The 288,358-nt window shown below is 36.5% G+C and overlaps 4 protein-coding genes across 8 annotated transcripts in view; 2 read left to right on the plus strand and 2 right to left on the minus strand.

Moving 5' to 3' along the window:
• The first annotated feature begins 18,977 nt into the window (after positions 1–18,977).
• Positions 18,978–159,683, plus strand: LOC149959833 (uncharacterized). Its single transcript, XM_090166538.1, has 3 exons — positions 18,978–19,733; positions 125,864–126,049; positions 157,124–159,683. Exons 1-3 carry the CDS (start codon positions 19,097–19,099, stop codon positions 157,339–157,341), a joined length of 1,041 nt encoding a protein of 346 aa, XP_090022664.1. The 5' UTR covers positions 18,978–19,096; the 3' UTR covers positions 157,342–159,683.
• Positions 159,684–171,981: 12,298 nt separating this feature from the next.
• LOC149959834 (uncharacterized) lies at positions 171,982–176,724 on the plus strand. Its single transcript, XM_090167396.1, has 2 exons — positions 171,982–172,523; positions 176,641–176,724. The coding sequence occupies exons 1-2, from the start codon at positions 172,098–172,100 to the stop codon at positions 176,722–176,724; spliced, it is 510 nt and encodes a 169-aa protein (XP_090023522.1). The 5' UTR covers positions 171,982–172,097.
• Positions 176,725–232,191: 55,467 nt separating this feature from the next.
• Positions 232,192–240,466, minus strand: LOC149959835 (uncharacterized). 5 transcript variants are annotated; one of them, XM_090166543.1, is made up of 6 exons: positions 239,737–239,859; positions 239,449–239,671; positions 235,666–237,533; positions 234,493–234,663; positions 233,653–233,694; positions 232,192–232,989 (listed from the first exon to the last, which is right to left on the minus strand). In XM_090166543.1, exons 3-6 carry the CDS (start codon positions 237,500–237,502, stop codon positions 232,289–232,291), a joined length of 2,751 nt encoding a protein of 916 aa, XP_090022669.1. In that variant the 5' UTR covers positions 237,503–237,533; positions 239,449–239,671; positions 239,737–239,859; the 3' UTR covers positions 232,192–232,288. The 5 variants fall into 5 exon arrangements, with proteins under 5 accessions (XP_090022669.1, XP_090022666.1, XP_090022665.1 ...); XM_090166540.1 differs by having other exon boundaries at positions 232,192–233,694; positions 239,449–239,666; XM_090166539.1 differs by having other exon boundaries at positions 232,192–233,694.
• Positions 240,467–272,062: 31,596 nt separating this feature from the next.
• Positions 272,063–288,358, minus strand: part of LOC149959836 (cytochrome P450 3A6-like) — a 17,688-nt gene continuing 1,392 nt past the window's right edge. The window contains exons 2-14 of the mRNA XM_090166544.1: positions 286,631–286,727; positions 286,515–286,567; positions 285,657–285,753; positions 285,463–285,591; positions 283,219–283,456; positions 281,900–282,042; positions 281,691–281,814; positions 280,188–280,269; positions 279,090–279,198; positions 278,331–278,419; positions 276,779–276,919; positions 276,548–276,713; positions 272,063–272,268 (exon numbers count right to left, since the gene is read on the minus strand). Coding sequence (XP_090022670.1) covers positions 272,191–272,268; positions 276,548–276,713; positions 276,779–276,919; positions 278,331–278,419; positions 279,090–279,198; positions 280,188–280,269; positions 281,691–281,814; positions 281,900–282,042; positions 283,219–283,456; positions 285,463–285,591; positions 285,657–285,753; positions 286,515–286,567; positions 286,631–286,727 — 1,546 coding nt within the window. The 3' untranslated portion in view covers positions 272,063–272,190. The remainder of the gene's footprint in view (positions 272,269–276,547; positions 276,714–276,778; positions 276,920–278,330; positions 278,420–279,089; positions 279,199–280,187; positions 280,270–281,690; positions 281,815–281,899; positions 282,043–283,218; positions 283,457–285,462; positions 285,592–285,656; positions 285,754–286,514; positions 286,568–286,630; positions 286,728–288,358) is intronic.

Below are 288,358 nucleotides of genomic sequence, written 5' to 3' on the forward strand. Positions count from 1 at the left end.
GCTATTTCAGTTAGATAGCGGTTTCTGCACTCTGCAACCCCGTTCTGCTGTGGAGTGGACGGAACGGTGCGTTGATGCTCGATTCCATTCTGCTTGAAGTATTCTTCGAGATCTCGGCCAATATACTCTCCGAACGTATCTTTTTGGGCTTCCGTTCGAACTTGTTGCTTACCACAGCGGTGGACTCTTTGGCCACACGAGTAACTTCGTCTTTCGTTTTTAAAAGATACGTATGTGCGAATCTTGAGTGATCGTCGATAAATGTAAGTAAGTACCGATTCCCGCTAGGTGTGGCTGTTGGCATCAGATCGCCGAGCGGCATAGACCGGTGTGGATTAAATTCAAAGGCTTCGCGGTTTTCGATGTTGACTTCGGGAAGGACTTTGATGCCATTTTCCCCTTTAGACAGCTCTCTCAGATTACTTCACGTTCGCATAGGGATAACTTGATACCATCTGCCAGACCTTTAGTTACAAGTGACTTGACCACTACTTCATCTCGATGACCGAATCCCCTGTGCCAAAGATGCAGGCATTCTTTCGAGTGTCCGCCAGCCGAAATTATTGCGCTATGCTTAGTATGGAGTCGATAAAGGGAACCATCCATTGTAGCCAATGCAGCGACTTGCTGATCCTCCACTTGTATAATCTTGCATGCGTCATCTTCAAAAACACCTTGTGAACAGTTCTGGTAAGACGGTTGACAGAAAGCAGACTTCCTCCCAATTCTGGTACGTAGAGGACATTGGTAATAGCTATACGTCGCGTGTCTCCTTCCGGTCCAACACACTCAGGAACTCCATCGCCGATTCCCTTCGCCGTGTCGACTGATTCATCTGCTAGGTATATCTTCGCTGAAGATGGGCTCATGGATGAGAAGAAGCTTTGATCGTTGGACATATGGCTTGTCGCCCCGGAGTCGACGTACCATAGATCCGATGATCCATTGGACGCCTTGAATAGTGTGTATTCTGTGGTCGATCCCTCTTTGGTGCTTTTAATCTTCTGCTTACGAGACGCTACAATCCCCTGGTCTTGTGATTCTTTATACGACCTGCAATCATTGATCATATAGCCGGGTTTCTGGCAATGAAAGCAAACCCCCTTATTTGAACGACGCTTGAAGTGTCGTTTAGAACTGCCACCTTTTTCTGTCGTAGCCAATGCTTTGTCAGTCTTTTTTAATGACTCGGTGCAAGCGCTTTTCTCTTGCCGACGCGATGGTTGAGCTCGTCGATGATCCTGGCTTTCACGAACTCCAGCGTCAGATGAGCTTCTGGTCGTACTTCAAGCCGAGGGGCTAACCACTCTTAGAAAGTCTGTACACCAGATTACTCCTAGATTACCACTGCCAAAGGCAGGGACTTCAAAGCTTACGCTTAAACCCATAAGTGCAGTCAAAGGTACGGCTCTGTACACCGATTACGCGGAGTGATCAGCCCCTCGCTTCAAGCACGGTGACCAACGCCGTGTACGATTCTGGTAAACTACAGAGTAGCATTACAGCAATATAAGAGTCTGCCATATGCTCACCAACTCCTCGCAGTGTTTCTACGAGCTCCAACATGGCTGTGATGTGGTCTTGAATGCTCTGATGGCCCTCTTTAAATCGCATCTGGTACATTCATCGTAGTCAAAACAACTTGCTTGTTATGTTTGACTGCTCATGTAGCTTTTGAAGAGCTATCCACATTGTACGGGCAGTAGTCTCACGGAGGATATGAACGAGTTGATCATCCTCTAGTGACAGGCTGATTGCGGCTTGGGCTTGCCGATCCCTCTCGTCCCAATCGGAAGGTACATCTGCAGTCGGTTTCGCCGTATCCACCACTTCCCATAGATTGTCGCGGGACAGCAACATCTTCATTTTAAATTTCCATAGCTGTTAATTCGAGTTGTTGAGATTCGTCACTAGGACCCTGGAGTCTGAGGCTGCAATCCTTGAGCGTTTGAAACGACGTGACGACGACTTGAAACTAGCTAAGCTAAACTGTTACTCAACTAAAAAAACTGAAGATGAAGCTGCGCGTTGCTAGGACCCATAACCTGTAGGATTGCATCCTATGGTATAGCGGTGGAAGAACTGACAGTGGCGCCGATCGCTTTTTTTCCCAATGGGGGCCGAAACTCACTAATAAACTTTGAATGAGGTTGCTGGCAACACTTTCTTGCTACGGATGCTTAAAAGTAAATAGCCTTTAACATCGGCGGTCTTACCAATGGGGGCAGAGCCCCCATTGATTTTTCCCAATAGGGGCTTCGGCCCCGCCGCCCCCATGGGATCGGCGCCACTGAGAACTGAGACATGTTATGTTAAAACAGGAACAAAATTAATGGCGAACGCAAAGCACAACTGGAATGGATATTATTACATAGTTCGCTTTGTATAGCGGAATAAAATCGGGTAAAAATAAACAAAATAAATTGATAACAACGGCAATGTAAATAAAATAGATAAAGAAGATAGCTGTCGTATTATTCCAACACCCCTTCTCGACGGATATCGGAGAGTCCAATTTTGGACATTAGGTAGTGGTGTTTGTCGCGTGGTAAGGGTAAGTATATCCGTTACCATATCTTCGGTTGGACAATAGCTGAGGTTGATAATGCCTTTTTCTCTGAGGTCCCATTGTATTATTCCAACAGTTTGTCCCCCTTAGAATACTTATGAGGGTTGCCTTCCTCAGGATACTTACGTGCCACCCTCAGACTACTAATGAAGTTTCCCCCTCAGACTACTTTTAAAGTTTGCCCCTCAGACTACTAACGAAGATTGCAACCCTCAGACTACTAACGAAGTTTGACCCCTCAGATTACTTATGAAGTTTGCCCCCTCAGACTACGTACAAAGTTTGCCCCCCTTTAATTATTTACTTAGTTTCCCACCCTTAGACTACTTATGAAGTTTGTTATCCTCAGACTACTTACGAAGGATGCCCACCTCAGACGTCTAATAAAGTGTGCCTTCCTCAGACTTCTTTCGAAGGTTGCCTCCGACCCACTACTTACGAAGGTTGCAACCCTCAGACTACTAATGAAGTTTGAACCCTCAGACTAATTAAGAAGGCTGTAACCGTCACACTACTAATGAAGTTTGCCCCCTAAGACTTTTTACGAAGGTTGTTTCCCGCAGAATACTAACAAAGGTTGCCACCCCCCGACTTCTAATAAAGTTTGCCCCTCAGACTATTTACGAGGGTTTCAACCCCCAGACTACTAATGAAGTTTGACCCCCACAGACTACTTACGAAAGTTGCCGCCGTCAGACTACTAATGAAGTTTGGCCCCCTCAGACTACTTATGAAGGTTTGCCACCCTCAGGATACTAATAAGTTTTCCCCTCAGACTACTAATGAAGTTGGCCCCCTCAGACTACTTATGAAGGTTGCAACCTGTATTGTTTTCCAATAGCAGTTATTTAGAAAGAAATGAATAACAGATATAACTTTTATTGCGTCTGGTCTGGATAACGGTTACATAAAAAAAGCCTTTTCCGGTTTTTTAAGAAAACCCCCTCCAGCATTCTGCGCGTGGTCATATTTTTATTCTTCCAAGCGCGTGCGCGTTAATTTTGAAGTTTAAAATAGTAATCGGTTATTATAAAGGATATTACATCTCCCCAATTTAAGAATTTTTTTGTACAAAATATGAATTATTAAAACAAGTATGGAGTATTATTTTGGTGGTTGTACTTTGCGTGTGGATTGGCACTGGGTTTGTGTAGAATTGGCAACCCTTTCGGTGAAGTGGAGTTGTTGCGGGTTCTTCGGAGAGTTTGAGATCGTTTTGGTGATCTTCCACGACTATTTGTTGGTGTTGGTAGCGACTTGTTTTGGGGGTAGTGATGTCGTTGGGAGTGTGGATTTACTTGTCTTGGTTGGTGAACATTTTTTGGTGATGTTGGCTTGATGCAGAATAGTCGCGTGGCGGGATTGGTAATGGTTTGAGGAGTCCATGGAGGTTTGTGTACAAAATCTTGGTGGTACATGTTTTGATAAATGTCTTTGTAACCGAATGTATAACGCGATAAATAAGCTTTGATTGGTTTTAGCATCGAGCTGTTACGGTTTAATTGGTTTCCGTGAGCATTTTGGATGATAATTACGTTTGATCCATTAACTTTTGTAACAGTCCAAGGGTTGGTGTCATAGTACAATTGAAATTTTGTTCTTTCGATGATTTTAGGGAGAACAGTGTCTCCTTGTTTGAGAGTGTGGTGTGAATGGTGTTTGTTGTCAGCGTGCTCTTTCATCGTTGCTTTCTGTTGAGTGTCTCTTTCTCGTGTTGTCGCGTCGAACGGAGAAATGGGAATGATTGCCGGCAACCGAGTGTTTATTGGACGATTGAAAAACCAGACCGCTGGTGATTGGCCGGTAGTGGGATGAGTCGTTGCGCGGTAGTTTAGTAGGTTATATGATAAAGCTGTGGTCCACGATCGTTGGTCAATCATCGCAGTTCGAATTACTTTACCTAGAATAGTGTGACCATCGGGGAGTGATCCTTTGATGGTCGAAACCAAATTCTTTGGTGAATTGAGCGAAGTCTCTACTGTTAAAAGGAGGACCGTTGTCACTTTTCATGTTGAGAGGAACTCCAAACAAAGAAAAAATGTTTTTCAAAGTTTGGATAGTTGGGGTGGCTGCTGTTGATTTTTGAGTATATGTTATTGGGAAGCGGCTATATGAGTCTGCGATCACGAGTATGTGTTCTCCTGTAGTTGTGGGTCCGAAAAAGTCGATTGAGACCGAATGCCATGGATGTTTTGGTAGAGTGGACATGGAGAGTGGTTGGTACTGTTTGTTGGGCGTGTTAGCTTGACACGGGATGCAAGTGTCGATTATTGACTTGTCTATCAGCGTTTGTTTTGTACACTCTTAAAACAAAGGGTGTTTTAATGGTATATTAAGGGTGTAATATCTGTAAAAAACACTCTTTAATGTTAATTTAAACGATCTAAAGGGATTTTTATTGTCCCAAATTAAAAACTTGAAAAGGTGTATAAAGGGTGTTATATTACCCGTAGTTATCGATCTTTTGATGTTTCGGTTTGGACTTCGGAGAGCGATGAAATAGACACGTAATCCATGGGATTAGTTTTGCCCGGGTGATATACTACAGTGAATATGTATTGCTGGAGGCGTAAAATCCACCTTTGCATACGGCTTGACGCTGGAGAACGAGGATTGTTAAAGATAGGGACGAGTGGTTTGTGGTCAGTTATGACCTTGAAATTGGATCCAGCAAGGTAAAGATGAAATTTTTCGCACCCGAAGGTAATACCTAGCGCTTCTCTCTCAATTTAAGAGTAGCGCTGTTCTGTTGGGGTAAGAGCTCGACTGTCGAATTCAATTACAGTGTCATTACCATTTTTATCAGTTTGAATAATCATGGCGGCTAATCCAACTGGGCAAGCGTCTACAATCACTGTTGATGATTTTGCGCTATCGAAGTATTGTAAATTAGTATATACGTTTGGTTATCTGCTGTTTAATTTGATTCATTGACTCCTGGTGAGTTGAGGTCCAGATCCAATCCACGTCTTTCCTCGTGAGATTACGTAGAGGTTCCGTGATCGTCGCGTAATTGGGAATGAAACGAGCGCGGTAGTTTGTTAAACCCAGGAGGCTTCGGTGGTGGTAGCATGGCGATCGCTTCGACTTTCTTGGGATCGGGTTTTATACCATCTTTTGAGAAAACTAATCCGAAAAATGTAATCTCGGATTTAGCAAATTCACATTTAGTTCCGTTGGGTGTCAAACCCGAATCTACAATTCATTTTAAGATAACGTCTAGTTTGTGGACGCGATCTTTGTTGTTTTTTTTTTGCCTATTAAGATATCGTCAGAGGTGTTGACAGTATTTTGTACGTTTGTAAGGACGATTTCAATAGCTTTTTGAAATACTTCTGATGCGGAATTAACTCCAAAGATTAAAATCGTTTGTAGCGGTAAAGCCCTAGATGGGTGGAGAAGGTGGTGATATCCCTCTATTCGTCATCGAGTTCGAGTTGGTGGTATCCCCGATTTAGGTCGAGTTTAGTGAATACAGTCATACCGCTCATGGCGTTAATAAAATCAGGGGTTGTTGGACCAGGATGACGTACCCGTTTGATGGCCTTGTTGGGCTCACGCGTGTCAACGCAAATGCGTACTTGATCATTATGTTTCGGGATTATGACGGGAGGGGAGAGCCACGAAGCTGGTCCGAGTGCGGGCTCAATAATGTCGTTTGCAATTAGGTGATCCAATTCCGTTTTCACTTTTCCCACGAAGGTGAAAAGGAATACAATGGTGTTTTATTGCTTCAGGAGGCATCGAGTGATTGGTGTAAAGGTGAACTTGAAAATAGTTAAATTTTCCGATGATATTGAAGATAGCTGGAAAATTCTTTAAAATAAGCTGCTAGTTGCTCGTGTCATTTACGGGTTTTGAAGTTGAGAGTATTGTGGCAATGTCTTTTAATAGTCCAAGATGGTGAAGAGTAGGGGCACCGACAATGTTAAAAGCGTTCACGTTTTTCATCAATACGTGAAATGTTGTGGTGATGTTGATATCGTTGTAAGATAGATGACTTTTAAATTATCCAAGAAACGGCAAGGGAGTTGTCGAAGCAAACGGATACACCTGTATGGTCGATTGTTGTATTTCAGGCTGCGGTTGTAGAGTAGAAAATGTCGTATAGTCCAGTATATTGACGCACTCTCCGGAGTCGAGAAGAGCAGTGAATGGTTCCCCGTTGCTGGAAAAGGGCTTTGTTAGCTGAAAGTAAGGTGATTTCGTAAACTTGTCTAATAATACCCCGATTAATGAAGGTTCGTCAGCGGGCAGTTCTTCAACAATGTAAGGGTCATTGGATTCCTAATCGTATTGGTCTTTGTTTTCCATGGGGACGAGTGTCGCAACACGAGGACGCGCATTTATGTTTTGAGTTTGTCGTCGTTACAACGAATTACAAACTTGTCGAAAATGTCCGAGTTTTCCATAGTAAGTACACACAGCATTTCGCGCTGGACATTGAGCACGACCCATTGAATGAAGAAATGGTCCACCACAGTTAAAACAGAAAAGCGGTTGATTCGTCACGTGTATTTGTGAGTTAGTTGGATAGCGTTGATATAATTGTGGGTTTGCATACCAGGACGTACCTCGGGTTATTGGATTGAAAGTATGATTTTGCGTCCGTTGAAAGGGTGGAAATCGATGGGGGATTTGGTAGGCTTGGCCTGTGTATGTTTGATGTACAGGTGGAGGGATAGTGGTTGCTGTTGCAGAATTCGAGTGGTTAGTAACAGCATTGAGATCCACGACGGAAGATTGATTCATTTTCATTTCAATTACATTCGCCCGCTTCTCTGATTCCTCATAGCACTTAGCCAAGGTTAAAAATTCGTCTAGCGTAATTGCGGGATTGCGAAGACCTTTACAGCGTAGTGCGTTAGAAAGACACGTGTGTATTAAATGTCGTAATATCTCTTGGTCTGGATTGACGAAATCGCAGGTTAGAGAGAGAACTCGTAGGCGAGTTTGATATTCATCGATCGTTTCGGCTTGATATTGAGATGCAGCGACTCCCAGGGCAGCAGGCTGAGGAGCAGGTGGTGGCAAAGTGTCGTGTAAATCCTGAATTTCATCACCATCGTAGTGCAAGAGTAATAATCGTTTACGAGGAGGATCAGTAACGTTGAGAGCATCTAGAAAAATTTCCAATTTGCGAATCCGCTTTTCCCACCGAGGTCCGATGTTTTCGCGAGATTCCGAAATCAAAAATGGGGGAAAATTGGTAACGAAGTCATCATACCTTATTGAATGTTTGTAGGATTATGAAAGTTCGGTGAATTTAATACTGAACTATTAGTAATTAATTCACTAAATGTTGGAACAAACCATCTCCGTCGCCATGGTAATGTCTTCCAATAGCAGTTATTTAGAAAGAAATGAATAACAGAGATAACTTTTATTGCGTCTGGTCGGGATAACGGTTACATAAAAAAAAAGCCTTTTCCGGTTTTTTAAGAAAACCCCCTCCCGCATTCTGCGCGTGGTCATATTTTTATTCTTCCAAGCGCGTGCGCGTTAATTTTGAAGTTTAAAATAGTAATCGGTTATTGTAAAGGATATTACATCTCAGACTATTTACGAGGGTTGCAACCCCCAGACTACTAATGAAGTTTGCCCCCTAAGACTTCTTACGAAGGTTGCATCCCGCAGAATACTAACGAGGGTTGCAACCCCCAGACTACTAATGAAGTTTGCCCCCTAAGGGCCTGGTGCAGAGACGTTTTGCGATTCCTGTTAATTTTAACAGGATCGCAATTTTGCGATTCAGATTTAGCGAGCTGTTTATTTTGCGCAGAGACGTTTTAGCCATTCCTGTTAATCGGCGACGCTGTTATTTTTACGAATTTTTTTACCCAAGTCACGGACCAATAGGAGAGCTCGATTTTTGACGCAAAAAGGTATCACGTGGTTATGGTTGGCTTGCATTTTGACGATGAAATGATGGCTCTTCTAATTAATAATTTTCTTACTGTAATTATATTATTAGGTTTTATAATTTTTATAGTTAAATCCGTTATTTTAATAAAATATATTTATATAATATAGCCACGAAGGGAAAGCAAATCAGTTTCTGAAGAATGAGAGGTTATCCAAAATTTTTTTAAGCTATAAAATAGTGCATGAAAATTGGTTCCTTCTGATTATATAATTTTCTTACTCTTATTATTTATTAGATTGGTTGCATTTACTACACAGTTTAATGGTTTTGTCATTTTAAAAATATATTTTTATAATGTGGTTGGTAGACCAATAAAATAACGAATGAAAATAAGATTAATTACTATTATAACTTTATAAGCCAACATTTTCCGAAAATGATTCTCTGTTAGAAAATGAGCCGTATCATTTGGTTTTTAGGAAAATATTTATTTCAAAACTTAGCTGATAGGAATTAAAATAAATCTAGTTATAACATAAATCAATAAATAAAAAACAGCAATTTCATGAGTGTACAAAAATTGGTAATTGTCTAAAGCAATTTCTAGCGAAATATCCTATATTGGTCACACGTAAAACAATGGTCCTGCTCTTAGATATAAGTTGTTATTCTACTTAATTACCTGGCATTTACATAGCCTAGTCCAGGTATAAATTGTAACAAATGATATAAGCGTGTAGAATTAACTGACAAACGCTTTTAAGGTAATACCGAGGGGTCGGACATTTAACAAAATCCCGTACTTTGTCTCAAATCGCAAAATCTTTTAACTCTCTATGGTGAATTAACATTGAAATCCCAAAAGCACTTCAAAATGTAATGATAAAATCGCCAAAATCTCTACAAAATCCTGTACAAAATAATGGCAAGTGTCCGATCAAATTGGCTCGGTAAGCTCTTGATGCATGCCAAATAAACTTGAAATTCCAATACATCATTTATCGCAACTCCTAGTCTACCTGAGGAAAGGTTTCTTATCGGTAGAGGAATTGGTATAAACGCTGGTTGATAGTTAAAGATCTTTGATACACTGAACAAATTCACCAAGTCATTACTGACTCATTAGTTAAAACCCACTGCATACACTACCAGCAAATAAGGATCTATAAATAAACCAAGGCTTAGAATACACCCAAAGTAGTAATGTATAAAATTCCCTATTATAATTTATTCTTACCTGTAAAATTGCTAAGAGTGGCTGGCTTATGTTTCGTAAATCATGATTGTGGTTAGGCCTTGGCTCTGACAATAATTTGACAAAAACATTTTTCGGAAAGCGATAATGAGCTAGAAACTCAAATTTTAATAATTTAAAAGATTCTGACCTACCGTGTTGTATTATTTATCTTATTAAAGTAGGTAAATAGCGTTTACTTCTCAATTTATTTCCCGAGCTCTTTGCGTACCACAATCCGCCATTGTTTTAGCGGCTAGAGATTGCCGTAGACCACTCGCAAAATAAACAGAACGTATTCCTGTTTATTTTGCGATCGCGATGTCTCTGCACACCGATTTGGCGCGAAGCTCGCGATTTTCCGAAACCACGCCCCCTTTCTGTTAATTTGGCGATGAATCGCAATTTGGCGATTCTTAAAAACGTCTCTGCACCGGGCCCATAGACTACTAATGAAGGTTGCCCCCTCCGAATACTTTTGAAGTTTGACCCTCTCAGAACTACTTACGAAGGCTGCCACCCTTAGAATACTAATAAAGTTTGCCCCCCTCAGACTACTAATGACGTTTGTCCAACTCAGTCTACCAATGAATTTTGTCTCCTAAGACAAACTAAGAAGTTTGCTCTCCTCAGACTTATTAAAAAGTTTACTCCATTCAGACTACCAATGAAGTTTGTCGCCTATAGACTACTAATGAATTTGCACCCTCAGACTACTAATGAAGGTAGCCGTCATCCTACTACTTATAAAATTTGCCCCCTCAGACTACTTACTAAGGTTTCTACACAGAAAAAACAATGTTTAAATTCTAGACGTTTTTCTAAACGGGAAAATGCAACGCTCTCACAGACATATACTATACCAACACGCGTTGAGTAGAAGAAACGTTAAGTCTTTTTGCGCGTCGAATTACAAAACGTTTTCGGTTAAAGCATGTTAAGTTCTAGAAATGATTGTTTTATGCGTGTTGAGGTCTTGTAGTGCTTAAAATGTAAACTCGTCAATTTGACGAAACGTTTAATTTTCAAACGCGTCGAGTTCTTGACACGTGTAATATTCAAACGCGTCGAGTTCTCCAATCGTTTAAGTTTCAAACGCGTCGAAATCTGGAAGCGTTTAAGTTTCAAACGCGTCGAGTTGTCGCAACGTTTAAGTTTCAAACGCGTCGAAATCTGGAAGCGTTTAAGTTTCAAACGCGTTGAGTTCTCCAATCATTTAAGTTTCAAACGCGTTGAAATCTGGAAGCGTTTAAGTTTCAAACGCGTCGAGTTGTCGCAACGTTTAAGTTTCAAACGCGTCGAGTTGTCGAATCGTTTAAGATTCAAACGCGTTGAGTTCTTGAAACGTGTAAGATTCAAACGCGTCGAGTTGTCGAATCGTTTAAGTTTCAAACGCGTCGAGTACTTGAAACGTTTAACATTCAAACGAGTCGAGTTCTTGAAACGTTTAAGATTCAAACGCGTCGAGTTCTTGAAACGTTTAAGATTCAAACGCGGCAAGTTCCCGCAACATTAGAATCCCAAACGTATCGAGTTCTTGAGACATTTAGGATTATTCAAAGAAAAAATTGATTCTAAAGAAAATTTTTATTTGCAAAAAATATTTTATTGATTATCAAACATTTTATATCAATATGATGTTCTTCCACAAATTTTAAATATTTGGTGGTTTTAACAAATGACGATTTTGGGGACCGATTATTAAGTACGTACTCTTGCTCTGCTCCGCAGCGCTCCCCAGTGGCCAAGAGGAAATATGTAAAGTGAAGTAGAGCTCATAAAGAAGCTTTTGAGCTGCGTGGACAATATTTAGTAAGTTGTGTGTCTACAACGAAAGTTGCCCAAGAATCATTTAGACGATAAATTTGCGTGTTTACATATAACACTTTAGATTCGTAGCGCCAAGTATACGATTTCGTTCTGTGACGTAAATAGAGGTTTTGGCGCCCTGGGCTAACATTCAATTTGGCCGGCAGTTATAATACCAACATACAGGGCCGTTCATAAGGGGGGGGCGAGCAGGACGGTCGCCCAGGGCCTCTAAACTTTTACCATAGGGATGTATATACCGGAGGGCCTCTACACTCAGTTTCGCCCATGCATTTCGCCCGGGGCCACGAGCGCTCTAAGAACGGTCCTGTACCAACGCAAAATACGTTGAAAATGACATTGCCTCACGTTAAAAATGCAGCCCAGATCAAACCGCCCCCTCCGCAATGGTACTGACTTTATTTATTACCACCATCGGTTTTTCGACAATAGGAGTCAGGTGGTCAAGTTAGTAAGAATTTTGTCTAAACCACATTGCATGCATTCATGAGTTCTACTTCACTTCAATAATATCAATTTGCCAATAATTATATTCTAAGCTTAATTTCTAGACTAACCTCTTCCTACTTTTAACCTCTTCGCTAGTTTAACTTTACCTCCAGCATTTATAATTATTGTCTTCCCTAAATTGTAATAACATTGTTGAATTTCATATTAATTTTTTGATCGAATTAATAATTAGCTTAGAACTAAAATGTTTAAGTTTTTATTTACTAATCGTTTAGCTATAGATTTCATTAGGCCGACTAGCACTGGTATTCATGATAATAGTACAATACTACATCCAAGCTTAACTTAGGCCTAAATTTTTGTTACGCAGATATTTGGAATTACATTAATATACAAGAAGAAGCAACTCTTCTATTTTGCAAGTAATTGTTAATCAGAAATAAAATCATCTCTCACGTAGACTTACTTTCAAAGAAAAACGTGATTAGCTCGGAATCGTCTTGAAATGGAAGTCAAGCATAATGCATAAATAACGCGACTATGCGAATATTTCTAAGGAACAGCGTTGCCAGATGTTCAAAACATATTAAACGTAACTAAAGCTCAGTTCACACTATACAGTTAATTGGCCACTTAATTGTATCCAACTAATTGTAAGCAAGAAAATTGTATAGTGTGAGCCGAATAATTGTAAGAATTGTCCCCACTTTTTCTGTTTATACTATATGTCACCACTTTTTCTGTTCACACTGTACAATGTTCTTGCTTACAATTAGTTGGATACAATTAAGTGGCCCAATTAATTGTATAGTGTGAACTGGGCTTAAGTAGTAAAATTTGTAACACATCAGACTATCAGTAACGATAGATTTCGCTGTCATCTAGGGTAGGAAGACAGCGTTTAAGAAACAGCTTAAAAAATATTTTTTAATTTAATATGAGGGCCCTGGTGGCCCGCTACCCCCGTTCAATTGATTTATTTTAAGGGGCCCCTGATTTTTTTAAGGGCCATTGGCCCCAGGACTACCGCTGTTTCCAAGTCTTCTAGCAACTATAATAATCAGGAGCCATGCAGACATCAGAGCCGCACCCATTAATTATATTTTGTAAATGTAGGGAATATTAAAAAAGAGCACCTTGTGATGATGAAGGAATTAGTTATTCAGATAGGTTAATTTTTATTCCTTGGCCTAAGACCTTGGCCATTGGAATATTGAAGTTAATTAAACTATTTAAAATACATGACAGCGATGATAATCTAGTGATATTTACTAATTTAAGTCATTAGAATGATATACAGGAAAGTAATGTATAGAGTAATGGCAGTGTGACGTCACGGCACGTCACCCATGCTTTTTCCTATAGATAAAAAATCGCGACCAAAATGGCGACCATGGTCAAAACTACGGAGTGCCGGCCATTACTCTATTGTCAGAAATCACAAATCATTTATAAAACATATATAAACTTAGCAGACGACTTGACTATTTTGGCGGGTAAAATTCCGTATATTTGTTTAAAAACCGAACGATAGATGGCGTTAAGAACTAAGTAGTTTCCGAATTGAATCACCAAATTTCAAGCCGCGGGACGCGGGGGTGGCTTGTAAACGAACGTTTTTCACGAGAGGTATAATAAAATATACGACTGCAAACCGTCCCTATAGCTCAACGGCAAAATTCGCCCCAACTTGCAATTTGGCCTACTTTAAGGATGATGAGTCCGCAGCGATGCGGGGTGGCGAACATAGTTTTTGGGGGGTGGGGAAAGTAGGCAATAGGGGGCAGTTGGCCCCGAAATTTGCTTTCAACGAATTGGACCGCGTTTGGTGTTGTGCCCGATGATAATTTTAACGCTGAGTCGAATGAGACCAACCACAGGTCTTTACGATGAACTGTTTCCGAGTAATTTGTACTGAATTACGTGGTCGTTTTTCAAACCTTTCAAATTTAGAACTCTGGTCGAGTTGGGTATCGTTCTGTAGTATGTGTTAACGCGGGTCGCTAGTACTAATAGTTTCCGAGTTATGACCAAAAGTACACTCAAAAACGTGATTTTCTCGAAATTTCACTAAATATTGGACAAGACCAACCATACTTTCGGATGTTACGTATTGTTTAGTGCCGAATTTCACCGACCGCAAATCCGTAGGATAACTCGTTTACGAAGTATAACTAAATCTGTGAGGAACATTAGAATTTGAAAGAAGCCAAATAAACGGTTACATCGGCGCAGTCGGATCTAACGCGTTATTAGCGGAAACTTTGGCTTTTATAACAGAAGCCGTTTCAAATCTATATCCCAGAGGAACCATTTTGAACACTTTAAAACACAGGTGTTTAGGTTTATGCTTATTTTGTTAATCGTCTAGGTTTCAAACGTGTTTCTATAGATTTTCGATTTCTTCTCGTGTTTAGTTGTTTAGCCATTTGGTCCGTTTACATCTATAACGCGTTACATTGCAATTCAAGTGTTTAAAAGTTAAACGTTGTTTTTTCTGAGTGGATCCGTTTTGAACACTTTAAAACACAGATGTTTAGGTTTATGTTGATTTTGTTAAACGCCTAGGTTTTTTACGCGTTTTTATAGATTTTCGCTTGCTCCTCGTGTTTAGTCGTTTAGCCATTTTGGATTTAAACACTTTGGTGTTTAGTGAATCAACGGCAAAAGTATCCATTTACATTTATAACGCGTTAAATTGCAATTCAAATGTTGAAAAGCTAAACGTTGTTTTTTCTGTGTACCCTAAGACTACTAGTAAAGTTAGTCCCCCTTAGACTACTTATGAAGCTTGTCCTCCTCAGACTACTAATAAATCCCCCCTCAGACTAATTACGAATGTTGCCACCTCCAGACTACTGATAAAGTTTGACCACCTCAGACTACTTAAGAAGGTTGCCGCCCTCAGATTACTATTGAAGTTTAACCCCCTCAGATTACTTTGGAAGGTTGCCACCATCAAACTACCAATTAGGTTTGCCCCCTCAGACTACTTATGTTGTTTGCCCCCCCTCAGACTTCTTACGAAGGTTGCCGCCCTTAGACTATTAATAAAATTTGCCACCCTCAGACTACTAATAAAGTTTCCCGTCTTAATCTACTTCTAAAGTTTTCCCCCCTCAGACTACTTACAAAGGTTGCCACCCTCAAACTACTGATAAATTCCCCCCTTCAGACTACTAATAAAGTTTGCCCCCTCAGACTACTATTAAAGTTTGCGACCCTCAGACTACTTACGAAGGTTGCTTCCCTCAGAATACTTACGAAGGTTGCCGCCCTCAGACTACTTACGAAGGTTGCTTCCTCAGACGTCTTACGAAGGTTCCTTCCATCAGACTACTAATGAAGTTTACCCCCTCAGATTAAATTTAAAGTTTGCCCCCTCAGACTGCTTACGAGGGTTGCCACCCTCAAACTAATAATGAAGTTGGCCCCCTCGGACTACTTATGAAGTTTCCCCCCTCAAACTACTTATAAAGGCTGCCACCCTTAGAATACTAACAAAGTTTGCCCCAACTCAGACTACTAATGAAGTTTGCCCCAACTCAGACTACTAATTAAGTTTGCCCAACTCAGACTACTTATGAAGTTTTCCCCAACTCTGACTACTAATGAAGTTTGCCCCAACTCAGACTACTAATGAAGTTTGCCCAACTCAGACTACTAATGAATTTTGTCCCCTCAAACTAACTAAGAAGTTTGCTCTCCTCAGAATAATTAAAAAGTTTACTGCCTTCAGACTACTAATGAAGTTGGTCCCCCTAAGATTACTTATGAAGTTTGCCCCCTCAGACTACTTAAGAAGTTTCGCCCCCTCAGACTACCGAAGACGTTTGCTCCTCTCAGACTTCTTATGAAGTTTACCCTCTCAGACTACCGAAGACGTTTGCTCCTCTCAGACTTCTTATGAAGTTTACCACCTCAGACTACTTATAAATTTTGCCCCCTCCGACTACTTACTAAGGTTGTCCCCCCCCCCCCGAGTTTTTAATAATTTTGCTCCTCAGACTACTTATGAAGGTTCCTTCCCTCAGACTACTTATAAAATTTGCCCACCTCAGACTACTTACTTAGGTTTCTACCCTCAGACTACTAATAAAGTTGGTCCCCCTAAGATTACTTATGAAGTTTGCCCCCTCAGACTACTTACGAAGTTTGGCCCCCTCATACTACCGAAGACGTTTGCTCCTCTCAGACTTCTTATGAAGTTTACCCGCTCAGACTACTTATAAAGTTTGCTCCCCGCAGACTACTTACTAAGGTTTCCACCCCCCGAGTATTTAATAATTATGCTCCTCACATTACTTATGAAGGTTCCTTCCGTCAGACTACTTATGAAGTTTGCCCCCCTCAGACTACTTACTTAGGTTTCTACCCTCAGACTACTAATAAAGTTGGTCCCCCTAAGATTACTTATGAAGTTTGCCCCCTCAGACTACTTACTTAGGTTTCTACCCTCAGACTACTAATAAAGTTGGTCCCCCTAAGATTACTTATGAAGTTTGCCCCCCTCAGACTACTTACTTAGGTTTATACCCTCAGACTACTAATAAAGTTGGTCCCCCTAAGATTACTTATGAAGTTTGCCCCCTCAGACTACTTTAGAAGTTTGGCCCCCTCAGACTACTTAAGAAGTTTGGCCCCCTCAGACTACTGAAGACGTTTGCTCCTCTCAGACTACTTATGAAGTTTACCCCCTCAGACTGCTTATGAAGTTGCGCCTTAGAGTACTTATGAAGTTTGTTTCCCCTCAGGCGCTTTGAAAAATTCTTGCGGGCGCCCATGGATGCGTTCTTTAACGACCGGATAATCTTCGCTTCTCTTGGCCAATTTTATTTACCAAAGCTTAGAAACGAATTTGTAATGAAGACGAGTTTTCACAGCGTTTAATTTAATTTCTTCTCTGAACCACTAAATTTAAAATATCAGACCAGTGTTTCTTTATTTTACTGCTTTTATTTAATTTTCATATCACAGAAATGGAAATATTGTTGGACATATTTAATTAACTAAAAAAAGACCATAAGATATGTGGTTCTCAAATGGTTTGTCGACATATTATTATTAATACTGTGTAATATATCTTTTAAGGGATAATATTTATCTCCCTTTACTTATTTGCTCGCAACGTTTTTTCAAAACCGGCCAAATATTACTTATAATTAAGTAATAATCATTAGGCGGATTAAGATTTTTAATCAGTGTTCATAAATTTAACACCATTGAAAAGTACCTTTTATCTTCATCTCCTTTCAGCGATGAATTATAAGCTTCTGCTATTATTGATTTTATTGTTCTTTAGAATCTTAGCTCTAACAGTTTTAAATCTTTTAATAAATAAGAGTGAAATTTAATATATTAAGCCGCGTTTAAATAGCGCTTTTTTATTATTTATAAAAGTATTTACTTCTATAACAAGTAACATAATATCCATAAGTATGACACCGAACCATTTTTGGTAAGTGATAGTCGCGGAGGGATTTCGTAATCGGAAACTCGTCACAGCCGACTCTCTTCGTTAGCCAAATTACCGCGAGGCTAGTGTGATGGTGGTAAATAAGAGGAAAACGCGTTTTGGTCTCATATTTCAAAATAACGACCTTCTCAAACGAATGTAATTTTTATGTTTATATTCAATAAGCCTCAGTACGTAGTCCCATTATGATTTATATGGTCATTGGTGTAACAGGCTATCATGAAAAACATTCACATGTGTAGAATAGGAAGTTGCATAACTTGCATACTTATGGTTATTAGTTTACTTATGCCCTCTAAAAGTAGCGTAATTAGTAACACAATAAACATAATTATAATAATTAGCAAACATAAGCTATACGAATAGATTTCCAGAGTTATTTTGCAAACAAGGTTTAGTTCAGCACTGAGCCTCCAATTGTCTAAATAAGCCGAAGCCGAAAAATACTACTACCAAGCACGAGCATATTCGCGAACGAAACGAGTCTAGGTGGCGCTGCAGCGCCATGATCTAGGCATCGTAGTGCTTATGATCTAGGCATCTAGCGTTTGCTAGTTAATGACTTAATGTATGGAGCTGTTGGCTCGCGTGGCATGAAGGGCTTGCCACCACCCTCCTACGCATTGTAACCCAGTTACCTGAATTTAAGGCATTATAAGTCGCTAGATGACTTGGGCCTAAGGTGGTGCCAAGGGTATTAGCCTAGCTGATTATTATTAAAATTATTATTATTATTTACCATGGATAAAACGCCAAATGGTGTGAAATTAATTTTAGAAAAAGCCCATAGGCTCCATTCTATTCAGTTCTGTCGCGAGGAGCAACAAACACAGCACCACACAAAAGGAGAACGTAACCCGTCAAAAGTCATGCATTTTCATTGGTTAGACGCTTTAGCGCCTGCTGCTGTCGGAAGGGGAAAATCCGGAAATTGTCTTCCCCCTTTCCGTAAAACGTTCAGCGTAAAGGCTCGTCCAATGAAATTTGTACACAGTACTGCCTTAGCGTGTTTAAAGGCTAGCTGCGTTCTCCGTGTGTCTGTATCAGTGTCAAAAAAGATTGGGTAAGAAAATTAGCATTAAAACAATATTAAATGTCATACTTATAGTTTATTACGTTACTTATGCTATTACACATTCGCCAAATTGAAGCCGAGACAATCGCTTAAAATTGAGTAATTAGTTTTAATAAATGCCACTCGGGCGACAGTGGAAATGAGAGATTTGTAGCAATAGCGAGACGGCGCAGCGAGAAAGCGACGAGGGCTCGGAACAGAGCCGGGGTTCCCCGTCCCTCTCTCCCTCTCCATCGGCGACTGTTGCCATGTGCGAGTTCCTTCTCTTCTGTTTTCAATGTCAAAACGCGGAAGCGCTCGCCAGACTGGAGAGAAAGGCTTTCCCCGTCGACGGCGTCGCCAGACAACGCGTTCCTCTTTTTTCGCTAGAGGTCATTTCCCACGTGCTGCTACGTACGAGCGCAGCGCCGTCGGCGGAGGAAATCTTCGACACGAGAGAAACTCGTTCGTCACAACGTTACTTCGTTTTCCCCGAATCAGATGCGCTCGAGGTATCGAGTGCGATAGAGAAAGTGTTAAGCCCGTAGGCCTTGGTCGAAAAAAGCAGCCTACGACGGTGCTCGTCGACGGCGCGTCCGTAAAAATTTTCTCGTAGCATGAGTCGAGATTCTACTTGCTCCTCCGGGCCCTTATCGTTGGTGATAGGGCCGAAAAACGGGTCGTCCGCTTCAGCCGGCGAAGCCTCCGGTTCGAAGAGAGCCGCTTCCGGCGCAGTCACGACGAACAGCCGCTCGCCTAAATGCGCCCGTTGCCGAAATCACGGCATGAAAACCGCCGTCAAGGGACACAAGAGATTTTGCCCCAAAGCGGATTGCCGTTGCGAAAAGTGCGAATTAATCGTCGAGCGACAGCGTGTGATGGCCATGCAAGTCGCCCTGAAAAGGCAACAAGCGGCCAACGAGGCCAGGGAAAAACAAATAGCTCTTAACCCTGACAGGGTAAACGGCCTGACGTCCGTCAGACCACCTCTTGTTTCTGCAGTGCCGACGGCATTTAGAAGAGTCCCGCACGGGGACTCGACCGAACTGATTCCTTATCATCAGCAGCGGTTGGCGGTGCCCAGGCCCAGCTCCGCCACGATTTGGGCTCCGCACGGCGGACATTCTAGCTCCAGTACTACTAGTAGCACTAGAGATCTAGTTATTCCCGCCAATAACCAAGAACTGTGTTTTCAAAAACCTAGCAGCAAATCGTTGCCACGCTCCGGACCTTCGGCGTTTAGGAGTATCTCGCGTAAGTTCACTTTTACCTTTTTTCTGTTTTCGCTTCCTTTGGAATCTCGCGCTGTAAATTGTACTTTGTAGACGATTAAGGAAGTAGTCCAAAGCTACATTTAGAATTGTATTTAGGATAGTAAAACGCTTTTAATTGCTCAGACAGTTTAGGAAGTAGTCTGAAGATAAATTTTAAAATATAATTAGGCTAGTAAAACGGTTTCAAATGCTCAGACAGTTTAGGAAGTAGTCTGAAGATAAATTTTAAAATATAATTAGGCTAGTAAAACGGTTTCAAATGCTCAGACAGTTTAGGAAGTAGTCTGAAGATAAATTTTAAAATATATTTAGGGAAGTAAAACGGTTTCAAATGCTCAGACAGTTTAGTAAGTAGTCTGAAGATAAATTTTAAAATATAATTAGGCTAGTTAAACGGTTTCAAATGCTCAGACAGTTTAGGAAGTAGTCTGAAGATAAATTTTAAAATATAATTAGGCTAGTAGAACGGTTTCAAATGCTCAGACAGTTTAGTAAGTAGTCTGAAGGTAAATTTTAAAATATATTTAGGCTAGTAAAACGGTTTCAAATGCTCAGACAGTTTAGGAAGTAGTCTGAAGGTAAATTTTAAATTATATTTAGGGAAGTAAAACGGTTTCAAATATCAAGACAGTTTCATACTTCAAATTGATCGATCTTAAAGTGACGCGTTTTAGGCATAGGATATAGGGACTAAGTCATTTTTCAAAAGCAAAATAGTGTTGTACTATTACTATGGATGAAATACTTTCACTTACAAGAATTTCAGCGATATTTAATATTGGCGAAGGTCAATATCTAGATTATCGAAATGGAAATTCTAAAAAATTACCATTTAGAGTTCAAACAGTAGTATAATGACATTTTAACACGCACCTTCCATTTTCTGTTATTTTGCACAAGTAATTTCTCGTGCGTCACTGTTTGGGGAGGGGGAACGTACTGTAGTATAATGAAGTAGCATTCTGTAACCGCCATTTGGGGGGTAAATGTTTTCTCTATGGGGAAAATAGCTTTGAGTAAAACACTATTAAGCACAGGGTAAGGAACTTATAATTTACAATCTTCCGTTACCGGTTGATAGTTTAATAATAGTCCACTACACTATTATTATTATTAAGTAGACCTGAAAATATTTCTTTTGTCTGTTTATGTGCACGATTAACATAAAAATTAAACATTTATGTGTAAATACTCAGCTTTAAAATATTTTATTTTGCACTAATTAGTTGACTTCGAATAAAATGTTTCTTTGATATTAAATTTAAACCGCATCCATAATTAAAATTGGATCGACCTATATGAGATATATCCTTGTGGTCCTCCAAGGCAGGACTGCCCCGTGTGGCTCTAAAGCTCGTTGTACCCTCGTCCGGGCTCTAAGGCCTAAAATAAGCGCTTAGTCCCCTGGTCCAATAAATCCTATGAAATCGTATATTTTTAAGCATCCCCTTTTGGTTACCTACTGCCATCAACAATCAAACAACAAAGTTTTGTAATAATTATTACTTTTTAAAGCTGAAATTTGTTTATAATATCCTTATCATATGGTTATGCAAAAATTTAAAGAGTTGTAGAGGGTTAGTTGAGAAGTATGCCTGTTTTTAAGATTTTTCTACGATAAGTTAAAAGAGCGCCAGAGAGCTTCAAAGAGAGGCCTACCAGCTGCAACAAGCAGCAGAGATTTTAAATACTGTTTAAGTTTACCTTTTTACGCTGGTTAATTCGATTTATTTACAAAGTTCTTTTCACCTATCACACGAGCCCAAACCTTAATGCTCGCGTTTCCCTGCTGCTTGGCTTTGGGGTTGTTGTAGCCTACTTCCAGGGGTAGTAGGCCACACTTTGAAGCTCTCGGGCGCTCTTTTAACGATGTTATTTTAAACTTTTAATATTTTTTATGTTACTTCATACCATACGATTTTCAAACTTATTGATTTGCATATCGTCGTATACGAAATATTGTAAAATCCTTATCAAGAATACTTTGAGAGAAACAATTACAATGTAGACATTTTATCGACTGTCATCCGTTGTACTCCGGCCAGTATTTCTTTTTTTGTATTCGGGATTGTAACGCGTGGGACAATTCAGTCCGCTCGTCCATCTGATTAATCAGGGCGTGATATGTGTAACCGCCACGCCAACAGGGTGAATCGTGGGGACAGGGGTGGGACACCCGTAGCGGAAGTATTCCGACCACCCGTTGGGGGATTGGTGGTCGTCCTCACACGGCCATCCACAAACTCTGCCTCCCGGACTCTTGGGATTATAGGAGTGAGCCACTACTCTCGGCTACTCCGGAAAGTAGACGCGAAAAATGTACGCCTTCAAGCTGCGCGAGTAGGCGGTTGCTCCGGTTTTCTATGAAAGCGTTGTCTACATGTTTTTCTAACTATTTCGACAGGCCTACTTTTAAGCAGTGATGGGCATTTTTTGAAAATTCAATCTCAGCTCACAAGCCGCTCATACTAACCTATAATATATTCTTATCTTACGCTCTTTTCAAGAACAGTTTAGATAGTGTATCTCTCTCATATCCGCTCATATCAAACGCGTTTTCTGATAGCTCATTTTCAAATTGAATACCAGTAAAGCTCTCTCGCGCTCAGCTCAAAGAAAATGTTATAAATAAAGCTCGTCTCATCAAACAGGTCAACGAACGTAGAAAACTCCATCAGTTCTTTAAAAACCACTGAAAACCTGAACTAATCCCATCATGTTACTTACATAATCAACAAATATCAATCCCAGAGCTACCAAAGTAATATACAATTCAGAAAAAAATCTACTTAAAAACGTAGATATTTTAGCCCAAAATAGACGCTTTTAGGCTAATTGTCATTCGCTCGTCTCAGTTTGTCGTGATTTTAAGTTTGAAAGGTGTAGCTCGGGTACTCTCCTTGTACAGGGTTCATACAAACATGGAAATCAGTGAAAACCTGGAAATATCAGTGAAATTTATTTTCAGCAAAAACGTCAGGGAAAATGAAAAATTTCCTGAAAAATCCGGGAAATCAGGGAAAATAATTATGAGAACTCCAAATTATGTGCAATTTGTTTTAGTATTACTGAAATTATTACTTAGTATTGAATTCATAGGTTCAATCTTGACTATATTATATTAGAAAGTGTAACAGTATTGCTTTTAACATTTTAGAGACCCGTATTGTTTTAAAAAGTACGCCTGGAAAATATTCAAAACTACTTTGGAAAACCTGGAAATATCAGGGAAAATGGTTTTTGAAATATTTTATGAACCGTGTTGTAAGTGCAATGCTCAATCTATGTCTTAGTGCAGCGCTCATCTGTAAGGTCCGCTCACCTTTCGGTCGAAATAGACACTCCTCTCTTCCTCTCATTTAATCCAGCTCGAATTATGGTTCTCGATCGTCTTACTCATTAATAATTAAATATAGAGACAGCTCCGCTCTTCTGCTCTCAATTATTTGAAAGTTATCGCTCCTTCCAACTCCAATCGCAACAAAAAACTCTAAAATGAGGGGAGCTCGCCCATCAATGCTTTTTAGACGATTATATATATATAATAATAATAATCGGCTCAGGGTTGGCTGATTTAAATCAACTTGATTATAATAATGATTTAAATCAATAATTTTTTTCAAAAAAATCATTGATTTAAATACATTTTTATATAGTATTTTTGAAAAAGAAAAAACCTCGCCAATTGCTATAATTTAGGTTTAAATATAATCTTTCTTGTACTTCCCCCTAATGTTGCATTGGATTCTACCTGTGGCTGGGGATTACGCTGAATTTATTTTGTGAAGTACCAAAATAGGTTTTAAAAAATAAACTTCTATATGATTATTAGCTTAAATTTAATAAATTCATTATACATATTAGTCTTTAAAAATTAAAAACATATTTGTTTTAGGTAAAATTATGATACTAAATTATTTAAATCTTTGAAATTTTAATTAAAATCAAATAAATCCAAAAAAATCAATAAAAATCCGATTTAGATAAAAAAAAAACGATTTATTTGATTTTTTTTAATAAAAAAATTGCCAACCCTGAATCAGCTAGGCTAATACCCTTGGCAGCACCTTAGGCCTAAGTCATCAAGCGACATTTAAAGCCATTAGTTCAGGTGGCCGGGTTACAACGCGTAGGAGGGTGCTGGTGTTTATAATATAGTCGTACTCTCCAAGCAAAAACAAATGGTCGTTTTCATACAGTTTTGGTTGAACTTAGCTTTTCCCCAACCCAAGGCTAAATATTCTAACCAATGAGAGACCGAGCAGACCGGGCGAATGCAACATCACACCACATGTTTCTAGAGTACATTTTTAAGAAGTAAACATTTCGGAATTTTCCATGGCCTTCATTTGATGGCTTGGCAATCTAGAAAAACAAACGGTAATTCGAATTATCGACTATTTGATCACAAAAAACGAAAAATGGTGAACATATTTCAAGTATATTTGTTTCGACTTTCAACTAACTACACTGATTTTTAGTAAACTACGAATTGAATGTTTTCTATAAATTCCTAGCTAAACAGGCCAAACACTTACTTTAGTAAAACTTGTGAACTATTTTTATTTTGGTTTTAAAATTGCTGTTTATGCTTATTCCTATTTGATGGGTATTGATCGGAAGCTTCACCCATGAAGTCTATTTTCAAAATATGGCGATAGTATATTCCAAAATATAGTAAGTTCATAACTGAACCATTTACAAAGTCAATGAGGTATTTAATTAACTATTTATAATGGTTTGTATCAAACAATAACCGTTAAATGAGTAGAATTTTAATCAAAAATCCCCTATTTATCCAGACAACTTGGTTGGCAGATTTGCCAGATAATACTTTTTTGAGCATCCCTGGTACATGTAAAATTGGGCTATAGACTCTTAAACGCACCTCCCCAATAGATCGCCATTACCTTGCAGTCTACGGGGAGGGTGATGAAAAAACCGGTTTCGGGGGGATGAAATTTCTGCGGTAGAGGGCTGGCTCGTCGGTTGCCTGTACGATAATGGCGGCGCCCAGTAAACGTTTCTAAAAAGAGTGTATACACAAAAGTAAATAACCACCTAAGTAGTAACTATTTAGTTTTATCTGCAATTGTTCAAATTATAATCTGGATAATTTGTGCCGTATTCATTCTCCTAGGGATATTTTATTTTTTATAAATCCAATTTTATCTTTCTAATATTGCTTTATTATGTTAGTCTTTCACCGATTAAGCAGAGTGCTTTAACTTGGACATCATCTCGCAAAAGCGCGAGTAGGATCTGATCTCTGTCTTCCAAGGCCCCATCTATTGGGAGTCCCTGCGATTGTTGCAACGATCAATAATAATATTTTTAATCGCATCTTTTTTTATTTCGTTAATATTTTATTTCCAGCGAAGCGTATGGAGATTCTTCCATTGGTCAGTCACATTTCTTTTCGGCGCGCCACGCCGCCACCGACGTTTCTTCGGCGCGACACCGTACTATTTTCCTATTTTCTAATAAAATCCAAGGGCTCTTACTCTAGTCATTATAATTATTGTTCAATGAATGATTTCTAGCAGAAATTCTGTGAAAGAGTAAAAGAAATATATTTTAGTTTCTGGTCTCTCTTGGTGTATTTACTGTATTATATTTTTTTACATTGTTTGTGGGCCTTTTTAATGATTTCGCTGCAGTGGTGGATACAGAAAAACTCCAAGGGGGTGCTAAATGACCTTTTGAGATACGAGTGTAATAACATAAAATCAAATCACATACAAATCTTAAGTCTAAGTTGACACGAAGTACGCTGAAGCTACGCGAAGAGTACACCGAGAAGACACCAAGAGAACGCCGAATTAAGTCAGTTAGTTTTTAACGGGTAAACTGCTGGTTGATAGTAGACATCGGAGGAGGCTATTTGACGGGCGATCTAGTAACTAGGAAAACGTTATGTTTTCGGGTGCCAAAATGTCTCTCCGAAAGACTATCGTCTTAAAACAAAAGTGAGGCAGGCGGTGAATTTCAAAGCATTTTGCTTCAGTTTTCAAAGATTCGCCAAAATGATAACAGTTCTACGAAATTACTCTAGAAATAAACTTTTCTTTACACGTCACATTTTTGAAAAAATATTGATTCGTGAAGCTACAGCAAAGTGGAGGCAGGCGAATATTTGTGATAATAGACAACAGTTTCGCCGATGGTTTCAGAATTTAAATAACTCTTTAAAGCGAGAACCACGTTTCGAATGGCCACCAGATCAGCTAATTCAGTTCTTAAATCACAGATATCTAAAAAAATCTGTTAGTCAGATTAGATTTTTTTATTCCCAACAATCGGAAATCTAATTTCAAATTGTATTGGCCATTTAGGATTTTTACACTTATTTAAAACTTAATTATTAAATTATATATATAATATACATTATATTATTAAATTATATATATAATATACATTATATTATTAAATTATATATAATATACATTATATTATAAAATTAAATACAATATACATTATATTATTAAATTACATATAATTTACATTATATTATTAAATTACATTATATTATTACATTATATATATAATATACATTATATTATTAAATTATATATAATATACATTATATTATTAAATTATATATAATTTACATTATATTATTAAATTATATATATAATATACATTATGTTATTAAATTATATATAATATACATTATATTATTAAATTATATATAATATACATTATATTATTAAATTATATATAAAATATACGTAATTATATCATAAGATATAATATGTTAGTGGTTATTTACTCTTTGGATGATTGCGGCATTGCGATTCGGTTATTTTTAAGGATTCCCATTAACTTATTTATGTCTTAACATTTCAACGTATAAATTATAAATGAAAAATAGTAACATCACAAAGCGTAAGAAGACTCTATCAAACCTTTTCGGTTATCCTATAATTCCTTTATTTTCCTGATATTTTGAAACATAAAATCCTAACATTCCATTTTTGGTCCCACATTTCCGGTATTTTTTGCATTTTGGTTAAATAGATATTTATTTCGGTATTTGCGTCTCGAGGTGGTTTCTTACGAGATTCGCTGACTAGTCAAAGAAACCAACTACAATCCATACTCAAGTCAAACCAAGTAAACTATAGGTTCGACATTATTTCCTTGTTTTAATTTTTCCAAATGCAAAAACAGCGAGATGGCGAGCGTTGACGCAAAATTTAAAAAAAATTCGGTTAGGCCTAAATCAACTCGTCCTTGTCGACGAAAAAATCTATGTTAGCCCTAACCACCTCCAACTTTGATGTCTCGCGCATCTCTCGCGCTACAGTGGCCATCTCATTCGTTGACGTTTCTGTGTTAACCTATGAGCAAAAGATGTGTATGACGTGAGCGCCCCTAGCGGATTATTATTTTTAGTATAGTTTTTACATTGAAGACAATATAACAACCGAGCGTGGCGCTGAACTCCTACACATTATAATACAGTTTATAGGGGGAAAATCCTTGCTCGCGGAATTTCGACGAATGTGTTGGCCGCTGTAGGGCGAACATCGCGTGATCAAAGTTGGCCGTGCCCTAACGAAAGTACTGACCGTCTTTTGCAAAGCTGCAAACCAGCCCTTTACAAGGACCATGTAATTAGTATCTTGCTCGTCCAGGCTCCATGTACTGTAATTTTGCTATTTTTATCATGATATGATTACAAAACGTCAATTACACCCCAAATTTGAAATAACGCTACAAGCTGCAACGCCATATGGTTTTTTGAAATTACGCTGTTGTCTAGGCAACGGGGTCCAGATCAAGATGATTTTTTTCAAAATGCAAAATACTTTCTCCATAACTCAAAATACCAAATGCATTTTGAAAATTGGTTTTTCACTTTTTCTAAATGCAAAATGGATTTTGCAGCTCAAAATAAAATACAAAATGAATTCCAAATGCAAAATGTTTTTACCATAGAAATCTCATAGGTAACTAGAATGCTGCCGCCTACGGCCGAGCTTGACGCCAGTTCGCCTTGAACCTTCAGCCAATGAGAGGCCGTAGAGTGGTTCCGCCGAGGAGGATAATAATCCTCCTTGGATCCGCTACTATAGCGGGAGATAGGTGACGTCATTCTCTCTGGTGACATTAAATTCTTGGCAGAACCACTCTTTGAGCTCTGATTGGCTGAGATCTGGCTATCGTCTGCCACGGCGTTTGGCCCATTCGCCAGTTACACGGCAGCATTCTAGTTACCTATGAGATTTCTATGGTTTTTACAAATGCACTCTGTTTACTTTTAATTATTTATATTTTAACAATTAATTACTATTATTATTAATCAGTAATTAATAATAATTACGTCGAGATTTCAAAACCATCCTCGAAGCCAGTGTGTGAAATAAAGCGGAGGCACTGTACGAATGTTCGTCTGCTTCTGAGTGAGTGAGTAACTGAGTATCGCCATCTATGATTACTTGGGAGCAAATAGCAGACGAATTTTCTCTGCATGAGCCGCGATGATGGTAGCAGAGTAAAAAAAATTTCAAAATGTTTTTCCACATATCAAACCCACAAAATGAAAAATGGAAAATAGTTTCCTAGAATCTCAAAATGTAAAACCATTTTGCATTTTCAAAATACATTTTGAACAACCCTAAAATGCCAGATATAGTTTCAAGAAATTTAGGTTGCACGGGCCTCTATTATTACGTAAGCAACGATTTGAATGTAAATGTTAAATCAGCGAGGACTTTTTCCTGCCTGGTTAAATCTCGTACGAAATAGCGTGCACATCCCACACTACCCCGGATATGAAACTTCACCGTATGGCGTCGGCGCTGAGGGAACCCTGATGTTTAAATATGCTGAATTAATATCTACATTTACAGTTACCGCCGCCAGAAAGTAGTTTAGGAGGAGCTTATTGTAAGAGCATTCGGGGGATTGGGATCAACACTAAAAAATCGCCTCAAAAGTAATTCTGAATACATACATTATATTATGCTCAAACCGAAGCCAAAATTCAGTCCTCCGCTAAACAATCTTTAAAATTGGCGTCGAAATCCGGTTTGCCACCGAATTATAAATGGACCATTCAGGGTTTTAAGTAAGTAAGTAATCGGCTAGGCTAATACCCAAGGCACCACCTTAGGCCTAAGTCATCAAGCGACTTTTGAAGCCATTAATTCAGGTGGTCGGGTTAACCGATAAGTAGAAGTTACATTCGGGGACGCATCTTATCGCCATTGCCGGAACTAACCGGCCTTTTTATAAAGCCGAAAGCCAGGCTAATTTTAGCCGAGTTGCTAAATATTTAGTTTCTTGGTTAAATCTCTCTCGAATAATTTAGGCGCGCTCAAGAACGCTTCCATCGCGGCCGTCGACGACGAGAGGTACCGCTTGCTTTTTGCCGTGGAATGCGCTGCCTTGGACGGTAGCCATCTTCGTAACCAACTCTTCTCGCTCTTTCTTTCTTGTTCCAAAGTTCGGCGATTTTTGTTTTGACCGCTCTCGTCACCTGAAATAGATCCGCCCGGAGACAACGAGAGCTTTTCAATTTGGCCTACTGCTTAGGCGATCGTTATTTTATGACACGTTTGATTGGATCGCGTCCAATTTGTCCGGGATTTTCCCCTCCGTTGTTTCCTTTCACAACGTATCCGTTTTAAATCCTATTTGCATGAGTCCACATTTTTCGAAAATTTTATTCGTTAAATTCGCAACCAGTGTTGCCAGATTGTTGGAAATTTCCCATATTGTGTAAATTTTTGCGGTCCATTTTTGGTTCTGTGGGGAAAAAAGGTATTTTTTTTTCAAAAACGTTGATTTTGTAAGAATTTTACTAGATCAGTGTATTTTCGTGAAACTTGGGTTTTATTAATAATATGAGCGAGTGCCCCCTAATACTACAATCAAATCAATGCATAAGCCTAACAACCAAAATGTTTAAACATTGTAATCTCAATAAAATTAATTTTAAAAAGTTAATTTTTCAAACATTTTTAAAATTATGGCATGTTTTCCGTTGAGTTTTCGTTGGGGGCGTGGCTAAATAGGGCTGTGGGAATTTGTGGGAAATTTACTATCCAGCAATGGGAATTTCAACTTTCAAACATTGGCAACACTAAACGCAACGAACATGTCCTACGAAATTCCGCGCGTAAATCGTACAAAGAAATTACTCGTCATTGTTAAAAAAAACAACTTACCTACTACAATAATGTACGTCAATTTACGTTAATAAAGGTATTTCGTATGAATATTGTCATTTAGTTTCGTCTAATCTATAGAATTTATACGAAAATTGTTAGATTTAAATATTTAAAGCTAAGCCTCGGTCACAAAAACTAGCCGTTCTTCAAAACGTATTCGCGACCGAAACGAGTCGAGGTGGTGTAACGCCGCTAGCTTCTCCGGGGTTGCCCTACAGACTAATTTAAAATTCATAAGAACATTTATTCTTAAATAAACTCATAAAAAAAATAAGCAAGCGATGCAAAAATTATATTAAAATGCAAGTATCATTATTTATAAAGTCAAATTTTAGAATAACGATGAGGAAAAACTAATAGCGTCTGCTTTAGCCGCTACCTATCTACGTTTCAATGGTGAACCAAAGAGGGCGTAGTGATAGTTTTCGCTCGCGAATAGCCAACAAAATCCTTTTGCGTCTAACACATTATCCATTAACACGGAGCAATTTGGTTTGTGAGTATTGCGACCTGTGTTTACCAAAAATGTTTTGCTTGTGTGACTTAACCTTTAGTATATAACTTAAGCGTCAATTTGGTGTTATCGTTCTGCTTAATGGAAGACTTTATAATGATGATAAACCGGGTTGGCTGGTTTAAACCAGTGTGGGTTAAACTATGGTTTAAACCAAGTGATTTTTTTTAAAACCAATGGTTTTTTTAATAATTTGGTTTTTTTAGTCAACTAAAAATTATTCCAAAATGTTTGTTCATTTTCTTACCGAAATGATTACATATCTAAAACATTTACAAATTGACAATATTCCGTATATTTTCAATACCTTCCTATAAATTCGTGAAGTGTTTCTCCTGTAGTATATATCCCGAAAACATTCCGTCGTCGTGTAACCTTCTTCATACCAGGGGCGTAGGAACGTTCTAGAAGTTGGAGGGGCAAAGAGAAACGAAAAGGAGTCTGGAGAATGGTTTTGAGTTTTTAATGGAGTGTAGCTTCTCCCAATGCATGTGTACTTTTTGTAAAGTAAATTGGCGGGAAAAGACTGAAATTTAAACACAGTTAAGGTTCTTTATATGCTTTTAAAATGAGAATTTGAGCCTTTTGAATATTTCAACTCACCAAAATGTTGGAGGGAACAATAACATTAGTTGCCCTTCCCAGAAAAATTCTAGGGAGGGGTATTGCCCCCACCCCTGCCCCTCCCGGTTCCTACGCCCCTGCTTCATCCTATATTTCACTTTATTTTATCTACTGTTTTTCGATAAGAATCCTTATTTTTGGCTTTAAAGCTTTTTTTCTTGATAAATTGATTATTATATTGAGTTCAGCGGTAATGTAAGCTTAATCTTCATTAAATTAAATTATTAATTAAAAATTAAATTAAATTGAGTTTGCTCTGAATTGATATTGCTAGAGAACCTACGCTCATAAATTTTCATAAATACAATGAAGTAAAATAGAGGTTTTAAATCAATAATATTAAACAAAATAACTCGAGTTAAATCAGACAATTGCAATAATCAGGATTTCTAAGTCAAGAACTCTGTCCAGTTGAAATTTCTTGATCAGATTTCGATAATCCGGAATCGAGGGGTCGGACACTTGCCATAACTTTGTACGGGATTTCGTAGAGATTTTGGCGATTTTATCATTATTTTTTGAAGTGATTTTGGGATTTCAATGTTAATTTACCATAGATAGAGTTAAAAGATTTTGCGATTTTAGACAAAGTGTACGGGATTTTGGTAAATGTCCGACCCCTCGTCCGGAATTCCATGTCACCTTGATTGAACAATCCATATTCCAAAGTCTAAAATTTCCACATATTCGATTCCTGCCTGAGGGGTTATAAATCTTCGGTTTGAAACGCATTCACCATTCCTTGAGAATAAATTATTTTTCCCTGAGTGGAAGTTTACAGGGAAATGATTTATTTGCCGGCCAAATCGGTGGATACTTAATGATGAAATAAACGTTTTTGGTAATGTAATACCAGTTTTTCATATTCTCAGTTACTCTCCCAAGATCTCAAAACAAATCGCGAGTAATTATGTAAATTACGCTGTCTAACTGACGCTTTTGCAAAATTGAGCGTTTTCATTTGGAAAGAAACCAAAACGAATAGTTTTTAGACCTTGAAAATAATATAGAATATCCACGCGTATTCCGTATTTGGCGTAATTATGATAATTAGGGGTATCGGTATTTCGTCTAATAAATCAACTATACTTGCCAAATACTTTATATCCTAACTAATTATAATATTACTGATTGTCGGTAGAGTTAGATAATTTAAAATAAACAAAATTTCCAAGGTAGCTTTCTCCATAGTTTAAGTTCTGGTTACTATTCTTACTAAAGAATTGAAACTTTTGTTTACTAATATAACAGATACTAAATAGTAACCAACCAAATTCCTCCTCTGTGAGCACTTGAATTCAATTGCTAGTTTAATTCTTCCCTTATAACATCCAAGGCCTATCTTTATATTTTACAAGAGCCCCAAATCCTATACTAAATAAAAGTTAGCGAAAAGTTTAGGGGATAACTTTAAAATGCCTCAACACTCTACTGAAACTTATCAGAAGGATCAGTTGCAACTGAGAGGGAGCCTATAAATTTAACATTTGCGGAGTTAACACTATTTTTGAGATTTAAGGAAATGAGAAGACCCCTAAAATCATCGCTACCACTAAGCCAACACCGTTTTGAGATTTGAGGAAATGAAAAGACCCGTAAAATCATCGCTACCACTAGGCCAACACCGTTTTGAGATTTGAGGGAATAAAAAGACCCCTAAAATCATCGCTACCACTAAGCCAACACCGTTTTGAGATTTGAGGGAATAAAAAGACCCCTAAAATCATCGCTACCACTAGGCCAACACCGTTTTGAGATTTGAGGGAATAAAAAGACCCCTTAAATCTGTAACGACAAATATTAGCCCTTTCATAATAAGTGTACTATTAACTTTTGGTGGCATTGATTCTGGGAATTCCAAGTACCTTCTTGGCGGGCGCGCTGGTCGCGTAGGCCTTGAGGAGATATGGCGTTCCCATTGTCAATGCCAGTGTTGACGTTTCGCAAGGGTCAGGACCCCCTGGCCAGAGCCCGGCCCTCGTGTTTCGTTTATTTTTGAGGATGCTCGCTTCTCTTTCCTTGGGATTAGTGGGTTTTTCCTAATCGTTTTAAAAACTTCCAATATAGTGGTTTCCCCTTCACCCTTTTTTTCTAAGAATCCAAAAAAGGAGGGTTGCCATGATTGTACTTGCAAAATATTTTATCACGTGCGCGTATGGTGCTCGGTAAATTTCCGATGTTTTTGGTGCGCGCATTCTGGAGGGTACTATGACGTAGGTCAGGACCGTTGGCAGAAATAATACGGTCGAGTTTTAAAAAAAAGGAAGGCAGAAGTTGACGAGATCGGGATACGCGAGTCACGCTCTATGAAACGCTCTATGAAACGCTCTATGAAACGACTTCGCAATTAAAAACGTTAAGCCCGAGTGTATGCGGCAACGAGACCGGCGGTGATCCGGTCGTCAACGACATCAACCGAGGGAACCGAGCCACCGAGCCGAGGGAGCCCACCCATCAAGCCCAGGCAACCAGGAAGCATGGCCTTCGGGATGACCAACGATGCTACATTGGATTTCCAGACTATTTAAGTATCGAACTTTCATTTAATCATCCTGTCGTTAGATTCTACCCTCACGCGTAATGGCCATAAGGTCAGGTAATTATTGTTACCGAACATTAATTGCGTAATGCATTTTAGAATGTTAAGACTCGAGATATGCCTCGTTCTATAATTTTTAATTCAAAGTTAGTTATTTTGTTAATCATTTAGTGGTGGCCACCTATTTCTCTTTTATTTTCAAGTGTGTTATAATTCTCATGATTTCATTAAACGTACTCTACTTTGGCAACCTTCTAAACTCTGGTTTTTCTTATTATTTTTAATCCGTTAATAATTCCCCTAGACAACGATTTCCTTTAATTTTAATACCGCTAACCCCGAAAGTTAAGCGAGCAAGCCCGGAACCATTATTTTAAATGTGGAGGTCAAGATACGCGAATAAGCTTATTGAGCCTAACGTGCTCTCTTTTACATACCCGTCTTATTGGGCCTAATGCCCACCTTTTACGGACCGAATAGGCTTATTCATGTTGTTAAGTTAGAATAATTAATAATTCCTCTACAAATCATCGCTACCACTAAGCCAACACCGTTTCGAGATTTGAGGGAATAAAAAGACCCCTAAAATCATCGCTACCACTAAGCCAACACCGTTTTGAGATTTGAGGGAATAAAAAGACCCCTAAAATCATCGCTACCACTAGGCCAACACCGTTTTGAGATTTGAGGGAATAAAAAGACCCCTTAAATCATCGCTACCACTAGGCCAACACCGTTTTGAGATTTGAGGGAATAAAAAGACCCCTTAAATCATCGCTACCACTAGGCCAACACCGTTTTGAGATTTGAGGGAATAAAAAGACCCCTAAAATCATCGCTACCACTAAGCCAACACCGTTTTGAGATTTGAGGGAATAAAAAGACCCCTTAAATCATCGCTACCACTAGGCCAACACCGTTTTGAGATTTGAGGGAATAAAAAGACCCCTAAAATCATCGCTACCACTAGGCCAACACCGTTTTGAGATTTGAGGGAATAAAAAGACCCCTAAAATCATCGCTACCACTAGGCCATTACCGTTTTGAGATTTGAGGGAATAAAAAGACCCCTTAAATCATCGCTACCACTAGGCCAACACCGTTTTGAGATTTGAGGGAATAAAAAGACCCCTAAAATCATCGCTACCACTAAGCCAACACCGTTTTGAGATTTGAGGGAATAAAAAGACCCCTTAAATCATCGCTACCACTAGGCCAACACCGTTTTGAGATTTGAGGGAATAAAAAGACCCCTAAAATCATCGCTACCACTAGGCCATTACCGTTTTGAGATTTGAGGGAATAAAAAGACCCCTTAAATCATCGCTACCACTAGGCCAACACCGTTTTGAGATTTGAGGGAATAAAAAGACCCCTAAAATCATCGCTACCACTAGGCCAACACCGTTTTGAGATTTGAGGGAATAAAAAGACCCCTAAAATCATCGCTACCACTAGGCCAACACCGTTTTGAGATTTGAGGGAATAAAAAGACCCCTAAAATCATCGCTACCACTAGGCCAACACCGTTTTGAGATTTGAGGGAATAAAAAGACCCCTAAAATCATCGCTACCACTAAGCCAACACCGTTTTGAGATTTGAGGGAATAAAAAGACCCCTTAAATCATCGCTACCACTAGGCCAACACCGTTTTGAGATTTGAGGGAATAAAAAGACCCCTAAAATCATCGCTACCACTAAGCCAACACCGTTTTGAGATTTGAGGGAATAAAAAGACCCCTAAAATCATCGCTACCACTAGGCCATTACCGTTTTGAGATTTGAGGGAATAAAAAGACCCCTAAAATCATCGCTACCACTAGGCCAACACCGTTTTGAGATTTGAGGGAATAAAAAGACCCCTAAAATCATCGCTACCACTAAGCCAACACCGTTTTGAGATTTGAGGGAATAAAAAGACCCCTAAAATCATCGCTACCACTAGGCCAACACCGTTTTGAGATTTGAGGGAATAAAAAGACCCCTAAAATCATCGCTACCACTAAGCCAACACCGTTTTGAGATTTGAGGGAATAAAAAGACCCCTTAAATCATCGCTACCACTAGGCCAACACCGTTTTGAGATTTGAGGGAATAAAAAGACCCCTAAAATCATCGCTACCACTAGGCCAACACCGTTTTGAGATTTGAGGGAATAAAAAGACCCCTAAAATCATCGCTACCACTAGGCCAACACCGTTTTGAGATTTGAGGGAATAAAAAGACCCCTAAAATCATCGCTACCACTAAGCCAACACCGTTTTGAGATTTGAGGGAATAAAAAGACCCCTTAAATCATCGCTACCACTAGGCCAACACCGTTTTGAGATTTGAGGGAATAAAAAGACCCCTAAAATCATCGCTACCACTAGGCCAACACCGTTTTGAGATTTGAGGGAATAAAAAGACCCCTAAAATCATCGCTACCACTAGGCCATTACCGTTTTGAGATTTGAGGGAATAAAAAGACCCCTTAAATCATCGCTACCACTAGGCCAACACCGTTTTGAGATTTGAGGGAATAAAAAGACCCCTAAAATCATCGCTACCACTAAGCCAACACCGTTTTGAGATTTGAGGGAATAAAAAGACCCCTAAAATCATCGCTACCACTAGGCCAACACCGTTTTGAGATTTGAGGGAATAAAAAGACCCCTAAAATCATCGCTACCACTAAGCCAACACCGTTTTGAGATTTGAGGGAATAAAAAGACCCCTTAAATCATCGCTACCACTAGGCCAACACCGTTTTGAGATTTGAGGGAATAAAAAGACCCCTAAAATCATCGCTACCACTAGGCCAACACCGTTTTGAGATTTGAGGGAATAAAAAGACCCCTTAAATCATCGCTACCACTAGGCCAACACCGTTTTGAGATTTGAGGAAATGAAAAGACCCCTAAAATCATCGCTACCACTAGGACAACACCGTTTTGAGATTTGAGGGAATAAAAAGACCCCTAAAATCATCGCTACCACTAGGCCAACACCGTTTTGAGATTTGAGGGAATAAAAAGACCCCTAAAATCATCGCTACCACTAGGCCAACACCGTTTTGAGATTTGAGGGAATGAAAAGACCCCTAAAATCATCGCTACCACTAGGACAACACCGTTTTGAGATTTGAGGGAATAAAAAGACCCCTAAAATCATCGCTACCACTAGGCCAACACCGTTTTTGAGATTTGACGGAATAAAAAGACCCCTAAAATCATCGCTACCACTAGGCCAACACCGTTTTGAGATTTGAGGAAATGAAAAGACCCCTAAAATCATCGCTACCACTAGGACAACACCGTTTTGAGATTTGAGGAAATGAAAAGACCCGTAAAATCATGCTACCACTAGGCCAAACCGTTTTGAGATTTGAGGGAATAAAAAGACCCCTAAAATCATCGCTACCACTAGGCCAACACCGTTTTGAGATTTGAGGAAATGAAAAGACCCCTAAAATCATCGCTACCACTAGGCGAACACCGTTTTGAGATTTGAGGAAATGAAAAGACCCCTAAAATCATCGCTACCACTAGGCGAACACCGTTTTGAGATTTGAGGAAATGAAAAGACCCCTAAAATCATCGCTACCACTAGGCCAACACCGTTTTGAGATTTGAGGGAATAAAAAGACCCCTAAAATCATCGCTACCACTAGGCGAACACCGTTTTGAGATTTAAGGAAATGAGAAGACCACTGAAATCATCGCTACCACTAGGCCAACACCGTTTTGAGATTTGAGGAAATGAAAAGACCCCTAAAATCATCGCTACCACTAGGCCAACACCGTTTTGAGATTTGAGGAAATGAAAAGACCCCTAAAATCATCGCTACCACTAGGACAACACCGTTTTGAGATTTGAGGAAATGAAAAGACCCGTAAAATCATCGCTACCACTAGGCGAACACCGTTTTGAGATTTGAGGAAATGAAAAGACCCGTAAAATCATCGCTACCACTAGGACAACACCGTTTTGAGATTTGAGGGAATAAAAAGACCCCTAAAATCATCGCTACCACTAGGCGAACACCGTTTTGAGATTGAAGGAAATGAGAAGACCCCTGAAATCATCGCTACCACTAGGCGAACACCGTTTTTGAGATTTGAGGAAATGAAAAGACCCCTAAAATCATCGCTACCACTAGGCGAACACCGTTTTGAGATTTGAGGAAATGAAAAGACCCGTAAAATCATCGCTACCACTAGGCCAACACCGTTTTGAGATTTGAGGGAATAAAAAGACCCCTAAAATCATCGCTACCACTAGGCGAACACCGTTTTGAGATTTAAGGAAATGAGAAGACCACTGAAATCATCGCTACCACTAGGCCAACACCGTTTTGAGATTTGAGGAAATGAAAAGACCCCTAAAATCATCGCTACCACTAGGCAAACACCGTTTTGAGATTTGAGGAAATGAAAAGACCCCTAAAATCATCGCTACCACTAGGCGAACACCGTTTTTGAGATTTGAAAAATTGAAAACATTTCTTTAATGTGTTTTGTCAAACTTTAGTTCCTTATATATAAACCTTTTATACTGCTATTTTGGTTTAAACAGTAATACTTTTTTTCCGTGAGACCACCGTAAAGTACTGCAGTTATTTGTTTTATTATTATCCCTCTATCACGAGTGCATCGTTACAAAACATTATTTATCTTTCATTTCACGAAATAACCTTGGGGAAAAACTGTGAAAACCTAAAGTAGTATGTGTTACGGAATATCTTTATTTCTCATTACCCAAATGTTTTATTAGCTAAGGCTTAATAAGTGAATAGGTGTGGAGTTGGTGGGGTGGCGGAGTGGTTAGCACTTTCGCCTCGCAGCATGAGGAGCCGGAAACGATTCCAGCTTTTGGCACTGGATGAAAACCCGGAACCACTCCTTCTCCCCCCACTAGCTGAAGGGGCTTTACCCCGAGGTCTTCGGTTTCCCCTTTCCATAAAAACTTGTTGAGGTTAAAGGTAATAGTTAGTTTAGGGAGCTGTTGGTTCGCGTGGCTTGAAGGGCTTGCCACCACCCTCCGACGTATGGTAACCAGGGCTGGACAAAATCATATTTTTTTTAGTAGTCAGCCTGACTAGTGAGCCTCCTTCATTAATTAATTTTAGTAGTCACTGACTAGTGGGGGTAAAAAGGGGGGCATAAAAACGAGAAACTTGTACATTCAACATTTTTCTTTATCCGTCAGAATTAAAATAAGAGTTTAGTATCACTTGAGTTACATGATGTGATTTTTTTAAATAAAATGTTATTGATGAATTATTTATGAATATTTAGGTAAATTTTTCACTAGTCAAGTTGACTAGTGAGTCCCCAGATTTCTATTAATTTTAGTAGTCACTAGTCAGAGGATTTATTTTAGTAGTCAAATGCCGTGACTAGTCCAACCCTGATGATAACCCGGCCACCTGTTAAAGTCGAAAGATGACTTGGGCCTAAGGTGGTGCCTTGTTTATTAGCCTAGCCAAGAATGTATTTATTTATACTCAGGGAGAATGAACATGTTGAGATTATTTTTAGCGTTTCTCCAATTCCACCCGTTGGGCCCCCCGGTATGCTCTTCCTATTTAATAAAATCAAATAATACTGCAATCTCATTGGTTCTTAAAAATTACGTTTTTCGACGCGATTAACGCTGCATGCTGCGAAGACGCAAAAAATAAGACCGCCTCCCCCCCCCCCTTAGCGTGACGGGGTTAGAGCCTCAACGTGACCGTCGATTGTCTCGACATATTAATTCTCCCTGAGTATAAATAAATACATTCTTGGCCTAGCTGATTATTATAATTCTTAGCTCTGGTGAAAACTATCTCTAGTCTAAATGAAAAAAGTTAAATTGTCCAATTCGTCCATAAAAACATGATAAACATATTCAGTCGCCTCAACAGGCTTTTTGAAGCAAAGGGTGTTCACTCTCGAATCGAAGTTCCTTCATTTTTCTCCCACGTCAGTGGTATGGCCTAAAAGTGCGGTTTTTACAAACAATCAATACGGATTTGTGTGTATTAGTTTCACGTACTGTGTTTATTTCTCGTACTGTGTTTATTTCTCGTACTGTGTTTATTTCTCGTACGGTGTTTATTTTCAAAACTTTCAGCTAGGAGCAACAAACACAACACCCCACACAAGGAGAACGCAACCCGTCAAAAGTCATGCATTTTCTTGCAAACAATTTTCATTGGCTAGACGCTTTAGCGCCTGCTGCCGTCGGAAGGGAAAAATCAGAAATTGTCTTCCCCACCGCCCGTAAAACGTTCAGCGTAAAGGCTCGTGACGCTCGTCCAATGAAATTCGTACACAACCCTTCGTTAGCGTGTTTAAAGGCTAGCTGCGTTCTCCTTGTGTTTGTTGCTCCCTGTTGCGGATAATAACCCGTTCATGAAAAAATGGACAACCATAATTTTACTTAGCACAACTAGCACAAGCTCAATTTTATTTTCAAAAGCACAACTTAAAATTATTTTTACTCAGCACATAAATTATCACTCCGCTCAGTTCAAGCTCCTTTCTTCAACTGGGATTTCATTGCAATGATAAAAGGGGTGATTAACTTAACAAGTTTTTATGGAAGGGGAAACCGAAGAACTCGGGTGAAAACCCCTTTAACCAGTGGGGAGATAACTCGCAAACTCAACGCGGAAAGAGTGGTTCCGAGTTTTCACCCAGTGCCAAAAGCTGGGACCGAACGCGGCTCCTCTAGCTGCGAGGCGAAAGTGCTAACCACTCGGCCACCCCAATTAGTAATAATTTTAAAATACAATTTACGTGATTTTTTAATTAACGCTATTTTGAAACTTTTATATTAAGTTGAACAAGTATTTTCATTTCTTCTTAACCGACGAAAATGGAAATAGATATGTCAAAGACCTCCACTTCGGTGTACATAGCTTTTGATATATTCATTCAATGAGCAATAAGAATTCACGCTCACCTTGCTAGTTAGCGGAATGCCGGAGAAACAGTTGCCAAGAGAGCGGCGCGGCGTTCAAAGAAATACAGTCGCCTTATTGTCTCCGCCGTTTGCTCCGATGGGCCGATGACTGTTTTTGGCAGCTGGTTCTATTCGTGGGGCTCCATTTGAGTTTGTTTTTCACCCATTTAAATATTGGGAAAATTCATTTACGTATGTTGCCGTACACCGTTAATAGATATAGGCAGATATCATTCGATTAGTGCTACGCAAATTACGTCAGAAGATTATCGAAGATGAAGTTAGAAGATTATCGAAGATGACGTCAGAAGATTATCAAAGATGACGTCAGAAGATTATCGAAGATGACGTCATAAGATTATCGAAGATGACGTCAGAAGATTATCAAAGATGACGTCAGAAGATTATCGAAGATGACGTCAGAAGATTATCGAATATGAAGTTAGAAGATTATCGAAGATGACGTCATAAGATTATCGAAGATGACGTCAGAAGATTATCGAAGATGACGTCAGAAGATTATCAAAGATGAAGTTAGAAGATTATCGAAGATGACGTCAGAAGATTATCGAAGATGAAGTTAGAAGATTATCGAAGATGACGTCAGAAGATCATCGAAGATGACGTCAGAAGATTATCGAAGATGACGTCAGAAGATCATCGAATATGACGTCAGAAGATTATCGAATATGACGTCAGAAGATTATCGAATATGACGTCAGAAGATTATCGAATATGACGTCAGAAGATTATCGAATATGACGTCAGAAAATTATCGAAGATGAAGTTAGAAGATTATCAAAGATGAAGTTAGAAGATTATCGACGATGAAGCTAGAAGATTATCGACGATGACGTTAGAAGATTATCGACGATGACGTTAGAAGATTATCGAAAATGAAGTTCGAAGATTATCGAAAATGAAGTTCGAAGATTATCGAAGATGAAGTTAGAAGATTATCGAAGATGAAGTTAGAAGATTATCGAAGATGAAGTTAGAAGATTATCGAAGATGAAGTTAGAAGATTATCGAAGATGAAGTTAGAAGATTGTCGAAGATGACGTCAGAAATTCACACAAAATCCTGTAAAACAAATTTACACAAAATCCTGTAAAACAAATTTACACCAAATGCTGTAAAACAAATTTACACAAAATTCCTATAAAACAAATGTACACAAAATCCTGTATAAATTACATAACATTCTTGGCTACTCGGTGTTCAGAAAAATACTCTAATTTCTACCAAATATTTATCTCTCACAAGGAGACATCCCGAGTTGTTTCTCCCCGAAATGTTTCAAACTCGGGGGTTGAGTAGATCTTCATGTACATTGAAAGTCCCTAAATGGAAAAGTTTCAATGGCCATTCTTTTTGCCATGGCATCCAAATCACGGATTGTATTTAATTAATATAACCCAATTTTATCGATTTTTTTAATTTTTTTAATTTGGCAAAGAGGGGACCCTTACAATCTGTGATTTTCCCATACTATTTTACGTAGAGAATGTTTAAGTTTGAGTTGTGAAAAACATTTTTGGTTTCCATGGCAACGAATGGCCATTGAAACTTTTCCCTTTAGAAGCTTTCAAGGTACACGAAGGTATTCTTAAACGCACTCTCGCCAGCTGAATTTTCTCACATAGGTAGCTTTTAGTTCTTTGATGAAAAAGAGATGGCGATGGAGTCTATCGCGACTCATGCTACGAGCTATTCCAATCTCACTTCAATCTTTATTGTGAAAGTCGAACCTTAGAGTAAAAGTATATGTGGGAAGGAATGAACTATATGCCCCAAAGAGTAAGAAATCAGTCACTCCAGGGGGCTGAAAATCCTCTCTCCGCTACCTTTGGCTGTACAGCGTAGTTAGAGACACCTCCGCTACTCTCATTGCCGCTACTATCTAATGGGAAAATTGAAAGAAAATAAGTAGTCCCGAACTCGACGCTAACACCAATTTTGAGCTTGCGAGAGTGCGTTTAAAACACCTCGGGATGTCTCCTTGTCAGTACTCGGTATAGTATGACCATTAACATTGGAAGGCGGCAAGGCGCAGCTGCCGAGAGATAAGAATTTACAGCCTTTCGCGCCGTCATAATATTTCTTTCGGTAAAGACAGCAGCGATCATCGACCTTTTGTCAAGGTCAAACGTTCTAACCCTTCCCGCGCACATTGGTCCTGGTGTCTGTGTTTATTTAAGAGGCTGACGAGTCTTCTCCGGAGACGGGTCGTGTTACGCCATTGAATCTGTTGCAAAACGAGGCAGACTTTCTCCTACGTGGTTAGGACTACTCCCTGGAACGCGAGGCATCGGATTTCAAGCCATCGACTCCACTCGCTTTGAGTAAACCAAGAATCTTTTACTTAAAGAGAATTATTTTGCTGAGACGATCGGTGGCCGTCATGATCTAATAAATTACCTGCACGCGGGGGGGGGGGTCTAATTTACTATATTTCAATCGCGTTAGGAAATACCGGGCTAATTTGATTACTTTAAGGGGGTGGGGCTTACTCTTCGAGCCTGATAGGGATTGAGATCAACGCTAATAATTATCTCATCATTCTCGATGAGTAAAATCGTGAAATAACAGGTCGATCAGAGTTTCTTAAAGGCCTAGGATTTCCTCAGTCTGTTTTCCTGTAAGTTTACTTCCCGCCGCGCAAATATCCTGGTGGTAGGCCAACCGCAGAACACGTTGGCCTACCACCAGGATATTTGCGCGGCGGGAAGTAAACTTACAGGAAAACCGGCAGAATAAATCCTAGGTCTTTAAGGCTCAAACTTTTGATTTTAAGACACGTGATCATCAAATATTTCATAAAATCAATATATCTAAATAGACGCAATTTTTAATTGTCTGGAAGGCTATTCTGTAAAAATAAAAAATTACCAAATATCTCGATCCGTCAAAAATAGCAATGCGCACGTGGAGAAGGGTATAATATAATATAATGGAATGGATGAATTGCATTACATTATAATATATATTATATTATATTATATTTTATTTTATTTTATTATATTATACATATCTATATAATTAGTTATAATTATAATAAATAATTAATGATCTATAACCGATATAAATCACACAATACTTTTGCTTAATGGAATATTTGAGTAAACATGATCAGGGTAGCAGCTGCCTCGACCCTGATAGGATTGGAAATTTGGTCGGTAGTGTGTTCGGATAACACGTGTCGCTTCATCTGAAGGTATCTCAATCACAAAGCCATAATTACGCGAGAGGACTCCGAGGATACGAAATAGCGCTTGATAGTGTGCCAATAAAATGTTGCAGTTGATCACTCTCCTGTTAATGATTAGTTTTTATAATGTTTTAAAATCCCTCGAGTTACAAATGAATATTTCATTTCGTAGTACGCGACAATTCAATGGTATTTATTTTGGCACACTGCTAATTTATTACATATTACAACATTTCTAAATATACAGGGTGTTTCAAATGTTATGGAAATGTTTGAAGGAGTTGTAGGGTTGAGTTGAGAAGAATGCCTGTTTTTCCCCCATTTTTCTACGATGAGTTAAAAGAGCGCCCGAGAGCTTCAAAGTGTGGCCTACTAGCCACTGGAAGTAGGCTGCAACAAGCGCAAATCCAAGCAGCGGGGAAACGCGAACATGAAGGTTTGGGTTCGTGTGATCGGTAACATAGGGCTTTTTACACAAAACGAGGTAAATTCATCGTACCCCTGAAATTGCAATTATCTGCCGCTTGGTTTCGGGCTTGTTGCAGCCTACTTCCAGGGGCTAGTAGGCCGCACTCTCTGCAAAATACCGGCCACCTTGACTAATTAACGCCATCTATTAGCAGCGGCTATTCGGTTTTAGTTGTGGATTTCAAATTTTACACTAGCCTGGACCATTGTTACTTCAGAGTTAATCGACTTTCACAGGGTCCATTCCGACCTGGAAAACCTCTAAAACCTGGAAATATCAGAAAACTTGGGGAAATTCCAATTTGTTTTGTAAAAATCAAGTAAATCAGGAAAATGTATCTTGCTCTAATGAATACCAATTAGAGATCGGCGGAGCAGATAAATTAACTGGCAAAATTTCAATTAATCATAAAAATCGCGGTTAACCGTTTATCCATGGATATTATCCATGGACAAAAACGATTTAATATGGGAAAAAGCCAAAAATAACTGATTATTTTTTTGGATAATTTTTGTTAATGGATATTATCCAAACAAACGATTAATTGTTAACCAAACGCCGACCTCTAATACCAATTAACCAAGTTTTTATTATTGAAGATTTGAGTCTTTTACTTGTTTTATATGATAATATTAAAGCAATTTAACTTCTAATGACAATCATGAAATGAGTTACTCTGTAAATCTTAGTTTTATTTTATCTTGCACCTGGAAAAATCAGGGAAATATTTGTGGGAAAACCTGAAAAATCAGGGAAATATTTGTGGGAAAACCTGGAAATATCAGGGAAATATTTGTGGGAAAACCTGCAAATATCAGGGAAATATTTGTGGGAAAACCTGGCAATATCAGGGAAATATTCGTGGGAAAACCTGGAAATATCAGGGAAATATTTGTGGGAAAACCTGGAAATATCAGGGAAATATTCGTGGGAAAACCTGGAAATATCAGGGAAATATTTGTGGGGAAAACTGGAAATATCAGGGAAATATTTGTGTGAAAACCTGGAAATATCAGGGAAATATTTGTGGGGAAAACTGGAAATATCGGGGAAATATTTGTGGGGAAACCTGGAAATATCAGGGAAATCGTGTTTACAATTGCTGTATGAACCCTGTTTCAAAAGATAATTTCTACAACAAAAAATTATCTTATGATAAACGATTCGAAACGGCAGCCACTTTCCTCACTAATCAACAAAGCCACAAAAATTAGGTTCTATTAATGAAATTAAGCCAAAAATGCATTTAATTAGGGTTATTGTTAGGGCTGTGTAAGAACTAGGCCTTTTTTGAGGTATTGAACTCAACCTCGAATAAAAAAAAATTGCATAGTCGGGTACCCGATTAATCGAATAAGCTTCTCTCTAAACTCGTCGAGTATTTGTTTTTTCTATCCTCGTGGCTTCAAAGATCAAAGAGGGGTTTTTACCACTTTTTGGGGGGCAATAAACGGTACCTACAAGTTGTGGAAACTGTGGTTCATTTAAATTAAAGGAATATTTTTCAGCATTGAAAGTTACATTATACTCCTTTTAAATTTAATTTAATAATTACTTGAATAAAACCAGTTCCTAATCAAGTACTCGATAACCCGACTCGTTAAAAATATTACTCGAAGTTTTTTTTAGTTTCTCGACTCGAATAAGAGAAAGTTTCGTCTTAATCAAGTACTCGATTACTCGACTCGACTTCAATATTACTCGACTCGACTTCAATATTACTCGACTCGACTTCAATATTAATCGACTCGACTTCAATATTACTCGACTCAAATACTCGATCGCACAGCCCTACTGCGAACGCTCAAAGCTCTGTAGTCATTGATTACATTTTACAAAAATCTCAATAAATATCATTAATTTAAATATAATAATAATAATAATGAAATAATTTATTCCAAATAATGTTCGTTTTTAACAGCAAATATTATACAAACCAAAAATCGGTGTTTCACTGAAATCTGGTGTTGGTGATTCGGTGTAGCATGTGTGCTCATTTGTAACCCAACCTAAACCTATGACGACACCTACTACACTTATTACCCGCTCATAGACTTGTAAAAGTAAGAGACGGTGACAACAAAAAGGTCGCCGTACTGTACAGAATGATCTATTAGTGAAAACTATTAGCTGGTTTTCCGTCAAGTGTTGCAAGTTACTCAATCCCTTAAGCTTGAACGAACTATCATTAAAGAATACATATGATTATACAGGGTGTTAACTAAAAAACGATACAGAGCCAATTACTCAAAATGTGTTTTATGTAAGAAATTTTTAAATTTGCAGGTTTCATAGAGGGTTCCGGGGGACAAATGTCAATGAAAATTTCAATGACCTTGAACCAGGTCTTCAAGGTCATTCAAATTTTATCTCGAGAACCGTTAAGATTAGAAGAATGGTTCCAATTAGAAATGTGTTCTACGTTTAATATTAAGTCTAAACAGCTTTGACTCGATCTAATTTGACCTATGGGAAGCCGAGAAATGTTAGACCGAAAACCATAAGGTCGTGTGTGGTATTCTAATTAAGACACGACATTTAAGGGCTTATAAATCTAAAACTACCAGATCTAATGGATCAAAATTGTCGTGAAACTCTAAACTGAGTGGGGGAGTTTGAAATTTGAAGACCTGGTTCAAGGTCATTGAAATTTTCATTGTAATTTGTCCCCTTGCACTCTCTATGTAACCTGGAAATTTCAAATTCTTACATAAAACACATTTTGAGTAATTGGCTCTGTATCGTTTTTCAGTTAACACCCTGTATAATGGCTAGGCGGATTTTTAAAACGTTAAAATGGAATTTGTTAATATTGTAAGAATACAAAGCACGTGAAAGTTTGTCGATATTTTGGGTTGGTTTTATTGACGAAAATGTGTTCTCCGACTATGAAGAAGATGGCGCTACGCAGCACTTTCCCACTTTTAGTTTACAAGATCGCGCGACGCCCGTTCGGTGGCTCGTTCCAATTACCACGTGACACCGAGCGTGCGTTGCGCGCCGTTCTGAAATCGGAGCGGGCAAGTCCCCTAGTGTTACGTAGCGCCATCTTCAGTATAGCCAGAATACATTTTTCCTTATTTGTTATAAATTTATTAAATTTATGAAATATTTATTAACCAACGAATTGATCAAAAAAGCAATCGTGTAGTGAAATTAAGCTGCCTGCTGTTTCTTTAAAAAAATATAAATTTTGGAAATATTCCAAATGATAAACTTAACCAATCTAGGATTGGATGTTTGGTGGGAATTGTTTTGTAATTATTCCGGGAAATTTGCTGATTTACATCACGATCAAATCGCTGGCAAAGAGATCGAAAAAAAGAAACGTAATTATAGTTTGAATTATTAAACCTGGAAAAGTCAGGGAATTTGAAAATGTTTCCCAAAGGTCTGGGAAAAGTCAGGGAATTTGAAAATGTTTCCATCGGGTCAGGGAATTTGAAAGTGATTCCAAAGTGTCAGGGAATTTTAAAATGACCCCAAAAAAAATCAGGCAAATAAATTTTTGAAATAAAATATTTTTTAAGATTTTTACCTCAAACCATTCATTTATTCTACAAAAATGGTCAGTTTGGCAATTTGGTCAGTGAAACCCTGTAAATTTCAGGGAATTTAATTCCGGAAATTTTGTACGAACCCTGTTAAATGTGTCTCTGATTTCGCCTAAATTATACAAGTCTTAGGAGCATTTCAATTTAAACCAGTATTTACGATGACTAAAACGCACGTCGCTAGAAAAGGAACAACCTACCTTAATTATATCTCGATTTGTTGAGCAGGAAAATTGTAATAAACAGTATTTTTATTTAAATGCTACAGATATTATATTACGTGTCACATTATCTCGACAGAAATATAGCTTCGTCTTCGAGTTCTAAAAGGTTCTGACTCCGAAGTATAAACTCGAAAAGAAAACTGTGATCTCGTGTTTCTCGACGTTGCCGTTCAAACTTCTAGAGCATTCTGCTTAAACTCTCTATTAATTTCGAGTGAACGGGGGAAAATTAGTTTTGGAAGAACGGTTTTTAATATGATTTTGTTACGCTGTCAACCGCGTTATTTAGCCAACAAATAAATGTATTTTATTGGTATAAGAAAATTTAATATATCGGCCGTAGTCTGACGCATCCCACGACCACAAAAACCCTCGACGCCTACCGTCAGCCTGGCAGACAGAGGCTAGACGCAACGCTGAATATTTCTGATCCTTGAATTTATTTTGTAGACTAATTAGCCATAGTATCATAAACATTTTAATCGATTTTAATGATAATTATAATTGCACTTGACGCCTACTTTTCACATCTATCGTCCGTCACGCACTCGTGCTCAGTGGCGGTGCCAGGGGGTACGCGAGGTATGACATGGTAAGTTAAGAGGAACCACCTATGAACTGCTTTGCCGTTTGCTCGAGCTATTTGTAGGTATATTCCCATTCGATCGAAATCCCATTCGACCGAATTCAATATGTTTCCGAAATATAGCCCAAAAGGCGGATTCGGTTCATTGGGACCTTTTGTTTTGTTTTTTACTTTTGCCCCGAGATATAGCAGGGTACGCAAAAAACGTTAAACCTACCCTTACCAAAATTATGTTTCGAAAATAAAACCTTAAAAAAGACTTATTCAAAGCCCATAATAAATCCCGAATAAGTCTCCCACAGTCCAAAACTCAGACTAAAAATATACTTAAATCTAGATACAATCAAGTTTTATTTAGGTTTCTTTAAAATAGCCTTAAAGATGACTCGTTTTTAGCTCTATTTAAGATCCCGCTATGAGACCTAATTTAGATTTGTTTTTTTTTGCGATTTGTTTGAGACTTGATTTAAGCCCCCTTTTCCGTGATTTCTGGGAGATTTGATTTAAACCCAAATTTTTTATTTGTAGTGACCCAATTTAGTCCCGCGTTTTACTATTTGTAGGAGACTTAATTTAAACTTGTTTTTTGCGATTTGTTTGAGATTTAAACACTATTTCCGTGATTTCTAGGAAATTCGGTTTAAACCCAAATTTTTAATTTTTAGGAAACCCAATTTAGACCTTTTTTTGCGATTTGAAAGACACTGCATTAAACTTCGCTTTCTGTGATTTGTTGGAGATTCCTTTTAAGTTCATGATTTTTTATTTGTAGGAGCCTCAATTAAGACCTGTATTTTACTATTTGTAGAAGACTCTATTTATACCCGCGTTTTACTATTTGTAGGAGACTCTACTAAGACTGTTCTATCGCGATTTTTAGGAGAATCGATTTAAACTAGGCTTTAGAGGTTTGAAGCAGCTACATACGATTTTTGGGAATTTGTCAGACATAATAGAAGTAGAAACCGTTGAAGCTATATCAATAAACATAATTCCAGTCAAAGATTTCAACAGCAAACCGATCTCATCCTCTTAGGGTTCATCAGAACCGTTTAGGAACTATGGATATACTGGTAAATCTGCCGATATGAGTAAAACTAATATACAACCAGGGTGCCCTATATGTGAGCAGTCCACTGTAATTTATAGTTAAATTCTTCACCAGTTATTGCATGGCGGTCGCTATACAGCAGACCACTTTCACTGTCGGGCGTCCGTTGAAATCCAACGTTAAGATAATTATTAAACACTGAATCAAAAATGACTACTATGTTCAGCTGCCATGCTGGATTGCAAGTTCTAAAATCTCCAGACTTCATGGCTGGCTCTAGATGCTGGCTACTTTTAACTCAGCTCAGTTTATTTACACACTCATACGGAATAAATTTTACTTGAAAGGAAATATCCTAGTTTAAAAATTTATATATATTTATATTATTTAGTATACTTAAAATTTTTAAACTGTTATTTTATTACAAAAATTTTAATTCTAAGTATGAGAGGGTTTCAAGTGAGTTGAGCTTAACCAAAATTAGCCAGCCCATCCCTTATGAACATTTTGTAACCAAGCTTCAAGATTCAAGTTGCAATCCATCATGGCAGTTGAACAATAAGCTTTTAATAACCTGTTTAATATCAAACTTAAGCGGCCATTATATTTACGATTACTTTTATTTTAACTTCAAATTGTAACCGCTACGAAACTCTCAATTAGGTCTCTTTCGAGTCCCCAGAAATGAATCTCCCAATATGAGACTAAAGTGAAGTTTAAATAACCCTTATTCTAATCTAATATTGTAACCCATAATCAACTCTCATTTAAGAATTTTTCAAGTCCCCAAAATTGAGTCTCCCAGTATGAGACTTAAATGAAGTCTAAATAACCCTTATTCTAATCTAATATTGTAACCTCTTAGCAACTCTAAATTAAGTCTCTTTCAAGTACTTAAAAATGAATCTTCCCGTATGAGACTAAAGTGAAGTGTTAAATGACTCTTATTTTAATCTAAAATTGTAACTCATAAACAACTTTCAAATGAGCCTCTTTCAAGTCCCCAAAAATGGGTCTCCCAATATGGGACTAAAGTGAAGTCTTAAATAACTCTTATTCTAATCTAATATTGTAACCCACAATCAACTCTCAATTAAGCTTCTCTCAAGTCTCCAGAATTGGGCCTTCCCAAATGAGACTATAATGAGTTTCATTTAAATATAATATTAATAAAACTCTTTTAGTGAGACTAAAATAGATTTTATTTAGGACCAAAAATTCGGGTCTCAGTTTTTTATGCTTACATAATACTTAAAAATCCTTGATCCTTCATTGAGACTAATTAGCGACTAAAGTAAGACTCACATTTTGGTAAGGGTAAACAAAATTGCTACAGGTGTACTAACGGTTAGGTTAGGTTAGGTTAGGTTAGGTTAGTCTCTCACTTCCCTAGGGTGGCGCGCTTTTATAAATATATTTATAATAACTAGATTTATTTACCGTGAGTTATTTTCTCCATTTTAGCTAACTGGCTCCAATAAGACTATCAACACTTATTTATATAAGAAGTAAACCTATTTAAAAAACGTCTCATAAAAACGAAATTTGATGTACTATAAAAAATAATATAAACGTGCAAAATTGGGCTGTAAACCGCACAATTGGGGTATTTTCGATCGATTGGGACTCAATGTTAAATCGTTTTCGAACGAATGGGATTTCGGTCGAATGGGACCAAAGCTATTTGTAAGTTTTTTACTGTTTTTAGGGTTTAGCTTTTTTATTATGGACTACTCTAAGGTATGATATGGCTGACTTTGATATTTTAAAGGGCTCCACCAATTTTAACAAAGCTACTCATAAATTCAATAAGGGGTTCACTTTTAAATTCTTTAAAATTTTACAGAAAATAATTACAGGGAGCGTATTATGTGAAATTTTGAGCATGTATTACCATATTTTGGTAGCTTTAGGAACTAATCAAGGGACACTTTAATCCTTCTAAGGGTTATAAAAAATAAAAATTGGGTGCACCCACTTATAGGCCTGCTTAATCATTGATTATTTTCTTGCTAAAATTGAAAAGAATTCGTAGCTTCTGACTCTAAATTTTAAAATAGGCCCAAACGTCAGGGATTTTTAAAATAGGCCAAAAGGTAAGGAAATTTTCAAATAGGCCAAAAAGTAAGGGATTTTTAAAATGTACCAAAAAGTCAGGGATTTTTAAAAATAAGCTAAACAGTCAGGAATTTTTAAAATACGTCAAAAAGTCAGGGTTTTTTAAAATAGACCAAAAAGTCAGGAATTTTTAAAATACGTCAAAAAGTCAGGGTTTTTTAAAATAGACCAAAAAGTCAGGAATTTTTAAAATACGTCAAAAAGTCAGGGTTTTTTTAAAATAGACCAAAAGTCAGGAAATTTTAAAATACGTCAAAAAGTCAGGGTTTTTTAAAATAGACCAAAAGTCAGGAAATTTTAAAATACGTCAAAAAGTCAGGGTTTTTTAAAATAGACCAAAAAGTCAGGAATTTTTAAAATACGTCAAAAAGTCAGGGTTTTTTAAAATAGACCAAAAAGTCAGGAATTTTTAAAATACGTCAAAAAGTCAGGGTTTTTTAAAATAGACCAAAAAGTCAGGAATTTTTAAAATACGTCAAAAAGTCAGGGTTTTTTTAAAATAGACCAAAAGTCAGGAAATTTTAAAATACGTCAAAAAGTCAGGGTTTTTTAAAAAGACCAAAAGTCAGGAAATTTTAAAATACGTCAAAAAGTCAGGGTTTTTTAAAATAGACCAAAAAGTCAGGAATTTTTAAAATACGTCAAAAAGTCAGGGTTTTTTTAAAATAGACCAAAAAGTCAGGAATTTTTAAAATACGTCAAAAAGTCAGGGTTTTTTAAAATAGACCAAAAGTCAGGAAATTTTAAAATAGGCACATAATTCCGGAAGTAAAAAGGCAGTTAAACGTTAGGGAATTTAAATTTTAGTTAATAAAATTCTGTGATAAATTCTGGAATTATTTTTAGTGTCTTTAAAATTGTTATTCCGAAGATACTAATATATCAGTTGGGATCAAATTCATTAACTTTTGATAAAAGTAAATAGAAAGTTCAAAATTGTTTAATTTTTACCTTGAAAAGGTCAGGGCATTAAATTTACGCACCACACTGAAAGACTTATTTATGGAAATTTTAAAAAATGTTTCTGTAAAAAGTGCCAATTGAAGAAAAAAGAGAACGTGGTTTTGAGGTCATCACCCTTTGTCATAACGCTGTTATCACGGTGATGCGTTAAAACTGTTTTACATGTCGAATAGTGGAAATTATTCCAAAAAGTGTAAAATAGTGGAAATTATGTCAATAAGTGTAAAATATTAGAAATTATGCCAAAAAGTGTAAAATAGTGGAAATTGTGCCAAAAAGTGTAAAATAGTGGAAATTATTCCAAAAAGTGTAAAATAGTGGAAATTATGTCAATAAGTGTAAAATATTAGAAATTATGCCAAAAAGTGTAAAATAGTGGAAATTGTGCCAAAACGTGTAAAATAGTGGAAATTGTGCCAAAAAGTGTAAAATAGTAGAAATTATGCCAAAAAGTGTAAAATAGTGGAAATTATGTCAATAAGTGTAAAATAGTTGAGATCATGCCAAAAAGTGTAAAATAGTAGAAATTATGGCAAAAAGTGTAAAATAGTGGAAATTATGCCAAAAAGTGTAAAATATTACTAATTAGATGCCAAAACGTGTAAAATAGTAGAAATTGTGCCAAAAAGTGTAAAATAGTTGAGATTATGCCAAAAAGTGTAAAATGGTGGAGATTATGCCAAAAAGTGTAAAATGGTGGAGATTATGCCAAAAAGTGTAAAATAGTGGAGATTATGCCAAAAAGTGTAAAATAGTTGAGATTATGCCAAAAAGGGTAAAATGGTGGAGATTATGCCAAAAAGTGTAAAATAGTGGAGATTATGAAAAAAGTGTAAAATAGTGGAAATTATGCCAAAAAGTGTAAAATAGTGGAAATTATGTCAATAAATGTAAAATAGTTGAGATTATGCCAAAAAGTGTGAAATAGTGGAGATTATGCCAAAAAGTGTAAAATAGTGGAAATTATGTCAATAAGTGTAAAGTATTAGAAATTATGCCAAAAAGTGTAAAATAGTGGAAATTGTGCCAAAAAGTGTAAAATAGTAGAAATTATGCCAAAAAGTGTAAAATAGTGGAAATTAGGTCAATAAGTGTAAAATAGTGGAAATTAGGTCAATAAGTGTAAATAGTAGAAATTATGTCAATAAGTGTAAAATAGTGGAAAATTGTGCCCAAAAAGTGTAAAATAGTGGAAATTATGTCAATAAGTGTGAAATAGTGGAGATTATGCCAAAAAGTGTAAAATAGTGGAAATTATGTCAATAAGTGTGAAATAGTGGAGATTATGCCAAAAAGTGTAAAATAGTGGAGATTATGCCAAAAAGTGTAAAATAGGGGAGATTATGCCAAAAAGTGTTAAAAAAAACGAGATTATGCCAATAAGTGTAAAATAGTGGAAATTACGATGACGTCACTCCGTTACTAGCTCAAAGTAAAATATTCCCCAAAGTGAAACTTGAATATTTACTTATGGCTATACTCAAGCTGATTTAAACCACTTCAAACCTTAAAAAAAACTGATTGATTTATTATTATTTCCGTAGGTTTTTACCTTCAACATATAGTTGACACCGTTCATGAAATCTATCCGTTAATTCTTCTCGAGTTTGTACCTAACTTAGCTCCCCAATTATCGGTGTATTAGAAGATTGTCTAGTTTCGTAAATCAAAGGGGCAAAAAATTGCCACCACGAATGGAAACTTAACCAGTTACCTACGCTCGGAGACCCGCTTATCAGAAATGGCATATCGGGTGCGACCCTTTCGGGAAAATATACTTTCTTTTTATAAATCTCTATACAGTCTCCTAAATTAAATTTTATTTTTCCGTTGCTTAACACTTAATCGTAGAGAAGATCTAAGCCAGTTAGGTCGAGTTCCAGAATGGCAGCAATGTATCTAGTTTTAATGCTTTCTGGTTTTGTCGACCTCCTCCTGGCAGACTTAAACCTGTTTGTTTGTTTGTTTTTTTTTCCTCCGCGTTCGACGTGTCAGATACCTTTACTCGACTCCAGCCTGTTTAGACGCGGACACTTCTCTCGCCTGCTATCTTCTCTTTCAATCCAGAATCGTTGTTTTTAAAACCACCGAAAATCTATCTATTTGTAAACTTCGTGAGAATGACTAACAACTTGTAAGTGGATACAATTTCGAGCCTAGCTCCAAATCGCTCTCCTCCCAATTAAAAATCAAATCAACCCGGCATTGTAACCCGGCCACCTTAAACGCACTCTCGCAAGCTCAAAATTGGTGTTAGCGTCGAGTTCGGGACTACTTATTTTCTTTCAATTTTTTCCATTAGATAGTAGCGGCAATGAGAGTAGCGGAGGTGTCTCTAACTACGCTGTACAGCCAAAGGTAGCGGAGAGAGGATTTTCAGCCCCCTGGAGTGACTGATTTCTAACTCTTCGGGGCATATAGTTCATTCCTTCCCACATATACTTTGACTCTAAGGTTAAACTTTCGCAATAAAGATTGAAGTGAGATTGGAATAGCTCGTAGCATGAGTCGCGATAGACTCCATCGCCATCTCTTTTTCATCAAAGAACTAAAAGCTACCTATGTGAGAAAATTCAGCTGGCGAGAGTGCGTTTAATTAATGGCTTCAAAAGTTGCTTGATGACTTAGGCCTAGGGTGGTGCCTTGGGTATTAGCCTAGCTGATTATTATTATTATTATTATCTCATTGGTTCCTCTAAAACTGGCGTGTTCCTTCACCCATTATCGTGCCGGGGGAAACTTGGACCAGCTCAACGTAGTCACAGTATGGTGACCGGGGAAACATCGACCCATTCTCCTCAAGAAATGTATAAATTCTTGAAACAACATTGTAGAAAAACAACAAACTCCAGAAACTAGTTCTGGGAAAGAAACCAATAAGTTAAATTTTCCTTTTCCGAATTCCAATCGTGGGATTATATTTATTTTTGTGGAAACTTTGCAATTTAATTACGGCTGATGACGCACCGAATAAGTTTATTTTATTTTTTATGCTCGCGTTGTGCCGGAATAACCAAACGTTATTTATTAATTATAGACCTTGTATTACTTCCTCATTTTGCGTGTGGACACAGCTTATCGTGTACCCGACAAAGGCTTACAAGCCCCGTAGAGAAACGGAACTGAAAGAATTGTTGCTCTCATACAATCGCCTTCAAAATTAAATTAAAAGTTTGTGTTACCGCAACTGGCAGCATGCTCAGCAAGGAGGGAGTTTTTATGGAAAAAAAATTTCTTCACGGGTGGCGGAGTGGTTAGCACTTTCGCCTCGCAGCAAGAGGAGCCGGGTTCGATCCCAGCTTGTGGCACTAGGTGAAAACTCGGAACAACTCCTTCCGCGTTGAGTTTGCAAGTTCTCTCCCCACTAGTTTAAGGGGTTTTCCCCCGAGTTCTTCGGTTTCCCCTTCCATAAAAACTTGTCTAGGTTAACGGTAATAGTTAGTGTAGGTAGCTGTTGGCTCGATCTCGTGGCATGCAGGGCTTGCCACCACCCTCATACGCAGTGTAACCCGGCCACCTGAATTAAGGGCTTCAAAAGTCGCGTGACGACTTAGGCCCGAGGGGCTGATCACTCCACGTAATCGGTGTACAGAGCCGTACCTTTGATTGTACTAATGGGATTACGCGTAATCTTTGAAGTCCCTGCCTTTGGCAGTGCTAATCTAGGCGTAACCCGGTGTACAGACTTTCTAAGAGTGGTTAGCCCCTCGCTTAGGCCTAAGGTGGTGCCTTATTATTAAAAAAAATAATAATAATTTGGATTTAATTTTTATCATTTTATTTCGCTTATTTAAAATTAGCTAGAATTTCTTGCGCAATTAATATACTTTAAAATTAGTTTATTAATTAATTAAATTTTTAAATATTAAACTTTTAATCACTTGAGCACTTGAACATTTCGTTGTGTTCTTATTTTAAAGTACATTTCCAATCGCTACTAAATTGCTCACAGCGAAAGAAACGTTTCCTGGTAAGCCATAAGAGGTTCGAGTTTAATGTTTTTTATTTATACTAGATGGCGCTAAACCTTTTGGGCGGTAATGCATACCTGCTGATTTATTACGAAAATAAATTTATTTAACTTCTTTAAGGTTTAAAGTAAAGTGGGCTAATAGTTCTACGTCACCCGAAGACACCCATGCTTTTTCCTATTGAAAACAAATCTACCCAACATGGCGGCCACAGCCAAAGCTACGGAGTGTTAGTTCCCTATAGCTAAAAAAATCGTCATTAAAAGCAACTTAAAATTTTTAAGATTCAGACTGTTGGCGCCATCTGGCAAGACTTTGGGTATTTACAAAACGTCCTCTAATGGCGTTACCCCTGGAAAAGCATCTTCTCCCTTAATGTGTCAATTGCAGTCGTAGATTTAATTCCTTTGGAAATCATAATATTTTTATGGATATATTTGATTCCGCTAATCATATATTTGGGTATAAAATAACCGGTTTCTAACTCCCAGTCAGTTTAATTTAATTAAAAAAAAATAGTCACGTAAAATTTAATTTGATAAACTTGTTTTCTAACATTCCGTAGAAGTTCGCTACCTTCATGCCATTTTCCTTGGCATCAAACATTCTTTAGATTATTTTATATTCAAATTTCGCACCTTCGGGGGGGGGGGGGGAGCACATTGAACGTCTGGGACAACATTTTCACCATTTAAAGGAAAAACAAATAATAATTGTAAAAAGTGTAATGAAATGAGTTTTTATTTGTTTACTTGTTGTATTAAAACTCGATTTTAGTAATAAAATATAATATAACATAGTATAATATAATATAATATAATATAACATAGTATAATATAATATAATATAACATAGTATAATATAATATAATATAACATAATATAATATAATAAACAAAAATATAATATAACATAGTATAATATAAAATAACATAACATAGTATAATATAATATAATATAATATAACATAGTATAATATAATATAACATAGTATAATATAATATAATATAATATAACATAGTATAATATAATATAACATAGTATAATATAAAATAACATAACATAGTATAATATAAAATACATATTAAATTATATTATATTATAATACAAAAAATAATAATATATTATATTATATTATATTATAATAGAAAAAATAATAACATATTATATTATATTATAATAAAAAATAATAATATATTACATTATAATAGAATATAAAATATTATATTATATTATATTATACTACAATAGAATATAAAAATAATATTTATATAACTATATTAAAAATAAAATCAAATTCAATTTTTTACGATAAAAATTATAATTCTAACCTTAACACTTTTAACTTTTAATCTAACTTTAAAACTAACTTGATGGTCATTATCTAATAATAATTTTAATACATTATTTAAAAAAAATTACTAGAACAATAATTGCGTGTTTTTTTAATTATTGAAAAGAATTCAAAATTAAAATTGATGGTTTTGCTTCTGCGTGAAAATTACAACGCCTTTAGACATCTATATTTCAAGAGTTCAAACCGAAAGATCAAATTATTTCGACGTAATTTTTAATGTTTCGTTAAGTAGTATTTAGGCTACGTTTTTTTGGGCGTGTGAAAGCTAATGTTGAACGTTTTCACTCGTACATTCTGAGCACGTGTTTCCACGAGTTTTTTCGAGATTAATTCCGCGAATAAAAAGCTTCTGTGTTTTCGGTAAGAAAATATTATTCATTTTCTTCCACGATACTTGATCTCTTTCGAATGAATAATGATTTTTGAAAAAGGGACGCTGCAATATTGTAACTCTTCCCTTCTTAAGGTTCAACCTATTCCGTACTGCAAAAACTAATTGAAATGGAACCCGTTTATTCCCGCCAGTCGTTCAAGGCCTTGGCGCGAATGTCTGGGGACGGGGGTGAGATTCACCACCCCCTGCCGCGAGGAAGAACCTTTTATGCCTGGCAGAATAGCGGTTTTATACTTAGTATCCATTTTCTTAATGTTCGTCTCACGCCAATTGGAGCTCCTTAGAAATTTTTAGATATCAGCCACGTAATTTAGGGTTCAGCCTGGGTTACCTGAAATTAACAAAGCGACTCGCTTAATTATTAATATCATAAGTATCATAGTTAGTTAGTGTAGGGAGCTCCACCCTCCTACGCATTGTAACCCGGCCACCTGAATTAAAGGCTTCAAAAGTCGCTTGATGATGACTTAGGCCTAAGGTGGTGCCTTGGGTATTAGCCTAGCTGATTATTATTATTATTATTGATTATTAAGAATAAGTATGACAATTAGCGAGATTTACAACCAAACTGATTTTCGTAGTTATTGCGTAATCAAGATGTTTTCTCAACACAGAGCCCTCTAGTGTCTAAAATACGCGAAATATCTGGTTTCCGATAGATAGGCGGAATATTAGGCTATAATGATAAAAATTAAAAAAGTTTTTCTCGGCGCCACGAGCTCGTGTTTTTTATCACGCGTGATTCGCACGCGGGCTTCGAAACAAAGCCAAAGCACCTCGCGACTCCAGAACGTGCTCTCCGATATTAGACTTAAATTTTTATCAAAACGTAGTCATCAAAGTCGCGAGTCCAAGTTACAGCTTGAAGAGAGTATCAGTGCTGAAAAAAGTTCGGTTAGAAAATTAGCATTAAAGCAATAGGAAGTGTCATACTTATTGTTATTATGTTACTTATGGATAGACCAATAAGAAACTGCTATATCGTTATACCGAAAACACGCAACCACGCGAGACAGGAAATTCGTCTCCATAAAAATACAAATTTCGCAGGGTGGGTCGACAATTTTAGCCACCTTTTAATATAGGCGTATAGTAATTTTACCTGGTCCAACTTACATTTATAAAAAAAAACGTTTTAATTTGGTCCTATTGAAAATATTCTTAACTGAAACAATAAAAACTAATATTAAAAGTGACACTTTCAACCGGTTTTCCGCTAAATTATCGTAAATGGCGCACTTTATAATCTCGTGTTGGAATAATGGTACAGCCAGAAAATTGCCTGGAAATTATCGACAAATACTATAATTATCGTATATACGCCTCGTAAGTAACACTCACAAGGTCAGTGAGACGATTTTTACATAATGATTAATCAATCAGATCGTTCCGGTCTTTGTCTTTAAGTGTAAATAATTAAATACTTTCTTACAAGCGTATAAGAGGTGTTTCTATAACAGGGTTGCCACATGTCATTGAATTCAAAAATTGGCACAAAACGTCAGGGAAAGGTCAGGGAAGTTTAAGAATTTGTTGAACGTCAGGGAATTCAAAAATTGGAATAAACCGTTAGGGAAAGGTCAGGGAATTTTAAGAATTTGTTGAACGTCAGGGAATTAAAAAATTGGCATGAAATGTCAGGGAATTTTAAGAATTTGTTGAACGTCAGGGAATTCAAAAATTGGCATGAAATGTCAGGGAATTTTAAGAATTTGTTGAACGTCAGGGAATTCAAAAATTGGCATAAAATGTCTAGGACAGGTCAGGGAATTTTAAGAATTTGTTGAAGGTCAGGGAATTCAAAAATTGGCATAAAATGTCAGGGAATTTTAAGAATTGGTTGAACGTCAGGGAATTCAAAAATTGGCATAAAATGTCTGGGAAAGGTCAGGGAATTTTAAGAATTTGTTGAACGTCAGGGAATTCAAAAATTGGCATAAAATGTCTAGGACAGGTCAGGGAATTTTAAGAATTTGTTGAAGGTCAGGGAATTCAAAAATTGGCATAAAATGTCAGGGAATTTTAAGAATTGGTTGAACGTCAGAGAATTCAAAAATTGGCATAAAATGTCTGGGAAAGGTCAGGGAATTTTAAGAATTTGTTGAACGTCAGGGAATTCAAAAATTGGCATAAAATGTCTGGGAAAGGTCAGGGAATTTTAAGAATTTGTTGAACGTCAGGGAATTTTAAGAATTTGTTGAACGTCAGGGAATTAAAAAATTGGCATGAAATGTCAGGGAATTAGGGTTCGTACGGGGACCCCGACCCCGACCCCGACTGTCGCAAATCAAGTCGGGGTTTTCCATTTTTCGGGGTTATGTTTTCGTAGTGTAATTTTAAATTTTCGCGCCGACGCACCCCGCTAAAATCCTAAAAATATAAAATATATAGGTTCCTTCTCTCCCTTTTTTCGTGGGCGACAATAGAATGATCCGAATGACCTTCGGCTGATGCCGCTGACGTAGCTCTTGCTTGACGCTTGCCTCCGACTTGAGTCGCTTTTTTAAGTTTTAGTTTCATGATTGCCGTTGTTTCGACTTTCGGGCTCTCTCAGTCTCAGCTAAGGAGTGTGGAGTTACAACGTTTCAACGTTTGGAAATTACTTGTGAATTTATAAAACAACTTATTTAAACAATTACAATGGATAAGCTATAGACCTATTTTAAAATCTACCTATCTTATCTATTTTTACTATAGTCCTAGTCGATAATTCAAAATAACAGTCAAAAATGCCGCCGATCAGTTTTGTAAAATATTTTCGGCGGCGTAATCGTCGGCCATTTTCGGTATGGAGATACAGGCCGGAAGGCAGGCAAGGCTGCCAGATTTCGATAGATTGAAAACGGCCAACTCTGAAATTTTTTCGTTTTCAAAACGAAAATTTTGCGGCGTAGCTATCGACTAAGACTATTACTAATAGTCCCTAGGCTCAGAGGCTGGCTTACACAAGATACACTATCTAATCTTAACCAGTAAAATTGGGGTATTTTTATAATTTTTCTATTCTTAATAAATACAAAGAATTTTCCATCCCCGACCCCGACCCCGACTTGTTTTTCGCGGGGTTAGACCCACCCCGACCCCGACCCCGACCCCGACTTAATTTTGACCCCGTACGAACACTACAGGGAATTTTAAGAATTTGTTGAACGTCAGGGAATTCAAAAATTGGCATAAAACGTCAGGGAATTTTAAGAATTTGCTGAACGTCAGGGAATTTTAAGAATTTGTTGAACGTCAGGGAATTCAAAAATTGGCATAAAATGTCTGGGAAAGGTCAGGGAATTTTAAGAATTTGTTGAACGTCAGGGAATTCAAAAATTGGCATAAAACGTCAGCGAAAGGTCAGGGAGTTTTAAGAATTTGTTAAACATCAGGGAAAAGTCAGGGAATTCAATTTTCTCTTGACACTTTGAAGGTAATTTTACTCTAGATCTATTATTATTGTTATTATGAATTCCACAATTTTTCCCACCGGGTCCCCTGATGAACAAGCGCGTTGCCGCGTTTCAGCATATTGTTGTCACCTGACGGGTTTAAAAATAACTATATTTGCAAATGAAATCTGAAATTGACGTTGCTATTTTAGAAATCAAAAGCTAAGCCTAATCGACGTGCATGATCACATCTTCCATCTCTCATGCGTTGGATACAAGCCAGACAATATTGAAACTATCTTATTTTGTTGACAAGAAACTGTTGGGACTGTAACAGCGATAGGAGTAAACGGGCCCCATAACACGAAAAAAACCTTTTATATTAATTAATATTATGATAAAATAATTAATATTATGATAAAATAATTAATATTATATTATATAGTAATTAATATTATGATAAAATAATTAATATTATATTATATAGTAATTAATATTATGATAAAATAATTAATATTATATTATATAGTAATTAATATTATGATAAAATAATTAATATTATATAGTAATTAATATTATGATAAAATAATTATTATATAGTAATTAATATTATGATAAAATAATTATTATATAGTAATTAATATTATGATAAAATAATTATTATATAGTAATTAATATTATGATAATATAATTAATATTATATTATATAGTAATTAATATATTGATAAAATAATTAATATTATATAGTAATTAATATTATGATAAAATAATTTATATTATATAGTAATTAATATTATGATAAAATAATTAATATTATATAGTAATTAATATTATATATTAATTAATATTATATAGTAATTAATATTATATAGTAATTAATATTATGATAAAATAATTAATATTATATAGTAATTAATATTATGATAAAATAATTAATATTATATAGTAATTAATATTATGATAAGATAATATTATATAGTAATTAATATTATGATAAAATAATTAATATTATATAGTAATTAATATTATGATAAAATAATTAATATTATATAGTAATTAATATTATGATAAAATAATTAATATTATATAGTAATTAATATTATATAGTAATTAATATTATGATATAATAATTAATATTATATAGTAATTAATATTATGATATAATAATTAATATTATATAGCAATTAATATTATATAGTAATTAATATTATATAGCAATTAATATTACTTAATAGTAATTAATATTACTATATAATAATTGTAATTAATATTATGATGTATTAATTAATAATTGTAATTAGTATTATGATTTAGTAATCAATAATTGTAAATAGGATTATGATTTAGTAATCGATAATTGTTATTAGTATTATAATTTAGAAATTAATATTATAGAATGATAGCTCTTTCTATAATATAATGTATCGTAAAACATGTATAAAAGTGGTAATTTGTTGACACGCGCTGTTCGATTCTTTAATTTAAGTTGTCTCGCGCAATTTGGCACGCGGTTTCTAAAATTAGAAAATATCACGCGCTCTTATCTTTAATAGTACAATAAGACTGTTGGTGACGTCATTTAGGGTTTGTATTTTGCAATTGTTATTCCTCGTTACGAGGGGTCGATTTATTATTTATCGTAGTATTACCAGTTTTATCATAAGTGTATAATATTGTTTTAATGAGAGCTATTCACAAAACAGACTGCATTACGGGCTTCGTCGCCGTTTTGCGTGCGCTCGCTAACGCGTCAAACGGAGCCTTTGACAACGCCTCGCTAGGGGGAGATTTTTTTCTGGTGATGACGTCACTCCGTTACTAGCTCTCGTTAAAATATTCCCCAAAGTGACAAACTAATGGAACAATATTATAGACTTATGGATTTATATACCCTCAAAAAGGGTAATTGCGTCACCTTCAACACCCGAGTCTAAATGACTTTATTCACGGAATGTTGGTAAGATAAAATAAATTTCGTCGTTATATTAAAATTAAAAGCAACAAAGTTAATGGCATCTGTTTGAATCGTGCCTGAACACGTCAGTTCGAAGGGAACCAATGAGATTCCTTGCTGATCAAGGTGCGTGTGGGGGATGGCAAGCGCCACTCAAAATCGTCTTAACATGGTCATTCGACTCATTCTCCCCAAGCGCAGGAATCCATACCTCTACTTGGAATGCTTATCACGGCCGATTCTCGTCTCGATGTGGCTGACGGTTTTCTTGACGTCACTATGTTAACTTAACAAACAAAAACGTGAGAGGGGAGCGCGCTCAGAGGGGATTTTTTCTTTCGTAGGCGGGGCCAAAGCCGTCAGAGTGAACTTACCATACGCGATACGGCAGGATAAGCATTTCAAGTAGAGGTATGGATTCGTGCCAAGCATAAATAAATACATTATTATTAGAATATTAACGTTGTCCATTTACGAATCCGACCGTCCAGAGCGAAATGAGAATACCGGCTTTCGTGACACAGTCGCATTTAGAGACATTGTCTGTCTGGCTAGTTATGATTCAATCCGTTGCAGCTACGGGCAGTAACCCTTTGCAAAACAAACGCGTAATCTCCCCTTCTCCAAAAGATACAAAGTAATATTTCCAGCCCCCATTAAGTACTCTCTCTCTCTCGTACGAGGGGACGTTTCAAGCAGACGCCAACGCGGAGGGGGGAAGGAACGGGGGAGAAACCGTCGGCATACTTTTTTTTATTATTATTCGAGACCTTGAATGCTGGGTATTTTTTTCGCGTCTGCGACGATTTTTTTCAATATCGCGCCACTGGTTGGTTAACCCTTTCTAGACGAAATATTCGAGACACGCGTAACTTAGGACTCGGAATCCCGCCTTTTTAAGTCTGCGATTTATTAGTTTTTTGTAAGACGTCTAGCTTCGCTTTGGGAGTCGCGAAAACGTCTGGTTCCTAAATTATAGGTTTCTGACGGGGATTTTCTGTCAAAATCAATACGCCTTGACGCGACGGAGGGAGGGAGCGCTCTGACTCTGAAAACCCGGCAAATATATAATAAATAGATAAAAGTGTACATCCATTTTCAGGTAAGAATCGTACATTTGATCTGGGAGTCTCCTTTTAATTTAACGAGATTGGAGCGCGTAATTAATGACTGGATTCTTCCGTCCTTGAAAGTGGCGAGGCCTATTCGCACGGGTCGAGCATTTCCGTAAAGTGTTAGACAAATAAACGATTATCCAGGACAGCAATCCCTTACTTAAAAACTTGCTGAGGTTCAGGGGCGGATTAACCCTTTCGGCGCCTTAAGGCACAGAAAAATTTGGTGCCCCTTGGCATTGGTCAGCTAAGAAGGGGTGTATCGGTTTTTAATAAATAAATAAATATATTTTAGTTTCCCCAAACATTTTTGGCGTTATTTTGAGTAGGGACAAGCCAAGTACAAGGACGGTGGGGCCCCTGGAAAAATGGCGCCCTAGGCACGTGCCTACTTTGCCTCATGGTTAATACGCCCCTGCTGAAGTTAACGGTAATAGTTAGTGTAGGGAGCTGTTGGCTCGCGTGGCGTGAAGGGCTTGCCACCACCCTTGAGGACTTAGGCCTAAGGTGGTGCCTTGGGTATTAGCCTAGCTGATTATTATTTTTTTACTAAAATTGTCGTCTCCTCGCACTTAATTGGGCGTGGTAAACCGATAAATATATGAAATAGTATAGATACAGGATTGGACATAAGGAATTTTTTTAATTAGTCAACCTGACTAGTGAGCCTCCTATCTTAATTTATTTTAGTAGTCACTGACTAGTGGGGGTATAAAAACCAGAAGGACACCCAACATTTTACCCGTAAGAATTAAAATAGAAGTTTATTATCACTTGAGTTACATGACTTTGACCGTGACTAGTGTCTTATGTCCAACCCTGTATAGATCCACAATTCTTAGAAGTACTGATACGGAAGTGACAGCTAGCAGACAACGCGTATCTACTGGAGGCGCTGCGTTATAGCGCCATCTTTCCACCAAAAGAAAAAGCAAATTACACGTGACTTCTACTCCACGTTACTCTAGGGCTATCAACATTATTGGGCCAAATCTACCGCGTTCATTTGTTCCAAATACAAATTTTGAACACCCATAGATGGCGCTATTACGTAGCGTATCTAGAAATATTTTCCAAACACTATTTTTTGTCACAGATAGATGGCACTACTGCGTAGCGCATTCGGAAAATATTTTCCAAACACTAATTTTAGTCACCGATAGATGGCACTATTACGTAGCGCACCCAGAAGATATTTTCCAAATATTAATTTTGGTTACCGATAGATGGTACTATTACGTAGCGCATCCAGAAAATATGAGTCTTCTGCTATCTGTCTCTACCGTGATCTTCCCACGCAGACTTGGAAATACAGGGTTCGTACAGAACCTGGATATCCTGGAACACCTGGATAAGTCAGGGATCTGTAAATTGGAGGAAAAATGTCAGGGATTTGAAAAAATTCGAAGAAAGTCAGGGATTACCACACATTAACAAAGAATGTTTGACCTAAAATAAAAAAAATGTCCAAAAATATAACCAAAAAGGTGAGGAATATTGGCAAAAATTGGTCAGGGATAGATAATCTGGAAGTCATCGATGTTAGATCAGAACCCTGAAATAGTGATATTTTTAACGGGGGCCCTACGGTCTCCCCCCCCCCCCACCTTAAGTTTATTTTATTGAGGGCCACTGGCCTAGGGGGTTGTAATGGGGAAAAAATTTCAAATTAGGGAGGGGAAATACGAGAATAAAAATTGGTTACGTTACTTAGGCAAACATTTATTGAATTTAGAACGTTAACTTTAACGCTAGATTTCGTTATCGACTAGGGTAGGAAAACAGCGTTTCTGAGACGGCGAAAAAAATATTTTCCGAAAATTTGTTTTATAGATATTTGTTTTAAATTTGGGGGCCCCGGTGGCCCGTAACCCCCTTTTAAATGATTTATTTTAAGGGCCCCCTGATTTTTTGAAAGAGCCATTGTCTCCAGGACTCCCGCTATTTCCAAGTCTATTCCCACGGGCCCGTGTCCAGCGTGAGGTATCTATGGCCGCACAAACATTTTTGATGGTGTCTAAGGACTTCGGACGACACCATTTTCGGTAAAAACAAAAAAATAAACCTATTTGTTTGCGAACCCTCGTGGCCAACTCATATAGGCGCCAGCACGCCGCCGACGCCGATCGTTTTATTGCGCCGCGTCCACCGCCGTCGGTTTATAATATTTTTTAACAGAGCTACCAGATTTTCGGTTGATATCAGTCTCTTTGCAGCTGCAACAAAAATGTAGTTCTTTTTTATCACATCCCAATTATTACTTTGGTAGTGCGAGTAAAAGACAGTTTATTTGCTACAAATTTCATATAAACGCCGCGCCACGCCGACGCCGCCGTTAAATTTTGGTTCTACGCCTCCGCCGACGCACGCCGATCGCGCCGCCGCCGTAGAAAATCACCGGATCGTCGCCGCCGGTCAAAATTTCGCGGCGTCGGGGCAGTGGCGTAGACAAGGGGGGGGGTGTTTCCGGGACCAGACCCCCCCTTGGGCCTACCTTTGACTGTACTAAATTTCCACCCCCTTCTCGACCCCCCTCTTAACATTCACATAATTCGACCCCCCTTGACGAATTTCTTGCTACGCCACTGCGTCGGGGTCTACTCTGTACCCTAGATTCGAATTCAGAGCGCTTTCCGATTGACGGTTTTCTAACGAAGCGATTACCCACTTACAGCACGTGACCCCCGAAAATTCCGCCTCCATTGGAGCTAATTTTTTCGGAGCTCCGGCAGGAAGTGAGTAAACGCTATCGACTAAGCGCAAATAAGCAGTGATTTCGAACCTAGAGTACGAAGTGTATATTATCTACCCCCTAACGAACGCCCGTTTTTTTGTGACCAAGGCTTATCTCCAAATGTTACAAATTGAATAATAATAATATTAATATAAAATACTTTTTATTGATTTAAATTAATATAATTCGTACTAGGTATTTTAGTAAAGAATTACTATTTAATTCCTTTTGTTGGTTAAGGTTTTGCCCGGAAATCTGGACAACCTTTAGTGTGACGCGTGAAGAAAACAACGGTCGCTCACAAACAAAGTTGTCCAAAAATGTACCGTGTGAATAGGGCTTCAGTAGTTTAATGGCGGGAAATGGGCGAGCGCGTAGTCGTCTCTCTCGGTAAAGCGCGATTCGCTACAAGGTTTCTTTTCGGCGGGGAATCAATTTCCGCAGTTGGCCTTGGATACAACGGATCCGTTAGAGGGAGCTGGCGTCTTCTTTTTCCCTCCCTCCTGGAAACGTTCTCCCCCTCGTACGTGTTGGGAAGGCGAATGAATGTCAAGGTCGCCCAACTAGGAAGTGTTTCGCCGAACCCCCCGTTTCGTTGCCCCATTGCCCTTGTAAGAAGCCTTTACACTTCGCGGCGAATATAAGCCTATCTACGTTTTTTCCCCCGCGCTTAAACGCTTAAAACAGTTGGCGAATTCGTAAGAATGATTTATTCCCCAACAAGTATTTATAATTGTCTATATTAAAAGGTTGTTGTTCGTTCGGGAAATTGTCCCTAACTGGTTTTGTTTGTTTTCCTCTTTCGCAATCGTCACTTAATGATCCGCTGAATCTACATATATCATTTTAGCATAAGTCTATTATATTAAACTATAAGTATTACCCGTGGCGGCGGATAAAATATTTGGTGGCAGAAAATTATGTATTTGTATGGCATATTTGCTAGAGATTTTCGAGGGGCAGGTCACTTCCTTGATTAACGACGCACCCCTCAAAAGATTAAATCCGATTTAATCGTGATTATTTTGATTAAATTCAATTTAATCATGATTAAGTTGATTAAACCACGTTTAATCATGATTAAATGATTAAATATGATTAAAATGATTAAATATGTTTAAAATGATTAAATCCTGATTAAAATGATTAAATCCTGATTAAAGTAATTATATCGTGATTAGTATGATTAAATCGTACTTTAGTTTTGATTTTAATGATAAATTCCCGATTATATTGATTAAATCTAATTAAAATGATTAAATCTAATTAAAATGATTAAATATAATTAAAAATGATTAAATCTAATTAAAATGATTAAATCTAATTCAAAAGATTAGATCATGATTATAATGATTAGATCATGATTAGAATGATTAGATCATGATTAGAATGATTAGATCATGATTAGAATGATTAGATCATGATTAGAATGATTATATCATGATTAGAATGATTAAATCTCGTTTGAATGATTAAATCCTGATTAAAAAGATTAGATCATGATTAGAATGATTAAATCTCGTTTAAATCGTCATTAGATTTACTAATCTTGATTACCCTGATTTAATCACGATTACACCGATTTAATCATTTTACTATGATTAAGACGCACCCAAAATGGAAGTGACCTGCCCCTCGGGGATTTTCACGACGACAGAGCGGTATTTAGCAAATAAGATTTCTAATTCAGTATTTAATTACATCACACCATTTATATAATTATATTAATATATCATATCATGTATTATTATAATTATTATTTCTGAGGGCTTTGGAAAATTATTGACCGAAACATGATTTATGAAATTTTTGGAAAGACAATTTGTGGTGTACAAATACATTGATTATACCCCCGCCTGAAATCTACGAGGGTACAATGTACCCCTGTACCCCCCACCCTATTCCGTTTATCAGTAAATATTTACACAATGACATACTTACGGAATAGTATTCAGGGTTGCCACACGTCAGGGAAAAAAGGGAAATCAGGGAAAAGTCAGGGAATTTAAAAATGGGCCTAAAAAGTCAGGGAAATGTCAGGGAATTTTAAAAATTGGTAAAATTTCAGGGAAAAGTCAGGGAATTCAATTTTATCTGGGCACTTTTTTAAGGTAATTTAACTCTAGATCTATGACAAATTCCACGATTATCATTTATTTCCTTGAAAGTTTGGCTAATTTTTTCAACATTGCAATAACCTTTTTACGGAAATATAAGTCCATATAAATTTATTAACTTCTGATAAAAGTAAAATATAAAAGAAAAAATTTGGCATTAATAAGTCAGGGAAAATCTCTTAAAATGGTCAGGGAAAACAGGGAATAGTCAGGGAATTTGAATCTGAAAATTTTGTGGCAACCCTGGTATTGTATACTTATGGTTTTATATGTTACAATTCGTTACAATTTATCTATTTTATACTGATACTCCGGAATGTATAATTTTGAGTTGTTTAATAGAACGTTGTTTTCAGAAAGCGCGGAAACTTAGTGTAGACGTAACTACAAGTTTCACGTACACGTTTTCGACGTTTGACTAACCCGTCAATTAAAGAAGGGTTATGGTTCGATGCAATTCTTCGACCGCAACTAACTGCAACAACAGCGCTCACCCTAGAGCCAAGATCCAAGAGGGCTATTTTGTGGGAAAATCGACCGTGTCACGAGTAACAATAAATTTAAGGTCGTAACAGTATGTATATTTATTTTACAGATCCCATATTTCGATTTCCTTGGGACCAACGTTACCAGACAATTATCGTACAAGTCGATAATTTCGACTACATTTTTGGGTCTACTTGAGATTACGATAACGTACGATATTTCTAGAATTTGCAAAAAAAAACGTTTCAAATTGTAACTTTTAATATTAATGGTTTTTGGCAAGGATATTTCATTAGACGGAACTGGATTTAAAAGTTCTTAAAATTTATTATTTCTCATATGCGTAAATTCAAGGTCCATATTCCGAAAAAAAAAATTAAATTGTGCCCACATTTTAGGTGTACGATTTTTTTTTCTGAAACCGATAATTTTTTAACCTTTTACGATAGTGTTTTTCGGAAATCGATATTTTTATAGCCCATTTATGATCAGGTGTACAATAATTTATTTCCGAAATCGATAATTGTGTAGCCTTTTTGCAATAAGGTATACGATAATTGTTTTGGGAAATCGATAATTTTCTACCTTTTTTACGATAAAGTGAACGATAATTTTTTCGGAAATCGAGAATTTTCTACCTTTTTTACGATAAAGTGCGCGATATTTTTTTCAGAAATCGATACTTTCATAAACCTTTTTACGATAAAGTTACAATAATTTTTTTCTGAAATCGATAATTTTATAGTCATTTGTACGATATTTTTTTCCGAAATCGATACTCTCATAAACCTTTTTACGATAATGTTTTCTGAAATCGATAATTTTTTAGTCATTTATACGATAATTTTTTCAGAAATCGATACTCCCCTAAACCTTTTTACGATAAGGTTACGATAATTTTTTTTCTGAAATCGATAATTTTCTAGTCATTTGTACGATAATTTTTTCCGAAATCGATACTTCCATAAACCTTTTTACGATAAGGTTACAATAATTTTTTTCTGAAATCGATAATTTTCTAGTCATTTGTACGATAATTTTTACAGAAATCGATACTTCCCTAAACCTTTTTACGATAAGGTTACGATAATTGTTTTCTGAAATCGATAATTTTCTAGTCATTTGTACGATAATTTTTACAGAAATCGATACTTTCCTAAACCTTTTTACGATAAGGTTACGATAATTTTTTTCTGAAATCGATAATTTCAAAAACCTTTTTACGATAAGGTTACAATAATTTTTTCAGAAATCGATACTTGCATAAACCTTTTACGATAAGGTTACGATAATTTTTTTCTGAAATCGATAATTTTCTAGCCATTTTTGCGACAATTATTTCTGAAATGGACATTTTTCTAGCCTTTGTACGAAAATTTGATTTACATCGGACCTAGTTTTAGGACTTCCCTCGACCTGCCTTAGAGCAGAGCCGGGCAACGGTTATCCGGCTTCGGCGCATTATAAACTTCTCAGTAGCAGCGGCCGCTCTTGGATGTCTTCGACCTTGGCGATATTCCCAGAATAGATTTCGCGTTCCCTTTCGAATCCCACTTTCTCATTTATTTCTTGTCGCCGCTAAATCATCTGGCCTTTTTTCATACGGAAATACGTCGATGCCGTTTGTACACGTTCGAGAAAATGTTAAAAGCTAGCTAAATAAATATAAACGCGGACATTGGTAAAGATTGAGGAAATATTTCTTTTTACAAAGACAAGGCTACGAGCGCGCGCTAATCGAAAAAGAAATGTTGTTTTTTCTAGCGCGCGTGAAAATCGCCCGCGCGAAGAATATTCTAATAAAGCTGCTGGGTCTTGTGACGTCAGAGCAACATTTTAACAAGCTGAGCAAGAACATTTTTTTTATAAAATCAACTATGGAAATAAAGTTATATACTACCAGAACTTAAAGCAACTGTCGGCTCTATCATTGCCAACTGTATTATGAAAAGGCCCCTGTTATTAGAGACGGCCATGATTTTATGCGATTCTTCGAAAATAATGACTTTCGTGGAGAGCGTGGAGCCATCTATTAATGGGAACGGAAGCTAAAATTCAAAATAGCGAAACAATAACGTCGTCAGAGAGCCATTATAGAGTATTATATTTAGACCACTTTTACTCTACTTAGAGAACTTTAACCTAAATTATATATCCCATATATTAAATTAATAAAAATACGATTTTTAATTTGTTAATATTATTTATTTTTAAACATTAAATGCCTCTTCATCTTGACAATGTTATTCGACTGCATGCGAGCAGCGGAAATAATGTTTTAATTCGATAAGACTAATCATACTTAAATACCCTTACACGATGGCATACTTAGGATTTTGGTTCGGGGAATCATTGTTCAAAAAATAAACACTTTTACACGTACGACCATAAGTTTCGGGGGAGGGGGGGCATGTGCCCCATATGCCCCTTCCCTTGGCTACGCCACTGACCTGACACTAAAATTAACCAATTGTCCCAAACAACAACATAGATATGAATTCAAATAGAAACCAAAATAAATACATTTAAATTTTTAAATAAAAATAGATTTCAGGGAAAAGTCAGGGAATTCAATTTTATCTTGACACTTTTAGAAGGTAATTTTACTCAGATCTATGGCATATTCTATGATTATCATTTATTTCCTTGAAATTTTGGCAAATTTTTTCAACATTGCAATAACCTTTTTACTGAAATATAAGTTCATTTAAATTTATTATCTCCTGATAAAAGTGAAATATATCAAAAAAAAATTTGGCCTTTAAAAGTCAGGGAATTTAAATCGGAAAATTTGGTGGTAACCCTGTTGGCGTCACATCTAGGGCCACGTTACTGACAAGGCAGTATAAACAATTCCCATGAAAGGCCCGGAATCAAACGGCAGATCTCTTGACAGTTACGACCCACCTATTTTAACCCGGTCACCTGATTTAAAGGCTTTAAAAGTCGCTAGATGACTTAGGCCTAAGGTGGTGCCTTGGGTATTAGCCTAGCTAATTATTATTAATTATTATAAAATGCTATTTTTGGGTAAGAAGATATTTCCTAGGGCCTGGATTTATTTTATGCTAATAATCAAAGTAGTGGCAGTTCTCGTGCTATAAATAAGTGTAAACCGTTTCAAAAAGAACGTTTGAACCGAAAACTGCCAACAATTACATAATTCAGTACTTCTGGATACTTTCTATATATATTTATATAAAAACAATTGGAGATTGTAGCTAGCAGGAAAAGGGGAAGTTTTGGAGTATTTCCAGCATCCTCGACATTGAAACGAACGGCGATAGAATCTATCTTTCCTTTTCCGCCATCATTGGCGTAGAAAGTGTAATGGTTTCGACCCTGAGAACGAGCAACGTGCGCGCTCTTGAAAGGACCCTGACACAAAATAATCTTTGTAATACGTATTTAATCATTTCTCGCTCCATTTGAATATTTATTATTTATTTCTTGTCAGAATTTTTATATCCTGGTGTATTGTAATCATTTGATAAATTAACTATTTTCAACACGTGTCATTTATTGGGATGTTTCCAATAAATTCTATTCGTAGTAGTATTACACTTTCCCTTCGATTTCACTATTTAACAACTATCAGGCTTTTAAATTTCTACCAAGAATGTATTTATTTGTACTCGGGGAGAATGAATATGTCGAGATTATTTTTAGCGTTTCTCCAATTCCAGCCGTTGGGGCCCCCGGTAAGCTCCTCCGCTTTAATAAAATCAAATAGTACTGCGCAATCTCATTGGTTCTTAAAAATTACGTTTTCGACGCGATTAACGCTGCTGCGAGGACGAAAAAAATAAGACCGCCTCATTTTTCCCTCCCCCCCCCCCCCCCGCATTAGCGTGACGGGGTTAAGGCCTCAACGTGTCCGTCGATAGTCTCGACATATTCATTCTCCCTGAGTATAAATAAATACATTCGCATTGGGCTCCCAGAGTTCCTATAATTCCTATAATTTCCTATTTTCTCAAAATTGTTCCTATAAATTCTTATTTTTTCGAAATTTTCTAGTTTTTCTATAGCTATATCCAGAAATTCCTATAATTTTAAAAATAATGTATTAGAAAACAGCCTTAACGTTTGGGAAAAATTTGCCTTCTAAATAGAGCTTAGCAGTCATCAACGGTTGGGCTCCCAGAGTTCCTATCAATTCCTATAATTTCAATATACTCCTATAATTTCCTATTTTTTCACAATTGTTTGTATAAATGCCTATTTTTTGGCTAAAAATGTTCCTATAAATTCCTATATTTTCTATGAAATTTCCTATAATTCCTATAAATTTAAAAAAAAATCGCCGGGAGCCCGGCATTCGTGCCTACACTCAAGAGAAAAATGATTTTAGAAATCTTGATATAAATTGAAAAATCCCGAAATTTGGGCGAAAATCCAAAATCTAAAAATCAGCGTAAACAACAAGAAGATCAACACGAAAATCATGTTCTGAAATCCCAAAATCAGTTTCTGATTTCTGAAATCCCTTTGAGGTTCAAAATCCCGTCAAATGATCATCAATTTGAAGGTGAAGATGATCATTTTCAAAATCGAAATCGCGTGCTAAACCAATTACCTACCTGCTGTTAATTATATTTGGCACAGTTTTTAACTAATTGAACTTGTCAGTCAATGGACTCAAAAAACCAGCTGTTCAGTTCCGGATATTTTCCATAATCACGAATAAAATATTTTAATCGTGATTACTTTTTGATTTAAAAACACTTAATCCTTTTGTTTAATATGCCTCTATAAAATAAGCCACATTCAGTTTATGCTTAAAAACAGGGTGCCTCGTCGAATTTACTCTTATGTCCAGGGCTTTTCGTAGTATAACGTCATCGATACGTCACCCGTGACGCAGCAGCAACGTCAAAACAAGAAGTCCAATGTTACTTTATAGAAATGCCTATTTAAATGGATATTTTTAATTTTATTGAATTTATTAATTCTTATACAACTAATCGCCCTGTATAATTAACGGGCATTTACTGTTATCAGTTATTTAATCTGGAATTAAATAAAATCTTAATTAAATTTAACTACTATTTAATATTTCAGTTTGCTCAGATTTTCTATGTATTTTGTTTTTTTAAGAACCAATTTTTTGCCATTTTGTAATCCTCCATTGAAATACATTGTGTGATTTAAATCAACTATCGCGGAAATAATTTGAAAATACTCTAACGTCACAACCAAAATAATGTATTTAAATGAATTACTGGCTAACGCGACCCAACAATTACGTCAGCAAGGCCACCGCGTAAACGTAATGACATAATTGAACAATCTGGCAAAGCACCGTGATATCGGCGGAGGTGTGGGGATGTCAATTTGAATAATTTCCAGGGCAGATGTATTTGGTGACAGATGAGAAACCTGGGACACAATATTTTTCGCTTCAATTATAAATGCGCGAAATCCGCAGACAGATGTTCACTAACGCCCTGTAATTATTGTTTCTGGTTTTTTAACGACATCGTAAACGTATTCGAAGCTCGAACAAGATTTTCTTTGCGACACTGAAAGCTCAGTCGTAACATTGAAAGAGTTTGTAAAAAACCATTCGTCAAAAAAAATAACGCGACTATTGTAAAGGTTGGAAAAGTTTCTGTCAAGTGCAGAGTAGAAAACGGAGTAGGTGTGAGCGCGCTCCTCTCATTTTGAGCGGAATTGAGCGGTAAAAGATATTTATAAGAGCGCAAAACGGAAGAGAGGAGCGAAAAGTTATGAGCGAAAATTTCACCGCTCAAAAAAGAGCGATAATTTTGCCACTCAAAGAAGAGCGAAAAGATATGAGCGAAAATTTCACCGCTCAAAAAAGAGCAAGAATTTTTCCACTCAAAGAAGAGCGAAAAGATATTAGCGAAAATTTCACCGCTCAAAAAAAGAGGCTAAAGAGCGATAATTTCACCGCTCAAAAAAGAACAAGAATTTTTCCACTCAAAGAAGAGCGAAAATTTCACCGCTCAAAAAAACAGCGATTATTTTACCACTCAAAGAAGAGCGAAAATTTCCCTGCTCATAAAAAGAGGCTAGAGAGCGAAAATTTCACCGCTCAAAAAAACAGCGATTATTTTACCACTCAAAGAAGAGCGAAAATTTCCCCGCTCAAAAAAGAGCTATAATTTGGCCACTCAAAGAAGAGCGAAAAGATATGAGGGAAAATTTCCCTGCTCATAAAAAGAGCGTTAATTTTTCCACTCAAAGAAGAGCGAAACTTTCCCCGCTTGAAAAAGAGTGAAAAGAGATCGAAAAACGAATATTTCACCGCTCAAAAAAGAGCGGATATCACACGAACGCGCGTGATCGATGCGCAATTAAAATGAGCCATTTTAGACCAACACATTCGAAACAGGAAACTAATTATGTATATATTTAAAAGACATTCAATTACATATTTCGGAAAATTTAAGGAAGGTAAAACGTTAAAGTAGATGTTATAATCACGGACCTTCTTTGTAAAAGGACCAGGAAGAGTTACCAAAGCTTATTGTACCCTAAATTTACAATGAAATTTGCGCGGGTAAAGGTTGTTGGTGTAAAACGAACTATAAGCAACAATGAGGCTTGGGGGATTCAAAGTTAACGGTTTTTTGGTAGTATAATAATCAGCCAGGCTAGCTGATTATTATTATTATTATTATCCTTTATCTCTTTATTTTACTTTAAAGAGGCCCCAAAAATAAAAAATTTGGTCCCCCTCCTAAACTTGCCCTGCCTATCCCAAAAATCTTGGCGCCATCACTGCTCTTTGCCCAAGGTGGGGACTGTGCTAAACAATTGATACTGGCAAAAGTAAATCTTGAGATCAAGTCTAATAGTGCCTTCAGATTTGACCTTCCACTCATGCTTGACATCCTTTTTAAAGAGCTATCTATCACGTGTTTTTTTCCACCAACAGAAAAGCACTTTATTCGACATATTTTCCCGCGAAAAGTAGTGCATTCCGGGGAATTTTGGGATACATTGTTTCGGTTCTCGCTTTCGAAGTCTCGAATCGTCCGCTTCTGTTACAGAAACGCTAGCCTAGTATTTTACTTCGCGCTCGGTTTTGTTTGGACCTCGTTTAAAGATTTTAATTAAGTGATTTGTTTAATACAGTGAATAAAAATGCCACGTAAGCAACCTTTGCCGCCGATTGCAGTTTGAAACGCCCCGAAAGTTCAATCTACACAGTGTAATTTTTATTTGAGGGATGAATTTGAAATGAGAGCAAAGGCTTCAGTCAGTAAACAAACCCAAACGGAAATTTTAGGTGTTATCTTTCCATCCTCTGTTGTAATTTAAGCATAGTTTATCTAGTATTTGTTAAAGACTTCCATCCATCAACAACGACTCGCAAATAGCTTTATAGGTTACATCCAGTTGAAAAAATTCATCTTCATAATTCTTCAACAATGTTTCAATACTTAGCCCTTGGCTAGTCATTTTTTATGAAACTAATTAATATGTTCCTTTTCTGGCTATAGAATTGAATGTCAACTAATTAAAAACCACGAAAAAAGCCTAATTTTAATCTCATTTAAAATTCTTACCTTTTTAAGTTTTAAATCCGTTTAAATATTTGTTTTCTTGTAATATACTCCACATGACATAAATTTGTGGCTAGCGCGATATCACTTCATATTAGGCTTACTAAAAGCACTGATTTAAGTTACATGTGTATCTATTTTAAAAAGTCGTATTATTGTTTTTAAAATGTCGTATTTTAGGTTCAATCATATATCTACTTTAAATACTTTATTTTGGAAAATAAATTATCAAATTATCGCAAGCGAAAGTTTAATATCAGCGTATTTTAAAGCGAACTATTTTTACCGCGGCGGAGTACATCGATACACTTAATGTTCCTGAAAAGTGGCGCGGGGAAAGGCATCACCAAAGCCAAGAATTTTTTACCCCTCAAATAAGATGTCGCAGGTCGAGGCGATAGTATTAGACTTTATCTCAATATTTACTTTTGATACTGGAGATCAAAAGGAGCTATTTACAACAATTGTTAATGAGGTTCACAAGGTGCTATTTACAACAACAATTGATACTGGGGTTCACAAGGTGCTATTTACAACAATTGATACTGGAGATCACAAGGTGCTATTTACAACAATTGATACTGGAGATCACAAGGTGCTATTTACAACAATTGATACTGGAGATCACAAGGAGCTATTTACAACAATTGATACTGGGGTTCACAAGGTGCTATTTACAACAATTGATACTGGAGATCACAAGGAGCTATTTACAACAATTGATACTGGGGTTCACAAGGTGCTATTTACAACAATTGATACTGGGGTTCACAAGGTGCTATTTACAACAATTGATACTGGAGATCACAAGGAGCTATTTACAACAATTGATACTGGGGTTCACAAGGTGCTATTTACAACAATTGATACTGGGGTTCACAAGGTGCTATTTACAACAATTGATACTGGAGATCACAAGGAGCTATTTACAACAATTGATACTGGGGTTCACAAGGTGCTATTTACAACAATTGATACTGGGAATCACAAGGAGCTATTTACGAAAATTGATACTGGATACTGGAGATCATCAGGAGCTATTCACTGATAGGGATAATTATTATGTTGTAACGAATCCTACCCCGCCTTGCACGAGTGGGGGGAATGAAAAACGTCACAGGCGTTTGCTTCAATGGTGGTGGAAGACGTCAGTTTTAGGGAACCAATGAGATACCATACTGGTTTGATTTTTATTTTGGGGTGGAGCATGACGGTGATTGGGACCAACGTTTCAAATCGTCTCATCCTTAGTTGAAATAAAGACATTCTTCTTACAGGAATTATAAAATAGGACCAGGGCTGCCGCCATAGTTTTAAATATAAAAAATCCTTGATTACCCCAGTGGCGTAGGCAAGGGTGGGGTTTCCGGGTCCAGCCCCCCCCCTGGGGCCTACCTTTGACTGTACTAAATTTCCACCCCCTTCTCGACCCCCTTTTAACATTCACATACATCGACCCCCCCTTGACGAATTTCTGGAGTACCCTGATCAATTCACAAATCAAATTCAAGTAACAGAATCGTGTTTCTGATCTGTTTCGAATTAAAAATAAATTCAGAGAATTAGACCGATCACTTTTTTCTATGTTCACTAATAGGCCTTTCTATAAAATAAGCTACGCTTGCTGAACTTTTTTATGCAGCTCATTCGTCACGAAATACGTAGAGGTTCAGTTCAGTTTATGCATAATTTACTCTTATGTCCAGGGCCTTTCGTAGTAAAACGTCATCGATACGTCAGAACAAGAAGGTCAATGTTACTTTATAGAAAGGCCTATTAATTTTAAGAGAAAATGTCTCGACGTTGTCATTCATAAAGTGAAACGAATACATTTTTTAAATGCTGTGATGCTATCATCATGTCCGTGGCCACCTTATTAACCGGCTCTAGGCACGTGCGTTCTGAAAGGACAAAATGAGATTTCTATGCAAATTAGAGGAATGTTTTATTGCTTGAAAGAAGGGCGCTTCATAGTTTCTTTGGTCTCGGGGGAGCAACTAAGTTATATTTTCTTTAATATTGTGTTTTAATTAGAAGACCTATTTACGCAACCGAGATGTACGTCTTTTTAATTAGGACACTTTTTTGAATAACCAAATATTTATTTGGTTTTCTTTTTACATTTCAAACATTTGAATTATTTTTATCCAGTTGAAAGGTACCTAAACGTGGGATTGTCTGATTTAGATCATTATGATTTTATTTAAATCACTTAATTATTAAAATCACAAATGTATAATGAAATTTTAAGAATATTAATTTAAATTTTACTTAGCATTACTGCTGCACTTAAATCGTTAATAGATTTTAAAATAAAAATGTTCTCAGATGATTATTATAACCCGTAAACAATTGAATTTTAAATATAATAACAAGCAGGGTTAAATTAAATCAATCTTAAATCAATAAATTTTTAATTCATTTATTATATTGTACAAAAGTAGATTATCTAGCAATGTCGATTCAGAACAAACTAAATTATGTTTACTTTTTAATTAATAATTAAAATTAATAAAGGTTAATTTAAATTTTAGTTAACATTACTGTTGTACTCAAATTGTAAATTGATTTATCAATTAAGATCAATAAAAGAAAAATCAAATAAATTTTTTTTAAAGAAATCAAATAATCAACAACCATGTTTAAAGCGTATCCTTTGAAAAAATTACTCGGGGCATCAGCGTGCTAAATTTAGTTTTCGGTTTGGTTATAAATCTTTTGTGTTGAAACTTGATATATTAGATTTGACTTAAATGGATTATGGATAATTCCAGATGTGAACTAACCCAGGACCACCAGGTTTCGATCTCGAAATGAAATCCTGAATAAGCCCTGGTTGCCACCAGTGATGGGCATTTTTTTAAATTAAATCTCAGCTCACAAGCCGCTCATGCTAACATATTGTATCTTACGCTCTTTTCAAGAACAATTTAGATAATGTATCTCTCTCATATCCGCTCATATCAAACGCGTTTTCTGATAGCTCATCTCTCATTCGGTCATTTTCGATTTGAATACTGCTAAAGCTCTCGCGCTCAGCTCAAATAAAATATAATACATTTCGCTCGTCTCATCAAAAAGCTCAAAAAACGTAGAAAACTGAATCAGTTCTTTAAAAACCACGGAAAACCTTAACTAATTCCATCATGTTACTTATATAGTTGTGATTTTAAGATCGGCTCTACTCTCGCTCAATCTATGTCTTAGTGCAGCGCTCATCTGTAAGGTTCGCTCACCTTTCGGTCGAAATAGACACTCCTCTCTTCCTCTCATTTAATCCAGCTCGAATGATGGTTCTCGATCGTCTCAATTATTTTAAAGTTATCGCTCATTCTAACTCGAATCGCTCCAAATCTCTCTAAAATGAGGGGAGCGCGCCCATTAATGGTTGCCACCTCGCATAGGCGGCTAGAGTCTCCGGGCTCCGAGAGCGGAGACCTGTAATTTCTGACTGGAGGGCCAAACTTCCAGTGAAGACTGGAGGACCGGAGACTATAGACCAAAATTGTTACCGGCTTTCTCCCTGCACGGGGGAAGACACCGTGGTATTATATATCTCCGTGTGGGTGGAGAATACAGAGCATGTGGCGCCGTCTATCTGTAGGAAAGTAGAAGCCTAAATATTTAAGTATAAATTTAGTGATAAATATGAACTGAAAGCATATTTCATAATTAAAACGCAAATTATTAATCGATATAAATCATCGTAGGTCTAAGTCCAAGAAGAATATTTAAAATATCGAAGGGAAATATGCAAAACAAAATTCTCCCACAATTATCTTTCAGCCAATGGGATTTTTCACCTTATAACGTCATAAAGGTAACAGCAGCACTGTCATTCCATATTGACACTGTAAAACGTACGATTTTAACAACAATTAAGAATTTTTGTCTTTATTTTAAGAAAACATGATACCAAGAACCTCTAGATGTAACTGAGAACTATGAAATTATTAAATGCTGGCACCATAAATAAATAAATAAATTATAAGTCGAAAAATATAAATAAAAAAAAATATTTTAACCAAACTTTTAAATCAGCACGGGGGAAATGTATCACACTTTTGTATTTTCCAGGTGTCGCTACTGGCAGATTTTTAGGGCGTTTTTAATCTGATAAATATAACATAATGCTATCGTACATAGTTCTTAGTTACGTATGTCCGTTCTTGATGATACCCATAGTATGGTTTTGCTCTTTATTAAAAGGCGCCTGTTATTAGAGATGGCCATGAATCTATCCGAATCTTCGAAAATAATGACTTTCGTGGAGCCATCTATTAATGGGAACTGAAGCTAAAATTCGAAATAGCGAAACAATAACGTCGCCAGAGAGCCATTATAGAGTATTATATTTAGACCACTTTTACTCTACTTAGTGAACTTTAACCTAAATTATATATCCCATATAAAATATATTGTAAACAATTACTATATAATCGAAGTTATTGACAAATTTACAAACGAGCCAATCAACGCGAAGCGTACTTTTATGTCCCGCCTTTTGGGTCAAAATGTAGCTTCAGCATCTTGTTTTGATTTCGACGCTAGCGACATCTGTTGAAAAAAGAGCTACTTCACCTAGAGCCAACACTTGCTTTAATGGTCTCATATATCTGTAAATGCATAGCTAATTTGATTAGTGAATCTAAACGAAAAATGGTATGAAGAGGTTGTCTGAATATTACAAAACGAGGATCCAGTATTTGGTGGGAGTCGCAGGAATTTGTTAATTAAGTTATTTTTATGAATTCTTTCGAGGAAAAGAACAAATTTAAAGAAGTGCTGCTACAAAATATTTATGTTATGTCTTTATGACCTTTGTTAAAAATATAAATAATTAATAACACAAATAATATAAATAATTAATAACACAAATAATATAAATAATTAATAACATAAATAATATAAATTATTAACATAAATAATATAAATAATTACAATAAATAATATAAATAATTACAATAAATAATATAAATAATTACAATAAATAATTAACATAAATAATATAAATAATAAATAATAACTAAAATAAAAAATAATAATAAATAACATAAATAATAACTAACATAAAAAAATAATAATAAATAATATAAATAATAACTAACATAAAAAATAATAATATATAATATAAATACTAATAATAAAAAAAGTAACATTTCATTTGGGGGAGTGGTTTGAACCCTTAAACCCTCCCTTTAAACGCCTTCTTACTCGTCAAACATAGAAATTTCATAAAATAATATTCAAACCTCCAGTTAGTAAACTTTTACCGATGGACGCTACCTTGAAACTTTTCTGTACTTCACGAGCAATACCTATAATTAGTATTGTTTCGCGTAGTTTTAACTTTCATTGATTGATCAGACCAATTTGCTATTTTAGTTTTGAGTCGCGTCTAGGAGCCAGTCTTTCGTAGAGGGCTATACATAGTAGATTTCCACGAAGAATTTTGATTTTGTTTTGATTTTGTCGTCTAGACGCTGCTAAAGCTTTTATTGGGCTGTAGACGCAACCAAGCAGTCATCAGCCTTCAACGACCCACCAGCAGCGCAGCTCCTTTGTGTCTCAGACGTAGTCTGCAGCCCACAAAATGGCCGCTAGACTGGCGGGAAGAGGGGTGAACCCCGCTACCTCTGGTTACAGTCTATCCCGAGACGCGGGTTATAATAGATTACCTCTTTTCGTTTTTGGCTGACTACAATTTAACGTTGTAACTTTTTCTCTCCACCAAAATCGCGCGTCCCCCCTGGTTCGTCTGGATTTCTTTTTCGCGTTCCCCCACGAATTAAATAGTTTGAAATCATCCGCGCGTTTCGCTCAAAGGAGCACGCGTTTCAACGGAATTGATTGCATTTCAAGTGTTTGGTTTTATTTTGGGGAACCAGCGGTTTTGTTAGGTAGCTCCATCTAGGTTCCGTTTGTTCCGATAAAATATTTACGCTTTCAATTAATAATCCACTTTTTTATAATTTAATTTTGGCATTGTTTTATTTTTGCCCAATTGAAAAATAAAATTTCGCACACAGTCACGAATTTATGAATATTCAACTGAAGTGTCCTAGGTGCCGATCTCACCTGGTGATTGGTGCAGCCTATTGATAACGTAAGACATTATCATGAGGACCATTGTTTCCGGAATACTTCGTGGCCTTCGTGCAAGTTATACTTAGACAAATTCTGATACTGAGATTACCTTTGAACTTGCAATACCAGGGAATTAGATTGTTGACAGGTAAATCAGGGAAATTTATGAGGGTTCAGATAGTTGGCCTTTAAGAGTACAAATTTACATCAATAAGTTTTTTTTTAAGATTTTGCTTTATTACTAATGGAACCAATTTAGTTTAATTAAATAAATAAATAATAATAATAATAATAATAATACGGCAAAACAGTACGCGCCCTTGCACCTAGAAAAATCAGGGAAATTGGCAAAACAGTAGGCGCCCTTGCACCTAGAAAAATCAGGGAAATTGGCAAAACAGTAGGCGCCCTTGCACCTAGAAAAATCAAGGAAATTTCAGTGGAAAAACCTAGAAATATCAGAGAAATCGGTTTAGGAATAGTTGTATGAACCGTGTAAATTATTTTCTTCAATACGCTGAAGATTTTGGTCTTGTTATTAGAAATTTGTATTGCATTTCAATAGTTTCCACGAAAATGGAGTAGATCTTTATGGAGGGGATACATAATATGGACATTGTACCCCTAATCAAATCTGGATTGGTACAATGTACCCTTGTAACACCCACTTTGAGTTGGTAATGTGAAATTTTTTTTTAAATAAATTCCATGAGCCAACTGCGATTTTTGTTTAAAGGTCAATTTTGGAGGGGGTACCAATACATACATTGTACCCCATAATGAAATCTGAGGAGGGTACAATATACCCGTTTCTTTCGCGAGACTATTCGTACGTTGGAAATGGGAACAAATGGACCTTGTATCAACAAGGATTATGTCTGACACAAATTATACCGATATTTTATTTTCTGTAATAACGTTCAATGACACTCGACGCGAACGAATTTGACGCTGCAACGCAACCATGACGCTACCGCCGAAACGTTTTGTAAACAAGTCGTAGGCCTAAATAGTCTAGACATTCGTCATCCTAGGCTTAGCGGGGATGACTGACAGGGTATCTTTGGATAATTAGGTATAGAGAGAGGACGTTTGGAACGTTTTAGCGCGCGGTACGAGCGTATGCAAAGTGACTCTCCCAAGGTTAAAGACGAGAAACCACTTTTTTCCTCCATTGACGTCACGAATTTCCCCTTCCGCGCTCCACGTTTATAAAGCTATCCATTATCATACCTGCCAGTTGGTTTTATTGCTTTTTCTGGCGTTTTTTGTTTAATTTTCTGGCTTCGGGCGTCTGACTCGGGTCTTTGAGCCCCATTGAAAGGCGAATTCAGACGGTTCTTAAACGCCGTTTAATTTATACTTGGACCCTCTCAACCTCGTCATCAATAATCCATTATTATTAATGCTATTCCGTGAATTGCTCGTTTCAAACGGAAATTATTTGTCTCTTAATTGAGAAATATAAATCTAATAATTTAATATTTCTTTTCGATGCGTGTAGAATCACGATATATCAGACGTCTATAGTTTTCCAAAACCCCCAGAAATAATTATTATAATAATATATTCATTTAATTATACATGTATAAATTAAAAAAGTTATTTAATTAAATACTGAATTACACTCGCTATTTTTGAAACACTGCTCTGTTGTAGCGAAAATCACTAGCAAATATGCCGTACAAATTTAGAAAAATAAACTTTTGCGCCAGATTTAGTTTTAAAGTTATCTTTTGAAAAGTTTTAAGTAATTCAATTAGGTTTTTAATTTGCGTTACTTTTCTACAAATTAATTTTTTTAGATACCCAGTTTTGTACTTAACTTTTTCGACACTCTCTTAAACTTAATTGGTGAACCTAGAAAACTTGATAGTGGGCGTAGAATCTGATTTGTAGATGGTTTGAAATATAAAATTAGAAATTATAGTTGATTGACCAACTAACGTGCAGGGTTGCAAAAAATCCAAAATATCCGATTTTTTATTAAAACCGGAGTCTTTTTAACCGCAGTTATGTACGAAATTATCCAACATATATTTTCTTAACCAAACCAGTTCAATGTTTCGCCGACGCCAAGGAGTATTAATATAGGAGTATTACAGTAGAAGCTTGCGAAAATATTGCTTTTAATAAACTCGTACCCACAAATCCAACTCAACCTGTGTCGCTTACTTTATTTAGCCATTGAAATTACAAGACCCGAGGTGATAATCACCGATTTTGTTCAAACTCGGGTATTATGTGCACCTCCATGTACCTTAAAAAACCTGTAGGGGAAAAGTTGCGATGGGCTTTCGTTTTGCCATGGCAACCGAAAACGTTTTTGACAACATGATTTGGGATTTTTCCATTGAAAATAACATGAATGAAGGATTTTAATTTGAAAATTTCAAAAACGTAAAAAAAATTTTAATTGATTTTAAAAATTAATTTTAATCAAGTTTAAATGCAATTTGGTCAATTCGGGGACCCTTAAAATCCTTCAGATTCCCATTCCAAATCATGTAGTCAAAAACGTTTTCGGTTGCCATGGCAAAACGAAAGCCCGTCGCAACTTTTCCCTCGCAGGTTTTTCAAGTTAAAAGGAGGTGTACATTATACCCGACTTTGAACAAAATCGGTGATTATCACCTCGGGTCGTCTCCTTTGTTAGTGAAATTGGAAAAAATCCGGTAATTTTTGCGATTTGATAATTATCATGATTTTTTCAATCGGATAATTATCATGATAATTATCAAGCTACCCTGCTTTTGTGACAAATGATCTGAAATAATTTTTTATTATTAGTCACTTTTGGCCACTATTTCGTCTATTTGGGACTTTCCCCCAAAACTGGCATTTCGGTTACGCTGCTTAAGGAATTAAAACCAGCCTCAGATTTGACAATTTAAAATAAAGGATATCAAGGTAAAAAAACCACGAATACGTGGGGCCCTCTCAGTTATTCATTAAGTGGAAATTCATTCCACGATTATCAAATTGCGAGGGGAAAAAACTAACTCGATGCCACTTCAGTGACCATTTTGGTAGCTGCGAAAAAGCCAAATTGTCAAGTTAATTTTTTTAGAAACTACCATCGTAGCATACGTAATTAGATGTTTTTATTTCTAATTTTTCACATCTGTCTCTTACTCTCGTAAAAAAATCTTAATATTCAAATTCCCGTATTCAAATTCGGGAGTGCCATAAGAATAAACTTTTTTTCATTAATAATAACGTGTTTTTCACTTACAAAAGTTCGCCGACTAAATGATAACTGCTCTCGCCTTTTACAAATGCCAAAAAAGACAGATGGCATTTCTTTATTTCATTTTCAGCGTGCCTAAAAGGCGAATCTATCATAATTAGCGCTTCATTTGACCGGGATTTTTTTGGTCATTCCACAAATCGACTTCGAAATCGTTTTAAATGTCTTGTATTTCACACAAAGGAAAATTGTAAATTATCATTCGAAAGAGTAGTTTGATTAATTTCTATTAATTTGTCTCCCGCAAAACTTCTCTGATTGTTCTAACGAGCGAAAAGAACTTAAAACGTAATTATTTATTTATGGACAAAATTGTCTAATTTTAGTTTTCTTGGTTTGATATCAGTCTGAACCCTAAGCCTAATGTGATTTTTTAACATTTCACTGGTATAAAACCCGAGGGGTCAAATAAATCCCTTACACTTTCCAAGAAATTCGAAATTCAGCCTGGATTTTTTCAAAAATTTCAGATATCGCCACTGTTCACATTTACATTAATATAATATTATCTGATCAGTTTATACGGGTCCAAACAAGATAGTTTAAACCCAAAACTCATCTGAATTCATTGTTAGCCTTTCGAAATTTTAATCACTGTTTACTTTGTTAAAAAAGGGGGAATACAACGATGTTTAAAAGTTAAATTGTTTTTAAAATAAAACCATTTTCTTGTGCACTTTTAAACATCGTTGTATTCCCCCTTTTTTAACAAGTAATTTTGTGCAAGTCGCTAATAGAAACAACTAAACTGTTTACTTTGATTAACAATACTAAAATTTCGTTCCATGGTCGATATAACTTAAAGTCAAATTTAATAAAAGTTCCGCTACTACATGGAGGTTAATAAAATAAAATAAAATTTATTATTCGTAGCTTTCGGTTAAACGGCTGTATAGTGTTTGTAAATAAATATTTTTAATTGTACAATAGTGGAAACTCTTTTATTTTTATTTTTATTTTCATTTTTATTGTATGTACAAATGAGCCGGTAACAATTACCTATTAAACGTCGTTTAAATCAGTTCACTTTTCAGCTAACTTAATCTGGTGAGGTGAGCTATAGCGGTTACTTGAGATAATGGATCAAATATAACAGGCACTAGCATAAATTCATTGTCTTGTTCAGCTTGTTAAAAAGTTCAACGCGCACTTTAATATTTTAGCGTAAAAGGTTCGTGCATTTGTTTTATTTTATAGTGCTCGCGTGAAATCGCTTGAGCCCGTTTATGCTAAAATATCAAGATGCACGTGGAACTTTTAAAAAAATTTGAAAAAGACATAAATATAGTTTATGCTAGCTAGGAGCAACAAACACAGCACCCCTCACAAGGAGAACGCAACCCGTCAAAAGTCGTGCATTTTCTTGTGTACGTTTTTCATTGGCTAGGTGCTTTAGCGCCTGCTGCCGTCGGAAGGGGAAAATTCGGAAATTGTCTCCCTCCCCCCCACGCACGTAAAACGTTCAGCGTAAAGGCTCCTCCAATGAAATTTGTACACAACCCTACGTTAGCGTGTCTAAAGGCTAGCTGCGTTCTCCTTGTGTTTGTTGCTCCTAGATGCTAGCTAGGAGCAACAAACACATGGAGAACGCAACTAGCAAAATATAAATTTGATTATTTCGGAATTCATTTAATAAAGCGATTAACTACAATGGTAATTTATAAATAGGTTGCCGAAAGGCAAAATACAGTCCGGCGGTGCTTAAGTCGCCATCTACTCTCGTAAAATCGAACTAGCAATTTAACCCGGCCACATGAATTAAAAGGCAATGAAAGTCTCTAGAGGATTTGAGCTTAAGGTGGTGCTTTGGGTATTAGCCTAGCTGATTCAAGAAGCGCGGTAGTAATATTTAAATATTAATATTAAAGGCCTAGGCTTTCTTCTGCCTGTCACCCTTTAAGTTTACCTCCCGCCAAACAAATACCCTGGTGGTAGGCCAACAGTGGAACACGTTGGCCTACCACCAGGGTATTTGTTTGGAAGGAAAGTAAATTTAAAGGGTGGCAGGCAGAAGAAAACCTATGCCTTTAAACTAATTAATTAAATACTAATTTAATTCATAATTTTGAAATTAACCTCCAGCCCCACTAGATAGAGGCAGACAGCGACGAAGCCAAGCGAAACGCTCTTCTATATACTTTCCTCTGTACCTTGGAAGCCAGTTTGTAGATATCCAAACTTCCAAATGGACGCTTTAGCTTTGAACCGAAAACTAAATTTGTTAAATTTCCCACCCATCAAATTGGTAACGATGGGAATCTTGTTACAGACGGGGTGAAAATATTATAAATAGTTGACATGTCAACATTTTTGGTTCTTCCTTTTCAAAAAGCATCGCTTTGTTTTGATACCGTCGCATCATTAATCGCGCGACATATCGAGTGACATTTTACGAACGCATTGAAGTGGACTTCCCACAATTAAAATAATTATCCGCACGAAACACTTATTGTTTCCACGCGGCGGATGACGCGTCGAAGCAGTTTTGCACTCTGGACAACGAACATTTGCGGATTTTCTGTACAGGATTTTAAATAATACTTAATATTTGATTTTATAAAATAAAAATTGGTCTTTCCTAACTTCTTAAAATGTGGCTCTGACGTCACAAGACACAGCTTTATTAGTATATTTAATAATAATAATAATAATAATAATAATAATAATAATCAACTAATAGGCTAATACCCAATTAAGGCACCACCTTAGGCCTAAGTCATCAAGCGACTTTTGAAGCCTTTAATTCGGGTGGCCGGGTTACAATGCGTAGGAGGGTGGTGGCAAGCCCTGCATAATAATAATAATAATCAGCTAGGCTAATACCCAAGGCACCACCTTAGGCCTAAGTCATCAAGCGACTTTTGAAGCCTTTAATTCGGGTGGCCGGGTTACAATGCGTAGGAGGGTGGTGGTACCACCTTAGACCTAAGTCATCGAGTGACTTTTAATAAAGTTTATTCGATTTTAGTCATTGTGTGGTAAAGCAGGGTGTTAAAACTCCGAAAAGGAGTAGCTCGGGTTTTGAGTAGCACCATTCTCCAAAACTATCCACCAGTGGTTCAATCCCATTGCTGCACCCACGCTTGTTAATTAAATCAGCGCCTGTAAACTAAAGTTGTACGAGAAAACATCTTCACCTGTGTAACTCCGTATTGTTTATGTTATTTTTTTTTAATTTAAAATAACAATAGTAACCCGTAAATTAGAATTGTAAAAGAATCGTTAGTTTGTAGTCGCTAGCGATTCTTGTGGTATCTCCCAATTAACTCACAGGGTTTAAGTAGTTAAATTCGATTTTTTTTTTTTTTTTGAGATACACACACATCGGTGTCGACCCGAGGCCTTAGACACCAGCACACACACAATAACTGATTAATCAGGGCGAGATATGTGTAACGGCCACGCCAACGGGGGGATACGTGGGGACAGGGGTGGGGACACCCTTGGCGGAAGTATTCCGACCACCCGTTAGGGGATTGGTGGTCGTCCTCACACGGCCATCCACAAACTCTGCCTCCCGGACGCCTGGGATTACAGGAGTGAGCCACTACTCCCGGCGTTAAATTCGATTTAATACGTAACAAAGTTATTTTTTTTAATATCTCAACATTTCTGACTGTAGTTTACATCTGCCCCAATACTAGTTTTGGGTTACGTAGGGTACGCGACGATTGTATTATTAGTTGTAGACTAGAATATTGATGTTCATATTGATTATATACGTAGCAGCTACAAAAGAGCGAGAAATGGCTTGTTTCAATGCTTGTTAGGTTAAGGTTAGGTTAAGTAAGGTTAGGTTTAGGTCAGGTTAGGTTTAGGTTAGGTTAGCAATTTCTGGTTCTTTGTAGCGTATTCGTAATTGTTTTCCATTGAAACCAGCCATCATTGGCCCTTTGTAGCTTCTCCGAATGCACATTCCCTGTTTTTCATTGTAATAAAAAATTTGTTTCTTTTGTAGCTATTCCGTATTTAATTACTCTGTTTTCTATTGAAACAAGCCATTTCTCGCTCTTTTGTAGCTGCTCCGTATTTAAATACCCTGTTTTCTATTGAAACAAGCCATTTCTCGCTCTTTTGTAGCTGCTCCGTATTTAAATACCCTGTTTTCTATTGAAACAAGCCTTAGTTTAGTCTACAACTATTAATCCAATCGTCGCGTACTCTAACTCACCCAAAACTAGTATTGGGGCAGATGTAAACTACTTCCACATTTCTGCTAAGGCCATAAAGATTCAGACAATTGCATTACAATTCGTGCATTTAATTATTCGAAAAACGAAAGTAAAAGTAAAGTTTAACGACCTAACGCTAGACTTATAAGTACTTTATGTGTTTAATTTCTAAGATTTCATTTGAATTTCATTATTGCTTGTCTATAAGTTTACACAAAAATGTCTGAATCAATTCGACACAATTTTATATCCTTGCAGTTCATACGCACTCACGACGAAATTTAACATGTATATTTTATTTATTGGTGTGATAAGGCTCAACCGCATGAGTATATTACTAGTGAGATATTAATGTACAGTAAAAACGTTTCGTGAAGTCAGCGAAATTATAAATTCAATTTAGATTGTCCTATCTTTTGGAAAAAGAATGGGGTATCTAATCCAATTTCGACCAAGTTTTTAGTGGAAATGTACTGAACCGTCAGAACATCCATACTAGTCTTTTACGTTTCTGATAATTAAAAAAACGCAAAATTTGCATAAAATTTATCTACATTTTCATAAAATATGTTACCCTTTAGATTAATATAAATATTGAAGTGCTCGATAGTTACAATTATCGCGAAGTGGAGTTCAGTCGTCTCCTCCGATAGATAACCCTGGCTAATCTACCCATTTATTACGAATTCAGCAACATTAGCTCCTTTATAACTTTATCAATTCTAAAATAGCGTACGATTTTTTTTACCTGTATACTTAAGGGTATTGCTTTAGAGTTTATACAATTTAACAACAAGGAAAAATATGTATTCATTTGTTCTACGGTTCGTCAAGTGGTTTACCATTTCCATAGTCCAAATATGTCATATAATATGTACTTATTTGTTCTACTGGTCTGGAACTTAACAATTGTGTTCTCATTTTCATAGTCCAAATATGCTATATAATATGTGCTTATTTGTTCTACTGGTCTGGAACTTAACAATTGTGTTCTCATTTTCATAGTCCAAATATGCTATATAATATGTACTTATTTGTTCTACGATTCGGAATCTTAAAAATTGTTTTCTCATTTCCGTAGTCCAAATATTATATATATATATATATATATATATATATATATATAAATCATGAGCTTGAGCTGACTCTAGACTGAGTTTAGTTTTTGAAATTTTATGAACCTGCGAGTCCAGTGAGGTATTATGTATGCTTAGACTAGCCAGAACCGAGTTCATCTCAGAAATTATGAAAGACAAAATTCGTACCGAAATTAGTCTTTACTAAAGCTCCCAGGATAGCTTTGGTCGTATTGGCTATTATAAAATGGGATGATAATGTATTTCCTTTTTCTAAGGATTGTCTGGTTTAAGCAATTTGATTTAATGTAGGTTCCCTTGAAGTGTGTACGTGTGGTTAGCCACATTCCAACTCGGGATGTACAAATTTGATAGTTAATTAAATCCAAGATCTGAAACCAACTTTAGTTATCCAGGATCTGAATTTCTGAAACCAACCTTAGATATCCAGGATCTGAATTTCTTAAACCAACCTTAGTTATCCAGTATTTGAATTCCTGAAACCAACCTTAGTTATACAGTATCTGAATTTCTGAAACCAACCTTAGTTATCCAGGATCTGAATTTCTGAAACCAACCTTAGATATCCAGGATCTGAATTTCTGAAACCAACCTTAGTTATCCAGTATTTGAATTCCTGAAACCAACCTTAGTTATACAGTATCTGAATTTCTGAAACCAACCTTAGTTATCCAGGATCTGAATTCCTGAAACCAACCTTAGTTATACAGTATCTGAATTTCTGAAACCAACCTTAGATATCCAGTATCTGAATTTCTGAAACCAACCTTAGATATCCAGTATCTGAATTTCTGAAACCAACCTTAGTTATCCAGTATCTGAATTCCTGAAACCAACCTTAGATATCCAGTATCTGAATTCCTGAAACTAACCTTAGTTATACAGTATCTGAATTTCTGAAACCAACCTTAGATATCCAGTATCTGAATTTCTGAAACCAACCTTAGTTATCCAGGATCTGAATTCCTGAAACCAACCTTAGTTATACAGTATCTGAATTTCTGAAACCAACCTTAGATATCCAGTATCTGAATTTCTGAAACCAACCTTAGTTATCCAGTATCTGAATTCCTGAAACCAACCTTAGTTATACAGTATCTGAATTTCTGAAACCAACCTTAGATATCCAGTATCTGAATTTCTGAAACCAACCTTAGTTATACAGTATCTGAATTCCTGAAACCAACCTTAGTTATACAGTATCTGAATTCCTGAAACCAACCTTAGTTATACAGTATCTGAATTTCTGAAACCAACCTTAGATATCCAGTATCTGAATTCCTGAAACCAACCTTAGTTATACAGTATCTGAATTTCTGAAACCAACCTTAGATATCCAGTATCTGAATTCCTGAAACCAACCTTAGTTATACAGTATCTGAATTTCTGAAACCAACCTTAGATATCCAGTATCTGAATTCCTGAAACCAACCTTAGTTATACAGTATCTGAATTCCTGAAACCAACCTTAGTTATACAGTATCTGAATTTCTGAAACCAACCTTAGATATCCAGTATCTGAATTCCTGAAACCAACCTTAGTTATACAGTATCTGAATTCCTGAAACCAACCTTAGTTATACAGTATCTGAATTTCTGAAACCAACCTTAGATATCCAGTATCTGAATTCCTGAAACCAACCTTAGTTATACAGTATCTGAATTTCTGAAACCAACCTTAGATATCCAGTATCTGAATTTCTGAAACCAACCTTAGTTATCCAGGATCTGAATTCCTGAAACCAACCTTAGTTATACAGTATCTGAATTTCTGAAACCAACCTTAGATATCCAGTATCTGAATTTCTGAAACCAACCTTAGTTATCCAGTATCTGAATTCCTGAAACCAACCTTAGTTATACAGTATCTGAATTTCTGAAACCAACCTTAGATATCCAGTATCTGAATTCCTGAAACCAACCTTAGTTATACAGGATCTGAATTTCTGAAACCAACCTTAGATATCCAGTATCTGAATTTCTGAAACCAACCTTAGTTATCCAGGATCTGAATTCCTGAAACCAACCTTAGTTATACAGTATCTGAATTTCTGAAACCAACCTTAGTTATACAGTATCTGAATTTCTGAAACCAACCTTAGTTATACAGTATCTGAATTTCTGAAACCAACCTTAGTTATACAGTATCTGAATTTCTGAAACCAACCTTAGTTATCCAGTATCTGAATTCCTGAAACCAACCTTAGTTATACAGTATCTGAATTTCTGAAACCAACCTTAGATATCCAGTATCTGAATTCCTGAAACCAACCTTAGTTATACAGTATCTGAATTTCTGAAACCAACCTTAGATATCCAGTATCTGAATTTCTGAAACCAACCTTAGTTATCCAGGATCTGAATTCCTGAAACCAACCTTAGTTATACAGTATCTGAATTTCTGAAACCAACCTTAGTTATCCAGTATCTGAATTCCTGAAACCAACCTTAGTTATACAGTATCTGAATTTCTGAAACCAACCTTAGATATCCAGTATCTGAATTTCTGAAACCAACCTTAGTTATCCAGGATCTGAATTCCTGAAACCAACCTTAGTTATACAGTATCTGAATTTCTGAAACCAACCTTAGATATCCAGTATCTGAATTTCTGAAACCAACCTTAGTTATCCAGGATCTGAATTCCTGAAACCAACCTTAGTTATACAGTATCTGAATTTCTGAAACCAACCTTAGATATCCAGTATCTGAATTTCTGAAACCAACCTTAGTTATCCAGGATCTGAATTCCTGAAACCAACCTTAGTTATACAGTATCTGAATTTCTGAAACCAACCTTAGATATCCAGTATCTGAATTTCTGAAACCAACCTTAGTTATCCAGTATCTGAATTCCTGAAAACAGCCTTAGTTATCCAGGATCTGAATTTCTGAAACCAACCTTAGTTATCCAGGATCTGAATTTCTGAAACCAACCTTAGATATCCAGTATCTGAATTTCTGAAACCAACTTTAGCTATACAGGATCTGAATTTCTGAAACCAACCTTAGATATCCAGTATCTGAATTTCTCAAACCAACCTTAGTTATCCAGTATCTGAATTTCTGAAACCAACCTTAGTAATTCAGGATCTGAAAACAACTTTAATGTAGCCCCAAAATTTTAGAAACACTTTTATTAAGCTACCTTTAAAGTTAAGGCTAGTATCTCCTACAGTAAAAACAACACAGCGGTTAAGGTTGACGCAAAAAGCTTTAAGCTTAATATAAAAAAACATTTAGGCTTAACGGGGAGTTTTTCTATCCACTGGTCGTTTTTGCCCTAGTAAAAAACACAAGGGATCGGACATTCATACAAATCCCGTGCCCTCTGAAGAAAAATGATTTTATTAATCTTGAAAACCCGAAATCTGGGCGAAACACAGCTCCAAAATCTCTTAATCAGCCTTAAAACCAGAAATCCACACGAAAATCGTGTTCTGAAATCTAAAAATCACTTTCTGACTTCTGAAATCACTTTGAGAAGCAAAATTTGCCAATGTCGGATACCTCTAAAACACCTTTGGTGTTATTAAATTTTATTTCTGAGCTTCCTTACCTGTTAAAAATTGGACTCGGCGTTCGGATAGGAAATTTTCCGTTCATTTCTTTTATATCCATATCCGAAAATTATCAGAATAAAAACTCATTAGTTTTTTTTTTTAAATAGAGCTAATACCCAAGGCACCACATAAGCAATGTTGCTTGTGCGTGATCAAGGAACAGGTGGCCGGGTTACAATGCGTAGGAGGGTGGTGGCAAGCCCTTCATGCCACGCGAGCCAACAGCTCCCTACACTAACTATTACCGTTAACCTCAGCAAGTTTTTATGGGAAGGGGAAACCGAAGAGCTCGGGGGAAAACCCCTTTAACCAGTGGGGAGAGAACTTACAATCTCTACGCAGCAGGAGTGGTTCCGGATTTTCACCCAGTGCCACTAGCTGGGATCGAACCCGGCTCTTCTTGCTGCGAGGCTAAAGTGCTAACCACTCGGCCACCCCACCTTTCAATTGCGTTTTAAATCGTATAATAGTCGTGAATAATATCCATAAATAAACAGTTCATCGGATTTTATCATTATGATTAATTGAAATTTTGGCGGTTAATTTATCCGTTTCTCCGAGCTCTAGTTAAAAATATCGATAGAAAATTTTGGTGTATCAAAAATGTATTTGAGCAACATCAAAATATTTCCTTACAACGCGAATCCCATGAATGGAGATATTTGAAATGCGTGTCTGAATCCAAAGCCAAATTAGATTACTATACATCGTTACGGCGCTGTCTCACGCGAAACTTGAATTTGCATATTTGTGTTTTATTCCGTATAATAACTCGTCTATTGACTGAAGCATTGGAAAAACAATCAACTACGAAAACAAGTAAAAACTCATCAACTCATAAAATGATTTCATTTTAAACTTACCCAACTGATGTTATTTCTAATATTACTCTTCAATTGATTTGACAACGCGTCAACGCTTTAACTTTGTTATATTGGTGGATTTTAAAATTCATTTTGCGCGTCAAAATACGCCGCCATGTTAGGGTACAAAAGCAAGTAAATAAGCCTGCTATACCTCATAATGTAAAGGTATTGTCACGTGCAAAAACGTAATTTTTAAATCGGTCAATTGTTAAAAAATAAAAACGTTAAGCCTAATATTTCTACATTTTAGGCCTAACAATTTCCCGTTAGGCTTATTAAAATGTTTGGCGTCGACCCTCACCGTTGTGCCGTTTTTGCTCTAAGAAGAACCAGCCTTGAATGAAAGCACGGCCAACTTTGATCACGCGCTGTTCGGGCTACCCAATCGACTTATTTTCACGAACAAGGATTTTCCCGCTAGGTTAATTTTGGCGCTCCAACCTCACAGATTTTTTATATTGGCTTCAATGCAAAACGGATGTTATTAACGCGTCTTATACGCTCAATTTAAAATATCACATATATATCGGCAACTTTTGCAATTAAATGGTAATAATTCATGTTACTTCATTAATATTTACAAGTTTTGTCCAAGGTAATTGCGTAAAAATGAAAATAATACCATTTTAATATGAATAAGTTTGAATTCCCCGAGGGGTAAAACACTCTGCGAACTCGGTGTACTAAATGGAAGTCGCGAACTCTTGAAAATATGTACCTTTAACAGTGCTAAATGCACGAACTTGGTGTACAGATTATCTGTATTAATAAATGTATTTTAAACTAAATATTCCGCTTGGGGTGCTCAACTCGTACAGATATCTTTAGCTCGTAGGTTAACAAAGAAACTTCAACGAATGGGTTGGCCGCTATAGCGTGAGATCAAAGTTGGCCGTGCTTAAACACACTAGAGTGCCGGGGTTTATATGATAGTGTATTTTTCTCGACGGACCTTGAGAAAAGCGAACAGCGCGTGATGAAAGCAGGCCTTAATACTTTTTCGCGTCGACGCCATAGTGAAAACCAGTCATTTAAGCCTAACGGAGATTATGGCCTTTCCTTTTTAAATCAATTCTACCTTTACGGATTCCGGAATCGAACGCTTAAAGGCCTAAATATTTTAAAACGCCCTTCTATAATAATAAAAAAACTCGCCGAATGTTGTTTTTCAAGTTACAATGTTTTTAAACTTGATTAACCATAATGAATTTAAATTCTAAATGCTTCCGTGTGTAAACGTTTTTGCCCTTTATTGGTTCAGCCGAAGAAACACGAGAGCCTAAACATATTATTCATCGGAATGCTAATATTCCAATCGGATATGCGCTCTAAAATTATAGATGTTATTTTTTTCCAAATATGATAGACTGTTGATTCGCGCTGTACAACATTTTCGTAAAAAATCTCTATAAGAAAATTCCACACGGAATATACGATTAGTGGACTCAAAAATGGAGAATTCTGATAATCCTTGTGCTATTGAAAAGTTTACCATGGAAACCAAATCTCGAGATCACGAGGCGCGAGCTAAACTATAGAATTCGCAAAAGCCAATCACGGTTTCGTTAAAGAAAATGCTTTTATGGTATACTTACGAAGGCTGACCACTGTTCCTATATTTCCAATTTTTTCCTATAATTTAACGTCCTTCCTTTTTTCTCCTACAATTTCATTAAATTTCCTATAATATCCTATATTTTAACTCAAAAGTCTGAAGAAATTAAAATAAATGATATTTTACCGTTAGAAGTCTTAAAAGTCCTAGTTTTTAAAAATGATTATTTCCAACACTGCTCGGCGATAGTTTTCGACTATTTCTGTAAGTTATCACTTTTTAGGGTTATACCCCTTTAAACAATTTTGACAATCGTTTTATCTTATTGTATAATTAATTTTATTCTAATAAACATTCAAAGTGCCCTATATGTGAGCAGTCCATTGCAACTTTTTTTTCTCCCAAGTTTCTTCTTATATTTTCCTATATTTCACTGATAAATTTCCTATAATTCCTTTAAAGGATTTCAAAATATTCTGTGGTCACCCTGCAAATGATAGATGAATGTCGCCCCCCCCCCCCGCCCCTTCCTCGATCCCTATGGTAACGCTGACCCAAACGGAAATGGAATTGAAACTCTAGCTTGGACAAGGCTTTGAATTTCTTCTCGATGTTCTAAAAACCGGGATACTTCCGGTCAAAACTTCAATTTAAAGCAAGTGGCGCCTTGACGTGAAGTAGCTCTTTTTCAATAGATATCGCTAGCGTCTAAATAAAAAAGGCGGCACTTATAGGTACCCCCGCGTTGATTGGATCGTTTGTAAATTGGTCAAGAACATAAATTACAGCAATTATACACAATATTTTTACACGAGATATATAATTTAGGTTAAAGTTTACTAAATATAGTATAAGTGGTCTAACTATAATACTTTACAGTAACTCTCTGACGACGTTATTATTTGGCTGTTTTGAATTTTAGTTTCCTTTGCCATAAATAGATGGCACCACGCTCTCCAGTAAAGTCGCGTTTTTCGAAGAATCGGATAGATTCATGGCCATCTCTAATAACAGGGGCCTTTTCAAAATACAGGTGGCCATGATAGAGCCGCCACTCGCGTTAAACGTCTTGCAAAAAGCTAAAAAAAAAATCGAAAAACAAATAGTTAAAATGATCCCCGCTTACAGTGCACGGGCCTTTATAATAAGGTAGGCAACAGTTTACTGAAGTTATCAATTGCTTTGCAGTTTTATACTCATCGATGGCTACTAGCGTGGACAAATTCGTTACGTTCACCATCCCAATAATAAAATTACACCGTGGCAAATATTCGGTTTATCACAAATTTCAAAAGCGGTTCTTTTACCTCCCTGGCGATGTTTTGACAAGATGTCCTTGGCAACCTAAACTACCATCCAAAAACCAGATAAGAGTTAATAATAAGTCTACTTTTTAACCCAACGAAAGTTTGAAATCGACAAATAGATGACAGGATAATTGGCTGGCAGGTCAGTTGATATGGGTTAAAATGCAAATCAGATATTTAAACCCGAAATTTATCTGGATGGTGGGCAGATTTCCGATGCCTCAGACATATCCAATTTACATACAGGGTTTTTTTAAAAGGTTATGCCAAAATTTTAAGGGGTTGTAGGGGTGAGTTGAGAAGTTGGCCTGTTTTTTCCCACTTTCCTACGATGAGTTAAAAGAGCGCCAGAGAGCTTCAAAGTGTGGCCTACTGGCCCCTGAAAGTAGGCTGCAACAAGAGCAAAACCCAGCAGCAGGGACTTTAAATACTGTTTAAGTTTACTTTTTTATGATGGTTACCTCGATTTGTTTCACCTATCACACGAACCCAAACCTTAATTTTCGCGTTTCCGTGCTGCTTGGTTGGCAACACTGATTAAGCTTACTCTTCGAGCCTGAAGGGGATTTGAGCAACGCTAACAAATTTGAAATACATTCTTGATGAAAATATAGGGAGCTAGCAGTTCTACGTCACCCATGCTATGTCCTACTGATAAAAATTCTACCCAACATGGCGGTCACAGCCAAAGCTACGGAGTGCTAGTTCCCTATAGGAAATAATTAACCATGAAATACTTGTATTTTACACAGCCAATAGATCGATTTACAATTTTTAACGGGCAAAGACGACTAGAAAGGGGTAAAATTCATCCGAGGTAACGTGGTGATGGCGTTATTTGTTAGTAGATGGCGCTCTGATAGCAACATGACGTCATAATTTGGATTTTCAACGATTGGTTGAAAGTTTTCAGTTTTAGTGGAGAACGGTTTTGTCGAGATTAATAATACAAAATTCTTTTCCCTGATTGGATAGTTTAAAATCGTATTATAGTGCCATCTATGGCTGAGAGTGTTAACTACTGTTAAAATTAATTTTTAATTTAAATTACAAAAATTATATTTTTAATAAGAATTTAAAGTACTATAATTTAGTAATTAATTAGTAACTTTTTAAAACAGTTTATTTTTCATAAACTTTATAGTGTCGCCATCTACCTCAAACATTATTAAATAGGAAGACACCTCGCGTGGATTTCACCCCTTTTTGAATATTTCCCTGTAGGCAATATGTGAATGCGTCAATTAAACGGGCTTTGAGTACCTAAAAACGAGTTCTTTGGCTACTTAAATGGAATAATTTACTGGACAGGAATTTAACTTTCAAAGTAGCGAGACTGCCTATTAAACGGGCTGTGTGAACTTAAAACGGGTTATATCCATTAAATTTAACGGGATGTGTGTGCTCAAAACGGGCTTACTATCCAATTATACGGGCTCTATACACCAAAGAAAAAGAGTTCCTTGGCTATGTAAATAGACTCATTTACTTGTGCTTAATTTGCGTATTACATTAGTGGGAATGCCGATTAAACGGGCTATCTGTCTGTCCAATTAAACTTGAATTGTGTACCAAAAATCGCAAATTTTATAGCGGTGAGAAAGCCCATTAAACGGGTCTTGTGTATCCTAAAAAAACCTTTTTTGGCCAGTTAAATGAAGTCATTTACCGTTCTTATGACTGTTGCATGGGCTAGACTGTCGTTTTAAGTGTTAAGAAAGCGTGTTCTACAGACGATAACGAGTGTAATTGCTTAAATAGCGAAATGGCTTAATAATTTGTATATAAAATGAATAATTTTGTATTTTCCCCCGCTGACGACCATCGGGAACATTATGTAACGAGTGTAAATGTAAAACCCCGGAAATAAGCGAATTAATTGAATTTCCGGAAACAAGAATGTATTTATTTATACTCAGGGAGAATGAATATGTTGAGATTATTTTTAGCGTTTCTCCAATTCCACCCGTTGGGCCCCCCGGTATGCTCCTCCGCTTTAATAAAATCAAATAATACTGCGCAATCTCATTGGTTCTTAAAACTTACGTTTTTCGACGCGATTAACGCTGCATGCTGCGAGGACGCAAAAAATAAGACCGCCTCCTTCCCCCCCCCCTTAGCGTGACGGGGTTAGGGCCTCAACGTGTCCGTCGATAGTCTCGACATATTCATTCTCCCTGAGTATAAATAAATACATTCTTAATCCTGAAAGTCGCGAAAGTGGTCGATGCGATTTCAATTTCACACTTGGCGGAATCGGGCGCGTGAGAATACGAAACCTTATTTTCTATTTAAATAAAATGTTTTAAATTATACGTAACTTTATAATTTAGTAAGTTTAAATATATTTCGGCTCTTGCCATTGAAGGAAATTGAGGGGGGTTAATTTGACACAGTTGGCGTGTTTCAGTACCTAAACCAAACATCATTTTTAAATTCACTTTTGGATCAAACTTTCCGGAAACACTTTCGTGTTTTAGACGGAATACGGTGAAGGCCAGAACAAGAAAACGATTTCAGTCTGATACTAATACATTTTTTGAATCTAATCATTTCTATTTTTTGAATTTGATCATTTATATATTTTTAATCTGATCATTTATATATTTTTAATCTGATCATTTATATATTTTTAATCTGATCATTTATATAATTTTTAATCTGATTATTTACACATTTTTTAATCTGATCATGTATTTATTTATAATCTGATCATGTATTTATTTTTAATCTGATCATTTATATATATTTAATCTGATTATTTATTTATTTTCAATGTGATTATTTATATAATTTTAATCTGATCATTTATATATTTGTAATCTGATAATGTATATATTTTTTAAATCTGATCATTTTTATATTTCATTTGATTATTTATATATATTTAATTTGATCATTTATATATTTTTAATTGATCATTTATACATTTTTTATTCTGATCATTCCTAATTTATCGAAATTTAAATCTGTTAATTTAACGATTTGCCAAATCTAATAATTTAAAATATTTTCAACTCGAGGTTTTAATTTGTTAGTTTTATAATTTTTTGAAGTATGAATCTGTTATTTTTATAATTTATTCAAGTCTACTAATGTAAACTATTTTCGAGTCTGATAATGTTTTATTTTTGAATCCCTTTCCAAATCTGAAAATGTATACTTTTTAAATCTGAAAATGTATACTTTTTAAAACCTGAAAATGTATACTTTTTAAAACCTGAAAATGTATACTTTTTATATTTGAAATTGTATACTTTTTCAATCTAAATGTATAACTTTTTAAAATCTGAAAATTTATACTTTTTAAAATCTGAAAATGTATACTTTTCCAAAATTGAAAATGTAAACTTTTCCAAACCTGAAAATGTATACTTTTCCAAACCTGAAAATGTATACTTTTCCAAACCTGAAAATGTATACTTTTCCAAAACTGAAAATGTATACTTTTCCAAACCTGAAAATGTATACTTTTCCAAATCTGAAAATGTATACTTTTCCAAACCTTAAAATGTATACTTTTCCAAATCTGAAAATGTATGGATGTACGTATGTATGTATGGCTTTAAAAGTCGCTTGATGACTTAGGCCTAAGGTGAGGCCTTCGGTATTAGCCTAGCTGATTCTTTTCCAAATCTGAAAATGTATCATTTTTAAAATCTGAAAAAGTATATTTTTTCGAGTCTGATAATTTCGAATGCGGTTACCTTAAGAGTAAACGAACGGTTAATATACTCTCTGTATTATAGCGCCTTCTAGAGAATATAACTCGCGTTTCGATAAATTCCTTTAATATACCACCGATCCATTCAATATCAATTTATGACGTTTTTTAGAGATCAAGAAAAAAATATCTTTATACTTTAAACTTATTATATCATTTCTAGTTTATATTTCTCGTAGATGGCGCCATACTATTAGCGTGGAGCAGATTTGAATCAATTCCGAAAGAACTTTAAATGTTATCTTAACAGCTGCGTTGGGAAATGTACTAAACTCGATAATAGACTATGACTCGATTGTCGAGACGTATTCGGTAAAACTCCATTGATGTTGCGTAACTGTAATTTATGGACCGTGGGTTATCAGTTTTATGGTTGATATATAATACTTATTTTTAAATATAAATATATTTCGCTAGAAATTATAGTTTATGGCAAGTTGTATACAATTATATTTCAATTAAATGGAAATGATTCATTTAAAAAATTTAATTTATTATAATATAATAAATTCCAATTGGTCATTGTCTTGAAATAAAACTATACTAGCGCTGCCCAAATGTTATAAATGGGTCAACGGCTAGAGGCCGGATATTTCTTAAATTATTTCTGACCAAGACGAGTAAATCATTTCGCTTCCTGTCTGGACCGTGGTAAAAAAAACAATTAGAAATCTTGGAAAAGGGAAACCAAGAATTAGCATCGAGCCATTACGCAAGGAAGTGGAAATGAACGATATTACCGCTGAGATTAAATCAAATCTTACAACAATTTATATCAGATGATTAATTTATTTTAAGCCAAGAATGTATACATTACACCATAAGTAACATAATAAACATAGATATGGCACAGAAATAATTCGGTTAATGATAGTCTGTCGTGGAGTGATTGCGAAATAGGAAGTTTCTGAACAGGAAACTCGTCCCTTCCTACTCTTTCCGTTGGTAAAATAGTTGGTTAGTTTGATGGATAGAAATACGAGCGTACACGCGTTTAGGTTTGAAATTCGAAAATAACTAACTTCTGAAATGTAGCCAGTGTTTATAATAGCTATTTTTATCTTCCGATTCCATAATTTCATCATTATTTTCCAAAAGTAAGCGTTATTTACATTTTTGAAAGCGTTTCAATTTTCAATAGGCCTTGGCTGGTACGTCGAAAAGGCTGCCGGCGGACCGTCGGCGATTGTCCGGGCTTCCTCGAAATCCTAGGAGCAGTTCGCGGAGAGTTGTCAGTCCGTCTGCACGTAATGGTTTACGTTGTCAATGGCGAAAACAGACTATCATTAATAAATTTGCATTTGGCGAATAGGAAGTGTCATACTATGTTTATTATGTTACTTATGATTACAGTTATAGTTGAAATTTCCTGTAATTCTCGGAAAATACTATATTACTATTTATATTAGCCTATATATTCTGTAAAATGTCCTATAAAGTCCTGTAAGTTCGAGATAGTATAGGTCTCCGAAATACTCTTCAAAGTAATTTAATTTTTGACTGTGGCCAACCATCTGATTTCAAACTGTATCTGATACATTATCCCAAGTAACCGATCTGAACTGATCTGCTGTAATTCGTCTCCCTAGTTTCAGTTTGTTCAACATTTATCTGATTTAAACGCCTATAGTATACGTATAATCTGTGGAAAGCAAATTAAAATAAACAGTTAAATTTTAAAAGTAACTTGTGTCTGTCGGTTTAATATCAATTGAGATTAGTTTCGTGTTTTGACCCGTATCAACTGATCTGATAATATCTTAACGTAAATTTATGCATCTGATATCTGAACTACCTTAAAGCAACTGGCGGCTCTATCATTGCCACCTGTATTATCAAAATGCCCCTGTTATTAGAGATGGCCATGAATCTATCCGAATCTTCGAAAAAAATGACTTTCGTGGAGAGCGTGGAGCCATCTATTAATGGGAACTGAAGCTAAAATTCAAAATAGCGAAACAATGACATCGTTAGAGAGCCAATATAGAGTATTATATTTAGACCACTTTTACTCTACTTAGAGAACTTTCACCTAAATTATATATCCCATATAAAATATATTGTAAACAATTACTATAATTGAAGTTATTGACAAATTTACAAACGAGCCAATCAACGCGAAGCATACTTTTATGTCCCGCCTTTTGGGTCAAAATGTAGCTTCAGCATCTTGTTTTGATTTCCACGCTAGCGACATCTGTTGAAAAAAGAGGAACTTCACCTAGAACCGACACTCGCTTTAATTATTTTCTCGGCCAATCAGTTGAAAGCACTACCGTCAAATAAATAAAGGTTTGAAATGTAATAAACTTTCTTAATATTGAACCCGCAGCAGTTAATTGATACGCCCCAACTATAACCTGATTAATTCTCTTCACGTAGCCAAAGATTTAACTAAGAGTAGCTGAAGCAACTGCCTTGAATTTGCTCGCGTATAGTAATAAAGTTGAGAACACGAAAGTTCAAATTGTACATAAATGTTGGGCGCGAAAGCTACACGAAAAACCCGGAAGCAAAAATCACTTCGTTTTGATTTTTTTCGTCTCGCCAAATACGGCGAAAGCCTTAGGTAGATCGCTTAACCTCTCAATTAGCGAATCAATTTAAGAACCGAAATGGAAATCGGGTCAAAGCTAATGTTAAAATTTATCGATTTTCGGTCAACTTCCAAAACGAACGGAAAAGCAAAAACCGCTTTTTCGAGACTAACACGCGACTATAAGTTTATGAATATCAAAAAAAGGAACTTTTGTTCGAGGCGCCTGACGTTGGAGAAATTAAAGGAAACCTGATTAATTTCCTGGGTGTTTCTTGATGCTAATAATTCATTTATTATCAATCACTTTATGCCGGTTATTTTCTTGATTCTTCGAAATGCGCTTCTATTATTTAGCTGATTTTCACTTGGGCAAAAATTCCACTACGCAAAAACATCTCCGTTTAGGCCTAAAGCTTGTTTTCCACTAGCGCGCGTCATAATGTTATTTTCTTTACGCGCGTAAAAACGTTTGAACGTTTCAAAGCTGAGAAACGCGTCGTTGCTCGCGCTAGTGGAAAACAAGCTTAAGCCCCATTTCCATGCTCGCTGGTAGCGGATAAAAATCGTCAAAATTCGCTTCCGCCACTCGCAAGCGTGAAAATAAAGCTAAAATATCTGTTTGAAACAGATAGACGCGGAAAATGAAAAAGTATATAGCTGAAGCGAATTTTGACGATTTTTATCCGCTACCAGCGAGCTTGAAAATGGGGCTTTAAGCTTGTTTTCCACTAGCGCGCGCAACGACGCGTTTCTCAGCTTTGAGACGTTCAAACGTTTTTACGCGCTTAAAGAAAATAACATTATGACGCGCGCTAGTGGAAAACAAGCTTAAGCCTTAGCTCCCACTAGCGCGCGTAACGCGTCAATTAACTTAAAAGCCACGAATGTAGTCATTTCTACCATGAATATCTAACGGCATTAGATGTGATGGGCTTCGCTCAAAAATAGTTTTAATTAGCAACGTTTTGAGAAATTGGTCAGTTTCATTGCCAAGGCCTAGCGCGAAATTATATGGTATAAACTATAAACATATGTAACATAATTACTCATAAGTATGCCTCTGTATAATATTTCCATTGAAAAAATTTCAATGAGACCTTGTTTCACGCGGAACATACATTAAGCGGACCCAAAAATGCAAAAATGCTTATAATCCTTGCGCTATTGAAAAGGTTACCATGGAAATAAAATCATGTGATCGCGAGGCACGAGCTAAACTTGACATGGGCAAAGCCAGAAACGCGCGAGGAATTCTCACTAACTTCCGTTTACCATCAGTAAAGTTGATGACCAGTATTTCGTCACGAAGTTGTAAGTGACGTAATTTACGTCATATCCCGTGAACAAGGTTTCATTAAACAAAATGCTTTTATGGCATACTTATGAGTGATTATGTTACATATGCTATAAATGATAGTGGATCCAACGCCCAACAGTTTAGGTTATTCAGGTCGTCATTTTCAAATATTTGAAGGTAATCAGTGAGTTCGATCAGGTTTAACTTTTATATTCCTGTCACCAAGCAATCTGATCTCAAATTGTATCTGATTCATTCTCTCGATTATTCAACTCGCCAGATTCAGTTGACGGAACAGTTATCTGATTTATACATTTAGTAGGTATAAAATCTTGCGGAAGCAAACCAAAATAAACGGTGGTTAAATTTATAAGAAATTTAATTGGGGATGTGTCAAATTAAGAGCTGTGAGGCATCTGAAATCCGCTCATTGAATGTTAGAACTAGTAAAGCAGTCAGGGAATTTTAGAACTAGTAAAGCAGTCAGGGAATTTTAGAACTAGTAAAGCAGTCAGGGAATTTTAGAACTAGAAAAGCAGTCAGGGAATTTTAGAACTAGTAAAGCAGTCAGGGAATTTTAGAACTAGTAAAGCAGTCAGGGAATTTTAGAACTAGAAAAGCAGTCAGGGAATTTTAGAACTAGTAAAGCAGTCAGGGAATTTTAGAACTAGAAAAGCAGTCAGGGAATTTTAGAACTAGTAAAGCAGTCAGGGAATTTTAGAACTAGAAAAGCAGTCAGGGAATTTTAGAACTAGTAAAGCAGTCAGGGAATTTTAGAACTAGTAAAGCAGTCAGGGAATTTTAGAACTAGTAAAGCAGTCAGGGAATCTTAGAACTAGTAAAGAAGTCAGAGAATCTTAGAACTAGTAAAGCAGTCAGTGAATCTTAGAACTATAGTAAAGCAGTCAGGGAATCTTAGAACTATAGTAAAGCAGTCAGGAAACTTACATCAATTCAAGCAGTCAGGGAATTTTAGAACTATAGTATAAAGAAGTCAAGGAATTTTAAGAACTAGTAAAGAAGTCTGTCTGCTTACAATGAATACAGATAAATTTAGGGTTTAAACTATCTGATTTGCATTTTGACCTGTATCAACTGATCTGATAATATTGATAAAAATAGAAAATAGAAGACACCTGTGGATATTTTAATAAAAATAAAAATTAAATGAAATGTTGTACTTTTAAATTTTTACTGTGTAAAATTTTTTATTGTGTAAATAAAGTAGCTATTTTTATTCTTATTATGATCTGATAATATCTGAACGTAAATGCGGATAATCTGATGTGTGATTTATCGTAACTATTTCATCGGTTTAGATAACGCTATGGTTATCTGAGAACCGGTTTGGAAACAGTTTCACTAATTTAATCTCCGAACTTATGCAATCTTTTAACCCTAAAAGTTAATCAACGGCAATCCCAGCGGCCAAAACAGTAGTTGATCCACAATCTACTTTTCTACTTGATTATCCCTATCTGGTATTTTCCCCCTGCTATTGGTTTTTCTCTATTTTTTTGTATTAATTGCTCTTTTAAAACCTGATGTTACTTTCTCCATAACAAGTATTTCTCTCTTAAAGCCGCATGCGTTATTTGGTTTTTTAACCTTGGATAACTTGGCTAGTTTCTCTGTTAAACCGTAACCCACGGTTAATTTTATTCATTGCTATCTTTATAGAGACACATAGTTGTATATTTCTCTGATAATAAATTAAAATTTGTTAAATTTAGTTCATGGATAAATACGCGGAGTATATACGGTATATTAAAAACATTGAAATGTTGTTTATGTTAACAGAATATGGTGAAATATAATGCCGTTCCTTCAATGTTATTACTTCGAATATTTTAAGCCGTGATGCCGTTGTATACATCCGCGGTTCCGAAGGAAATTCGCGTTAATAGACTCTTCAATATATTCCATTCAGTGATTCTCTAGGAAATATAATTTAAGATCGTGGATGCGCAAGCTACTCTTGGTCTTTATCGGGAAAAACTAGTGTTAGGCCTAACGGATAATTTTTGCGTCGATGAGAAAAATTCGGGTCAGGTCTCGCTGATAATTTTTGCGTCGATGAGAAAAACTCGGGTTAGGTCTCGCTGATAATTTTTGCGTCGTTGAGAAATATATATGTTAGGTCTAACGGATAATTTTTGCGTCGATGACAAAAATATATGTTAGGCCTAACCACGGCCAACTTTTATCTCGCGCCAACCCGTTCACCGAAATTCCGTGAGCGCAAGGCTATAACGAGCGTGGCGCTGCACTCATACAGTTTTTTTTATATTGGCTTCAATGCAAAACTATTCTAAAAATAATATTCCGCTCGGGGCGCTCAAACCATACAGATATCTTGGGCTCGTAGATTAACATAGAAACTTCAAGGAATGGAGTCGGCCGCTATAGCGCGAGATCACATTTGGCCATGGCCTAACTGATAATTTTTTGCGTCGTCGATAAAGATATGTGTTAGGCCTAACGGTTAATTTTTACTTCGACGAGAAAGATTGTGTTGGGCCTAACGGTTAATTTTTGCTTCGACAAGAAAGATTGTGTTAGGCCTAATGGATAATTTTTGCGTCGATGAGAAAAATGTCTTAGGCGCATCATAATGTATTTTTCTTTATACGCGTAGAAACGATTGTACGTTCCCGAACAATGGCGTAGCAAGGGAAAACGGAGAGGGCGGTCCGCCCAAGGGGTACTTTTAAAGGGGCGGCATTTTTCAACAGAGCTGGAAATAGGTAGAGGAGAGAGAGAGACTGAAATCTGGTGTATATTGAGAGGGACGGCAGACTCTGGAACAGCTTCGGGTGGAAAAGTTTCCAAAGTTGAATGACGCGCTATTACACGCGTTAGTGGAAACCAAGGCTTAACCGTTTATATTTTTGTGTCGATGCTTTCAATTTTAAAAATTAAAATGAACGAAACAAATTGCGTTTATAAAGTGAATAACGTACTTTGTGGACTTATTTGACTAGCCGGGTAAATCTGGTAACTGACCAACCGGAAATATGTCATTCGGGGCCTATAGGCGCTTCAATAAAACGTCTTCCAGGAAGTAATATTTTTGAGAGCCAGGACCTGCAAGTCTATGTTTGTATGCTTGTTGAAATAATGTAATATTTTGACCTGTTAATAGAACGTCGTTTTTTTGCTAAAAAAAGCTACCTAGTTTAAACGCACTCTCGCAAGCTCAAAATTTGTGTTAGCGTCGAGTTCGGGACTACTTATTTTCTTTAAATTTTTTCTATTAGATAGTAGCGGCAATGAGAGTAGCGGAGGTGTCTCTAACTATGCTGTACAGTCAAAGGTAGCGGAGAGAGGATTTTCAGCCCCCTGGAGTGACTGATTTCTAACTCTTCGGGGCATATAGTTCATTCCTTGCCACATATACTTTTACTCTAAGGTTCGACTTTCACAATAAAGATTGAAGTGAGATCGGAATAGCTCGTAGCACGCGTCGCGATAGACTCCATCGCCATCTCTTTTTAATAATAGAACTAAAAGCTACCTATGTGAGAAAATTCCGCTGGCGAGGCCGCGAGAGTGCGTTTAAAGGCCGACTACATAAATCTTCGGTTTACTCTGTCTTTCACTGGAAGTAGGCTGACTGCATGGCACACGTGTATTGCGTAAACCTTTAATTTTAATAAAATATTGAACCATGAAGTATCCGTCGTGCAATAATTTTGTAAATTTAGTATAGTAAGCCTACTTGTTTCATACCAGACAAGTGAAAAGTTTCCAATATTTCAACAAGCACTATATAAACAGTAACTTGCATGTCCTTGCTCTTGGAAATATTACCTCTGGGCAATTTTCTTGAAGATGTTTTATTGAAGCGTCTATTGGATAAATAGATAAATAAATTTTAAAGGCAGAAATGATACTTTTCTGATAGACTTGTACATCATACGCTTCTGATAACAGTTAAATTGTTACACTGAAAATAGCTTGTACACTCATTAATCCCGACATATAAGATCTTTGCCAACATTTTCCTTCTTCAACTAATTAATTATTTGGTTCTTCGCTGCGGGCTCCGCTCCAACAATTCGCTACTGAAGTCCCACTTCAGCGTGCCCAACACCCGTCCGTGTCATCCTGTTGACTTTCGACATCCGCATCTGCCTAGCGTTGATCTATCACCCGCGATAATATTTTAAGAAGTTGCCGTTGGATACCGCCTCGAGAGTCGAAGCAAAGCCTTAGAATACATTAGCAAGACTGTATTAATCTCAGCGTCTGGATAACAACTATAGCCACGTTCACACGTACCCTCGGAAACGTTTTGCCTCGTTTCGATCTCGCTGCGGTTCGTAGCGTTTGGAAATCTGTTTGTTCGGTGTTGGTCCATTTGATCGAAAAATATGTGATCGACATTCAATCATTATACGTTGCAATTGATCAAAATTCCATTTGATCGAATCCCATATGTCATTTGTTTCATAAGATCGAACCTTCAAATGATCGAATACTATTTGATCGAATTCAAAAGTATTTATAGTACCAGTTGGTATGTTTTTATTTTACCGAATGTCAATATGAAGTGCAGAAGGAATAATGATGGAATAATTCATTGCTTAAGTGCAGAAGGAATAATGATGGAATAATTCATTGCTTAAGTGCAGAAGGAATAATGATGGAATAATTCATTGCTTTAACTGTATTAAGCCACAAAGATGAAGAGATTTTTACTTTATACACTATATGATGGAATTTTTTATGACATCGACGATAACGGCCCGTTGTTTTTGATATATATAAATAGGGTCAGGTTAGGTTAGGTTAGGTTAGGTTGATGTACGCGCGCCTGCGCGTATGCACCGTTGCCTTTTCGATTTACTCCCAAAAACTAGTAGTTTTACCCCACAGTATAGCTTTCGATCAAATGCCATTCGATCAAATGGGACCCGTTCGATCATTTGGGAATCGATCAAATAGACTCAAACCGTTTGTTCACACGTTAGATTTCCAGTGAGTTTTGAAGAAAATTGGGCCATATAATTAGGAGTTCGTCAGCTCACGCAGATCAGTGATGGGCATTTTTCAAAATTTTGTGATAACTCTCACTCCACCTCATTCCCGTTTCTAAAATTTTAAACTCAAACTCATCTCCTCCAACCACCGTAAACTAACTTTTTATCTCATCTACTCTCATCGAATTTCGCTAATTAATCTAACCTCGCGCAAAGTCACATAATTATTTTCAAGAAGGTCATGTTTTTATATTTCCTTTGTTTTGGTTTTCTTACATTTAAACTCAAACTCACCTCCTCTCACCACCGCAAACTAACTTTTTAGCTGATATCCTCTCATAACGCATTTCCCTAATTAAATTAACCTCGCTCACACTCAAAATACATTCTTTGAAAAACCTTATTTCCACTCACTCTCCTCTCCGAGGGGCTGATCACTCCGCGTAATCGGTGTACAGCGCCGTACCTTTGACTGTACTAATGGGACTACGCGTAATATTTGAAGTCCCTGCCTTTGGCAGTGCTAATCTAAGCGTAATCCGGTGTACAGACTTTCTAAGAGTGGTTAGCCCCTCGCTCCTCTCACTTAAACGCACTCTCGCAAGCTCAAAATTGGTGTTAGCGTCGAGTTCGGGACTACTTATTTTCTTTCAATTTTTCCCATTAGATAGTAGCGGCAATGAGAGTAGCGGAGGTTTCTTTAAGTACGCTGTAAAGCCAAAGGTAGCGGAGAGAGGATTTTCAGCCCCCTGGAGTGACTGATTTCTAACTCTTTGGGGCATATAGTTCATTCCTTCCCACATATACTTTTACTCTAAGGTTCGACTTTCACAATAAAGATTGAAGTGAGATCGGAATAGCTCGTAGCACGCGTCGCGATAGACTCCATCGCCATCTCTTTTTAATAAAAGAACTAAAAGCTACCTATGTGAGAAAATTCAGCTCAATTGCTCTCACTGATCTCACGGTGAGAGGAGAGTGCCCATCACTGACGCGGATTATTTTCTTGTAAAATATGAATAAAAATTGTATTAATAAATAACATGGTTCACCAAAACCGACTCGATGACGCCAAACTGGTCGACGAAGCGATCTGAAACGCTGGGACGCGCAACGGTCACTGTTCACACGACGGCATCCAAACGTTGCGGGAGCGCTCGCATCGTTTCAGAGGGTAGGTGTGAACGCGGCTTTGGTGTCGAGAAGAGTTGAACCGTGGCTCCGCGAGTCCCCCTCACGCTCTAACAGCAAGCTCCTTCCCCCTGGACCAAAGCAAACCATCCCCGCTATCTCATTGGTTCCCCTACTCTCGTGACGTGTGGAAAACTAGACCAAGACGCGCACGTCATTATCCCGACAGTATAGAAGTCAATAAGTGCTTGCTATTATAACGGTGTTACTAATTCGCTTGGTATTTACTCGATAGCGCTTCGAGCTATAATTACCAGTTCATTCGGGCTCATTAATCTAGAAGATTAACGGCAAACATAACATGGTATATCGTATTTCTAACATATATACTTTTATGTTATATAGTGTTATTTTTATTACAATTTTTGTTTGTTTTATTATGTAAATTTTTTAATTTTAATTTTATGTTATATTTTTTTAATGTGTATATTATGTTATGTTATATTTTTATTTTTATATGTATATTATGTTCTATTTTTATTTTTATGTGTATTTTATGTTATATTATTATTTTATATGTATATAATGTTATATATATGTTATAATTATATCATGTTATATATATGTTATAATTATATCATGTTATATATATGTTATAATTATATCATGTTATATATATGTTATAATTATATAATGTTATATATATGTTATAATTATATGTTATAATTATATGTTATATATATGTTATAATTATATCATGTTATATATATGTTATAATTATATCATGTTATATATATGTTATAATTATATCATGTTATATATATGTTATAATTATATCATGTTATATATATGTTATAATTATATCATGTTATATATATGTTATAATTATATCATGTTATATATATGTTATAATTATATCATGTTATATATATGTTATAATTATATCATGTTATATATATGTTATAATTATATCATGTTATATATATGTTATAATTATATCATGTTATATATGTTATAATTATATCATGTTATATAATATATTAAATTGCAGTACATTACACTACATTAAACTTCCTTATAATACATTATATTATATTATATTATATTATATTATATTATATTATATTATATTATATTATATGTTGTCACGGGTTAAATGTTTGCTTTTAGAGAATGTATTAATTTATACTTTGGGAAAATGACTATATTGACTTAGTCATGGTCTCTCTCCTTAAGTAAAAGAGCTTTTAGTATATTATGACTAGCCTCTTACATTTTAATTAAATTAGGTAAACAAATTTCTAAATTAATTCATTTCTAAAATCCCAAAATTAGGATAAAATATTTGAATAAAATTGTGAATTACTATTATACTAAATTAATAATTTTAGTACTTTATTAAAATATATTGCAATAAAATAAAAATTGTAATTTAGTAATAAATTATACTAAAATAAAATACATCGATTTTTTTACTAGTTTTTGCCAGGCCTTCTTATACTTTTATACCTTATTTTTTGGCTATTTTAAGCTATGACATCCTATATTTTTAAATGTTGTCCTTTGGCTATTTCAAATCATGTTTTCCTATTCTATATTTAATGTTCTCTCTTGGTTATTTTAAGCCTTGCTTTCCTATATTTTTAATCATTATCGTTCGGCAATTTTAAGCCTTGCCTTCCTATATTTTTGCAACCAATTGCATAAGTACGCAGTTTAATTTTTATACTTTAGTTGGTACGTTAATCATTTCATTTATATAATGCATGGACATTTTTCTAGTAAAAGATAAATTTCTGATCTAAGCGAATTTATCACTCAAAGTTAAAACAATTGGAATATAAATAACAATAACGTACGAAAGTCGAACTCCGTTATACAGTACTTGTCTAGTCACCATTACAAATATTTATTTATTCATTTACATATACAGGGTGTTTCAAAAGATTATGCAACAATTTCCAGGAGTTGTAGGGGGTGAGTTGAGAAGTATGCCTGTTTTTCCCCATTTTCCTACGATGAGTTAAAAGAGCGCCAGAGAGCTTCAAAGTGCGGCCTACTTAATTCGAACATTAAGGTTTGGGATCGTGTGATAGGTACAAAAGGACTTTTTAAACAAATCCAGGTAAATTCATCGTACCCCTGAAATCGCGTTTCCCTGCTGCTTCGTTTTGCGCTCGTTGCAGCCTACTTCCAGTGGCTAGTAGGCCACACTTTGAAGCTGTCTGGCGCTCTTTTAACTCATCATAGGAAAATGGGGGAAAAACCGGCATACTTCTCAACTCACCCCCTACAACTCCTTAAATTTTTGCATAACCTTTTTAAACACCCTGTATAACCATAAGTATTATATTATATAACTTAACTAAGGGAAGCCATTTTGTAAAAACTACGTACAAACCAAGTACATATAAATAATAATGAAAAAAAAACCTAAAGAAAGTATATAAAAATAAATATATTCCATTGTTGGTGTAATGGGCACCAATTGTGAAGAGTTGGGAAATAGAACAATCGGGGGGGGGGTCCAATCTCTTATAGTCGTTACCATCCCCCCTCTGGTTCCCTTTTGGCATTGGACAAACGACGGGGTCGCCATAACCGAAAGGGGTGGTACCCGGAGATAAAATTTAGGGTGTTTCGGATACGAAGTTCTCGGCGCATTGTTATTATTATATCTCTCTCTCTCTCTCTCTCTCTCTCTCTCTCTCTCTCTCTCTCTCTTTGTAATAGCCGAATGGTATTCGCTACGCCTCGAAATTTACGGCCTATTGTCACGGGCGGCGCTCGGCTGCTCGACCAGTTATAATGTTTACGCCGCGTATAGATAATGTTATATAATACATAGGTATAAGTTAAGTAATTCGCCAAATCTGGCTCGTACATCGGGAGGCTGGGAGAGCCGTAAATTAGATTCCTTTCTGCGCGCCGAATATTCCGCCAGGGGCGCTCGTAAAATTCCGTTCCCCGGATGCACGGCCTGTTTCGGAATATTCTCCTTGGCCAGATGGAGCATGTCCAAGCCGCGGAAGGGGGAAAGCAATTGCCCGGGCCCGGTTCCTCTCGACCAATGGCATCGCTTCTCTCGCGGGAGGGGGGGGGGGTTTATAGCTCTTGACTAACTTCCACCCCCTCATTGCCATTCCATTTTATTCTTTTATATTTCTTTACGATATAAATACTGACATCCCGAAGTATATTTACTTTTTATTACTTTAGTCGTTCGGAGTGGCCATTAGCGACCTCCGCTTCGAAACTCCACTTTTCCGTCTTTGGGTCGTTTCGAAATTTCGGCTCTTTCTTTTCGAAAATGCTGTTTGTTTCTTTATGTGGAAACTTTTTAAAGTTCTCGATATTTAACGTTCATTGCCAAAGTCACTTTATTATTCGTGGAAATTTATTTTAAATTTTACTTAGTAATCATTATACTTTTTCCTTATAAAGATAAAATAATATTTAAATAAAAGAAGAATTGATAGGAAAATGTTTACCTTATCTTTCTTAGTATGAATTTATACATGTTTTCTGCGTGGAGAACAGTAAATAAAATTGCCGGCTATTTGACAGATTACAGTATTTACTAGTTATTTTGTTTTGTAGATGACTCGGAACGGTTACTAACTGTTCTTGGTCCCTGAGATAGTGATTCCAAAGCGTTTCTCAGAAAATACAGGGTTGCCACGGTACCTGGAAAACCTGGAATTCCTGGAAAAGTCAGGGAATTTAATTTCGGTTGCAAATAGGAAACCTTTACTATAATATGGGTTAAAAATTCTAGTGTTGTTAATTTTCCGGAAAAAATAAAATGTGGAAAATTTTCCGAATTGCAAAAAATAAAAAATTCTAAAAAAAATTACTTTTTAAGGGTTTGTAACTTTTTTAACTTTTTATCGATATAAAATGTCTACAAAACATTAATAGTGTTACATTAATTTGTTAATCAGTTTAAAGCTAGTCTAGAGGTTTAGTTTTACTTTTAGATTCTAAAATATGAGGCGAAAATGCCGCTTTATTTAAATTTGCAATGTAACATTATTAATGTGTTGTAGTATGTTTACTGATATTAGACATTTTATATCGTTTAAAAATTAAAAACATTAAAAACCCTTAAAAAGTAATTAATGGTTCAAGTTTTTATTTTTCCGATTTTCGGAAAATTTTCTAGAAATTTTTCCGCATTTTAGTTTTCCGGAAAATTAACAACACTATTATAAATAAATAAGTTCTTGCTATAGAGCAGGCTAGACGGCAGTCAATTTTAAACGTTTCTGAAAAAATCCAGGGTCGCTTTCGTAGATCGCACAAAGAAACACATGTTCGCAAAATGTATATACAGTTAATACTGGTACCTTGTAAAGTTTGGGGCGGGGGTTGCGCTGTAAATTTCCATTTTAATAGCTTGACTGGGCAACAGCCCTTCATCGAGGACGGCAGAAATCTGTGGGGGGGGGGGGGGAAGAATCGTCTGATTTGGCTGTCTAGACACTGGCAGTAATATCATCGCCCTCGCTTTTAAGTGCAGCGAGCGGGCAACCCTTTAGTCTGGGTTATACTAAATGCTCTTTCTGCAGAGCTATAAGCTGAAAAGGGAAATTTCCCTTTGTAGGAGCATGAACCGATTGACGGGAGGGATAACTTGCATTTTCATTCGGTGCTACCAATATGTCATTTATTTATTTTGGTCAGACTCAGATGCCGCCATCTAATGAGTATTAATACCAAATTTTAAATATTTCTTAGTATTCTTTTGTACTATACTAAAACGATAATGATAAATATTATATAATGTAAATTGCATTACATTAAAAAAATAAAAAAACGAAATTTTTACTAACATGTATTAATAATAATCAGCTAGGCTAATACCCAAGGCACCACGTTAGGGAAGCCTAAGTCATCAAGCGACTTTTAAAGCAATGCTATATATTAATATTATAAAATATAACGTATTTATAAAACTTATTTATAATTTTTTATTATTATAAAAATATTTAGAAATAATGTTTAGTATTCCGTTCAAGAGATGGCGTTCTGGACCTAAAATCAAGATGGAGCCTGAAATGGGGCGGGGCGTCGGTATAACATCATCGATCCGGATTTCTAAGCTGCAGTTCTTTCTTGCGTAAATTATAAATTTAAATATAATTTGAAATCAGAATTTTTCAGAATTTTCCTAAGGTGAATCTTAAAAATTAAACATTAACAGTTGTAACGTATTTTAAATAATTTTTATGAAATAAATAAGGGTTTAAATTGGAAATGTGCTATGAATAGATTTTAAATAATAATCCATTTTCTTACGCTAATAGAAAATGAATTAACAAAATATCAAAATGTATGGTTTTGGGTTAGTTCAAGTTTGATATTTGTTTTAATACTTAAAGGGTTAATCAAGCAATTACTCTTGGACTTATCCAAGAATGCATATCGTAGTTGAAAAAAAAACCATTTTGTCAAACACAAAAACTGCAGGAAAAATGATCCAAAAATGACATTAATCTTGACATTCATAGGGTTTAAGAACTATTGGAAAAAGTCGGGGAATTTTAAGAACTAGTAAAGAAGTCAGGGAATTTTAAGAACTATAATAGTGGATAAAAGTCAGGGAATTCTAAGAACTAGTAAAGAAGTCAAGTTATTTTAAGAACTATAATAGTGGATAAAAGTCAGGGAATTTTAAGAACTATAATAGTGGATAAAAGTCAGGGAATTTTAAGAACTATAATAGTGGATAAAAGTCAGGGAATTCTATGAACTATAATAGTGGATAAAAGTCAGGGAATTTTAAGAACTATAATAGTGGATAAAAGTCAGGGAATTCTAAGAACTAGTAAAGAAGTCAAGTTATTTTAAGAACTATAATAGTGGATAAAAGTCAGGGAATTTTAAGAACTAGTAAAGAAGTCAAGCAATTTTAAGAACTAGTAAAGAAGTCAAGCAATTTTAAGAACTAGTAAAGAAGTCAAGCAATTTTAAGAACTAGTAAAGAAGTCAAGCAATTTTAAGAACTAGTAAAGAAGTCAAGCAATTTTAAGAACTAGTAAAGAAGTCAAGTAATTATAAGAACTAGTAAAGAAGTCAAGTAATTTTAAGAACTAGTAAATAAGTCAAGTAATTTTAAGAACTAGTAAAGAAGTCAAGTAATTTTAAGAATTAGTAAAGAAGTCAAGTAATTTCAAAAACTTTAATAGTGGAAAAAAAGTCAGGGAATTTTAAAAACTAGAAAAAAGTAATGGAGTTTTAAGAACTAGTATAGAAATCAGGGTATCCGTGATATTTGCAGAATATATTACTTTTGGTAAATTGATCAGTTAAAATGATTTAAAGCGCCACCTGCGAAAAGTCAGGAAATTTGAAATGCTGGCTTAGTATCTTCGAGAGCATTCACCCAAAATTCGAACAATTTCTAAAACTTTCCGAAACCCCAAAATATCCCCGTCTGCTATTATATATTTGTCATAATTCCGTTTTCTTCAATTAAAACGAACGCCTGGCTGAACTCGATAGTTGGAGACCACTTTCCCTAATCCGACGATGTAATGGCGACAGACGCCATAAAAGAGAAGCTTCGCCGTCTCTCCGGCAAGAACACTAATTTGCAATCTAATCGCGCCACCCGAATTTGCATTTCTGCCCGTCTCGTTTTATAACTCCTTGGCAGCGCGGATGGCGGGCGCGGATACAATCACTTCCGGCTTCTGTCCCTTCATACGCGGACTCTTTCGTCTTTGCCAATTAGGCTTAAAATATGAGTTAGATGGTCTCGTACGGCAAGGAGGAGAAACGCGTCTGCCGCTTTTAAGCTTTATTTACAATTAGGCCCCGACTCGGCGGAACTAGAAGGAAGCTTACATTTATTTTATATCTACGATCGCAAATCCGCTTTGAAATAGGGCGGGTTCTTTGGACAAGTTTTAGCGCTTAAATATTTTCTTATTATCGGATACGAAACCTTCCAAGGATGAAGCGTATATACTTTTATGTTCTTGGTTAAACGCACTCTCGCCAGCTGAATTTTCTCACATAGGTAGCTTTTAGTTCTTTGATGAAAAAGAGATGGCGATGGAGTCTATCGCGACTCATGCTACGAGCTATTCCAATCTCACTTCAATCTTTATTGCGAAAGTCGAACCTTAGAGTAAAAGTATATGTGGCAAGGAATGAACTATATGCCCCAAAGAGTTAGAAACCAGTCACTCCAGGGGGCTGAAAATCCTCTCTCCGCTACCTTTGGCTGTACAGCGTAGTTAGAGACACCTCCGCTACTCTCATTGCCGCTACTATCTAATGGAAAAAATTGAAAGAAAATAAGTAGTCCCGAACTCGACGCTAACACCAATTTTGAGCTTGCGAGAGTGCGTTTAAAGGCCGACTACATAGTTATTCGGTTTACTCTGCCTTTCACTGGAAGCTGGCTCGCTGCAAGACACAAGTGCTATGCAAGCAGCCAACTTCCAGTGAAATACAGAGTAAACCGAATAACTATGTAGTCGGCCTTTAAATTTCCAGATGCCAGAATTTTTAGATATTGTTATTCTTCAAAATGTTTTTATTATATTATATTATATTATATTATATTATATTATATTATATTTTTAACAACATTTATTAACTTTGAAATTGGTACATTTCTTTCAACTTGAACAAAGAACAATAATAGGTTGCAGTCCTATTTACATTTTTTATATTATATTATATTATATTATATTATATTATATTATATTATTATTATTTTTTTTTCAGTGTAAGACTACCTGTATACCAGGTAGAAGTTTATTATACACCCAAAAGATTTTACAGAATACATTTTTTGAAATATTTTATAAAGAAAAATAGACTAAAAATCTAAAACATGGTTTTAAAAAAGGTGAAACATTACAAATTAAAAAATGAAAGTAATATAGAAACAAAATTACTATTCCCAGTTATTACGGCACTTTTTATATAATCTCTAAAAAGAAACGTTTAAATCAAATTCGCCTTTGTTTTCTTTTATTAAACCACTGACTATAAATTTAGGAAATAATGATATTTTGTATGTTTTGTGGCAAACTCGTTCCATTTCTACGAATTTGAGTAATCTTGATTTGAACGCGATTTTCAACATCTCTAAGGCGTTATCGTTACAACCATTAATTTTCTATGATAAGTGAAATATATGGAAATTTTAGAGATAGCCAGGATTATTTTAATAATATTGCCTAGTGGATCGGTCTTCAAATTGTAAAGCCAATACTCAATTTTTGAAAACTTAAGATTTTTGTTATATATTTACAAATAAAAAGATACTGTTTAAAAACGTTTCGATTATTGAACATTCTAAAAACATATGTTTGCATCGCCAACGCAAGCTATAAGCAAAAAGGACAAATCGGATCTAGATCAAATAGTTTTGAAGCCAATTTAGGCGTGACAACATAGCTATACATTAGCCGCCATAAGATGTTGTTTTCGTGATATACAAAGGAATTGTACCAAATTATTTTGCAATCTATATAGATTTGTTTTTCAGAGTCTATTTCAATATCACATATTTTATATGGTTTTTGTTTATATTCAATAGGAGGCGGATTTAATAAAATTTCCAGATGCTTATTTTCGATATTCTTGTATTGTTTCGCTTAATTTGAGGGCCATATGAAGGTTTACAGATACAGCTACGCCAATCTCATTTTCTGGGTTTGACGAACCAGTACTCGTGTGGTAGCCGCGCTGAGATTAGTATCTGCTTCGAGGAACCCAAATTGGTGTTTGTTTTTATCGAAAATGTTTCGGAAATTGCGAAAATCTTCCGCTTTCCACTTTGGATGGTAAAGAATTAGATTTAGAAAAGGTCATTTCCAAATTGGAAAATCTACACTCTAAAAAAATAAGGTGTATTTCAACACTTTTGTAAGAACTTTTTTTGGGTCCAAATTTTTTCTATTTAGAGGTGCTAACGCACACCATTAAAGATGTTAAATTACTTAATTTTACACTATTCCCCAAAATTCAAGAACAAAGGTTTCATTAAAAGAAATGTTTAATGCCTTTTTTACACCTTTTTGGTATATTTGGCCTTCTTAAGTAACACTTTTTTCGACTTTTTTACTCCATTAAAGGTGTAAATAACAGTATTGTTTCACAAATTAATTTTGGCATCTAATTTAAAAATTGTTTTACTGTTACACGCCATATTAGCACCCTTATGAAAAAAGGTTTAATTCCGAAAGGTGTTAAAAGGACGTAAATAAGGGGCGATTGTAAAATTACACCTTTAGGACTCCTTAGTTACACACCTTTTTAAGAGTGTAGTAGACTAGCCAAATTTGAAGGCCTGATTAAAGTAATTCGTAAAGATTTCCTGAATTCAAATGTATTTCAGTGGTATACTGGTCTCTAAATCTTGGTCTTCGTAAGTACGAGTACGTCCATGTTCGTATTGTTAGTTTGCTTTAAATAGAATTTAACGAAATTCAACTCTATACTATGTTATTCGTTTTTAAGTATACAGTTCCTTTAGTTTTTTAAAAACAAATTTCTTCCACTGGATTTCTATGGTTTGTAGGCCGAGACCACCGTGGCAAATGGCGAGTGTTGTTTTTGGCACTGCACCAGTGTTTATTTTCATCGTACCAAATGACTTTTAAACATTTAGATAGTAGAGCGTCGCTTAATTTTTTCGGCATCTCTGTACGCGGAAGTGAGTAGAAAAATCTGCCAAGGATTGCGTTGCAGACCTGAGCGCGCGCTTTGTAAGAAAGTTTCGGAGTATAACAGATTTTACATTTTCGAAGGAACTGCAGATTTTGTTCTTGATTGTCTCGAGTTGTTCGCCGTACCAATTTATTCCCGTTGTAAATTTAACTCCTAAGATTTTGATACATTTATCGCTCCAGTAAATTCCCAATGGTGAATCTTTTCGGTTTTTCCACTGCCCAATCCAAAGCCCGCTGCTCTTTTCTAAATTAAAACTTGAGTTGCTCGCCTTACCGTAGCTTATACATTCCGATTTAATAATCGAAAAACCATCCTCTGAAGGGACGAAAATATTTACGTCGTCAGCGAATGACGAAACGGAAAGTGGCCTCGGTAGAAAAGACAGATTAATTAATAGAATACAATTTGTTTCTGAGATGGCACAGAAAAGGTTCCAATGACCAATTGAAGAGATAGGAAGATTATATTATATTATATTACATTACATTACATTACATTACATTATATTATATTATATTATATTATATTATATTATATTTTTATCTTTCAAAATTTGTACAGGATAATATTATAATGGTATAGGGATTGAAATAGTACTTACACTGCTTTGTCTAAATCGAGGAAATAATTACGATGGATCAGATATCAGATAATATGCATTTGCTTTAGAATTTGCTGAATTCATAGATACCTAAGCAGATTCTTAAATAAAACCTGTTCAGCGATTGACCTAGAAGTAGTTAAACAGAGAGCCAGGACATACTAGTAAAAGCGTTATATTTGAAAGCGCGTGCTGCTAAATATTTCAATACAGAAGAGCTCGATCAATTTCGCACGCGCCTCCTGAAATACAAAAATGAGCGCGCGCTATCAACTTTAGCCTTACAAATAAAACGAACATGAACACGTGATTATTTTATTCATTGACTCGCGCGCATGCGTGTAGGGGGGTGAGAGTGGCATTTATTGAAGCGCCTATTGCTTTATTAATTGGTACATATTCCTTCGCAGTGTAATTTTAACATTTTATATGGTCACTAATATACCTAATCTAACATAGGTTTTGGCTTAGAAACTGTAATATTTATCGAAAAATTTATTCATTATGTGTATAAAAACGTAGATTTGCATTTTCTAATAATTCTAACAAATGGTAAATCCACCAACATTTTTTTTTTAATTTTATTAAAATATTTGAACAATTGGAAAATCTAAGAGTTGTTGGTATTTTAAATGTAGTGCTAAATTTTAAGAATATCCAAAAATTGAACTTAGATGGATATCCAGCGGAAGAAAAATTCGCAATGTTTGTGAATTATTTGAAATAGTGTTGAAAATTTTAAAACAAATCCTTGGAAACTAAAGTATCGGAATACTTCTAATTTATACATAATAATAAAATATTTATTTGTTAATTAATTTAATCTAGATTTAAATTCAAAAGTTATTTAAGTCAAAGTCTGATCAATACCTTTTCATTTTATTACAATTATTTAGGCTATAGAAAAGTAATTTTCTAAAAATGACTGCTCGGACTGTGTTAGTGAATTTAAGTAAGTTGAGTGGAATTACATAAACTGCAGTAAAATTAATTTAAAGGAAATATAAATATAAATTTCCCTAAGCATAAAAACTTGTAGAGGTTAACTGTAATAGTAAATGTAGGGAGCTGTTGGTTCGCGTGGCATGATGGGGTTATCACCATCCTCCTATGCAATTTAGCCCGGCCACCTGAATTAAAAGCAATAAAAGTCGCTATCATGACTTGGGCCTAGAATGGTGTCAAGGGTATTAGCCTAGCTGATTATTACTAGGTGGTTTCTTTTTGCCTGTTCTCGGACTAAAAGTGTACTTTTTTTAACCTAAAACATTTTATTCGCCTGTTCCGGGGATGAGAATTACTCCGCCCCATAAACTATTCGCTTGTCCCGGAGTATTAGAGCTATACTCGTTTTACTCCTTCCTGAAAGGAGGTGTAACTGAGTAAATTGGATTTCGTCGTCTGCTAGCCAGAATTTATCTACTAAAAAGGCCACATGTAGCCTTTTGGGAATAACGTTTTTACTCTGATTCAAACTATTCGGCACCACAGAATCGGAGTAAAATGACCTCATAGCGTTACTTTCCTTACCCTACTCCGAAATCACAGAACAAGCAGGGTTGCCACGGTACCTGGAATACCTGGAAAAGTCAGGGAATTTGAATATGGGTATAAAAATCGGGGAAAAGTCAGGGAATTTTAAAAAATAGTCTTAAAGTCAGGGAAATGTCAGGGAATTTAATTTCGGTTGCAAATAGGAAACTTGTACTAAAATATAGGTTAAAAAATACAAAATCATGGCACAAAATAAGTCAGGGAAAATCTCCGGAGATAGTCAGGGAAAACCTGGAAAAGTCAGGGAATTCGATTGTGAAAATATTGTGGCAACCCTGACAAGCGGAAATAAACCAAATATTATGAAAGACATTCTGGATATTACATACCACCATAAGTCTATAATATTGTTCCATAAGTTCGTCACTTTGGGGAATATTTTACTGAGAGCTAGTAACGAAGCAAATCTCAAGAAGAAAATCTCTCCTTAGCGAGGCGCTGTCAAAGGCTACGTGTGACGAGTTAGCAAGCGGACACAAAACGGTGACGAAGCCCGTTATGCAGTCTGTCTCGCGAATAGCTCTCAGTAAAAATTTCGCTTGTGAAGAATACGAAGTGTCACCCTTATGTATCAATATTATACCCTTATGTTACTACATAAATGAATGAAATGTGTTGAGCATTTTGTAATAATGGGGGCGTACTGATTGGTTCTTTTGTTTGATCCTCGCAGCCACTTGGAGCCGGGAGAGGAAACGAATTCCGGACGAGGAGACGCAAAGGAGGGCCATGAAGGAGCTCAAAGAATTCAATTTGAAAGTGTTCCAAAGCAGTGAGACATTTCTGAAATGTGCCACGTCTTTTTTATTCAAATCTTCCAATGGAAATGGAAGCGAAGCCCTGAGGAAGGTTGTTGAAGGTAGGCGGACGCTATATTTACATTCAATCAAGCTTGCTATAACGAATTTACCAAAAAATCATGATCGCGTTATTTCACGTGTCCCATTCGTGGGGCAACTAGGAAACGTGAGTCCCACGGCACCTCTAGTATATTCTAAACCTAGTGGTTCACCTGAGGTGACGTAACCGTATGTAGAACGTAAAATAACCGAAAGAGGGCGTTCATTACTTTTCTTGAAAATCAGCGTCTATACGTATTAGCATCAGAGATAATGGACGTGTGCTTTTTGAAACGTAAATAAAACGTCATGTAACATAGATGGCGCTACCCGTATAATGATAGAGTTGACAGCTGAGTGCCCTAACTCTAAATTTCAGAATTTGTTTCGCGAAACCATGAATCCCGAACGCGCCTATGTCATTCTAGCAGTACTATTCCCAATTCAATGGTTGCAAAAATGAAAACTAACCCTGAGGCCTAACGGTAATTTCTTGCGTAATCGCAAGCCAACCTTCATTCCTGGTTTGGCGTCGACGTAAACCAACCTTTATGCACATTTTTAGCGTCGATATAAACCAGCCTTTATTCCTTGTTTGGCGTCGGCGTAAACCAGCCTTTATTCATAGTTTTAGCGTCGACGTAAACCAGCCTTTATGCATATTTTTAGTGTCGATGTAAACCAGCCTTTATTCCTTGTTTGGCATCGACGTAAACCAGCCTTTATGCACATTTTTAGCGTCGATGTAAATCAGCCTTTATTCCTTGTTTGGCGTCGGCGTAAACCAGCCTTTATTCATAGTTTTAGCGTCGACGTAAACCAGCCTTTATAAATATTTTTAGCGTCGATGTAAACCAGCCTTTATTCCTTGTTTGGCGTCGACGTAAACCAGCCTTTATGCACATTTTTAGCGTCGATGTAAATCAGCCTTTATTCCTTGTTTGGCGTCGGCGTAAACCAGCCTTTATTCATAGTTTTTGCGTCGACGTAAACTAGCCTTTATGCATGGTTCCCGTCGATGTAAATCTTGCGTCGCGTCGTTTTTGTCCGAATGAAATCGGCCAAGGATTTAGAGTATGGAAATTTAAATGTGCCCGGCAAAAAGTGTCTCAAAGTGAACTCGAAGTTTTTTCTTTGCTGTGTATTGTAAGACGCCTTAAACCCTGCAGTATTCCTCTTCCCTCTGGCGTGCTTCCAAAATATAAAACTCGGTCCAAGAGTGTCTCAAATTTTAGAATGACCGAGTTTGAGATCAAGTCCTAAAAATGTATGTGAAAAACCGGAGCAGGAGACAAGTTGATTATCCTGTATTTCCTTAAAATATGAGCTTCAGTTGAGTCTACGCAAAATGTTACAATTTTTGCAACCAAACAGACCAATAAAATTTTTTCCAAATAAAAGACTTAAGCCTGGACCCTAAATTTTAATGAGACGAGATGTTTAGTCAATGTTTAGATTTTCTAATATCATAATTATTATATGAGCTTTGCACGAGTCCACTAAACTATTTTGGTTGTTGGGATATTTTGGTGAAAGACAGGATTCATCCTAAAAACCAGATATCTTCGTATTGTCTGTTTCAAGGTGGGATGATAAAGAAGTACAATGGTACTATTTATGTTTATTATGACGGTTGAAGAGACTAGTAGAATGTGAACTTCTTTGGTTATAGATCAGACCGGGACGAGGCGAACGAAAAATACCAAAATATTCGAGGCTGAGCCGAGAGCCTCCTAGAAATGAACATGATTGAGAGCCTTTTTTAATTGAGACTGAGTCGAATCCGCTAAACGTTGTTTCGTGCGAAATTGACGCAAAATTTTAAACGGAGAATTAGGCTTAGCAAACTAAACGCGTCTCGAAGTTACAGTGATTTATTAGACAAAGTAAATTAATGTAAAAATATTACGTGATTTGCGGGGTTCATTTTGATTAGTCTTCTTATCGTGAAAACGCGAAAGGTAAAATGCAGTGCCAACTTTGAAATTTTATTTATTTAATGTTAAGACGTTGTACATACCAAAAAGATACAACATAATAATACATTCATAAATGAGATCAAACTGAAAGAAACATAATGTTGATACATGAAAATTGCAACAAAAAACGCAAAGTAGATTTTGAAAAATAGTAAAGCACGGGGCAAAGGAATCCAAAAATACAATTAAAATATAAACCAAATTACAAAACCTTTGGAAAATTAAAATAAAATTAAATGGAAAATTTCTAAATTAAGCTTATATAATACTTTGACCAAGAGGTGGGTTTGGACTATAGCATTCAAATTTCCCCGTCCCTATAGTAATTATCTTTTAAAATAGCGAAGAATATTAATGAGAAGGCTCAGAAGGTGAAAAGGGAATGCATTAGGAAAATACTACATTGATATTGTTCAAAGGCCAAAATTTATTTTCATTCTAACAGTTTGGAATTATGTTAGAATAATACAATATTTACTTTTTATCATAATCAGAATATTAAACGTTATTTTGCGTCTCTTCCCAGTAATTTAAATATCTAAATACAAATTACCACTAAGATACATGTGAACACGTGCCAAAAAGTATATAAGCAGACGATATTTGCAAATGTATAGTTTTTTTAGAAAAGATAGAGGGCGCCACCGCCGAATGATAAAGTTTATAGTCAGTGAAGAATTTGTCCCGCGAAACCCCTATTTCTGAAATCTGAAGCCGTAATTGTATCTCTAGTTATATATTCCCAACTCAATGCGTAAAACATTGCGGAGATTTGAATCAGGTTGGTGGCGGCGTTTGGAAATTTTTTTCGGTGGCATCGTCAATCCATTTCTACTCCAAATTTCCGAAAACCAAATTTCGTCCCTTACCGAAATTTCTATTAAGTGTTCTTCCTAAAATATTTTTTTTTTGAGTAAAATAAAATGAAAAACCTTTCGGCGACGGTGCCGTCGTCTCGCCGAGAAGTTAGTGACTCCGCGGCTGCGAATCGGCGCTAGAGGAAGTTGGATCGGCGGCGTTTCACGGGTGTGTTTTATTAGGCCTTAGGCCTTGGCCTGTTTAAAAGTAGTCGTTCATGGCATTGTACGGGTTATATTGTTCGTTTATTGAGCGTGTATTTTAAATTTTGTTAAGAATTATGTAAGGTACGTCACAAGTCTATAATAATCTACTGAAAAGGAAGTATCCTTTAGTCAGTTAGTGCCTGCACGATTTTACGCACATCCTATCCCGAATTTCCCCTAAATCGGGAAGTGTATCGTACCACGGTTACCAACTCACGGTCAAAATATTTAAATTGAAATTACACTGCGTAGGGATATTTACTATATGTAACATAATCACTCATAAGTATACGCTACTGAAAACTATCACTACGCCCTCTTTGGTTCACCATTGAAACGTAGATAGGTAGCGGCTAAAGCAGACGCTATTAGTTTTTCCGCGTCGTTATTCGTAAATTTGGCTTTATAAGTAAATATACTTACATTTTAATATAATTTTTGCATCGTTTGCTTATATTTTGATAAGTTTATTTAAGAAAAGACGGTCTATGAATCTTTAATTTGTCTGTAGCAGACGCGATCTTAGGCGCTACGTCGGAGAAGCTAGCGCCGTTACGCCACCTAGGCTCGTTTCGGTCGCGAATAACATGTCCCAAAAGTGGAAAATTCTTATAATTATTGTGATTTTGAAAAGGTTACCGTGGAAACGGAATCTCGTGATCGCAAGGCCCGTGCTAAGCCTACATATTGAACGGACCAGGACTGGTATTTGTCGCGTTTTCAAAATTCACTTCACTAACTTCCGTTTCCCTTCTTAAAATGGGATGACTCGTTTTTCGTCACGAAGTTAGAAGTGACGTAATTTACGTCATACCCCCGAAATAGGTTTCATTAAAGAAAATCCTTTTATCTCATACTTAGGTAACATATGTTTTTATAATCTCTATAATTTATGATGTATTTTGCGCCGCACTATTTTTTCTTCCGAAATGAATTTTGAAAAATCAACAGCGGTCTTGTAAGGTTAATTTTAAGCAGATAAAGAACAAATTAAAATAGTCCAAAATTTCGTAGGCGCCTAAGCGAGCACCCAATTGAACCCAGGTGCATAAGTGAGCACCTAAATGTACCAGGCCTCTTAAGTAAAAGCTTAAGTGTCCCAGGCGCCTAAGTGAACGCCCAAGCGAGAGCTAAAATGACCAAGGCGCCTAAGTGGACGCCCAAATGCCCCAGGCGTCTAAGCGAGCGCCCAAATGAACCCAGGCCCCTTAGTGAACGCCCAAGTGTCTCAGGCGCCTGAGTGAACGCCTATGTACTTCATACGCTAGGGCGATAGCTAAAATGGCTACGGCGCCTAAGTGGACGCCCAAATGCCCCAGGCGTCTAAGCGAGCGCCCAAATGAACCCAGGCCCGTTAATGAACGTCCAAGTGTCTCAGGCGCCTGAGTGAACGCCTAAATACTTCAAACGCCTAAGCGAGAGCTAAAATGTCTACGGCGCCTAAGTGGACGCCCAAATGTTCCAAGGCCCCTTAAGCGAGCGCCCAAATTCCCCGGGCGCTTAAGTAAGGCCACCTAAATACCCAGCAAGAACCACAACTTGCGAAACCATTCGTTTTAACAGACAGTTCACCGTGACGCTTTCGTGAACGACAAAATGTATTGTTGTGGTTGTGGGCGGGCAACGGAGCTGACCCGTAAAGGCATTTGCCATGGCCAAAACACCTCCTGTTCCCACCTTCGTGTCGTTGTCCTTCATTTGAATATTATAATGAAGTATTTCGTGTTCAAAAAGTAACCTGTAATTGAACCCGTATTGCGACTGAAGCGGGGACGGCGGCGACGGCTTTCTTCTTGGCGGCTGCGTCGGGCACTCCTCCTCCTCCTCTGCCGGTGGGTGTGTTCCTCTTTTGGTTGGCCCCCTCTCTCCGCTCCTTGAGCCCGCCTTCTAGCAGAACCCTCTTCGTCTGGCAGGTACGCGCACTCGTGCATGGTTCCTTCCCTCCCCGCGCGACCTCCTCCGACATCCAACAGATGGAGGACTTTTATTTCCCGCATAATGGCTCCCTCTTCTACGATAAAAAATAAGGATGAAGGTTCGAAAATGCTTACCGTGGGGAAAATAAATTTATTCGAAATATTGGATAGATTTCGAATAGATTGTCTATTTTGTAATGGACAAATTTCGAATAGATTGTCTATTTTGTAATGGACAAATTTCGAATAAATTGTCTATTTAGTGATGGACAAATTTCGAATAAATTGTCTATTCAGTGATGAATAAATTGTCTATTTAGTGATGGACAAATTCGAATAAATTGTCTATTTAGTGATGGATAAATTGTCTATTTAGTGATGGATAAATTGTCTATTTAGTGATGGATAAATTGTCTATTTAGTGATGGATAAATTGTCTATTTAGTGATGGATAAATTGTCTATTTAGTGATGGATAAATTGTCTATTTAGTGATGGATAAATTGTCTATTTAGTGATGGTTCAATTTCGAATAAATTGATGGATAAATTTCCACCTTAGGCCCAAGTCATCTATAGCGACTTGACGGGTTACAATTCGTAGGAGTTTGGTGGAAAACCGTTCATGCCAACGCTAACTATTAATTTAAATCAAAAAGTAACAAAGTTATGTGCGTAGATTAAACTAAATATAATATTTTTTAAATATTCAGTTTTTAATTTTTGTTAGGATTTTTTCCATAAAATCAAAATCTTTTCGTTTTTATATTGTAACGGTTTCCTGGTTAAGATAGCAGATTACCCATCCTGACCAGCGTAATCTATAACGCTACAAATAAATCTAATCAAAACTGTTTTATGATTAAGGGCGATTCAGAACGCAAAGGTTTCAAGATTAAAAACACGTTTAATATTAACATAAAATACTTACAAGACAATTAAAACACTACTAAAAACCTAAAAGCTAAATGGCCAAAGTCCCTACGCTAAACGCAATCCTAAATTCTTATACTAAAATGTTATTAAAATATTATACTCATTACAAATTCTTTAGATTATACATTAAATGAAATGATTAAAACGGCACTGACATTAAGTGGAAGATCTAAACAGCAATCTTGGTTATTTTTCGGTTCGGTAGTGACGAGTATAGTTTTAGATTTCTAAATTAGGTTTTTGACGAACAAAAACGGGGTACCCCACTGACTACCTAATGCGCGACTAATTATCGAAAGCGGAGACGAACTCCTCAATACGGCGAACACGAAGTTCTTGATAATGCCAACGAATGGCCTACGCGTGCAATCTGGGTAACCCAGCGAGTCAAATGTTACTTATCTCTGCGTGGTCTCATTAGAGCGTCGGCTCCGGCGTCCTATGGCTGCTGGGGTCGATCCCGTCAACAGAGCGTAGTTGGTGGCTGGTCGAAGAGTCCCATCGGTGAACGAAAACTACATTTTCGGCAACTACTTGACGACTTCCCTAATTTAAACTGTTCACGACTGTGGAGCGTAGAGTTTCAGCTTCTGGTCGAAGTCGGATAGACGTGGTTAGTCGAACGTCCAAGTTCGTTCTGCCGTTTTGCGCTTTTCCCTTATTTTACTTTCCCGTCCAGTATTTCACCACACGACACACACTTTCTAAACTTTCCCATCTACGTCACTACCGTCCGGGTATTTTCACAAATCGCGATATTTTGAACCGTATGGAATCTTCCCGAAACATTTGAGAGTAACTATATACATACTTAAAAAACTATAACAAAAGGGGTAAACCCTTGCGTTCTATTGTTAAGAAAGAGGGGACGTTCTAGGGTAAAAACCAGCTGGCCAGGAGCGGAAATTGACCATCTTTCACAACACTCCCTTTCCTAACGTTTTGGAAATTATGTTTTAGGCCTATATTATAATATTTAAATTATTATGGCGATGTTAATTATTTATTTTAATTAACCCAAAACTATCGTTACAATATAAAAAAAAGCAAAACCACAAGGTTAAAAAAACCATTAACTTAAAACACTTCTCTGGATTATTCTATAAAAAAATCCTACAAAATTATTGATAATTCCACAAAATCCTTGATAATTCCACATGATCCTTGATAATTCCACCAAATCCTTGATAATTCCACAAAATCTTTGATAATTCCACAAAATCCTTGATAATTCCACATAATCCTTGATAATTCCACAAAATCCTTGATAATTCCACATAATCCTTCATAATTCCACAAAATCCTTGATAATTTCACATAATCCTTGATAATTCCACAAAATCCTTGATAATTCCACATAATCTTTGATAATTCCACAAAATTCATTATAAACCCGCAAAATTCCTTAAAGTTTTCTTAAAATCCTTCATAAATCGACAAAGATTTTTTAGATGGCGGATTTTTAACAAATCGACCAAATCCGCTTTAAAAACTGACAAATCGATAAAAATACAACGGGACGGTTGAATAATCCAAGGACATATTTTAAAAATATACAAATCCGTGGATTTTTAAAAAATACCGTTGGGTTTTTGAAAAATGTACTAATCAAAACACACCTGATGATGAAACCGAACAGTTTTGAAACTATAGTCGTGAATTTTAATAAAATAATTTAACAGTACTACGCAATAGTGGTTGTTTATTTTCAATTATGTATTAATCCACCAAAAACAAATTCAGTTGGATGTATAATAACTCCACAAATGCAGTGAAAAATCCGAAAAATCAACTGAATTTGCAAATCGCGTACGCATTTTTTTAGATATCCTTGGAATATAGGAGACTGACTCATAAATGACAGAAAATGTCACGTGTTTTGGCGCTACCACTTGATTAGTCGGCCACGTTATAGACTTTGTTTCGCGCCATAATGTGTCAATGTGGGCTAATTTGTATACAAACCAGATCTCCAACACTGCGGTCAGGTTTGTTTATAAATTTCCCGTAGAAACGATACTGTAGGGAAATTTCCGACTTACCACAAAGAATACCAATATTTTGTATAGCTAAGGGGCCCTACGTGAATAGAATATATTACAAAATATACGAATACTATAAATGGAATAATAACGCAACATTCCGATATCGTAATTTCGCGGCATAAAATGGTTTCTTTTAGAAAATTTAACCGATAAATGAGGAGGATTGCGCAATCATACATATTTCAAATCTGGAAAAAACTTTAGGCCCTCAGACTTAGAAGGGAGAAAACACTCTATAGGAGGATGATGGGATAAATTTACTAAAATCGCCACCTACAACCACTGTTAGATGAGAAGTGATGGGCGCGCTTCGCTCATTTTAGAGAGGTTCGGAGACAGAATGAGCGCCAACTTTCAAATAATTGAAAGGTGAAAAGCTGCGTAGCTGTCTCTGTATTTGGTTATTAATGAAGGAGAGCGATCGAGAACCTAAATTTACGTTTGATTAAATGATTGAAAAAAGCCGTGTCCCTTTCGGCCGGAAAGTGAGCGGACCTGAGTGTTGTACTTAGTCATAGTTTGAGCGCTGCACTTAGTCATAGATTGAGCCAGATAAGAGCCGATCTGCCTCTTTCGCTCTTAAAATCTCGACAAACTGAGACGAGCGAATGATAATTCATCTGTATTCTGGGCTATTAAATCTACGCTTTTACGTTGATTTTTCATAATTTTTTTTTAATTTTGGTAGCTCTCGAATTTATTTTGTTGATTATTTAAGTAATGTGATGGAATTACTTTAGGTTTTCCGTGGTTTTTAAAGAACTGATTCAGTTTTCTATATACGTTCGTTGAGCTTTTCGATGAGACAAGCGAAATTTATTATATTTTATTTTAGCTGAACGCGAGAGAGCTTATTCAATTCGAAAATGAGCGAATGAGAGCAGTAGTTTTCCTTGAAATGAAAATAGATGAGCCAGTAGCGTAATTAGGAACTCCGGGGCCCCCCCGCGAAAAATCGACTTGGGGCCCTTTTAAATAGCACCGATTTTATTCATAAACGTTTGGGGGGCCACTAGTACCCGCCCCCCCCCCGCGCCGCGGGGTCTGCGGGGGCGCTATTTACGCCACTGAGATGAGCTATCAGTAAACGCATATGAGCGAATGTGAGAGAGATATATATATATCTAAACCGCTCTTGAGCAGAGCGTGAGATACAAATATGTCAGGTTAGCATGAGCGGCTTATGAGTTTTATTTTCAAAAAATGCCCATCACCTAAGGTGAACGATATTGTCGAATATAGTGAGGAGCATTAGTGAAAACCAGTGGCGTATCTAGGGGGGCACGTTATAGGGGTGACCCCCGACCGTGAAAAAAATAAAAACTAACACAAATTATAGAGAAATTCGAAAAAACGTTTTTACACATATTGACTAGTAAGTAGCACACCATGATATCTGCACCGGGTGCCGGGGTGCCACCCATGCTAGCTACGCCACTGATGCAAACAAACTGTATACAGAAAGCTTTCTATTATTCATACCAGAAATCCATACCTCCATGGACTTATAGAGTAGTAGCACTCCGTAGCTTTGGCCATGGCCGCCATTTTGGTAGCAAATTTTTTATCTATAGGAAAGAGCATGGGTGACGTACTAGGACGTCACAGTGACATTACTCTATAGGAATGTTATTTCGCCATATTTCCATTTGGTAAGGGGCTGTTCATAGATGACGTAACACCGAAATAACAAGCGTTACATATTATCACTTTCGATCGGAACCTGAATTTTAAATTACTTTAAAGGCCGACTACGTAAATCTTCGGTTTACTCTGTCTTTCACTGGAAGTAGGCTGACTGCATGGCACACGTGTATTGCAGTAAGCCTACTTCCAGTGAAAAACAGAGTAAACCGAAGATCTATGTAGTCGGCCTTTAAGATACATTAGTCATTACTAGTACAATTAGCTTTCTAGAGGTAAAACCATTAATAACCAATTTTATTATTTTAAGGTTTATAATGAATATTTTAAGTTATGGATGTGACTGTTAAGTATTTGTGTTATTTAGGAAGTGGGGATCTTACCAAATGTTACTCTACGTTACAAGAGCGAGGGGTTGTTGAAAAAGTCGACTTACAGAACGACGTAATTTGTGAATATCTCGAATACATTTTTGGTACTCCATCTTAAACGCGTCCCCCCCCCCCCCCTCACGATACTGCTATTGGCCAGGCTTGGAAATAAGCGGTGGTCACTGGTCCAGTGTCCAGTTTATTAATTCAAAATTATCTACCGTATTATTAACCAACTGGTCTACGTGACCACTTAAATAATTCAAGAGTTGGGAGTCACTGGCCAAATAGACCAGTTTAGAAATAAACCTTATTTCCAAGCCTGCTATTGGCGTTTTAACTACTGTCAAAAACTCTTGAGTTTCGTTACACTGAATTTCAGCCCGTCATTATGGCTTAAAATGTAAATTAAAGAAATTTAATGTCACGCAAGACTTGCTGGTTTTGAAATTATTATATATATATATATATATATATATATATATATATATATATATATATGTGTTATCAGATGGTGGAAAAAAATAATATCTAACTCGGTTGAAAATTAGAAATAAATTGAAATTAAAGTGAACGCTTGCAAACCCACGGCAGTCTCGACTCCGGCCGCTAAGCCTAGCGTTTCGTCTGCGGCCTGCCTTGTAACGGCCCTACGGGCTATAACCACTGAAAAGGCGTCGAACTGTTAAGACTTGGCGGTTAAAACGGCGGTTCCAATTTCCAAATGCACTCTTTCATTTAACGCAAATCGTTTTATTAGATTATTTGAATACCTGTTCACTGTTCAGTAGTTCACATTTTGAATCAACATTGCAAATAAAATAAGACTTCAAGGTTTGTAATACATTTTTCGTCAATGTTTATTACTTATTTAAATTATAACATGGCACGGCTCCAGACAAAAACTTTTGATATTGGCCAAGCGAGTGAAGCGACCAAAGCGACGAGCATTCTTCTAATACAGCTTCATACATATATCTTCATGGAATAATAAAGCTGCATTGGGATTTCTTTATTTCACGGCATACAAAAGTTTCTTTTAGGAAAGTTAACCGATAAATGAGGAGGGTTTCGCAATCATACATATTTCAAATCTGGAAAAAACCTTAGGCCCTCAGACTTAGAAGGGAGAAAAGTCAGAAAACACTAGGAGGATGATGGGAGGAATTTACTAAAATCGCCACCTACAACCACTGCTGCATTTCTGTTCAAATCCCTATATATATATTTACCCTTTTTCCAACTCTATTCTATCCTGACTAAATTTCCATAGACAAAGTAGTGCCATTGCTGAAACTGTTTTTGGTCGTATCTAAAATCTCTAAGCAAAGTAAATTCGAGTCCACTAGATAGTAGATGTAGGCCTACCGTGTACGGCTATTTCGACTACATAAAAGCATAGCTTTTTAAACCATAGGCCTTAGATTTTATTTTTATTTTTAGTGAAATTATTAAATCAAAGCCATTTACTATAAATTTAATTAGACAGTTGATAGTGAAAAATATATTCCATGAACTTTGAAGTTGGCAATTTTTAGGCTTTGAGTTGTCAAAAATTTATCTTATCCCCCCCCCTTCCTAAACCTAAGTGCTTCGCTACGCCCCTGTTAAGGTTGGGATGTTTTAGCAAGGGGTCGTCACCAGAAAAATCGTTGTACACCTGATTATTGATTTTCGAAAAACATTCGATGATTTCCTCTGGTAGCTCAGAATTTGTGATAAAGCGGGATACACGACAAGAATACTCGTTTCGTCAATATACCGTAGCAAAAAATTAATTAGGACAACATGTCGTAGGAAAAAATTAGTTTGGACAATAAACCGTAGCAAAAAAATTAATTAGGACAACATGTCGTAGGAAAAAATTAGTCTCGACAATATATCGTAGGAAAAAAATAGTTTGGAAAATATACCGTATAGCAAAAAAATTAATTAGGACAACATGTCGTAGGAAAAAATTAGTCTCGACAATATATCGTAGCAAAAAATGAATTAGGACAATATATCGTAGCAAAAGTGGAAAAGTTGGTAAAGTTTACATTTTCTTTGGCAAGTGAGTAACAAAATTCTAACGGCAAACGTTTCGTAAGAATGGTTGCAGAAATCATGGATTAATTAATCCATGCAGAAATCGTGATCGCGTTTCTAAACAAGGAGCAAGTGGAGGGCTTGTGCCCGCACAGTTCCTTGATCCACGTTAACGCTAATGGAATGACGCGTTCAGCAAAGGGGCAAGTTCAATATAGGTGACTTAAATCACCCAAGCCGTCCAGAAGATATACGACGGGTTGTCACAACCATCCGGAAATGGTGCAGCCGAGATGGAGAAGGCAGTGTCCCGTGCAGTAGCATTGAACGGCGTTTTCCGTGCGCGTTGTTCGCCTGCAGATCGGGAGGATTCAAGTCGTGATGAACTAGTAGTTCCAGGTCAGAGCAATGAAACCACTACCGTGTTTACCTTTAAACACCTTAAGCTAGTAAAACTGTGTTTACCTTTAAATACCTTAAGCTACTAAAACCGTGTTTACCTTTAAATACCTTAAGCAAGTGAAACCGTGTTTACCTTTAAATACCTTAAAGGAAAAGTCCCGGTTGGGTAAAACTTGGATCTATTTGAAAGATCATGTTTAAATATACTCAAAAATATCAGTCGTAAAATTGTATCTTTTTTTAATGACGAGAAATTAATTTTTAAACGAGCGAAATTTACCCGCCAAGCAATCTGCCATTTTCTTTCGCGGTGACGTTTTAGGACTTTAATCACGCGCTGTTCGCGCTATAACAGTGCTCTGTTCCCTGCGCGCGCTTGCTCCGCGTGCGGTCTGCGGAGGGAAGGCGAAAGAAAATGGCAGCTCGCTTGGCGGGTAGATTTCAGTCGTTTAAAAATATTTTTCTCGTCATTAAAAAAAGATACAATTTTACGACTGATATTTTTGAGTATATTTAAACATGATCTTTCAAATAGACCCAAGTTTTACTGAACCTAGACTTTTCCTTTAAGCTAGTAAAACCGTGTTTACCTTTAAATACCTTAGCTCAAAATCGGGCTTCAGATTTATCAAAGAAATCTTGTTATTTTCCCAAATGCATTCGCTGGTACCTTAAACGCACTCTCGCCAGCTGAATTTTCTCACATAGGTAGCTTTTAGTTCTTTGATGAAAAAGAGATGGCGATGGAGTCTATCGCGACTCATGCTACGAGCTATTCCAATCTCACTTCAATCTTTATTGCGAAAGTCGAACCTTAGAGTAAAAGTATATGTGGGAAGGAATGAACTATATGCCCCAAAGAGTTAGAAATCAGTCACTCCAGGGGGCTGAAAATCCTCTCTCCGCTACCTTTGGCTGTACAGCGTAGTTAGAGACACCTCCGCTACTCTCATTGCCGCTACTATCGAATGGAAAAAATTGAAAGAAAATAAGTAGTCCCGAACTCGACGCTAACACCAATTTTGAGCTTGCGAGAGTGCGTTTAAGACGTACCAAGGCGCATAAAAAGTAAAATTAGCCAAAGCCTTTAGGTGTTAGTTTTTTTAATTCTTTAAATTTATAGGGTTTTTTTTACAGGGAGTACAGAAAATAAAGTTTCTGTAGATACACGAAATAAAAATGTCAGCTCCAAAATCCTTCTAAGGGGTCTAAAAAATACTGGCCTTGTCCAACTTAAGGACTTTTTCGACACCCCCCATTAAAGGGAATATAACCTCAGGTATTTGGTGTGGAACACGAACGTTTGCAGCTCTGGCCGCTCTTACCTTAAAAATGTTTGGCGCCACTGTACAGGGAAATTTGAAAAATTGAAGGGGTCTTCCATTAAGATTGCTTTGCAGGTTATATTCCCTTTAATAAATCTATCACATCCTTGCGTTTTAACTTAAGCGGAATATAACCTCAGTTATTTGGTGTGGAACACGAACGTTTGCAGCTCTGGCCGCTCTTACCTTAAAAATGTTTTGCGCCACTGTACAGGGAAATTTGAAAAATTGAAGGGGTCTTCCATTAAGATTGCTTTGCAGGTTATATTCCCTTTAATAAATCTATCACATCCTTGCGTTTTAACTTAAGCGGAATATAACCTCAGTTATTTGGTGTGGAACAACAACGTTTGCAGCTCTGGCCGCTTTGGCCTTTGGCTTTAGAAATGTTTGGCGCCACTGTACAGGGAAATTTGAAAAATTGAAGGGGTCTTCCATTAAGATTGCTTTGCAGGTTATAGCAATTGGAGAGATTCCACAACTCTGAATTATTATTTAAATATTATCCCCTCGTAATAAAGTGTTATTATTCTAAATTATTATGTTAATATATGATATGATAATGTATTTAATTATATAATTATACCTAGCTGATGATTATTATAGGGACTTGGCAGCGTCACGTATATAATACGTTACCCATGCTTTTTCCAAAAAGAAAAAAACAGCATGGCGGTCATAGCCAAAATTTCAAAATGGAAATCTATTGCGGTTGATATTGTTACGTAATTTTTTACGCTTTATATTTTACAGGGTTGCCACACGTCAGGGAAAACAGGGAAATCAGGGAATAGTCAGGGAATTTAAAAATGGGCCTAAAAAGTCAGGGAAATGTAAGGGAATTTTAAGAATTGGTAAAAATTCAGGGAAAAGTCAGGGAATTCAATTTTATCTTGGCACTTTTTGAAGGTAATTTAACTCTAGATCTATGACAAATTCTACGATTAGCATTTATTTCCTTGAATGTTTGGCTAATTTTTTCAACGTTGCAATAACCTTTTTACTGAAATATAAGTCCCATCTAAATTTATTAACTTCTGATAAAAGTAAAATATATAAGAAAAATTTTGGCCTTAATAAGTCAGGGAAAATCTCTTAAAATGGTCAGGGAAAAACAGGGAATAGTCAGGGAATTTAAATCTGAAAATTTTGTGGCAACCCTGTTTTAGTAATTTTTAATTTTGGTTTTTTAATTCAATAAAAACTATCAACTGATATTTAGTATATCATATTTAATCTATAAAAACGTGGAAAAATACCTTTTGGCGTAAAAATGTACTTCGTGTTTATCTTTTTTCTTTTTTCGAACAGTATCGTCCACTCTTAGCGATACTTGTTTTTTTTTTTCAAATATCCTTGGACGACTCCCTTGGTGTGATTGGTTTACGGGCCTAAAAACCAGGCCTTTTACCGATCCTCTAAAATCTACTATCCATTGGTGATCTACGCGAATAAGGTATTTTTTACAAAATAATGCACTGTAATAATTGGAATATTACCAATGTCATAAGCCTATCATAAGGTCTAGGCCAAATTATTGACGATCACATACTCGTTATTAAGAGGTAGGTATTCAAAATCTGCACCTCCTAGTGGCTAAGTCCTCAACTATGCATTTCGTAGCGCGAACGTTCTTAAATTTAGAACCACGCGGGAGAAATCTGCGCCGCGAGCCCTTAGCACCGTAGCCAAGGCTTATTCGCAATTTTATCGCTTTAAAACTTAAAATTAACACTTATCTTTGCAAAATGATTCATCAGAACCTAAAACTGGCTATTAGAAATAAGAGTTGCGTTTCTGAAGGTATTTATTTTTCAAATGTGAGATTTAGACGCGTTTGGTGTGGCATTTATCAACCCGAGCCTGACTGCACTACCAAGTAAGGGAATATTTTAGATGTAGAAATTTGGAAAACGAAGATGGCGCTATACTGCCCTATTTTCGCGTGTAAATTTTCTTCTCTCCAGGACAACGCCGTTACCATGGGCCCTTATGGTAGACCTTTACTTATGGGGACCTTATGATAGGCTTATGCTAATATTAATTAATAAAGTGAGGGGAAATTGCAGTGGCCATGTTTTGCTGTGAAACAAATTCTGTAGCGCCAAAACTCAATCAAATATGCTCTAACTACACGTGATGATGGTTTCGAGAACTCGTGGCAAAACATAGTAAACGCCAAATTTGAAATTTTCGAATTCGTAGTAAATTTAAGTACTTACGCGAATGGTACACTTATACTGGAAATTTTAACCCTCTAACAAAGTCAAATTATGAGTAATAACAGTAAATACTAGTAGCTATAGCGGTATTACGTAAAATTTGATAATTATATTATAAATATCATTACTATACAAGTAAAAACTAGCTAAGAAACTCCCCGCTGCGAGCGATTTGGTCAATGCCTGGTGGCTTTCCGCTACTTCATGGTTGAATTTTAATTTCTGTTGGAATTTCTTTAATTACTGTTGCTTTTTCTTTAGTTCCTGGTTGTTTTACTTTAATTATGTTGGTACTTCTTTAATACCTATTGGTTTTTCTTTAATTTGTTTTTCCCTTAATTAATAATAATCAACTAATAGGCTAATACCCAAGGCACCACCTTAGGCCCAAGTCATCTAGCGACTTTTAAAGCCTTTAAACAAGTGGCCGGGTTATATCTAAAACTGAAAAATTCCAAGTAGTATAATAAATCCCTAAATTATCTAGTTTCAATCTGCCTTATGTAATTTAGTATTATGCCTCTTTATCCTATATCACTACATATTTAAAGCCAGTCTATTGGACCCATTATCATACGTAAAAAAGCAGTTTGAAATAAGTAATATATTAAATTACTTGAAAAGTATCAGTTTTAGAGAAAGTAGCCACAATCCCTAACTTTCTCGCCAATATTTATAAGAATGAAAAATCATTATTCCTTCTAATGCTAAAATATAGGGAATTTTCAAGCTCATTGAGCTACCTCGAAATTTTACTCAATTTAACCCAAATTTCTCAAGACGTTTGTTTATATACATTGCAATTAATTACGTGGTATATTCCCATTCGACCGAATTCAATATGTTTCCGAAATATAGCTCAAAAGGCGGATTCGGTTCATTGGGACCCTTTGTTTGGTTTTTACTTCTGCCCCGAGATATAGCAGGGTACGCAAAAAACGTTATACCTAAACAAAATTGCTACAGGTGTACTAACGGTAAGGTTAGGTTAGGTTAGTCTCTCACTTCCCTAGGGTGGCGCGCTTTTATAAATATATTTATGCTTTGAACTTTTTATTTATATCAAGAATACAATAATTCGAACAATTTCATTTTTTAATGTGAAATTTGATGTACTATAAACAATAATACAAACGTGCAAAATTGGGCTGTAAACCGCACAATTGGGGTATTTTCGATCGATTGGGACTCAATGTTAAATCGTTTTCGAACGAATGGGATTTCGGTCGAATGGGACCAAAGCAATTTAGAGGGTCAGACTTCAATATTTAAGAAATAAATAAAATAAGGACCACCCTACCCTACACTAATTATTCCGCATGGTTTCCGTTAAATCCTGTTGGTATTTCGTAAGAGGAATTCGATTTGCGAAAGCGTTGCAAAGTTCTTGCAACTGCGGCACGAAGAATTGATTAGCTATCAACAACGGCGCAGCTTAGCTAGAGCCCGAACAGAAACATTACGAAACGTTCGAGTCGGGCGGTATATTTTAAGCCAGAATTTCCAGACATGAATTATTTATACGCAGCCTGTATAGCCTTGGTTAAAGTGTATAAATATATTGAGTTACTTAGTTGGCCATCTTTTCAAAATGAGGTCGAAAGATCGCTCACAGCGCGCGATTTACGACTGGAGGCGGGGTCATAAAGTACTCCTTTTCGGGTCAGTGCCGACATCTGGTTCTGGATATCGACTCTCCTAAAATCCTTTTTCTTCCGCCGAATCGGCGAATGTAGGTCTGTGGACGGAGGAACCTCTAGAAGGACTCGCGATGGACGTTTACACCGAGAACCTATTTACGGAAAGGAGAACTATGAACCGTGTGGCTCTACTAAGATCTTATTTATTTACGCTTAGGGAGGCGATTTTGATCAACCCGATATCTAATTGGTTCCCTGGGTAAAAATTGGAACAACTCCTTCCGCGTAGAGTTTGCAAGTTCTCTCCCCACTGGTTAAAGTGGTTTTCCCCCGAGCTCTTCAGCTTCCCCTTCCATAAAAACTTGTTGAGGTTAACGGTAATAGTTAGTGTAGGGAGTTGTTTGCTCGCGTGGCATGATGGGATTGCCACCACCCTCTTACGCATTGTAACCCGGCCACCTGAATTAATGGCTTCAAAAGTCGCTTGATGACTTAGGCCTAAGGTGGTGCTTTGGGTATTAGCTTAGCTGATTATTATTATTATTATTATTAATAATAAGTGGAAATGGGAATCACTGCCGTAGCAAAATGTTTTAGCCAGAATGTGATTAGTCTGTGCAACTATCATCCAATAGTATCATCAATACCCTGGTGGTAGGCCAACGTGTTCTGCTGTTGGCTTTGTCATCAAGCGGGCCAACTAACCAAACAATAAACCGCCATGTATAGAAACATTTGTGAATAATATATATACATTTTTTTAACTATTTCAATATATGTTCTAATATAAATATATATATTTATAACCTGTAATATAATTATAGCCGGTGAGCTTTGCTCCTTCCTGCTCGAAAAGGAATTTCGCAAATAAAAATTCATTCATACCACCAGGGTATTTGTTTGGAAGGAAAGTAAATTTATAGGGTCACAGGCAGAAGAAAACCTAGGCCTTTAAACGCACTCTCACAAGCTCAAAATTGGTGTTAGCGTCGAGTTCGGGACTACTTATTTTCTTTCAATTTTTTCCATTAGATAGTAGCGGCAATGAGAGTAGCGGAGGTGTCTCTAACTACGCTGTACAGCCAAAGGTAGCGGAGAGAGGATTTTCAGCCCCCTGGAGTGGCTGATTTCTAACTCTTCGGGGCATATAGTTCATTCCTTGCCACATATACTTTTACTCTAAGGTTCGACTTTCGCAATAAAGATTGAAGTGAGATTGGAATAGCTCGTAGCACGCGTCGCGATAGACTCCATCGCCATCTCTTTTTAATAATAGAACTAAAAGTTACCTATGCGAGAAATTTCAGCTGGCGAGAGGGCGTTTAAGCAACAGAACAGGACAGGATTCATTTCAGTTCAGGGGCGTAGCATTCACGGAGGGGGGGGGCAGTAAAATGCCCGTCAAATAATTTAATTGCCCATCTACCATTTTGATCAGAGTAGAACTTACCATTTATTATTTAAAGGTATTATTTGGCTTAATGTAGCTAGAAAATTAAATTTATTTTCTTTTGTTTTGTATAAATATTTCTTTCATATCAAAATATACTTTAAAGTTTCAAACTATTTCATATTTTGGGTCCTAATTTTCACCCAGCTGTTTATTATTATTATCCACCCAAAAATTTCAAAAATATTTAAATATTCAAAATATATATATATAAAAATCCGTAATTATTTTAATCCGTGAACTGAGAGCGATGAAATTGAAAAGTCCACTATGGTTATCCGGGCTTGTATCCACCGAGTTCCTTGCCTTAATCGGATCATAAGTTACATAATACTATAAGTATGACAATTAATAAAAATTATTACATCTACACAGTGTAATTTGTACACTTTAAATCTTAAAATTTTGGAAATGAAAAGAGACTTAAAACGGTTTTAAAATTCACAATTTATTTATTTAAAAATAATAAATTGTGAATTTTAAAACCGTTTTAAGTCTTTTTTATTTAGTTTTTCACAATGCGCTTCTCTTCCCTTCTATTTAAAATTTTGAGATATCTGCTAAACGGAATAGGCACGTGCATCAATTTTATGCTCTAGATTCTTCTAAGCTATTGCGCAATCAAGGTTTGGTTCAGCACAGAGCCCCCTGGTGTCTAAATATGTCCAAGGTGAAATATACGACTAGCAAGGACGATAACATACTAAGTTGGGTTGCAAGTCCAAGTCGGAACTGGGAAAATTATTCGGTAAAACATTGGGAAGTGGCATACTTATCCCTCTTACGTTACTTATGATCTGCCTACCCTTGTGATTCTGGGAAATATTCTTCCCTGATTCTGCCGGGATGTTGGGGGGGTCAGAGCGCCGTTCCTTCCCCCCGCCGGCCATTAATTGTCTAGACGTCTAAACTGCCAAAAGTTCCTTTTTTCCCGGGGAGGGAGTTCTATGTACACTAACTCTTCGCAAGTTATTTAGTTTCTTCTCCGTCTGGGTGTTCTCCCTCCCCCTCCGGGACTCCGACGAGAAGTGAACTTTCAACCCTTTCAGACTTTCGACGAAACTTTTATATTTTGTAATAGTCTCTCTCTCTCTCTGTGCATCCGCATCTTTTTTCAATGTATTTAAAAACTTTCTCAGACGAAATAATTTGTCTTCTTGTACACGTATAAAGAGCAAAATGATATTAAAAATTAGGGCTTCGTTCGGTTTGATGTATGAGATTGCTGGGACAGTATACAATGCCAGATGATATTGGAGTTAATAGAGGATAAGTAGAATATTAGGAAGATTTTCCCTCCGACTATGACTTCAGATGGCGCTACACATCACTTGGGGGCTTTCCCGCTTTTATTTAATAACGGCGCGCGACATACGCTCGTTATTATGTGTTAATTACTACGTGGAACCTAGGAGCAACAAACGCAGCACCCCACACAAGGAGAACGCAACCCGTCAAAAGTCGTGCATTTTCTTGCGTACAATTTTCATTGGTTAGACGCTTTAGCGCCTGCTGCCGTCGGAAGGGAAAAATTGGGAAAATGTCTTCCCTCCCGCCCGTAAAACTTTCAGCGTAAAGGCTCGTCCAATGAAATTTGTACGTGTTTAAAGGCTAGCTGCGTTCCCCTTGTGTTTGTTGCTCCTAGGTGGAACCAAGCGTGAGTCACGCGAAGTTGAAAAGCCACCTATAGTGATGTGAAGCGCCATCTTAAGTCATAATTGAACGCGCGTTGAAGTACCTATTTTATATTTTATATTATTTTAAAAAGTATATTTATAATTATTTAGAAATTCGGAACATTTGGTAATTGCGAAAGTTACCATTATTAATACTTTCGATTTCTCTCAAAAGATGGCTGCATCTGAGTTTGTCAATAAAAATTGAGATTGTAACTACATGGAAATGAAAACTGAGCGGGTTCCAAGTTCTCCCTGGCGTAAGTAGGTTCTTGATCGGATTAACCATTATGTTGAGTAGCCATATACCCTAATTAGGAAGCACGAGACAAGGCTAGGTCAACGTCTGGGGGCCCTAATAAAGCTTAAACCATAGGGCCCGGGCATAAGATAGAATGAAACTTCGTACTAGATAGATCTGCAAGGTTTCTAATAATTGAGGTGTAAGCTCAAGCCATGGTAGTTCATTGGAGTGCAATTCCTCCTGGAAACCATAATAGCCAACATTCGATAAGAATAGAATTTTGACCAATACGAGTTTAGTTTGCGAGTTCTTCGGTTTCCCCTTATCATAAAAACTTGTACAGGTTAACGGAAATAGGAAGTGTAGGGAGCTATTGGCATTATAAGGTTTTTTTAAGAAATGCATTTGGAAAAATTAACAGGAGCCTGAGTAGGTATATTATGTCCATTTTGGACAGAGAAGGAGCATGAACAGCACTTCCTTTCTCTGACTTTCGCTCCTCCCTATGCTCCTCATGCACCTCCTCCCTATGCTCCTCATGCACCTCCTCCCTATGCTCCTCATGCACCTCCTCCCTATGCTCCTCATGCACCTCCTCCCTATGCTCCTCATGCACCTCCTCCCTATGCTCCTCATGCACCTCCTCCCTATGCTGCTCATGCACCTCCTCCCTATGCTCCTCATGCACCTCCTCCCTATGCTCCTCATGCACCTCCTCCCTATGCTCCTCATGCACCTCCTCCCTATGCTCCTCATGCACCTCCTCCCTATGCTCCTCATGCACCTCCTCCCTATGCTGCTCATGCACCTTCTCCCTATGCTGCTCATGCACCTTCTCCCTATGCTCCTCATGCACCTCCTCCCTATGCTCCTCATGCACCTCCTCCCTATGCTCCTCATGCACCTCCTCCCTATGCTCCTCATGCACCTCCTCCCAAAGTTTCTTCTCGACATACTCCGTTCTAGAAATGGAATCACACATCTACTAGCCTTGAGAAGGTTCATATGTCTCAAGCGAAAAACCTTAGCAGTGTTGGGAGACAGATACTTCTTTCATTAGATATATTATATACTTCTGATAGCACTTACCTTGTAATCAATAAACCAATAAATCAGCTAAGCTCCTAGGCGACTTGTAAAGCCAATTGCCAGTGACCGGGTTTAATGCGTTGGACTATTCTAATCCCAATAATTTAAAGAACAGTCCAGAATTTATTTATTTATATTTAGTAAGAATGTTTAAGCGATTTTCAGCTTTGCACTTCATCCCCCTAAATATCAATCAAATCATGCCGGTATCTCATTGGTTCCCTAAAACTGACCGTCCAAGCATTGTCTTGCTCCTTATATATACAGGGTGTTTTAAAAGGTTACGCAAAAAGTTTAAGGAGTTGTAGGGGGTGAGTTGAGAAGTATGCCTGTTTTTTCCCCATTTTCCTACGATCAGTTAAAAGAGCGCCAGAGAGCTTCAAAGTGTGGCCTACTAGCCCCTGGAAGTCGGCTGTAACAAGCGCAAAACCAAACAGCACTGACTTTAAATACTGTTTAAGTGTACTTTTTTACGCTGGTTACCTCGATTTGTTTACAAAGTCCTTTTTCACCTATCACACGAACCCAAACCTTCATGTTCGCGTTTCCCTTCTGCTTGGTTTAGGGCTTGTTGCAGCCTACCTCCAGGGGCTGGTAGGCCACATTTTGAAGCTCTCTGGCACTCTTTTAACTCATCGTAGGAAAATGGGGAAAAAACAGGCATACTTCTCAACTCACCCCCTACAACTCCTTCAAATTTTTGCATTTAAATTCTTGGTATAATTGTAAAAATAAACCCATTGTAAGAATTACAGAAAAAAACTACTTATTTACTACATGGATTAAATAACCTTACAGGGATAGTTCTCTGGGGTACAATATTTGCTCCAGACGTACCCTGGTGGCCAGAATTGTCAACGACCGGAAGTCGCGATTTTACCGATACACGGGGGAAAAATTGCAAAGGGGGTGCAATCGCCATTGATGAAATTATTATTTTTGTACAGTGGTGGCGCTAGGGGTAGGCCAGGTAGGCCACTGCCTACCTTAAAATTTCGAAAGGGCCCCAAAATCACCCTATAAGGGGCCTAAAATTGATCTAGAAATGGTCTCAAAATTGTCCCAAGAGATAAAATTATTTATAAATAACAATGAAACAAATGTCGATAATGTATTTAGACATTTTTGAGGTATCTCCTAGTAAATAAAACCAGTTCTGTTATATTTGGACTCGTTTTACTGTTGTTAGAACTTTTTTGTTCGTCATGTACATCATTTCTTTATTTTATTGAAGGATTTCGTTGATAAAAGGGGGGTTCCGGGTCGGGGGCCCATTTATTTGGTTTGCCTACCCTCGCGAAAATTCCTGGCGCCGCCACTGTTTTTGTAGGCCAAGGCCTATCTATTGAAAACTTGTTTACAGTTTGAAAGCCTATAAACAATTTAACGAAAAATTAAGTGATATACGTAAATGGCTAGAAAACAATATGAAAAAGGTCGCTTACAGTACTTATTATTTCTCACATTTAACCAGGAAGCTCCAGAGCCACTGAGGTACTGACCACGATTGAATATTTCAATTTCCAATGTAATAAAACAAACCGTTGGAAAAATATGAAATTCGCCAAAAGCCGCCGCGAGATGGCGACGTATCAAAAAATCTGGTTCCGGATTTGTATCGGTAAAGGGGGTAAAATTGAGGGGGCGGCAAAAATATCTGGCAGCCTCGTTTGAAACAAACATCTTCAACTCGTAGTATAGTAAAATGTATTAGAGATAACTATCCCTGTAAGGTTATTTAATCCATGTTTACTAACTCGTCGAAAACTATATTTTCTAATTAAGTCTCGAAGGTACCGTCGTGCTAAAAGTCTTTTTGTCTTCTTGGTAATATAATATTTCCCTCCCGTGTATTTTTAAATTGGCGCTTTGGCGTCCAGACTGAAATAAATAAAAGAGGCAAATCTTCGAGAACTACAGTATAAACTTCAAACGCTCGTCGGCATAATCTCCTCGGCTCGTAATTTTCGCACGCGCTTCGCAGTTTTCCCGCCATTCGCCTCTCTCGTAAAAGGCTAAAAGCGAGACAGTGTGAAATACAATCGGCCCTTATATTATACTCAGTTTAAAACTCGTCCCGGTACAATTTGTGAGCGGTATAAAAGGGTGTCTGGAGCAACTTCGACCGTAAATCAGGAACAGCTTTTAACTATATTGATTCTGGGTGTAGAGTTTCGTATGGAAATGAACTCTTTCGCCCCCTCGAAAGGAAGTGGGTGGCACGGCCCCTTCTCAACACCTTTGCCTGGTTGCCTCCCGACGAAGCGCGGGTACTTAAAGCCGTCTGAAGCGGTTATCGCAGCCCGCGAAAAGTACAGACGCAGTTTATTAGGATGATAACACTCAAACCAAATTCTTCTCGTCTTAAAAGTTCAGTTGTTAGAACTTTTATCGGGCGATACATTAAGAGGGTTGGATATATATTTGATCATTTAGATTTTAATTTTGATTTATTTTGTCTAACATTTTGATTTTTATAAATTGTACTAGATCGCAATTTGTTGATTTTGTTTAATGGCAAAATCGACATTTCCTTTGACAACGACCGAATTTAGTTTTTCTAAGTAACTTGATTTTTTTTTCAAAACATTTCTGAATTTAATTTTCAAAAGGGGGAGAAATGTTTACCACTTCGCACCACCGCCGAGTAAAATCAATGCCGCCGGGAATTTTTTAATTTACACGGAAATATTCATTAATCGGAAATAGATTTAATTGACGAGTAAAGAAATTGTTTGCCAGTTTTTCTTTAATTTTCACGGGGAAGGTATTTTGAAACAGAGGGAAGAAAATGGGGGTTATCCAGTAATATTTGTGATGGTAGCGGCATCTTACGGCTGATTTTTACAACTATAAACCTATTTTCATTGGTCTATGCAGCGATGCCAGACGTACGATAATTATCGTACACGTACACGAATTTCGTTTCAGGTACGATGTACGATGTAAAATGTATTATCGTACGCGAAAGTACGATAATTTTTGTCTATATTTTCCAAATTATTTTTACACTGTTACAACACCACATATGATAAAAATAGGACTAGAAAAGGCTTGGACAGTTAATCGTGTTTCTTCTGCCGTTGCCGTTATTTTCTACGCGCGCAGAGAAGGATGGAGCCTGGAGGGGAAAATTCCATACCTCTATAATGAACTCTTTCCCGAGCTCTTTCCCCCATCTAGAAGCCGACTGCCGAAGAACTCCCAGAATATCTATGAAACGGTAATGTACGGATATTTTCGAAACGTGGCGCCACTTACACGCGCTTACCGGCTACCAAAGGCTCATGGGTAATGTTTTGCCTTACACATCGCCCCGCCAAATTTCCCCACTTCCTGCTTGGATCTTTACCCGGACTATTTTATTTGAGCAACGGTAAGGACCAATTTTACATTAATCATATATAACTACATAGAAGCCGTTTAAGAAGTAAAACATTTATTTAGATAATTATCCCAATAAGATAAACGGTATATTATTAGTTATTTCAACAATAACATTAAAATATACACTTGCAATGCAAATCTCGACGAGGCGACGCCTAGAACGTTAGGACCTAGGAGGCTTCTAGTGCCGGCTTTAGTGTTTGCTAGGCCACGTGCAAGTTACCTTGAGAGGTAGAAACTAGAAAGTTTTATTTTTTGTAGTGTATTTTATCACACCAAAAATTAAACATTTTATACAAAGTTTTTTAAATTTATGTTGTACTTGTTTTTACTCAATATAACTTGTAAAAAATAGCTTTTCAAACCGCCTCTTCAAAGTCACATGTAGAATTTTTGGTGTAATGTTTTTAACAATGTTGAACGTCGACCACATATTATAGGTTAATTTAAAGCCCAGTTCACACTATAAAATTAATTGGGACACTTTCGAATAGGCCAAGCTTAAAGGACATTTTATGCAAAGTTTTTTAAATTTAAGTTGTACTTGTTTTTACTCAATATAACTTGTAAAAAATAGCTTTCCAAACCGCCCCTTCAAAGTCACATGTAGAATTTTTGGTGTAATGTTTTTAACCATGAAATTAATTACTCATTTGAAATGTCTAAAAGCGTGTAACTTCCCTTTGTCTGTTTCTATAGACATTTTAGGCTATGAATAATTGTACCGTTTTTACACGATCCGATTAGTTGCCCAGAATGAAAAATATAATAAAATTTCACCCCAAATGTCGCACCAAAATTTTCGCACCTAGTTATTTTCAATTTTTTTTTCGTATAATTTCACTGGTCATGAGTTTGAAACTTTCATACAAATCTGGTCTAGAGGGAATCGAAACTCCAGTTCTATTAAATATGATTTTCGAGAGGGAACCTCTTATTAAAATTTTCCGTAATTTTTACTTGGCATGAGGTCGTCAGAGAACGTAGCGATTACTCTTTCTTAATGAAAAAGAATACAGTCATGATGGTCCTGCATGGGCAAACCTATGGAGTGGCGTCAACGTGGCCAGCCTCTTTGAGCACTTAGAGCACCAATTGAAACTCCTGGTGGTGCCTTTCCTTTTAACAATGTTGAACGTCGACCACAGATTATAGGTTAATTTAAAGCCCAGTTCACACTATAAAATTAATTGGGACACTTTCGAATAGGCCAAGCTTAAAGGGCTCCACTGCGCCGGCGTTAGAATTTTGTCAGTTTCCCGCGAATTACGGACATAGGGAAAGCTTTGACACGTCGTCTGCTACCTGATTTTCTGGGTGAATTTTTCAAACACCGGTGGACAGACTTGGAAATAGTGATATTTTTAACAGGGGTCCTATGGGCTCCCGACCCCCCATAACTTTATTTTTATTAAGGGCCACTGGCCCAAAGGGGGTTCAGAAGCGGCGTAAAAAAAATTAATTTCCAGATATGTCCATGATATTTGTAATAAATATTTTTATTTAATTTGGGAGCCACGGTGGCCCGCAGCCCCCCTTCGAATGATTTATTTTAAGGGCCACCTGATTTTTTTTAAGAGCCATTGGCCCCAAGACTCCCGCTATTTCCAAGTCTGCCGGTGGGTGCCTGCACCAGTGTGAGAAATAAGGCACTATCACAGGCCAATCGCCCGGGTGACCACTTAATTAATTCAAAGTTTTTTCCCTTCAAGAGTTTAGTTCATTAAAAAAATTCTATATTAATCCCTAAAATTGTTTGGTCTTTGCTTCTATGCTGTGTGCTTGGCCTTGTGTCAATTGTGTGTATGGGTGGGTGACTAGGGGAGTCTGTCTCCTCTACATTATAGAAGAAGCGAATTTAGCAGTTAGCAAAAAGAAATATAAACAGTCTCTCTCTCAGTAGGCTTGTTCGGGTCGGGTCTATAGCACATATTGTCAAGAATAGGTAATTTGACCATAAATTATGAAAGCCTGATTTTGCAAGGTTAAAAGTGGTGAGTGGCCAGTTTTTTAATTAAACTACTTAGGGTAACTGGCCACAGGTCCAGTTTTAAAAAAATCGATATTTCTCACCCTGGCCTGCACAATTGTACTACGCATTCGCCCTCTTTTAGCTACAGTAAGAGGTAACATATAAGCAGACGTTACTGACAATCAAAGTTTTAAAACTTTCGCGAAAATATATGAAAATATATTTTTATTCGTTGAAATTACTTACTTTATTGTTACAATCCAATAAAGAAAAGCATTGACTACCCGATATACGCATTTTCCATTCTAGCAGACGCTACACACCCAAGAAGTTATATGAAACCTTCAGCGCCGCAGCGCCACCTAGAACCGTTTCGGTTGCGAGCTACGCGATATACCTATTGTACGATAAATTTTCATTATGTACGATATTTTTACAAAGTTCGTACGATAATTCATTTTAAGGCTTCTGGCAACGCTGGGTCTATGAACGTCGGCTGCTTATGTCGTTATTTTTGGATTACGATATACATGAAGGATCTCTTATCGTTTTACTATTATTAAATATAATTAGTTTAAATTAGCTTTGTTAAATGAGTTTCCAGGGTGGTTCCAAGTGTTGCCTTAAAGGTTGTAAAAGCTTTCCTTTTGGTAAACTGAAATCTTCATTTAAAATCACTTTCAAAGCAAACCTACATTGAAAGATGCATTAAGCCTTGTCCGAAAAATATTTTTAAATTTAGATTTTAATATTATCATACCATGTTTTTTTTAGTTGTTAAGTTCATCTCCAGAAACTACGTTTTTCTTTTTTCGAAACCTTTTTAATCATTAACACTCAATATTGAAATAAATTAGTTTAAGATGTGGAACACTGAACCGCCACTTCGCCGGAACATTTTGTAAAAGTGTACAAGTAGGATAATTTACGTTCTGCGCAGACTCCCGTAATAGCCAATCAGGTTCTCCTTTCCTACCCACAATTCCCTCGGAAGTTCGTTAAAAAATATTTCAAATGGAAAGCAGTTTTATTTACTCGTCTATTAGGACTTGAAATTATTTTCTCAATTTTCTTTGCTACAACAACCACTTTTGTACAGGTTCATTATAAATATAAATCAATGGCTTAAATAATCATTTGACTTAAATTGTTTTTTTTTAATTATCTCAAATATTTGGAAAATATTTTGTACCAAAAATTTCCTACTTATTGTCTTTAAAGAGCGTTTGAAAGATAAAATTAAAAAGTATCGACTACCAAAAACTTTTGAATTTTAAATTTTTTTAAATTTTCTACGTATTATCTTTAAACGCACTCTCGCCAGCTGAATTTTCTCACATAGGTAGCTTTTAGTTCTTTGATGAAAAAGAGATGGCGATGGAGTCTATCGCGACTCGTGCTACGAGCTATTCCAATCTCACTTCAATCTTTATTGCGAAAGTCGAACCTTAGAGTAAAAGTATATGTGGGAAGGAATGAACTATATGCCCCAAAGAGTTAGAAATCAGTCACTCCAGGGGGCTGAAAATCCTCTCTCCACTACCTTTGGCTGTACAGCGTAGTTAGAGACACCTCCGCTACTCTCATTGCCGCTACTATCTAATGGAAAAAATTGAAAGAAAATAAGTAGTCCCGAACTCGACGCTAACACCAATTTTGAGCTTGCGAGAGTGCGTTTAAAGGGTGTTTTGAAAGATTTTAGAAAAATTAGTTTGGCCTTCAATAGAAAATATGGAAAACACAAAACTTGGCGGTTCTACCTTATTTTGAGTTTTTAGATTTTACAAATTTACTACATTTTATATAAATAAAGATCTTTTGAAAGATTTGAGAAAAATTCATACTAGTAGTTGACTTTAGAATTATAATGGTTAAATAAAGATAGAATTTACGGAGTAAAATTCCAATTATTGGTATGATCTCTTCGTGCGGGTTGTACCTTTCACCAAAAGTAAATAGGGGGAGAAAGTCTATCACTGCCTCCAGATTTTACCTCCCACCATGCTGGACACCCTTTTTAAAGAGCTAGTGATCACGTGATATTTCTAACCAATAAGGATAGCGCATTACGCGCGAAGTAGTGCATTTGTGGTATTCCGGTCCGCGCTCAAGAGGAAAATTTTGAATTTATTCCCTGGCAACCATGTCACCGCCTCGCGATTTCAAATAGTCTCTCTGTCAAATGCTGACCATTATTTCCTTCGATAACGGGTGATTTTAATTAATAATTACTATATCAATTGTAAAGTAAACCAAAAAAGCTCGTAGCTATAGCTATTATTTCAGTTAAACTTGCAAATTGTTAGGCCTTAACATCGTAGATTTACCAATTAGTCCCGATCTCTGCTCTTAGATGGCGCCACGCTCTCCACGATTGAAGTGAGCGTTATTCTAGTTACGGTTTATTTCTTTTCAAAAGTCGTGTTATTATTTTTCAAGTGTCGCATTTTAGTTTCTATCATATATCTACTTTATTTAGGAACTAAATTAACCAAATTATCGAAAGCAAAAGTTTAATATTCACGTATTTTATAGAGAACTATTTTTCATCGTGGCGGAGTACAACCGATACCTTTGTGTCCCTGTAAAGAGGCGAGGGGGAAGTCATTTCCGAAGCCCAAATATTTTACCCCTCAAATAAGACGTCGTGCGGTTGGACCCAAGTGCCAGACTTTCTCCCCCTATTTACTTTTGCTTTAACTAGAAATCAACCTACTTCGATATAAGAAATCTTTAGTCATATAAGATACCGAATAAAGAAAATTCCTCCGAAGATAAATTTCCCCGAGATTTATACTTAGATTTATCAACTTCGTTTTCTTTCTAAATATTTTCAGAGAGAGTGTCAATTTCAAATAGCCACCTATATAAGATATTAAATTATATCAGATATTAATTTCTACCAGATATTAATTTCTATCAGATATTAATTTCTATCAGATATTAATTTCTATTAGATATTAATTTCTATCAGATATTAATTTCTATCAGATATTAAATTATATCAGATATTAAATTATATCAGATATTAATTTCTATCAGATATTAATTTCTATCAGATATTAATTTCTATCAGATATTAATTTCTATCAGATATTAATTTCTATCAGATATTCGTTTCTATAAGATATTCGTTTCTATAAGATATTCGTTTCTAGGAGATATTCGTTTCTAGGAAATGTTCGTTTCTAGAAATGTTCGTTTCTAAGAAATGTTCGTTTCTAAGAAATGTTCGTTTCTATAAAATATTCTTTTCTATGAAATGTTCGTTTCTATGAAATATTCGTTTCTACGAAATATTATTTTACTTTCCATGAAATTTTCTATGAAATATTATTTTACTTTCCATGAAATTTTCTATGAAATATTATTTTACTTTCCATGAAATTTTCTATGAAATATTATTTTACTTTCCATGAAATTTTCTATGAAATATTATTTTACTTTCCATGAAATTTTCTATGAAATATTATTTTACTTTCCATGAAATTTTCTATGAAATATTCTTTACTATGAAATATTTTTTTTACTTTCTATGAAATATTCTTTACTATGAAATATTTGTTTTACTTGCTATGAGATATGAAATTCTACGAGTTTTTACTTGCTATGAGATATGAATTTCTATGAGTTTTTACTTTCTATGAGATATTCTATAAGGGATGAATTTCTAGAATTGAGATTAATTGTGATTTATCTTTTGCAGCGAGAGAATCGATAAGCAAGAAACAGCTGTACCGGCCGAGCCCGCCGCCGGAGCCCGTTCCCGCAGTGGCGCACCACTCGCCGCCGGTGCTGCCCGACCCCAGCTGGAGTCCCCTGTACAACTTCTACTCGTGTCCGCGTCCCCGAGAGATGTACATATTCCCGCCATTGATGGACATGGCGGCGTTTAACTTTTATCATCGCGGAATTATGCAATGAATTCCAAATTAGGACTTTTTAACTTAGTCGACGACGACAGGCTGATAAAGCGACATTCTCTCTCTACGGTTGTTCGGACAAATTGCTACAAATTGTCGTAAAGACGGAATGAAATTTGGGCATGCGCGGAAACCAATGGACCGGAGCCGTTGGAAAACTCTACTATTAAGTATATTTCAAATTGAGTTTCAAGTTTTTAAATACCGCAGACCATTCTGTAGAAGTAATAATGGGCCGTTCATATATATGAATTATTTAACAACCTATAATTATAGTGTTGTAAGGGAACTACACTAGATTTAATTTTTTCAGTAAATTAAAATTAAATGGAAAACTAAAAAAAATATATAAAGTTTATTACCGTTAACAAGGTATATAATTTTTTCGTTTAATTTGACATAGTGTTGTAAGGGAACTTAATTGTTTTCATAAATTAAAGTTTAATGAAAAAACTAAAAAAATATAGAGTTTATTACCGTTGACAAGGTATAAAATTTTATCCATCCATTTGAACCTTGAGTTATTTCAATATTTTAAGTAACTTAATTTAAAAAATTAACAAATAGAAAAAATTTAATATTGGTAACAAGGTATATCCTTATCTTTTTGTTAATTTTTTGCCATCAATTTGAACCTAGGGGGAAAATGAAATACGTGAAAATGTTTATTAAAATTAAAAATTGATCAAGAAATTTCTTTCAAAAACTATAAAAGGCACGGCTCCAAATATTATTCGAATCTATAATTGAAAGTTAGAAAAGCACATTTCCACGAAATTGGTCAAATTTCAAATTAAAATTTCGCCAATGTCGTGGAAAGGTGTTTTTTTTAAATATATATATAAATATATTTTGATTTTACTAAAAGTAACTCTGTTATAGTTTCTTGTAGAAATGTATTTCGAAAATACCCTTTTAACATGTTCCGCAATTTTTCTCCAAACCTAGAAGATAATGTCGTTTTATTAGATGATTCCACGAAAACTACCTCTAGAATCGGCACTATAGGCTCCAACTTTTTCTGTTGAATATTTTTAAACTGAAAAAAAAAACTGTTTGACAATTAGCCATTGGCTTGTGCAATATAATATTCTTTAGAATCAAGAAAAAATCAGTAACATATTACGTGTAAACACATAGATAAAAGTTGTCACTCTCAGAATTGTAAATTAAATCGCCGAGTTAACGCATGGAGGAATAAAGTAGCTTTTGGACACACTCAGCGCCATCTCTACGCGGTACAGACAACTATTTTTTTAACAATGCTTTTGGTTATCTCCATCGCCAGGAGATGGCGCCAGGGGCGTTTGAAACTCGCTTTGAGGGTTAGGCTTCAGTTTCCTGACAACCACTGATGAAAACGAACTCCCCCCTAACAGTTTGCTACTCCTGCATGCTTTATTATTCCAAGCGTTAACGACTTATTTATAATAGATCTGTGAGTAAAGAACGTTTTTGGCCGCCATTTTGAAGCTCTTTCTTACTTTCCATCCTCGCTTCGTCGTCGCCATTTTGTAATTTTGTTTTAGCGTATTCCATTTTCTCACAGATGTATTGTAAAATTCATATCATAATAATTTATAAAAAAACCAAGATTTAAATTTGATAGGGTTAAACCAGGGTCTTTTTATGAAGAGGTCAGCGTACTTAGGGTATCTCTGCCGTATAAGGAATTGCACACACGAGAAGTCTGGGAAATGGAGCACGTGAACGGGAAAATATCACAGTATCGTCTAGTGCCATTTAGTGGAATTGACTTGACTCTAAGAGCGTAAATTCTGCTAGATTGAATAGACGAAGCGCGATCTATTGAATCTAAATTTTATTTTCAAATTTGTATATAATTACTTTTTAAATATTAGGGTATTATTACAAATAATTCAGAAAATAAATTAATTATATAGAAAACGTAAATATTTTTAATATTATTTCTAACGTGTAGTTTGGGGTTACCATAATAGATGGCGCAAAACAGCACAGTGAAACTGACGAACAGATGCACAAATAACGAACGAAAGAACGCTGACCTCTTCGTGAAAAGATCTTGGTTAAAACCTTTTTTTACCCATAGGTGTCGTTTTAAGAGGCTTTTTTCGTGGAATCAATCCATCGAGAGAGGTATAAGAAAAAATATCAAAAAGCCGTCTTTTTAATATCAAGGAGGGACCAAAAAAAACAGTCACCTTCTCGATTTACACGGACTGATTTCTTTGTCATAATATAACCCCCATTTAGTGATATATTTCAGCGAGTTTTATTCCGAATTCTGCAAATAAACCTTTACGAACTTGTTACCGTTTATTTTTTTTTCGAAAGTGCAAAAAGTGGTGTTATTATTATAATAAATATATAGGTTGCCACTCTAAACGTATTCCCAATATACATATATTATTGAAGCTGCTATTGTTTCGTAAAAAATATCATTAATGTTATTACTGTTTTATCGGTTAAATCAAATGTACCGGTACCAAATGTAAATTAAAGTTTTGAACTGAAAATGTTAAATACTGTTGTCTCAATTTTATTGAAATCCCGTTGTCTCAATTTTATTGAAATCCCATTGTCTCAATTTTTTTTGAAATCCTGATCTCTCAGTTTGATTGAAATCCCATTTTCTCAGTTTTATTGAAATCCTTGTCAAAAAAGCTGATGATAATTGTGTATAGATGGCGTCAGGCTGATATAAACCTGACAGAAGGAGCCAGGATTGCCGGTACTGTTCTACTCCCGTGTTCTATTAAATAATTACAGCATCAATCAAAATAACTCAAAAGCCTAAAATTTTTACCAAATTTTGTAGGCATACTCATTCTTCTTAAAAATAACTGATTTAGAAGAACTTAAGTAAAAATTTTTCCTAATTGCCCCTCATAGACCACTTGGCGCCATCTAGCACTATCTTTACAAAACCAATTTTGTTTTTCGAGATAAAGGTCTGACAAATATTCGTTTTTCGGAAAAGAATTGTCTTCAAGGCAGTGCAAACATCAGACTGTGGTAAGAACGACATTTTATCATCGTTAAAATAAGTTGCGCATTGAAAATTAACTGTGATTCCAAAATTATCACGTCTTCAGAATGATTATTAATGAATGAAATTAATGTATTCATTTCAACCTTGAATATCGAAGTATACAGGGTCTTTTTTTTTTCTCGGAAAAGTGTTTTTTTTTCAAAAACTATTTATAGTACCGATTTCAAATTTGGAAGGTCAATTCTCTATACCGGGGGACATCAGTTTGAGAAATTTGAGCGTTTTCGGTAATGTTTTTCACCAATTTTGAAAAATTATTTTTCGACCACTAGGTGCGAGATAAAAAATTTCTATTATAAAGTTGTAGGCCGTCATCGAAAACCCTTAAAAATTGTTCACTCGACGAAAAACAACTTATTTATCAGTGAAAATTCGAGCTTGAAAAATTTACAAGTTGGTGAAGCCAAATTACGATTGTTTGAAACGATAATTGAAAAGGGAACAAGTCTAATACAAACGTAGTAGAGTTTTCACACTTAAAAAATGTACACGTTTGGTTTTTAAATGCAGATATTTTATTCACATCAATTTTTACAAAACATTTTCAATAATATCACCATTGGCTGCAACACAGGTTTGTGCGCGGACAATTAAGTTCTCAAACGCTTTCTCTACCATTTCTGGTGTGACGTCTCGGCAAGCACTGATTATTCGTCTAATGAGTTCCTCCCTAGTTTCAATGGGCGTGGCGTATACCTTTGCTTTAACGAATCCCCAGAGAAAATAATCCAGCGGTGTTAGGTCAGGTGACCTTGCTGGCCAATGCACTGGACCATTTCTCCCTATCCACCTTTCAGGAAACTCGTTGTTGAGGTGCTCAGTTACTTGCCGGGAAAAATGCGGAGGGGCGCCATCTTGCTGAAACCACAACTGACGTCTTTCAGCCAATGGAAGTTCGTCGATTGCGTCACTCAGTTCGTTCTGTAGAAAATGTAAATAACTTTGGCCGTTGAGGTTCGTCGGCAGGAAAAAGGCACCAATCAAACGGTTTCCAACAAGTTCAACCCAAACATTGACCCGTTCAAATTGAACCTGGTGATGATATTCAAAACCCCAATGTGGGTTGATGTCAGACCAAAGATGGCTGTTTTGATGATTAAAGGGCCCATCTCTAGAAAATGACGCTTCGTCGGAGAACAAAACATGGCGCAAAAATTGTCTATCTTCTTGGACAGCATTTAGTAACCAGTTGCTAAATTCATAACGTCTTTGATGGTCTCCGTCAATTAGTCCTTGGTGGAGCGTAGCTCTGTATGGGTGATAGCGATTCTTACGAAGAATTTTCCACACACGATTTGCAGAACAACCCAAATCAGCAGCGGCGTTAGCGCAACTGTGACGAGGATATGCCACAAAGTACGCGAGTACATTGTTCTCGAAGTCTAAATCCGGTTGACCCAATCCGCGAAACCTAGGTTGCAAGTTACCAAATTGATTGAAATCGTGAATTGCTCGTCTTACTGTATTTACAGATGGTGCTCCATTTGGATGTCTTTCTGCGAAGATTTCAGTCACTCTTCTAAGGTTTTGCGCTGCTTCTCCATAGTAAATGGCAACTATCTCGGTACGCTCAGCTACTGAATAACGAGGCATTGTTCGAAATATTATCAAACACTGATAATAATCTCCCAAAGTTTTCCTTTAAATACCCAATGCATGTTTAGGATTGACCTATAGCCTCGTGTTTTTTAAATCCGGTCGTTTTTTTAACCAAAGTTTCAACTGGATTAGGTAATTCGGTTTCAATTATCGTTTCAAACAATCGTAATTTGGCTTCACCAACTTGTAAATTTTTCAAGCTCGAATTTTCACTGATAAATAAATTGTTTTTCGTCGAGTGAACAATTTTTAAGGGTTTTCGATGACGGCCTACAACTTTATAATAGAAATTTTTTATCTCGCACCTAGTGGTCGAAAAATAATTTTTCAAAATTGGTGAAAAACATTACCGAAAACGCTCAAATTTCTCAAACTGATGTCCCCCGGTATAGAGAATTGACCTTCCAAATTTGAAATCGGTACTATAAATAGTTTTTGAAAAAAAACACTTTTCCGAGCAAAAAAAAAAGACCCTGTATATTATTATCAGGGTTGGCTGATTTAAATCGTAATTTAAATGAATTATTAAATCAAGTGTTTAATAAATCATTGATTTAAATCAATGTATTTTAAATGTGGAATAAAAAATGGAAGCAAATTGATGCTTAAGAAAATAAATTACATAGAAAATCCGATAGTAAATAAATTTAATTAAGATTTACTTCAATTCAAGATTATCTAACTGTTGAAAGTAAAATCAGTGAAAAAAATCGATTTAAATAAAAAAATCGATTGATTTGATTTTTATGAAAAAAATCGAAAAAGTGCCAGCCCTGATAATTAAATTTTCTGAGTGTGACATAATCACTTGAACCAATCAGGACCGACCAAACGTCTTGTAATAATTTGAAAAATACGTTTACTACTACAAAATTAATTGATCAACATTAATAAAAAATATTTGCTGTAATTATTTTTTCCCATTTTCTTTCAAACAAATTTTTGGATTAAGCCTTGGCAATGTAACAAGTTTCAAAATGTTGCTCATAAAAAAAAAATTTGACCAAGACCGTCCCACCTTCGCAACTGAGGTAAAACTACGATGAAAGCCCCCCCCCCCTTATTCTTAACCAGAACTTCAAAAACCTTTCGAAGCCAGAAAGCTCTTGCAATTTATTTTACCATCTATTTCTGGTCTAAAGGGAATAAAATATTCCAAGGAATAACTTAATCAGACGCAGACAAAATATTACATTACAACTTTGGAAGCAATTTCCATAAAAATTAGGCGCCTCCTCAGATTTAGAGTATTGCGAACTAATTTACAAGTATGGGTCCTCAACTAGACCACGTACAAATAGAAGATTATCCCAGACAGCTATCCCAGAGATCTTGCTAGTCGCTGCGCTTATAACATAAAGATAAGAAACTATCACGAAAACGCGTCAAGAAAATACAAGTATCAATCCATTTTTCGCTTATCGCAACAGCTTTCTCCCAGACGTCGAGGGTCGCCACCGTCGGCAAACAAATTGAGGGTCGCAGGAGGTATAACTTACGTCACATACTTTTATGGAATATTTAAGCCAACGAAAAACGAACGGGAAAATAAACCGGAAATTTTACCCAATCAATTCATCAATTTTAGGTATGGGACATCTGTCTTGGAGTATCTTTAATTTGTCTATGACTAGGTCGACCAAAAGCTTTTTTTGAAAATAATAAAATCAATAGGCCCTTCAATAAAACATCTTCAAAGAAATCGCCAGGAAGTAATATTTCCAAAAGCCCGGACCAGCAAGTTACTGTTTATTTGGTGCTTGTTGCAATAATGGGGCCCTCAAGGGGTCGAAGTGTGCAATAACTGGTGGCTTTACCGGGGAGTCGGGGTCTGGCTCTTGTAACCCGTAAGGGCGGTGGCGCACTGGGAGATGTTAGCTCCGTCCACAGGGTCCTATCTCCAACATCCGACTTCGGTCAGGTGTGGGCTGGACAGTGTCCAAAGTTTGGAGATGGGCCGGGCAAACTGGCCGCCTCGGCGGATTGAGTTGCCTGCTGTGGGGCTGCGGGCCTCCGTATGAGGGCACGGCGGACCCATCTCCCGGTCTTTTGGGTCACACCGGGATCTCCGGTGCCAGCTGTGCCGGGTTACTTTGACTGCTGTGTGCTCGTCGTTCCCCTTTAGGTGCTCTCTCCAAAGGGCTTGGCTCCCTGCCTCTATAGGTGGGGTGTCGGCCGGAGTTGCTAGAGCATCCGTTCTCTATCCCACTGCTGTGTGCGAAGTGGCGGGCTGGTCGTCCCATTGTTGCACCTTCTGCTGGGTTGAGCGGCTTGCGTCGAGGGTGCGACCATCAGTAGTACGGTTCTACTACCCACGCTGGTTTTGTCACCTGTCCGGGCTTGTGGACGCTGGCGTAGGGCATTCTGATGATCGGCCTCCGGTGGTGTGGATTCTTGATTTTACCGGTACACCGGGCTATAAATTCTGACAACATGTTGCAATAATGGAAATAGTTTTTCTCATAAGAAAAATAATTTTTCTCATATTAAAATAGTTTTTCTCATTAAAAAAGCTTTCCTCGCAAGAAAAATAGTTTTATCATAATAAAAATAGTTTTTCTCATAATAAAAATAGATTTGCTAATAAGAAAAATAGTTCTTCTCATAGAAAAATAGTTTTTCTCATAAGAAAATTAGTTTATTTCTCATCAGAAAAACAGTGTATTTCTCCTAAGAAAAATAGTTTATTTCTCGTAAGAAGAATAATTTATTTATCGCAAGAAAAAGTATTTATTTATCGCAAGACGAATAGTTTATTTCTAGTAAGAAAAATAGTTTATTTCTAGTAAGAAAAATAGTTTATTTCTCATTAAAAGAATAGTTTATTTCTCATAAGAAAAATAGTTTATTTCTCATGAAAAAATTGTTTATTTCTCATAAGAAATTAGTTTATTTCCCATAAGAAAATAGTTTATTTCTCATAAGAAAAATAAACTATTTTTCTTATCAGAAATAAACTATTTTTCTTCTGAGAAATAAACTATTTTTTCTTATCAGAAATAAACTATTTCTCATAAGAAAAATAGTTTATTTCTCATAAGAAAAATAGTTTATTTCTCATAAGAAAAATAGTTTATTTCTCATGAAAAAATAGTTTATTTCTCATAATAAAAATAGTTTATTTCTCATAAGAAAAATTGTTTATTTCTCATAAGAAAATAGTTTATTTCTCATAAGAAATTAGTTTATTTCCCATAAGAAAATAGTTTATTTCTCATAAGAAAAATATTTTATTTATAATTAGAGAAATATTTTATTTATAATTAGAGAAATATTTTATTTATAATTAGAGAAATATTTTATTTATAATTAGAGAAATATTTTATTTATAATTAGAGAAATATTTTATTTATAATTAGAGAAATATTTTATTTATAATTAGAGAAATATTTTATTTATAATTAGAGAAATATTTTATTTATAATTAGAGAAATATTTTATTTATAATTAGAGAAATATTTTATTTATAATTAGAGAAATATTTTATTTATAATTAGAGAAATATTTTATTTATAATTAGAGAAATATTTTATTTATAATTAGAGAAATATTTTATTTATAATTAGAGAAATATTTTATTTATAATTAGAGAAATATTTTATTTATAATTAGAGAAATAGTTTATTTATAATTAGAGAAATATTTTATTTATAATTAGAGAAATATTTTATTTATAATTAGAGAAATATTTTATTTATAATTAGAGAAATATTTTATTTATAATTAGAGAAATATTTTATTTCTCGTAAGAAGAATAATTTATTTCTCATACACTTTGAAACTCTCTGGCGCTCTTTAAACTCATCGTAGGAAAATGGGGAAAAAACAGGCATACTTCTCAACTCAACCCCTACAACTCCTGGAAATTGTTGCATAACCTTTGAAACACCCTGTATATTATTGGTAATAGCATCGCAACTTTGGGAGATCATTGTCTAGTTTAGCAAACGTCATGAGTGGGGGATGAAGGAAAAACGTCTCCTGCGGGCGCTTCAATCGAGCCGGAAGACGTCAGTGTTAGGGAACAAATGAGATGTTTTTTTTTTGTAGGGGAAGGAGCTTACAACTTGAAACGGCCAACAAAGGTGGAAACTAGCACCACCTATTGGATCACTTCAAGATGACGCTAAGAACATCATATGGTTAAAGCAAGTGACGGCTCTACCATTGCCACCTGTATTATGAAAAGGCCACAGTTATTAGAGATAGCCATGAATCTAACAGATTCTTCGAAAAACGCGACTTTAGTGGAAAGCGTGGTGCCATCTATTTATGGCAAAGGAAACTAAAATTCAAAATAGCGAAATGATAACGTCGTCAGAGAGCCATCGTAGAGTATTATAGTTAGACAACTTATACTCTATTAAGTGGATTATGAATCCCGTGTAAAAATTTTGTTTATTATTGCTGTAATTTATGTTATTGACGAGTTTAGAAACGATATAATCAACGCGATGGGTACTTAGAAGTACCGCCTTTTTTATTTCGACGCTGGCGACATCTATTGAAAAAAGAGCTACTTCACGTCGAGCCGCCACTTGTTTTAAAGTTCGGTCACGCCCCTAGATGCGAAGATTTCTTTTAACATCTCTATTGGTCTAGAACGAACTGCTTAAAGAAATGTAATTGCACTACTTTCATTTAAACGCACTCTCGCCAGCTGAATTTTCTCACATAGGTAGCTTTTAGTTCTTTGATGAAAAAGAGATGGCGATGGAGTCTGTCGCGACTCATGCTACGAGCTATTCCAATCTCACTTCAATCTTTATTGTGAAAGTCGAACCTTAGAGTAAAAGTATATGTGGCAAGGAATGAACTATATGCCCCAAAGAGTTAGAAATCAGTCACTCCAGGGGGCTGAAAATCCTCTCTCCGCTACCTTTGGCTGTACAGCGTAGTTAGAGACACCTCCGCTACTCTCATTGCCGCTACTATCTAATGGAAAAAATTGAAAGAAAATAAGTAGTCCCGAACTCGACGCTAACACCAATTTTGAGCTTGCGAGAGTGCGTTTAAACTATAATTTAAGGATCTCATTGTCTAAAACAAATTGCTGAAAGAAAATGTTTTCATCGGTGCAATAATTGTAAAATTTCGTGAGAAATAAGAGAAAGTTTACTATTATGTAATATTTCAATATGAAAACTACTAATTTTAAAATTAATTAAAGAATTTCACGGAGAACTGTAAAAAGAGGTTCAGAGCAATAAACAACAATGAAATAAGTTATCATTATTTTATTCTTTTGCAGAGAGAAAAATTACCTAATAAAAACAAAATGTAATACCCCATGGTAAAAAAATATATATTTATTTTGCACATACCGCGTTTTGACATGGATTTTCCAAAAATAACTGAAATTTGGAAATCTAATTATACATAAATTAAATTAATATTTTTTAGTAGAACTTTTTACTTGAGATGTTAAATTAATTCTAAGCCTTAAATTCAGTATTAACTCCAAAATGTTTCAAAATAGACATTACCAGTTTTTAATTTTCAAATAACAGCTGATCTGGTATTATATTTGTTTCGTTCATTATCCTAAATATATTAAAATTATTTGTAATTAAAAAATAATTCAACTCTTAATTGTCTTAATTGCGGTTTCTGCTGATGATGGTAAGGACGGGTGCACTCGAGAAACATTTCTCGATTAAGCTTTTCTAATTAGACTTCGACGTAAACAGGATAAAAATAAATGGTTAATAAGTATACTCTTTAGTGTATAATGGACCGAAAAGGCACCACTTTTTTGTTGTGGTTTGCTTCTTAATGATTGCAAATGATATTTCTAATCATTCTGAGAGGACTCTACATCATACCGCTATAGCTCTTATATTTTCTAAATTGTCTTAATTATTCATAATATTGAATCATTCATTTTTCTGTTTTCGGTTAATTATGCATATGCTAGTTTTTCGAAGTATTCGATTTTTTATTCGTTGTTTTATTCTGGGAATAATAAACTAATTAGCGTATAAATTATATGATCAAAACTAATTTATTTAAAATGCCGAAATCAATTCGATTTAATTATAGAAGTTCCTTTAACAATTTGTGATAAACGTCGCTTCAAATTTCTCAGACGTATGAAAATGGAAATTATCGAAGGTAACGTGGTATATTTAGTTGTTTTTAAACATTTTGATATACAAAAATATAATACAAAGAATTTATGTATTTATACCCAAAATGCCCTTACATATACGATGAATCAATTTATTTAGACCAAGAATCTATTTATTTAGACCAAGAATCTATTTATTTCTACCAAGAATCAATTTATTTCTACCAAGAATCAATTCATTTCTACCATGAATCTATTTATTTGTACCAAGAATCTATTTATTTCTACCAAGAATCTATTTATTTCTACCAAGAATCTATTTATTTGTACCAAGAATCTATTTATTTGTGCCAAGAATCTATTTATTTCTACCAAAAAATCTATTTATTTCTACCAAAAATATATTTATTTCTACCAAGAATCTATTTATTTGTGCCAAGAATCTATTTATTTCTACCAAGAATCTATTTATTTCTACCAAGAATCTATTTATTTCTACCAAGAATATATTTATTTCTACCAAGAATCTATTTATTTCTACCAAGAATCTATTTATTTCTACCAAGAATCTATTTATTTCTACCAAGAATATAATTATTTGTAACAAGAATACATTGAGTTATTTCGTAACTATAATTAAAGTGCTGAATGTAAAGCAATAATTTTATTTTTTATCTGAAAATCCGACAAGAAATCAAGAAATCTGACCGGAAATCTCTAAATACGGCGATAAATCAAGAAAATACGACAGGAAATCGAGAAATTGCTAAATCCAACGAGAAATCTAGAAATCTGACAAGGAAACAAGAACCAGGAAAACCGATGAGAGATCGCAAAATCCGACATGAAATCCCGAAAACCGACGAGAAATCTAGAAATCTGACCAGAAATCGCAAAATATTTAAGTCCGATGAAAAATCGAGAAATTGCGAAATCCGACGATAAATCATGAAATCTAACACGAATAATCCCAAAATCCGACAAGAAATCAAGAAATCCGGCACGAAATCCCGAAATCTAACGATAAATCAAGAAATCCGGGACAAAAGTCAAAAAATCCGACAAGAAATCAAGAAATCCGGCACGAAATCCCGAAATCTGACGATAAATCAAGAAATCCGGGACAAAAGTCAAAAAATCCGACAAGAAAGAAGTCCAACGTGGAATCCTGGATTTGAAAATCTCGTAGACATCTTCGGTGAATGTCAAACACCTCGCTACGCTCTATCGGAGAAAACCAATACTGGACGAAAGAACAAATTAGAATTTACTTGCTTTTGCGGTGAAAAAATAACAAGAAAAATATTGTATATGTTAGATTGAGGATGAAATGAATCGAAAACAAATAAAACCTACGTATATCTTTGAAAATCAGGAAGAATTTTAATTACTTTAAACTATGCTGTACCTATTTTTAATAAATATTTCAATTATTTATTTTGTTGTAGCAATAAGCGTCTAAGCCATCCATTATCTCACAGGAAAACCAATATTTAAAACCGAACGCATACGGAAAAATTAATATTTTCCTCGGTTTGTTTGCCAATTCAAAATTCTACGTTTCACATCTTTGGAGCCATCTGTCCTGACTTCAGGGTACGTACTTGAAAATCGGTCCGTAATGGCGTTACCCCTGTGAAAGAATCTTCTCCCTTGACCAATGAGTGTTAATCAGTGCTGTGTAAAATATTAACATTATTTTTAAGCAACAGTATTATATATTTTACCAACCTTATTGGCGCTATGTGTAAATTATAAGTGACGTTGGTGCAAAAGCCTATTGAAAATTAAAACGCTTTTATAATGGAAGCTGATGTCAACCTCAGCGAAATAATGACAAATCGGACGGTCAAGTTTATTATTTGGCCTATGACAGGTTTCATACAACTATTGTGAAACCGATTTCCCTGATATTTCCAGGTTTTTCCATTAATATTTCTAGGTTTTTCCACTGGTATTTCTCGGTTTTTCCACTGATATTTTACGGTGTTTCCATTGATATTTCCATGTTTTACCACTGATATTCCAAGTTTATACACAGATATTTCCAGGTGTTTTCACAAATATGTTCTGGTTTTTTCATTGATATTTCAAGGTTTCCCACTGATATTAGAATTATTTCGCTGTTCTTCCACTGATATTTCCCGGTTTTTCCACTGATATTTCTGGGTTGTTTCCACAAAAATACGTAGCCTAGCTGGTAACAATTCGGTTAACAAAAATACGTAGCCTAGCTGGTAACAATTCTGTCAACAAAATTAGTAGCCTAGTTGGTAACAATTCTGTCAACAAAAATACGTAGCCTAGCTGGTAACAATTCTGTCAACAAAAATACGTAGCCTAGCTGGTAACAATTCTGTCAACAAAAATACGTAGCCTGGTAGTAGTTCTTTCAACAAAAATACGTATCCTAGCTGGTAACAATTCTGTCAACAAAAATACCTAGTCTGGTAGTCATTCTGTCAACAAAAATACGTAGCCTAGCTGGTAACAATTCTGTCAACAAAAATACGTAGCCTAGCTGGTAACAATTCTGTCAACAAAAATACCTAGCCTGGTAGTAATTCTGTCAACAAAAATACCTAGCCTGGTAGTCATTCTGTCAACAAAAATACGTAGCCTGGTAGTAGTTCTTTCAACAAAAATACGTATCCTAGCTGGTAACAATTCTGTCAACAAAAATACCTAGTCTGGTAGTCATTCTGTCAACAAAAATACGTAGCCTGGTAGTAGTTCTTTCAACAAAAATACGTATCCTAGCTGGTAACAATTCTGTCAACAAAAATACCTAGCCTGGTAGTAATTCTGTCAACAAAAATACCTAGCCTGGTAGTAGTTCTTTCAACAAAAATACATAGCCTGGTAGTAGTTCTTTCCACAAAAATACCTAGCCTGGTAGTAGTTCTTTCAACAAAAATACCTAGCCTGGTAGTAGTTCTGTCCACAAAAATACCTAGCCTGGTAGTAGTTCTTTCAACAAAAATACATAGCCTGGTAGTAGTTCTTTCAACAAAAATACCTAGCCTGGTAGTAGTTCTTTCCACAAAAATACCTAGCCTGGTAGTAGTTCTTTCAACAAAAATACATAGCCTGGTAGTAGTTCTTTCCACAAAAATACCTAGCCTGGTAGTAGTTCTTTCAACAAAAATACATAGCCTAGCTGGTAACAATTCTGTCAACAAAAATACCTAGTCTGGTAGTCATTCTGTCAACAAAAATACCTAGCCTGGTAGTAGTTCTTTCCACAAAAATACGTAGCCTGGTAGTTATTCGGTGTACAATAATACGTAGCCTGAAAGTCATTTCGTCAACAAAAATACCTAGCCCGCGTCATTTTGTCAACAAAAATACCTAGCCCGCGTCATTTTGTCAACAAAAATACCTAGCCCGCGTCATTTTGTCAACAAAAATACGTGGCCTGGTAGTTATTCGGTGTACAATAATACGTAGCCTGAAAGTCATTTCGTCAACAAAAATACCTAGCCCGCGTCATTTTGTCAACAAAAATACCTAGCCCGCGTCATTTTGTCAACAAAAATACGTGGCCTGGTAGTTATTCGGTGTACAATAATACGTAGCCTGAAAGTCATTTCGTCAACAAAAATGATAAGCTCAAGTCTAATTAAAGCCCCTTTAACTAGCTTCATGAAAACGCTTTCCAAGTTTCGTCGCGATTTTAAAAACTGCATTTACATCTTCAAATAGGAAGAGTGAACGACGGGGAAGGCCTTCGCTTGGTAACAACGAGAAAGCCGTTCGTTTTCTCTCCGCATCTCCGAGCGGGAGACTGTTGCCATGTGCGAGCTCCGCCAGACGCCGCGCACGGAGGCAGACTTTTCCCGCCAGACAACGCGTCTCTTTTTTATTTCCACACGAGGCTTAATATTTCCCCACGTGCTTCTATCGAACGCAGCGCCGTCGTCGGTGGAAATCTGAAACGTAAGAGTAACTAGTTCGTTACAATGTATCGACTTTATATGGAATCAAATCCTCACGAGATATCGAGGCGAGAGTACAACATTTGGCTCCTCTACCGACTCGCTATTTTGTAACGATGACCAATTTGAGACCGTCCGGTGCGACGAGAGCGGGACAACGGCGTAGTCCCAAATGCGCCCGTTGCCAAAACCATGGAATGATAATCGACGTGAAGGGACACAAGAGATTTTGCCCCAAATCGGAATGCAGTTGCCCATTGTGTATGCTACTCGTTATTCGGCAGCGGGTGATGGCCAGGCAAGTCGCTCTGAGAAGGCAACAAGTCGAGGACGAGGCCAGGGAAAATCAAGCGGCCCTTAACCCTGACAGGGTAAACGGAATGAGGTCCGTTAGACCCCCTCTTGTTTCTGCAATGCGGACGGCATTTGCGAGAAACCGTCCACGGTTGGCGGTGCCTAGGCCTGTCCGTATGGGGATGGATGCGACTTATCTAACCATCCCTCGCCCAACTGATCCAATACCAAACAGAATTTTCAATTTCGTAAGTATTACTTTTCCCAGTTTTTCTTAAATTTTTACGTAATTTAAATTTTAAAATGTTTGGATTTGAAAACACTGTAAGCGTTTTCCATTTGACTGCTCTCGAGTGCTCGAAATTAGCCTGATTAATTTTAGATGTTCAGTTTGCGTGCTCGGATAAAATAGTGGGTGTTCCATTTACTGCTTTCGAAATTCGAGCACTCAAAACCGATCTGCCGATTTCGACAGATCAACGGATCGCGATCTCTCTTGTAGCAAGTTTTTTGCGTCTTCCAAAACGCTCGTAGCATGTTCCATTTCTCTGCCGATTCGAGTGAGATAATTTACGTAAGAAACGGATTCGCTACGAATGCCAATGTGTGGGATAAGTCCCCCATTACGAAATGTTTCGCGATTTTGGGAATTTCGTCTATCAAACATTGGCAACACTGCTACGAATCTTGAACAGGTAAATGGGAAACGCTACACAATATACATTTTGTTGTAAAGAGCAATATTTCGGTGGAAACTTTCGAGCTAAAATTTTTAATAAAGGTTTCATAATAGCCCTCCTGGAGAAATTTAAGCAAATAAAATGCCTTTACTGTTGTTGCCTTACTAGGAATTGATTCAATTGACGCTTAAATAAAACCCGTTCAGCGATTTGACTAGAAGCAGTAATACAGAGAGCCAGGACATTCATTTAAAAGTGTTATATTTTAAAGCGCGCCCTGCTTAATATTCCAATATTTAAAGGCTCGATCAATTTCGCGTCATTTTAGAGGAGACGGCACATTCGTAATTTTCAAAACTTGTTTCGTGGGGAGCAGATTTCATTGGATTTCTAGATTTATATTCCTAACTCAATGCGTGGAGCCTGCAAAGGTCATTTTAAAGTAGTGTTGTTCCAGAAAAATAAAATGCCGAAAAATTTCCAAAATATTTTCCGAATTGCGGAAAATTTTCCGCAAATCGGAAAAATAAAAAATTGAAACATAAATTACTTCTTAAGGGTTTTTTATGTTTTTAACTTTTGATTGATATAAAATGTCTAATATCAGTAAACATACTACAAAACATTAATAGTGTTACATTGTTTATCAGTTTAAACTAGTCTAGAGGTTTAGTTTTACTTTCAGATTCAAAAAAATGAAGCGAAAATGCCTCTTTATTTAAATTGGCAAACAATATATTAGACTAATCATGGAATGAAAACTCTTCTTTATTTTTTTCGGAAAAATACTGAAAATTTTCCCACTTACAACACTATTTTAAAGCAACAGTCGGCTCTATCATTGCCCCCTGTATTATGAAAAGACCCCAGTTATTAGAGATGGTCATGAATCTATCCGAAGTTAAATTCAAAATAGCCAAATGATAAATCGTCAGAGAGCCATTGTAGAGTATTATAGTTGGACAACTTATACTCTATTTAGTGGACTTTATCCTAAATTATATATCCCGTGTAAAAATATGGTTTATAATGTTATTGACCAATTTACAAAAGATCCAATCAACGCGAGGGGTACCTATAAGTACCGCCTTTTTTATTACGACGCTAGCGACATCTATTGAAAAAAGAGCTACTTCACGTTGAGCCGCCACTTGCTTTAAGAAATCGCTGGAAATTCTTGATAATAATAACTGCAGTTACGAAAGAGGGCAACACTTTACGTCGTCGTTTTTTGTGTAATGCGGAAAAGCTTTCAAGGGGTATCGATTTATCTATCTTTTACAATTTCTGCCTTACAGTTTCAGAGTAATCAAATACCTAATTTTATTGACCTACGAATACATAAAATAAATAAGGTAATTCACTTCTGGCCACACCATTTGCTTAAATTAATATTGCCACCGAATATATTTGAAAATTTTCGATACAAAGTATATACCGTAGTTTAAAATTTATATTTTTTAAGTAGACGAGACATGTAATTAGCGAAATTGGAGACTGAATACTTAATAAACCGTATCTCTGTTAATCACTTTTCGCCTTTTTTTCGATGATTTACTCAACTTGAAGGTCAGAAATGGCACTCTCAGTAAATGCAAAAATTACAGAGCCCGAATTTAAATAAATTTTGTGGTTTTATCGAGTTTTTTAAACACAGATTGTAATGGAGGCCTGGAATATCATTAAGGATATATAAAATTATAAAAACTGTTTTTTTTTCTCATACACGTGACCTGATTGTTAAATATTTTGAAGCTTACAGAAAAAAAATGCTCCTACCAGAAGCTTATAATATATTTTTAAGAGGTAAGTACACGGCTAATGTTATTCGTCCGAAAGATGTTTCAAAGTATGAAAATATTCGAAGTAGCTCCTTTAATCCCAAGCGTCTGGGAGGCAGAGTTTGTGGATGGCCGTGTGAGGACGACCACCAATCCCCCAACGGGTGGTCGGAATACTTCCGCCACGGGTGTCCCCACCCCTGTCCCCACGTATCCCCCCGTTGGCCAGTGGCTGTTACACATTTCTCGCCCTGATTAATCAGATGGACGAGAGGACTGAACTGTCCCACACGTTATAATAGTCATTATCCCTAAATATAAACAATAACATTCTCGACATAATTTATAATAAAATTATATAATAGTTATAAATTTAGAAGTGAAGAGAAGCACATTGTGAAAAACTAAATGACAAGAGACTTAAAACAGTTTTAAAATTCACAATATATTTATTTGTAAAAATCCCTGAAGAAGGAGGAACAGTTCCTCCGAAACGTTGGATTTTTAAATAAATATATTGTGAATTTTAAAACCGTTTTAAGTCTCTTTTCATTTAGTTATAAATTTATATATAATTTAGGAATTTTATCTCCTCAGATGGAGTAATACAGGCGCTACCATTTGAGCCGTAATGCTGCGTACGCATTCGCGGTTTGATAGGCAATTAGCGCCCATTCAAAAATGCCTGGAAGGAATACGTTTCACTTTAACGGACTAGGTGGGACATCTTATAAACTTCTACTATCACTTCTGCCGAAAATCATTTTTACATGCTTACATTAATTTAACTGCCAACTTCACCCTAATAATGAATACATAAAATTATACAAAATTATTTTGATATAATAATTTTTTAAAGCTTTAAGTACTGCCTTTTTTCACAATCCATAACTTAAATTTAATTTAATTTAAAGAATTAAAACCATAGCTTTTATTTATATATTTGATTCCACAAAATTAAATCTAATGTTTTTATTTTGGAATAGTTCTTCCAACGGACATTTGTTCACGTTATTCAGGTTGTAATTGTAAGGTTTCCAAGTAACCGATCTAAACTGATCCTTTTTTTTTAATCTCATCGGATTCAGTTTGCTGAACAGCTAGTTATCTGACTTAAACGTTTAGTAGATATATAATCTGGACGAAGCAAATCAAAATAAACAGTGATTAAAACTAAAAGGAATTTAATCGCCCGGGGAAATGTAAAATTGAGAACTGAAAGGCAACTGAAATACACGCATCTTCTGTCTGTAGGGTTTACACTGAATTCGGATTAGTTTTGTGTTTAAACTAACGGCTTTGCATTTTGACACTCATCAACTGATCATAATGATTCCCTCGGGTAAAAAATAATAGTACCAAAATAGAAATTACGGTACCAGTATAAAATAGTAATAATTTCTTTTAATTTAAAACACGCAGATAACGGTTCTCGTGTGCCGTTTCTTTATGAGGAGTTGATGTAGTCAGTATGGACCATAGAAGTCGGAATAACTATAATTAGAACGTAGAACAGTTTTAGAAATTCCGATTTCTATGGTATCAAGTATCGAGTGATCTGGCAACACTTGAACGTGGGCTTAATATTTAAGTTTTGCTTTCAGGCGACAATTTTATGCATAGTTAATATGAAATTCTTATTATTTTCGTAGTAGAAATAATGTAAATATAAAAATAGTAGCATTATAGTTTATAGTACAATAGGTTGGAATGGTACAATTTGGTACTTTATAGTAAGCTCTCAAAATAATAGTACTATTTATAATTTGATGCAAAATTATTGTATTTGTTCCATAATTATAGTACGTATGGTAACGTTGTGTAGTACGGCTTTTGATTAGCAATGACCACGTTATAGATCTTGATTTTTCCCTAAACTATTAACGCAATGTATTTCCTTTCAGTTTCATCCATACGTCTACGATTTCGGGGAAACTAATGCTCCGGCTGAGTCACAAGAGTTCAGAATCGACAATGCAGAATCTTAGATCGTAGACTATTTGAAAATATTTACAATCGGGTACTAAACCTATTGTTAATTTTGATTGTTAATTCTAAGAGTAGATTGTATTCAGTTAGTTAATCCCTTTTGTATTTTCTAAAACTTAAAAAAAAATGTTTTCCCTTTTTTGAAATATTTTGTGAGCTTCGTATCGTTGCCGGTGAATTGAATTATAAAATAAATAAATAAATAATTATGTTTTTGGAGCCCCTTTTGATGGGGTATTTTGAGGTTTGGGGTATATTGCAACATGGAACTTTGCTAGTTTACATTGCAAGAAGTTGTAAACCAATGTGGTGGACAAATGCCAATGTTGCAGATTGACAAGATTACAGAAAAGAGGCTTTTACCATAAATGAAAAAATGCATACATATATACCATAGTAAAAATATAATTTATCTTGCATATACAACAAACTAAGAATCTTTTCCCTGTCGCTCTGTCCACCATGGGTTCTCGTCCTTGCCTTGTTCGTATAAAACCAAATGCTGTCGTGCTGAACTTTACAGACAATATCGAGTGCACCTTTTTAATTGTAGACATTTGCTTTGGTATATTTTGAAAATTAATGATAACAAATGGCTTAGTCGAGCATTCATTGTCTCAGTGGAAATTTATTGAAACTTTCAACGGAATTACTTATATCTATTAAGATGTTACGTAAGATTAGTTTTGAGAATCTGATCAAAGATTTCCAAGTGTTTGATGGGATCCCAACAGAATAACTACTTAAAAATGAAAGCTGAGTGACTTCTTTCAAATAATCATAGTTGCAGATCTGTCACTTAAGATTAGTTTTGAGAATCTGATCAAAGATTTCCAAGTGTTTGATGGGATCCCAACAGAATAACTACGTAAAAATGAAAGCTGGGTGACTTCTTTCAAATAATCATAGTTGCAGATCTGTCACTTAAGATTAGTTTTGAGAATATGATCAAAGATTTCCAAGTGTTTGATGGGATCCCAACAGAATAACTACGTAAAAATGAAAGCTGGGTGACTTCTTTCAAATAATCATAGTTGCAGATCTGTCACTTAAGATTAGTTTTGAGAATATGGTCAAAGATTTCCAAGTGTTTGATGGGATCCCAACAGAATAACTACTTAAAAATGAAAGCTGAGTGACTTCTTTCAAATAATCATAGTTGCAGATCTGTCACTTAAGATTAGTTTTGAGAATATGATCAAAGATTTCCAAGTGTTTGATGGGATCCCAACAGAATAACTACGTAAAAATGAAAGCTGGGTGACTTCTTTCAAATAATCATAGTTGCAGATCTGTCACTTAAGATTAGTTTTGAGAATATGATCAAAGATTTCCAAGTGTTTGATGGGATCCCAACAGAATAACTACGTAAAAATGAAAGCTGGGTGACTTCTTTCAAATAATCATAGTTGCAGATCTGTCACTTAAGATTAGTTTTGAGAATATGATCAAAGATTTCCAAGTGTTTGATGGGATCCCAACAGAATAACTACGTAAAAATGAAAGCTGGGTGACTTCTTTCAAATAATCATAGTTGCAGATCTGTCACTTAAGATTAGTTTTGAGAATATGATCAAAGATTTCCAAGTGTTTGATGGGATCCCAACAGAATAACTACGTAAAAATGAAAGCTGGGTGACTTCTTTCAAATAATCATAGTTGCAGATCTGTCACTTAAGATTAGTTTTGAGAATATGATCAAAGATTTCCAAGTGTTTGATGGGATCCCAACAGAATAACTACGTAAAAATGAAAGCTGGGTGACTTCTTTCAAATAATCATAGTTGCAGATCTGTCACTTAAGATTAGTTTTGAGAATATGATCAAAGATTTCCAAGTGTTTGATGGGATCCCAACAGAATAACTACTTAAAAATGAAAGCTGAGTGACTTCTTTCAAATAATCATAGTTGCAGATCTGTCACTTAAGATTAGTTTTGAGAATATGATCAAAGATTTCCAAGTGTTTGATGGGATCCCAACAGAATAACTACTTAAAAATGAAAGCTGAGTGACTTCTTTCAAATAATCATAGTTGCAGATCTGTCACTTAAGATTAGTTTTGAGAATATGATCAAAGATTTCCAAGTGTTTGATGGGATCCCAACAGAATAACTACGTAAAAATGAAAGCTGGGTGACTTCTTTCAAATAATCATAGTTGCAGATCTGTCACTTAAGATTAGTTTTGAGAATATGATCAAAGATTTCCAAGTGTTTGATGGGATCCCAACAGAATAACTACGTAAAAATGAAAGCTGGGTGACTTCTTTCAAATAATCATAGTTGCAGATCTGTCACTTAAGATTAGTTTTGAGAATATGATCAAAGATTTCCAAGTGTTTGATGGGATCCCAACAGAATAACTACGTAAAAATGAAAGCTGAGTGACTTCTTTCAAATAATCATAGTTGCAGATCTGTCACTTAAGATTAGTTTTGAGAATATGATCAAAGATTTCCAAGTGTTTGATGGGATCCCAACAGAATAACTGTGTAAAAAGGCAAGCTGAGTGACTTCTTTCAAATAATCATAGTTGTAGATCTGTCACTTAAGATTAGTTTTGAGAATCTGATCACAGATTTCCAAGTGTTTGATGGGATCCCAACAGAATAACTGTGTAAAAAGGCAAGCTGAGTGACTTCTTTCAAATAATCATAGTTGCAGATATGTTACTTTAGATTAGTTTTGATCTGTTCAATAACTTTGCAATTAGATTTAAATAAAATTGATGTTTATTAGCATTGTACTGCATCATACTGTAAGTTTTATTTCCTTTTCAAAATAAATTGATTTTTATTGTTAATGTTTCCAATTAGATATATATGGAGGCAAATAAACATTTTTCATGTGCTTATGACCTTTATAGGTCTTAATCCAACCACGGGTAGGGTCACTTAAGACACTCCTCTTTGAATTTTCTGTAAAATATATTCCTAGTCCAATTTCCTTTTACTTATTTTTTAAACCAGCAAAATTGCGGAGACCTTAGCTCCAATTCTTACTTCGCAGAATATAGACCAAAAATGTTGATCTTATCCTGCCTAACTTCGACTGATTTTGGAGTTAGCGAAGTTTAATTTATCGTTGATCAGTTATTATTTAGGTATATTCCCGTTGGATAGAATCCTATTGGGTCGAATTCCCAATGGATCGAATCAACAATATATACTTTCCCAATTGATCGAATTCTAATTTTGCAATCCCATTGGGTCGAATCCCATTTATTCGAAAAAGGTTAGGTTAGGTTTCATGCTTTCACTAGTCTTGTGAGCAAACAAAATGTCGGTCGAATGGGACAGGCGGTCCAATGGGATTCGGTTGAATGAGAATCGACCCAATGGAACAAAAGCATTATTTAGGGGGGTGCATATTTTCGAGCTTAAACCTAAATTTAAAAAAATATATAATAAAAAATGTTAAATTTAAAATTGACGAAAAGAAAATGACAGTGCGAAACTTTGAAATGTACCTTAATTTAGAAATACTTCGCTAGTTGAGTAAAATTATATTCATGCAATAAATAAACACGCAAGCAATGCCTTACATTCTTTTCGGGGTTGAATTCATAGACCAGTTGAGCGCTCCTTGAAATTGACGTCCTCGACATGGTGACCTTTTGCGCACATGGGACATCTGATAATAATTTCCAACACTGAAGTAAAGTAAGTGTTGAAACTCTTACTTTTGAATCCACATCCCTCTGATGTTTTGTGTAATAATTGTGATTAATTCTAAAAAAATAACATGTTTGCTCTTGGTTAAACTTCTTCCTCTATTTATTTTACCAATTTTGCTTTAATTGACCGCAATTGTTTTTTAAAGCAAGTGACGGCTCTATCATTGCCACCTGTATTATGAAAAGGCCCCAGTTATTAGAGATGGCTATTAATCGATTCCTCGATTAAAAACGACTTTACTGGAGAGCGTGGTGCCATCTATTTATGGCAAAGGAAGCTAAAATTAAAATTAGTCAGTAGCGTAGCCAGGATTTTGTTTCGGGGGGGGGGGCACACCATTGAAACAAAAGTAAAAAAATAAAAATATTTGTACGTACGACCATACGTTTCGGGGGGGGCATGTGACCCCTGTGCCCCCCCCCCCTGGCTACGCCACTGAAATTAGCCAAATGATAACGTCGTCAGAGACCCATTGTAGAGTATTATAGTTGGACAACTTATATTCTATTTAGTAGACTTTAACCTTAATTATATATCCCGTTTAAAAATATTGTGTATAATTGCTGTAATTTATGTTATCGACCAATTTACAAACGATCCAATCAACGCGAGGTGTACCTATAAGTACCGCCTTTTTGATTTTGACGCTAGTGACATCTATTGAAAAAAGAGTAACTTCACGTCGAGCCGCCACTTGCTTTACGACATCCCAGACGAGATACGTCGATTCGAATTATTTCAGTAAGCTACTGAATTATATTTTTATGATCCATTATTTTACCATAACGGTAAACTTTGATCTAAAAAAACCAACTCAGATAACAGATCACACATTTGAGCATTACGAAATTTATTTATTTATTTATGTATTTTCCACACACATACTTCGAGGGGCTAACTAGAATGTTATCAACTGATAGGTAGGGTTTCGCTTCTGTCTGTGAGTGAGTTTTTTGGGAACATTTACATATAACAGCGTTGGCTCATTGGCCAAGCGAGCCAGTTATAGAAGACGACTACGAACTTGAAGAACTATTAAAAATCGATTGTATACCATTGAACCGAATTGCAATCGACCGAAAACTGCGTTTTGCGCGGTTTTCATTCAATATAATCTTAGGGATACATTTTTATGTATCGTAGGTTACGTGACGATAGTATATCTAATTTGGACTAAACTATGTCTTAAATAAATATATTCTGCAATAAACAAGAAATGCATATTTTTAGATATTTATTTTGTTGTAAAAGGCTTATACTAACATAACCACAGAAAACCCAACCTAACTAAACGCGGTTTTCGGTCGAATGGGATTCGGTCCAATGGTAAAATCTAGTGTTGTAAGTCGGAAAATTTTCCGCTCGGAAAATTTTCCGTATTTTTCCGAAAAATATTAAAAACGTTTTCATTCCATGATTCGTCTAATATATTGTTTGCAAATTTAAATAAAGCGGCATTTTCACCCCATTTTTTCTAATCTAAAAGTAAAACTAAACCTATAGACTAGTTTTAAACTGGTTGAAATGTAACACTATTAATGTTTTGTAGTATGTTTACTGATATTAGTCATTTTAAATCGATAAAAAGTTTAAAACATTAAAAACCCTTGAAAAGTAATTTATGTTTAAATTTTTATTTTTCCGATTTGCGGAAAATTTTCCGCAATTCGGAAAATTTTCCGGAAAATTTTCTGGAAATTTTGCCGCATTTTATTTTTCCGGAAAATTAACAACCCTAGTAAAATCTATGGCATAATCTCCCATTGAATCGAATCCCATTCAACCGAATCCCACCATATTGGACTAGAAAGGAAAATATACTCTTTGGTTCAATGAGATTCGGTCCAATTGGAAACAACGTTCAAAACCACTTTTAGTAATCTCAACGTTTCGGACGTGATATCTGCTTGTTAACCTATTTGTCTGTCATTTTCTAGTGTGTTTAATTGCGTCTAGTTTTTATTTGAGCTTCGACGCCATGTTCCAGAATGGCTGATTCAATAATTGAGAACTGTTGCCATTGAGAACCGATTTGACTATCATTTTCTGGTTTCGTTAGTCACAATAAACTTATCAAAATATAAGCAAACGACGCAAAAAAAATATATTAAAATGCAAGTATCATTATTTATAAAGTCAAATTTACGAATAACGATAATAAAAAACTAATAGCTTCTGCTTTAGCCGCTACCTATCTAGGTTTCAACGGCGAACCAAAAGGGCGTAGCGATAGTTTTCGGTTCCGAATAGCGTTAACCCACTTCCTGCCGGAACTCCGAAATAAAAAATATCCATAGATAGAACCATAAGAAACATAACAATAAGTATGACACTTCCTATTGCTTTAATGCTAATTTTCTAACCGAACCTTTTTTCGGCACTTATACTCTCTTCAAACTGTAACTTGGACTCGCGACTTACCGTTTTGGATGACTACTTTTTGATTAAAATTTAGGCCTAATATCGGAAAGCACGTTCTGGAGTCGCGAGGTGCTTTGGTTTTGTTTTGAAGCCCGTGTGCGAATCACGCGTGATAAAAAAAAACATGAGCTCGTGGCGCCGAGAAAAACTTTTTTATTTTTTATCATTTTAGCCTAATATTCCGCCTATCTATCGGAAACCAGATATTTCGGCTTAGCGGAAGTCTCGCGTATTTTAGACACTAGAGGGCTCTGTGCTGAGAAAACACCTTGATTACAAAATAACTATGAAAATCAGTTTGGTTGTAAATCTCGTTAATTGTCACACTTATCGTTATTATGTTACTTATGATAGAACTCTACAGCAACTGGTGGAGAGTCATTTTTCGGAGGTCACGTGGGTAATCGTTTCGTTACAAAACCATTCAATCAGAAAGCTCTATATTATCTTCGGTTCTAGATTGTCAAGCCACCTGTGAGAGTAATTATTTTTAATTTCTCAACTTTTTATCGATATAAAATGTCTAATAACAGTAGACATACTACAAAACATTAATAGTGTTACATTGTTAATCAGTTTAAAGATAGTCTAGAGGTTAAGTTTTACTTTTAGATTCGAAAAAATGAGGCAAAAATGCCGCTTTATTAAAATTTGCAAACAATATATTAGACTAATCATGGAATTAAAACTTTTTTTATTTTATTTTTCGGGAAAATACGGAAAAGTTTCCGGGAAAAAGGCCTCGGTCATTTTCCGCGGAAAATTTTCCGACTTACAACATTTCTAGCAACGTTTCTCTGGCTTCGGTGGATTATTAACTTCTCTGTTGCAGCGACGTTTTGTAAACCTTCTGATGGCAGCCTTTCACAAAGCGGCCGCTCTTGGATGTCTTCGGCCTTGGCGATATTCCCAGAATAGATTTTGAATGCCACTTTTTCATTAATTTCCGTTTAGAGCCTCTAAGTAACCTTGGCCCTGGTTTTTTCATACGGAAGTGCGCCGATGACATATTAGAGTTAGCAACTAAGAGTTAGATCGATCCGCGAGAGTATACACAATCCGCCAACGCAATTCAGTGAAATTAATGTTTGCTGGTGCCCGGTTGGGCTAGGGCCAATGTGAAGAATAGCCCCCCTATTATTTTTCTTTTTTTACTATTAATTGATAGAATTTTTTACGCTGAATTTAATGGTGTATTAATTATTATCCGCAAACATGTAAATAAAACGTTATCGGAATTTGAGATTTCATTGTTATTATACGCAGATTTCACTGGCTGTTCTATACTTCTGCCCCCGAGATAGAGTAGGACACACGAAAACAAAATTTCATTTTGGTCTATACTAATTGAACACCAATTAATTATTTGGGCCAATGTGAAGAATTGAACACCAATTAATTATATTCGTTTTCCGCGTAATGAGCACTTGAAAAAGTTATCGGGAACTTTTCGTTAAGTATAGTCTACACAATCATTTCTACGTCATGTAACCTACTACCACTACAAATTTCATTTTCAGTATTACTACTTATTACACACCAAACATACATTTTGATTTCACGTGTTCTGCTCTATCTCGGGGGAAAAAGTATAGAACTTCCATTAAACTAGTTACGAAAATGCATTGAAATTGGCGATTTTCAAAACGCGTTCACTTCACTAATTCTCATTTGCGGTAGCTAAAAAAATACCATCGTACTCCTTACACACTGGGCTTTCATCTAAAAAAAAATGTGGGGGGTGGGGGAGGGGGGGAATCTGTTCTTCACTTTTGCCAAAGGTTGCTTTACACTTGAGTAAAAACAACATGACGGTGAATGCTGACGCAAAAATATTGTATTTGGACCACTATCGCGGTCATAATGTTTGTACACTCTGTTAAATAAGTCTTCGGCCGTTGGGATTTTGGCACTTATTTGCGATTATCTCAAAAACTATGAAAGATAGCAAGTTGAAACCAATTTTATTTTTAATATTTTACTAATATCTTTCATACCTATGTCTTGATTCACGTGTAGCATTTCCATATCCGCCGGAAACGCCAAATATCGTTTTTGAAATTGTTTTAATAATGATTTTACGCCCCTGAAACCTGCATTTTTGGATTCGCAAGGGTCGATTCATATTTAGAAAGTGTCATTGTTATCCGGCTACGTCGAACGGCTGCTATCGAACTGTTTGAACATTCGGGTCTCATTCGGAAAATTCTAAAATGCCTAATTAATCAATATTATTAATCCGGCATATAACCACACCGTTCCAACAACTCGTTAAATCAATATATATACTTATTGTGTTACCCGCAATGAAACGACGAAAGTTGTTTTTTCCTCAACAATAAGATATTATTTCTCGGTCGCCTCGAGCATTTTAGAATTTTCCGAATGAGACCCGAATGTTCAAACAGTTCGATAGCAGCCGTTCGACGTAGCCGGATAACAATGACACTTTCTAAATATGAATCGACCCTTGCGAATCCAAAAATGCAGGTTTCAGGGGCGTAAAATCATTATTAAAACAATTTCAAAAACGATATTTGGCGTTTCCGGCGGATATGGAAATGCTACACGTGAATCAAGACATAGGTATGAAAGATATTAGTAAAATATTAAAAATTAAATTGGTTTCAACTTGCTATCTTTCATAGTTTTTGAGATAATTGCAAATAAGTGCCAAAATCCCAACGGCCGAAGACTTATTTAACAGAGTGTACGTCCAAAGTTGGCCCACGCGCTGTTACGCCCGCTAGTGTAAACCAAGGCTAAAGGGGATTTTATCGCGTCGACACTCACCTTCGTGGTATTTTTCCCCCAATAAAAACCAACCTGACGGCACTAAAACTCAAGTTTAAGGCACTAATAAACAAACACCACTATAACACTAACATTAAGCAAATTTAAATCCGGATTTCCAAAATCTAAAAACATAGAGACGCGTCAAAATTATAACAGTTCTTCGTGAGAACTTGCTAAAAAGCGTCAAATGTAAAAAGATTCACCTAAAGATGGCGGCTCACGAGAATGCCACCAACGTTGTAAACTAAGCCTTGGACAATAAATATTATTTTTACACGATTTCACGACCAAATCTGAAGGAAAAAAACATTTTATAATTTAAAAGGTAATATTTAATCGGAAATTAACTTAACAATCGGTTTTCTTTGAAATTCATTTTCGCCCACTGCCCACAAAATATCATTCTGTTTAATTTCTTTAGCATCAAGTAAACTGACTAGAATATTAGCTGCCATTTTTATTTATAAATTGGGGTTTAGAAACCGGGAACAAAATGTACTTTACTTTAAATATGCAAATTAAATGATTTTTAAATAGTAAATAGGCATTTTTTAAATTGCAAACGTTTAATAGGTCAGAATATCATATCTTGTAATATTAACATATATTTGATTTCTTTGATTAGTGTAAGATGTAATTATGATAAAGCGTTTTTGTACACAATATTTCTAGTTTCTCCGTTTAAAGTAAGTATGTACAGGTTATTTGCAGCTCCAACTCTTGAGCACGCCACATAATGCATGGGTTTTCTAAATTAATTCCCGCAGTTGTAAGTGACTGTCCTTGCGCTTTATTAATTGTCATTGCGAAGCTAAGATTGATTGGAAATTGCAGGCGTTTAAAATCAAATGGCATATCGGTTGGTATGATGGGTATGCGTGGAATGAATACGGCCCGGGCAAAATGTCTGCGTGACACAGATAGAGAGGGGAGGGAGGGGGGTTGAGAAAAGAGAACGAACGCAAGCGAAAAGGGTCGAAGGTCGTGCCATGCAGCAGCTAAGTGAGGCAATTAGAGCCAGAGATATAAGCTCAAGTGTCTCTAAATACCCGCGTCTCTTGACAGCGCGAGGTCAGGGGTTTCGGTCTTGCGGTCACCATTTATTGGTCCCGTGGTCAAAAACTACGCAGGTTAGCAATCTCAAGACGCCCCTAAAACCTGACGGCAGGGGCCACAATGCCACAGGCCAAATTTCGTGCGAATCGGACAATTATCTTGGGCGTGCATAGAAGGTAACAAACCAATATATCTATATATATAAAATCTGATGTTTGTATGTATATCTATATATATTAGAACAAAAACAGTTCTTCGAACTGAAAAAACAGTTTAGAGCTCGTTAAATGTGCAGCCTTAAAGGGACATATTATTTTTATTGTTGATTAATATGTCAAATTCATTTAAAGTATTAAAAAATATTCCTGTGAACAACGGAATGACGTCATTCTGTTAGAGCGCGACCCAAAAAAGGCCTAAAAGTCACTCAAGCTGACTTGACGTTTTCCACGACCAAACCCGTAAATTGCCAATATACGCGCAGCAGAGGTGGAAATGGGGAAAAAAGATGAGCTCTAAATATACTCCGCGGCCGCGGAGTATAATATTGGTTTGTTACCTTCTATGCACGCCCAAGGTAATTGTCCGATTCGCACGAAATTTGGCCTGTGGCATTTTGGCCCCTGCCGTCAGGTTTTTGGGGCGTCTTGAGATTGCTAACCTTCGTAGTTTTTGACCACGGGACCAATAACCGGTGACCGCAAGACCGAAACCCCTGACCTCACGCTGTCAAGAGACGCGGGTATTTAGAGAGACGGGAGTTTACCCCTCTGGCTTTAATTGCCTCACTTAGCTGCTGCATGGCACGACCTTCGACCCTTTTCGCTTGCGTTCGTTCTCTTTTCTCAACCCCCCTCCCTCCCCTCTCTATCTGTGTCACGCAGACATTTTGCCCGGGCCGTATTCATTCCACGCATACCCATCATACCAACCGATATGCCATTTGATTTTAAACGCCTGCAATTTCCAATCAATCTTAGCTTCGCAATGCCAATTAATAAAGCGCAAGGACAGTCACTTACAACTGCGGGAATTAATTTAGAAAACCCATGCATTATGTGGCGTGCCCAAGAGTTGGAGCTGCAAATAACCTGTACATACTTACTCCAAACTGAGAAACTAAAAATATTGTGGACAAAAAAGCTTTATCTTAAACGCACTCTCGCCAGCTGAATTTTCTCACATATTTAGCTTTTAGTTCTTTGATGAAAAAGAGATGGCGATGGAGTCTATCGCGACTCATGCTACGAGCTATTCCAATCTCACTTCAATCTTTATTGCGAAAGTCGAACCTTAGAGTAAAAGTATATGTGGCAAGGAATGAACTATATGCCCCGAAGAGTTAGAAATCAGTCACTCCAGGGGGCTGAAAATCCTCTCTCCGCTACCTTTGGCTGTACAGCGTAGTTAGAGAAACCTCCGCTACTCTCATTGCCGCTACTATCTAATGGGAAAAATTGAAAGAAAATAAGTAGTCCCGAACTCGACGCTAACACCAATTTTGAGCTTGCGAGAGGGCGTTTAAACTAATCAAAGAAATCAAATGTATGTTACAAGATATGATATTTTGCACTATTAAACGGTTTGCAATTTAAAAAAAATTCCTATTTACTATTTAAAAATAATTTAATTTGCATATTTAATGTAAAGTTAATTTTGTTCCCGTTCTCTACACCCCAATTTACTCAACTAGCTGAGAAGCCCTGCCGAATTATTTTTAAATAGTAAATAGTCATTTTTTTAAATTGCAAACGTTTGTTAGTGCAATCTATATATATAAAATCTGATGTTTGTATATATATATATATATATATATAGGAATATGGAAACTCGGTACCCTGGAATAGAAAAGTGTATTCCCCCACTACGGGTTCCCCTCTCTCTCTACGGCAACGCAGCGCGAGCCAGAATCGCGGACATAAGACTTAGTGTTTAGCGCTACCTTTTCTACATGTTTTTAAAAAATTCGTCTGCTATAGTTTTCGAATATGAAAATTCCGTTGCTTGATTTATTGGCTCACTGCTTGAATAGGACGAATACTCCTCTCCATAACTTAACTTTTGGAAATTAGTTAATAATAATCAGCTAGGCTAATCACCCAAGGCACCACCCTAGGCCTAAGTCATCGAGCGACTTTTGAAGCCATTAATTCAGGTGGCCGGGTTACAAAACCTCAACAAGTTTTTATGGAAGGGGAAACCGAAGATTTCGCGGGAAATCCCCTTAAACCAGTGGGGAGAGAACTTGCAAACTCAACGCGGAAGGAGTTGTTCCGAGTTTTTACCCAGTGCCACAAGTTGGGATCGAACCCGGCTCCTCTTGCTGCGAGGCGAAAGTGCTAACCACTCCGCCACCCCACTAGTGTGTATTTTCATAGAATTTAATGTTGTTTTTACTAATTCAATTATTTTAGTAATGGGGAGATACTGTTGCTATGATAATTGTCGTAGTGACTCTAGGTGCCCTAAGGATAATGTTTTTTATCCCATACCTAAACCTGCTAAGAATGGGAAAAAGATACACATAACCCAAAAATGGATTGAGTCGATTAACCGTCAAAGCGTTACTGTTGAAACTTTAAAACAACATCAGCAAGTTTGTAATTGACATTTTGTGGATGGTAAGGGACCCACAGAGGAAAACCCTTTCCCTAAGCGACCAAACATCCAAAAATTGTTACAACTGTTTAATATGAAGAAATGATATATTTATTATTTATTTTATATCTATTGCATTGCTAACGGGTTTAGACAATGCACTATAATTATGTTCTTGTAATAATGAATTTATCACTATCCCCAAATTTGAAGGTTGCAGAATTTTCCCTGCTTGATTTTCAATTTGCATATTGCACCTATTTTGAAAAGGAAATAAACTAAATGTTCATTGTCTATTACCAAATGCAGGTTTAGTAAAAACTGATATATTTTTTTTTTGCTTCGTAACGGAGACAATACTTTGTGAAAGGCAGGACATATACGAAACGAAGAGCCAGTGGGCGCCTAGCCTTAGTCGAGGTCTAGACTGGATACTTTCCCGCGTACGGGGGTGCACTGCTGGCAATCTGATGGGGTGGATATACAGGCGCAATGGACTTTATTCCTATTTCCCTCAAGCGGTGGTTTTGAGAAGCTTATTAAGCGACAATGGTGAAGCAGACGCTATTTTCACAAGGTTGCCAAGCAGTTTTCGTTTAAATGTTATGACCACACTGTTTTTAACGACAACGAAATAAGGTTGCCATACATATTCGAGGATAAATAAATAAATTTGAAGGAAAACTGAGTGGCAACCCTGTTGAAATAGCGTCTGCTCGCGCTAAAGGAATAACGTCCATTAAGCCAATTGTAGTCTTTTTGTAGACGACATTAGAATAGTATTAAGGAAATACAGTAGGAATTTGGTTTCCGCGATCAATTTTGTTTTATCGTGTTCGTCTAGACAGTGAATCTTTTATTCTGATTTGAGGCGAACTGGAGTGGCGGCTCAAAATAAAACCCCTGGATGCTTTTCCGTATTATACCAAAAAGATGCCGTTAAGTGTCGCCCCTACCGTAGCCTCGGCGGAAAATATTTTAATTTTTTAACCCGACAATCTCAATTTAATTCATTAAAAACTAATGTTAATCTACTTCAATCTATGATGATAACCCTAAACTAGATGCGTAAATTTTCATATTTTACCCATAGATATAGGAAATATACAAATATACTAGATACCCTTCACTGGAGCTAGCGGACGACAGATATTTTACTGGTGACTTTGAAGTACCGTGAAGAGCGCGCGAAATTGGAATTAGGCGTATTAGTAGATATTTTTGCGTCCCCAAAATAAAAAAAGAGCTTTTGATGATTGTTTTGATAAAAATGGTAAAAAATTGCGCTTTTGCACATTATCGAAATTATTCTGAAAGTAAGAAAAAATTTCATTTCATAAGTGTGACAAGATATTTGTGTTATTAGTTATATTGACCTAAGAATGTTTTTAACATACTGACTGTCCTGCGTGGTATTACATCAGATCTCCTTTTTCGAAATCTGAAATACTGTTAAAATGGATATACGCCATAAACAATAATAATAATCAGCTAGAATAGCCAGTAATCCAGCGACTTATAAAGCCATTAATTCTGTGGCCGGGTTACAACGCTTAGGAGGGTTGTGGCAAGCCCTTTATGCCACGCGAGCCGAAAGCTCCCTACACTCACTCTTACCGTTAACCTCTACCAGTGGGGAGAGAACGCAGAAGGAGTACTTCCGAGTTTTCACCCAGCAGTGCCACAATCTGGGATCGAACCCGGCTCCTCGTGCTGCGAGGCGAAAGGGCTAACTTCTCCACCACCCCACCTTATCGGAGGGACTGGTCTCCATCAAAAGACGATTTCCTGTGTATAGCGAACATTTCCTTGTTAGTAAAATACAACTGAAAATGGGAAAAAATGAAACTATCTTATCAAAATATTAATTGACGCGCCTCAGGCTTCGTAAAACAACACCTCTTCTGACATACTCCAGTCAACTAGGTTCGACATTAGCTTTTTAAACGCAACTCTTTCTCTAATATTAATTTTTACCTCTCCGCCCCTAGGAGGGGTATTACAATCACCGTATAGGTCTGTGTGTCTGTCTGTCTGTCTGGGGGCGGCGAACGCGTTACCGGGGACAAAGTCCAAACCGCGTTACCGGGGCAAAGTCGAAAAACCGTGTTTGCAGTTTAAAGGTGGGCAATACCACCGACTGACGGTGAGCGTTAACGGATAAATTTGCGGTTGGGTTGGGTTTGGTTGTTTTTTTTTCGCTACACTCACCGTCGCGACGGTTACAACTCAGTTTTATTGGAAATTTTGTTATTGTAATGTTTATTTGTAGTGTGGGAATGATGAGTTTGTGTTGTGGTGGTTGTGAGTGTTGAGTTTGTTGTGTTTGCGTTTTGTATGTATTGGTGTTTTCTCTCCAACTTCTTCTTATTGACTTTTCAGACGGACTGAGTGCTGGGGATTACGGTAAACGTCTCAACGTCCAAAGGGCAGGGTTTCCACCAATTGTTTACGGTATTCGTCTTAGTTTCAATTTGCGATCGCATCGGGCGGGATTCGAACCTGAGGTCCCGAGCCCTCCTGCATAACAGTCGAATGTTCTACCACAGAACCACCGATACATGTTACGGTTCATTGAAAATTATAAGCTCAGCTTAAGCGGAAGAGTATATTAATAGTTTTTAAAGACTACCATTTTTTACGTATGAAAATTTAAAGGTCAAATCTTGTTTTAGCGCAGATAAGATGGTTAAAGGGTAGAACCCGACGCGTGGGTGGTCCACTTAGTTAGTTTTTTGTTATTTATTTACGGGTTTTATCATCGACTTAGATAAAGTTGAATTAATGCGGTAGCGTGGGTTTGACGTTTATTGATATACGAGCTGTCGTTTAGTCAAGTGGCTTTTTGTGCTTTGTAAGGTTTTCGCTTCTTGTTAATACATTTTCTATTGGTGTGGATATTTGAATATCTATGATTCCTAATGCAGTCATTGATTTCCTGGGGGTGCGAGTCATTATATGATATTGGAAATTGGACGGCATTGGTCTTTTAAATGCAGTATGTGTCACAACGTCAACCGGAAGTCTACGAGTCTTCCACTACCAGATGTCGAATCTAGCTATTCTACGGTATCTTCATCAAAGGCGAGTGTTGAAATAAAATGAGCGTTAAAGATGCGGCAAGTATTTCGTAAGCGAGAAAAATACATATACCCTCTGTAGATATTTTTTTCAATAAAATTGGCTTCGTATTATATTTAAATGATAAACTTGTACTGTTAATAGGGTCTAGTTCACTGTTGTAACTACTTAATTTATAATATTCGGAATAAATTAAACTCGGTTGCTTCGTCTCAATTATTTTAATTATATTTAGAATTTTATACCGGGTGGGATAGAATCAGGATTACGTTTTTAGTAAATAATTCTGAATTGCGGAGATATATCTTTAAGGGTCATCTCGAGAAATTAATACCACTAGGGACAATTCTTCCGAGGAGAGGTATATTTTGGCTAGCCAACTTGTTATAAATGCAAAAACGGCGCGAAGGTGAGCGTTGACTCAAAACAATTCGGTTAGGCCTAGCTAACCTAACACCAGTTTTTTCCTCGCTACAAAAAGAAATTCTGTAGCACCGAAACGTTCCTGTGTTAATTAATAATCTTACTCTACGACTACATTTCGCAATGAAAGATGTCGCTAGTGCACCGGAAAAAAGGTCTTTGATGATAATCGTATCTAACGAACATTATATTAATTTTTAGATTATTATGTAACATAATCACTCATAAGCACGTCATAAGACCATTTTCTTTAATGAAATCCTTTTCACTGGATATGACTTACATTACGTAACTTCCAACTCCGCGTCTTCAACTTTATAGGTGTGACAATCTACCTTTGACAATCCATAGTTAAGCTCGTGTTTCTCGTTAACGAGATTTGGTATCCATGGAAACCTTTTCCAATAGCACGAAGGATCATCTTAAAGCGAGTGGCGGCTCGAGGTGAAGTAGCCCTTTTTTCAATAGATGTCACTAGCGTCGAAATCAAAATGGCGGTACTTATAAGTACCCCTCGCGTTGATGGGATCATTTGTAAATTGGTCAATAACATATAATATAATTTAGGTCCACTAAATAGAGTATAAGTTGTCTAACTATAATACTCTACAATGGCTCTCGGACGAGGTTATCATTTGGCTTTTTTTAATTTAAGCTTCCTTTGCCATAAATAGATGGCACCACGCTCTCCAATAAAGTTGCTTTTTTCGAATAACAGGGGCCTTTACATAATAGAACCGCCATAAAACATGAACTTTCTCTGGCAGACTCTTAAGTCTCTACGCCAAACCGGGGATGTATACACCGCATCACTGCTAAAAGATAACCGCTCGTATAACCTTTCCTAACGATGTAAAATGTTAAAATTACCTTGCGTATTAATATGTACTATTAGGCTGATAAAGTATAATCGAGAAAACTTACGAGCAATTCGCAACAGTCGATTTATAGGAAAATATAGGAGTATTTTCTTTGATAAGGTAGGAACATATAGGAGTATTTTCTTTGATAAGGTAGGAACATATAGGAGTATTTCCTTTGATAAGGTAGGAACATATAGGAGTATTTCCTTTGATAAGGTAGGAACATATAGGAGTATTTCCTTTGATAAGGTAGGAACATATAGGAGTATTTCCTTTGATAAGGTAGGAACATATAGGAGTATTTCCTTTGATAATATAGGAACATATAGGAGTATTATCTTTGATAAGATAGGAACATATAGGAGTATTTTCTTTGATAAGATAGGAACATATAGGAGTATTTTCTTTGATAAGATAGGAACATATAGGAGTATTTTCTTTGATAAGATAGGAACATATAGGAGTATTATCTTTGATAATATAGGGGTATTTTCTTTGATAAGATAGGAACATAAAGGAGTATTATCTTTGATAATATAAGAACATATAGGAATAATAGGATTATTATCTTTGATAATATAGGAACATATGGGAGTATCATATTTGATAATATTGGAACATATATGAGTATTATCTTCTTTGATAATATAGGAACATATAGGAAAATTTGCATAAATAAAATTTAAAGCCTCAGTGAAGTCAGATCATTAAGCAGAAGATGATATTCATAATTCAGTTCAGTGCAGCTTTTTGGAGAAGCAGTTTAAATTTTATCAAAAGGATTTAGTACATTAAGCGCCATCTGAATTACGAAAAGCGAACTAGGCTCGCGGGAAATTCTAAAAAAACACGCGAAATACCAAATATTATCTAATTATAGGAAAATATAGGAAAAATGTTGAAATTATAGGCAAATAAAGGAAAGCATTGAAATATAGGCAAAATTATAAAATAAAAGAAGAATGGTCACCCGGTCCCTTTGGTTAGCCATTGAAACCTAGATAGGTAGCGGCTAAAGTAGACGCTATTAGTTTTTCCTCATCGTTATTCGAAATTTGACATTATAAATAATGATTTGAATGTAATTTTTGCATCGTTTGCATTAAAAAAAACGTTCTTATGACTTTTTAATTTGTCTGTAGTCGACGCTAGATCATAGGCGCAACATCGGAGAAGCTAGCGCCGTTGCGCCACTTAGGCCCGTTTCGGTTGCGAATACTTGGAAATGAGGGCAGCTTGGGCTAGATATTTAAAATTACTTATTTTTCCTTTTTAATAGTTTTAGAAAATCGGTATATGATGAACTTCGGCCGTACTCCGATTTCTTCCAAAAATCATAATATTTCGACATTTCTGTACGTATTGGGTGAGGTAGGACTGATGAAGAATTAGATTTAACGGCAAGATACTACTAAATTTAAAAAAAAAGTGCTAAGTGAAATTTGTTTTTTACGTATAAAAATGTCGAAATATTATGTATTTTCCGAGGTAAATATTGGGGGTAAGTAACAATTTTATATTTATCATATCTTTCTAAATAATAAATTGCGCTTAAAACTTTTGGCATTTCTGTAATCCTTGACAAATAATACACCTAAAAAAATAAACATAAACCAAAAAAAACAAAAGGTGCTATTCTTAAAAATAGCCCCAGATGGCGGAGTTGAAATTTTCCTTACAGAGTAGTAAAAATTTTCCTGATGCTGAGATTTCATTCTCGAAAATTGAGGAAAAGGCGTACAGCGAGGTTTAACGCGTCGTCCAATGAACCAGCCATTTTGTTCCTCGCGGATATTTCGCGATTTTGACGCGACAGTGGCGCCATCTTTGGAGCCGTTTGGTTAGGAATACAACCAATCATTTCTTGTAATTGTTTAACAAAAAAAATAATTTATAGCAGTTATTTAAAAAATAACTGGTCCCTACTAAAAAAAACCTAAATAATGCATGGCTTTTGGCAATTTGCATTACAAGATTGTTTTTGTAATATACAGCAATTGTTAAAAGTTGGGAAATAAAACTCGAGGAAACTTTTCTGGCCGGGAAGGGAGGGACAGCAGCAAGTTTGGGCAATATTACAGTCCCCCATTCTACATATTCTCTTTCGAATTCTAGGGGGAACCATAACCGAAAGGGGTGGTACTCGGAGATAAAATTTAGGGTGTTTCGGATACGAAGTTCTCTCGGCGTATTGTTATTATTATATGTCTCTCTCTCTCTCTCTTTGTAATAGCCGAAAGGCATTCGCTACGCCTCGAAATTTACGGCCTATTGTCACGGCCGGCGCTCGGCTGCTCGACCAGTTATAATGTTTACGCCGCGTATAGATAATGTTATATAATACATAGGTATAAGTTAAGTAATTCGCCAAATCTGGCTCGTACATCGGCAGGCTGCTTCCGCGCTCGAGTGGGCGCGCTGGGAGGGCCGTAAATTAGATTCTTCTCTATGCCCCGAATAATCCGCCCGGGGAGCTCGTAAAATGCCGTTCCCCGGATGCACGGCCCGTTTCGGAATACTCTCCTCGGCCAGACGGAGCATGTCCATCCGTAGTGGAGGCCAAGCCGCGAAGCCCGCAGAAGGGGGAAAGCAATTGCCCGGGCCCGGCTCCCTCTCAACCAATGGAATCGCTGTTCTCGGGAGAGGGGGGACCAAGTACACCCCATTTATAGACTTCCCCTTTTATTATTCTTTTGGTGTTTGTTATTATATAGATACTGGAAATCCGGAGGTATATATTTACTTTTTATGCTTTACAACCCCCCCCCCTCCGTTCTCTCTATTGCTTCAAACTTTGCGTCGTTCCAAATAACGACTTCTCCGCTAATTTCCGAGCGCTGAATACCAATCCTTTGTCTAACAAAACCTTTTTGTTCATGTGCCAACTTCGAAATTTATGTCAAGTTATGTTTTCTTTCACAATGTTTATCGGTGTAAACTACGCCTAGTAGATACACATCATCCTTGCTACATGTAGATCCATCGTATATTTACCCGAGGCTGTGTTGCCATCCAGAAGCATTTATTACCAAAATAAATTTGCCCTAAATTTGGGCTGTTTCTTCAATATCAAGAATTTTAATTTAGATGGCTATTTTTATGGTGTACGTTTTCAGCAGGCTGTTTAATAAGAGACTTGGCAAAAGTACTATATCACCCAGTAGAAATTTCGAAAGAATTACTCTCGCTTCCTCTTATAGATTTGGTTGAACTCTTTAACGCCTTCCCCCTTATTCGTTCGCCGCCATGATGGAAAATGGCGGCCATAGCATTTATTGAGTTTAACATACAGATCTGGGGCTTGTCACTAATAACAATATATTTCAATGGATATTTTATATTTAAAACAGTTTTTACGCCATTTATGTAAATTAATATTAATAAATCATAGAAATGAACAATTGTAACCTCAGGACAATGGATTTCCATTGACGTAACAGTTCTGTATAATTCTACATAAATTATTTGAAGTTATATTCTGGAATATGAAAATCAGGTTACGTTACAAACTTGATTTTAATAGTTATAATGTTATTATCGTGTTTGAATGTAACCAACGAATAATAATTTAATTATTCTTAAAAAAAAACAGAATATGAAGAAAAACAATTAAAATTTTTCCTGATATGCCAATTCTTAATTTCCTTGATATTTAATGAATTTAACGAATATTATAATCCCTGAAGTCTGTTATTTGGGTTTTTATGATTTTGTAACGCCATTTTCCAAAATGCCGGCCAAGGCATAAACGGAACAGCTCATTCCATGTTAAAGAGATAAAATAACCATAGTGCCCCTTTATTCGCCAAAATGACCGCGACTATAAATTTATATAGTTCAAAATGTATTTTACAAAAGCCACAGTTCCTTTGTTCAATATTATTCTCTCAACAAAAAAACTGTAATTGTTTCTCGTGTAGCGTGAAACACGTTTGTTTAAAAGTTGACGAAGCCAGACGCGGGGGGAGGCAATTCGTTCCTCCCCTCTTTCTCTCGCCAATTTTGAACTTTTTAGAAAAAAATCAAACACATGTTCGCAAAATGTATATATAGCAAATACTGCTCGTTGTAAAGTTGAAACGGGTGGTGGGGGGAATTCGCAATATTTATGCGTGTTGGATAAATTTCCATTTTAAAAGCTTTGGCGGGGGCGTGAGAGGGGGGTGGAATCGTCTGACTCGGCTGTCTAGACACTCGCAGTCATATCAACGCGCGCTTTTAAACGCAACTCTCTCTCGTACGATGCTAGTTGTGTTTCCAATTAAACCCCCTTTCTGCAGGGCTACCGGGTTCAGAAAAGAAAATATTCTAGGTTGATTCCGAACGTCAGGGCCTCGGTAGGTGAAAATTCCCTTTCCCTTATCTTTCGGAGACTCACTTTCATAACGTCTCCTCTTCCACTCTCAAGATTAATAGTTGATCAACGAATTTTACATTTCGCCACCAGGTTTAACATAAGCTAACGGTGATTAGCGCTAGACATTTCAGGCCCCGGGCCAAATTATGTCATCGCGGGCACTTACTGAAAGCCCGAAATTTCCAAGGGAGGATTATTGGTGAAGGGAAAGGCGCAAGGACCCTTTGGTACCGGACAGTGGCGTAAACAAGGGGAGGGTTTCCGTGTACAAACCCCCCTTGAAGGATTTCTGGCTACGCCACTGGTACGGGGCCCATTTAAATCATGCTTGTGGGCCCTTTTCCGCCAGGCTGCACGGCCCTGCCGCTAGTAGCGCTTGATAGCAAATGGTTCTTTTTAATTTAGTTTATAATCCCTTTAAGGGCAGACGGCTTTATGACGTTACGGAAGTTAGTCTTCACAATGTAGGAGGAACCGAATTTTATGACTTACATTTAATTAAAACAATTTAAATAACATTTGTATTTTATGAGCAACGAAGTCATATTTAATCGCCGTCTAAATAGACGCTTCAATAAAACATCTTCAAGGAAATTGCCAAGAAGTAATATTTCCGAGAGCCAGGACCTGAAAGGTACTGTATATATAGTGCTCGTTGAAATAATGGAGACTTTTTCACAAGTACGGTGTGCAAAAAGTGTTTTTTTTTAGCAAAAACATGACGTTCTATTTACTGGTGAAAAGTTATGAACTTTACAAACAGAGGCTTGCAGGTCCTGACATTCGGAAATATTACTTCTGGGCGATTACCTTGAAGATGTTTTATTGAAGGGACAATAGACTAGCACTTTCTATTAGAGCCCGACGCCGCCGTTGATACGCCAAGCGCTCTAAAAATAGGTCAGCGTTGCCATAATATAATTTTAGTACAAAGTACCATAATTTTGCATCATAATATAAATGTTACTTTCAGGAGACCAAAAATTAAGCCCACGTTCAAGTGTTGCCAGATAACTAGATAGTCGATAACATAGAAATCGGAATTTTTAATCGGCGAGCGAGGCAAAATTTAAAAAATCGTTCTAGTTAGCTATTCCGCTCGCTTTCTATGGTCAATTCTGACTACATCCACTCCCCATAAAGAAACGACACACGAGAACAGTTATCTGCATGTTTTGAAACAAACACTTTAAATTAAAAGTAATTAATACTATTTTATATTGCTACTATAATTTCTATTGTTGTACTATAATTTTTTACCCTTTGTACAATAATTATGTCAGAAAAATCTGGCAACGCTGCCGCAGTGCCACTGGTCATTTTTCATCGGTGTCGGACTCTACTTTCTATATCACCTTAGAGTTAATATGCTATGAACTTTCATGGTCTTCTAGCGTTGCCTACGTTATTATAAAGGCTCGTGCATGGGAATTTTCTTCAATTAATTTCTGACATTATAGCCCGACAATTCTGGCCGCTAGGCTCTCTAGAATCTGAATCCCATTGTCTAGGGAACGACAAGGTTTCAAGTTTAAATTCAATTATTAAGAGTCAAGACCTTGAAAAATATGGCGCTGTAAAGTGCAAACTGTTGCTTTATAACAAATTAGGGATGTCATTTACTTTTTTTAGTTTCTTTAAAGTGGTTTAATTCCCAGAATTTAAGTAAAAGTGAGGTGAGGACACATTTCTCATTTATAAAATTAATTTAAATGGTTTTAATATAAATTCTTGTTTTGTCTCAATGGGAAAAGGTTAAGCCTAACTTTTGGAAAACCTCTTATAGCCTTCGTGCGTAGTTTAAATTTTGGTCATAAGTATCGCCGCCTACCGACCGAGTTTTAAATTGAATATATGAAAGCTTTCTTCTCGTTCAAATTATCTCTGCGCAACAGAAAAACCTAGAAATTCAAAAGTCGTCTGCTATTTCTTTACATATTTAGCTGACGGTTATTAAGGCAGATGGCGCTATATTTCCTAAACTCGAAGCCTAAAGGTTCAGATCTGAGGGCCTAGTCAATTTAGTAATCAGGTGTACAAATTATTATGGGAACTCGTTTAAGAAAATCGGAGGAAATCACCGAGAAATTGTGAGAAATCACTGGAAATCGCCAAATATTTTTCGAAAATCAGTAATCAGGTGTACAAAGATTTAACGAGTGATTACCCCTTCGTTCAGATCAGAAAGCCATCTTTTGTAAATCAAAAGCGAAGAAACGAGTGGCCGAGTGGTTAAAAAGTAATTCCCCTTGTCAGGAGACGTGCACGGGCCTTTATCATAACGTAGGCCATGCTTCTTAGTTGATAATCTTCGTTATCGAGTAGTGATGTAAGTCGGGTAAATACCCAGAGGGTAGGGTATTTTTAAATAGGTATTTATCTTTTTTATCTTAATTTACCCGGGTATTTACCCCATGCACGGGTAAATACCCAAAACTAGGGTTTTTATGATTAGGGCGTTAGTTAGTATCGGGCCGAGTGGAGCTATCTGTTATCCTCCTTTTCTACATCTTTTGCTTGGTTTGGGCTTATTAGGCAGGGCAATTTGGGCAAACTACATTTTTAAAAGCAGTTTTATATTAGTCAATTTTATTTCTAGCCTGGGAGTTATTCAAAGATAAAAATAAAGGTGTTGCTTTCATATGTATATTGCTGTAAGGAATACAAACATTCTAATGTCAACAAAATGACAAAGTATATCAGGAAAAGTTTTAATGGCCCACATGAAATGAATAAAATCCTTAATTGCTCATGTTACTGTTAGTGTTAAGCCTGGTAATAAAATAGTCATGATGAGGAGTCTGAGGAGAGCCAGGGGTAGCAGAGACTGAACTTTCAAGTGATAATCCAGATAATGAATAAATAATATTTAATAGTTATCTCAAATGTAATATTACTATGTAAAATTTGCAAAAAATGTAAAAAAACAATAATTAATATTTAATATGATAATAAATTGATGTGTTTGTGGGTTTTTCAATTACCGTATTCTTAATTGAATAAATTAAAAAATATTTAACAAAGAAATTAAAGGTGTTTATAAACACCTGGGTATTTATGTATTTTGGGTATTTACCCGGGTAAGTACCTAAGGTATTTACACTGCGTTATAAATACCCGGGTATTTTACATCACTATTATCGAGTTTCGAGAACCGTTTCGAATATCAGTTTTTTTTCCCCGTTCAATATTCGCCGATCTAAAAATTCCCGTAAAAGTCTGTGACGTAAGTGGTAACCAAAGTGACGTAATTCTGCGTTTGCATCATTTATTCTAGTGTTGTTCATTTTCCGGAAAAATAAAATTGCGGAAACATTTCCAAAAAAATTTCCAAATTGCGGAAAAAATTCCGGAAAAAAGGCCTCGGTCATTTTCCGACTTACAACACTAATTTATTCAAAAGGAGGCGCTAGAAGTCGAGGGGTACTTTGAGAAGACGCGTTTTGGACTCGAGGATAAATCGATAAATGTCCGTTTGTATTTTTCTTGCATTTGTTTATGAACCAAAATTTCACGTTTGCAAGACCATAGAAATAGAAATGAGACTAGAATTACTGTGCTATCCGGTAATCTCAAGGAAAACGGGCAATCTAGAAGGCTGCCATGAGAGTGGAATCGCTACTAATCCACGAAGGAGTGCGCCATCTATTAAAAAAAATTTAAACTTTAATTTTTTTTAAATAGATGGCGTGCTCCCACAAAGAATACTTGCGATTCCACTCTCATGCCAGCCTTCTAACTTGTACATCTCACCACAATCTAATCGTGCTTCTAGTCTCATTTCTATTTCTATGTGCAAGACATGACCAAATCAAATCTTTGAGCCAAGCCAACCATTTCGAAAAATACTCCCAGTGAGTCCCTTTACAGGTTTCTTGATTCATCTACTCGATTTACGAGGTTACCCACCCCTTTTTGGGGATGGTTACCTGCGGTGTTCAGTCTCTGAATATCTGAGTGTGTCCCATGCAAGAAATACCCTTGTTATGTAAGCTTCGTTTAATTTCACCAGTAAATTTCAAACTGAGATAGCACCAGAATAGACGCTTCAAGAAAACCCTATTAATACATAGAGCTTGAACGTGTAAGTTATTATTTATATGGTCTTTGTATAAGAGATGGTTGACTACGCGCCAGCGAGGGGTCGGGCACTTGCCATTATTTTGTACGGGATTTTGGGTTTTCGTAGAGATTTTGGCTATTTTATCATTACTTTTTGAAGTGATTTTGGGATTTCAATGTTAATTTACCATAGCGAGAGTTAAAAGATTTTGGGATTTCAGACAAAGTGTACGGGATTTCGGTAAATGTCCGACCCCTCGCGCGCCAGGCAGTGATTTCGAATCTAGGGTTTATATTATTTTTGGACTAACGGAGATGTTTTTCGGTTGACCCGAAAAAAACTCGTTTGGTCTAGCTGAGATTTTTTTGCGTCACCATTTTTATTTAAAAATATGAAATTTTAAAAATTAAAACCATTTTTATTTAAAAATATGAAATTTAAAAAATTAAAACCATTTTTATTTAGAAATATGAAATTTTAAAAATTAAAACCATTTTTATTTAAAAATATGAAATTTTAAAAATTAAAACCATTTTTATTTAAAAATATGAAATTTAAAAAATTAAAACCATTTTTTATTTAGAAATATGAAATTTTAAAAATTAAAACCATTTTTATTTAAAAATATGAAATTTTAAAAATTAAAACCATTTTTATTTAAAAAAATTGCTTTTTTTCGTGACCGAAACTATCGCCCCCTTTGGATCGCCATTGAAACCTAGATAGGTAGCGGCTAAAGCAGACGCTATTAGTTATTCCTCATCGTTATTGGTAAATTTGACTTTATAAATAATGATATAATTTTGGCATCGTTTTCTTATATTTTGATTAGTTTATTTAAGAAAAAACGTTATTATTACTTTTTAATTTGTCAGTAGCAGACACTATATCATCTCTTATGGCAGTAGTATGAGAATTATACCCGTTTATCCCATTCTTGATGGTTTGTTGATGTTGTTACATTCTATTTAAATCCAATTGCTGTTTATTTAAGGAATTTTTAGGTTGGATGATTTGTTAGATCATTGGCCTCAATATTATTTTTCATTAAAACAAGTTTATATTAAAATCTATCTTAGGACACCGTTTAAATATATTTACAGCAGATCTGAATGATAAAAAATGTGAAAAGAATTAATGTTGAAATAGCTGGTGACCTTTTCGAAGGAGTCAATATTTAGAGAAACCACGTACAATTTAACTACATTTGTTTTTGCAATAAACTTTCGACGAGTTGTACGCATTGAGTTGGGAATATTAATCTAGATGTCCAATCAAACGTCGGATTTCAGTATTTCGCGAAACAAGTTTTTAAAAAATAAGAATACTGCCGTCTGCTCCCAAATGACGAGAAAACTTTATCATTTCGTTCAAATAGGACGCGTTTTACGACAAAAAGATTTTTTTTCAAAAATAATGGATGGCGCCACGGGTCATATGATAACGTTTTCTCTTCATTTTAGAGGAGACGGCACATTCGTAATTTTCAAAAAACTTGTTTCGCGGGGAGCAGATTTTATTGGATCTCTAGATTAATATTCCCAACTCAATGGTTGTACGATGTACGTGCACATTTGAAAAGACCTATGTGGCTTTTTTTAGTTTTGTCAGCTCTTGCGCGATAATCAGCTTATAAAAACCTATTAATGATTTTATACACTTCTGGTAATGATTTTACACACTTCTGGAAATGATTTTATACACTTCTGGAAATGATTTTATACACTTCTGGAAATGGGTATAAACCGAGAAACTTCTGGAAATGGGTTTATTATAATATTCGGGAAATGGGTTTATTATAATATTCGGGAAATGGGTTTATTATAATATTCTGGAAATGGGTTTATTATAATATTCGGGAAATGGGTTTATTATAATATTCTGGAAATGGGTTTATTATAATATTCGGGAAATGGGTTTATTATAATATTCGGGAAATGGGTTTATTATAATATTCGGGAAATGGGTTTATTATAATATTCGGGAAATGGGTTTATTATAATATTCGGGAAATGGGTTTATTATAATATTCTGGAAATGGGTTTATTATAATATTCTGGAAATGGGTTTATTATAATATTCTGGAAATGGGTTTATTATAATATTCTGGAAATGGGTTTATTATAATATTCTGGAAATGGGTTTATTATAATATTCTGGAAATGGGTTTATTATAATATTCGGGAAATGGGTTTATTATAATATTCTGGAAATGGGTTTATTATAATATTCTGGAAATGGGTTTATTATAATATTCGGGAAATGGGTTTATTATAATATTCGGGAAATGGGTTTATTATAATATTCGGGAAATGGGTTTATTATAATATTCTGGAAATGGGTTTATTATAATATTCGGGAAATGGGTTTATTATAATATTCTGGAAATGGGTTTATTATAATATTCTGGAAATGGGTTTATTATAATATTCGGGAAATGGGTTTATTATAATATTCGGGAAATGGGTTTATTATAATATTCTGGAAATGGGTTTATTATAATATTCTGGAAATGGGTTTATTATAATATTCTGGAAATGGGTTTATTATAATATTCTGGAAATGGGTTTATTATAATATTCTGGAAATGGGTTTATTATAATATTCTGGAAATGGGTTTATTATAATATTCGGGAAATGGGTTTATTATAATATTCTGGAAATGGGTTTATTATAATATTCGGGAAATGGGTTTATTATAATATTCGGGAAATGGGTTTATTATAATATTCGGGAAATGGGTTTATTATAATATTCTGGAAATGGGTTTATTATAATATTCGGGAAATGGGTTTATTATAATATTCGGGAAATGGGTTTATTATAATATTCGGGAAATGGGTTTATTATAATATTCTGGAAATGGGTTTATTATAATATTCTGGAAATGGGTTTATTATAATATTCGGGAAATGGGTTTATTATAATATTCTGGAAATGGGTTTATTATAATATTCTGGAAATGGGTTTATTATAATATTCTGGAAATGGGTTTATTATAATATTCTGGAAATGGGTTTATTATAATATTCGGGAAATGGGTTTATTATAATATTCGGGAAATGGGTTTATTATAATATTCTGGAAATGGGTTTATTATAATATTCTGGAAATGGGTTTATTATAAACTTTTGGAAATAATTTTAGAAATTTCAGGAAATGGGTATAAACTTCTGGTAATGGGTTTATTATAAACGTCTTGTTAATGGGTTTATTATAAAGTTCTGTTTTGTGTTTCTACTTCCCCCAAATTGACCAAAAGGCATATACGCGTCTTAACCGAAACAGGAAAAATATTCATCGCCAGTTTGACATAATCCAGTTTTCTTCAGTTAAACTGTACTTTACTCGTTTAATTTGAATTTATCAATGCGCTGCGGAAGAGATTGGCCCAGACGCTTTTCATTTCCCTAATCCGAAGATATAATGGCGACACAGACAATGAAAGACCTCTCCGCCAAGAACACTAATTTGCAATCTAATCGCGCCCCCGGAATTTGCATTTCTGCCCGTCTCGTTTTATAACTCCTTGGCAGCGCGGATGGCGGGCGCGGATAGAATCACTTCCGGCTTCTGTCCCTTCATACGCGGACTCTTTCGTCTTTGCCAATTAGGCTTAAAATATGAGTTAGATGGTCTCGTACGGCAAGGAGGAGAAACGCGTCTGCCGCTTTTAAGCTTTATTTACAATTAGGCCCCGACTCGACGGAAAACGAAGGAAGCTTACATTTCGGGGGAGACTTTATATTATTTACGATGATCCGAGTTAAAATACTGAGATTTCTTTTGCAATTTCAAGGTGACTTTATTTTCATTGCTTTCACAGAAACTAAAGTTTTGAGGAAAATAAGGTGGGATATGAACAGTGGCGTGGCCAAGGTTTCAAGTTTGGGGGATGATTAATCCCCTTTACTACGTCATCCCGGAATCCAAAAATGTAGTGTTGTAAGTCGGAAAATTTTCCGGAAAATGACCGAGGCCTTTTTAAATAAAAAAAGTTTTCATTTAATGATTAGTCTAATATATTGTTTGCAAATTGAAATAAAGCGGCATTTTCGCCTCATTTTTTCGAATCTAAACTAAACCTCTAGACTAGTTTAAACTGATTAACAATGTAACACTATTAATGTTTTGTATAGTATGTTTAGTATTAGACATTTTATATCGATAAAAAGTTAAAAAACATTAAAAACCCTTAAACGCACTCTCGCCAGCTGAATTTTCTCACATAGGTAGCTTTTAGTTCTTTGATGAAAAAGAGATGGCGATGGAGTCTATCGCGACTCATGCTACGAGCTATTCCAATCTCACTTCAATCTTTATTGCGAAAGTCGAACCTTAGAGTCAAAGTATATGTGGGAAGGAATGAACTATATGCCCCAAAGAGTTAGAAATCAGTCACTCCAGGGGGCTGAAAATCCTCTCTCCGCTACCTTTGGCTGTACAGCGTAGTTAGAGACACCTCCGCTACTCTCATTGCCGCTACTATCTAATGGAAAAATTGAAAGAAAATAAGTAGTCCCGAACTCGACGCTAACACCAATTTTGAGCTTGCGAGAGTGCGTTTAAGAAGTAATTTTTGCGAATTTTAGGTTCAAGTTTGTATTTTTCCGAAAATTAACAACTCTACAATAATGTAATATTTTTCCTAAGGCTTGAAAGGTAATTTCCAGGAATCCGAGAATTGACGCGTCAATAAAACCCATTCAGCCATTCGTTAGTAAGTATTAATACTTTCCATTAGCGCGGGGTAACAGTGAGTCACTAAACTTTGGGACGTACAATCTGGTAACCATGCAGCAATCGGAAATATTTCATTCAGTGGTCTGCTTTTCACCTCGTTGGGGGTCCAAGTTATTATTGAAGTATACCTATTCGCGACCGAAACGAGTCTAGGTGGCGCAACGGCGCTAGCTTCTCCGAGGTAGTGTCTATGATCTAGCGTCTGCTACAGACAAATTAAAAAGTCAGAACAACGTTTTTTCGTAAAGAAACGATGCCAAAATTATATTAAAATGCGCTTTTGTCCCATTGGGTCGATTCTCATTCAACCGCCTGTCCCATTCGACCGACGTTTTGTTTGCTCACAAGTGAAAGCATCAAACCCAACCTAACCTAACCTAAACTAACCTTACCTAATCTAACCTATAACCTTTTCGAATACATGTGATTCGACCCAATGGGATTGCAAAATTAGAATTCGATCAATTGGGAAAGTATATTTTTTGATTCGATCCATTGGGAATTCGACCCAATAGGATTCTATCCAACGGGAACATACCTTAAAATGCAAACTTGTATCAATATTTATATAGTAAAATTTAGGAATAACGATGAGGAAAAACTAATAGCGTCTGCCTTAGTGTGCAATAACTGGTGGCTTTACCGGGGAGTCGGGGTCCGGCTCTTGTAACCCATCACGGGCGGTGGCGCACTGGGAGATGTTAGCTCCGATCAAATGGTCCTATCTCCACCTCCGACTTCGGTCAGGTTTGGGCTGGAAACTGAGCTTCGGCTCAGGCTAACGGAGAGGGTCCCGGCAAACTGGCCGCCTCGGCGGATAGAGTAGCCTGCTGTGGGGCGGCGGGCCTCCGTATGAGGGCACGGCGGTCCTAGCTGTTTCCCGGCCTTTTGGTGTCACTGTCACACCGGGATCTCCGGTGCCGGGTTATGCGGGCTGCTGTGTGCTCGTCGTTCCCGTTTAGGAGCTCTCTCCAAAGGGTTTGACTCTTTACCTCCGTAGGTAGGGTGTCGGCTGGAGTTGCTACAGCATCCACTCTTAATCCCACTGCTGTGTGCGAAGTGGGAAATGTGTAACAAATTAATTCCCTTGTAATAAATAATTCCCCTATTTTTAGGCTTATCTTAGAATTAAGCTAGGAAATAATATTTTCAAAAGTATGTTTTCAATCGGAAATTGGTTTATAAAATACAATGGCTGGTTTTCCCCCTAAGCGCTGGTTCCCTACAAAATAACGGAAATCGGTGTTGTGAAATACACGACGCGCATCTTCAAAAATAGTTCTGGCTTGGCCCTGAGTCTTTGGCGTCCTATGGTTTTCCCAGGTGGAGAACTTTCGAGGGGTAGCTCCCCTTTGTTAACGGCAGAACAGTGCCTGGACCAGAACGCTACTCTCTTTAAAAAATCAAACGCATAGTCGTGCACCTTTGTGGTGAAGTTTCCCGCGAGCCTAAGTGGCACAGTCGTGGGTTCCTGAAAATGGCGCGCAACTACGTTAATTGACCACCAACTGTGCCAGCAGTGGCGGCGCCAGGAATTTTCGCGAGGGTAGGCAAACCAAATAAATGGGCAACTGACCCGGCACCCCCTTTTCTCAACGAAATCCTTCAATAAAATAAAGTAGTGATGTACTTGACGAACAAAAACGTTCTAACAACAGTTAAACGAGTCCAAATATAACAGAACTGGTTTTATTTACTAGGAGATACCTAAAAAATTTCTAAATACATTATCGACATTTGTTTCATTGTTATTTATAAATAATTTTATCTCTTGGGACAATTTTGAGACCCTTTCTAGATCAATTTGGGGCCCCTTATTATAGGGTGATTTTGGGGCCCTTCGAAATTTTAAGGTAGGCAGTGGGCCAGTGGCGTACCTGGCCTACCCCCTAGCGCCGCCACTGTGTGAAAGAGCCGCCGCTTGCCATCAACACCCAGCCTGGAGCCGTAAAAGCCCGAAGCCAGCGATGGAGCCCTGTTTTCAAAGTGTTACCGTAAAACAATTATATTTTTAAAATGGGGAACCAGCCAAAAATTTGATACAGTACTATTCGCCGCGTAGCTTAATGAATTTGTTAGGTTTTAGTTATAAGTTAGTTTACGTTAATCATGTATTTCTTTTAATGTTACATTATCGTGCAATAAATAATTTACCATTGCCAGTTCCGTCTGTTTGTTACTTTTATTTAATGATGACACTTTTATTTAATGATGACACTTTTATTTAATTGTATTCCAATTTTATCCCCTAGACAACTAATTGACTTTAAACTACCTCGCCTGATTTTTAAACTCAAATTCTTAAACTTTAATTCCAATATATATTTATGTATATTATTTTTAAAAGGGTACTACTACCCATGCTGGATTTGTCACCTGTCCGGGCTAGGGGGACGCTGGCGTAGGGCACTATGATGATAGGCCTCCGGTGGTATGGTCTCTGTTATACTAGGTACACCGGGCTATAAATCCTGACACACTGTCTTAGCCGCTACCTATCTAGCTTTCAATGGCGAACCAACGGGGGCGTAGCGATATTTCTCAGCCGAGAATTACATACCAATAGATAAACATGTTTTGAAAACTTAAAACGTATTTTCTGTCCACATTTTTCAGGAACAGTCTGTGAATTCAAATGATTGTGGCGTATAATTATCTAAATTGATATTATTGTATGAACAGAGATCATGAGAATTAAATATTTCATCAATAGATCGATTAAATACACTATGAATATGATAATTTTAAACGCACTCTCGCCAGCTGAATTTTCTCACATAGGTAGCTTTTAGTTCTTTGATGAAAAAGAGATGGCGATGGAGTCTATCGCGACTCATGCTACGAGCTATTCCAATCTCACTTCAATCTTTATTGTGAAAGTCGAACCTTAGAGTAAAAGTATATGTGGGAAGGAATGAACTATATGCCCCGAAGAGTTAGAAATCAGTCACTCCAGGGGGCTGAAAATCCTCTCTCCGCTACCTTTGGCTGTACAGCGTAGCTAGAGACACCTCCGCTACTCTCATTGCCGCTACTATCTAATGGGAAAAATTGAAAGAAAATAAGTAGTCCCGAACTCGACGCTAACACCAATTTTGAGCTTGCGAGAGTGCGTTTAAGATTTACCAACTCCAAGAATTTTTCTTTTACCAAATGCTGGCGTCATCAGGAAATCATATCTATATAATAAACAGCTAGGCTAATACCCTTTCCACCACTTTAGTCCCAACTCCCAAGTCCTTTAAACAGGTTGCCAGGTTACAACATTTTCGGTTTCCATGGAAAATCGAATGGGTAGTGCAACGTCTCCTTTTGGGAAATTTCATATCTCATGTAGGTCTAAATTACACCCGACTTTGAATAAAATCGGCAATTAACATCTCGGTATACTCTCCTTGACTTAGTTACTTACTTTCTGTTCTTTTTTTAACCATCTAAATACGTGATATTACGCGGAACTAGATTGGTTTCGTGAAGAACGTGAGAAATTATAGTGGATCTTCAGTGTGGGAACTAATCGGGGTTTCTTAAAGGGGAACGGTCAAGCTGTAACCAGTTAGATCACCATATAGGCCTTTAAAAACTAAAATTTATGGCGAAAACCGCATCCAAAAATATTGAGTGGTTAATTTTTAATAAAATAAAGAAATTTCGGGAAATCGAAAAGCGCGCGTCCGCCACGACACTTGGGGGCCTATTCTGTAAATATTCGCAATCCAATTTTCGATCGAAAACTAGATTTCGAACTTCGAGATCTCGACGAATGGTATTCGGTAAAGATTTCGAATAAGCATAAATCAATGTAAATTGTCGAAGTCGATCTCGACATGGTTTAGGGTATCGAGATCGAATTCCCATTCGATTTCTTACAGAATCGCCCCCCTGGTGAGAAATCGGTGAGACAGAAAAACAACGTAAAAGCTGAAGACGCAAAAAATTTGTTTTGCACGCGCGGCGCGTTCCAGTTATAAGAAACCTAAGCCTAAATTGCGCGATTTTAAAAGTTAGGAGAGTTCGCAAATCGCTCATACGGGGTTAGGGGCGCTGGCGGTAGCCCCTAAGATGGCGGCGAAAATTCAAAAGCTATTTTTTCAAGACAAAAAAAGGTACGTCTTGTTAATCTTTTGATACGGAAATAAGGCCATATTTGGAAAAGCTTGGCCGTTCCCCTTTAAATTAAATTCTTGGTAAATCTATTTTCCGAATGAGTGTCTTTCACTTAATCTTTCGAAAAATCAGCGGGATCGTTGTACATGTTTACGTCAGCAGTATAGAGATTTTTTAGTGACCACGTGACTAACGTCACTAATGCTTTTTGGCAAAGAGAAACCCCTACAACATGGCGACCGTTTCCACTGGTAAAGCTAGGGAGAACAGACGACGTGATACATCTCTATAGGGAGATTAATACTTATCCCGTGAGACGTATGTTATACACTTCTGATATTACCGATTGAATATGATATCACAAAATTATTAATTATGATGATTATTTAAATAATCAAACTGCCACACAAGTATCAAAATTCATCGTAGAATTGAAATCGCTCTTTAGAGTATAAACCACGTATCTCGCGTAACGTTGTTTTGGCTTCCGGACGCCGAATTTATTATTAAGTGGGTGTGGTACTCTTCTGGTTGGCCCTCTCCGGGAACATCCCCGGGTCCGCCTTCCGCGACGCCCCTCCGCCCGGCTGTACCCCCACGGTTCCTGCCGTACGCCCCCCCCCCCCGCACCCTGGATAACAGACGAAACCTCCATTGAGCAGTCCAAGGCTTAGTCCCGGCATGGTCCCGGCGTCACGCGAGTCGAGTAGTCAACGCGTTGGATTTTCGTTCCCTCGCTCCGCAAAAAGTTGTGAAGATTTCGCGCGTTAACGGGCGAAGAAAATTACTTATAACTTGTAAAACAAGACCTCTACTTTTACAAAATATGTCAATTTACACTAATACAGGTATTTCATATTCATATTATCATCAGGGACGTAGCGAAGCACTTAGGTTTGGGGGGGAGAAGATCAATTTTTGCCAACTAAAAGACTAAAAATTCATAGCAAATGCAGGGCTCCCACCAGGTCCCTAAAATACCTAAAAGCAAAAGTAAATAGGGGGAGAAAGTCTGGCACTTGGGTCCAACTGCATGACGCACAGTGGGGCAAACTGAGCCCAAACCTGGCCAAAAGTCAAAAAAATAAATCGCGCGTATGAATTTTATGATTTTTAACTGCAAAATTTTATTCTCCACCAGGCTCCTTAGAAGTAGTAGATTTTTTTTTAGAAATTTTAAGTTGGAGTTTTGGCATAGTTTTTGGTATACATTCAGGCTTGATTTATAAGGTAAATATATATTTTTTGCAGATTTTACTTTTGGAAATATCAATACCAAGTAGATATCGATATTTTCGAGTTATGAAACTATTATACAAAGCCGCGTAGTTCAAATAGTGTGAATTCTGGAAAACGAAGTTAAAGGTCTTTAACTAATATATTCCTTTTAGAATTAAGGTGACTTTTAGTTATGAATTCAGGTAGATTAAGTTACAATTTTTGATTTAAGTTCATGAATGTTCATTATTTATCACAATATCGATTAAAATTTTTGCCAATATTTGCCTATTTTCTATTTTTTTGTACAGATTTTCAAAAGATATATGAAATTAAAAAGGGTGTCTAATTTAATAACGATCCATGGCGATAACATCAAAACCGTTTCCTGTACTAATTTAAAATTTTTATGGTACTTAACACGTGTTGGGGGACAATTAAAAATGATAACATCGATGACGTTGAACCGTTTCTTCAAGGTCATTGAAAAATTATCTCGAGTACCATTAGATTTAGAAACTTACTTGATGACCAACTTGTTTTCCGACTTTCAATTGATCAAATGAATTCGGACCAACTTTATTTAGACATAAAATATGATGAGGAACAACTTTCTAATTGGACCGAAGTTTCTAAATCTAACCATTCTAGAGATGATTTTTTAATGACCTTGAAGACATGGTTCAAATGTTTCCTCAATGTCTTGAAAATTCCAAAAGTAAAAAAAAAGCTGTCATCAATCAAATACGAGACGATCGAACCGTATCATTTGCATTTAATCAATATTAATATTCAAAATTAAAGTAACGTACTTTCAGTTGATTAAATATTAATTACCGTGATTTTAAACTCGATTCAACCGATTAGCCTACACTGTTTAAATCATGATTACAATGATTAGAACGACTAAATCTGATTGGAATGATTAGATAGCGATTTTAATGATTAGGTCACGATTATAATTATCAAACCTCGTTTAAATCAAGATTACATTAAATCATAATTACCCTGATTTAATCATTTTACTTTGATTATAACCAGGGTTGGAAAGAGCCAGTCAGACTGGTTAAAACCACCGTCGTTTAAATCAAGATTAGATTGATTAACTCATAATTACCCTGATTTAATCATTTTTCTTTGATTATAACCAGGGTTGGAAAGAGCCAGTCAGACTGGTTAAAACCACCGTCGTTTAAGCCGTATTTAACAACCGAATAAAATCCATGGTTAAAACCACTTTTTTTATTAAATTAATTAGAAATACTGAAAAAACTAAAACTTGACCTTCACTTTTTGTCGCAAGTAATGAGAGCTAGATATAAGCAATTAGGGGATCTGAAAACTAATTTTGCGCGTGAAAATACGCCGCCATGTTAGGGTATAAAAGCAGCAGGTAAATAAGTCTGCTATACCTCACAATGTATCTATTCTGCTCCCGTCCGTCACATATTAAGCCTAGGTCTTTAGAAAAGCAACTCGGCCAACTTGACCAAGATACTGAAGTAAAGGTAATTATCTCACGAATAGAATCGTTTATTTATTGAAATTATCAACAGGAACATCCATTTGGTTCATTTTGAACTGATGTTTGATGTTAGGCCTAAAACATTAGTAAAAACCCGCGAAAACATTGTCGCAGCCGAAAACAGTTTCAAAAAGAGTTGCAGAGTAGCCGTCATGATGAGTTCGAAGCTTTGAACGTCCGATGACCGTAGTGCCCAGCCGAAATACCGGAGCGCCTTCGTCAAGCTCATCGCGGGAGCCGAATCTCGTATCGCCAGCCACCACGCATTGAGGACCGCCACAGTGCACGTCCGCCCGTCAAGCTCCGCCGCCCTGGAGCCACCGCTCTTCGTGAGTAACTTATGCTAACGCATTAACTTAACGCCGACGCTAAAGCCAATAGAGTTCAAAAATAGAGCATTCGTTGCTAAAATAGTGAACTAAGTGCTATAGAGCGTCGCGCAGTGTTTAATTGGTACCATTCGCGATAATCCCCTTTTAATCCATAAACGAGCCAGAGCGTAGTTAGAATTGTTTAATTATAATTAGTAATAGTAATAATTTTAGTGTGTAATCATTAGTTCATAATAACCGTATTCCTTTAATAAAAGTGTTCATTGATTTATCTGAATCCGTTGTCATCTTTAATAATTAAGGGAAATCCCTAGCTGGAAAGACGATTTTTATTAACCCTGTAGTTCTAGTTTTGATAAATCTTAAATCAAATCTTTTTCATATGATTCCGTAGTCCTACAAATTTGAACAAACAAATCAAAATCAGACATTTCGACCATTTTTAAATTAATTTAAATTTAAAGAGAATGGTGCGAGGTAAATGGCTTTGGTTTGTTTTATTTTGTTAAATAGGTAATCACTGGAAATCTGTTCAGAGCACAATTCGGATTGAGACCCTTATTTACATTACAATCAAATTGATTAAAATTGGCGTTTTAAGTCACGCTTTAGACATCATCAGCGAATATATTTGGTGTTAATGTAGTCAAGAATGTATTTATTTATAAGAGGCCTTTCTATAACGTAAGCTACGCTTGCTGAATTTGATTTTATGCAGGGCCTAAAATAGTGGGCAGTTTTGGACAGTGCTATTTATCGTGAATTTATCGCAAAAAAGTTGTTATTTTTTGGGCAGTTCTAAAAAATTCCTTATTTTAGCCCCCGTTTTTATGTAGCTCATCCGTCATGAAATACATATAAGTTCAGTTCAGTTCAGTTTAGAATGCACCGATATGAGTACAGAAGATATATCGTTGGTAATATCGGCCGATATTAGCGAAGTTATCTATCATAACAGTAGTGTATATGATAAAATCATTGTTAAAGACTGTTCAGTGCACTGTCATACCATTTTATTATCATTTCATTTTACGTGATACATATTTTCTATCACAAATCGAATATCGTTGTTTTTTATTTGTTTACACTCTTTACACCCGGTCTAAAAAATGTACGATCCAGCTTCTGACGTCTGGCGTACGTGGCGCGGCCAATCAAATAAAATATTATCATTTATTAGTTAATCAAGAATTTTCTTATTTTTAATAGTTTTTCTGAAAGTATTTTTCTAATACCGGTATCGTAATCGGACAAAATCGGCTTCAAATTGTTTAAAATAAATTATTTTTTCAAAATTGAAGTTTAGAAAATTTGGTCAATAACGATTATATAGTTGATAGGAATTGATTGAAATAGATTATTTGTGAAATATCGGAATAATATACATAAATAAATTGGTTTATTTTAAAACAAATTATTTTGATCAATTTGGTCAACAATGATCAAAATTCGAATTAATAGAGCAATTTTTTTTAATTTGTTCAAATATTTCACAGGGGCCCCTAGGAATCGGTTAGAATCCCACGTTATTTTCAATGGGAAAATTTCCATTTTTTGTTGTCAAAAACATTTTTCGTTGCCATGGCAAAACGGTTGCCCATAGAATAAATTCCCTTTAGGATTTTTCATGTTACATGAAGGTCTACCAAAAGTAACCAATCCCCCGAGTTTGGACAAAATCGGTGGGTTACACTTCGGGTTGTCTCCTTGTGAGTACGGATACAAAAATTAATTTTATAGATTTTAATTAAATTTTCTTTTCAATTGTAATTATTAATTGTGTAATTTAAGACTTTGTAATCAAATTATAACACACATTGTAGGCCATGATTATTACTTTACTGTAATACCCACCACGTACGAGCTTTCGTTTATGAGGATATTTTGGTGATGTATGTATGTATGTATTTAATTAACTCTAATGTATTAATGTATGTCATCAATACATTATTATTATTATAAGAGGACCTCATAATTTAGGTTGAACGAACGGTCGAGAACGACATCTATCGTACCATTCATGCTTGGATAAATAATAGTAGTTTTTAGTAGGAAGTACTATGCATGTACTACACTAGAGCAGCCACTCGCTTTAAGGTTTGCTGATTGTTTTTTTTTAATTCGGGTTTCATCACAACCTAACATCATAATGATTCTAGCTTCGTGTAAAATGCCATTCGAATCGGTGAAAGCTTACTATGCTACAGTTCATGGTGAGAGGGAAAAGTGCGACTATTTTAGGGTCAGTGCTGACATCTGTTTTTGATTTGAATAAGCTTGAGTACGTGGGCGAATGACGTCACGATCCTTACGCGCAACAAAATCGCGGGAGATGTTCGAGAGGGAAACAAAATCATAATTTTTTTGAGAGATGTAAAGGACCTTCTCGCAAAGATGTTTAAATGATATTCATAAACCTCAGTAAGCCAATTACTTTGGCCGTAAAGTTTCACCAAAAATATATTTATTTACATTTAAGGAGAATGACTATTTTGAGACTATTTTTAGCGATGCTGCCAATTCCCCTTATGCTCTAGCAGTAAACTCATTCCCTCTTAACAAAATTAAATCCGACCATTATCTCATAAGTTCCTTGAAACTGACGTCTTCCGACGCCATTGAAGCACACGGTGACGTGTTTCCTTCCGACCACTCGTGCTGGGAGAAAACTAGACCATAATGACCGCGGATCGTTTCAACCAGGGTTGGACATAAGGATATTTTTTTAGTAGTCAGACTGATTAGTGAGCCTCCTATCTTAATTAATTTTAGACTTTTAGTGGTCACTGACAAATGGGGGTATAAAAACAAGGACAGCCAACATGTTTCTTTAACCATCAGAATTAAATTAAGAGTTTATTATCACTTGAGTTACAAGGTGTGATTTTTTTTTAAATAAAATGGGATTGATGAATGATGAATTTATGATACGTCATATTCGCCATTATTTATAAATATTTAGGTAAATTTTTGACTAGTCAAATTGACTAGTCAGCCCCCAGATTTAGATTAATTTTAGTAGTCAGAGCATTTATTTTAGTAGTCAAATGCCGTAACTAGTGCCTTATGTCCAACCTTGGTCTCAACATAGTAATTTAATAGCCCTCGTAGTGGCGTGGAGAATACTACGTGGCAGAACCTGCTCAAACTGCAACGGGAAAACTTTAATTAGCACTTTTCCTCCTTTCAGGGTGATGTTTGAGCAGATTCTGCCACTTAGTTTTCCCCACGTTACTTTTGCTGCAATTCCAGATAGGCCTTCTATAAAGTAACATTGGCTGGGAGAGTTTCGTTTAGCCGACTACTCATTCGGCCGACCACAAAATACACGTTACGCCGACTGTCCCTTTGGTCGACTTCGGACAAATGGGCAAACGGCCAAATGGACCGTTCATTTGGCCGACTGCTCATTTGGCCGATTACTTATTTGGCCGACTGCTCATTTGGCCGACTGCTCATTTGGCCGACTACTCATTTGGCCGACTACTCATTTGGCCGACTGCTCATTTGGCCGACTACTCATTTGGCCGACTGCTCATTTGGTCGACTGCTCATTTGGCCGACTGCTCATTTGGCGGTTGCGTTTGGCTAGGTACTGTCCTCTAGGTTGCGTTTTTGAAGGCCCAGCTTGGTTATAAAGAACGGGGGGGGGGGGACGCCGGTCCGGCCTCCCAGCGCTCGAGCGAAGTGAGTGCGCGAGGCCGTCAGGCGATAATACTTAGAATACATTGCCCGTTCTATAAGTCAACCTAATACTAAAGACATATATAGGACAGGCTATAGTATCACAGTCGGTCAAATGAGCTGTTCATCTGACCGACTGAGCAATCGTTCAAATGAGCAGTCGGCCCAATGAGTAGTCGGCCAAATGAGCAGTCGGTCAAATGGATTGCTCATTTGGCCGACCCGAATTTTGGCTAAAAGGGTAGTCGGCCATATGGCCTGCTTTTTTGGCGACTGAAAAGTCGTTCAAATGAGCAGTCGACCCAATGAGCAGTCGGCCAAACGAGTAGTCGGCCAAATGAGCAGTCGGTCAAATGGGTTGCTCATTTGGCCGACCCGAATTTCGGATAAAAGGGTAGTCGGCCATATGGCCTGCTTTTTTGCCGACTGAAAAGTCGGTCAAATGCACCCCACCCCATTGGTTTTATTGTTTTGATGTGGATGCTGCGTTACGGGGTGACGTATCGATGATGTTTTACTACGAAAAGCAAGGCCGGCCCTACCATAAGGCGAACAGAGCGGCCGCCAAGTCTCAGGGAGCGCCTCAGTGGTAAAGAAAAATTAAGGAAAAAGATATTTTAATATTAGGGGCAAGCAAGGGGAGTGCCATCATCGGATCTCGCTCAATCCTAAAACCGCCGTTTTTTCTGACCAAGTCTTAGCTATAAATATTAAAATTAATAATTGTTCGTACATATACTATTGATTGAACAAAACTAAATGATAATATAAATAGAAAATACCTTTATTTATGTAAATTTACATATTTTGTAGTAAGAATTACGATTAATTTCCTTCGTCGGTGAACGTGCGAAATCTGGTCAACTTTCCGAGATGCGTAAAAATGAAAATGCAACGTGTTTTGCGTACTCGAGTCGAAAACTGTGCTCACCACCAAATTTTGCCAAAAATGATGGCTCATGTAATTGACCTTTATTGATTTTTGCCTTGAGATTCAGTGATTCGGCCTATAACCGAAACATAACATACATTCTGTAAGCTTCTTCGGGTAGTTATGCAAGCCCAATCTAACCTTTGGCTAGTGATAAACCGAGAAAAAGGTTCTGGGAAATATTCTTCCCTGATTCTGCAGGGATGTGGGGGGAGGAAGGAGCTTCATGCCTTTCCCCCGTCTGGCCATTAATTGTCTAGACGTCTAAACTGCCAAAAGTTCCTTTTTTCCCGGGGAGGGGGTTCTATGTACACTAACTCTTCGCAAGTTATTTAGTTTCTTCTCCGTCTGGGTGTTCTCCCTCCCCCTCCGGGACTCCGACGTAAAGTGAACTTTCAACCCTTTCAGACTTTCGACGAAACTTTTATATTTTGTAATAGTCGCTCTCGCCCTCTGCCATTATTTTCGTTACCGTCTTTTAAAAAAAAAAAAATTATTCTCAGCTCCGCCGAAATATCTTCTGCCTAGTACCGCACACATTTTCCCCAGGGACTATCATCTTTTATCACATTCGGGTTAATAGTTTTAGGCCGTGGCCATCATGGTTTAGTTTTGCTACGGCATGAGAGGGGGTGGCACATCGTCACCGTTTTACTGTTTTAGAAAACTATTGAAATACCGTGCTTATTTGATTCTGTTTATGGGGAAGGAGCTTACTTCAACGCACTCTCGCCAGCTGAATTTTCTCACATAGGTAGCTTTTAGTTCTTTGATGAAAAAGAGATGGCGATGGAGTCTATCGCGACTCATGCTACGAGCTATTCCAATCTCACTTCAATCTTTATTGCGAAAGTCGAACCTTAGAGTAAAAGTATATGTGGGAAGGAATGAACTATATGCCCCGAAGAGTTAGAAACCAGTCACTCCAGGGGGCTGAAAATCCTCTCTCCGCTACCTTTGGCTGTACAGCGTAGTTAGAGACACCTCCGCTACTCTCATTGCCGCTACTATCTAATGGAAAAAATTGAAAGAAAATAAGTAGTCCCGAACTCGACGCTAACACCAATTTTGAGCTTGCGAGAGTGCGTTTCAGGTGCTTTAGGGAAATAGCGAGCAACGCTAAAAATCTTCTCATTCTCCCCCAGTACAAAGAAATACATTAATATGTTAAATAAGTAAGGCTAAAATAATAATCAGCTCGACCACCTTAGGCCTAAGTCATCCTGGGACTTTTAAAGCCATTAATTCAGGTGGCCGAGTTACAATGCGTAGGAGGGTGGTGGCAAGCCCCGCATGCCACGCGAGCCAACAGCTCCGTACAGGGCCTAAACTCACTGTTACCGTTAACCTCAACAAGTTTTTATGGAAGGGGAAACTGAAGAGCTCGGGGAAAAACCCCTTAAACCAGTGGGGAGAGATTTTGTCAACTCAACGCTGAAGGAGAATGAGTTGTTTCCCACCAAACCGCATCACGGCTAAAAATTAACCGAATAGAATGTAAAATAATGCCATTAGCATATTCCCGCGCTTTGTTGTTTTTCATCTGCTAGTAATTTGAATTTTCACGTCTTCGTCTGCCATTTTTCCATTAAAAATTTAAAAGGAACACGCACGGTTTTGGGCGATCTCGGAGTACCCGAGAGCGGGGAATGGAACACGCGAAACTTGATTGGAGCAGATCCGAGCACGCAAATGGAACATAAAATACTGATGAGAGCGATCTATTGTGCTCGAGAGCAGTCAAATGGAAAACGCTATTCGTTACTAATTTACAATGGTTAGTTTCGTTGCCAGGGCTAAGCGTGAAATTTATTTCGTAAATTTTAATACGTATCTTTTGGATTGAACGAAAATTGATAAAAATATTAACAGCAAATACCCTTATTTAGGATTATTTAAATATGGATTACCAAAAGTGTGTCAATGTAATCGTTTTTGAAATGAATGTTACACGCGAAATCGAGGGGCTGATCGCTTGGCGTAATCGGTGTACAAGCCTGTAGGCTGTAGCTTTGACTGTACTAAAATGATTACAGATTTAGTACTACCAAAGGCTGTACTCATTTTTGTACTGCGGTGTACAGTTTTTTAGGAAGTAGCTAGCCCCTCGCGCGAAGTAAAAGTTCGGAGAGCAGGAGGGAGGGTATTCATTGGGGAGGGAATGAAATAAAAAAGTAGAAATAATGCCGTCTGGCGGGAACTTCGAGAGCTAGCAGTCTGATTTTTTCCCAGTCGACGGAAACACTACCGCCATCTATCTACGTTTTAATACAAAACACGAAAATACAAACCAAAAAGGGGTGTGCATCGTTCATCCTAGACTAGCCTTCTATCAAAAGTAAATAGGGGGAGAAAGTCTGGCACTTGGTTCCAACCGCACGACGTATTATTTGAGGGGTTAATTTTTTGGGCTTCGGAAATGACTTCCCCCACGGCTCTTTACAGGGACACAAAGGTATCGGTTGTACTCCGCCACGATGAAAATAGTTCTCTATAAAATACTTGAATATTAAACTTTTGCTTTCGATAATTTGGTTAATTTAGTTCCTAAATAAAGTAGATATATGATAGAAACTAAAGTGCGACATTTTAAAAATAATAACACGACTTTTGAAAAGAAATAAACCGTAACTAGTATAACCAAAGAGTATAAAAACTACGTAACCTAGAGATATAATAACGGTCGAAAGCAGTAAAGGAAGTTGTAGCAACCGGGGGGGAAGGCACTCAGTGAATTTGCACTTCAAATTTCGGTACCGCAGCGCCACTACGGCAGTATTTAGTACAATAAATAATAAAACCGTAGAAAAATGGCAGTTACGGTGTTGCGGAGGTGCTAAATTTGGCATTTTGGATATTTAATTATCTAATATCTGTCAATTCAAAAAAGTGACAGTAATTGGTTACTGTTTCGTGATTTTTTTAGTTAGAATTTGTGGATTCGTTGTTTCGGTGTTTATTTTCAAAAAGTGAAGAATAAGGCGTTTGTTCTCTAACGTTGCCAAGTCCTAAAGGTAATCAATTCCTTAAGGAATTTTCAAGAATGTTGAACAAAATTAAAATGATTGCCACTTAAAACTGCCGTAGTGGCGCTGCGGTACCGAAATTTGAAGTGCAAATTCACTGAGTGACTTCCCCCCCCCGGTTGCTACAACTTCCTTTACTGCTTTCGACCGTCATTATATCTCTAGGTTACGTAGTTTTGATACTCTTTGCTTCAAGCTTAGGAAATATAGCGCCATCTACCTTAATAACCGTCAACTAAATATGTGAAGAAATAGCAGACAACTTTTTAATTTCTAGGTTTTTCGGTTGAACTTTCAGCACGGTTGATATATTTACACAGGCTAGAATTGTTTTTGTCCGTAGCTTCGCGCATACTACAGGACGACGGGACGGGGCCGCTTAAATTCTGCTGACTGGCAACTCAGATTTCAAATCGCGCTCGCTGCGCCATCTAATTTATTGAAACCGTACTAATTGGATATATATATATATTTGGTCAATAGTTTTACAATTTTATCCGAGATGGCGCATCGAACGCGATTTGGAAATTTCCGAATGCGGGAGTAGCGCTTAAGTGGCCCCTCCCAGAGCGCGACAAGTCTAACCTGTGTAAATATATAAACCGTGCTTTCAGTTGTCGTGCAGAGATAATTTTGAACGAGCAGACAGCTTTTATATATTCAATTTAAAACTCTGTCGGTAGGCGGCGATACTTATGACCAAAATTTAATCTATGCACGAAGCCTATTGATTTAGCAAGGTCGTAGAATGGCTTATCGTACATACATACTAACACATACCTTACTATTTACGATACAAAGGCCTAACAATAGGCCGATTTACCGATAAATTAATTTTAGTCAGCTAGATTTACCGATAAATTAATTTTAGTCAGCTAGATTTACCGATAAATTAATTTTAGTCAGCTAGATTTACCGATAAATTAATTTTAGTCAGCTAGATTTACCGATAAATTAATTTTAGTCAGCTAGATTTACCGATAAATTAATTTTAGTCAGCTAGATTTACCGATAAATTAATTTTAGTCAGCTAGATTTACCGATAAATTAATTTTAGTCAGCTAGATTTACCGATAAATTAATTTTAGTCAGCTAGATTTACCGATAAATTAATTATAGTCAGCTAGATTTACCGATAAATTAATTTTAGTCAGCTAGATTTACCGATAAATTAATTTTTGTCAGCTAAGCTAATACCCAAGGAACCACACAGGCCTTAATCAATTAGTGACTTGTAGTTATATTTCATATCAATTAATCAATTGCAATCAATTATTGTAGACGTAAATAATGGTCAACAGGGTGTATTTAAGATCTCAAATGCACTTAGGGGTATGATAGCCATGGGACAGTTCTGAATCTTATTTTAATAGGGTGCTGTATTTTTGAATGCACACAGTCTACAAATGACCCTAATAGCCAAAGTCTGTTAAGACTTTTCTAATAGTAACTCTGCCATTAAAAAAGTAAAGCCAGAGCTAAAAATAAGTAGGGAGTAAGTGCTGAGGCGGCGGAAGGGAGATATATGGTGGGGTACAAAAGCTTACAGCGCTCCGAAAAAACTACGTTTTTTGTTAAGCCAAAAACGCTGATGATTTCTGTTTTTTGTTTGTTTTTTTCAGATAGGGAATTTCAGTTCATTTCTTTTAAATCCATACCCGAAACTTATCCGAATAAAAACTTATTTTTTTTTGTATCAATCTGAGTCACAATTTTGGCTTTGTCAGTTGGTAAGATGAACAATCCATCTCCGGAGAATTTTGAGATATCTGACGACGAAGAAGAATAGATATTTTCTTGATGTTTTCCGACTTAAACAAATAAAGTGTCTTTTTTTCCCCAAAATGATCACAATATATGTAAATAGTCAATCGCGTTACATACCTGATAAAAATTAAAAAGTACTTTTTGTGATGTTAATTATTTTTTATTAATTTCTACATATCGAGTAGTATTGGTAATTAACTATATTTATTTGATACTGCAATAATATAACTTAATAGTAATAAAAAAGCTAAAACAAAATAAATTTTATGATTTGAGGGGGTATCTAAAAAAAATTCTAGAAACGTTATTAAACGCACTCTCGCAAGCTCAAAATTGGTGTTAGCGTCGAGTTCGGGACTACTTATTTTCTTTAAATTTTTTTCCATTAGATAGTAGCGGCAATGAGAGTAGCGGAGGTGTCTCTAACTACGCTGTACAGCCAAAGGTAGCGGAGAGAGGATTTTCAGCCCCCTGGAGTGACTGATTTCTAACTCTTTGTGGCATATAGTTCATTCCTTCCCACATATACTTTGACTCTAAGGCTCGACTTTCGCAATAAAGATTGAAGTGAGATTGGAATAGCTCGTAGCACGCGTCGCGATAGACTCCATCGCCATCTCTTTTTCATCAAAGAACTAAAAGCTACCTATGTGAGAAAATTCAGCTGGCGAGAGTGCGTTTAATAGGCCTAAAGAGCAATTTTATATGTTTTTGAAAGCCCCGAAAACTATTTTAAGTAAATATTGCAAGCATTTATTTTTTTAAATATATAATTGTTACCACCGGCCATGAATGAGATTTAAGAAATGGGGGGGGGGATGTGAGTTATGACGCGCCCCTCCTAAACGACACCACTGAGCGATTTTAAAAATTAACATAAATGCGCCACACTTTTAGTAAGCAAATACCATTTAGAGCAAAATTTTTAGTTAATTAGTTGCTTTAAAATAAATTAAAAACCATTTTCTGAAAAGTGAAATTTCATCCCCCATTTTCACCCCCTTAAACGGACCTGCCAAAGTGGTAACATTGGGTTTATTTTTTGTTAATGACCCTTATATTATAATCTAGAGTTAAATCGCTTTTTACAGAGCATCAAAGCGGAATTACAATTTCGCCTGTACTAGGAGGGCGTTTTCCTTATGAAAATGATGAGAAAATAGAGTCAAATAAAAGCTAATTTCCATCCCCGTCTTTTGACGCGATAAATTACGCTTCGGAATTGTGGGTATAGCTATTTCTAGGTATAAAACAGCATTTCATAAAAACAAAAATGTTTTTTTTCGGCCTAGGAGCGCACAAAATTTCAAATTCGAGGTCAAAATGTAACTCCATAACAACATGGGGAGTATAGCAGTCTGATAACTGCGGTTCATTTACTTCTGGTTATATTTCTCAAACTCAGGGAATTGACTGGCGCTCTCTGGTGTATACATTTTCATATAGTCGTGCACAATGGCGTTTTTAAAGCAAGTGGCGGCTCTATAATTGCCACCTTTATTATGAAAAGACCCGTCATGAGAGATGGCCATGAATCTATCCGATTCTTCGAAAAAAGCAAAGGAAGCTTAAATTAAAAATATCCAAATGATAACCTCGTCCGAGAGCAATTGTAGTGTATTATAGTTAGACAACTTACTCTATTTAGTGGACTTTAACCTAAATTATATATCCTGTGTAAAAATGTTGTTTATAATTGCTGTAATTCAGGGGCGTAGGAACGTTCTAGAAGTTGGAGGGGGCAAAGAGAAACCAAAAGGGGTCTGGAGAATGGTTTTGAATTTTTAATGGAGTGTAGCTTCTCCGAATGCACGTTTACATTTTACTACTATGTAAATTGGCGGGAAAAAAACTGAAATTTAAACACAGTTGAGGGTGTATAAGTTTTTTATGCTTTTAAAAGGAGAATTTGAGCCTTTTGAAGATTTCAACTGACCAAAAAGTTGGAGGGGGCAATAACATTAGTTGCCCCTCCCAGCAAAATTCTAGGGATGGGCATTGACCCCTAGCCCCCCCTGGTTCCTACGCCCCTGCTGTAATTGATGTTATTGATCAATTAACAAATGATCCAATCAACGAGAGCGGTACCTATGATAACGGCCTTTTGCATTTCAACCGCTAGTGACATCTATTGAAAAAAGAGCTACTTCAAGTCGAGCCGCCACTTGATTTTCAATACAATTTGTTTATAATTATTTTTATAATTATAATTAAAAAATTATCTTAGAACTTTTTGATTTTTAATCAAAATATCCCACTTTTGCTTTTTCCAGATGGCGCTGGAGACCAATCTCTACTTCCTTTCCATTCTGAGAAGTATAGCTGCATGGGACAATGTTATCCTACATAGTTCTTTTTCTATGTTCTCTTGGTATAATAATAATATAATTATTATTATTCCTGTGGATTTTAGAAAGTTATAGACCAAAAATGATTAATAAAATTTTTGGTGGGGTAATTGGGAGTTAAAAACCAATACATTGATAGCCCACACATATGCTATCTTTAAGAGGCTAAACCTTTTGAAAATTGAATAAATATACGCGTTGAATGTTATTATTTATATACAAAACATTAGATAACCTAATTTTTAACATGTTTATATATACTACTTAATTTTGGTGTAAAGGGGTAAATATTTTCAAGAGAATGATTTTATCTGAACTCCTCAATTGAACTTAATTTAAAAAATAACTAGATTTTTTACCAAATTTACTGGTTAAATCATAAATAATTGTAATCATTGATTTGTTAGAAAAATATTGTCTAAACTAACCTAATTAAAATATGTATATGTAGTGTGGCTAGGGATTGCAATCCAGCTGGATTTTTGCTGGACCGACATCAATCCCGCTGGATCCAACAATTTATAATTTTTCAAAAAAACTAAAGAATTTTATCAAAAATGCCCAACAAGTTAGAAAGCCAAAATATATATCCATGGAGAACTAACCAGAGTTTTTTGGGAGGTGATGCTGGCGTCACCTGGCTGTCGTACTGTACTAAATAGCGTGACAAATTTAAACTTATCCTGTTATTCCTCCATGGTATGTCGAGGATATTATTTATTTGCAATTAGAAGACGTGGCAGTCATTGGCTCAGCTGTAAAAGATCGGTGCTCCTAAAAAGCCACATTTTTGGATTTTTGTCCAGGCCAGTGGAAAATGCTGGCAAATAGTGGCTAATAAAGAAAATATGCCTTTTGAAAAGAGAATAAGTTGAAAATCTAATAATTAGTTATCAATGATACACTTTTGGACCAGCCCAAATTCTGGCAACTATGTATAGATATTTGGGCAAAATTGCACTACAGCGACCTCATGTAATTTCTTTTTTTTTGGTGGAGAATGTAGCACTTGACGCGTAGATTACGAAACTATTTTTTGGGCCGCAAATGATAATTAAATTAATTAACTTAATTTTAAAAATTTAGTAATTTTAGGGAATTACCGTGTTTTTGTATTTTTTTTGTGGCGGAGAATGCAGCACTTGACGCGTAGATTACGAAACTAATTTTTCTTTGGGCCGCAAATGATAATTTAATTAATTAACTTAATTTTAAAAATTTTGTAATTTTAGGGAATTACCGTATTTTTTTGTGGCGGAGAATATAGCACTTGACGCGTAGATTACTAAACCAATTCTTTTGCGGCCGCAAATGATAATTTTTTAATCAACTTAACTTTTAAAAAAGGCGTCATTTTAGGAGTTTAATAACGTTTTTCTAAAAAATATTTTCGTTGTGTATCCGTCGACACCACTTTTTTGACACGCCCCAGACCCATTCCGCGCATTGACTGCTGTAATCGTACCTAGTGAAATCGTATCAACTTAAATAGGAACAAAAATGAGCAAGGTTTGAAGCATTTAATTGACAGGAAAAGGTACAAGAGTTTCAAGGGTTGGGTGAATGCACCGAAGTCGCAGCTTTCAAAAATTCCAAAAACACGTGTTTTCCGTGATGTTTACTCCTGGTTCTGAACATGATGGTGGCGAGATATCCAGGGGTAAAATGCTTCCTCCTACCAGAACCAGATGGTGGCAAAGACCGTTTCGCATGACCCCAAAGGCCCTCTATACGATTAGTAGGTGTCCCAGTTTCAGGATCTTTAAAGTGTAGCGAATGGTTAACTTTAAAGTGTCTGAAATTGGGATCACAATCTAATGCGTCGTAACAATTCCCCGTATTGGCGACTGACGGCGCCGCGCACTCGCTTCGCTCAAGCGCTGTGGGCGCGCGGCGCCTTTCCAGCCCCATACTAAAACAAAGCGTACGGCGGTCAGAATACACACAATCCTTCTAATGTGTTAAGTTGGTTTGAGCTATTCACAGCAACCTGCAACGCCGGTATCGCAACCAAAGTATATCCACGGTCACACATATAAACATATTTACACTTATTTGTTACTTCTAGTCATACTTTGAAAGCATCGAAGATTCCGTCGATCAGGGTCACTTTTATTTTTTACTTCTGATCACACTTATTTGTTACTACTAGTCACACTTATTAGTTACTCCTGATCACACTTATTAGTTATTTCTGATCACACTTATTGGTTACTTCTGATCACACTTATTGGTTACTTCTGATCACGCTTATTTGTTACTTCTGATCACGCTTATTGGTTACTTCTGATCACACTTATTTGTTACTTCTGATCACACTTATTTGTTACTTCTGATCACACTTATTTGTTACTTCTGGTCACACGCCGAAGACTAGGCCGATTAGTGTCATACTTAATTGTTACTTCTGCTCATACGTTGATAGCGCGGCCCAATCTGAACGGCCTTGAAGAACGCCAGAGGGAAACGGGCGCGTAGACCTCTATAAACACGCGGATTTACAATGTTGGAAGTTGAGGGGGTCCGTGTACGCTGCCCAAAAAACCTTACTTAGAATTAAAATTAAGCAACGAAATTGCAATTCTAGGTTAAATGTAAACCACAGCTATCCAAAAATATAACTTTCATGAAAATCGGACTTATATTAAGGAACGTTACGTCGACTTTCAGGCGGAAATATAAAACCACGAACATTGGGGTCCCGTAAATAACCCCGAAAACTATACTTAAATTTAATATTTACTGATATTATCGAAGTTGTAGTTCAAATGAATCCTAACCTGTCCAATAATATTTTTTTTAACGTTACCGGACTTAATTTTTAACAAAATATCAACCACATAAAGGAAATCACCGAAAATAGTAAATTAGGCAAATGCCCAACTTTTGGGGCTCCGATTTGAAAACTTTATGAAAGGCTATCAATGGCGATGTCTGTACATTCGAACGAGATATCATTAACTCTTCTAGCCCTAACCGTTGAAGAGGTATGCGCGACACGGCGGCATCGGCTACACTGTACGTGAGACTAATACACACAAATCCTTAGGATTGTGTGTAAAAAGCGATGGGCCATCTATAACGCGACCTAGATGACAGTACCAAGCCTTACGCATCAAGTATATACTTTTAATCTCAACCAGAAAAAAAGTGGCCCAAAAATAGAAAACACCTAGAAAATGAACAAAAACTGTAATAGATTTGATAAAGTACGGGAATATCACTTTGTTGCCCAAAAATACAAAACACCGAGAAAATTAACAAAAACTGTAATTGATTTTATAAAAAAAAAGGGAATATCACGTGGAATTCATTAGGACACCGAAACTGTGGTTTCGGCGAACACACGACGGAAATAAGTACAACGAAACACGTGAAAATGCCCAAAAATTAGAAATTTAAAATTTCATTAAAAAATTAAATACTCATTTGCGGCCAAAATAAAAATTACCCTCAGCATCTACGTGACAAAGTCTATCAGGCGCAACCAAAATTAATATAAAATTCAATGAAAATGAGAAATTTTTAAAATTTAAAAAATTAAATTAAACAATTAAATACTCATTTGCGGCCAAAATAAAAATTACCCTCAGCATCTACGTGACAAGGTCTATCAGGCGCAACCTAAATTAATATAAAATTCAATGAAAATGAGAAATTTTAAAAATTTAAAAAATGAAATTAAATAATTAAATACTCATTTGCGGCCAAAATAAAAATTACCCTCAGCATCTACGTGACAAAGTCTATCAGGCGCAACCAAAATTAATATAAAATTCAATGAAAATAAGAAAAAAATTAAAAAATTAAATTAAACAATTAAATACTCATTTGCGGCCAAAATAAAAATTACCCTCAGCATCTACGTGACAAAGTCTATCAGGCGCAACCAAAATTAATATAAAATTCAATGAAAATTAGAAATTTTTAAAATTTAAAAAATTAAATTAAACAATTAAATACTCATTTGCGGCCAAAATAAAAATTACCCTCAGCATCTACGTGACAAGGTCTATCAGGCGCAACCTAAATTAATATAAAATTCAATGAAAATGAGAAATTTAAAAAATTTAAAAAATGAAATTAAATAATTAAATACTCATTTGCGGCCAAAATAAAAAATACCCTCGGCATCTACGTGACAAGGTCTATCAGGCGCAACCTAAATTAATATAAAATTCGATGAGGCCGCTGTAGTGCACTTCACCCGATATGTGTATTTTATAGCCCAAAATGCAAAAACTTCAATGTTGAAATCTTAATAAAAGTAAAAAATATATTGGCCACTTTTTTCCAACAAATAAATTTTTGGCCAGGCCGGTATTTACCACTATTTGCCACATTATTTTCCACCTGGTATTTACCACCCCGGAACCCTTAGGTCCACCTGTTAAAAATATAACTCCTGTTCGCAACTGTACTTTTAATTATATCAATTAATTTTAATTTTATCTATAAATAATAAAAATTTTGCTGATTAAATTAATATATATAAATAATATAGAATAAATGCGGTTAATGAGTTCATAAAAACGTAAAATAAGACGGACTTTTCCCAAAGTCGTTTGTATAAATATCGTTGCAACATAATTTACGGTAACCCTGAGCACTCGGCCCGTCCCAAAAGTAAAAAAAAAATTAGGAGTTGGAGAGAAGAAGCCCCATACATACAGAACACACAACATTAACCAATGTCTGAACACAAACACACAGTACACAAAACATTACAAAAGCACGAATTCGAAAACAAACGTTCAAAAGCTGGTTTACACTAACAAGTTAGTCAAAACCGTCGTTACGGTGGGCGTTAAAGTTAAAAAATATATCAGATGTAACGAGGAGTTTAGTCGTTACACCTGTTTTGCTCTGGTGAACCTTTTCCAAAGTTCATTAAACTGTCAACGCGGTGTGCACAGACACACCACAAAAATTGTAAAACCCCTCCTAGGGAACTCTGTTATGGTAAAGTCGTATTAGAAGTAAGAGTTACAAAATATTAGTCTTGAAGTATTTTAAAGGATTAAATCAATCACGTTTGTATAATTTGTAACGCACATGGGTTGGGGGTATCTATCTACACCAACTAGTTAAGGCGATTCTTGTTCACATCTTGGAAGAATAAGGCAGACAATTATAAATAAACCAGACTGTATTGTAAATACTGGCAACTAGCTACTTTTTATGAAATATTAAGCCACATACAGAAAAGTTAAAAAAAGGACTCTTGTATTAATGTAAGTACAATCTCAAGAAATAAAAGGTATTGATGGTCTTCGTCTCACGCAGGGCCGTAGCGCACCTAGCAAAGCGGCAACGTTCACTTTTGTGCCATTCGCGGCGCGCAAATCGCGATTCACGTGCCAATTAGTTAAAAGTTAATTACTTGCGAATCCGCATCGCTGGATCCAGCGCACTTAGGGATTGCAATTGCTGGATGAGGGATCCAGCAATTGCAATCCCTAAGTGTGGCCTAAAAATAATTCCTTCACTTAGCCCATAATTGTTGTAGGTTAAATATAAAGAAGTAACCAAACAAAGATTATTAGTATTATTATTACATGAGAAAATTCATTTTAAAAGTGTCACAGATAGGTCAAATTTAGCTAGTTTCTGGAAATAAGCCAGTAACAATTTTAAATTATGATTGGTCTAATCTGCTATCATGAGAAGCTACATGTAAAATTAGGGCAAAAATTTTCAAATAATTCTGTGGCCCTTTAATATCCAATTAAGCTATTGAAAATTTAAGAAATTTGTAAAAATGAACTTGACCCCTAAACCCTACAAAATATACTTCTCACCTTGGTATGTGAGAGCTCTTTCAATTTAATTTCTACAGTATTTATCAAATTAAGGCTTTGTCTTTTAAAACATATCCAGGGAATTTGAAAAATTAAATTAAGGCTTTGTCTTTTAAAACATATCCAGGGGATTGGAAAAATTAAATTAAGGCTTTGTCTTTTAAAACATATCCAGGGAATTCGAAAAATTAAATTAAGGCTTTGTCTTTTAAAACATATCCAGGGAATTTGAAAAATTAAATTAAGGCTTTGTCTTGTAAAACATATCCAGGGGATTGGAAAAATTAAATTCAAAGCACTGTCAAATGCCAAGGTCAAATAAATTAAATTGGATTTAGAGTATCAATGGTTAAATACCTAACATTCTTTTGAATAGCATATTAAAAATGCTTTAAAACTAGCTTTGCAATTTTAATATCTGACAATTACTTAAAAAGATATGTTTCTTTCAGGGTGTATATCTAAAAAACCATTCGTCTGATGTTCAAATAATTAAATTTTTGCATAAAATAAGTTTTTAGACCAAATTACAGAAGGGGTTGGCATGGTACTTTCCCATTCTTTAGATATTTTCTAACACAGGATTTACCTCTTGTGTATGGATTAATTAATATAATAATTCACTTTACAAAATAAGTTTATTTTATTAAACAAAACTTAATTTAGACTAATATTTTAAAAGAGGTTACATAAAAACTTTCTTTAGCATATATAAACTTGCTTAACATCATATATTAGTAAGTTTTTACATTTTTCTTTTCAACCTTAACTTTACATTTAACATATTAGAACCTTTGAGAAGATTACGCCATTTATCGTATAACTGTTGAGAAGATCTGTTTATATCGTAATGTCTTGCAATTTTAGACCAGTTCCCTGTCCCAAATTCCTTGACTCCTAACACTAATTTCTCTTCATCTTCTTCAGACCATGTTACTCTTTTGGCCACCCCATTAACGCTTGAATTCTTAACTAAAGCTTTATCTTTAGCTATCCACTTGCTTACCCTATTAATTTCAGTATTTCTCCCTTTTTTAGGACACGCAGTACTTGTAGAAGGTACTGTGTGTGAAGTTTTAGGGAGCGTTTCACCTTTCTTTAATTCAGATTTTCTTGGGGCCTTTATACTTTTATTTAGTTTGCGATTGTCATCATCCGATAAACCACTGGAAGAATTTGAATCAGAAGACAGTATATTTTCCACAGATATTGTATCATTAGATGCCCCACCTTGAACGCGTGACCTTTTGACAAGACATTTTTTTACAGTTTTCCATTGGCCTAAACCGTCAGTTTCATTATTTGTTTTGGTTTTAGGGCAAGCCATACTTGTAGACGGATCTATATAAGAAATTGAAATTTGATTTTTAAGAGGTGTTCCAGCTTTCATTGACTTTAGGTTTCTCGTAGCCATTTGAACTTTATTAATTTCGACAGCTTCATCATCTGTCAAAGAATAAGAATCTGCGTTGGAATAAGATCTATCGTCTATCGGTAATGTATCATCAGATAAGAATCCTTTGTCTTCCAAATGAGAATTAAGAGAACTCATTTCTGTATATTTGGGATTATTCTTGGAAATCCAACCAACTTGGTTTTCCACATTATCTTTCATATTTAAAACCTGAACATGCGAACTATTTTCTAAAGATTGTAAAACCTTTTTCTTTGAAAGGAAAACATGGTTAGTATTGTTCTCAACATTTTTAGCGCATATCTCAGCATCAGTTGTATGTGTTTCCCCAATAATAATACTATTTAAATTACTTTCTGAATGTTTTTCAATCACGTTGTTGGAGGTTAAAGTATTGTTTTGTATTTCTTCTAATGACATAGGGTACTGTAATTTATAGCGATCAAGTTGATAATTAGGCAATCTTTCAAGCCTAATGTCAAATGGTTTAAGATAATTCTTACTTTCAGCAACTGAAAGTTTATCAATTTCAATTCTTATAAATCTTTTTTTTGACTTAGGACATTTCCGTGTTGATGCAAGTGTACTTTTATAACTTTTTACAACATTTTGATTAGCCGTTTTCCTTCGATTTGAATTAATTTCTTTATCTAGAGCTGATGATGTATCTTCGATATCTAATGAATTTTCCATACCATATTTTGTTGGAGATAGTACCATATTCTCATTTGTATCACCTAATAAAAAGACAGTAACTGTAATCAAAGCTTTCATTCAACTGTTTATCATTCATGCTGTAAAAATATAATAATATGATACACAGTTGGAATTTCTCGAGCTGCATTGCCACTTGGAAACCTAACATGTTTTGGCTGAATATCAACACAAGACTATAAAGGCCCCCCCCCCCCAAGTTTGAAACGAATGGAATTTTAATGTTCGGCTAATGACTGGCCAAACTGGCTACATAAATCAAATAAATAAAACCAAAATTTGTGCACAAATCCGCCAATGTATGCACCCAGAAACTGCTTCATAGATGGGAAGACATAGTAAAGGTGCGAGGGGAATTCGGAGGATTTGCTCTTTTTTTCCGCCAGGTAGATCCAAATTTTGATTTGACTAGTACTGAATACATGTGCCCTTATGCCCAATTCAAAGAGGGTCCCTTGATAGTCTTATGGTATAATTTATGTTATACAGTGTGTCAGAATTTATAGCCCGGTGTACCTAGTAACAGAGACCATACCACCGGAGATCTGTCATCATAGTGCCCAAAAATTTTACAATCGTGAGAATTCACCAAAAATAATCCAAACTTTAGTAAGTGTGAGAACCACAATAGCCATTTTATTGCCCTCATGAATGTCATCCACATTTCTTTGTCCCATGTTATCCCAGAAAAAGGGGCAGATGCACATTCACAAACGCGGGAGTAAAGCTATTAAGTAATTGCACTATAAGTATCAATAGTAAATTTTATAACTTATTGCATCTCAACTAATTATGAATAACTCGCATTGTAAACAACATACCGTTTCTAGGTTTGATTGACCTTAATCTTGTTTCAAGTTCTTGTTGTTCATCTGGGGCACAAAGCATCAGAGCATCTGACGGTTTGTACAATTTTCGCTTCTTAGGCTTGGGATAATCTATAGAACTAGTACCACTACAGGTTTCATTCTCTACGCTCTGCATTTGTTGACCTACAGTGAAGTGAAAAAATATTAAGTATATAAACTATTTTATATAGTGATATATATACACATCTGGTATTTCCAATTTTAAACTGAAAACAAAAATATGCAAGACAGGAAATTGATCTTCACAAAAATTCTATTTTGCAGGATGGGTCGACATTTTTGATCAAGGAGTCCATATAAAATTCTTTGAAATGGAAAATGTCAAACGGAAGGATTTTTAAAGGGCAACGCAAGCTCTGTGGCAGAAAAAGAAAAAGCATGGTGCTTTTTAACCCCCTCCACCCCCACTCGATACTGGCGAGACCATGCAGAGTTTACCGTAAATTTCGCACTTTGCATACATAGGCACACAAAAATGCCAGCTCACTTGCGTTGCCCTTTAACTGAAAATACGTGAAACAATCACCTTTTCATTGCTCAGTTATTAAAATCTAGTTTGAAGTATTTCAAATTAACTTATTTTAAAGTCTATTTGCTTTAAATTATTTAATAAGCCATTTTTATAACCTTATAAGGCGGAGAAACACTTGCACCTCCCAAACCTGCCAGATGGAAGAAAACTGAGGGATTGTATGTATCTACTACAGGGAAAAGGTTTAAACAACTGTAAACCAGTTTGAAGAAATGCTAGACTGGTTAAGGGATACATGATTAATTTGTCTGGTCTGCAGCGACATTCTCTGTTGGTTAGAAATACCAAAATTTGTAATGGCTAGCTGATAGAGGGCTCCGCGTGAGTCAGAGTGGGCAGGGTGCTAGGAAACAGTTACTAAAATTAAGATAAATAATGGTTGAGCATTTTTTGGGTGCAAAATGAATTTAGGTCTCTGAACAGTGTTTGGTGAAAAAATTTAGTATCAACTAAAGAGTAATATCGGCTCCCCACCTTCAACTGCATTAGGGTCTACGGGATAATAACTTAGCCAATACTATTCTATATAAAGATGGAAAACTCAAAAGAAAAGATAATCATTTTTGGGGTAATGCTTTATAGAAAAGTCTTACCATTCTCATTGACTTCTTTCTGGTTCACATTAGTGGATATTGCGTTATTTTTAACAAGAACTGAGTCACTTTCATTTTGAAGTTCTGGTGGCAGTAGAGGCAATGAAGTTCTGCTTAGGATATCATTTACATCCATCCTTAGATGCAATTTCTCATTGACTCCTGAAACTTGCTCAGAATTATCTAACGTTGAATTTTCAAACAATATACCAAGAGACAACTGAGGAAGTTCTTCAACAGCATTATTACCATCTGTTTCGCACAAGTGTGAAGAGTTAATCCTGTTAACTAACTTTTCAATAGGTTTTTCTACGGTAATAGTTTCTTCAACAGAACTGAGATTATTCACTTTATTAGATTTTAGGCTCATATCAGTTTTTGGTAAATTAATTCGTTGTGAAGAAACATTTGAGTGATTACATTGTTTCTTGTTTGCCCCAGCTGCAACTGGCAAAGGACTATTTAAAAATAATTTCTTGGATTGTCTAACAGGAGACAAAGGACAAAGACCATCCGTAGTATCAACACTTGTTTCGCACACTTCATTAGCTGGCACTTTAAGTAACTTTTCAGTAGGAAACTCTTCATGGTTAACAATTGCATTATGGTTTGAAAGCTTACTGGTGTAGTTACCAGATTGTTCTGAAATATTATTTTGTGGAGAATATAGCAATGAATTGTTTAATAATATTCCTAGCGACAATTGAGGTAGATCTTGAGTATGTTGATTAATGACATCATGTTCTGACCTATGGATAGGTGTAGAATCTGCTTCTTCATCAACATCGGAGTAAATCTTTTTTGAAATTATAGACGTTTTGGTGCAAATACCAGCAACTGGTAAAATTTGATCTGTCTGTGTGGGATGTGTTACTTTCCTAAGCGATTGGTTCTCTTGTGAATTACTTCTTTCAGTTTCCCCACTAATACATTCAGATTGCATGATATTAAAGTCTGACTTGCTAGGATTATGTTCCAGAGGGTTTTCCGAATGGTTTGAATTTAAAATTCCATTAACACTATTATAATCTGTTAAGTATGGAACACTGCTATTATCATCTAATATAAGTCGCTTATATTCTTTATCATTTTGAAGAACCAAATTAAGTTCCTCACACTTTTGCTGGGTATTAGCATTGGCACTTCTCATTCGAGATATTAATAAGCTGTGGAAATTATCTTGCTTCAAATGAAAAAAGCGAGGTAGTGGAAAATGTTCTTTTAAATTCAGTAGTAATGAAAGCGCTGCGTGAAAGTTCTTCCCAATATTTAAGTCACAATTAAGATCTTTGAAATTCGAACAGTGACAAATTGGAATGAAATTAGGCAAATAACTTCGGATAACATGTTCGTAAACTTCATTAGACACAACACCACTGAACATAACTTCTGAATGACTTAAAACATGGTAAACGTCTAGCTGAATATTAGGAAATAACTGTGTAAGATTCGTCAAGCAATTACAAAGTTGATGTAAGCCATCAATCCATGTATTCACGTTATTTTCATCACCTATTATGTCATCTTGGGGTGTTAATATTTCATCTTCATTCAGTTGAAGGGATTGATTTTTTAAAAAGACTAAACAGTTTACCAACTGAATCAGGGCTAAATAGCACCCATGAACCACACCACCAGATCCATTATCAAGCCCTAATGCAATTAAGTCAATGTCACTTTGTAATTTTACCCAATCATTTGAGCTGGTGTTGTCCAGTTCATTTTTCAAGAAAACCACAAAGTGATATGAAAATAAATCACCGCTGAATTTAAGAAATTCAAACGGAAATATTTCATTTGCCGCTCTAAGAAGTGATGCTATATTAATTTTTAACATGGTAAATTCCTCAAAAGGCAAACATCAGAACCTGCAACACAAAAGTAGAAAAAGATTTCTCTTATTACAAAGACAAAATTGTGGTATCACATAATAATAATTATTATTACAATAATAATAGGTGCCCTTTTCAGTTATGGAACACAGGGTATATTGAATTCTTAATACTGTGCAGTTAAACTACCTAATATGTACATGAAAATTTTTCATTTTGTTCAGCATTAAAAATATGCAATTTTTTTACATAAATGCGGAAAAGTCAATGTTGGTATTTAATGATTTCAATTTAAACACTTTGGTGTCATGGTTGGCTGCCTTGGGTATTAGCCTAGCTGATTATTATTATTATTATCATCGCATAATACACTGCATTGGACTATTTATGAAAATAACAATTGCAATAAATTTTTCTATAAAATCCCCATTAAAGTCAATTAAAGTTTGTGGTACCGTGATTGGACTTAAAATGGATTTTCTGTTGTCAAAGATTCAAAGCTCTAGCACCAAAGTTTGGCAGGGGCAAGACATTAATAAAAGCTGTCAAACTGCAACATGGGTCCCATCTAACATTCATTCAAAACGCTGGACCCAGAGTAACCTTCGAAGGATAGAATCTGGTTTCTAAAAAATTTTTGGTAAGAAATATGACATAGAAGAAACTGTAAAAGTCATAAGAACAGTCCCACATTTTTTAAAAGTTGCGCTACCCCAGCTTTGGTACTAGCTACGCTGACGTTGGAGTGCAAGCTTTGAAGTGTTGTGGATAAATCTTGAATTTATTAAATTTTACACAAAAATTAGACTAATGGATATAACAATAGCAAAAGCTCTTTATTGAGATATCCTTTTCAGTTACTGATTTACAAAAGGGTCTCATATTATTTCAATTAAAGCAATACACAATGAAATAGATCACCTTTCTACGAGGTAGCTGTTTTAGAAGCAGGACTATAGATTATCAAATTTAATCTGGAAAATTCTACTCTCCAACCGGCTTGAGAATAGCCAATGAGAAATTGGTCCAGCTAAGGCATCATCGACGCTATCTAGCCACAGTTAGATGGAGTTGTCATTGGCTACTCTCAGGCAACTAGAAAGCTGTTCCATCCATTAAAAAGTGTTTTTATTTCCGCTACCCAATGACAACGCTGTAGGCCGGAGCTTAAACTCCTGCTGCCAACAGGCTGATGCCGTGTAGGGTAGAGTCAGATTTATATTCATAAGTGTATATGAATAAATTCATGGGAAAACTTATTAAGACTGATAAGTAAGATTGAAAAAATATTTAAAAACATGACTTTACTTTTCATTTGTTGTTATTACATATAGTTTTTATGTTCAAATCTAGAAAAGAGCCTGTCATGCTAAATTTTTAATAATTAGTTATTCTATGGCTAAGACATAGGTAAAACTTTACTGTTTATTTCATAATATAAAATTAAATTTATGATAATTGTGTTGTGATTTTTGAGCAAATTTTATTTTGCTGTCTTGGAGCATTAGCTGGGTGCGCTTTAGGGGACTGTTCAGAAATTACACAACAAAAAAATGGGATTTCTGTACCTAACATACGAGGAATCATTCCTTAAAGATAAAAAATATATCTACATATGGGCCTATACCTTGTTTATTCCCCTACCTTAAGTAAGTAGCGTAGACAAGGGGAGAGTTTCCGTGTCCAACCCGCCTCCCCTAGAGTGTAACTTTGGCAGTACTAATATTTAACCCCCATCTCGACCCTTCTCAGGTATTTTACATTGGGTTGGGTTATTTTCCTTTTTAATAATTTTGTACATCCCATATGCTCAGTTATTTTCTCAAGAAAATGTGAAAACACTGTTGACATAGGCCCACGTAACAACATGCAAGTGTTGAATTTTCACCTAAATTGCCCATACTCATAAAAACCGAGAACAAGGTAAATTTCCACCCCTGTAATCCCTTACTTATTATTTTGATGAGTGACAAATTGATGGGCAGCTTGAACAACTTGCTTGACAGCTCTGACAGCTTGAGTGACCACTTGGACAATTTTGTGGAATTTTATTTAAGAACAGTCTGATCTGTTAGTCAAGCTTTCCTCGCTGTCACTCCTCAAGAAATCAACACATTCAAAATTTGCCTTTCTCCTCCAATCAGATGTACATGCTCTCGATAACTGGGTCTGCACTAACGGTATGAGCTTTAATTCAGCAAAATCAGTGGTCCGGCACTGGGGGGATAGTAATACTCACTTCCAATATCGTCTAAGTGGCCGACTAATTGAGTCACAGAATATCATTCGTGATTTGGGGGTAATGATGTTGAGAGAAGGGAGACGGTCCAGCGGAAAGCCACGAAACTTGTCTCGGGTTTACGTACCCTACCCTATCCCGATCAACTTAAGCACCCGGGCCTTTTTCCCTTTCTGATCGACTACTTTGCACTGACCTAATCAAAAACTTTAAAATAGTTCATGGCCTCTATGATGTGGAGGCTGACCAATTCTTTACGATTAAGTTGACTGGTCGTAACGCACCAACTCTGTTTAAAAACAGATGCAAAAGTCTAACCAACCAGAAGGGCTTTCTTCGCGCAACGTGTGATTAATCACTGGAACGAGCTTCCCTCTATTGTAAAAGCTAAATCCTGGTTCTTGCCAACCCTGCACTACATAAAAATTTCTTAAATAGTTAGCCTATTTTTGAGTGTCAGTTATTCAAGTTACTGTAAGGAAATATTTTATTAGTTCAAGTTAGGATTGGTTACTTGACAAGGTATAAACCACTAACCAATGGTTAGTGTTTTATACCTTACCTTGTCAAGTACATTATCTTTCTAAAACTGCAAGCTCTTCATTATTTTTGTGATCTTACATTGAGTTGCTAGTGGAGTTTACTTATCCAGGTGTACAATTACACAATTACTTTATTTCTGAAATAATAAAATTAAATAAAGTACAAACCTTATAAAGAAAATGGAAATTTTCCAACGCCAATAAGACATTTATGATCACCAAATTGGCAGACTGTGGCACGTGAAATTTGAACAACTTTACTCAAAAATAATATTACAAACAAACCGCGGACAAATTGAAGAACCAGAGTTACCAGCAGTGTTTTTTTTTTTTTTTGAGATACACACACATCGGTGTTGACCCGAGGCCTTTGACACCAGCACACACACAATAACTGATTAATCAGGGCGAGATATGTGTAACGGCCACGCCAACGGGGGGATACGTGGGGACAGGGGTGGGGACACCCTTGGCGGAAGTATTCCGACCACCCGTTAGGGGATTGGTGGTCGTCCTCACACGGCCAACCACAAACTCTGCCGCCCGGACGCCTGGGATTACAGGAGTGAGCCACTACTCCCGGCTACCAGCAGTGTTGGAAACATTGAGTTGGGAATATTAATCTAGAGATCCAATCAAATCTGCTCCCTGCGAAACAAGTTTTTGAAAAATACGAATGTGCCGTCTGCTCTAAAATGACGAGCAAACGTTATCATATGACCCGTGGCGCCATCCATTATTTTGAAGAAAAAAATCTTTTTGCTTGAAAACGCGTCTTATTTGAACGAACCATTGAGAGATAGACGGCGCCACGGGTAGAATGATAACGTTTTCTCGTCATTTGGGACGCCGATGGGAGCAGACGACAGTATTCTTATTTTTAAAAACTTGTTTCGCGAAATACTGAAATCCGACGTTTTGATTGGACCTCTAGATTAATATTCCCAACTCAATGGTTGGAAATCATGCGGTGGCGTCGGTCAAAGACCAGTTGATTTTGGGCTATGACCAATAAATTAAATAGAATCTGGGGGATTCACTGGTCATAATGGCCAGTTTATTTTTAATTAAAAGTAAAATTCTATACCGAAAAGAGAAAATGATAAAAGCGTTGCGCTCTCAGTTTCTCACAGCCAATGAAATTGCGGATTTTTAATCCTAAATTGAGCGTATTTTGTGGCATCTGGCAATAATGCAATATGACGTTCTTCCGCTACAATCAGTCAGATTCGTCGAACTAAATCAATCATTAAGAATATGTTTTAGAAAATAAGCATAGAAGACATTGCAATTTCTTTATGACATTTAACAACAAAGAGAAGGTCAAAAAGGAGTAAAACTGTTTTTATTCGAAGAACAAGAAGATGATAAAATATTTTTTAAAGTTCCTTAAGAAATGTGATAAATATCAAAGCTCTGTGGTTTGTGATAAATAAAATTCATTATAGTTCCTAATCGCTATTAACAATTCACTTTCAAAGGTAAAATAAAAGGGGGGGGGGAGACATAGATATAAGAAATGTATATAAAGGTCTAGATAAATTTCGGGGCGTCTAAGCCTAACATAAAATATGGAATTGACACCTAGCAGACACCGAGGAAGGCACGTGACCAAGAGCGCGAGCTCTCTTAGCATTTTAGTACTAAGTGCTTGACCTTTCCGCAGGCCGTAGTCTTTAGCCACCATCTGTTGGTGACTTTTAGTATAATTTTTAAACAGGAGACAATGGCTCTCGCGACGATAGCACGAGCTTTCTTACCGATAGATAGCGCCTTATAAGGATAGCCTGCAGAAATTACGCGTCTGCTAGCTGTCACCTCTGTATTCACTCCCTTTGAAATATTTTATCTAGACCTTTATATACGTTTCCTATATCTATGATTAAGACCGATAAGCCCAGGAAAAATCTCTAAGTCTATAAAATAATCAGCTAAGCTAATACCAAGGACAGTAGATACAGTAGATATGGGGAGAGGTGTGGGGAGAAAAGCGTGGTCATGACCAATTAATTTTATTTTTAAATATGGGGTATAGTGGTCACATTGACCAATACTTTTAAAAAGCTTATTTTCAACACTGGTTACCAGCAAAGATAATATCAAGCTCCTACGAAAGATAATTTAAACTCGTACCCTAGATTCGAATACTGAGAGCTTTCCCATTGACAGTTTTGTTACGAAGCGTTTACTCTTTTCCGGCACGTGACCTCAGAAAAATCAGGCTCCATCGGTTGCGGCAAGGCGCAAACCATGGAGCGATTTTTTTTCCAGCGGGAAGTGAGTAAACGCTATCGGCAACACGCGAGAGAGTGATTTCAAATCTAGGGTACGAGTTTAAATTATAGTTTTTGAGAAAGTCGCCCAAACGTTATTTCAAAGTAGCCCAATTTGTCGCCCAAAATAAATTCAGTTTTTCTTAAGTAGCCCAATTTGTCGCCCAAAGTAAAACATTAATTACCAAATGGTACAAGCTCACTTAAACTAAATTTTTAAATCAAACCAATCATTTTATTAAAAAATGTAGAAGTTACATTATACTAATTGGTTACCGTTATACATTGATTGGTTGAATGCGTTTAAAAGTTCAGTTGGAGGCACAAATTCCGAACATTTTATGTTTATAATAAATAATAATCGAGATTCATTCAACAATTGAAAAATGGCACTTTAAACTATCATATTGTGTTAAAAGTATTTCTATGCAATCAGCCATAATGAACTGAAATTAACTAGTGCTAAAGTATTTAACCGATATAGAAAGAAGTTTGTCAGTACTGATATCCGTGGGTTCATTAATCAATATCGAAAAATCATTATTCCCAATATCCTCGAGTAGAGGTCGTTTGAAGTCAGGGGAAATTACATGCTTAATGAGTGCAGACAGGAATTCATACCTCAAACTTGGAATGGTTATCCGGCCGTATTCCCTATGGTAAGATCTCGGGGACCGTTTTCAGTGGATTCATCAATCAATATCGAAAAATCATTATTCCCAATATCCTCGAGTAGAGATCGTTTGAAGTCAGGGGAAATTACATGCTTAATGAGTGCAGACAGGAATTCATACCCAAACTTGGAATGGTTATCCGGCCGTATTCCCTATGGTAAGATCTCGGGGACCGTTTTCAGTGACGTGTATGAGAAAAAAAAATCGCTCCCTCGCACGCGTCTCACCTCTTTAGGAGTTTTTACCCCGCGCAACCTCCCGTTTTTACAACTGTAGTTTTTTGTTGTTCGACTCCCCGGCCATTTCGAAATTTAGGGTTAGAAACCCCACCATTGATAGCGACGGGTCAGCTCGCTCTCCCGACCTCTCCATGTGGAAGGATTAAGTCCGGCACTGTTAGCGCTGTCAAAATTGTCAGCAGTGACAATGCCCTTGAGAACCGCAAAGTCCGAATTACGAGGTGACCGTTGCTATCAATACGGGGATAGCGAAGGGAAAAGCAAAAAGATGTTTGAACCCTTTTTCGACACTGGGGGATGAAATTATCTGAAACTAGGATTTAATACCATTGAAAATTGTATGAGAAAACCCGTATGCTCTGACGTCAAAATGATGAAAAAAAAAACGGTCCCCTAGATAGAGACGGAAATCGGGCGAGATAACCATTCCAAGTTCGATGTATGAATTCCTGGTGCAGAACATTTCGTACGATGCATTTTCTCCTAACTCATCGATCGACAATACGGATGTATTAGCCGCGAAAAACGTCGCAACCCTCAGTTCCATTCTTTTTTTTTCTTTTTTTTATACACTGAAAACGTTTATATATTCAATACAAGTAATATAAATACATATACAATAATGCGAAGGGAACTAAGATCAAAATTGAATTAAGCTTACACCTACTCTACGAGTGAATAGTGATTTTCGAGTAATGAGATCTATTACACATTTAAACTTTGGACTTTGTCACTTTCTTCTCTTTGTTATCTTATATAAAAAAACGAGTAAAACAAAATTTGTTCGACCAATGGGGACTTGGTAGTGCTACGTCACAGTTTTTTCCATAGTTTTTATCGTGGGGAGAAAAATATGACCACAATTGCCAAAGCTACGGAGTGCCAAGTCTCTATTTTGAAAATAGCACGGGCGAGCCTAAAAAATAAATCTACTGAATGACAGATAAAGTAGCCCAAATCGCCCAAGCATTTTTTTGTCTCCAATCGGTTTGAAAGTAGCCCAAATTGGGCGACTTTTCGCCCAACTGGCAACCCTGCCTAGAATGCTGCCGTCTATGTTCGCCAGGGGTCCTTCAGCCAATGAGAGGCGATAGAGTGACTACGCTACGCTCGACGCGTCATCTCTCAGCCGGTAATATGAAAGCTGCAGACGATGCTTTCGATAGCCAAGCTCGGGAAATTCCCATAGAGATATTTCACGTCGTCTGCTTTCCCTAGCTTTGGCAGTGTAATGATCGCCATTTTGAGTGGGTTTCTCAATACGAAAAAGCATTGGGGACGTAGACCCCTATACAAGTGAAATATCTCTATAGGATTATGCTGGGTTTTTTGTTGAGATATATAATAAAGTTTATTAAACAGGAAAAGAACGTTTACACTTATTGCACCCTGCTTTAGTAGGGAATGGAGATAATATAAAATACCATGAAAGTTACACAAAAATATTAATGAAAAAACAGCAATGACAAAGGAATGGCGATGGATATGGCAAAAGGTACAGTTAGGAAAAGTAAAATATAAATAATTTTTTTTCTTCGTTTTATACAATAGAGTAGTATCGCTCTGTAGCTTTGGGCTATGGCCGCCATTTTGAGGGCAGTTTTTTATCTATAGGAAAAAGCATGGGTGACGTCGACATACGTCACGCCGATATTACTCTATAATATACAAGAAAGATATTTACCACCCGTAAAACTTGTCAAGCCGACACTTAAAGGCAGAACTAGTCTAACTAGAGGATTCAATCTTAATTGGGGAAGGGAGGGCATTCCATGAGTTTACTACTCGCTGTGTGAAGAAGACACGGCCCCCGACTTTTCCACTATAGAATACTTCTCTTCTCCAAGGTACAAGCATTACGCTCCTTACATATCGTAGGAGCTTTCCTATCTTAATCGTTGGGGAAAAAAGGCAATTATAACGGTAAATATACTAAGTTTATTATTTTTTTTTTACAATTGATATAGTAATTATTAATTAAAATCAACCGTTATCGAAGGAAATAATGGTCAGAATTTTACAGCATGGAACTAATCAACGCTAAAGGACGGATCACAGCCGTAGATTTTACCGGCTACCGCTGCCGTTCTGAAAAATATTCGGTGACAACCCCTCCCGCGTTTTCTCCCCCCCCCCTCGACCAAAATTTGGCGATTCAAAACGGAAACCGGTGGGCTTTTCGCGCCATCTATCGTTGGGTTTACAACCTAAAATACGGATTTTTACAACAAAAAGTTATCTGCTATCTTATGAGAAGCCTAAGCTTATAATCGTCGTCCTGATGGTGCTTTGTTTGATAATTTTAATTCGGGTGATTAATAATTGAAAAATTAAAAATATGGTGCGACCAAAGATATGTGTTTACAGCGGGTGTAGAAGCGATAATCGGCAAATGCATAAGGAAAGGTGTGAATTTCATTGCTTAACCAAAGCTTTAGCGTAGTTATGAAAAGTGCAAGCCAGGCCCCTCTTTCCCATTGGGCACTCTGGGCACGTGCCCAGGGCCCCGCAGTTCCTGCCAGATCATCAAACGATAACCGTTATTTATTACCGAAAAACATATTTATTTCGAAAAAAAACAAACGATAATGACTGACTACAATACCAACTTGCTTATTAGCTTTTTGCATGCGCGAAGCTGCTATACTCTCGCCCGAAAATCAGGCTTTCCGATTTAAGTTTAAGTGATCTTTCAAGGTCATAGGGGCCCCATTATCCTTATGTGCCCAGGGCCCCCAATAGGTTAAAGACGGCCCTGGTGCAAGCAGTGGATAAACTGGCTGGGAAGAGAAGATTACCCAATTGGGAGGGTGAACAAGAATACCTATTTATGTACTAAGCATTTTGTTGGCGGTCGAGGGCCAACGGTACAATATCCCAATCCAATTCATAACCCTACAGTAAGTAAATGTTAAAGTTATATGTTTCTATTCTTAAACCTGTGAGAAATGCAGATAATCCTACAGTTGATGATATCCAAGTTATCATTGAAAGTCCTGCACCTATGGCAATGGCAGATCCTGAATTTACGGAAGATACTGTACAGAGAGCAGATCCACAAATTGAAAAGATTCAAATAACGGATATCCCAAGAGAACAAGAGGCTGTCATTGAAACTCCAGCACCTATCAGTAGCGGCGCTAAGGTTTTTTCACAGGTGGGCTAATTATTTTGTGGCCCCTAAGAATTTTGTGGCCCTAACAACCATGGAGTGTAGCTACACTCCATTTTACAAATTTAGTGACCCCTTATAATTTTTCCAGGAAGCGAGAAGAGCAAGGTTGTTTTCTTGGTGCGTCGCTCGTGGCGTTTACTGGACCCCCTATGACCTTGTATCCCTAAATTCCCTTTCTTTTCTTTCTATTGTCCATTCAACTTTATCTCAATTTCCGCTCCCTTCCTCCCGAATCTATCTGTTTATGGTCTACTATCTTATTGAGTAAACAAATTGATTTTGAAAGTTTTTTTCCAGAAAAATTTTTCTTGGCAATAAAACAAATTTCTAGAGATAAAGAAAATTCATAAATTCAAATATGTGGCCCTTTTAATATAAATATGTGGCCCCGCTCAGAAATGCAGAGGGGCTAAAGCCCACTTCAGCCCACCCTTAGCGCCGCTACTGGCACCTATGGAAATGGTGGATACTGAATCAGCGGAAGTTTCCTTACTGAGCGCAGATTCACAAATTGAAAACACTCCAATGACGGGTATCCAACGAGAACCAGAAGTCCATAATGTTTCGGATGATAGTAGTGTGGAGAAAAACCTAAAAAGTGTCTTCAGCGCGTGTCCTACCGCTTGGTCTTTAACATTTCTAGACAACTGCTTGAAAGTTCGGAAGATGGATGAAACAATTGGGCAAGTGCTTGTGTGCATTATGATTGATAAATATTTTAAAGCAAGTTTTGAAATATTTGAGAGAGCCTTTACTGAGGAGTTCACTTTGACGAGATTGCCTCAATATATTTACGATCAAGATTGTCTAGAAAAATGCTTGAAAACTTTAGATGAAAAATTCCAAATTTGTAAAGGAAACCCAGATAAAGATTATATCAAAATATTTAAAAATCATAACATTGCCAATGGTTTTCATGACCCAGTATTTATGGCGTTGCGTAGTCAAAAGTGTTGTTTATTGATTCCAACTAGTGTTGTGAAAGTGCGCTGTTTCTATTGCATTAAACCAAGGGCTAGTTTCCGGAATATCTTGTATAAAATTAAAATCAGGAAAAAAAATGATTGTGACGTTACTCATTTCAAGAACTTGAGTAAAGAAACCCCAATTGAAAGCCTCAGGCAAAGCAAAAAAAAGAATCTATTTTGAAGACTAAAGTCAGACGTCTGGAATTGAGACTCAAGAAATTAATAAAGCAAGAAGGTGAAAGTGTCGAAGATGATGATCATGAAGAATTGCTAGATATTTTGGAGAAAAAGGTTAACTCGGACATAAAAAATAATGTAGGAGATTTCGCAGCTCTCTTCTTAAAAACACAATTAAAAATGCTTAAGAACAAACAGAACAGAAATAGATGGCACCCTGTTATAGTTCAGTGGTGTTTATATATGCACGGAAAATCGGGAGCTCTGTATGATGTGTTACAAAAATTCAATATTTTGCAATTGCCTTCTAAATCAACTCTACGGCGCCATTCTGCCGACATAGGAACCAGCCCTGGATTTCATAAGAATCAATTTGAAAAAATGCAAAGTGAATTTCTTAAGGTGAAGAAAACTGCCAAATCACAGATGGAGGAGGAAATTTTTTTACTCGTGCTAGATGAAATCAAGATACCAGAAGATCTGGTATATAGAGTAGAGTCTGGTAATATTATTGGATATACACGTTTAAATAACTTTCTAGAAAAAATTGCACAAATTCAAAAGTAAACCTACAAAGAAAAACCTGTTGCTACTCATGCACTCCAGTTCATGATCCGTGGACTCACCACTGGATTTAAATATGCATTTGCACATTTCGGTAGAGCCTCACTGGATGTGCTCCTATTTGAAGCAATAGCTAAGCTAGAGGCGTGCGGGTTCAAAATTATCGCAGTAGTTGGAGATGGGGCAACTACTAATCGCAAATGCTTTAAAATTAATACCGGTGAAGGAGGATACAAACGAGACAACCCATACAGCTCGGATGGACGACAACTCTATTTCCTTTTTGATGTCCCGCATTTAATTAAAACTGTACGAAATTGTCTCTGCAACAGTACAGAAGGTTGCAAGTATCGATTAATGAATATTCACGGGGAGCATATAGCTTGGAATACCATAAGAAAAACCTACAATAAAGACATTGAAGAATCTCGTAACTTACGGAAATTACATAAAATAACCTCCGATCACATAAACCTAGAAAATCGCATGAAAGTAAAGCTTGCAACGCAAGTCCTCAGCCAATCAATGGCAAATGCCATCAAGTTGCTATTTCCCGGAGAATACCCAGAGACTGTTCGATTCCTAGAAATGTTTAACAAATGGTTTGACATATTGAATGTTGGCCATCTGTTAAAAGGATACCATTCCCTCAATGCCAATCTTTACCCCTTCCGAGACGCAACTGATGAACGACTAGATTGGTTAAGGTACATATTCCTTCCCTATCTAGATGAATGGGAGGAATATGTTGAAAGCCTACCTGAAAGTAGGGCTGTTAAGAAAAAATGTCTACTCTCGACAGAAACACTTGCTGGACTCCGCCAAACAAGTAAAGCACTATAATGCTAGAAGTAAATGATAATTGTTATTAATATTTTTTTTATTTTACAGCTAAATGCGTTTTGGAATTAATTCTATTGCTACTAGAAAAGGGAGTTAATTTCGTTTTAACAGCACACCTGAACCAAGACCCATTGGAACAATTATTCAGCAAAGTTAGATTATCATGCAAAGCTGGCCAAAGGTACTCAAACCTGCAGAATACTGCAAGAAGGTAAATTAATCATTAAAGCAACAGAAGGAACAAATACACAAGAAAGCGAGGAATTTCCAGATGCAAATTTTAAGAAAATCTATTGCAATTAATGGTTTTAGGAACATTTTCTTTTAAGAATGAATAAATAACAATATTGAATTTTTTATAAACTTCTTGTTTTATTTCTTCTTTGGCTTCTTTTTTTATTTTTTATTTTAGTTTTTCTTTAGTCGAAGCTTTAGTGTCCAAGCTTTTCTTCCTTGTGTTGGTCTTTCGAGAATTCTTTAAGCGGTTTGTATGCCCATTTCCGATGGCATTGATGAAAGTATTCGTAATTAATTTTAAAACGCCTATTGCCTGCTATGTAGTCACTTCTGCCTTTTCACAAATAGCAGCCCATTTTTTAAAAAACACTTTGTCCTCCATTATTGCATTGAAAGCTAATTCTTTCTTATTTTCAATAAATGTATCATTGTAAAATTTTTCGATAACTGCGTTCATATCTTGAAACATTTCAAAAGCTTCTTCGGTCGCGTACTTAAGTTTCTACGGTTTTGATGTTCCACCCATTCGTGCCATTCGATACGAACTTTTTCAACATGCTTTTCCCTCATAATTTCTCAAAATTTTCTTCCTAGTGTTATCTTCTCGGTTTCACTCTTTCTCACCTTAACCAATTTATTGATTATAGTTCCCACGACGTAATATAGCGCATTGTCACTTCCTTTTGATGAACACAAAACGGTGGAACTAGGTGTAGGTGTTATCTCGCTAATCACTCTTCCTGCCTGATAGATGAAATCCATGAAGTTGGAGATTGCAGAGTTTTTTCTCCAATTGTTAGATCAGAGGCGTTCTGTAATCATAAACAAGTCATGAGTCTCCTCATTTTAGGTTAAATTCATAGTTTATACTAACATCTTGAGACTCCTGAAAGAAATGAGGTCGGTCACTCGTGTCATGCAATTTTTTAAATGTCTTGTATGTTTCCACTAATTTTATGTTTGTAAATAAGTTCTTAAAATAAGATTTTAGGTTTTCAAAAAGTTGACCATCATTATCTGTTGCATTTAACAGCCAATTTAAAGCCAAAAGTTTCCTTTCAGTCACAGGAATTTAATCTCTAAACATCTCTAATTTTTGTTTTCCATCTTTAAAAATGTCCTTAAACTTTTCGTTATATTCATTGCCTGCAAAAGGGATAAGGTTAATCCTTGGTGGTTAAAATACATAACTTCTAGTTTATGCTTTTAATTACCCGTAAACACAAAGTTGCTGGCCCTGGATTTCTTTTTTCTTACTTCTAAACATTTTTCAGCCTTAGATGGAACATTACTAAGGAAATTATAATTGGTATATATCTTGACATATGCATGATACTTACACTTTCGTTGGAGATAAGATCGTATTTGTTATTTCAAATAATGAATCATCGTCATGAAAACACAAATCTTTAACTTGTTGGTTCGAGTTATCACTTAGATTTGAAAATCTTAAAAAATCATCATCACTGTCATCTGCTAATTAAGATTAAAGATGGTTAGTTCCAACAATTGAACAGTAACTATGCATGGGTTCACTTATAGATAAGTAATTAAAGTGAAAAAAGAAATGTATACCTGAGGAACTAATTGCTTCTGGACGTCGTTTCTGAGGTTTTGTTATTGTAGGATTTGGAATTCCTAACGTTTCACAGCAGTATCTTCTTTATCACAGGCTCACAGCAGCTATGCCTCAACAAACATACCCAGTAGCAGTAGCAGACGACGCAACCATCCGCAAAAACAAATTGAATAACTTTTCCAGCTTGCCTCGAAATCCCGCCAGGGCGCGTTGTCACCGAACATTTTTCAGATTTCCTCAAAGATGAACCCACCTTTAGCGTTGCTTAGTTCCATGTTTACAGAGAGACTGTTTGTAATCGCGAGGCGGTGACATAGTTGCCAGGGAATAAAATTCAAAATTTTCATCTGGAGCGCGGACCAGAATACCACAAATGCACTACTTCGCACGTAATGTGCTATCCTTATTGGTTAGAAATATCACGTGATCACTAGCTCTTTAAAAAGGGTGTCAAGCATGGTGGAAGGTAAAATCTGAAGGCAGTGATAGACTTTCTCCCCCTATTTACTTTTGATAAAACCTTATTATAATAGTCATATAACTCTAGCTCCGACTATTTAACCTTATTCATTTAGAGAACTCCTGCCTATATCAAATCCAAAAAATTTGCCAAAAATTAATTTACAATTCCAAATGTCTTGATAAAATAAACACAAATCTAACCACAAATTTCATATGCCACAATCAATATCTTTGGTATAATCTGTGATACAATCCCATTTATGAGACAATTTTGGACTGCGTTGTTTATAACCACGCTCAAAAGTAAATACTTTTGACCACGCTATGTTTTACAAATATTAGGAAGTTTCTCAAAATGTATTTATGGTTTAACTATACCCATCTGCTTGCCAGAGACACAGCCATAAATTTAATTACAATCAAATTTCAAAGAAATTTATGAAATCTATTCCAGTTGCTGGGTTCACTGAGTCAAGACTGGTCGTCTCTCCAACGCAACAAAATCACAACGATTATAAGGATCATTTTCTTTCAGCAATACCAGCATTTTGCATATATTTTGTAATTAAATTAAAAAAAATTAAAATCATTCTGCGTCACTTAAATTGAAACTCTCGAAATAAAGTTATAAACAAAAATTTCAAATCACCCACCGTTTCCAACCCGAGGGTTATACCACTATAGTACCTGTGCAAGGAAACATTCGCGCCCGTTTTTTTTTGCACGTCGGAATTAGACACCCAGTTTTTTTTATCTTTTCGCCTCGTCGGAACAATTTGATCACCTTCCATATTTAAAAACATCGATAGTAAAATTAAAAATAAAAGAGATATCGGCCAATCAATTGCTGGTTCTATAGTGACGTAATGTATAAAGTAATTTATTACTATTAAGATCTCAAGCTAGATGTCAAACTTTACCGGCGGTAGTCGCTCTTTGAGTCCTGATTGGTTGTTATTGGTCTATCGTCTGCCACAGCTGTTTGGCTATTTCTCAGTTACGGGGCAGCATTCTAGGTACCTATGAGATTTCTATGTTCCCGGCGGAAGTCGGAAAAACTACCTCCATGGAGCTGGTAGGGCTACCGACATCTAGTTAAAACGTAAAGTATTAGAAAAAATTGCACCGTGGTTTTTGACTTGCGGTTTTCAAGATACCAGATATTTTTGCATTATATTGTTATAAAACAATAATGGATCATGCCTATAGCTCTAAAAATGTTTCTAAACTAAAGAAAACTAAAGGTGAGTAATATAATCTTGGGTTATCTATTGAAATTCCTTATTTCTCACCCTGCTATGGAGCCCGATTTTTCCGACTTCCGGCGCGAACTCAGTATTATCAGAGAGGGTAAAGTCGCTTCGCTATAGAGAGGCGCCTTTTCCTATTCCTGCAATGTTAAAATTTTGTCGTACGTTTTTGAAGCGCGAGCGCCTAGAAGAAGCAGACGATCCTTTATGTTAGTCTTAGACGTTCGATGGCGCCACGGAATAAAATCAATTATAAATAAAAACAAAACAGCTGCAATAACTTTTTCTTCAATTGTTATTTTGAATTCTTTAAAAAAAATCGTGGATATCATTAGAAATGTAAGTACAAAAAAATTACTAATTACAATATTTCAATAATAAAAACTCCAATATTTTTAATAATTAAAAAAATCACGAGAAATTGTAAGGGAAGCCAAGTCTTAGATGAACAGGAAGACTTGGTCAGGAACAGAAGAACTCTAACAAGGAAGTTTATAAATTAAATTAGATTGGAGTGGAATAAATTATAATAATAATATAATTTAAAATAAAATAATTAATTTTTACAAGTAATGTAAATATGAACTAAATGGTAATTCAATACGAATATCTTTGCATGGATAAATAACGTTCAGTGTTGTATTTTTAATAGTTTTCTGTCCAATCTTTTCTGTGTTTTTGTATATTGGTGATCAAGATCTTGTTTTTTAAGGGTACTATTTATGCAGAACTCCTCAAAAAAAGATATCATGTTTTGAAACTCAGTTGCGCATGTTGAACCTTCAGGAGCCTGGAACCATTTCTTGTCAATTCTCCGTGCTATGAATCTTTGTAAGCGGCCTTTCAAATTTGTCATGTGTGATAACAGTTTGAAACTGGTGTCAAATATCTCATTTACCTTTGTTACAAATTCCAAGAAATTGGCAGTTGGTCAAATGATGCTACCAAAAGAAGAGTTTTTGGTGGATTTGAATGCCTTAAAAAAAGCAAGCACATTAGTGGGATCAAGAATTGGATTGTCTTGCCTTAGTTGACTGATGCAAGAAGGACATTGGTGATTTGAAAAGCAGCGATGGATTAGGTTAGGTTTCTTAATATATAACTAAGGAGTGGACATTTTCGTTGAGCAGGTTAGGACTTTCAATGAACTTGTAAGACTCCATATTTATAAAAATCAGATGAATCCTCTTGTGGTCCTGGAGCTGATTTCTTAAAGGAATCTGTTTAAAATGAAGTTATCCAAATCATCGATGCAATTTGAATCTGCAGGTTTTAAGAGATTATTGACTGATGCAGCTCTGTATGCTGCCCAAAATTGTTGATAATTCATATGATCTCTATTGCCTCCTCTTTGACGAATATAACCAAAAGTAATTTTCTAGAAAGTCTTGACTTAAAATTGAAATTACCATTTTTATAATTTGATTATAGTTGTGCAATTGGAGAATTTGTTTTGTCCCGTTAGCTCTGGCCCTGTGTGTAGCCAACGTGTTTTCTTATTGGAATAATTAATTATTAATAAATATTAAGAAGAAAGTTCTCCTGGTAGATGTTTTCTACTTTTAATAGGCGTAGGGGAAACTGAAATTTGATATTCATTATTGTAAAAAATAGTAAGTCGATTTCTGGTTTTAACATTCATGAATCAATCGTCAATAAAATAGAGAGAACAAAGTGTATGGTTTGTGTAAAAATATTCATTTATTTTATGTTATAGTTTGTAATTGTTGACATTTTGCAGCCACAGTTTAGAACTAAAAGTTTGAAAGTGAATATATTAATAAAATAATAATAATAATCAGCTGGGCTAATTCCCAAGGCCTAAGCTTATCTAATAAAAAAGCGTATTCACCGTTCTTTATCCTTTGGTAACTTAAAAAAAAGATAAACGAGACTTAATTTTCACCTAAAAAATATTGGACTCATTGTCAAAGCTGTGGTTTGTGACCAAGGGACGGGAAACCAAACTTTGTTCAGAAGTATGGGGATATCAGTTGAAAAGCCATACATTAAAACTGATGAAGAGAAAATTCATTTCTTCTTTGATCCTCCCCATCTCTTAAAAAATGTGAGGAACAATTTCAAACGATATCCAATTATAGTGGACGACAAAGTAGTTTCTTGGAAAGATCTTGGAAATTTCTTTGAATTAGATCAAAAAAATGGAAAGTTTCGAAGCACTCATAAGCTGAGAAACAAACACATTAATTTACCTGCATTTTCCAATATGAAAGTCAGCTTAGCAGCCCAAATATTTCGCCGGAGTGTCGCCAATTGCATTGAAACGGCATGCTCTTTGGGATTAGGAGACTTAACATTAAACAGCACTTTCACAGCCGAGTTCCTTCTACACATGAACGACCTTTTTGATTTGTTCAATAGCAGGACGTTGAACAATGAAACCATCTGTAAGAGAGGAATGAGTGATAAATCAATCCATATTCAAATGTTGAGTGACAAATTAGAATGGCTTAACACATGGAAGCCTCAAAACTGCAGGTATAAAACCCTTCCTTGTATAGAAGGGTGGAAACTCTCAATTCAGTCTTTGCTATTCCTGTGGAAAGATAAAAAGGATAATTTTAGTTTTGAATTCTTATTAACAGGAAGGGTTAGTCAAGACTTTCTAGAAAATTTCTTTGGTTCTATTCGTCAAAAAGGAGGCAATAGAGATCATCCAAATTCTCAACAATTTCGGGCAGCATACAGAGCTGCATCGGTCAATAATCTCTTAAAACCTGCAGATTCAAATTGCATCGATGATTTGGATAACTTCATTTTAAACATAGATTCCTTTAAGGAATCAGCTCCAGGACCAGAAGAGGATTCATCTGATTTTGAAAAATATGGAGTCTTACATGTTCAAGGGCAATGCTCTGAAGAAGACTTAGAAATTTGTAATTCCATTGAAAGTCCCAACCTGCTCAAAGAAAATGTCCTTAGTTATATATCAGGATACCTAATTCATCGCTGTTTTTTAAATCACCGTGTCCTTCTTGCATCAGTCAACTAAGGCAAGACAATCCAATTCTTGATCCAACTAATGTGCTTGCTTATTTTAAGGCATTCAAATCCAACAAAAACTCTTCTTTTGGTAGCATCATTGTACCAACTGCCTATTTCTTGGATTTTGTAACAAAGGTAAATGAGATATTTGACACCAGTTTCAAACTATTATCACACATGACAAATTTGAAAGGCCGCTTACAAAGATTCATAGCACGGAGAATTGACAAGAAATGGTTCCAAGTTCCTGAAGGTTCCACATGCGCAACTATGTTTCAAAACATGATATCTTTTTTTGTAGAGTTCTGCATAAATATTACCCTTAAAAAACAAGATCTTGATCACCAATATACAAAAACACAGAAAAGATTGGGCAGAAAACTATTAAAAATACAAAACTGAACGTTATTTATCCATGCAAAGATATTCGTATTGAATTACCATTTAGTTCATATTTACATAACTTATAAAAATTAATAATTTTATTTTAAATTATATTATTATTATAATTTATTCCACTAAACTTCCTTGTTAGACTTCTTCTGTTGGACCAAGTCTTTCTGTTCATCGAAGACCTGGCCTCCCCTTACAATTTCCCGATTTTCTCGTGAATTTTTAACTATTAAAACTATTGGAGTTTTTTTTATTGAAATATTGTATTTAGTAATTTTTTGTACTTACATTTCTAATTATATCCACGATTTTTTTAAAGAATTCAAAATAACAATTGAAGAAAAGGTAATTGCAGCTGTTTTGTTTTTATTTATAATTAATTTTTTTTCAGTGGCGCCATCGAACGTCTAAGACTAATATAACGGGTCGTCTGCTTCTTCTAGGCGCTCGCGCTTCAAAAACGTACGACCTAATTATAACATTGCAGGAATAGGAAGAGGCGCCTCTCTATAGCGAAGCGACTTTACCCTCTCTGGTATTATTAAAAGCCTCACGAGAAAACGCGATATCGAGAACGCCGTGGTTTCGAATCTAGTGAAAATCAATGGGATCTCATCTGGGTGACGTCAGCAACAGACGAATTTTGGAGGCAATCCAAAAATTATTTCAAACCATTTCTCGATCGAGACCCCGTTGATCTTTGTTACCAGTCGTGTTGAATCCGAGGCTGAATCTGCTGTTTATTTAAAACTAAATCTCGTCTGCTCATTTCTTTCTGGGGCTGGAACTAGCCACGGACTCTTTAGCTATAATAGAGTCCGTGAACTCGCCAAGCTTGGAGCTGAAGCTTCCGGTTTTAAATCCCACGAGAGCCGATAGAAACTATTACCGGTCTCCGGATCCAAGATAATGTTTATGACCAGTTTGACCACCATGGCAAATAAGAAAATTATTGCCCAAAAATGAGTGGTGACCATATTTTTTGACATTTGAATCTTCGGGGTTTTTACGGCTAGAATAATGGAGGAAAGAAACAAAGCGACTTTCCGCAGTCAAAACAATCTGACGCCTAGCAAGTAAACGAATTAAGACCATAGATATAAGAAATGTATATAAAGGTCTAGATAAATTTCTGGGCGTCTAAGCCTAACGTAAAATACGGAATAGACACCTAGCAGACACCGAGGAAGGCACGTGACCATGAGCGCGAGCTCTCTTAGCATTTTAGTACTAAGTGCTTGACCTTTCCGCAGGCCGTAGTCTTTAGACACCATCTGTTGGTGACTTTTAGTATAATTTTTAAGCAGGAGACAATGGCTCTCGCGACGATAGCACGAGCTTTCTTACCGATAGATAGCGCCTTATAAGGATAGCCTGCAGAAATTACGCGGTTCTGCTAGCGGTCACCTCCGTATTCACTCCCTTTGAAATATTTTATCTAGACCTTTATATACGTTTCCTATATCTATGATTAAGACCGATAAGCCCAGGGAAAACCTCTAAGTCTATAAAATAATCAGCTAAGCTAATTACAAGGACAGTAGATACAGGGACGAGAAAGTGTATTAATAATAATCAGCAAGGAGAGTTAGTTGTAAACAAAAAAATGGCGGTCACCTAATTTTAGTGGTTCTTGACGAGGCTTAAGTATTCAAAACAAATGGGCATTTTTTATTTACGCTCATAGTTTTATTTTTAATTTAACATCAAAATGGTAAAAACTAACTACAATAATACTGCCCATGGTGAACCACGTCTTAACAATGGCCGCGGTTTGTTTACATCTAACTCTCCGTTTAAAATCGTTTTTTTTCTGCTTTCTCGTCCCTGTATCTACTGTCCTTGCTAATACCCAAGGCACCACACTAGGCCCAAGTCGTTGAGCGAATTTAAAGCCATTAATTCAGGTGGCCGGGTTAAAGTGCCTAGGAGGGTGGTAGTAAGCCCTTCATGCCACGCCAGCCAACAGATCCCTACACTTACTATTACCAGAAGTTATTATAACCCCCTTCTTGGAAAGTATTCCATTTCTCATTGTATGACAAACGTTCTAACTAATTTCAAATGGAACACGCTCGCTTCGCGGCGCCGTTTTAGGCGCCTAGTTCTGGTAAACTCTGTCGTTCACCGCCACGGAGGTGCCCTTGCGCCTCTTTCCGCGGTGGCCTCTCAGAGGTTTCGTTAACCCCGTGGTCTCCGCACGGTGTCTGTGGTGCCTCCGGGATTCCGTATTGCGTGCCGCAAGCACTCATTCCTTTCCTCGTCCATTCGGGACTGGAATTCCTTACCAGATCATCTTAAGGGCTTTCCCGTGCAAACTCAATTCCGGAAGGAGTTGGCGAACTATCTCGAACTCTATGACTAAGTGTCCATAATCTCTCAAGCTATTTTATTTCACCATTGTATTACCCTTTTTCGTTGTATGTATATTGTTTTTGCTTATTGACTGTACATATCTCATTTCTCACTGTCTTGACGTGATGGGTCTCTGACCTTTTGTTAAGCTAATAAAGAACTAAAGAACTAAAGAGCATTGATAGATCATTCTGTGACAGTTCAAAAACCACGGGCGCTTTTTTTTCCATTGGTTCTTAACATTATGAAGTTTTTGTACAGGAGCACTGCCTTCTAAATACTAGGCCTGGAGATACCAAATTAAAGGGGGTTGAAACATAATTTACAAAAATTCCCTAGATGTCGCTCTCTTGCGGCAAACGAACGTGGGAATTTCGAATTTCTGGATAAAGGGGTATGGTAGCATGGAGTAATCAGTAATGGGGGTGGATAGGAAGATACGGAGTTTTCTTTGCTCGAGCCCTTTCCACTCTCTCCCACATGGGTAGAATAAAGGGAAAGACAAAAAGGGGAAAAGCGGTTTTCAAGTTGAGGGATATCAGATTCTTTTTCTCTGGAAACAGACTATCCCGTCGATAAATTCAAATGTGAACAAACTACTGCTTCTCTCGGCGCGATCCTGCTCAGCCCGCCGTCAGGGCTTTCTAGTGAACGAACTATCTCGCCTAGAGCCTAGTTCCACCATCGCCAATATTTTCTCTGGCGCCGAACCGCTGCCGCCGCCGCCTAGCCATTTACTATTCGGCGCGCCGCTTACGCCGCCACCGATAAATTTTGTTCCCTCCACCGAAATTTTTTGAGTTTTCCTACGTGACGTTTTTTTGTTCTTTGAAAACATTTTGGATTTTTTTTGAAATTTTCAAAAGGGGGAGACATAATTTCCCTTCACGCCCCTGCCACACCGAATAAAATAATAATAAAAATATTAATAAGAGATGAATTTTGAGTGACAACTCGTTAATCCCAAGAAACGCTGCACCTCCATAAGGTTGCGAGGCAGCGGGAATTCGGCTATGGCTAGAAACGTTAACTTGATGATGTGAATCCTAGTCTCATTGACTATATGACTCCTGCGCAAACGTACATTTCTCAGCTTTCAAGGTAAGCCCTGCATTCGTTAGTTGTTTCAATGTATAGTCCAGAGATTTCATGTAGAATTCCTAAGAGTCGGAAACTATTAAAATGCCGTGTAGATAAATATAACCGTCAAAAAGTCACCGTCGCGGAATAACTCATCAACTAATCGCTGAAACGTTTCCGGCGCCCCCGACAGCCCAAATGCCATGATGTCGAATTGGTATTTACCCGAATCGGTCACGAACGCGGTTTTGGATCTACTGTCGGGGTGCATCTCGATCTGCCAGTAACCTGAACGCATATCTAGGCTGATAAAGTGTTTTGCGGGCTTCGTAAATAAGTCTTCGATATGAGTCCAGGGATCTGCGTTACTTTGCCCCCCTTTTGATATACGAGGATGAGTGGGGAAGCCCAGGGACTTATGGAAGGACAAATAATACTATCCTGCAGCATATTATTAACATGTCTCTCTATTACACGTCGCGTCGCTTACCTTCAATACCTTGTATGGTCGAAAACTAATCGGAACGACGTCCCCAGTATGGATATCGTGGTAAACGAGAATGGTTCTCATTTCCTGGAGGGATAACAGCTCAGGGTACCGCAGCTCGTTTCGCCGAGCTAGCGTTAAGGTCGTAGATTTCCCCGTCGTCACTTTCACAAACGGAATCTGCAGATTTTCAAGTGTTTGCGAGTGTTTGTCTGGAAATTTAGCACGGCCGATGCAGTTTGCATAAAGTCCAGCCCCAAGATAAACTCGCATATTAGAGATGGAACGTTATGGAATTCTTGTTTGAAATTCCATTCCGCTTTAGAAAAGATAATCGGGCTAGCCCCTTTGAAAAAGTGTGAAGCTCAACTCCAAGTATTATGCATTCCAGCTCAGCCTGGGCCGGAACTGTTGCCGTTACAGTGGTCTGCTCCTGGATCTTTCGCCACTGCTCAAGGCAAACGAAAGCCCCCGAATCAAGGGGGGGCGTCGAAGGTTCTATGAGCAAATTCGACCACTATCCCAAAAGGGACTCCCTTTTAAGTATCGCTAATTGCTTCGGGGAAAGGGGACTCTTGACTAGGGATGCACCGATATGGGTACAGCCGATATATCGGCCGATATTAACAAAGTTACCTATCACAATATTATGCTTTTTTGTTAACTCTCGTAACCACCTGTTAAAAAATGATATGATCTATGGCTTTTGGAGTCTAAAAACCACTTATGATTCCTGACCGTTTTGGACGTGAATAATTATTTCCTACAACAGCGATCAACTGGCCTTTTTAAAAGGAAATGTAAGGTTGTGGCAATAGATGTTTTCCATTAATTAGTTAGTTGAGTATCGCCTTTTTTTAAAGTTTTTCCTGAAAATATTTTTCTAATACCAGAAGTATCGGCTAATATCGGCCTCGCTTAAGCCGATATTGGCCGATACCGATATTTGAAAAAATAGCCGATATATCGGCCGATATATCGGTGCATCCCTACTCTTGACCCGTTGGGAACGCGGCCTCCACGTTCGCATTCTGTTTTCCGATTCCTCATTCGGTCAGGCTCTCGTGAAATGAACAAGACCTTTACATTTGTAGCATAGTGCCTTCGAAAAATCCCCATTTCTCGGGTTAAACCATGGATTAACAATAACTCACAGGGATAGTCAGTGGCGGCGCTAGGGGGTAGGCCAAGTAGGCCACTGCCTACCTTCAAATTTCAAGGGGGCCCCAAAATCATCCTATAAATTGATCTAGAAAGGGCCTCAAAATGCTCCAAAGATATAAAATTCGCTAAAAGAGGCAATAGGCGAATGTCATTAATTCCTGATATAAAATGTATAACGAAAAAGTGATATTTGAGTCTTTCATTGTAAAATTTATTCCAGGAACCAAGTATATTAAAAGGTTTTAATCGTAATTTTTGATTCAAGCATTTCGTTGAAAATGGGGGGGGGGCATTTATTTGGTTTGCCTACCCTGGTGAAAATTCCTGGCGCCGCCACTGGGGATAGTTCTCTTACATAGAGCTATCATTGCCAGCCAAAAATACGTTTGCTACAAACTCTTCCCCTCTTACAGTCCTACACTCCCCACTTTCCGCCCTAAAAACGATTCAAATCCGGAAATAGTAACGCCATCTCGTGTCTGAAATCGACTCTATGGTTTTTTAATATAGTTTTTAAAAATGGCGATTGACAGTAAAATTGGTCCGCAGATTATTTTATTCGGAATTTATTAGGATTTGTCATTGTTTAAGCCGTAATTTTTTTATATCGCATAGGTAAATAGTAATTAGCTTTACATTAATAAAAATTCAACAGTTATTGGATTCTATTATTATTATTATCGAAAAAAAATTTACCTCATGAAAACATTTTAAGTACTAAAAACAGAAACGCGATGCAAAAAATTCATTAGATTTCGCGGCGCCAAAAAAAACTGCCCGTCTGCTCGCCGAATTGAATCGTTTCCACTTAGGCCTAGTTCTGATTTCACCCGCTAGGACCGATGGCGTTTGAATCAAACTTATTTTCGAAGAGAACTATCCCTTTGAGTTATTGTTAATCCATGATTCAACCACGAAGCCGATGTGGCGCGGTTCTTCGAATTGTTGATTTTATAAAATGTCTTTATGCTTGCCCAACTTGCTGACATGTTCGGCTGTCCCATGGCAAAACCTTTTAACTAACACGATCGTAAATTTGAGATATTTGACTTTTTCAAAACCTAAGTTATAAGATTTTAACGTGGTTTTTAATGAGAAAATTATAAAATCCAAAATCATTTTTTAAGCCATAAATAGTTAAATATTTATGACTTTTACCTGAAACTTTTACAGTACTTTTGTACATGCCTAAGTAATGCTGATGCGTAAAAATCTAATTTTTCACAAATTTGTTGGTTATAAGGTTTTGCCATGGGGCAGCCGAGTTGCCCTGGAATAGTTCAGCCAATGCCTAAGAATGAGTTCATAAACTCTTTAGTGGGAGAGAAAACGGATCCACAGCTGAAGCGGGGAGGCAGCATTTCAACAAGATGGCCAAGGGTATTTTATAAAAAGAACTATTCCGTGGAGAATCAGAGATTATTTGAAAAACCCGCTGGTATAATCAGAGCGTGATTTCGACGGATTTCGTCGTTGATTAGGAACATTTTAACCCCCCCCCCCCCCATCTGAGGGTTCATTTCCTAGAGCGGTTCTATGCATTGTTTTAGGTTTTGAGTAATCGACGGCTTTAAGTGCTGTTACTACTTAAATGATTATTTACTTTTTAGTATCTAGACGCAGAAGGTTGAGTCCGATTTTTCATGAACCAGGGATGCTCATAAAAGGATTATCTGGCAAACCTGCCAACCTAGTTGTCTGGATAAATATTAGATTTTTGATAAAAATTCTACTCATTTAACGGTTATAGTTTTATGCAAACCATTATAAATATTCAATTAACTATATCTCATTGATTTTTTAAATATTTAAGTTATGGAATTACTATATTTTGAAATATACTAACTTCACGTAGGCTACTTTAGCTATATTTTGAAAATCGACTTTATGGGTGACGCTTCAGAAAGTATACCAAAGACTATATATACGCTTCGCTTACTAGACATGCGTGTTGTACCTAGCTCCTTGCATACAAACATCAGTGAGCTCTGGTGGCTGGTCAAAGAAACAGTGGTGGCCTCTGATTGGCAGGTTTTCTTTTAAAACCACTGAGTTGGTATTTACCAGAGATAGTATATATAGCTGCGCTAAGGGAGATGTGAAAGTTTTTCGTGGAGCCGTACAAGCCTATCACGGCGCCACCTATCGGTACGGAGTAAAACTAGCGGGGGAAATTCTGGCGAGGCTTAGCCAGAGGTAGTAGACTCAAAATGGCACCAAACAGGTGTACCGCTATAAATTGTTATAACATTTATAGTAAAACATCTGGATCTTTTTTTAAATTTCCAAAAGACGAACGAAGGTAATTATAATGTTTATTAATCATTTTTATTTTAAAAACTATTCTATATATCCATTGTATAATTTACAGGTGTAATGAATGGGTTGCAAATGTGTTTAGGAAAGATTTATATGGAAAGTCTGCAGTCCAACTTTATAATAATTATAAAGTTTGCTTTAAGCATTTCACTGATGATCAATTTGTTAATGCTAAAACTAAAAGCAAGTTGATTAAAAACGCTATACCAACAATTTTTTGTGATAAGGAGGAAGGCTTAATTGAGGCTGGTCTAGGTAAACATCTCACTTCAGAATCTGATACCGTTATAAATGCTGACAGATTTAAAAATGGTTAGTAACATTTTACCTTTTTTTCTGGTTTTAAGTTGTTATTAAAGGGTTGTAAATATTATTTTAGACAAGTTCAGTATTAATGAACCAAGGAAGGCATTATCTCCTATATCAAATACTGTTCAAAGAAATGGTCCACTTGAAAAGCCAAGAAGGAAGTTGAATTTTGGCAGTGATTTTAGTTGCAATACCATGACATGCGTGCAGAGTAAATCACCCACTTTGGGACATTCATTTGTTCCTAATCAGATACATGACTTATGTAATTGTTCAATTGTTCAATCTTTAGCTTAATTGTCTAGTAACTGATGAAACTCTTTTTGATATAGCTACAAATAATATCTCTACAACACCCAAGAGAAATTCAACCACCATTCGATCACCCTGTTCATCTACTCTAAAGCGCAGACTTCTATTTTCTCCAACTAGGAGCAAGAAAACTAACCTGGACATAAGTGCAAATAATATCTCTATGATTTCCGAGCCAAATATATAGCTACATGAGTCAAGGACTGCTCCCGCTTCAGGCTTCATTCACAGCAGAATTTTTCGAAAGAATGAATGACTTATTTGACTTAGTTAATTCAAGATGTGTTAAATTTAACAAAAATGTTCCATGTAAGGGTCCCATGACTGCAAAGTCACCACACATGGAGATATTCGAAGACATGGCCCAATGGTTAAAATTGTGGAGATTTCCAGGTTGTAAGTTTTCTACAGTTCCATGTTTAGAAGGTTGGAAGTTGGCCATTCAGGCAATCATCGGATTATACAATGAGCTGACCACTAAGTACAAATTTGAATATTTCCTTACCGGCAAGTGCAATCAAGATTTCCTTGAGAATTTTTTTGGGGTCATACGGCAACATGGAGGAAACCGAGATCACCCCTCATGCCAGCAGTTCCGTAGCAGCTATACAGCTGCTAGTGTTAACTTTCTACTAAAACCATCTGCCAAATCAAATTGCATTCAAGATGTGGATGAATTGCTTTTCAACGTTGATACATTTGAAAAAGCAAAAAAAGTTCCAATAGTAATTGAAGAAAATTCTAGTGAAGAACTCAAAGAACACGAAAATTTTGAAACCATGTTCGAACAAATAAGAGAAAATAAAGATGACAACCATAATACAATAACTTACATAAATGGTTATATTTTAAAGAAATGTTTTGAAAACAAAAATCATTTGCATTGTGAGTCGTGTAAAAAACAGCTTTTAGACTATAAAGGAGAACTCTCTAATTCAAACCTTTTTTCTTCATTCAAGTCCTATGATGTAGAAAGTGTTAGAAAACTGACCATGCCCAGTACTGCATTCGCTAATTTCTTAATTGAACTCAACAAAGAATTTGATCAACTTTTTCCAAAGATCATTCATATGAGTAATATAAAAAATCGCTTAGTAAGACACATCCAAAGTAAAGTAGATAAGCAATGGTTCAATGCAAAAGAAGATAAGTGTATAGATTTATACGACTACACAATTAATTATTTTGTGCGATTTTCTATATTTTCTGCCATAAGCCGTATAAATCTAGGAAAAGAAGCCAAGAAAGTACAAGACAGGGTAAACAGAAAAGCACTTAAAGTTAAACACAACGTGGCTGTGATATTTAGATGTTAGGCTTTAGTTCCTATTTTTTTAATATCTTTAAAACAGAGATATTATGAAGAATGATTTCTAGATAAACCGTTGTGATATTTTTGTATAGGCTTTAGTTCCTATTAATTCGAAGTATCATTAAAACTGAGTTATTGTATTAAATGATCTCAATAAATTTCCTGTTTTAATCACAAAACCTTGCTTTCAATAAAATGTTAAAACATATTTACTTTATTATGTTAAAACATATTTACTTTATTATGTTAAAACATATTTACTTTATTATGTTAAATTCATATTATATTAATTATATTCTATTGCACGAAACATAATCACGAATTATTTTATTTCATTTTATTATATTTAATTTATTTATGTTAAAAAGAAGTATGGAAGGAATAGTAAAAAATGACCTTAGCGCAGCTATATACTATATCTGGTATTTACCTTCGTAGATCGCGATTCTCGCTTTCACTGAATCAGTGGGTATTGTTTATGTTATAAACTTAAGATATTTTAATTAATAATTATTATGTGTCGGGTTTTGGTTTAAAACTAAAATAGTTGTTAATGTGATGTAATATTTTCATTTATACGAACCACCTTATTAACGGCGATTATAAACAATTTGGTAAGTTTATCTAGCCTTTTCTTTTACCAGATTCTGTTATTATAAGATTTTTTATTTAAAGCGTACTTATTCTATTTCAGTTGTCTGTCTGGAACATTGTATGAACATGATTGACAAAGGAAAATATCACCAAGTCTATGGTTTGAAGACTTGCTCGGCTCCGCAATGTAACAACAAACAAGGGCAAGGGGTGGAAGGAGGTAATTTATCATCACGAACGGTATGACTTTATTGGGTTTTTCATCATGATATGTGACCGGTACCGACTACGCCTCATTATAGGTCTCAGTGACGGATGTTTTTGTTTCGTCGTTCATCAAAAACTACAAAGGTTATCCATTGTAATTTCTTACGTTAATATACAATTATTTTGTCAGATGTCAGAAATGGGTTTCAAACTGTGGGAATATGGAGTTTCAAGGTTTAAACTCATTGGTATTGTACAAAAGTCACCGATTATGCGGAAAACACTTCGAAATATCGCAGTTTATGAATATACCGAAAAAAAACTGATGCCAAATGCTGTTCCGACAATTTTCAGCTGCAAAGAGCCATCAGCAAATTTACCGGAAAGACTTGTGGGAGCTAATACATCAGTCCACGTCAGGAATAACAAAAGTTCTGTAGCGGCAACACCATTTAAACAGACTATACAGATTAAAAACAAAAAAGGGGTGGGGGGGGGGTTCTAAAAAATTGATTTCCACGCAGAATTGCGATAAAGACCGTCGTCAAAGTTCATCGGTTCATCGGGTTATTTTTTCGTTTCATAATCTCAATACTTTCACGAGTATTGCGTTGAGCAAATGTATTTGGTTGAGCAATAATTTTAGACTTGTTCAAATCTATCATGTGACCTGTTTTTTAACTATGGTAGGCTACCGCAGATTTGTTCCACTCACATCGGTTTAGGTGACCTTTATGTTCCGAAAGTCTCTTTTTGAAATTGCGTTTCGTTTGTCCTATGTAAGTTTGGAGCTTAAAATGCTATAAAGTTTTGAGGAAGATTTTCTGCCTGCCACATCCAAGAACACTACGTGATTGGCTTTCCACGATAAACATCCAGACAGGTTTTGAAGAATTAGTGAAGAAGGCTAAGAACATGAAACCTAAGGATCGAAATTACATTTTGACAGTAGATGAGGTGTCTCTTTATGAAATGCTCGCTTTTAATCCGGCCAGATATGAAACTGAAGGCTTCGTGAATTATGGGGAAAATGCAAAAGAACTAATGAAGCTCTGGTGGTCATGGTCCATGGGCTATTCAAACAATATTAAAGGCGTTTTCCCTCGAGATCTTCGGTTTCCCCTTCCCATAAAAACTTGCTGAGGTTAACGGTAATAGTAAGTGTAGGGAGCTGACGGTTGGCTCGCGTGGCATGAAGGGCTTGACACCACCCTCCTACGCATTGTAACCCGGCCACCTGTTACTTGATCACGCATAAGCAACATTGCTTATGTAGTCGAAGGTGGTGCCTTGGGTATTAGCTCTATTTAATATATATATATATATATATATATATATATATATATATATATATATATATATATATATATATATAAACAGCCAGTATCGTACATTTTTTGAAAAACTTCCTAATAGAATCTATCAACCAATTACACTCGAGGGCCCCCTCAAGTCGATTTGTGGGCCCCTAAGTGTAAAACAAACGTAGGCTATAGCCCAGTAGTGCATGCACGATTTTTAATAACCTTGGCTTTAGCCTGTCTCGCTTACCCCTAACGCCGCCCCTGGTTGCGAGTATTAACCCAGTGCCACAAGCTTGGATCAACCCCAGCTCCTCTCAAGTCGATTTGTGGGTCCCTAAGTGAAAACAAACGTAGGCTATAGCCTGTCTCGCCTACCCCTAACGCCGCCCCTGGTTCTGAGCTCCTCTCCTCTTGTTGCGAGGTGAAAGTGCTAACCACTTCACCACTCCACAGATATGTCACCGTCTCCATTTTGGAGAAAAGAGGTTATTTCGACGATGCACAACTTGGCTTTGTTATGTACGGATCCTGCTTTACAAATATCCTGGTTCCATTTGAAAAAGTAACGAAATGTAATATACCTTGATCTTCAAAAGGCGTTCGACACTGTTCCGCATTAAATTAAATTAAAATAACGTACACTTGACCCCCCTCTTCCAGTTGTACGTAGCTGGATCGCCGCTTGATTCTCTCAAAGGAAACCGAGTCTGCTTCAAAGGCTCAAATTCATAATGATTCTCTGTAACTAGTGGTGTACCTCGGCGATCCGCCATTTATTTTTCATTTTTTTGGCTGACGATAACAAGTTTGGTAAAGCTATCAGAACAATCGCGTGCTCAGATACTCTGCTGAAAATGACATGCGCTTTAATCTTGAGAAATCTGTTATGGTGCATATTGAAAAAAAAAAAAACAATCCCTGTTGGAAGTACACTTCAATGGGTAGCAGTGGCGCCGATCCCATGGGGGCGGCGGGGCCGAAGCCCCCATTGGTAAAACCGCCGATGTTAAAGGCCATTTACTTTTAAGCAAGAAAGTGTTGCCAGCAGCCTCATTCCAAGATTATTAGTGAGCTTCGGCCCCCATTGGGAAAAAAAGCGATCGGCGCCACTGATGGGTAGAGTCATTAACTTAAGTGTTGTTATATCCACCATATGACTGCCTCGTGTTCCACCTAGGAATATAATACTGCGCACCTGGAACATAAATTTGTATTCCCCCATCACGGACTCACTGTTTTAGCTTCCGCAACGCGAGAGCTATAAAATTTCGGAGCGCCATCGTAAAAATAGGCGGAATTTTTGTCTCTATAAATTTTGCCTACTTTTCATTCTATTCACAAGGATTTTTTGTACAAGTTGAAACAGGAATATTCTACCTGGATTCTACGAAACTAATTTCGGAGATGTTTATTTAATTTGAAGACCAAATAAATAAATCTTTGACACGATTTTAAAACCGGCACGCATTTCTAACCAAGTCCCAACGAACACGCGGACGAAATTTTGACCACGGTGTCCGCTAGGTGTCTCTAGTATCTTATTCTTATGTCCGAATTCCCCACATTGCCAGGCCTATATTTATCCCATATTTCCCCTCCAGTATTTCCATCCTCCTATAGGTTCCACTAGAACTGCGGCTTCGAAAGCTACCCGTGTGCTCTTTATTCTTCGTTGCTCATTTTCTCACATGTTAGAAAAAAATTTGGCATACTTTACCGAAGCCCTCACCTCATTAAAGACATAGAGCGGTACTAGAGGCTTGCGCCGCCGCCGATAATTTGGAACGCGCCGATCGCGCCGCCGCCGATTGTTCGAAAATCGGCGCCCGCCGCCACCGCCACCGATACAAAGAACGGTGTTTCTTTTTTTTCTTTATACACTTTTTACCTCTCCGAGGGGACTTTGTATCCTGGAGGGGTATTACAATCACCGTGTCTGTCTGTGGGTCTGTCTGTCCTGCGAACGCGTTCGCATTTTCCGTGCAAAGGTTAATCATTGCGTACGCAGTTTCTCGAAATCTCTGCGTTCGCAGTTTCTCGAAGGGTTGGCAAAACCACCGTGTGACGGTGAGCGTTAACGGGTTCATTTGCGGTTTGGTTTGGATGGTGTTTTTTCGCTCACCGTCGTGACGGTTTGGTGTATTACGTTTTTGTAATGTTTATGCGTAGGTTGTGAGTGTTGAGTTTGTTGTGTTTGTGTTTTGATGGTTGTGCATGTTGAGTATGTTGTGTTTGTACGGGCTTTTTCTCTCCAGCTTCTACTTAATGACTTTGGGACGGAACGAGTGCTGAGTGTTATGCAACCTTCCAACGTCCAATGGCAGGGTTTCCACCAATTGTTCACGGTATTCGTCTAAGTATCTGCCTCGTGCAAGAGATTTACTCTAACCACTCAGCCACCAACGCTTGTTAAGTTACGGTGTTTTTCTAAAAAACAGCTTTGGCAAATGTCATTTACAAAGTTATAACGTTAGGTACTATCATTTATTCTACATCATTTTAAATATTTATAAATTATATTAATCTTATATTTAATGAAATCTTTATAAATTATATTAATCTTATATTTAATTAAATATTTATAAATTATATTAATCTTATATTAATAAATTATATTAATAAATTATATTAATCTTATATTTAATTAAATATTAATAAATTATATTAATATTATATTTAATATATTTGATCGTGTTCAGGAATTGAACTCGGGTCGCATCGTTACAATGCAGATAGTTTACCGCCGAGCCATTGACTTCCTTTAGGACCTTATGAAGTAAAGAAACCATTATGATAAGGCGGGTTTTTTACCTTTTAATAACGCTTAGAAATAGGATAATTATTCAAAACTCCCGCGGAAACTATATAAAAGTAATAATATAGCGCCACCGCGTGGAGAACTATCAATCAAACCGGGTAAAAAATATAATATCTTGACGGGTCTAAAAAACACCAAATAAACGTATATAAAGCCGTTGCCGTCAATATGGAAGATTTAGTCTTTCTTAGTTCTTGGCTGTCAGACGAACTACTACAGGACGGGGTCCTGGTGTCGGTCAAATGTTATGAGGTAACTTTGCGGTTTTAATTAGTATGTTCGGTCTTCGGTCAAGGAAAGAGTTAAATTGTGTTTCGCGTTTGGAACGTGAGCGAATGGACTTCAGTGTATGAACAGTGCGTGTTTAAGACTGAAAGTGTTAAAGTAATTGTGAACTAACTCAAGTCAGCTGTAAGATAAAATTGATGGTTTTTATTTTTTGAATTAAAATAACCTAATTATACCCTTGAAATTATCAACTCAACCTGTGAGGCTAATTAAGTAGATTGGAAGTAATTAGTAGCGAACAGCTCTCAGCTGTTAATTAAGACAAGAAGAAACCTTCCTTAGTCTATGGTCCAACCCTGTGCATGTCCCATTCGGCTTTTATCAGAGAACGTTTACAAAACTTTGCTATTCCTTTATTTAAAATTTTAGCGCGCTATTGTATTCACGCTGTGCCATCCATCCCCGAACCACTAGTGCTATCGCGAGACGATGGTAAATGGTCTGATGGCTTGTCCTTGATCCCATAGTCTGGTGGGAATTTAAACACCATTTGTGTCTAGATATTTTAAAAGACAAGTGATTTCTATTTAAATTTAAACTCTTAATTAATTATAGAAATTGTTTTAATTTATTGTTACGGGCCTCCTTGTAAATCAGTCATGTACTGAAGGTGAAACCCAATAAAAGCATTTTTATTATTATTATTATTATTATTATTATTAAATTGCTTGTGTAAGATTTCACCCACACTGATCCTCATGCACAATATTATTCGGTTTTCATAATTTCTGAGCCTCTGCCCAGGCTGAAATCAAAGATAATATAAACCTCGTACCCTAGATTCGAAATAACAGCCTCGCGCATAGTCAATAGCGTTTCCCACTTCCTACATTAGCTCCATACTTACCATGCCAACCAACTATAGATAAAACTACAACCAACTTTGGAAAACATTAGCTCCATACTTACCATGCCAACCAACTATAGATAAAACTACAACCAACTTTGGAAAACATTAGCTCCATACTTACCATGCCAACCAACTATAGATAAAACTACAACCAACTTTGGAAAACATTAGCTCCATACTTACCATGCCAACCAACTATAGATAAAACTACAACCAACTTTGGAAAACATTAGCTCCATACTTACCATGCCAACCAACTATAGATAAAACTGCCACCAACAGCACGTCATCAAAGTTGGCCATGATATGACTATGGCAGCGACCGATGGAGGCATAGTTTTCGGCGGTCACGTGCCGGAAGTGGGTAAACGTTTCGTTACAAAAACTTAAATCAGAAAGCTATCCGAATTCGAATCTAGGGTACGAAGTTCTATATCAATTTTGCTGAAATGAAGAATAAAGCCTGGAAAATAATTTAGTGAACTCTAGGTTCTTTCTGGCGCGACGGTTTGGCTATAGTTTTATCAAACTAATATATTATCATGTTTATTTGTCAAAGGAATATATTTTTATTTACCAAAATAATATATTTTCAAAATGATATGATACAACACATTTATAAAATTTAAAAAATCTTTAGTTGTATCTATCCTAAATTCATCCTATACCAATCCTATATCTTCTGAGCTTTAACAAACACTCCATTCTTCGGAGCTGATATCGCCACTTTAAAAACAATTTCGATATCTCCCTGTAAAAAATATATATATATAATTAAATTAATTATCAGAAGATGAAACGAACATTCGAGTAGACCAAGCCTCCCAATGTGAGAAGAATATTGAGAAAAACCTTTATCTGGTAAGTGCCTAAGATCTGAACTGCTCAAAATGGAGACAGCGAAAGCCAGGGTACGGTATCATACAAGGGCATATCCAGGGTTTTATTTGATTTCGGGGGGGAGTTGACCCCCAAACTCCAACCCTGAAATACGCCCTTGGTAGTAATACAGAGAGCCAGGACATTCTTGTGAAAGCGTTATATTTTAACGCGCGCGCTGCTTAATATTCCAATATTTAAAGGCTCGTTCAATTTCGCACGCGCCTCCTGAAAGAAAAACAAATGAACGCGTTATCAACTTAAACGCACTCTCGCCAGCTGAATTTTCTCACATAGGTAGCTTTTAGTTCTTTGATGAAAAAGAGATGGCGATGGAGTCTATCGCGACTCATGCTACGAGCTATTCCAATCTCACTTCAATGTTTATTGTGAAAGTCGAACCTTAGAGTAAAAGTATATGTGGGAAGGAATGAACGATATGCCACAAAGAGTTAGAAATCAGTCACTCCAGGGGGCTGAAAATCCTCTCTCCGCTACCTTTGGCTGTACAGCGTAGTTAGAGACACCTCCGCTACTCTCATTGCCGCTACTATCTAATGGAAAAAATTGAAATAAAATAAGTAGTCCCGAACTCGACGCTAACACCAATTTTGAGCTTGCGAGAGTGCGTTTAAGCCTTACAAATAAAACTAACATGAACACGTGACTATTTTATACAGTGACTCACGCGTATGCGCGTTGGGGGGAAATAAAAAAGAGAGCGGTATTTATTGAAGGGCCTATCCCTACGCAGTGTGCCAGAGACCCGAAATTTTTGAATAATTTCCAGGAAAGATAATGTGGAAATATTTTTACATACTTTGGTTCATTACACTGTACGATTTCCTATAATATAAGAACGGAAACACTGCGAACCCTGGTGGCGGAACAAGCTTCCGTGAAGGAATATAAAAAAAAACACCGAAGGTAATGGCATGGATAGTACACCATTAGATTAGTCAATTTGGACATTTTTAGCTTCTTAGGTATATTAAAACGCTCTGCACAGACGAAACAAGAGTGAAACAAGCCAGCCAAGGCCGTAATATTAGTTCCACATCAATGAGGTGAAATTAATTTTTCCCTAAGCCTTGGAGCGTGTCAAATGGTTAAGCATAGCGTCAGACGTAAGCTTCTTTATCTGTATTCTAAGTTTGAGCTCCGTATCTCAAATCCCATAGGAACTACGAAGAAAATTCGCATACGCTCACTAACCCTTGGCGCGGGCTAAAAGAGTTAAACATAGGGTCAGACTTCAGCTTCCTAACTGGTTTAAAAGTTTGAGCCCCGTATCTCATATCCAGTCCAAACTACGAAGAACATTCCTATAGGATCTATAAGCCTTGGCGCATGTTAATATAGCTAAGCATAGTGCCAAACGTAACCACCTTTACCTATATTCAAGGTTTAAGCCCCGTATCTCAAATCCAATAGGAACTAAGAAGAAAATTCGCGTACGCTCAATAAGCCTCGGCGCGTGTTGAAATGGTTAAGCATAGCGTCAGACTTCAGCTTCTTTATCTGTATTCTAAATTTGGGTCCCGTATCTCAAATCCAATAGAAACTAATCTATTAATAACGCATTATCCGCGAGATTTTTGGGAACTTTCGTACTCTGCGTAAATCAACGCTCAAAATCAGAAAAGGGGGCTGTTGCGTCCCCTGTTTTCCTGACTGAGCTGAAACGTGCACACAGTGTAGAGGTATAGCAGTAATAAAGATGAGAAATGAAACGGAATTTCAAGGTCAATCGGATCCAAAATTATAAGACTGCGTAATTGTTTTTAAATAGGGGGCAGTTGCGTCCCCTGTTTACCTGACAGAGCTGAAACGTGCACACAGTGTAGAAGTATAGCAGTAATATCAGAAAACTATAGAGGTATACACTGGGAATGTCTAAGGTTCCATTGGGACGGTGATGAAAGCGCGTCGAGAAAAAGGCGGGGCTTAACTACGTCAAGTGTTAGACGTAACACGACATTTCAAATTCATTGGAGGTTTGACGCGAAAAGAATGCGTCGTCATGGTAACAAATAGGCGATCTTCCCGCGCAAAATAGACTTATAAAACAATAGATTTAAAAACCTCAATTTGTTATCGTACTTAATATTTTAAAGTAATTATAATGTTCTTCGCGAAAGAAGTGTAGTGATACCTAATTTCAGGTATTTGTATGGTTATAAAAGAGATAATCAGGTAAGCAAATAATATAATAACCATGACTAGGCTTAATGACGAGTTTTCGTCGAATTAGGGTACCGAGGCGCGAGTTTTTATCGTGAGTTTTCCCGCTTTAAGACACGGCCGTAAAAATCTTCCTTAGACGTTCCAAGTGTATACCTATATAGTTTCCTGGTAATATAGATTAAAAATTAAACGGAATTTAAAAGTCAATCGGATACAAAATTATAAGACTGCGTATTTTTTAAAAATGTTTTCAGTGGGGGTCGGATGAAAGGGGCTGACAAATCGGCCCTAACTACTGTTTAACCTAGTTCCTCTATGGTTTAACCGCGGAACTTGGTTGTGCAGATAGAGACAAATCTATTCAATGAGAAGCCTACCACGGCCGCTAAACGGACTGTGCGTCGATGAACCATATCAAGAGCATGGATGTCACGGATCTTGTCGGGATTCCACACCGCGGAACAACATTCCAGGATAGGCATTGCTTGCGAATGAACAATGGGATAAATGCCGGCGGAAGAGTCTCAGTCTCCAGAGATCGCGACGCTTGGGAGGTTATTTTATCGACATGGGTGGGTGTAAGTGTAACACCGAGGTATTTTTGGGCAGTGACTTGCCGCAGCGGTGCTTAATGAGTGACGTGAGGGTCAGCACTGTGAATTTAGCCGTATTTAACGGAAGACGCCCAGTTTGACTACATTCCGGGATGGAAGTAAGGTCTTGTTGAAGAATTGAGACGTCGGGGGAGAGTAGATGGTACGCGAGAGCGCGACGTCATTGGTAAAGATATAAATTGGTGACACAACGCCATCGCATGTCGTTATTGTAGATGACGAACCGCAGGGGGACTCCAGAGGCAGCGTGGAGCCATTCCGATGTAGCCCCTGGAAGGACCACGGAGGTAGGCGCCGAGCCAAAAAAGGGTTTTGCCCTGGACTCCATACGAGTGAAGCTTGGCCTTCAGGAGATAGTGGGGGACCGAGTCGAAGGCCTTGGGAAAGTCAAGGAAAATGATGTCCAGCCACCCAGAAGATTCAAGACCAGAGGACTAGTCGTCAACGCAGCACTGTGTTTCGGTGCTGAATCCGCTGCGAATCCCATGCTGTTACGGGCGAATTAGATCATGGATGCTGAAATGGCTCGTAATAGCCGGGGCACCGACGTGCTCGTTGATCTTGAGGACTAGACAGAGCAAGGCAATGGGGTGGTATTCTGCTGGATCGGAATCTTCGGTTCCTTTAGGGACCGGGGTAACGTTGTCCAAGTCCGTGACGTAGGACAGTTGGAATATGGACGCCAGCGGTGCCGCTAGCAGGTCGGCACAGTGGTGGATAAGAGCCGACGGGACCACATCAGGCCCAGGAGCCTTGAAGGCCTTGGTTAGAAAGAGGAGTTTCTGGATACCATGTGCAAAATATGTGATCGGAGCCATCGCCGGGCCTTCGAAGGAAGGAGCGGGATAATGTCATACTCGTGACGGCAAGCAGAGTAGCTTTGGCAGTGGCGGATGCGAAAGTCTTGCCACCCGACCTGCGCTGGTAAAATTACCGGTGGTTAGTATAGAAAGGTCCACTGCAACTTGATCGAGATGATGAGTGCGAGTGGCTCGGAGAGCATATTTTTCGTTCAATCAAAAAGTTAAAAAACTAATTTTCGCGTTAAGCCTTGGCACTGGAAGTCAAGTTTCAAAACGTTGCTCTTTAATACAATTTTTGAGGGGCGTCATAATAATTAATGTCAGCCCAAATACAAGAACTTCGGTGTTAGAACGAGTCGGGATTTCGTAAATTCATTTTCTGTGTGAGTTGAAATGACAATGGATGCTTAAACATTCCATACATATATAATTTACTGGTAGAACCAGATAAATAACTTTAGTTAATTTCAGTGTTCTTAACATAAAATTCAATTGGTTACGAAAGCACATCTTAATTAGATGAAAAAAACATCTAATTTCAACTTACAGTTTCAGTTTTAGCACAGGGAAGCAACTTGTATTGCCGTAGTATTCGGGCGAGGGCTAATTTAGCTTCCACTTGGGCGAATCGCATCCCGATGCAGTTGCGGGGACCTTGCCCAAACGGCTGATAAGCCATTGAGTTTATTTTGCCCCGGTTCTCTGGGGCGAATCTAAAAGGAACAAATGTAACTTTGGAGAAAGCTCTTCTAAAAGAAATAAACAACGAAAGACTGACCTTTCGGGAATAAATTGATCTGGTTCGCTCCACAACTCGGGATCTCTGTGTAGAAGTTCCGCTGGGACGATCACACTGACGTCTTTGGGGATTCGAACGCTGCCGTATGAAATATTCTTTTTGGAAAATCTTGATACGAATCTGAAAAGTAAGTATAAGAAATTATACAATGAACATAACAGCTGGGGAATTAACGAAATGGTAGTATAACTTGAGGTTCAGTTATTGTTTCATTATATCGATTAGTAGAATGGCCGCCATTTTGGGGGAAAAAGGTTTATCTACAGGAAAAATCGAGGGTGATGCATAAGAGAGTATACAGAAATTTAAGATGTTCTTAGGTGGCTCAACGAATTTCACGTTTTGTTTAACTTTTTTCCACTAGGAGGGCGGTTGATTGACCTTTAGAATGAGAAGACTGTAGGAGTTTCTATTCCTACAATCTTATGTAGAATTCCGACGCCTGAGCTTAGACGGAGATAGATTCGTTCAAAGAAAACCCTGTGTAAACTTGAGAAAAACTCCTATCTTACGATAAATGAATGTAGATTTGGCGGAGTGTAAAATGGTAATTTAAAATTGAAATATGTCCACCACCAAGTACAACCTCCCAAATTTTAAAGCATTTTATATTGCTCTTAATGGCATACTTAAGAGTGTGTTTGTGGGTATAGAGATATAGTACGCTAGTGGCCATTTGGTTCCAACCATTACTGGTCACCTTGCTATCGCAGTTGTTTAAAAGTTGGCAGTTATAATGGTACAGTAAGTAACAGACTTGTAAATAGTGACTATTTTCACGAGGGTGCTCTGGACGCAGACCCCTCAATCTGTTGATTTTCTTTAGGAGTCCAGGACTCCCTCATATATCTGATTTTTTAAATTACCCCGTTTTCTTCATTTCCCAATTAAGATTTTAAATTCAACTAACATCAACTTTTTAACGGTATTTACGGTTTAATTTTAGGGGAGCTCAGCGGACTCTTTACCCGCTTTTGGAAATTTTTTATCAGTAGTACAGCGAAATTTTCAAGGAATTTTGGTCTGCCAAGAAAAATAGGTATTTCCATAAAATAAGCTACGCTTGCTGAACTGTCTTGTTGTTATGTAGCTCATTCGTCACGAAATACGAAGAAGTTCAATTCATTCTATACTTAAAAACAGGGAGCCTCGTCAAATTAACCTTTATATAATTTCATAGTTATACGTCATCGATACGTTATCCGTGACGCATCAGAAGCATCAAAACAAGAATGCCAATGTTACTTTACAGAAAGGCCTACTAACAGATAAATAATATGAAGTGTTTCGCATTCATATATTCATATTCAAAACCTAGTCAAACCTTCACCCCTTCAAACTCAAAAGGGAGAAAGCTCTCTAGCAGAAGCAGTTCCAGGATGATAGGAGGAATATACCAAGATCACCACCTACAATCACTGCTAGGTGAGCGAGGATAGCGGAGATAGTGAGAGTGCAGTACGATTGATATATTTTAACCTCTTTTGAAATTAGGTACTAAGACAGTATAAATAGAAGGAAATTAACTTACGTGGTAACAGGGGGATAGTATCGCAGTACCTCCGAGAACACCATGTCCATGTATTTTAGTTTACTTAAACTGATATAGTCTATTTTACCCTGAAATAGTTCATAAGATAATTTTATTGATTTATATAATTGATTTTCGTATAAATTATAATTCTTGACGGTGGTTCGACATTTTTTAACCACTCCTAAGGTCAATCATGATTGCAATTTTATATCGCCGAGGCTTAGAAGAGGGGGGGATTACGATAGAGGACAAAGCACCTTATTTTCTTCAAAGTCGTCTGCTCCTACATCATGTCGTGGACGTTTTCTAACTATTATATGTGTAATAATTATTTTTATATTTTTATGGAATTTTTTAATTTGTATTACGAGTGAATACCAATAAATTATTTCGAAAAATTTAATTGAAGTAGTAGTAGACGACTTTAAAGAAAATATGATACTTTGCCCTCTTTCGTATTTCCCCCCTTTTCAGCGTCACCTGTTAACCGAATGTCGTGCTTTTGCTAAGCCTTAATATGTCAAACACTTGTACTTCGTACAGGTGAAAAGTTTCTATTATTTCAAGTAATTACTTGCAGGTCATGTCTCTCGGATATATTACTTATTAGCAATTTTCTTGTAGATGTTTTAATGAAGCGTCTATAGCCTTTCAAGGTTTTTGGGGAGCCTGATTAGTCTTTTACACATCTTACATTGTAAAAAATTAAAGATATCCCAAAACCATCGCTAAATTAAAAGCAAAAAAACTATTTACGTCTTCCTCTTCGACTCGAAGTATTTCCTGTCGAATCCTTTCTTGAATTTCAGGATTATTAACCAAGACGTGCGCTGTGAACCCTAACGCCGTGCTTGTCGTTTCGTAACTAAAAAGAGAGTCCCAGTCAAAAATGCAACGTTTTACGCATTGTAGTGCATTTATTCACTAGTTTCCTCTACTTCTCATACACTGGCGTTTGATTTACCACCAATCGTATTCTGGAAACCAGCACGTGAATCTGGTTAAATTCAAACACCAGGGTGTACCTTTAAAGCCAGGCGCCCACTGCCAGGGTTGTTTTAACCTTTCCGTAGGCCTTAGGCAAAAATCTCTCAATTACCGTCTTTTCGGAGCTTCGTAGGCCCTATTATATGGAATCGTAGGACCTTATGTCTCCTAAAAGTTTCGTAGGCCCTAGGCACTTTGTATAATCTGCCTTATGGATAAGGCGGCCCTGCTCACTGCTCTTCGTAACGTCTCCGTCCTACCATTCACAAGCCTTTGCTTCGTAACCGAGACAATGCCTTGTGGAAGGCAGGACGAATACGAAACTGAGAGCCAGTGGGCGCCTAACCTAACTACGCCATGAAGGTATATATTGCCGGATTATATTGCGATTTTAGTTTTCGTTCCATTTTTGGTTTATATTACTAATTATTACTTGGTGACTTCATTACTTTTGATCTCTTGAAAACGTGTTGAGGGAACTTGAAGGAGATTAGAGTGTAGACAATAAAGCTACGTCTGAATTCTAACATGTTTCCTTTACACTTTTATAACACTGTTTTACGCGCGTATTTCCCACACCAACAATAAACGATAATATAAAGTGGGTTGAAATTTTTAACTGTCGCTGATTCCTTAAATCTGGACCCTATCTAAGGAAGGGATACCGGATTGGTTGATGTTTGGTTACTGGAGGACTGGAGACTGGAGGCCCAACCTGGATTTTTTGGGGAAAGTAGCTTATTGCTAGAGCTTGAAGATGGGGGGGGGGGGGGGGGGTGGATTGGGAGCAAAGCTGAAAATTGTCTCGACATTGTCATTCTTCCCCAATCTAACATTCTTGTTAGAGCATCATTTTTGCTGTCTTACCCCGCGAAGACGAAGAGAATTGTGTTGGATGCAACTTCGCTAGTGTTGAGAGCATAGCTCGACGACTTCTTTTTTGCGTCACCTTCAAAACAAAATTATTACAATTCCTCAGTAAGAAAACTAGTGTTGGGAAAGAAAATGTCTATGCAGATAGTATTAGTTTTCGGTTTCCAGAAAACCATAACAATTACCACCTCTAAAAACCACCAAGCAAGCGTCGAAAATGTCAAAAGCCATAGGAGGAAGTGGAACTCCTTTGTGCATAAGCAAAGGCTTAAGTCAAATTTTTGACGATCACCCGTTATTAAGAGGTAGGTGTTCAAAATCTGTACCTCCTAGTGGCTACGTCATCAACTACGTATTTACCCAAATGAATGTCGCGCGTTGCATGATGAATGCGCAGAAGGCGTGCGCGAACGTTTTTAAACTTAGAACCAGGCGAGAGAAATCTCCGCCGCGAGCCCTTAGCACCGTAGCCAAGGCTTAGTCACAATTATGTCACTTTCAAACTTAAAATTAACACTTATCGTAGCAAAAGATTCATCAGAACCTAAAACTGGCTTTTAGGAATAAGAGAACTGGTTTCTGAGGTATTTATTTTTCAAACGTGAGATTTAGACGCGTTTTGTGTGGCATTTATCAACCAGCGCCGTAACCAGCCTTAAAATTTGAGTAGGGCACTAGTAGCAGGGCCGTGTTAACCTTTCCGTAGGCCTTAGGCAAAAATCTCTCATTGACTGACTTTTCGGACCTTCGTAGGCCCTATTACATAGAATCGTAGGCCCTTATATCTCCTTAAATTTTAGTAGGCCCTAGGCACTTTCCCTAGTCTGCCTTATGGATAAGGCAGCCCTGACTAGTAGGGCACTGTTTTTAGTGGCGAAGTATGAGCGAGCGAGGCGCTCCGCAATGCATATTTTTAAATTGATGAAATTTAGAATGTTAATCTGTCGTCCAATGCTCAATGGGCAATCGAGCAGAGAATGTAACGATTGACGGGCGGCCCGTTTGTGTTAGATTGACTGCAAGTTTGCACGCGGAACGAGCGCCATGATCAGGTGTCACGACGAACTTGGACGAAGAGAGATTTATAGACTATGGTTGCGATGGTTCGACAAATATTTAACATTTATAGATATTCATATTTTTATAAATTTATTTGTTTATATTTCTAATTGCTAATTGTTTTTTGAACGAAAAAATTAAATTTTATTATATTAAAATAAAAATGCGTTCAACTGAAAAACTTTAATGATCACCAAAATATCTGGGTAGGGCACTTTCCTCAGATTTCAATTTCATCTCAAAATTCTAGGTAGAAATTTGGAAAACGAAGATGTCACTACTGCCCTATCGTCGTACGTTCATTTTCTTTTATCCAGGACAACGCCGTTAACATGGGCTCCTATGGTAGACCTTTTCTTATGGGGACGTTATGATAGGCTTATGATAGAGGTTATATTTTCTTTAACAGGCATTTTTTATTTAACCCAGTGTAATCACCGGCAATAGTGGACTGTTTCACTTCTGATTCGTATCCGGCAGTCAGGGATTCTCCCGTCACGTTTTTCATGTCGCCTGAGAGTTCCGCGTCAATCATCAGCTGAAGCATGTCTTCACGGCGGTTCTGGAAAAAATTATTAGACAGTACCGTTATACAGAGGTTAAGTGACCCCAGCATTTCAGCAGGAACGTCTAGAATATAAACTCACCTTGGGATCAGATTTTCTCAAACGAACCATGTCAATACATTGAGACAACATAGCGCGAACGTGGCTGATAGCCAACAATGATTCTAACACCGCCGTCATCTTCCTCATGGGGCCCAGCAAGAAGTGAATCTCAGGGAAACATACTAGAAATATTTTGATGGGTTAAAATAATGTTATCCATGGAAGTTTCCAAGGAAACACTCGCTTCGTTCCAAAATTGAATTAGTGCGGTATAAAGTAGGACGTTTGATAGTGGGATTTAACGAATTTTATGTTGATATCGACCAGGATCGCGGTTGATGGATTTAGTGATTGGTCTTTAGCAGTGTCAATTTAGACTTTTCAGTTTACATGGAGCCCCGTTGCGGTCAAAGAGAAAGCTACACAAACTGCTGCATTTTCGCCTGGTATTGTGTTGTTGTAAATTGTAATGGCAAATTGTCTGTTCTGCAAACGAAAAGCCAACAGTTTGTAAGCTTCTCTAACCACCATTCCCCATTATGTTACGTATGTCACCATCTTAAGCACAGGTCGGACTAGTGCGCTGTAATATATCTACATACATTTGTATTTCGTGCATAAGCAAGCATATCGCGTCAGTTAAGGGATCGGACGTCAAGGCAGTCACTTGACTGTAGAAACAATATACTTAAAACTCCAACTTTTGTAATTTTAAATATAGTTATTAAATGATTTAAAATAGTAGCTGTTCAATAACTCAACCCTTGACACAACATGCACCTTTCCCACGGGTTTCCTCCGAGCTTAGTAGCCAAGATAATTTGTTCAAGGAAGTCACTGCGTATCATACTCCAATCAGGAATCAAAATTACACCTAATTTTTCAAGACGCTTTATACTGCCTAAGCGTAATAAGCCACTGTTGTCAGAAATTTTACTTTTAAATTAGTGAACGCTTATTTTAATTTTATTTAGATAAGAATTAAGTGGTTATTACCTGCAGCGCAAGTCATAACCGAGGACAGGACCCAAGGGAGTGGGTTTGGTAGTTCAAGTCCCCAAAATGAACCCTGGGAGTGCAAACAGTAAATGGATCTTAGGTCAAAAAAAGAATGCATAGTTCAAACCCCACCCGAAATAAACTTCTGGATACGCCCTTGGACATGACAAAAATAAATTTCCAATCTAAGAATTTTAAAAGCGAGATTAACATTGGCGTGGAATTATTGAATATTTTGTCTTTCAATTTCGTAACCCAATTACGACTCATAAAACTTAACTATTTTCATAAATGCAAAACAGTAATATATTTTAAAACATATCGGATTTTCCCTCAAACGGTGAAATTGTGGCACTTACAGGATACCAGGGTGAGATATGGTGATGATCCGTCTCCGAGAAGTTCTTTGACTCCGAGCAGAAATGGGTCCTCCGGATTGGATTGGACATTGGTCTCCGTGCCGAAAGCGGTTCTCGAAATGACGTCCAACGTCAACCCTTTGAACATTTCGTAAATGTCGAAACCGGAATCCTTTTCGATTTGAGCGTCAATTTTGCTCAGAAGGCAATCTACGGCTTTGTCCATGTGAGGTATCATCTGTAAGATTATTTATTTATTTGTATTTAAGTATGCCCCTCCCCTCTAACTGACAATCAATCTTATTGGTTCCCGAAAACGTGCGACTGGAGACTCAAGGCATCAACTGCCTACGCAGAATAAGCAGTGGTGTAGTCGGGCCAGGGCGGGGCAGGGCGTCGCCCCGGTGCTTTTTTCAAAGGCAGGGCTCCGCCCCGCCTTGGTTTTTCCATTTTGCCAGGGCGCGCCCTGCCTCTTTTTTTCAACTTTCCAGGGCACGCCTTATTTCTATTTCATAAATCATTTTTCTCGAATAAAGGGTGTGTGACTTTATGATAAATTTTGCCCGCAGAAAAATACCATAGCAATTTCAAATCGTTACCTAGGTACGGCCAACTTCGATCACGCTAAAAATCGAAGTTGGACCTACATTTATAGCAGCCGGTACAGCTAACTTCGGTTACGCGCCAAATCGAAGTTGGCCGTACCCAGGTAGCGCCCCGGTTCTTTTTATTTTAGGACTACATCACTGAGTATAAGGTAGTCGTAGCTTTGCGAAAGACAAAAGCTCTAGCGCGCTTGATGCATGGACAAACTACTAGTTTGCCCATGCTTGATGTATGCATTGGTCATCAGTTGACTTTAAGTGACTAGCTACTGTTAAACTTAGTTACACATTTAATTGTGCTTTTCAAAATCTAACCGGCTTCGTCACTGGTTAGAAAGCTCGATGTTCTAATAGGCCGATAAAAATATTATACTACGAGGAGACTTCCCATCAGTACTTCCCCCGCGTAAACCCGCGAAGAAGAAGATTTCTCTGATTGGTCGGAATTTACGGCCAACTTCGACGATTTTTTTGGCAGTCTAACGAATTCGCAATTCGCGAATCAGCAAGTTTGAAGCGACGGATTCTCCAAAGAAAAGGTTTGTTAATGTTTTTGATAAATGTAAATTAAATAGCATCTAAATAAAACAGCGAACAGATCCTCCAATTCCAATTAGACGATTCATTTGATATTTTTAACTTATAATTTACGTGTTAATCATAAGAAACGTTCGCGTAAGGCCACGATTCTTGCTAAGGCTTATGTTTCCCACAAAATACTGCAGCAGACGAAATTGGTTTTTAACTTTTTTTATAGTTTTGATATCTGCACATAGATGGCGCTGCTGTTGAACATACGTCACAGCCTAACTTTCCCTTCCTACCCCCTTTCCGAAATCCTCTAGTAGCGACGGAAAGAGAACAACTTAGGCGAAATATTTTTATCGGCCTATTCAGAGGTTTAAGACACTATTGTCCTATTCACACGAGCCATCATTTTTACAAAACCAAATTGCTCCAAGCTTTAAAGAACAGTCGGTTTTTCTGACCGAGGTGCACTTTCGAATATTTAAAGCGGAACGGTCAAGCTTTAACCAGTTAGATAGCCCTATAGCCAATTAAAAACTAAAATTTATGGCGAAAACCGCATCAAAAAATATTGAGTGATTAATTTTTAATAAAATAAAGAAATTTCGGGAAATCGAAAAGCGCGCGTCCGCCGCGACACCTGGTGAGAAGTCGGTGAGACAGAAAAACAACGTAAAAGCGCGCGCTGCTGAAGACGCAAAAATTTGTTTTGCACGCGCGCGCGTTTCAGTTATAAGAGACTTAAGCCTAAATTGCGCGATTGTAAAAGTTAGGATAGTTCGCAAATCGCTAATACGGGGATAGGGGCGCTGGCGGCAGCCCCTAAGATGGCGGCTAAAATTCAAACCCCAACACCTGGCGTTATTTTTCGTTTCAACTTTTTGGGCCAAAAGCTATTTATTCAAGACAAAAAAGGTACGTGTTAGTATATTGAACGTCTTGTTAATCTTTTGATACGGAAATAAGGCCATATTTGGAAAAGCTTGGCCGTTCCCCTTTAAATTTAATAGTTTTGGTTTTACAAAACTAAATGATAATATTAATATTAAATTAACATGCTCAATAATAACAGTGATTAAACTTAAATTTATCAACTTATATATCGTTTTACCTGCTTCATTTTGCCACTAGTAAACGTCGGGGTGAGAATAGCTCGTTGATGTTTCCAGATGTCATCGATTTCGTTGATGACGTGGTGGCTCAAAGCGCCATCAGCGAATACTCCGCCCGGAACCAGCCTCTGCAAAATTTCATTTAAAATATTACGAATCGATTCAACGCGATTTCTTCGACATATTTTCATACGGGTCTGTTAATGAAGGACTGGAAGTCCTTTATTTGGACTTGTTTGATCACTTCGGTGTCCATCACAACTAAAAACGGATTGGCTCCCAAAAAATATCTACGATTAAAAAAAATACAGCCATTGATATTTATATTCTTGGCCTTAGCCAAAGGAAATGAAGCGGAAATAAAGGATCCGAATACAGGGCCGGGGCTAAGGCCACGAGCAGCTGCAGATGACTAAGGTCACTAGGCCTTGTAGAAATTGATATGGGAGGAAGATATAGGTAGTTTTCCTACTGCATTTTGAAAATATAGTTGAACGAGCAAAGTCGAGTAATAAACTGTACTAATTTATGTATAAAGTGTCGCTATGGTCAGTTGCTCCGGACATTTCTGTAACGGAGGAGTGACAGTGACCGCGATTCGGCGAAGCGATCGTACGCTGAAAATGCGATCAAAACTACGATCTCGGGAAAAAAATTATCTTTCCGCCTACGATTCTTATGGTTTTAAATACTATCCAAATCGAAACTACGTACGATAATTCGGTATCTGTCATGAAACTCTGATCGACCAATATTTATCTTTGACAAGGCTGTCGCCGATAACAACGGGACGGGATAGTGCGCGACTTCTATGGCCGGCCTGGTTCCTAGCGTTCCTACGTCACTTAAGTATTAGTATTGTTACGCGCCAATGAATTTGATATGTGTTTTCCTGGGTTCGTGCAACCCTGCTGCAGAGTCTAGTTCGGAGTTCCCAGCCCGACCGAAACCCTCCAGTATGTGAAATATGGGATTCTGAGAACTTCGGTTCATTTACCTCTGATACTAGTGCATTAAAAAATTTAAAAACTACGGGTTTTTGCGTAGTTACCCAAATTGTTTTCCGTATTTGCTTCTCCATTGCTTCAACGCTTCCGGGAGGCTCTGAAACGCAAAAGAGGTTTATTTCGGCTGAATTGAAAGTGAGTAATTCAGTGCGCATTTTACCTTTTGGTTGATCTCGGGCAGGTTCCCCCAGATCAAGTTGGGCGCGGGCCCAGGGATCCCATTCTTACGAAACACGTCGATTCTCCTTTTTCTTTTGCTGCTTTCATAATGCGTTTTAGTATGATCAGGAGTTAATAATATATATCTTACGGGAGCACTATTCATCATCTCATACCCCTCGAAAACGTGTGAATGCACACTAAAATGCTAGCTACATTCCTACAAGTATGTTGTGATTTTCTAAGAGTGATAATATATGCTTTGTTAATGAATTACATAACCATATGAAGAATCACTCTATTTGCGTAACCTTTTATCAGATGGAAATTTTTATATTTTAAAACCCTTTGCTTAAATTTGAACCTTAAAACCGTAATAGTAAATTCATTGATAAAATATTAAATTATAATATATTTTATTGGCCCATGCTTGAGACCAGCCCTAAAGTTTTATAACTTTTGTGATATCTTACACAGACTACGTTTTCATGGAGGTAGTAAATTCTTGTTTGGTGTAAACCGAATTTCGAAATCCGTGCTATACATTGCATGAAAACGGTTGTGTTACACTGTTAAAAAAATGTTCTTATTTGAACAAATCGCCGTTCAGAAGGTTGTCCCTGTAACAGAACGCCATTTTGTTCTAATATGAACAAAAAATATTCGTTCGATAAAGAACGATGGTTGATGGTTCAATATTGAACTTAGATGTTCTATATCGAACAAACCTTCTTTGTTCAAATTAGAACGTTTTGTCGTTCGCGGTGGAACACTTTGTCGTTCGCCGTGGATCATTTTCTCGTTCGACTTGGAATGCTTTATCGTTATTGCTTTCTAAATTATAGCTCATGTCTCCTGCCGGCAGTTCATCATGCTAAATTAATAAAACTAGATAATTTGAATTTAGTTCCAACCTCAAGTTTCCTCAACTACAACCATCTTATTAAGCTTAAAATATCTACCACGTAAGTGATATTTGTAAAACAAATAAAACCTTTTTCATAGCGCAAAAGTTATTTCATTCTAATCCCAGCCTAAAGGCCGAGAACTGGTAACAAACGATGTTAGAATTTATTTCTATGCTGAAAACGTCAAACCAAATTGCAGTTTATTACGAAATATTTTCTGTAAATTTTAATTCTGGAACTTGGGCAATTACATTTCCGAATTAATTTCGTCTACCTTGCCAATCAAATAAAAATATACTTTAAAAAAACGGTGCGTGTCCTATAAATTCAGACCTTTCACAACCCTTTTTCGTTTTCCACTTCGTCGCTAGTGAAGGAGCTACGCTCTAACAATGAAATTGAATCTTCGGTAAATTTCCAAACACACTGTACATACAACTACATAAACAACTTCATTACAACATGTTCTTACTCACCCTGGAAATAAATAACTGCGAGTAATAGTTTAATCAACCAGTACACTAACTTAAAACAACATAATAATGCACGAAAAAACTACCTATAACAAAGCGCACTCTATACCACTCATTTATTACTATATGGATGTTATACTTGTTTGTTACTTTTGGCCATACGAAGTTTTCCGCAAAATAGTGTCACACTTATTTGTTACTTTTGGCCTTACGACGTTTTCCGCAAAATACTGTCACACTTATTTGTTACTTTTGGTCATACGTTGAAAGTGTCACGCTTATATGTTAGTACATGTACATGAAGACGATACAAAGAAACCATATAGGATTGTGTGTAAGACCTGTTCT

This window comes from Leiobunum rupestre, chromosome 2 (genome assembly GCF_980474605.1).
Source record: "Leiobunum rupestre chromosome 2, qqLeiRupe1.1.hap1, whole genome shotgun sequence".
In the NCBI taxonomy this organism is placed as follows: domain Eukaryota; kingdom Metazoa; phylum Arthropoda; class Arachnida; order Opiliones; family Sclerosomatidae; genus Leiobunum; species Leiobunum rupestre.

Bases quoted from the DNA above. Each gene is read 5' to 3' on its own strand.
- LOC149959833 (XM_090166538.1), top strand. From the start codon at position 19,097: ATGAGTCGAGATTCTACTTGCTCCTCCGGGCCCTTATCGTTGGTGATA. The intron at 19,734-125,863 runs GTAAGTTCACTT...TGATCCTCGCAG, and splicing joins GGCGTTTAGGAGTATCTCGC to CCACTTGGAGCCGGGAGAGG. The intron at 126,050-157,123 runs GTAGGCGGACGC...TATCTTTTGCAG, and splicing joins CCTGAGGAAGGTTGTTGAAG to CGAGAGAATCGATAAGCAAG.
- LOC149959834 (XM_090167396.1), top strand. From the start codon at position 172,098: ATGACCAATTTGAGACCGTCCGGTGCGACGAGAGCGGGACAACGGCGT. The intron at 172,524-176,640 runs GTAAGTATTACT...ATTTCCTTTCAG, and splicing joins CAAACAGAATTTTCAATTTC to TTTCATCCATACGTCTACGA.
- LOC149959835 (XM_090166542.1), bottom strand. From the start codon at position 237,502: ATGTTAAAAATTAATATAGCATCACTTCTTAGAGCGGCAAATGAAATA. The intron at 234,664-235,665 runs GTAAGACTTTTC...ACTTCACTGTAG, and splicing joins GAAAGAAGTCAATGAGAATG to GTCAACAAATGCAGAGCGTA. The intron at 233,695-234,492 runs GTATGTTGTTTA...TCTTTTTATTAG, and splicing joins GTCAATCAAACCTAGAAACG to GTGATACAAATGAGAATATG.